General features: G+C 34.6%; 7 protein-coding genes across 11 annotated transcripts; 3 read left to right on the top strand and 4 right to left on the bottom strand.

Annotated features, from left to right (window-relative positions):
• Positions 1–17,219: 17,219 nt before the first annotated feature.
• On the bottom strand, positions 17,220–19,869 carry LOC134705343 (uncharacterized). The gene is made up of 4 exons (XM_063564089.1): positions 19,785–19,869; positions 19,610–19,678; positions 18,086–18,190; positions 17,220–17,536 (listed from the first exon to the last, which is right to left on the bottom strand). The coding sequence occupies exons 2-4, from the start codon at positions 19,640–19,642 to the stop codon at positions 17,372–17,374; spliced, it is 303 nt and encodes a 100-aa protein (XP_063420159.1). The 5' UTR covers positions 19,643–19,678; positions 19,785–19,869; the 3' UTR covers positions 17,220–17,371.
• An 8,171-nt stretch (positions 19,870–28,040) lies between these two features.
• LOC134705342 (uncharacterized) lies at positions 28,041–35,615 on the top strand. Of its 2 annotated transcripts, none has more exons than XM_063564087.1 (2): positions 28,041–28,149; positions 33,907–35,615. In XM_063564087.1, the coding sequence occupies exon 2, from the start codon at positions 33,909–33,911 to the stop codon at positions 35,610–35,612; it is 1,704 nt and encodes a 567-aa protein (XP_063420157.1). In that variant the 5' UTR covers positions 28,041–28,149; positions 33,907–33,908; the 3' UTR covers positions 35,613–35,615. The 2 variants fall into 2 exon arrangements, with proteins under 2 accessions (XP_063420157.1, XP_063420158.1); XM_063564088.1 differs by lacking the exon at positions 28,041–28,149 and adding an exon at positions 33,053–33,148.
• Positions 35,616–62,989: 27,374 nt separating this feature from the next.
• On the top strand, positions 62,990–67,979 carry LOC134707848 (uncharacterized). The gene is made up of 3 exons (XM_063567941.1): positions 62,990–63,093; positions 63,554–63,622; positions 65,784–67,979. The coding sequence occupies exon 3, from the start codon at positions 65,786–65,788 to the stop codon at positions 67,409–67,411; it is 1,626 nt and encodes a 541-aa protein (XP_063424011.1). The 5' UTR covers positions 62,990–63,093; positions 63,554–63,622; positions 65,784–65,785; the 3' UTR covers positions 67,412–67,979.
• A 6,714-nt stretch (positions 67,980–74,693) lies between these two features.
• On the top strand, positions 74,694–103,851 carry LOC134705952 (sodium- and chloride-dependent glycine transporter 1-like). The gene is made up of 13 exons (XM_063564664.1): positions 74,694–74,863; positions 75,836–75,967; positions 83,462–83,777; positions 89,975–90,107; positions 91,484–91,618; positions 92,114–92,217; positions 92,470–92,594; positions 95,259–95,371; positions 97,527–97,655; positions 99,476–99,575; positions 100,251–100,351; positions 101,831–102,001; positions 103,558–103,851. Exons 1-13 carry the CDS (start codon positions 74,707–74,709, stop codon positions 103,699–103,701), a joined length of 1,860 nt encoding a protein of 619 aa, XP_063420734.1. The 5' UTR covers positions 74,694–74,706; the 3' UTR covers positions 103,702–103,851.
• Positions 103,852–111,553: 7,702 nt separating this feature from the next.
• Positions 111,554–151,308, bottom strand: LOC134707847 (sodium- and chloride-dependent glycine transporter 1-like). Its single transcript, XM_063567940.1, has 14 exons — positions 151,208–151,308; positions 135,618–135,795; positions 134,511–134,642; positions 133,502–133,817; positions 130,162–130,294; positions 127,077–127,211; positions 126,429–126,532; positions 126,054–126,178; positions 123,049–123,161; positions 116,531–116,659; positions 114,875–114,974; positions 113,737–113,837; positions 112,555–112,725; positions 111,554–111,902 (listed from the first exon to the last, which is right to left on the bottom strand). Exons 2-14 carry the CDS (start codon positions 135,772–135,774, stop codon positions 111,759–111,761), a joined length of 1,860 nt encoding a protein of 619 aa, XP_063424010.1. The 5' UTR covers positions 135,775–135,795; positions 151,208–151,308; the 3' UTR covers positions 111,554–111,758.
• A 3,185-nt stretch (positions 151,309–154,493) lies between these two features.
• On the bottom strand, positions 154,494–156,800 carry LOC134707846 (heavy metal-binding protein HIP-like). Its single transcript, XM_063567939.1, has 2 exons — positions 156,295–156,800; positions 154,494–155,201 (listed from the first exon to the last, which is right to left on the bottom strand). The coding sequence occupies exons 1-2, from the start codon at positions 156,755–156,757 to the stop codon at positions 154,753–154,755; spliced, it is 912 nt and encodes a 303-aa protein (XP_063424009.1). The 5' UTR covers positions 156,758–156,800; the 3' UTR covers positions 154,494–154,752.
• A 2,118-nt stretch (positions 156,801–158,918) lies between these two features.
• LOC134707845 (sodium-dependent proline transporter-like) lies at positions 158,919–267,965 on the bottom strand. Of its 4 annotated transcripts, none has more exons than XM_063567938.1 (14): positions 267,948–267,965; positions 252,548–252,716; positions 183,976–184,107; positions 182,544–182,796; positions 179,941–180,073; positions 178,484–178,618; positions 174,760–174,863; positions 168,883–169,007; positions 167,791–167,903; positions 164,494–164,622; positions 163,471–163,570; positions 162,902–163,002; positions 160,913–161,083; positions 158,919–159,386 (listed from the first exon to the last, which is right to left on the bottom strand). In XM_063567938.1, the coding sequence occupies exons 2-14, from the start codon at positions 252,702–252,704 to the stop codon at positions 159,246–159,248; spliced, it is 1,794 nt and encodes a 597-aa protein (XP_063424008.1). In that variant the 5' UTR covers positions 252,705–252,716; positions 267,948–267,965; the 3' UTR covers positions 158,919–159,245. The 4 variants fall into 4 exon arrangements, with proteins under 4 accessions (XP_063424008.1, XP_063424005.1, XP_063424006.1 ...); XM_063567935.1 differs by lacking the exon at positions 267,948–267,965 and adding an exon at positions 257,627–257,833; XM_063567936.1 differs by lacking the exon at positions 267,948–267,965 and adding an exon at positions 253,119–253,207.
• Positions 267,966–272,936: the final 4,971 nt, after the last annotated feature.

Genomic DNA, 272,936 nt, shown 5'->3' with positions numbered 1-272,936 from the left:
AGGACAGTAGTGTTAATCAAAATGTTTGTTATAGAGGCATATGTAATATGTATAATGGTTCCAGTGATACTTTGTCCTGAATTGATTATCGTCCAGTGGCAAATATTTCATGAATGCTCAGGACGAGGCATATGTAAAATGTATAATGGTTCCAGTCATACCTTGCCCTAAATTGATTGTATAATTGAATTGATTAACGTCCAGTGGCGAATATTTCATGCATGCTCAGGACGAGGACTAACTCACAATACATACAATAGGTAATTAAGTTCTTTAATAAAGGACGTGTGCGCAGATGGGGCATGTTGATTTTCCATGGTCACCCTCAGGGTCCCCTCAGGGTCCCCGATGAGTATCGATATTATATCATATTATAATGTTCTCATCTTCAGCACAAACCGAAAACAATAACGCAAAAAATTAACACGATCTAAACGGTATGTAATTTGTGATGTAAGGTATCTTCTACCTGATTGACAGTTTTACACAACTAGTACACATCAAGTTTTGTTTAGAATCCAACAGAAGCCCGCCTTCGGGTGCGGGACTTTCGCTGTATCGAAGACCCATTGTTGGCCTTCGGCTGTTTTCTGCTCTTTGGTCGGGTTGTTGTCTCTTTGACACATTTCCCATTTTCAGTCCTAGTTTTACATTTATCTCCGTTATACCAATTAACAGGTATAATTTTAAAAGCAAGATTTATACTTACTGTAGTAAACGGTTTGGGCTTTTACTAACAAAACCGTCCCAAGAATAATAAACAGCTTTGCAAGCCACATGATAAATTACATCTGAAATAAACAAAATAAAATATATATTATTGATGTTTAATATGGACGTTTGGTTCTTGCATGCTACCTTCGCAGAATGCTGACTAAATTCACAAGGATCGCAAACTAAAAACTATCAAGACAAATCACAAACATTTCAAACTAAAGGTTATCAAGAAAATCAAAAACCTTAAAAATTAAAAATCATCAAGAAAAACGGAGATGAAAGGGTAATTGTTTCACTTGAGGGTTTCTGTTTTATTTAACATTTCCACTAAAACCTCCAAGGTAAGTATAGAAGGAAGGTGTTTTTACTTTTTCATTTTTACGATATGTTAATTACAGTGCATATATATGTAAAATTAATAGGAATTCAAAATGTTTTGAATACGCTTTTCAAAATCAAACTGTTTAAAATTAAAAAAAAAATAAAGGAACTGTTTAAATGAATTCTACTGAGACTTAGAAAAAAAGGACAGAAACAGATCCAGAGGTTGGAACCCCCTTTTTTTGGACGATCAATTCATCTTAATGTGGACATGTAGTTGGAACACCCCCCTTTCATCTTTGTCCTGGGTTAGGAACCCCCTTTTTAAAATGGCTGGATCCGACCCTGAAGGATCATCTCACAGAATGATAGTAGTTATAGATCAGACTATCATTCGAACCCTTATTTCATTTTCTTCGTCTTTTTAAACGTACAAATTAGGATTAGCAACCGCTGATCATAACTGTAACATGTATAAATATTGACATGTAATACATGACTATATCAACTGGTTTTATCAAATATCTTATATGCGTCTTATACACACAAACGTGCATGTATGAATTTAAATTCTCAATGTATTATTTTATTTTATATTTTCACTTAAACCAACTATGTAAATAAAATGGAAAGTTATTCTCATTTTTAATTTTAAGATATGTTACAGTATATATAAATATCTCAGTTAAAATTCAAAATTCAAAATCTTTTAAATCTTAAACTGTTTTAAATGAGAAAATATTTTTTTTTCTTTTTACACATGTTTAAATTGACTAATTCATGACATGACTAAATCGCGTGGTTTTATCAAATATGTTATCTGCGTCTTAAAAACACAAACGTGCACAAGATTGAAAGTCCGCAATTTTAACATTTATCAAATCGTTAAAAAACACTTTTTGTATCCTGATAAGAAACAATTTAATGTTATATAATTTACATGTGTAAATCTTTTAAAAAACGTCAATACCATTATCACCATGCAACCAACAAACTTTTTATTAAAACTTTTTATAACAAACGTCCGATTTCATTTGCTTAAAAGCCATGGTCTTTCAAAAGAACTGGAAATGACTTTGATCTGTTAAATGATAGAAGGAAATATATTTTTCAAAGCGCATGACTATAGAAGAAAATGTTCCACAAGTACTTTAAATGTAAAACGGGCAGGGACGTATATAAGTCCTTGACACAGGTATTTTTTTTCGAAAGAAATAAAAAATGAGTTTACAAATATTTCCGGAATTCCGTCACAACATAGACCAAAATTGTAATTTATGACAATACAGAAAGTGTGGGCTACAGGGCTGGGTCCTAACCAAAACAAAAATAAATAACTGAATTATGACTAGTATACCTCTATGATAAGCCTTTTTTTTTTAATTTGTATACATTTTTAAGGTTTTGCAAAATGCAAGGTTAGATTATAATTAAGGAATCTGTGAATTCTGCTTCTTATGCGTAAAGGAACATGTCCGTCGGGATAGGAGTTGGTTCCCATTGGAATATCGACTTTCTATAGAAAACACGTATATCAAGCATAACAAATGTGATGTCGATAAAAAATGAAGCGTCATGCCAGTTTCACAGTTCTTACCCCTGGTTTGAATAATAAATTCGTTAACAAATAGTCCTACTAGTCCCAATCAAAGCTAACTGAACCGCTTTTCAGTTTGATGTGCAAAGAAAATGTTGAATTGAAGTATATGACTTTCCACTCTTCCAATTTTATATACCAAAATACGAATACTGTGGATTCATTTATTTTCGTGTGTACCAATTTTTGTGGATTAAGGAAAACTCTCATGTATGTTTAATTTTGTGGTTTAACCAAGGTTGATTACAATCCTATAGAAAAAATGTGTTATTCGTTGAACATTCATTGAATTTTGTTGCCAGTTCACCTGTACCCAAGAGATCCACGAACCTTAGTATCCAACGAATCCGCAATACTTCGCAAAGGGGAACACTTCAGTTCATTTTGTTAATTTTAAAAAGCAAAATCCCATTAAATTATTTCAATTCAATATCATATAGTCATCAAGACCAGATAAGTCATGTAGTGTAAGTGGTTTATACTCTCGAACTTGAAGTAACTTTAATCAACTATATAGTCTGAATGCTGTACTATCACAATATGCATATTATTCACTTAACCAGTTTTATTTAGTTGCGACAAGTGTTGCCGTTGCACTTATGTACAATTCAATTTTAGTCAATTTCTTTTGATCCGTATGTTTTATGACTTTGAACAATAATCTTTGATGGTTTTAAGCAAACACTGGTTTGGGCTATAAATTGTATCAGATGTTGTTAAGTTAAACAATACAATTAAAGGTTCCAAAAAGATAAAATATTACCAGTATTGAAAATAAAAAAGTTTGAGTCTAATGTACTAAACTGTCTTTGGACACGCGTACTAAATTCTTACATGCATGTTGATGTCAAAGTACGAAAGTACTTTTACTTATCTACATAAGTTAATTCGTCCTTCGTTCTACATGTATTTTATGAGTTATTGTTCTTTAAAATCATCACTTAATATTAAAAATTACGTAACTATACAAATTCTTAAAACATTGTTTTAATAGCAGAACAAAGTCTGGCCAATTAACAACATAAGAAACAAGACATAAAATGTTTACAAGCATTCACACTCTTGTCAGTATTGCATCATTGAAATCACAGCTTATACTAAATTCCTCATTGAAGGCTTTGCGATGGTCTCCATATCCTTATGCTTTTTATTTTATTTATTTTTTGTCAGTAAATCTTAAATTCTCGTTATACAACGTTTGCTGAAAACAAGACCCCAAAAAATATGGTATGATTGTCAATGATGCCAATCTTCAACAGAGACCAAACGGCGTACAATAACACATAATTTACCAACTAAATCGCCGTCATAGTAGCCTTTAACGATGAGCATAACCTATAACACATAGCAAGCTATATGATTTTTTTGTCTTATGGTATGGTTTCTGCATTCTATATTATAACGTTTGGCTGTATATCATGCAATATATATATGAAAATTTGTAAGGGTTCCGCGGAACCCAGTGTCTCGCCTACTTTTGCTGTAAATCGCAGGCTCAACAAAAAATGAGGAAAAAAATCAATAAAAAAATTCCTCTTGATACTATCTTTTGATTGTAAGAAGCTTCTGTCCAAGTTTGGTAAAAATCTAGGATAGTTAATGAATCTAATTAATGTTTTGAAAACTTAAACTGCCGACTGTATATAATGTTAACTGGAAGAAAATCTAAGTCCATTTAAAAGTAAAATACAGAAAAAATGGAGTTATCTTTTTACAATATTTACTTCTGGATACTATCTTATGGTCATAAATAAGCTTCTGTCTAAGTTTGGTACAAACCCAGGATAGTTTAAGAAAGTTATTAAAATTTTAAAAACTTTAACCACAGAGTGAATGTAATGTTTCCCCGCAGAAAAACTAAGTCCATTTAAAAGTAAAATACGGAAAAAATGGATTTATTTTTTTACAAAATTTACTTCTGGATACTATCTTATGATCATAAACAAGCTTCTGTCAAAATTTGGTTCAAACCAATGATAGTTTAAGAATTTATTAAAATTCTAAAAACTTTAACCACAGAGTGAATGTAATGTTTCCCCGCAGAAAAAACTAAGTCCATTTATAAGTAAAATATGGAAAAAATGGAATTTTATTTTTACAAAATTTACTTCTGGATACTATCTTATGATCATAAACAAGCTTCTGTCCAAGTTTGGTAGAAATCCATTATAGTTTAAGAAAGTTATTAAAATTTCAAAAACTTTAACCACAGAGTGAATATTTGTGGACGCCGCCGACGGAAAGTAGGATCGCTTAGTCTCGCTTTTTCGACTAAAGTCGAAGGCTCGACAATAAATGTATGCACCCTGAAAGCATATTTGCAAACCATGTATAATGGATCTTAATTGACTTTGTCCATAGGCAAAGGTTTTGACGCAATAAAAAGTAAAATCACAAAAACAATTGGTTTTCAAGTGATCTTTCAGTCAAAATTGTATCAGCTTCCCCATAATATAGGCAACATATTTTATATTAACATTAGTGGATAAGTTGTTAAAATAAATAAAAAGAGAAAAGAGAAAGGGATGATTAAACTCACAAGTCTATGGCAAACTGACAAACGCCATGGCAGACACACGAAAAGAGACCCATACAAAGACAAAAAGTATAAAAAAAAAAAAACCACAAGACTAAAATAAAAACTGAACAACTAAAATCTTATCAAATTCCGTGGTGATCTCAGGTGCTTCTGAAGAGTAACCAGATCCTGCTTCATATATGTGACACCCGGGCACATTCATCGCATGCGAGTTATGGACATGAAAAGTGTGGGCGAACGACACACATTTCTGAAATAACATCCATCAGGTATGACCGAGTTATAAAAATATTTGACCGAAAAAGCCTTAAAAAACTTAAACCCCGATGTCAGGGGAATTCCAACCCGGCTTTGTATGAATCAGTCAATTCCATAATTTAACTGAGAATTAGAAACTAAGATGAATTAATCAAATTATCTCAATACCGACAAATGGCTAATAGTCGAATGGTACCCGGTCACTGTCCAGATATATATATATATATATATAACTCGTCTAAACATCAACCAAAAAATGTTTTTGCTTTCGCAAATTTTTGGTTCTTCCCTCGCCGGGATTCGAACCCATGCTACTGTGATATCGTGACACCAAATCGCCTGCACTGCAGCCGTCCCGCTAGACCACACGACCACCTGGGCTCTCAAAAAAGAGCTTTCGCTGGCCATGTGTTACCTTTCCACGCCAGTTTTAATCTAGCGGCGTACTACAGTACATGATATATAAGGCATGAAGATGTTATTGTTACAGATCAGCTAAATTGTCTATAGTAAAGGATCCTACAAATTAATGTAAGATACAGTCACAGAAAATAATTATATTCATAAGTACGTCTGAGTCAGTGACAACCCTACAACAGATGTATCCATCGGATCGCCATCAATGATGGTGATACATGGCTGTGTACATAATGTATATATAACTCGTCTAAACATCAACCCAACAATGTTAGATCTGTAAATTTGCTTTCGCAAATTTTTGGTTCTTCCCTCGCCGGGATTCGAACATATATATAGGTTGTTTTTGAGGGAAGAACAAATGAACATGTTCAAACAAAAAACTGCTGGACACCCTATGAAATAACTATAGCATAAGTAATGTAAAGGTGATACCTTATTTTTATATTGATTATGGTGTATATTTTAGATTTTGCCTTGGTCTTCTTTGCTTATATCTATCTTTGGATATACTTTAAATTGAGATGCTTACCTTTGAAAGGGTGTAAATTGCACATATTCAAACATCCCGTAAATGTGGAATTGTTGAAATATTTCAGTAATTAAAACATATCGTCATATTGTAATGCAACTACGCAAATGTTCACCTTGAGAGGCATATGTAAAAATATAAATTACATAGGAAAAAGTCATTAAACATCCATACCACTGCATGTATTTACATGTACTATTCAAACTTCGATGTGCTGATATCGGTCAGTATTTACATTAGATATATGTAAACGGATTTCGAAATTCAATCGATTATTATATGGAATAACATGCGTCTTCATTCTCCTTAAAAAATATGCAAAATCGAATTTTCATTGCATTTTCATTACTGGCAACCACAGAAAAACCGGTATATTTTCTTATTTCCAAAAACATTTGTTTGATATATTTTTGTTCTGAACACAAAAAAATGTCGTGGATTAATAATTTTATTAATCTGATTTATTGTTGGTTGCTTTAAAGTCCAGTAGCAAATATGTCATGCTATTAAGGAAGATGAAAAATGTTTTAAAAATAAATAAGTTTTGTTTTAAAAGTTAACATTATGATATTGTATATATAATCTAGGTATATTTGCATTATTTTCGATGTTCAAAGATGATTAACTAAACCTACTTTTATTTTAGACTTATCTTGTACAGAGATACAAAAGAAACGTCTGTCCCAAGTCAGGAAATTCTGGCCTTTGCTAGTCTTATATGTTTGTTTTTTCAACTCTTTGATTCATTTATATGTTTCAGAGTTTAGTGTGGCGTCCATTTTCTCTGAACTAGTACACATTTTTATGGGCCAGTTGAAGTCCGATTCTGGGTGCGGATTTTTTTTTACTGTGTTGAATGCCATTTGGTGGTCTTGGCCTGCATGTGTTCTGCTCTTTGGTCGAGTTGTTTTCTCTTTAACACATTCGCCGTTTCCATTCTCAATTTTATGTATAGACTGAGATTACCCGGATAATGTGTCAATCAGAAATTGGACGATCATTTATGAAAAAAGTGAATGAACCACACGTTTTTCTTCTAACTAGACTGGTTGGTTGATGGATGCTCAATATCAGAGGGCAAATATCATATGCATACTGTGAACAATATGTCTGTGTCGCCATCCATATGCCGTGATAGGTTTATTATTACTTTCTAGTTTGGAAACATTTCCTTAATTGTTGCCTGCTTAGCAGGAAAAAAACAAGTGTCACTTTGTAGTTGTTCTGCTTACAATAGAAACATTTCCATAAATTTTCTAAGCTGAAAAACTGCACGTGTCAGTTTTTAGTTGTTTTGCTTAGTTTAAATAGACATATTTCATTAATTTGCCTGCTAATCAGAGAATCAGCACATGTCATTTTAAAGTTGTTTTGCTTAGTGTATACACATTTCCTTAAATTTGCCTTCCAAGCAAAGAAGCAGCAAGTGTCATATTAAAGTTGTTTATCCTAGCTTAAACACATTTTCTTAAATGTGCCTGTGTAAAAGAACCAACAAGAACCATTTAGCAAAGTTTAGACACATTGCCTGCTAAGCGATAAAGCAGGAAGTGACATTTTAGACTTGTTTTGCTTCGATCGATAAAACTCACAGGCAACCTCTCGTTACTCAGTGAGACAAACAGGCTTTGATGACAGCTCTATTTCCTAGATGTTTATCTGAATAGATGTTGTATATATAATACCTCGACTAATGTAAAGTTAGTGAGACAAGTAGGCTTTGATAGCAACTCTATTCCCTCTGTCTTGTTGTTTTATCTGAATAGATATTGTATATGGTACCTTGATTTATGTCGATCGAACCTGAGTTGTTCATTTACCTCAGAGACAGGTATTTATATTACTATTATGTAATATCCTGAAACTATATTGTTTCACAACATCATTTAAGTGACAGTATTATTAATATTCTTGACCAGGCAGACCTTGTCAATTTATGTTTTAAATTTTTATCAACAATTGCGTCATTACAGTTGAACATCGGCAACAGAACCAATGTTGTATTTACTTTGAGGTATAGTTGTAAGTACCGGAGTTTTAGAACGATAATTTTTGAGTTCGAGTAAGTCTTTCAATTGATTTTTTCTTAATTCATTTAATCAAAAACATATTTAAAAAATAATTTATAAAGCGTTTACTTTGAATCTTGTTGTTTTCACTATATATTTAACCACAATTACAACCATATGTACGTCAAAACAAATGATTTAAACACAAAGTTTTGATAAAACTAATTTATAACATTTACATTTAATAAACATGCGTTAATGTTAAATTTTTTATTCTGCGGTGCGTTTAACCTGTTTTATCCTGTTTGATCAATTTTGATTTACAACTTGGTGGTGGTTTGTGATGGTTAATACTGGTTTTATACTTTGAAATGTTTCTGTAGATATTAATTTTCTCTAAAAAAACACCAAATAATACCAGAAATTTCGGATTATAGATAACCAGTATACAAACGATCCACGCAATGAGGAAAAATAAGAAAGGTATCTCATGACATAAACCCTAGTTATGGCAGGAGAACAGGATTTTAATTTAAAAGATTGTTTGTTGGTTGTTTAACGTCCAGTGGCAAATATTTAATGCATGTTCAGGACGATGCAATGTTTAAAATCTAAGTAAAGGTTAAAGCTTTTGATTGTGTATTTTTAATAAATTCACTGCTTATTTTTGTGTCACATCAGTGGAGGATTGAGAGGGAGTATAAAGGGTATATTCACTCCTTGGAAAATAAACCAAATCGCAGCCTAATATTTAAAACAGAAGAAAAACAACTTCAGTTGATGGAATTATTATATATACATTAGGTAATAAAGTCAGTTTGGACTTAATTTGGATTCGTGTGTTATCTTTCTATACATTTTTTTCTACAAGTAAGTCGCAGTGCTTACAAGCTTTCATTCTGAAACTTAGATACTCGTAAGCTGTCTTGGATGTTGCTTGTATATCAGACCACCAATTCAGAAATCCCTATCTATTTTACCAAATTTTGCAATTTTCGCAGCTTTCTAAATATGGTACCTTAACTTGAGTTAAGTTTCATAGAAACCAGATACATGTATATTCTCAATTGTACATTTATCACCTTTCTTTATCCCAGTTTTAACCCATGTTTAAAGACTTCAAAGAAAGAACTGCCTTTCAGAGGACAAGTAGTTACTATAAAACTGGTTTTCTGGAAATCTTAAATAAGAATATTATTGAGAAGGAAATAAAGGTACACAGAATGTGTAAATATGAACAAACATATCCACATATATTCATAAGGATTTATATACGATACAGTGTTTCTAAAAAAATATACATTTTAGCCAGGAGGACCTATCAACCTATATTTGTCACGTGACCGCCTTACAGAAATTCCTCTTGGAAATATAATTTTGTTTATAAATGCAATAATGTGTGAATAACGATGAATTGCATTCATTTAATTATACTTTTGCTTTGAGTTGTATCTCATCAAAATCCCTGTGTCTTCAGTGTCTTTTCTAGTTTGAAAGCCTCATACCTTTTTCTTATACAACTGGAGAAAAATATTGGTTTACCTAAATAGTAACATGAACTCATGTAGACATTTATCTTTCTTTTGTGTATCAAAGAAAAATGGTCTCTTTTTTCAGTAAAATCAGAGACATATCTGGTAAAATGAAAAGTTATTTCACATCCCGTGTTCTATTGTGAGTCTGCTTACAAATGTAACAATTAAGTAATTATATATACATGTCTTTTCACTCTATCTTTTTAGTTGGATTCTCCTTTTTTATTTAGGTTAAAACATAGTACTTTTTTTATATATAACTTGATGTAGATATTATTTGCATAGGATGTGCATTTGTTTTAACCAGTTCTTGCAATTTTATTTTTTTTTTACAAAAAAACAATTCCTATGTTGTGACTTCAACCTTTATATATTTTCTTTCATAGATACATTTTAATATATTACGACTTTTATCATTTTTCAAATAAAATGCAATGCCAAACCAACGGGAAAACCAACGGTCTAATCTATTATATATAAAACGAGAAACAAGAAACATTTATGAACCACATCAACAAACGACATCCACTGACCATCAGTTGAGTCAGTTTACCGTGAGAAATGTACCAATTTGCAATATACATGTTTTCTCTACTTTATCTTTGTGTTAAATACTTTTTTTTACAAGTTTAAAAAATGCATTTGTTTTTATATAAATTTAGATATTTGCATGCAATGTGACTTTGTTTTGTCCAGTTCTTGCAATTTCGTTGAAATTAACTTATTTTCCATATCAGACCAATTCATATATTGTGACTTGAACCTTTACATATTTTCTTTCATACATATATTTTACTATATTACGACTTTAACATTTTTCTAATAAGATGTAATGCAACTGTGACTATTTTCCACGCGTTTACCATATAAATACCGATCAAAATGATACACAACAATGTTACCTTGAGCTAACAATGATACAAATACAATTTGAATTTAAAAGAAAATTCAAGGTAGAAAATAACAATTTTCCTGAGCAGGTAAAGGTACAGTTTTCTCACCTGCCTCAGGTATCCATCTTATTTAGTCATCAATCGATATAAATATGGAGGAGACAAATCAATACACATATATACATACATAAGTAAATAAACAAATGATTGTTTGTAAACAACGTCTTAACCAAAAACGGTCAACAATTATATTGGAAAATCTTATTTTACACATTTTGGTATTTTAACGGCAAGCAGGACGCTCCAAACCTAGCTCAAGCAAATAGTCGGCGTCAAAAAGCTTATTACTGGGTTTACATGTTAGTATAAAAACTTGTCCTTATAAGTTCAACTTCTAATTCCTGGCAAACGGGTGGATTTAAATTTATCACCTTACATGACTTTTGATATGACGTAATAGCTTAAACTAGAAAATATGTTCCTTTTATTTTCTAAATCCTATTTAACAAGATTTTTTTACATATTTATACGAAGAAATTATAATAGACAGCTAATGTTTCAATAAGCTAATTATCTTGGATTTGATCATGAAAATGTACTTCAAATTTATCTAAACAATCAAAATCAATATTTACAATTTATAGTATACAAATAATGGTAGGGCTAGCCTAGTGTAAAATATTTCATTGAACATTCGAGCATTTTCAACGCGAATTTTAGGCGGGGAGCGGGAAAGACTACATTTTTTTCGATACTGAAATACACGTCAAAAGAAAATATATTTATTAGACATGAACAGGTTTTTAATTTCATTTACAAAATGTATTTATTTAGATGTGCTTTCAATGGGGAAAAATCCTTTTATACTGAGAAGTTTCTTATTGCAGCAGACGTTCAAATTCGGCAAGGGATGGTAGAAATCATCAAAAAAGTTATTGACCATTCGAAAATCTCTAAACCAGGGTAGAAACATGTCTGTTACTCGAGGTTTTATAATTTTTGTTAGATATAGGTCATTTTAACGGTTGGAAGGATATATATTTATGAAGCGTGAGGATACATAATTGAGCGCCATTACCATTCCTAAACTGTGTATTCATGTTCATAACTAAATTTAGTGTGTATTTGAATTTGTAAGCTACATTCCAATATAGTATTGTTATGAAAAGTAAATCAAAATATTTAAAAATTTGAATGTAAATTATTAAGTTCTCTTTATTGCTTAAAAAAGGCTTACACAAAAGCAAAGATCAATGAACCATTATTTCCGGTTTTTGTGTATTCTCCTTATTTAGAGAATATTAATGCAGCTTTAAACGTCCATAAATGTAAATATTTAAAGAAAGAATTGACCTGAAATCAAATGGCTTGACAGTATACCAACTTCAGTACATAATACCAGTATACCACAAATTGTAGTACTAACAAAATATCAATTAGTAGACGGGTTTTCCAAAAATAAAAAGATAATGCGTTTCTATTATATGAATCACTTTATCTTAAAATTTTGTTTTGAGTCATATTCTATATATTTCAAAATGTCATTATAACACTATTTGATTTGAATATTTCTGTTTAAATTCAAACACAGGGTTTCTTGGCTCTTTTCAGATACCGTATGTAAGTTTTCAAAAAAGAAAACACAACAATTGGTCCAACTGAAATATGATACCCAGGAAATAAACACAACTTCTTCAGTAAATAATTACTTGTAGTATAAGAGACAAAATCAAAAGTCAAGAAATTTCTTTTAAGCATATTTTGAAATGTTGGTACATTTGTTAACCTCCGCAGATTTTAAATTAAATGTGTATTTGAAATTGATTTCATAAATGGCAAGGTTAATTTAGAGAGAAATGGCGTAGCGCGGCGAAGGTTTAAAAAAATAAACAATTGGAAACTTTAAGAGATCAAAATATAAGGTAATTTTTGATAAAATAAAATATTATTTCTGAAATATAGTTATTTAGGAAGTTGAATATATATACACCATACATACATTTATTCACCCTTACCTCACTTTACTTTAATCCATATTAACGTGAAATCAATCAACCATTACAGGTTCAGGTATAAAGACAGGTCACGTGGAAATCTGGCGTTCGATTTGTCCATAGAATATCCGTTATGCTGTTTATGATCTAAACACACAAAGTAGAACTAGCACCTACCCTAAACAGTTATACATGTTCATTTCGATATGCAATTTATTAATGGTTAGATTTCAGATAAGAACTTTATAAAATACAGGTGAAAATTACTTAGGTTTTAATGCAGTGATAAGGAACTTTGCATAAAAAGAGTGTCATGTTAGGATGAAATTGTGGTATATTTGTAATGTCATGGCAACATAATTGCATCAAAAAGTTTCGGTTGTTAATATCAACTATCAAATTCGTTTATTTATTTTTGCCCAATTGAGATGGTGCAGAAAATAAGATATGATGGACACTATATAAACACTTTATTTCATTATCAAATATATTTTAAAGAATTTACAAAATGTCAACCAGCATGCCCGGTTTAAGGTGCAAATTTAATTTTGATATTTAGTGCACACATTCCTTTATTGGTATTAATTCTTTGTTTAATTTGACATTTCTGCTGTTTTAAACTTTTAACCTTAACCAGAAGGAGTTTAAACTATTATATAATATTATATTATTAAACTGTAACTTTACAAACATAACGTAACGAATGAATGAATGAACTTTGATTGAACTTTTACAATGAACTTTTGAATGAACTTTATTTCTCATCAAACTACATGTAATAGTTAAAGAGAAAATTGGTATTTACAAGCTTTACTTATCCCACCAGCACACCACTACTCGTAACGTACTCAAAGCAAACAGTTAGTGCGCGATAATCAGATGAAAAAAATGCATATTTTTCGAAATTAAAGTTCAATGAATTTGAACAGAAAGGCAAAAATCGTTAGAAAAAACAAGATAAAATGCAGAGACACACATTCCCATTATCAAATATATGGTTATATTTGAAGTAAATTGCCGAAGACATACTTTAATAAGTGCTCGACGTGCCAATACAGGATAGAGGAACGATCGATGAACGATATACACCCACCTCCCCGACCGAAATAAATCCAATAGATTTTTTTGCGAATAGGGGCGTTCCTTGTTGGCTGCATGGTTTTGATATTTTTTTGACGCTAAGAACGTTTTCGGTCACAATAATTTAGCATTGTACAAGGTCATGTTTTACGCGGACTCATTTTTTTATTTACATTAAGGGGTTAGACCTTGGTTCAGCGAGACAACTCTTTAAGTCAGTTATACGTTTGTTAAAGTCAAGTTTCATCATTTACCTGACACACATTTGAAATAATCTATGTAACCTTGAAGCTTAGAATATATTTATGAAAATGGTTGACACAAACGTACTGATGATTTTAAGAGTTATTTCCCTTAACCAAGGTCTACCTCCTTAAATCATTTGATTTTGGACGTTGACTGGTTGATATGTTTTAAAAAAAAAACAGATAATAAAAAATGTATATCATTTATTACTAGTTGCTATTGAACTAGCTTTCGGTAACTGTGTCTCAGGCTTTTGAATATTTGTTATTTAGTGTTTTTTGTGCTTCGTGTCGATCTGATGAGATGAGACTTTTTCAGCTGATTGTTTTAGTTTGTTCTTATGTTTTGTTGTTACATTACTGCCCCATGTTTTTATTGGGGGGGGGGGAGACCCGCAAATGATTGTTTAGTTTGTTCTTAATTTGTTGTTACATTACTGTCCCATGTTTTTATTGGCGGGGAGACCCGCAAACGTGTATCACCTATATTTATTAGCCTCCCAGGACCATATAATTCGGTGGTTTAATTCTATTTTCAATATTTTTGTTCGCTTATTGCTTTGTATAGATTGTACATATATATATATATATTTTATAAAGGACTGTCAATGATTAGCCGGAATATAAAGATACTTTCTAAACACATAAAAAAACAGATTCAAAGTAATATTTTTGATTTTTGTTTCAAACTACATGTATAGATAAGCAACGGTCGATGTTATTCCTCTAAATACTAACCACAATGGTGTTTGAACCAAAACTGTATATAATTACAGCCTTCACGATTACATGTCTATCGAGCTAGATAACCCAATTTTAGGGATGCTTCTTAAACATGTTTGCTTCACACATACTACAGGCTGAGTCAGCCATAAAAATATTAGGAGTGAACTACCCTTTTGCTAGTCTAATCCTAATGTATGTTGATGTATTTAGATGTATATGATTTGACACATGTTTAAGGACGAAATAAAATCCGGTATAGATATAATAACATAACCCCGAGGTTAATATTATCTTGTACTAAATAAGAGAAAGCGATCACTTTTTATGTTTGATTTAAGTGATATTTTGATAGTTCGCTACAAAATGCATCACATGGAAGATGTGACGTTGCTTTCAAATCCGTCGCTATTGAAACATGCTTTTGAACGATATATTCCTTAGTTGAAGCAGAGGGAATGAATGTACTAAATTTTGAGGATTTGTATAATGGCAATTAGAAAACCAACGACCACATTGATGGCTGTGCCAGATGAGTTTCGAAATTAATAAATTCAATGCAGCAATAAAAACCGAGTTACTGTGAAACTTTTTTCTATGCAGCGGTGTTCGTATCGACCGAATGCACAAATCATGCATCTGGAAGAATGAAAAGAAGCTAGCAGTACACGTAAACTAAAATACGTTCTGCTTTATCGATGAATTTGTACTTGCCATGAGCAACACGATTGGTGCTACATGATCTGCTTACACTCCAGGAGCACATTAGATTACCCTGGTTTTTTTGGTGGGGTTCGTCACGTTGGCCATGTAGTCTGATGTTTTGGTTAAGTTCAGTTTTTGCCACTTTCTTTTAAATTGAGTTTTGACTGTTCCTTTGTTATATTTATATGAAATATCCGTGTCTCAGATGACTACGAATATGTTCCAATTGTCGAAGCTACGATTGCATCCTCTTATCCTTAATTGTGACATCATTGGAATGTGCATGAAAAATTCTCACGGGTGCCGCACGAGGAGTATAATCTGCGGCTACCCTGCAGAAACACTTTAGACCCGGTTTTGATGGAGTAAGCTTTACTCATTTTTCTATATAAGTATGGTTGTGTAGACTGCAGGGTTTGTTTTCGTCATTTTTACTTTTTTCACAGTTTGTCGGTTTCTCTTTAAAATTTTGAATGTCTCTTTGGTAAATTCCGCCTCATTTTTCTACTTAGCGTTTGCACGTCTAGTATATTTATCTTCAGTACCTTCTCACTAGTGTTCGTTCTATCATTAAAAATCTTCAATCATAGACAATATGTGAACTTTCATATAGAAATAAGGAGATGTGGTAGTATTGCCTATTTAGAGGTTTTAACAATATCTGGGCTAACTTATCCAAATTATAGATACCTCAAGATTGAAGAAAACTTCAATGTTGATAGATTTTAGCAAAGTTTATTTGTAAAATTAAATATGTTTACGAAATAATTATAAATCATAACAAAATTCTTTTTGGATACATTTTAGATATACATATTGTCTTTAAAAAAAATTTCATTCAATTTGATGTTAAGATGTCTGTCAAAGCACAATTTTTTACCGAAACAAGAAAAATGTGCAATACTGTCTGCTACAGCAGTATGAACCTCAAAATAATTTACTTTCCATGTCATGGCGTCGTTTGTTTGTTTCGACTTATGAGCTTCAATGTCCCTTTTAAATCGTTCATTTCTCTTGTTTATAACATAAAAACATATGCGTTTACTTTTCTACACTGGCTAGAGGTATAGGGGAGGGTTGAGATCTCATAAACATGTTTAACCCTGCCGCATTTTCGCGCCTGTCCCAAGTCAGGAGTCTCTGGCCTTTGTTAGTCTTGTATTATTCTTACTTTTAGTTTCTTGTGTATAATTTGGAGTTTAGTACGACGTCCATTATCACTGAACTAGTATATATATTTGCTTAGGGGCCAGCTGGAGGACGCCTCCGGGTGCGGAAATTTCTCGCTGCATTGAAGACCTATTGGTGACCTTCTGTTGTTGTCTGTTCTGTGGTCGGGTTGTTGTCTCTTTGACACATTCCCCATTTCCATTCTCAATTTTATTTTTTTTAAATTGTTCAGTAGGAAAGGTAGATTTAATTCCTCCTATTATAAAATTTCTTGAAACTAGCTACTAAATGAGAGAGTGTTGGTTGCTTAATCCACAATGCTAATAGTAAATACTGAAGAAATCAACGATCAGGCGGTTTTCATTTTACTATTATAAATTTTCATGATACGTGCAAATGTGGACACAGACTTCAGTTGTTAGGTTAGGAACTAATACTATGGCAGTAACTTGAATGAGTCTATATATCATATTAAAAAGAACACTTATTGTTTTATATTTATTGTAACAAGGCACTAATAATGCAGATTTAAATACAAATATCATGGTCAATCTTTAACAGTTCTTCGAAACTTGCAGGTCTATAACAAATATGGGTTAATTGCAGCGGCACCTATAAATAATAATTTACAAAGTTTTATTTCTTTTTCTTCTTCTTTGCACTTCCTTTCTTGCCCTTTACACTTTTTGCAGATTTTGCACTCCTTGCTCTGGATGGAGCCCCACGTTTATTTTTCCCGTCCTCTTCGTCAGGTTTATTTGTTCGTGGGACATACTCTATCCTCTGACCTTGGCATCTTGTCTGAAAATTTCATCATTTGTTTTACATTTGTACTTATTTATTATTAATAATATAAATGTAATATTTCATGTCTCAACATTACAATACTACAATAATTCAAATTTTTACTTAAGAAGGCAATTATTTGAAGAAAAAAAAAATCCTTAAAAAAGACCTTCCTTACAAAAAGTGAGATAAAAATAAGTCTCTTTTTTCTGTTTTAAAGTAATATATCATTGTCAAAGGCTGTGTTCAACTTAACGTTTTTTTTTAAATAAGCCAAGAAAGACAACTCTAATCGACCTATACGAAAAATACAAGACGAGGAGTCCAACTAAAATAAATACTTTCACGGTTTGTTTGATCAAAAGTAATAAGATTATTTTGATATGCTCAAGTGGGACTTACACTGAATTATTCAGTTTGTTTAGTCACTGTTATGGTGAAGACTAGAGAAATGATGCGCAACATATTCCGTTTATTTTTTCCGTCTTCACACTAACAATCATATAGAAATAAACAAATACAATCTTAATCATATTTACGAAAGAGGATATGCTAGAAACTCACCTGATTGCAAATTCTGCATTTTGTTGCCTCTTTCATTTCTCCTTGAAACTCTCCTTTCAAACATTCTTTACAGTAGCGTGTACCACACCATTTACACATATAGGTCTGAAATAGAAATCAGTATCAGATAGTTTTAATATATTTTATGCTTACCCTTCCGGAGCGCCTGAGATCACCCCTAGTTTTGGGTGGGGTTCGTGATGTTTATTCTTTAGTTTTCTATGTTGTGTCATGTGTACTATTGTTTGTCTGTTTTTCTTTTTTGATTTTTAGCCATGGTGTTGTCAGATTATTTTCGATTTGTGAGTTTGACTGTCCCTCTTTTATAGGAATTACACGACAGGTGTCGCGTGTGGAGCATAATTTGATAACATGAAACTGAAATCACCTCCCTTTCTCCCCGTGTCTGGTGAGGTTCGTGTTGTTAACTTTTTAGTTTTCTATTTTGCGTTTAGTGTATTATTGTTTTTGTTTTCGCTCGTTTTTCTTTCTTTTGCCATGGTATTTTCAGTGTGTTTTCAACAACTGATGAATCTTTTATAATGAATATGTAAAGTTAACCGTGTGCAACGATTTTGATAACGCCAAAATAGAACTAATAAAATGATACATTAATCCATTGCACTCTTTGGTCTTGGTCAATGGTGATATTATGTGAATTTTTTTATGTTGAATCTTTTTTTTTTTTTTTTTTTTATATCAAAACACTGATATATGTATATGGTAAGATATTTCAAATGATACAACTATCCATTAGAGATTAAATAATGAGAATGAAAGCAATAACAATCGACAATAAGAAAAGCACGTTTTCCGTACATGTACACATTGTTAAAAAGTAAAATAACAAAAAAACTCGAGGAAAATTCAAAACAGAAAAAAAACTCGAGGAAAATTCAAAACAGAAAGTCTATAATCAAATGGCAAAATTTTAAGACCAAGCAACATCAGACGAATGGATTACAACTGTCACATTCCTGACGTGGTACAGTTTACTTACATGAAAATATATCTTTAACAAAGTTTTTCTAATGCAAAGTATAACACCTGACAAAATCACTTCTTATAGTTGATATTAAATTTAAAGCAATGGTTCCGCCGTACAGAAGTTCCATTTGAAACTATGTTATAAACATTGACAATGTCAATGCGTTTCAGAAAGAACAAACGGGCGTGAGTTCCACACACCCTACACAATGAAACCGGACAGTTTATTCCGTGTGGTGCTATACGGAACTCTGTCCTTACAAAAATTAAGCTCAACATTTGAAAATAGAATATATTATTTTCTGAAACACAAATTGCATTTAACTTGTATACATCCTAGATGCTGGTAGCCACTTGACTACTACAGCTTTTATCGCGCAGGATTTAGTTGTCTATGCTCTGATTCAATTCCGAGGTGTGGACAGCTTTTATTGTAATCTTTAAAAAACAGAATATGGCTTTGTTTTGTTACTGTTGTAAAGCCGATTACAGAATTTGGTAAGGGAACTAGACCGTAAAAAATAAACAATAGCTTACCGTGTTAGTCAAAGAACAGCCCCAGCGACACATTGTGTAGAATTAGTTATCTGATCCTCATTTATTAAACTGAAACAAGACAGATATATTCATCATTTAGATAGAATATAAACTCAAGTTGATGACAATTGACATTTAAAATCAAATATGGCGGATGTCAACAATAATGACTTACCTGTGTTGCTAACGTATACTATACCCGGTTTATTGAGTCCGTCTGTTTGACTTTCAATATCTGTTCATTAATCATTAATAAAATAATGCGTTATATACAGTTTTTTTCTTGAGGTCAATGAGCACATTGTCAATAACTTTTTTATTGATTTTCGGCAAGAAGTGGTACAAACACAATTGTGTCGTGACAAAGAATAGACGCACTTGTTTTAATTATTTGTTTAATTAAAATATTTGAATGCTTAATAGTTGATTTTTCTATAACAATACAACTTTAATAGCTGCGGAATTCAGATACTTATCTTAAATAGGAGAAACACTTAATTTTCTCCCAACTTAAGATATAAAAAAGAAGATGTGGTATGATTGCCAATGGGACAACTGTCCACAAGAGACCAAAATGACACAGACATTAACAACTATATGTCACCGTACGGCCCTCAACGATGAGCAAAGCCCATACCGCATAACCAGCTATAAAAGATTCCGATATGACAATGAAAAACAATTCAAACGAGAAAACTAACGGTCTTATTTATTAAAAAAAAAATGAACGAAAAACAAATATGTAACACATTAACAAACGACAACCACTGCATTACAGGCTCCTGACTTGGGACAGGCACATACATAAATAATGTGGCAGGGTTAAACATGTTAACGGGATCCCAACCCTCCCCTAATCTGGGACATTGGTATAACAGTACAACATAAGAACGAACTATAAAAATCAGCTGAAAGAGGCTTAACTCATCAGATGGACAAAAATACAAGCGGACGTGGTAAGGTACTTGTACATCTCTACAACAAAAAGACACTAGGAACAGATCTGAGAGTACTCGCAGTTATCTGACAGCTAGTTCAAAGCCACTGACAACAAAAACAAATCTTGCATCTTCGACTAAACAATCAATCCGTACACATCCAACATACAATGGATTTAGTGTAAAGACGCCATACACAGTCAGAGAAAAACATGACCTTGTGCAATGCCAAGTTACTGTTATCGAAAGATTGTAGATCCATGAATGTATATATATATATATATAACTAAGTAGTAATATTTAGTTTGCTTTTAATTTACTGATAACAAAATCAATATTTATACCAATAAAAACAATATTTAATTATCTTTATATTTCAGTGTTAAATTGATAACCTTTTAGAATAAGTTTATTTAAAGGAGCGATAAGTTTACAAGGATCATTTCTAAATTTCCGGGCACGGTTAACAACATTTCCGTAAAAATGAGGATGTGCTATCCCGTTAAAAATAAGTTTTCTACAGGTACAACCAAACTTCAAAACCAAATCTTTATATCTATGGAAATCAAAGTGATGGATATCACTCATGGAAAGATTAGAACAGTAGTTTGAATTATTTCATATTAAGGTATGGTGAGGAAAAATGAACATTTATAAAGCACTATTGCTGAAAATTGCATTTACAGCAGGTCTTTAGAAAGAAACTTGCTTTTCCAGTATGAGGATAAAATGAGCTCAAATTAAATAATGTGGGTCTCTAAATTTGCACATTTTTATTTAAACTGCAGTTTATATCCAATCGAATTTATGTTGCCGGTTCTGAACATGTTTAAAAAAAAAAAAAACAATGCAAAAATTCTTCTGGTAAATGTTACCAACTATCCTTGTCAGACATAAATTTAGACCAACAGCTAAAAGCTTTAAAGTGCCAACAAAAATAATCTGAAAATGTTGTTTTGGGGCATTTTGTCAGTTGAAACACAGGTTATATGGCATTGAAAATTAAAAGGGTCATTAAAAGTTTTAGAGTGCCTTTTGACCAATTTTTAAAGTGTTTTTCCACACAGGGCACTTTCAATTTTATTTTTCAACGTAACCAATTAAAAAACTTATTTTAATGAAATGTAGATTCTTTCTTGATTGCAAAAATATATATTTACTTCTAATAAAAATTCAAATGACTAAAATAAACATAATGATTGATGGGAAATAAACTAATAAACAATGGTTTGTTATAATTAAAAGTTTTAAAATTTTAAAACTGTTTCAAGCCAATTCCTGATAAAAAAAAAAGTGAACTAATCTAAATTGTTGATTAATTACAGATGATTATTGGAAATTTATCAAGTAAATTATAGGCCATACTTGAATACCTTTTATAAATTCATATTTATATTCATTTTTCATTTTTTTAAGATCTTGTTAATCCATTAATCATTTATCTTTCAGATATAATTTACACAATCACTTTATGTAATGTAGATCAAAAGTAATTGGCAGTAAATAAATCTATCATCCTTATAAATATCAAACATCTAATACACATTTGTGTATTCAATTTTGAGTTCAAATACTTGTGTATTAGGAATTAGATGCATGTATAATTATGTAAGACTGAGGTTGATGGGTAATGTGGTCAATTTGAATGGCAGTTTAGGAGGTGGGGCATTGTAATTAAAGGTCCACCTTGTGTCTGATTGTTTAGTGATAATGACAGTTGTCAATCATACTAGTTGATTCAATACCTACTTACCTAATCAAAATGTTTTTTAAAAAGCCTACACATCAACACACCTTAATGACATACATTCTTGAATGAACTGCTCCAATAATATACCCATTTTTTTCAGTTTATATGTGTATTATGTGCACATATATGAGAACCATAGGGAACTATATTTTAGTGTGAATACATTTAATAACAGTAGCTAACCTGTCCTGTTGTTAGGGAGGGTGGTGCCTAAGTAAAGATTTAGAACAAGTTCTAATCTTTCCAAAAATTAGTAAATGTTTTAAGTAATTTATGGTAATGATATCCCTGGTTTACCAGTAATACATAGATTGCGTTCGTTAAAATAAAAAAAAAACCAGACGCGGGTATAGCGAACGAGCTGTGAAATATAAAGACCGTAAGATGGTGCCAAAGGAACATCACCATCTAAAAATGGAAAATTACAATAGGGAACGAAAAATCGTCCCTTTTGTCGTTAATATTAGTGTGCAGTTTCCCGTTTAAAATCGAAATATCTAAATCCAGGAAAGGACAATTATTACCGTATGAATTTGATTTATTTAAAGCAAGTTCCTTGGGGTAAATTTCAGTAGTATATTGAGAAAATTCTTGATTATCTATCGAAAAAATATAATCAAGATAACGGTAAGTGTTGTTGAATTTATCAATTAAATGCAATTTCGACGGGTCTTTACCGAATTTATTATGTGGTCGAGACACCTTGTCTAAATTGTTAATATGTAAAAAAGGAGATGTGGTATGATTGCAAATATGACAACTATCCACAAAAGACCAAAATGACACAGACATTAACAACTATAAGTCACCGTACGGCCTTCAACAATGAAAGTCCGTCTGAGAAAGCCATGTAATTAAAAAATCATAATTTCAAGATATTTTTGAAAATATATTCAAAGGCACTAAACTGCACTTGAAGAAGCATTTACTAATATATATTGTTCGAGTTTTCCTGATACTGTTGTATGGTATTGTTTCGAAAAACATTTTAAATGAGGCTGTCGTAGAGGAAGTTGGCGGTTTGTTGTTGTAAATATCTGTTTGACCCATCAATCTCTATTAGAAATACCTGTTATCAGTACTTTTTTTTTTTAAAGTCCTAAGAGTGACTGAGGTTTTTAAATCTTTCAACCTGATCACCTTAGTCTTAATCTACGGGCACTAAAATCCTTGCAAAACTTGGGCCCCCGTATGGTTGTGTGAGGTGTATAAACTCGCATCCACGTAGTTAAGTTGTTCGGTGCTTTTTGGGGAAAAGTAAAATAGCTAAAATACTGAATTTCAAGGAAAATTTAAGACGGAAAGTTCCTTTACAAATGGCAAAAGCAAAGGCAAACTCACCAAACAACTGTCATATTCCTGACAGGTTTAATATAGGCAGTTCCTCATGTAGAAAATGGGGGATTTAACGTGGTTTTATAGCTAGCTAAACATATCACTGTGCGACAGTTACATTTGAAATTCTATTACAATGACAAAAATGTGTGAACAGAACAATCAGACACACCAAAGCACCCAGAAACTGTGCAGTGTTTCGTGCTTTGTTTAAATTTTCCCACAGATATATTAACAATGATTAAAGTGTTATTATATAGCATTTAAACACAGTCTACTTCAGACTGGTCAATATTGATCTGTTTCAATTTAAAGTCGACAATTAATGCAACTGGTCCAAGGACACAGTTATCGTCCTTTGGTTTTCGTTGTCTACGAATATAGTCCCTAGTGTAAACAGTGTATAACTTGCATGTCTTATCTGATACACTTTCCCAATTTATTTCTTGATATTAAATGCATGAAATATCAAGTAGGGGGATGTAATTACATGTAAAAAAAAATTGGGTGCTGAATCTTTATGTTAAGAAGTAAATTGGTCCAGTTCTAAAAGGTCAAATTTTAGCACGTCTGAAGCTGTCAAACTGAATTTTACACCCCCTTAACACAGAATTGTCAATATTTTGAGTTAGAGCTGGTAGAAGTTTCTATAATTTTGATATTATTTGTCTCACTGGTAGTACACTACACTGTAAAAATCTTTTTGAGAAAGAGCAGGTGCGATTTTTTTAATTTGAATTTATTGTCTAAAAGAAATGCACTACGAAATAACTGTGTTCTCGGGCCAACTGCAGAACCCTACAGACAACGCTTGAGGAAGCAATTCTAGCTATTTGTCTTTTATTTTAGTAAGACTGCGTATGCGCTATCGTTTGTTATATGGTACATTTGACGTCAAAAGCCTCGGGCAATGTGATGTCATTTTGAAATTCATCCACTATGTTGTATAGAATGTCGTCCATGAAATTCTGGAAAAGCAGTGGAAATTAATAGAATCCATAAAAAACATTTGTTTGATAGCGTATCTTTTTACTTTACCTCCGTAATAGATAACCTTAAAACATGTATTTGGCTGACCCTTTCGAGTATTTTTATCCTCAAAACTCTTCAACTGGGTATTTTAATAAAGTTTTTTTTATTCGAGCGTCACTAATGAGTCTTTTGTAGACGAAAAGTGCAGAAAGCGTACACAATTTTAAGCCAGGTATCTTAGATGTTTGGAGGTTGCTCTACGTTTGAAGGTGTGATCAACAGTTTGAATAAATAAAATGTTATCTTTTATTGTCACGAATTGGCTATATATTTCTTAACCTTTTAGGTTTTATCAGCTCGTCAATGATTGATTAGTTTTGGAATTTTCAAATATTTTGGCTCGAGCATCACTGAAAAAAACATTATATACATGTGGAAATGCGCATCTGGTGCAATAGATTTTTTACCCGAAGGTTTCCAGTATATTTCAGAATCTGTTTTTTTCGAAAACATAGTAAGCATTCGAAAGTTAAACTTCCTTGGAAAAAAGTAAAGTCGCAAAAATACTGAACTCCGGAGAATTTCAAAACGGTAAGTCCCTATCAAAAGACAAAATCAAAGGCTCAAACACGTCAATCGAGCGAGTGGCTATCAATTGTTATATTTCTGACTTGGTACAGGTATTTTTTTTGTGTAGAAAATGGTAGATTAAAGCTGGTTTTATAGCTAGCCAAACCTCTCATTTGTATGACAGTCGCATGAAATACATTACATTGGAAACTATTTGTGAATAAATCAGTTAAACATGTCAAAAATAGGGGTACAGCAGTCAAAATTTTGTTATAATCTTATTTACTATAAAAACCAACAATTATGTCACAAAGAAGCACAAAAGGCATATAGACAAAGCACAATAGCAAAATATTAACAATAGCACAAACAAATAACGAGATTTATAAGTACAGAGCCACGTCATATGTACCAAAGAAACACAAGAAGGCACTCAGAGGAAAGAAATGATTTCAATACCAGCCACTGAATTAAGATTTATAAATAGAAGTAGTAAATACTAAGAGTTATATTAAAGTCACCATGACTTGCTTGACCGTATAGTCTGTGTGACATGTGACTAAAGACATTTTTAAATTGTAGCAGCCATGATCCCGTCCTCCTTTCCACATTTATGTTCGATATTAGAGTGTAAGCTATTTTTACTGGTTATGACCAACACAATGAATTTCAAGTAATTCAACATGGCAGCTTTTGAAGTTTATGCAATACACTCAGTTTTTTGGCTGTAACCGTGAAAAGTAAAATCTCAAAAATACTGAACTCCGAGGAGAATTCAAAACGAAAAGTCCCTTTAATATCAAACGGCTAAATCAAAATATTATACTGTATAAAACGAATAGACAACAGCTGTTATATTCCTGACTTGGTACAGGAATTTTATTATGTTGGAAATGGTGGATTGTACCAGTTTTTATAGCGCTAAACCTCTCACTAGTGTGACAGTCGCTCAAAATTCCATAAAATTGACAACGATACGTGAACAAAACAGACATTTTATATCAAAGAAGCACAAAAAAACATATATCTAACTTAACAACAACTTTAATAGCTAACTAACTTCTGTATTTTATTTCTGTATGTTAAATCAAACCATTAATGCGGGGTTCACACATTGCCGATTATTGCTCCCGTTTGAGATCAGACAGCGATACGACACGAAAAGTGAAAAAGTCGGATTAGTATCCTCAATTATCTGGAATGTCCTATTATTGTCTGAACGCAGTCGTTTTAGTTCGTAACAGATTCCTACTGGTCGGGAAGGGTCCGAATAGTTCGGCAAAGCACCCCGACAGTTAGGTGCGTCCCGTAACATTCGGGGAAACTCAGCCGATTTTGTCTAATCGGATTACAATCGTGCCTATGTCGTGACAGATTCTGCTCTATCGGATCGAATTCCTAACAATGTTCTGTGTATTCGGGACGGTGTCCTGTGGAACGGGAATGATCTGGAGAAGTCCCGACAATAACAGAATACAATACGACTGAGACCAGACAAAGCCGTTTGCAATGCGATAGAGCGGACCGTGATAGGATTACGTTCCGACAGTAACTGATCATCCCGATTATGTCGACAGTTTTCGAACGGATAACTTCCGTCAGCGTCGGTTCACTGTCTTGTCACTATCTGATCTCTGTCGGATTACATTCGGTAGAATCGGGACGCAGTCGTGACAGACTCGGTCGAATTTTACCTGGCGAAAGATACAAATCGAATTTCCATCCACGATTCACAGGACCTTGATCAGACTTTTGACAAATTTTAATCGGGAATGGTCCTGTCAAGGACGGCAGTAAAAATCGTGAATGTGTGACCCCAGCTTTAGGATTGAAATATTTCAAGTCCTGTCTGACCGAATGGCTTAAACATCAACTCTAGTGTAGAATCGCGTGTTTGACGTCAGAATGTAAACGTCACACAGGTAGATTTAAAATAATTTTGTCGTTTAAAGTACACAAATGGTTATCAAAGGTATCGGATTTTAATTTAGTATTACCAATGTTATTTCAACTGATCGGGCGGAGCTAAGTTTTTATTTGCATAAGGACAGTCTATTTGAAGATGTGTGTGATAAGGATGATTGCCGTTATAATTATAACTGATTTCTAATCACCTATCAGTGTCATCAAAGGAATTTACAAAAGAATTACTGGACACTTCATTGATGAGTTTATCCTAATACACCTATCTATAGATGGACTGGTTTATTTTGAGCGAACCGGTTAAACTCCGCCATGTCAAGTGAAATAAATCGAGTAATACGCCAGACGTGCGTTTCGTCTTTATAAGACTCAGTACTGTAGTGACGCTCATATCAAAATATTTATAAAATAACAATACAACAATAACACAATGGCCGGATGTTTAAGGAGGCTCGCGGGTATAAGATTTTCAGAAAAAAAACCATTTTTTTTTAATTAACTTTAGTGGTTGTTACTTTATCATTTGATACAAAAGTGATTAAAAAAAAATCAATTCGTGCTGGCCCCAGGCGACTTTTAAAATGTAGATAGTATTGAAGAAGCTCCAAATTATCTCTCTTTGGTGCAAAAATGCCATTTTTTGGCATATAATAAAATAGATTTTTTTTAACTCATCGGTTACCTTTATTTTTTTTTATTGTTGTTTTCGAATAAGCTGTATATAAACTAAATAATTTTGTTTGATAAGATTTGTCTTTATTTATGGTGAAATCAACCGGATATCTTTGCATTGTTATCAACTGATAAAACTAATTAAATCGTAAATAAGTTTTAAATAAGCTGAACATTTACTTGTGTAACCTATGCAATATAAGCAATATAGGCGTGGCAATACAGTTTCTTATTTATAACATTATTTAAATATATCGTTTTATTATAGTGCAAATAAAGTATATAAATATATTTGACATATATAAGCAATGTAGCAGGAAGAGAAAACGATATATAGAAAACGTCAAGAAGATCTTATTTTCAACCACTACCGGTGTCATGTAAGTATTTTGAAAAACTTTTTTTTTCTTTTCCTCTGGCTTTCTTTCTGATAAGTACAAAATTTGGCTATGAGCGTTCTTGTTGAAGGTAAATCCATAAAATAAATCTTTGGTTGCATGGACTCGGAATTGTTATGACCACAAGGCCAACTTTCACGTAGTTTTAACTTTGTGGGTGATATTGAGGTCCAGGGTTGGCAAAAACCCGGGTTTTATGAGTATTGCCTAGCCCACTGGGAAATACTGTGAAAACCCGGGTTTCACTGGGTTTTACCGGATAATACTGGGAAATGCTGGATAATATGAAATACTGGCCTGAATTTTGAAGAGGATTCAGTTATTTAATACAAATGCAATACATTTAAGATATTCATAAACCCATTTTGATTTATAAATCAGTATCATACTTGTTTATTAAGTCTTTGAAAATGTAGTATTCCAGCAACTATGAGACAAGTGTACATGTGTGTAATCATACGTTTTTTGATTGAGTTAAGTCTGCCAATTGATATTTTATTGTATGTTTTTCTATGTTGTGATGTTATGCTATTGTTTCAGAAAAAGGGAGAAGGTTTGGTTCCATTAAAACGTTTAATCCCGCTGCAAATGTTTGCACCTGTCCTAAGTCAGGAATCTGATGTACAGTAGTTGTCGTTTGTTTATGTAATATATACGTGTTTCTAGTTTCTCGTTTTGTTTATATAGATTAGACCGTTGGTTTTCCCGTTTGAATGGTTTTACACTAGTAATTTTGGGGCCCTTTATAGCTTGTTGTTCGGTGTGAGCCAAGGCTCCGTGTTGAAGGCCGTGCTTTAACCTATAATGGTTAACTTTTTAAATTGTTATTTGGATGGAGAGTTGTCTCATTGGCACTCACACCACATCTTCCTATATCTATGAAGACATTTTAGACAAACATAAATAGCAAAAAGCCTTTCTCAATATTTATCCTAAAAAATATTAAATCAGCCTTCTGTCTAAATTGGTCAGACTGTTAGCATTCATGTAAAGCCAAAGAATTCATTTATTTAAAATATATATAACTAATATTAAGAATTAACTATTGAATGTAAGAACCAATTCTTTTAAATAATATCTTTGTATGTCAGAAATCACTAATTAGTACTAATTATTCAGATTAGATTACATATATGTTTATATAACAATAAACAGCCTTTTCAATTCTATAAGTGTTAATGACATGACCCTGCAGGGTTTTCATTTAGCAAAATGATTGTATTTCTATTTGAATTAACCACCCTGCAATAAGATGTATTTTTTTGCAAAGTTAGAATTATTGAAACAATGCTAGGAAAATTAATGAGGTATCCTAAAATGTGCAAATCTTGTATTCTGCCTACATAGAATAAGGGAAGAAGAGAATGAAATTGAATTTTCAATCTTGTAGCAATGACTCTCAATGGTAATATGCATAAAATGTATATATTTAGCTATAACACTATGAAACTAACACAAGTCTTTACTTTTTTTGTGTTGAAATAAGCTTAAAAAAATCATATTGCCCAGTATTGCCCAGTAATACCCATTTCAGGGAGTATTGCCCAGCCCGGGAAAACCCGGGTTTCAACTGGGTTTTCCCGGGCGGGTAATACTTTGCCAACCTTGTTGAGCTCTAATTGGGATATTTAATTATTTTGAAGGGGAGATGCATAGCTATACGTCAATGAATTTCAAAGACGTGTTTAAGGGTAAAAGAGGAGATAATTTAACAAGCTCAATTTCCAAAACTGAAAGATATAAAGATTCGAACACCTTAATAATTAAATATAGTCTTAAATGCATGAATTTTTTTATTAGTTTTTAGTGGCTTTGAACTAGCTCTCAGTAACTGCGAGTACTCTGAGATCTGTTCCTAGCATCTCTTTGTTGTTGGGGTGTACACATACACGTCTACTTGTATTTGTGGTACTTTTTATCTGTCTGATGCGTTATAGCCTTTTCAACTGAGTTTTACCATTGTCCCAGGTTAGTGGAGGGTTCGGACCACATGTTTAACCCCACGACATTCTGTATGTATTTGCATTTCCTAAATCAGAAGCCTGTTATTCAGTGGTTGTCGTTTTTTATGCGATACATATTTATTTTTCGTTCATTTTTTGTACATACATTAGGCCGTCAGTTTTCTCGTTTGAATTGTTTAACATTGTCATTTCGGGGAAAGGGTGACTGGGGTATAGAAATATGGTCACTTGGTCTTCTCCCGACCGGCAGTATAAAACGCTTGCCGAAGTGGGGCGTCCGTTTGGCTGTGCGGGCTGTATCACGTTCGCAGTCACGTCCGGTCAGAAGGGGACGTTAAATCCGATGCCTCGTGCAAAGAGAGTGCTATGCTGTTTGCACGTTAAGAACCCTTTCAACAACTCTTTTGAGGGGTCCGTAGGTGGTCTGTTGCAAGGCAAAATTTCTGTCCCTATCCAAGATACCCTAATTTTCCAGTGGAAGTCTAAATTTCCCCGACCATCATCCCAGATGGCCTTTATCGTATCAACCTACCTATTGTTTTTATTATAAACTTGTTCTCGTCCTGAATATGCATGAAATATTTGCGACTGGACGTTAAGCAACCAACAATCAATCAATCAATCATTTCGGGGCCTTGTATAACTGACTATGCGGTATGGGCTTTGCTAATTGTTGTTGAAGACCGTACGGTGACCTATAGTTTTAATTTCTGTGTCATTTTGATCTTTTGTGGAGAGGTGTCTCATTGACAGTCATGCCACTTTTTTTTTTATATATATAATTAAGGAGTCCATTGATGACATGATCACTAAAATACACGATGGTACAACACAATACACAAGACAATGTCAATCTTTAAAGAAGAAAAACATTACGGTTCGTATTTGGCCCACATTTGGCCAATGCTTATGAGAACTTTTTCATATTTGATCATTTTTCCACCATAATATATTAAACTATACTGCATAAAAACAACAAAGTTTAATGATGAAGAAGGCAATTCCAAATTCGCATATTTGATGAGAATAAAAAAAGAGGTCGCTTTTGTGCAGTTTTCCGGCCATATTTAACAAACCTTTTCTAAAGGGATAAAGTTGCGATGCTGTTGCCTGGTCATTAAAGATGGCATATTTTGGTATTATTATTGATTCACTCATATGGTCTTTGCATCTGAAATAATCACATATATTCTTAAACCAGTTGTTGGCATGATACGGGTTATGTACTTCTAATATATTTCATGATTGTATGACACTTAACCCCTAACAGTTCTGGTTTAGTCACGTTTCTCCAACATTTGATAATTAGACTAAAACAACATTAGGGATTAGGGGGTCCTCATAAGGACTGGCATCGTGATAATTACCTGTAATTCACCTTTATCAGGTCTTAACTAAAATATTGTAAAAAGGGTATTGTTAAAAAAAAATTCTATAAAAAAACCCCATATATTTTTGGTCGAGTATAACCCGAAACTGTTACTTAATTATTTTCATCCGTATTTGATTTACAAAATTAAAAAGGTTATTCAACTAAAAAAATCATTAAATAGACAAGTGAATTCTTTATCAAACTGAAAATTTCATAAAAAAATATTAAGAAATAATCTCGAAATTATTATTTTTAAAAGATTTTTTTTTATTAAAAGTAACATGAAAAATCGAAATGTTCACTGACTGTACCTCATTTTAGTAATTTATTCTATTACTTGATATATTTTTGTATTTTTGTTACATGTAAATGTTAAGATCTAAACCAATGCAAAACAGAACAGCCAAGTTTTATTTATGTAAAAAGTCATCGAAAGCTATTGTCTTCTAGTGCGAAGAACCATATCTACTTAGTCGTTCTGTCTGTATATCACAAGAGTCGAAGCCAGTTTTCATGGTATGCTGTCTTAAAAGATGAAAGAGTCAGTCGAATATCTGTCCACTTTTTCCACGAAAACAGAGCTGGTATAAATTGGGTACATCACGTCGCGTCGTGATCTATATAGTGTTTAACTGTGGGAACTGGCTTAATGACTCAAGATATATAAATTCGTAATAGCTCTCAAAATACAAAATGTTAATTTTTATTCAATATCGAAACATTGTAATCTATAATACATTACTATGAAAAATAGACAAACTTATATATAAAAAAAGCAAAAAAATTGCTTTCGGCCGTACGGTATTATACTGGATGTGTAGTGATTGATAATTTAGTCTAAGATTATTTGTTGCTTATTTATGTTTTTGTACAGTTCTTTTATTGTTCTGTTGCACCAATGTCTCAAGATAAGGGGGATTGTTGGAGCCTGTGTAATATATTCGTTTTTCGTTCATTATATTGTACATAAATTAGGCCGTTAGTTTTCTCGTTTGAGTTGTTAAACATTTGTCTCAAGCTTCTCGGGTCCTTTTATAGCTGACTATGCGTTATAACTTTGCTCAGCGTTGAAGGCCGTACGGTGACCTCTCTTTGTTAATATCTGTATCAGTTGGTCTCTTGTGAATAGTTTTTTCATTGACAATCATACCACATCTTCTTTTTTTTATGTATAATTGTAACTTCAATGTCATTTGGTCTCTTGTAGAGAGTTGTCTTATTGTCTATCGTACCATGCACATCTCTTTTTTTTTTTATAAAATAAAAAAATTACATCACTGCGTAAGATTATATCGACTTTTACAATTTTGGGAGACTATTAAAAAATATATGTGTCTTCAAAAAATATATACCTTTTTAACAAAATTTTGGTTAAGAACAGGTGAATTACAGGTAGATATCAAGATCCAGTCCTTAAGAGGACCCCATAATCCCTAATGTTATTTTAGTCTAATTACTAAATGTTGGAGAAACGTGACCACACCACAGTTGGTTACAGTTCTTTGTTTGTTTATGTATCACTGTCATTTTGCTTAGATTCTTTTGTTATCTTTTCTGTCAATTCGACTCGGACTTCTTTTGGACTGAGTTTGACTGTTTATATTGCTGTGTGTTTGTTCATTCTACGTTGCTTAGAAGCAAAGGGGTAAGTGTGAGATTTCATAAGAATTGTTTAATCCCGCTGCATTTTCACACCTGTCCCAAGTGAGGATGAGTCCTAGCCTTTTTACATTGGCAATATTTACTATTAACGCCTGTGAAACAAGAAAGGAAAACATTGTACATTTTAAAATGAGAAATAATTAAAATTAAGTACAAAATTCGTCTTAATTGAAACCAAAAACGAAAAACGGAAACTTTTTTGATTTTAATTTTGGTTTTAGAGAAATCAAAAACGTAAAATGAAAACAATCTCTTATTTATTTTTAATGAAAATGAAATGGACGCAAATATACACAGACCCCTTCGTTAGCCTTGTGTGTTTTGTTTAAATTTTAATTCATATATATGTTTGGCCCCTAAACAACAAAACGTCAAAACATATAAATGAACTAGAATTTAAAAAAAAACCGATAGAAAACGTACACAGGCTATTTGCCCATTACCATGCTTAATTTTATTCTATGCTAAAAACATGGCAACAGCAAAATAACAACAATAACTTTTTTATTCATTAACACAAATTCTACCAAATGTTAATTTGAGTATTGAAAGACCTTCAAATTGTATCTGGCGTACATACATAATTTAATCCTGGTATCTATGACGAGTTTATTTACAAATGAGTCTCTTTCAACATATGCCATATATTTTACCTTTCATTTTATGCACAAAGAAGTTATCTTTCAATTACAAGTTAACTTAGATACTCTGATAATGAAAAATATTTTATCTTAATTTCAGCAATGGAATCCCTGGCAAAGTTTTTCAATGCAGCGGTAGTTTTACCCCTTACTGCCGGAGAAGCGTCGACAAAACATCACAGTACTGATAATGTTCGATCTCATGATGGCAGTATCAGCGGACTTATACTACTTTCTAGTGTTCTAGTGATTACCGTTCTTTCTATGTTTGGAGTTCAGTTGGTTGATTCAGAAAAGACCGAAATGATGACGTATTTCTCAATATATTCTTACCTTTGTGTTGTTATTTTCTTAGCAATAGTTGTTTGCATTGCTCATTTGATAAATTATCAACTTAGGCATTCTGACATTTTGACAACAGCTGGAAATAGAAACACAAACTTCAAAGTGAAATTTTTATTTCTTTGGATTTTTGCAATTGGAAGTACTTTGTTTACGTTGGCAAAAATTATTAGTACGGTTCGCTGTGAAGAGAAAAAATTTGAGGAGCGCAAGAAGGAGGGTTGCTTAGACAAAAACTCAACTTATGACACTAGTTATGAAGTAGCGAAAGTTATCTTTCATTCCTTTGAAATTATTTTTTATATAATTCAATCGTGGTTTTTACAGTTTTGTATTCGTTGTTCCTTTAAATGCTCGTGGAAGATTTACTACAGTTTATTGTTAATAGTATTAGCAAATATTTCGCAATGGGCTCATTATTTTGCTGAAATTTACCAAAACTCAGCAGGCAAAAGCAGGAATTGTGCTTCAAGTAAGAGCTGTTACCCAAATATTATTTATGAGATGATCAAACCGTTCGCACATCCACTACAAATGGAATACTTTTTACTTTCAATGATTTTAATTGCTGAACTTTGGCCAACAAATCAAAATCTTGGACATGCATTACCTTCTAGCAACCCCACAACACGCCATGGAAATGAAAATACTCCATTACTTTCTTCTTTGAACCATTTATTACCAGTTACCGCCTCGATGGAAGCTTCTATTGAAATCAGAAGTTTACGTGAACGGCAACCCTTAGGCCGTTTGCTTAATTCTAAATCAGTTGCATGTATAGCTTTTGGAGTTGCAATAGTCGTTCCGTGTTATATTTTCGGTTCTATTACCTTATCAGAAAGAGTGACGAACGCTGAGCGAGAAAATGTGACAATTACAACAATGTCAACAATGGAAATTACTGATGTAGCCTACGATATCTTTTTGAGTTTACTCGTGATAACATTATTGATTATAAGTTTTTATTTGTTTTCTAACTCTTCATCCCTTAGGGCAATAATGATAAAACAATATCTCCATTTTCATCACAAAATTATTATTGCTAGTTTTTTAGGTTCAGTTGGATATTTTTCACTGGTAGTTTTTTCGTGCTTATACGAAGGAAAGTCATATTTGTTAATGAGTCAGAAGATCTTAGTATTGATAGAGCTATACCTTCAAGTTATATGTATTCTACAATTCAATAGTTATTCAAAATGCCGTCGAAGTTCAGGGGATTATGTTTATCTTTTACTATCTGTTATAAACCTGTGCTACTGGATTGATGACAGTATTTTTGAATCAACTACTACATATGATAAACAAATATTAGAAAACGTGTATAGAGCTACCACACAAAAACTTGTATCCCATTTTCTGTTCCCTTTTCTAGTTTTCTTCAGGTTTAAATCCTTTATATCTTTTTTTAGTATTTTCCGCCAAATTCCGTATGACGAAGAATGTATGGAAAACGTCATACTGTAGTATTGGTAACTTTTAAAATAATATGTTATCAAAATAAATTAACGATGTACTGTTTGATGTAACCATTTAATAATCAGTGATTTTGGTGCTTTGAGTAAGGTTCTTTTATGCAATTTGAGCTTTACTTTGTAATGAATAAGGTGATTATGAAGGAATGTCAGTTTATAATTGTTTTATTGGTATATGTAACTTTAATTTCTGTTACTGGACATTGTTCCTAAAATAAATTTGGTAAAAACGTGTGATTTTGAAATTGGCATATTACTGGACAATATGTTGTTCACAGTTGGTCGTGACTGTACATCTATTTTTAGGAGTCGGATATTGGTAGTTGACTTGCTCGTAGCTTTTTGAGGATATATAGCTATATTTATATACAGGTCTTAATATTTATACTAATTCTTTGTTTTTAAAATTACGAAATATAGTTTGAGAACATGTTTAATATAGTTTCTATACTGTCAATAAATTGTGTTTAAAAATTCTCAGTTGAATTTGAACTGAATGAGACTATTTGTATCGACAGGGACGTCATGTTCATTCGTATTACTATCAAACATTACTGAACTGATACAAAAGTGGCATACTTCTTTAGAGCTGAGAAACGGATTGATTGTTTGAATGTTGTTTATCATCGTCCAATGCAAATATTGCTACGTATTTAAGCCAATCAAATGTATATGAAGAATACAAATTCTGCTTTGAACGACGAAGATGAGAAATTCTTGGAATGCCACTGAATATTAGATTAGGCAAATAAATTGTCATTTCCGCACTACAAATCGTACGATATTTGCATGAAAAATAGTAAGTAAGTCGAATTACTGTTCCCTTGGGAATACTCTATAGTTTTGAAAAAAGTAAAATCACAAAAATACTGAACTTAGAGGAAAATCAATTCGGAAAGTCCATAATCACATGGCAAATTCAAATAACAAAACGCACTTAAAACGAATAGACAAGAACTGTCATATTCCTGACTTTGTACAGGCATTTTCAAATGTAGAAAATGGTGGATTAAACCTGGTTCTATAGCGCTAACCCTCTCACTTGAATGACAGTCTCATCAAATTCCGTTATATTTAAATTGATGCGTTAGATAAACAGACACAATAAATAAAATAGTCAAAATATGGGTACATCAGTCATCATCGTATAACAATTTTGAAAAGAACATTTTAACAGAACACTAAAACATCTCCTATCTAAGAACACATTCATTGATTTGAGTGTCTGACGTCAGAAAATTTTATACGTCACATGTCAATTCAATGTCGTTCAATGTGTATACAAATAAAGGCAACAGTAGTATACCGCTGTTCAAAACTCGTAAATCCATGGACAAAAAACAAAATCGGGGTAACAAACTAAAACCGAGGGAAACGCATTAGATATAAGAGGAAAACAACGACACAACACTGAAATGTAACACACACAGAAACGGACCGAGCATCAGACAAAATCCCACGAGAATAACAAATATAATATCAAATCCAAATACATGAATTTAGGATAGACAAGTACGGTGACACGTCTTATCGCAATGTGAATTTACACTAAAAAATAAGAGAAACCAAACGACGCAATGTTAAAATGTAACACACACAGAAACGAACAATAATATAACAATGGCCATTTTCTTGACTTGGTACAGGACATTTTAAAAGGAGAAAATGGTGGGTTGAACCTGGTTTTGTGGCATGCCAAACCTCGCACTTTAAACAATTTTAAAATTTACATAGGCAATGTTAGCATACAGGGTTAAAAGTATGTAAGAAAACAGTAAAGATCCACCAATATGTGAAGGTTTCTAAGAAGCAGAAGTATTTCACTAGTGTTCATATATGTTTGGATCCATTTACTCTTATTTTAGTGCCGCGATTCTTCGTAAAACGCTTTTGAAGTAACTTTTGATTGAAGCGTATATTTTTTATTTTAAAATCGCAAAAAAGTACGCACATTAACTGGTCATAGAAACCATGCTTTAAATCCTGACGTTAAACGTGAGTTTTATCTACTAAAATTTCATCAGTGATGTTCAAATAAAAATTGTTAAAAAGGCCAAATTAAATACGAAGCGGGTTAGTATTTTCTGACAGGTTTGTCAAATACATCTAAGATAATTTATTCTTATAGTAGATCATTTGTATTATTTCGATCTCACTAGAAATGTTTTGTTGTTCATTAGCATCCGTTTCTTAATTGAGAATAATTCTACATTAATTTTCGAAATATAATTAAAATCCAAAAAAAATAGATAAAGAAAACAATAGGTGTTTAAAAGTACATTTACCTACGTTTCCTACTGATTTGATGATTTTTAATAAAGCAAGATATAACCGTTAAATATGTTTTAGATATAAAGATGATAACACTAATCAGGTGTGTGTTTTTTCATTCAAAATATTTCGAAAATGTGTATCAGGTTGTGGAAAATTGATGACTAAATTTAATATGTTAGGCGTTATTAATTTTCATCCAGTCAGTGAACTATCTTTTATTGGTTTGTAAGTGGTATACAAAAACAACTTTCTTAAACTTCCTTAAATACCTTATGTGACCAACCAGGAAGACTCATCATATTTCATATATTAGATTTTACAAATATATTATTACAGAACGACTTTGTTTCATGTAGTAATCTGTCAATCAAGTGAGTACTGGTAAATTGAATTATTTCATGTATACTTACAATTAAATTACTCCCACTGTAGTTGAACTAATGTTGCAATTTCTGAATGTCTACGTTCTTTAACACCAGGTGTTTGGTTTTTATACAATCTCTTTTGGATTTGGTACTCACACTTTTGTTATTTTTGATTTCTTGAAGGTAATGCTAGACAACGTGTTGATTGGTTTAAAACAATATTACAATCACTACTTAATAGGTCAATTAAATATCCTCTGTAATGTCATCCGAACCAGTGAAATTGAAGAGCCTCTGCAATCAGAAGATATAAACTGTGTACTGTGTATTAAGTATCGTTCTTTGCATATCAATTTCCATGGATTTTGTGGTTACCCGAGATCCACGAATTCATATTCGCGAAGCTTGTAATGCTTTAACTGTAGTCCAAAGATAACATCTATAATACTAAAATAACGAGGTCCAATTTGTCAGCCGTCATCAGATAAAAACGACAAATCAAGGAATTCAACTGAATATATACCTAATATAGGACAATAGTGTTGATAAAAAATTACACCACTCCAGTCCCTTTTGTTGTCCACATAATTAATAATGCCTATAACTAACAAGTTCCGGGTCGAATCCGATACCGACACCAATAGTATATTCACCTGTAATCTATAGGGAAAACGGTACTATTTATTCTGCCATAGGCGACAATACTAACATTTTCTAAATTTACCAGTTTTTATAATAAAAACTTGGATAAAACAGTTATGTGTGGTGTTTGTACTTTATTACTGTATTCTAAAAATTGAAGCCAAATAGTATCATGACCAATTTGCAACGGAGCTGGTTTATGTTATCCATGCCCACCGTCATTTTGCACCAAATTTATGAAATTTTGGAAGCCTTTTCGAATAATTCTCTAGAAAATATTTTAATAGGTTTTAAAATTTATATTGTAAATATACAAACTGCAGTTATTCATAGATAAATAAAAAATATATTGTACCCTTACATCCAATCACAGCGCAGTTGACTTCCTTCACCTGTCTTGAGTACCCAAAAGGCCAACCTAATGCTGGGAAAATGTAATACTACCGTTTTCCCTATTACCTTATCTGTACGTTCCGCATCTGACGGGCGCACAACCATACGGTGTATTAAGGATTTTGCTATATACACGGGCCATAACCACAGGGTTGACACTACTAAATTCAATCATTCTCACATTGTTCCCTATTGTAGTATTTTAATCATTATGACTTTCTAAGATGACAATACGAATACTAAAACGTAGGACAATGCTGTTGATAAAAAAATATTTCTTTTCAGGCCCTTTTGTTTTCCAAAAAAAATAATATGACCAATAACTGATGAGGTCTAGGTCGACAGGTTCAAACAGGAAGATTTTGAAAGCTGTGAGCAAATTGTGCATCTTATAATCGGCATGACTTTAGGAGATGACAATACCACTACTTTTATAAGGCTTACGCATAGTTATATACTTTAATTCAGTCACGGACACGCGAAATCACGGGTGTATTCTAGTTATTTATTATATTCCTTATCGAGTCTAAATACTAGTAACACCACTCTTAATTTTTTCTATATTTGACTGCAGTTTTTGGAATACTGTGCTTCCCATTTTTAATCTGACAATCTGCGAGGAATAAGTTTTGGAAAACCTAAATTCTCCATTGCTTAAAATTGAAATTTTGAAGAAAATTAGATGTCAACTTCCTAAGGCAAAATTGAACAGATGAATTTTGTATTTTTTTTTTTATCCCTTTTGGTCACAGAGCTCCTTACGTATTGAGTTCTTATACATCATATCATAAAAAGTAAAATCACAAATGTACTGAACTTAGAGTAAAATCTAATCGGAAAGTCCCTAATCACATGGCAAAATCAAATAACAAAACACATAAAAAACGAATGGACAATAACTGTCATATTTTCTATTGGTACAGGCATTTTCAAAATGTAGAAAATGGTGGATTTAACCTGGTTTTATAGCGCTAAACCTCTCACTTTGATGACAGTTTCATTAAATTCCGTTATACTACAATAATGCGTGAACTAAACAGACATAATAAATAAAATAGTCAAAATATGGCTACAACAGTCATCATCGTGTAACAATTTTAAAAGGAACATTTTAACAGAACCAAAAAACATCTGTCTACAAACACATTCATTGATTGGCGTGTCTGACGTAAGAAAATTTTATACGTCACATATATTTGTCGTTCAATGTGTAAACAAACAATGTTATAATTTAACATAGGCAATGTTAGAATACAGAGTGAAAAAATCAAAAGTATGTAAGAATTATTTTCAGAAATAGACCGAGATTTGAAATAGTCCAAACGTTATATAGAATTTATAAAAATCCACAAATAGTTCAAGGCTTTCAAATGTTTGTATTTTACCGTTCCTGATAAAGGATAATCCAGAAAACACTTGGTACGCAAGAAAGTGTTGTTTTCATTTATAACGGTTTATATATTATTTATTTTTTTTAGATTATTCGAAAATAATGAAACATCAGATTTGCCGATTAAGTGTCCTGTTAACCTCCAGTTTTTGAGATAAAATTAAGCAAGAAAAACTTCAAATTAAAAACGAAAAAAATATATTCTAGAATTCATTTTCTGGTTTAATTTTACAATACATTTAGGATATTAATTATACAGAAAGTTGTTATTTTGGAGCGTAGTGCTACTGTAACTAATTATGTTATCATTAGTTGGTTAAAATCATGCTTGTTTTGCGAGGGTTGATTTGACAAAACACGGAAGTCACCAATAGGATCAGACATACATATGTCATAATGGAAAAAAACATAAAAAAAAACAAAAAATATTTATTATATATTTCATATCTATATTGCATATAGTTATTTATTTTTTAGTACATATAGTAGTTAAGAGCAATTGGTTACATGTCTGTTAATCATTACCTGACAAGTGTAAGCTAATTGACCGAAACACCATCAAATGTTTTTTTTGCGAGTGGTTGATTTGAAAAAAAACCACCGAAGTCATCAATAGGATCAGACATAAATATGGCATAACGGAAAATACCATGAAGAAATTACCAAAATTTTTTTTTTTTATATTTCATATATTTATTTCATAGAGTTAAAACATAATTTTTACATGCTGCAATTAAGAGCAATTGGTTCATGTCTGTTAATCATAACATGACTAATGTAAGCTAATTGACCGAAACACTGTCCGAAAATGAAAGGTACTGAATTCTCGAACTTGATACCATGTTCAATGATAATGATGCTATGATTTCAACATAAACGTTCAAAAGCTGAAAAAAACCCAGGCCGAACAATATTGTTCCCCCCAAATAAAGTTTTAATCGATAACCATTCTTTTTGTTTTCAGCAATGGAAACCTTGACCAAACTATTTAATGCTGCTGTAATTATGCCATTTACAGCAGGCGAACCAAATGAAAACAACTATGGAAATGAAAATATTCGACCTCACGATGGCAGGATTAGCGGATTTATACTAGTTTCAAGCGTGTTTGTAATTGTACTTCTTTGTATGTTAGGAGTTGAATTTGTTGATCATAAAAGTGACAAGAATGCTAAATATATACCAATTTACTCCTACCTTAGCATAGTGATCTTTCTAGCAATTATTGTTTGCATTGGAACTTTGTTTAAGTATCGACGTAGACAAACTGAAATTACAGAAAGAACCAAACCAACAACTAACGTTAAATATATATTTTTGTGGATTTTTACAATTGGAAGCATTTTCTTTTCGTTAGCAAAGATTACCAGTGCTATTCAATGTAAAAAGCATATATTCGAGGAATTTCAAAGAATAGGTTGTATCGACAAAAATATGACCTACGATCCCAGTTATGAGAAATCATACGTTAGCTTGCAATCTATTCAGATTATATTCTGCTTGGTTCAGTCTTTTTTTCTTCAAACATTCATTTCTCTACGCTTTAAAAGTTCATGGAAAATGTACTATAGTTTGCTGGTAATTGTTTTGGCAAATATTTCCCAATGGGCACATTATTTTTCCGAAATATACATATATATATGAAGGCATACAGATGGCGAGTTGTAATCAAACTAATTATACCATTTGTGAATCTGATAAACTTTTCAGAACGATACATCCGTATTGTGCGCCAATTAAAATGGAATACTTTCTGCTATCAATGATTTGTATAGCCGAACTCTGGCCATCCAATCACGTTCATGTTGATAAAGAAATTCTGTTAAATTCAAATTACGGAAGTGAATTTACGCCATTACTTTTGTCATCTCACAAAAGAATCAATAGCTTTTACAATTGTCGAACTCTTTTGTGTATCGGATTCGTCATACTGACGATTTTGCCATGTTTTATATTTGGTTTCATTAAACTTTCCAAAGAAATTGATAAAGTTCAAGATATTTAAACTTTCGATGTATCATACGATATATTTTTATCAATTTCTAAGACAACCTTACTTATAATTACTTTTTATATGATTTCACAATCATCGTCATTTTTGAAACCTGTTAAGAAAACACAATATCTTCATTTTCATCACAAGATGATTATTGCAAGCTTTTTAGGTTCGATTGCATATTGTTCATTAGTGATGTTTGCTTGCATTCACGAAAGAAGGGAATATTTAATAATGAGTCAGAAATTAATGACAACGATTGAGCTTTACTTTCAAGTTGTTTGTATTTTACAATTGAATAGTTATGAAAAGACAAAGCGATGTCATGGCGAGTACATTTATCTAATACTCGCTGTGCTCAATCTCTACTTGTGGTTTGATGATAGTGTTTTCGAAGCTAGATCTTTTTACGACAAGCAAGTATTACAAAATGTTTATAGTATCACATCACAGAAACTCATTTCTCATTGTTTATCCCTATCTTTGTGTTTTTCAGATTTAAATCTTTCATTTTATTTTATGAAATTTTTCAACAAAATCCCAAAATAACGACATATATGACTAGAAAAAAAAACCGTGACCATTTATTTTTCAATTAAGAAGTACTGCACCTGTTAATTATAAGAACAAGAAATCGTTTATTGAACTGGTAAACGTGCATTTGTATTACATATATATTATTATAAACATATATGTTATCATTCATTTGAAATTAAAACAAAACTTTTTATTCTTATTAATTGTTGTTTGTTATTGAAACTATTGTGGACACACATCAGTGTTGATAGTAATTGTTTGGTAGTGTAAGTTTGACTTCGTGTTGCTTATGCATGTGCAAACCTTGTGAGTAGTCTGATTCGCTAGGTCATATTTGAGAAAAAAGAAGACGGGATTTTGGTTATAATTGATACAAATCGCATTTTAATCAGATATTCCATAACGGTAAACAAACTGGTGATGGCGTCAGAAAAATTGTTACTGAATGATTTCAGATTCACCAATTGTAACTCTTGGTGTTAAAGCTCCCTTATGAGCAGAATCCCTATCAAAAGAGTTATTAATAAGAAATATATGCCCTTGAATACCATATCAACTGATAGATATATAGACCGTGTGAAGGTGCTGCTAGAATGCTGCTACATAGAAATAGGAAGCTACAATCATCTCTTTTGTCTTGTTAGCAACCTATTCGTATTGTGAATTTCTATATGTAAGTCTAGATGTGAAGTAGATTGCCGATTGGATTTTGAAAAAAAGATGTCTTCTAAACAAAAATATTCTCTATCAATCATCTTGATTATGTCCGTCTGTCTGTCCGGCGTAAATATGTTGCACCGTAACTTGACAACGACTTATCAAATTTCATGAAACTTGAAAATAGTTGTTTCTTATGATGGTCATACGATCTGTATACTATTGGATGAGAAAAAAAATATAACTTTTGAGTAACGGGAATTTGTAACTAAAACTGTATGTGTTTTTTCTACATGTTGTGCCGTATCTCTAAATCAATTTGTGATTGTTGTTTTGAACTTACAGACTTCTTTGTTATATTGATTTTAAGATCTGTATACTTTTTGTGATGAATCAAAATATTATTTTTTGAGTTATTGAGTATTTTGTAAAAAAAATGGGTGAGGGTTTTTTTCAAATGTCGCGCCGGATCTCAAAAACGATTTATGATTATTGCTTCACATTTTTACACAATTCTTAGTTATTTTAATCTAAAGATCTTTATACTTTTTGGTTTTGATTCAAAATTTTATTTTAGATATATTTTGAAAAAAAAGGAGGTTTTCACATGTTGCGCCGTATGTCAAGAACTATTTATGATTATTCAATAAGAAATTCATACACAAGACGACGGGCGATCATGCGCTCATGACGCAGCTCTTTATTTTTGTTTGAGTTAGAGAGTCATTTTTACACCGAAATATTTAATCCGCCCTTAGTCAAGAATCTTGTTTCTAAGTTGGGCCTTCTTTAAGTATGGGCATGTATACGTGTAGGTATTTTACTATCAAATCAAAGTACGTCACATCTGTTTGAAAAAAAAATCCTTGAATTTGACAATTGTAGGAATTTAGTCATTAGTTTCAATGCATTGACACATTTCTGAATCATAAACATATATCTTGAGCAACATTATTTTTTTTTAATTTGTATATCGATAAGATATTTTGGAAACTTGAGGTTACATGGTTACTTGAGCATGTACATTGGAAAAAAGTGGTGAACATTGGATTGATCAGCTTCCAGTGATAGTCATTTCTGATAAACAATAATATGTTATGTGAAATTTGTCTCTACTACTGTACAGGATACAACTTTACGCGTGTCAAGTAATTGTTTATTTGAAACAAAGGTAGATTCTGCACAATTTAAAAAAAAATGTTAACACAGACTGATAAGTGAAAATCAATGGTGGCATTACACCTGTAGTTCAATAAAATAAGCCTAAGATCACAGGAAAAATATATGCACCTCTTAAGTTATAAGAAAGATTTCGTGCATACGTTAAACTGGACAAGTCACATTAAATTCAATATATGTATCAAGTCAAAAAAAAAATTTTCATTGTGTTGTGTTGTTTTCTGTGTTTGTATGCTTATTTCTCAGAGGTAAAGCATGTTTGTTATTGGTGTTGTTTATTGTTCTGTCTATTTGTTGTGTAATAATTTTTTTTAATTTTGTATAGGTTTTTATTAATATCAACGAAGAGGATGTTGGCTTCAGTATGGTAACAACAGATAAAAGTTTCCAGTCTTACATACAGATATATGTTATGAATTATGTGTACATTTTTGTGATAAATTTGGATATGTCAAATTGCACAATGCCATTATACTAACACGTGTCATATCATAGTATTACTCCCATCTTGCACACAAATACAACTTTATTGTATTATATTATTTTATGTTATCTTGCTTGTAGGTGCCCACTTATATAAGTCAAATAAACGTGTAAAATTACAACATTTGCATTTAACACTGTCGTGTAATAGGATCAACTTTCAAGAAGAAGTCCTCGTTTCTATTTTGGGAAACCCAATATAAAAAAAACCATTTATGATTTATACAAATTAAATATGACATGGTATTTGTGTTATGAAATACACGACTTTTAATAAAAAAGACGAAAAGACGATTAACTGTTCACATACATTTTATAGAAATTAAAGACATAGTGAATCGAACACCATTCTTAACCAGAGTTAACTCAAGTATCCAGAAGTGGTAAGGTGAATAATTTCTGTTTTGCTAGCTGCATCTTTTGGTTTTATCATGCGAAGAAAAAATCTATAAAGAAAAAAGTAAAATCACAAAAATAGTGAACTAAGAGGTATATCTAATCGGAAAGTCCAAAATCACATTGCAAAATCAAATAACAAAACACATTAACAACGAATGGACAAACTCTGTCATATTCCTGACTTGGTACAGACATTTTCAAATGTAGAAAATGGTGGATTAAACATGGTTTTATAGCGCTAACCCTCTCCTTTTGATGACAGTATCATCAAATTCCGTTATATTTAAAATGATTCGTGAACTAAACAGACATAATAAATAAAATGGTCAAAATATGGGTACAGCAAGAAGTTGCATTAATGGTGATAAGGTGTTTTTTAGGGATATAATTACGACAAACAAAACAGATATTTGCATATTTCTATTAGTATACTGCAAAACTGTCCGTCCAAAACATAATTGGGTCCGTAAAACTGAGGAAAAAAGCGCATTTCTTTATACTAGAAATGATACGTTTTTGTAGACAACTATCATATATGTAATGATTATTTGAAAGGGAATGCAATCAGTATGTGTTGGATGTTGGAGCAATGTGAAATTGAAAATTCTGTTTTTCGTTATCCCTCAGCTTTAATTTAGAAAATATCTTAAATATAAACAAAGCGCTCGTTGTCTTTAGTAAACAAAAAAAACCAGGCTTCCGGTTTTCAGATTGGCAAATAGTTCAAATGGTTTCAAATTGTAGGTAATGCATGCATAAGAAAAGACGCTTTCTCTGGCGAAACCTTTTGTTCATGTGATTCCCTCTTGTTTTTTTTTTATGTTACCTTGGGTTGTCTTTGAACATCGATAAACTATCACTGCTTTACATCATAAACTTTCTCTCAAGTGTAACAGAAAAGTAACTTAATATAACTAGAGGTCCAAATGGAGAATTCACAATATACAAATGATTTTACATTATGGCTAATGCTACATAACACAGCGTCTATGAAACCTTTAAATAAGTTAACAGACTATCAACTACCGGGTTGAATGACAAAATTTGTTTAAACAAACAGAACACAATACACCCTGGAACGCTGTGCCTGACTTGACACAGGCTAATGACACTAATTATGCACATATGAATTTTAAGTATTCATTTTTAGAAATAAAATACAACAAAAAGTTGTCAAGAAAGGCAGGACTATGACCCCGAAAGGTTGCAACATCATCAGGGTAGTCATGTTTCTGGAAACGAAGATAATTTATTTTCACAATAATTTCCCCAAATTTTTCAGTTGTAAAAGGTATCATTTTAATATATTCAAAACGCGGTAACCGATTTGCATGTATGAACTTTCCAAAGTACTAAGTTTAGCTTACAAGGAAGATATAAGAGCATATATAGCAGGTGCCATGGAGACACAATTTTCGTTTTGAACATAACTTGTATTAATTATGAGAAAACGTAAGTATACCGATTTTGTTTAATTTGCATTATTATCTAAGTTTACGTTGGTTATTTTGAAATGTTTAAAGCTTTACCCAGACATAAATGATGAATAAAAATGTTAAGAATGCAATCTTCAAATTAAAAACATGAATATTAACATACTGTAACCAATAAGGATAATGATACACTAAATATGTACTTAATAATAAAGTTATATATGTAATGGATCGTTAGAAAAATATCTGTATTATTTCCAGTCAACCTTATTTATCATGGTAGTAACAAATTCGTCTCTTTTTACAAGAATAACTATGATTCATGTCAAACATGAATTTCAGACAGATTAACAAGGAATTTCAGGAGAAAACACAGCATGTTTCATAGTTTTTCTTATGCACGAATAAAACATCTCAAGAATATTCAAAGATAGAAAGCAGTTTTCCTTTACACACTTTTCATGAAACAGACTGTATACTTGTAAGGACTCTTTACCAGTTAAGAGACGTTGTATTAAAAGGAAAATACAGCAAAAAGTAAATTCAGACAGGTCTTTGTCAAACAATAGTTCATACAAAGTCCAACATTTCCTTATCTAAGCGGGAGTCTAAATTGTTGTCTATCAAACCGGCAAAAGCATTTCATTTATTTTAAATGTAATTTATTCTTGCCCAGAACGATGCATGCAATTGCTAATATTTGACGTAGCGCAAACAAAAATCTATCCATACGAATATTTTCGGATTTTTTGCTTTGTTCAACATTACATCCTTCAATTTTGAATAGATTTCATATAGATTTAATCGTAAATCTTAAGAATTTTACAAGAAAAGCAATGCCCTTTAGTCTGAAAAAAGAAAAAAAAAACCAACAATGTCAGTCAAAGAAACGCATTTCATTAATTATCTGCAGTACAACACTTTGTACAAAATATAATAATTTGAAGAAAGTCAGGCAACAATGTTTAAATTTCCAACATCAATTAAGTACACACATCAAGATAACAAAAAAAAAAAAAAACTCAAGAAATCGCACGAACTCCAAATAGAAAGTGACTGGGTGCGTCGACATGTAAATGCTTCTGCTTTGCATGCATCACCCGTTACAATCAGAAAAAAAATAGCAATACTGTAATCGTTTGACAGAAATCAAATCTGAATGAAATAAATCAACTTTTAGAGGAAAACAACGGACCAACAGAAACACTGAAGTGCAAGACAAACAAACGTCAATGCAGCAAATATAGATGCGAACTATTTGATAACAACTGCCATAGTTCTGATTAAGATAAAATGGTCGGTATACGACATAATCGATCACTAATCGATATGATTATTCTTGAATCTTAAGATCTAAGACTACGAAAAATGTCATAAGTGAGTTGGATATGTGCATGTGAAAAAACATCAGTAAGATGACCCAAAACCCTTGATATGCTATTTATCGAATGTTATTTGATTGACATAAACAGCCGAATACTCCGATATACCAAAACAATTTCGACAATTATATTTATTCAAATTTGATGATGTTATTCTGAAGCAAGACTGTTAGAAAGCATAGCGATTTAGTCTCTTTATACACCTCAATTGACGAGGTTTTGATTACATACAATTAATTTTACAATTCCTTCGGACAGTGTATTTTGGTTTGGAGTTTTTCAGTCTTCGGCTTTCTAAAACTTATTCTTGACAATGTATCGTGAAATTTATTTTTAAAAATGAAATTCCAAATGCCTTTGTGATAACTTTATTTAATCACATATATGGATATTAAATTTCAGTTTATAAATTATACAATGTTATGAGGAGGACAGATTAAAAATTACACTCCGTAAAAAAAAGACACCATCACCAATTGATTGATCCATACGATGTTTCTTTGTCCAAACTAACTTAAGACTTTTTTACCAAGTGTTAGATTGTGGTGTGCCATTACGGTGTCTGATCTTTAAATACCAAATGTGACTTATTCCCGATTGTGACTGTTTTGCTGAGTGTGACTTCACATTTCTATAAGACGCGTAACTATATTTTTCTCTCTAAAATTCATTTATTTTCTTTTTATGTTATATTTGTTATTCTCATCGGATCTTGTCTAATTAATGTCTTATCGTTTGTAGTTGTGATTTTTGTCTGTTCTATTAATCACCTAATTCATAGAAAAGGTTTTAGATTTGGTCAACTAAATTTATACGATGTATTTGGTTAACAGTTTGAATTAGAAGAAATAACGACATAGCTAGATAATACAATTAAGTATCTAATTACAGTCACTATTTTTTATATAAAAGTATTGTAATTTTTATTTCTATTAATACATGTTATATCAGTATTACAAACCTAATTTTGAACTATATCCCCCCGAAATTTAAATGTGACGTCACTTTTGAGCGTTGATTTCTTCGGCTAACATATAACACATAGTTCGGCTGTGCCCTTTTCATGCGCTGATTTAGGTTTATTTACGTATTCGTTTTTATTCTGTAGTAAGTCACCACTTCGATGTGGACTTGTATATCTATTATATAGTAATTCTTATATATTTACTGCTTGCAAAAGTATGAATAATTCTAAATACTAAGGATTTTCTTATCCGAGGCAGATAACCGTAGTCGTATTTGGCACAACTTTTTTAAAACTTTTGGGCCTCAATGGTCTTAAACTTTGTACTTGTTTTGGCTTTCAAACTTTTTTATTTGAACGTCACTAATGAGCATTATGTATAAGAAACGCGCGTCTGGCGTATTAAATTATAAGCCTGGTATCTTTGATAGGTATTATTTGTGCGTTTCTCTGTCCTGTATACTCTCCAATCTATTCGAATTGTAGCCCTGTCATGTTGCCATTTTAATGTTTTATGTATCATTGCCATAAAAGCGGGAGTTTGGCTAGCCACAAAACCAGGTTAAACCAACATTTTTTCTTAAAATGTCCTGTACCAAGTCAGGAAAACGGTCATTGTTATATCATAGTTCGTTTCTGTGTGTGTTGCACATTAATGGTGTGTTTCTGTTGTGTCGATGTTCTCCTCTTATATTTGAAGTGTTTCCCTCAGTTTTAGTTTGTAACCCGGATTTGTTTTTTCCTCAATCGATTTATGAATTTCAAACAGCGGTATACTAATGTTGTTTTTATTTATGTGACTTATGTTATACTTAGCAAAGTTAACCTAAGATCAGTTTGCTGGTCCATTAAGGATTCTTCCGATAAACACTATATGTATTTGCTTCGCAGAACGTTTAGCTTTCAAGTGTACTCGAAGGTAATTTCTCTATATACATTTGTTTTGTAAACTAATATATATTTGTCCATTTACAGATAAATTAATCGCTTTATCTCATTTTTGGTAAACTATTCTCACCATTTGTACCATGACTCTAAATATGATATTTAAAAACAATATCTATTCAAATTTCGAATTCTTACACATTCAAAATTTAATTTTTATACCTTATTATTATAATTTCCCTCGGTTTGAGTTTGTAACCCGGATTTATTTTCTCTCAATCGATTTATTACTTTAGAACAGCGGTATACTAATGTTGCCTTTATTTATATGTGTTTGATGTTGAATTATTTGAAAAAACTCATCAAAGGTACCAGACGTATACTTTTGAATCTAAGGCACGCTTTTCCTCCAAATAAAATTCATCCTTGGGCTCTTGAAACTTAACAGTTGACCAGTCAAAATAAAATATATTGTTGAAGAGTACTTATTACCGAATATTCTTTCAAAGGGATGCTAAAAACGATAAGGTAAAATGTATCAAGGAGCATTAAACTTAACATATACCAGATAAGGAAAATGAAACCGGTACAACATAATTTATCTTTTATCTCTATGGAAAATTTACTAGTATGTACTCGCAAAGCTTAAATCCCTGTACTGGACTAGTGCAAATATAATGTCAGATTCACGAGGTGGCATGAATCAGATGAAGGTACTACATAATACCAAAAACTTTTTAGATTACTTACACTCCAAGACTATCACATATGGAGTGTATGTATCCTAGTTGATAGGATATTTCCACCCTTGCGGTCAAAAAAACTTTCGAGCACGATTTTTGTACTCAGACTCAAGAATCAACCAATCAAAATTTTTGATTTCATGTTTCGAGCATGATTTTTGTGTTCTGAGAACTGAGCACTGAGTTTAATGACTTCAACCCCAGAGCTTGATATGATGATTTCCTAGATAGACGGTTGCTGCTCACAAGAAAGCTATTACACTAAGTATTCCAAGAGATCAAGATCCACCTAATCACAAGGACCAACACGAATCTGCAAATCAAGGGAAACAGGTTTTGGATTACAACAAGCGTATTGTAAGTTATCAACCAGTATAAAATAAGAAATACTAATTTTGAAGAAGGTTGTTATTTCAACGTTCAAAACAAAACGAAAAGTTTAGAAAAAAAAATCTGTCAATATTACAACCAATCAAATCTTTCTTTTTTTCAGCAATGGAAGCATTAGCAAAATTATGTAATGCTGTTTTAGTTCTACCATTCACAGCAGGAGAACCTTCTAAAAACCACAATAGTATTGATAATATTCGACCTAACGATGGCAGTATCAGCGGACTTATACTTGTTTCAAGCGTGTTTGTGATTGTCATTCTATCTATGATTGGAATTGAATTTGTTGGCCCTCATGTAGACAAGACAACTAAATATATTATGATTCACTCATATCTTGGCATTGTGATTGTTCTAGCAATTTTTGTTTGTATTAAACATTTGCTGATGTATAGACGCAGGCTTTCTCAAATAACAGAAAAGATTAAATCAACATCTAACGTAAAGAATATGTTTTTGTGGTTTTTTACAATTGGTTCCATTTTCTTTTCACTCACGAAGATCGTTCGCACTATTCAATGTAAAAAGCAAAAGTTTGAAGAATTCAAAATGATAGGTTGTATGAACACCAATCTCACATATTACAACAGTTATGAAATAGTATACGTCAGCTTTAACTCCATTCAGATTATCTTCTGTTTAGTTCAGTCATGTTTTTTACAAACATTTACTTCTTTTCGCTTCATTAGTTCCTGGAAACACTACTATAGTTTGTTGTTAATAATCTTGGCTAATATTTCCCAATGGGCACATTATTTTGCCGGGATATACAGAAAAACAGCCATTAAAAGCCTAGAACTGAATTGTACGATTGGTAAACATACCAAATGTGACTCTGATGACCTAGTAGAGAAAATAAAGCCGTATTTTACACCAATTAAAATGGAATATTTTTTGCTATCTATGATTTTTATAGCTGAACTTTGGCCATCCAACGAAAGTCATGTACATGAAGTCAGTGTGGAAAGGACACATTCTGGAAGTGAAAATACACCATTACTTTCATCGTCTTATAGGAGAATCCCCAGATGGGGTTTTTACAACCGTCGAACCATTTTGTGTGTCGTACTCGTTACATTGATGGTTTTTCCGTGTTACGTATTTGGCTATCTTAAGCATTCGACAGAACGTGAAAAGGGTCATTATAATATGAAGTTTCAAAATGCCGATGTAGCATACGACATATTTTTATCATTTTCAAAGACAGTCTTAGTTGTAATTAGTTTTGATATGATTTCAAAATCAACCTCATATTTTAAACCGTTTATGCTAACACAATATCTCCATTTTCACCACAAAATGATAATTGCAAGTTTTCTAGGTTCAATTGCATATTGCTCATTAGTAATTTTTGCTTGCATACATGAAAAGAAGGCTTATTTATTAATGAGCCAGAAATTAATGACAATCATTGAAATGTACTTTCAAGTTGTATGTATTCTACAATTAAATAGTTATAAAAAGACAAAGCGAAGTCCTGGCGAATACATTTATCTTATCCTTTCGATTCTCATTCTATATTTCTGGATTGATGATAGCATATTTGAAGCTACATCTATTTACGACAAGAATATATTGGAAAGTGTATATAGCAAAACAACACAGAAACTAATTTTTCATTGTTTGTTCCCTTTCTTTGTGTTTTTTAGATTTAAATCTTTCATATCATTTTATAATATTTTTCGACAAAATCCAGATAACGACATGCGCCAAGAAAACGAGACCATTTAGTTTTATTTTTAAACTTGGAAGAATTGCACCTGTATACAGTAATTTATTTCATGTGTATTATAAACATACTTATTCTTTCATTTGAAAAAAAAAAAAAAAATATATAACATATTTATCATGTTTATGTTTTCTATTTTATTTGGGGTTTTTTATTGACAAAAGTGTGAAAAATGCTTATTGGGGAAAGTTATTGATTGGTTTCTGTTAATATGTAAGATACACTATTACAGTAATTAACATATGGTGGTGTCCCTAACCAGATTTCTTTTTGTATTATTATAAATCTGTCTTATAAGGTTCTGTGTTAGTTTCCACTAATATAATGCATAAAAAGTATAAAATTACACCATTTGCGTTTTTCACGTTTACTTAAAGGATCATATTTCAAGAAGATATCCTCGTCTAGATTTAGGAAACCATGTCTAATTATAAAGAAATATTCTCCTTAAATATGTATGATTCGACATTGACACTGTCTTGTAGTATTTGTGTTATGAAGTACACGACTGTTTTGATGAAAAGATGAACATCAGTTCACATAAAACTGTACAGATATTAAAGATAAAAAAAGAATACGAGATCGTAAATACATGTAAAGCACAGCCATGTATATCTTTACTCAACAATTTCTTAATATTCCGTCCAAATTCTAAATGGGTCCGTAAATTCGATCATTCAATACAGGATCCTTTCTTTCTATAACTTTTATGTCGGCAGTAACCCACATTTAGTGATGATATAATACAGAAAGGAATCCATGACATAAACCATATGACCTTGCAGATATATCGTTCATATGCTTGTGCTGATAGATTGATATATGTATATTGAAAATTCACAATTGGAAAATCATCTTTATATTTCTCCTTCATCACTCAACAGAAATATCTATGCGTGGATGTTGATAACTGAAGCTTTTTAAAAGAAAAAAGGGCATTAAAGAGATATGGGATTTAAATCTTCTTCTCAAAATTAAGACAGTCTCTATTTGGCACAACCTTTTGGAATTTTGTATCCTCAATGCTCTTCAACTTTGTACTTGTTTGGCTTTATAACTATTTTGATATGAGCGTCACTGATGAGTCTCATGTAGACGAAACGCGCGTCTGGCGTTCTAAATTTTAATCATGGTACCTTTGATAACTATTTAAACCACTGCGTCGATGCCACTGCTGATTGACGTTTCGTCCCTGAGGGTATCACCAGCCCAGTAGTCAGCACTTCGGTGTTGACACGAACATCAATAATGAGGTCATTTTTATAAATTTTCAGTTTACAAAACTTTGCGTTTTTAAAAAAAAAACTAAGGATTTTCTAATCCCAGGAATAGGTTACCTTAGCCTAATTTGGCACAACTTTAGAATTTTGGATCCTCAATGCTCTTAAACTTTGTACCTGTTTGACTTCATAATTATTTTGATATGAGAGTCACTGATGAGTCTTATGTAGACGAAACCTTTGATAACTATCTAGTTATAGATTCAGTGGAATTCTTTGCTTGATTCAATTGAAAACTAAACATTTTGCAAAACCACACAAATACGAGGTCATGTAAAAATTGACAAACCAGTGCAAGAAATGGACAAATAACTGTCTAACTTATCATAAAACAGCAAAAAAAAAAAACCCAAAAAACAACAACATTAAGATTACCGCAGAATTTTCAAACTATTGCTTAATCGATAAAGTCAATCGGTTATAATTAATAAAGATGACAAATCAAATAGTATGAGGACAATATGCATCAAATAATTTTGATAAACAGACAAAGAAAGTGAAGAAGAAACATATCAAACAAGTTAATTGTTAAAAGTCAGTTAAAAAATAAAGACAACTGTAAATTATGTACAAAAGTTAAAATCTCGTAAATCGATTTACAACGACGAAATAAATAGACCAGTTATGTCCAGAGGGTAAGTGTCCGCTATTGTAACTGCTGATAGGAAATGATTTGAAGTGAAACCTTAATGGTCGTTTACATGATATATTAATTGTATACGTTGTAGAGTCAAGACACACGTTGTTAAAAATCAAAACATACTGCACTCTGAAATTTCCCTTAAAAAGTGGCAAAATTTGAAGCCAAAACACACCAAACGAATGGAAAACAACTAGCTACAAACTTTCCTGAGTACAGAAATAATTTGAAATAGTTAAATAGAGACCACCAAAGATCGTTTAGAACAAATTCTGCTAAATACCTCAAACCTCATATAGAACACAGCAAACTTCGACATATAATCCCGACTTGGGACAGTCATATGATATTGATTGTATGTGTGTGTGTGTGTGTGTGTGGGGGGGGGGGGGCAAACCGACTTTATTTACGTAAACTTTACATAAGATAAAAGCCAATGATTCGTATACTTAACTATTGAATTCTTTTATTGTTATTTATTCTTGCGTAAAAATGAAATAAATTACAAAGTCCTTTTCATAGGTAAAGCATGTATATGGCCGATTTGAATTATGTTACATTAGCTGAGTCGTCTTTTTGCTAGATGCGACAGTTATGTTTTCACTTTAATTTTTCAAATTGTGCGGTTGTGTCGGGTATTGTTTTGACATATCTTACAGCCTGTTACTGAGATACATGGATTGACTTTCTATATAACTTAGCATAAATTACCAGGAAGATGTCAGAACACATAAAGCAGGTGACAAGCAAACATCATTTTCTTTGGAACAAAGTGTAGATTTGGGATAAAACGTTTGCATACAAAATGATTTTATTTTTGACTATTTTATAAATTCTAAAATAGTATAATCTTTACCTGAAGTTTAACACATATTCGAGAGCATATGACCGGGTTGTTATTCGTTATTTATAACTCGTAATTAGATATCAAACCAGCGGTAGCAGTTAGTTAGATATGAATATTTTCTTAGAGGCAAGGCTTCATTAGTTTATCTTTATGAAGATCACCATTGCCATTTTGAATTTAAAGTAATAGGTTCCTACATAGCGAATATAAAATAAATATATCATTATATATAAGAGTTAATAGAAAACAACCAACCAGCTTTAATACATATTGGAGAGTCAAGCGACTGTTCGTCACAAACAGACAATCAAAGGTATACAGTTTTAATATTTGTGCATCGATAATGATTTATGTTTACAATATACGAACAATATGAAATGAGGTTAAACAAGAACCCTAAACTGTGTACGTCTTATTTTAAATTGTTTTTCGACAATGCTCGTTAGCTCTTTTTACAATGAGTTGTTTATATGTAAAACGAGCTAACTAATTTATCACTGGTATTAAAGAGATAATAGTAACTGCAATTACGATTATCCCAATATGGCGACGGCAGATATAGGTAAAATCTTTACAGTCAATTTACTTAAATATAGCATGTTTTTGTCAATAGTTACTCAGCTGCAAGGTTTTTCTATACCATTACATCATATTTGAATCGTAACGGTGCACTGGAATTGTCTAAGCGCTTTGAAAATTGACGTTGAAAAATTCGGGATGATAATCGTAACTCGGAAAAAAAGATAATCGTAATTATGGTATTAATAAATGCGAAGATAATCGTAACTGGATAGTGTTTTGTTGATATTGAGACTAAAAACGTATATCTGATATAACATGATGAAATTATGGTGATGAATTAATCACGTTTCAACATCTTATGACATATCTTTTTGTGCATATATTATTAATGGTTCTAATGAAAACAGCTACATACTATTATATCATAAAATTGGAAGGGTGAACAAGCTTTAAGAAATTTGGATATGGGAAAAACACGAACTATGTTAAAATACAGAAAACTCCCAAGAACTAGGAATGTCACTAAATATGGGAATGAGTGATGAGGCAATTGTATAGGAAGTTATGATATATGGCAATACTTGTCAGGGGGAACGCATGTGTCACCCTACATCAGATTTGTGATTAATAAAATTGAGAATGGAAATGGGGAATGTATTAAAGAGACAACAATCCGACCATAGAAAAAACAACAACAGAAGGTCACCAATAGGTCTTCAATGTCGCGAGAAATTCCCGCACCCGGAGGCGTCCTTCAGCTGGCCCTAAGACTGTTAAAAACATTGATTTATCCTGAATAAAAACATAGTAAATATAGTAATCATTTAATGCAGGTGGCTATGTGTGCTATTTCTTCCCCCGGGAAGCGACTGCTGGTTCAGTTTTAGTCCATACTCGTTATGCCATAATGAAGTAGGAAAGACGTTTTGTATTCGCCAGAGACTGCAGTTTGACGAGCAATTAAGAACAACAGTTTTGCACTTTTGGGATATGGGATATTGCTTATCCCCCTCCATTTTCTCCCAAAATAACCCACCTTAAACGCGCACATAACATTTAAACTTTGAAAACAATTAGAATATCTACTTACCACAATACATGACCAGACAGCTGCTTCATTGTCAATATATTGAACAGGTACATAGATATAGGAAGATGCGGTGTGAGTGCAAAGAAGACAACTCTCCATCCAAATAACAATTTAAAAAAATTAAACCATTATAGGTTAATGTAGGGCCTTCAACATGTATACACTAAAAGGTAATGCATATTGTTGTCTGTTATAAGGGCATTTTTCAAAAAAAAGTGTGAATTTCAGACCTAAAAAATAAAAATCAACTTGTCGAAATTTTTATTTCTAGAGTTATTTTGAATACCTCTATTGTAGACCTGTTTGTAAATAAAAAGTGCAATCTTAAATACTCTTTAAAATGATATCATTTTTTCATAATGTATGTACTGTTTCGCAGGGGACATTTGTCCACTACGAAACTGCTTTTAAACGCACATCTTCTTGCATTTTAATGTCTCATATAGACATTCTAATTTGTTAGAACTAGAAAGATCTCATTTTTTTCTGAATGTGAAAACCATTTTTTATGGATAGATATTAGACAGTACTTCACATATGAACGTACAACTTATGTTACGTAGTGGACATTTTCATGAGTGTCGAGTGGACAAAACCGCTTGGATCGTAGTGGACAAAAATTTTCGTAGTTGACATCAACCCTATACTATGTTGATAACATACTGAAAATAACATGAAACTAACCCTTGCTATTTGTTTTGCACGAAAAGAATTGAAAAAAATAAAAATCCCCAATACTTGTTTCGTAGGTGACCGTTTTGTAGTGGATATATTTACATGTTTACAATCTCCATATTGCAATAGTAACAAGAATGATTATATAAATCAAAACACGTATCAAGCTGTACACTGATTTTGTTTCATAATTTTAAAACCAGATACTGAAGGAGATTTGAACCGTTTCGAAGTGGACATTAACAAAAATACGGTATCACTCTGGTCCATTTGATGTGCTCTTTTTTGTCAACAATTAAAGTGCCGTTATTAAAACATCATCTCTTTTGTAAGACCCTTATGTTTTTATCTCTTGCAAACATTGAGCATAAATGTTGAATAGGGTGTCTAGGGAAATGCCAGGAATCCATAGCTTATCAGTCACTCTAAAAAAAGTATGTTTCTTTGCTTAAAAATAGTTAAATCTAATTCCATGTACTGACTGCACAAACAAATACTTGTAAAGATCAAAAGCACTTTTTTTAAAGTGACTGTGACAAGAAATCACGGTTTTGTAAAAAAAAAAACGCCAATAAATCGAGAGAAATATTAGTAAATTTGTCTTAAATATTAACCTGTAAGTTTCTTCATTTTTTTTATTTTCCGTTAATGTCATCAATTAACTGTACATTTGCATTTTAATACACACAGTACCATTGAAATCTGAAAGACATATTTAATTTTTCGGTTACTATGATCCGATAAAGAAATTACGATTATCAAACAAGAAAAGTTCCATAGAGTTACGATTATCATCCCGAATTTTTCAACGGCAATTTTCAAAGCGCTTAGACAATTCCAGTGCACCGTTACGATTCAAATATGATGTAATGGTATAGAAAAACCTTGCAGCTGAGTAACTAGTGACAAAAACATGCTACATTTTAGTAAAATGACTGTAAAGATTTTACCTATATCTGCTGTCGCCATATTGGGATAATCGTAATTGCAGTTACTATTATCTCTTTAATACCAGTGTTTATACAGGTAATCGTGTGACATATCTGATTCAAAAGAAAAAAGAAATAATTAACAAATGGATCTCTTGAACATTATAAAAGCAAACTTTGTGGTCATATTTGTTCCGCTTTGTTATAAGATATAGGTAACCAATATTCTTTAGATTAGTAGAAGCGATCAGATCAGCGAAAGACAATTCCCATTGATGAGTCGTTTGAAGACGGGACGCGCGTCCGGTATCAATACAAAACTTCGATCCTGGTTTTTATGATGAGAAAAATCGAGAACGGAAATGGGGAATGTGTCAAACAGACAACAACCCGACCAAAGAGCAGACAACAGCCGAAGGCCACCAATGGGTCTTTAATGCAGCGAGAAATCCCGCACCAGGAGGTGTGCTTCAACTGGCCCCTTAACAAAAGTGTGTTCTAGTTCAGTGAAAGTGGACGTCATACTAAACTACGAAGTATACACAAGAAACTAAAATTAAAAATCATACAAGACTAACAAAAGCAAGATGCTCCTGACTTGGGACAGGTGCACACATGCGGCGGGGTTAAACATGTTATTTGAGATTATGTATCTTAATGAAAGTAACGCTAGTAAGTTGAGTCCCCGACAGATCGTATTATTAAGAATTAACACAATGTCAGTCTCAATAAGGTACATAATGAAACTTTTAAAGAAAACTTTAACTTGTCTTTGTGTATAACTCTGTACAAATTGGTTTAGAGTGAGGAGTATATTTCTGTTTGTGGAGTCATTGTATAGTGCATTTACTAGCTTTACAAATAGTATGTAAGTAAGTAAATTATGTATTATAGTGACATGTGTAAATATGTACAGATTATAAACATACAATGTATGATAAAAATTAATACACCCAATGGACCTTTAAGTCACCTCAAGTGAAATTAAGTAATTATAAAAACAATGTAATAATAAATTATTCATGAAATTATCTTTTTGTTGACGAAAGTTAATTTTGAAATAAAAGTTTATAGATAGTAAGCTATTTGTAAACAGAATTGTGTCTTTTAGAACTTGCCTGTACACTGTATTTGGCTTGTTTTCGAGTATGGCGTGTATCCAAAAATATAAGTTTTTCATTATTGTCCATAGATATAAAGGAAGAAGTTAATAAAAGTTCACCAAAAACATGTTCTCGTATGTCAGAATAGAATGTAAAGTCTAGTTGAAAATGAGTATCAGTTTCGGTCACGTCTGCAGTGCAAAATTAGCAGAATCTTTCTTCTGGTCTTTCACCTATATATCGTCCTGTTTCTATCCTCAGATATAATATTCCACACATGAATAGTGCTAAAAGCTAACGTTCAACTTTGGTTAAATTTAATTTTACATATTGTTTCTGATTTAAGGTAGATTTGAAAGTTATATAAGTACGAAGTTTTGATACTGGTTGTATATTGTCATTCCATATGTTTGAATAAAGGCGTTGAATGTTCATTTCTTCAGTCTTGTTGTTTTTGAATCAAAATAATGTTCTAAGTTAAGTGTACTGAAAATGTCCTTGAATTAGCAAAACCAATTGTCGGTACAACGATTATAGTCTGCATTTAAAGCGAGCTCCCATATTTTGACTATTTTATTGAGTGTGACTGTTTATTTAACGCATCATGTAAATGTAACGGAATTTGATGAGACTGTTATTAAAGTGAGAGGGTTAGCGCTATAGAACCAGGTTTAATCCACCATTTTCTACATTTGAAAATGCCTGTACCAAGTCAGGAATATGACAGTTCTTGTCCATTCGTTTTTGATGCGTTTTGTTTTTTGATTTTGCCATGTGATTATGGACTTTCCAAATTGATTTTCCTCTGAGTTCAGTATTTTTGTGATTTTACTTTTTCGTTATGCGATCATTTTTAAATTTGAGAAGTATGTTCCAATACCTCACCATATTTGTCCATCTTCGAAACTGAATGTATGTGTCCTCATCCTACTATCTTAATTGAATCAACATGAATATAGTATAGCTTTACTACAACTGAGGCAAATTTCGTAGGCATGGCTTTTATGGAAAACATTACTTTATAAAAAATCAAGTGTTTATCTATTTTAAGCTTAGATTCCATATCTTAAAGCTTTAAGGAACTTTATACAAATTAGCTTACTAACTTAATGTAATACAGAACTTTTAAATAACTTAAGACTGATTTCTTAGTTTAAATCTATTTTCTCATTCAAAATCTATTTTCTTATTTTAACATTAAATGTCTTGAATTATTGACAAGCACGTAAATTCCTTTGTTTAAAAAACTTGATATTAAGTAAATCTAAAAAAGGGTATAACTCATCTAACTATTTCATCGAAGTAACCGAAATGTAATCAAAAGTAATCGATGATTACATCATATTTTTTGCTGTAATCGATTAAGTCACTATGACATATAATCGAAAATGTCTTCGATTACATGTAAAAAATGTAATAAATTACAATCGATTACAATTACAGATTACGATTTACCCCATCCTTGTTTTACGTATTATCTAATGTTTGATTATGACTGATAAAAGTTTCAGATGACAGGTACGGCTTGCAGAGGAAACGCTAACCTTGTCGACATTTCTAGTGTCGCTCCTTTTGTAGTGCTGTCGTTTGTGTTTATTTCATTTGTTTGTCATTAAACATCAGTAAAATACTACTGCACTAATTTACAAATGTAAAGAACATATACATTGCAAATCTTAAAAAAGAACATTGAGAAGAAGATTGTTCCATACTATTTATGGTGTCCTACATGATATAAAATAAGACATAAAGAACTTAAACAAAACACAATACTTGAAATAATTACAGATCAACAAGGGGTATTATATAACACACAAATGTAAAACAGTACAACTAACACTACAAGGGACTTAGTCGTTTTATACTTTTAAATTTTTTGCCAGACTATCAAAGATCGTTTTGAATATTATACGTCTAACTTTCAATAGAACACAAAAAACCCTCGAGTTATGTTTCAAAATGAGAACAGGGATATGTATGTGTGTGTGTTGGATTGTCATTACAGTAATAATAAAACTACATTTTTGCAATAAACGTACCAGTTAATTTTTTGTATAACCTACAAGGGTCTACGTGGTCAAGTGTCATAAGAAGTCAACTGTATCAATAGTCTGTCAACACTGGGGTATATGGTGCGCTAAATCTTCATTGACTAAGATTGTCAGTTTTCCTATCAATGTCGATGGTTGTCTCTTGCCACGCCGATTTTGTCCACCAATAAAAACTGATAGACACAAAATGAATGTTACGTCATACACCAATCAATCAATCAATCAATCAATCGTTCAATCAATGTTTATCAGTGAGTTGAATAATAGATGGATTATACACACATCATTAGACATTGGTGTGTAGAAATATAATGAAATACGATTTAAATACTCTTCGCATGAATTTTCCCCACATTGTGTAAGTATCAAAGGTATCATCTTGGCCTATTTAACAGTCTGTAATAAATATATAAACTTTCTACATTACAATACATAAGTAACCAGGAAGTTATCAGAACATATACAGCAGATGAAAAACAGACTTTACTTTTGGAAGTAAGTTTTTATTTAGTGTAAGACGTTAGTTTACTGTACTATTTTAATTTGTTGTATCATACTAATTCTTCCTCATGATTTTTACAATTTTATAAGCCGTTATCCAGCGGTAAAATTATTTGAGATAAAAGATGTTGAATTATTTTGTTGTTTTGTTCACACATCGTTGTCAATATAATGGAATTGTATGCGACTGTCAATAAATGCAGAGGTTTGGCTTGCTATAAAACCAGATTTTATCGACCATTTTCTACATTAGAAAATGCCTAGACCAAGTTAAGAAAATGACAGTTGTTATACATTCGTTTTATGGGTTTGAGCTTTTGATTTTTCCATTTGATTAGAGACTTTCCGTTTTTGAGTTCAGTATTTTTGTTATGTTACCTTTTATGTCAAAAACCTAGTTCAGGTAGAATCATGAGTGAGAAAACACTGTATGTTAACCACATTTTCTTTATAGGAATGAGACAGATTCAAAACAGGTGCATTCTAAGAAGATTTAAAAGAAACTAACATAATAGGACAGAAGGTATATTTAGAAAAGCGCTACAGACTCATGATGTTTCATAATGTGTTTGAAATATTCCTTTACATACGTTACAATAGATAAAAATATATATGAGGGGAAAACGCTAATAATTTTACATACTTTCGGAACCTTTCTGTGTGTTTCTACATTTGAAAATGCCTGTACCAAGTCAGGAATATGACAGTTCTTGTCCATTCGTTTTTGATGTGTTTTGTCATTTGATTTTGCCATGTGAGATTGGATTCTCCTCTGAGTTCGGTATTTTTGTGATTGTACTTTTTAATATAGTAAAACATGTACATTGTTGGAATAGAATTGAAAAATAATTCATCATCGGAATACTGATTTATTTAAAAAAATACAGAATTGATATGAATAATTGTAGTTGCATAAAATTATTCAAGTCCTCGTGTAACACTTTTGGTTTGGGGCTCACCTGTTTTTGCTTTTTCTGAAGGCTATTTTTGACAATGTGTCCTAAATATAAAAAAGAAGATGTAGTATGATTGCCAATGAGACAACTCTCCACAAGATACCAAAATGACACAGAAATAAACAACTATAAGTCACCGTACGACCTTCAACAATGAGCAAAGCCCATACTGCATAGTCAGTTATAAAAGGCTTCAAAATGACAATGTTAAACAATTCAAACGAGAAAACAATCGGCCTTATTTATTCAAAAAAAAAAAAAAAAAAATATGTAACACAACACATAAACAAACGACAATCACTGAATTACAGGCTCCTAAGGATGTTTTCATACAGTAATATCACAACTCTTGAAATGTCAAACTTAAATGTTGTTTGTACAATCGACCCAGTACTGTTTCTGTAATGTCATGAATTCAATTACTAGTACTTATTTTTATTCTATTAAAACATCGGTTTATGTATCATGAAATTTAACTTTTTAAAGTTGAATGGATCTCCATCCTGCAATGTTAATTACATGTTTTAGCAGGGGTTAGCTGCAATGCAAACGAATACGAGGTATGAAACGCCACAGCTGTCTGATTTGGAAATCTGATATTACGTTATGTTGTTTTATTATTACTTGATGATAGTTTGTCTTTACATAATATGGTTTTGACATTAAGTAATGATGTTTTGATATAACTCAATATGGAATAGTCATTGCATAATGATATGTCGATATTACATGATATGGTTTCGTATTGACTTGATATAGTTTTGTCATTACTTAATATGGTTCTGTCATTACTCGATGTGGTTTTACCATTATTTAATGTGGTTATGTAATTAGGCACTATGGTTTTAACATAATTTGATGTGTATGTGACGTAACGTAATGTAGTTGTTTCATTTACATGAAGTAGTTTTGTTATTTCGTAATGATGATTTGTCTATTCTTTATATTGCTTTAACATTACGTAATAATGTTTCAAAATGTGACGACTTTACACTACATAATGTGTTTGTTTCAGTATTTAATGTGGTCATGTCTTTCTTTAATGAGGTTATTTCATTACTACTACGAGGTAAAAAAACGTGAACATTTTGGAAAAAAAAATATCTTCAATTTTTAGATCGATTTCCATATGTCGTTTGTGTAATGCGCTTTGGATGAGTATTTCTATCCATTAAGTTAAAGTTCAAATTAAAGTTTAAGTTTTTGTTCATAGGTTTTTGGTATGAAAAAGGGGGACGACAGACAAAATTCGTTAATGGCAGCAGTATTATAATAAGTTATTTAATGATTTAAAAGAACACTGCTTTGTATTGGTCTTGCATAATAACTTCTATACAAGAGTTACAACTATTCATGGAGGTTTACAAACACCATTACGTAATGTCAAAACCATATTATGTAAAGACAAACTATCATCATGTAATAATATAACAACATAACGTAATATAAGAGTTCCACATAAGACAGCTGTGGCGTTCCATATATAGGACTAAACACGATAACTAATACTAGTATGTGAATCATTTTAGTTATGAGAACACGACAATTGTAAGCTATTAACCAATATACAATCAGAAATTGACGGTTTTGTACTTTCAGATTGGAGATCATGGCAATTTTTGATATTAAGGTTTCAATATCAAGATGAAAAACAAAACGCTGTGAAAAGACTGACACATATAACGATATAACTGCTTCTTTCATTGACAACTTTTCCCTTGTTTTCAGCAATGGAAACTTTTAAAAAGTTACTAAATGCTGTTGTAGTTTTACCATTCACAGCAGGTGAACCATCTGAAAACCACAATATTATTCATAATATTCGACCTCACGACGGCAGTATCAGTGGACTTATACTTCTTTTAAGCGTGTTTGTGATTGTCATTTTGTCCATGATTGGAGGTGAATTTGTTGATCCGAAAACAGATTATTTAGTACAATATATAACAGTCCACTCATACCTATGTATTGTGATTTTTCTGGCGATTGTTGTTTGTGTGAAATATTTGATTCTGTATCAACGTCAGCATTCTCAAATTACAGAGAGGATTAGAACAACATCTAACGTTAATCAAATTTTCTTGTGGATTTTTACAATTGGAAGCATTGTCTTTTCGTTTGCAAAAATTATCCGAACTATCAAATGTAAAAATCATACATATAAAGAATTCGAGAGGATGGGTTGTATGGACACCAATGCTACTTACTACACAGATTATGACAAAGTATACATCAGTTTTCAATGCATTCAGATTATCTTCTTCTTTGTTCAGTCATGTTTTGTACAAGCATTCATTCCCTTTCGCTTTACACGGTCATGGAAAAATTACTATAGTTTGTTGTTAATAGTCTTGGCTAATATTTCACAGTGGGCACATTACTTTTGCGAAATATACAGATGGACATCTACTGACGGGCCTGGACAAAGTTGTAATAAAACCAATTATATCATTTGCCCCACTGATAATATTGTAAGCAGACAAATTAAGCCGTTTTTTTCGCCAATTAAAATGGAATATTTTCTGTTCTCTATGATTTTAATAGCTCAAATTTGGCCCTCTAAGCAAAATCATATACATGAAGTACGTATACAGAGATCAAATCCCGAAAGTGAATATACGCCATTACTTTCAACATCTGATGAAAGAATCAATAGATCTGGTTTCAACAGCTTAAGAACAATTTTTTGCGTTGGATTTGTTGTACTTATGATTTTTCCATGTTTCGTATTTGGTTATATTAATCTTTCTGAAGATATTGAAGAAAGCTCATATCAAACGATTCAAAATGTTAATGTAGCATACCATATATTTCTATTATTTTCTATAACTGTCTTACTTATAATGAGTTTTTATATGATTTCACAACCGTCGTCATTTTTGGAACCGTTAATGAAAACACAACAACTCCAATTTCATCACAAAATGATAATTGCAAGCTTTTTAGGATCGATTGCATATTGTTCCTTAGTAATTTTTGCTTGTATACACGAAAGGAAAGAATATTTGATAATGAGTCAGAAATTAATGACAATGATTGGTCTTTATTTCCAAGTTGTTTGTATTTTACAATTGAATAGTTATGGAAAGAAAAAGCGAAGTCTCTGCGAGTACGTATACCTTTTAATCTCTATTTTAAATCTGTACTTCTGGATTGATGATAGTATTTTTGAAGCTACATCTATTTACGATAAGAAAATATTGCAAAGTGTATATAGCATAACAACACAGAAACTTATTTCTCATTGTTTGTTCCCTTTCTTTGTGTTTTTTAGATTTAAATCTTTCATATCATTTTATAATACTTTTCGACAAAATCCAGATAACGACATGCGCCAAGAAAACGAGACCATTTAGTTTTATTTTTAACTAGAAAAAACTGCACCTGTCTATAGCAATTAAATGCATGTGTATCATAAACATATTTATTCTTTCATTTAAAAATTGATAAAAAAATAAAGAATAATAATTAAAAAAATTTAACTGATGTCTTTTTAATTGACTTATGTATATCTATTTTGTTTATTATGAAACAAATGCAGGCACCAATGAATTTGGATAGTAATTGATTGATTACTGTAAGTATTTTCGACACACTATGTCAATAATTTACGTATGATTGTGATCCTACTTGTTTTTAAGGATATTTTATAGGTCTTTCGTATAAAGTTTTATGATAAATTGTGTCCATTAGATATAGCGAGAGTCGCAGTATCTGAAGCTCAAAACTCACATAGTTTGATACATTCAATAATATAAGTTCAGAACTGTTCTAATTTCAAAATAATTTACTGGTATACTGATCCTTTAAGATTAAATACATTTTATTTCAGAATTTGTCTAGCTTCTTCACAACATTCACACTGCATTCTAGCTGACCACATTCTCACTTTAGATATGTATTCATGTTACTTAAATGTTGAAAATGTTTAAAACATAATCTATGATGTGCTATTAATTGGAAAATTATGTAACAGTTTTTCTTGTATATTTTATTAAAAAAATGTAGTACAATCTTCTTGCATTATAATTTATTATTTTCCAATCGTTGTTGCCATGCATGTTTAATGTTTTTAATGTTACATATGATTTTGCATCTGTTCGTATGTCCAGCTGGGTTTGCGTCGTTCGATATTTCATTACAATCATTTTCGGTTGTTTTTTTTAAATCTGTCAGCAAGTCCTTTTCCATATTCACATGTCTAGGGGTCGTTTCAAAAACTATTTTGATGACGTGTGGCTGTATATTGATTTTGAAAAAGTATGTGATAAAAAGATAACCGATGCTTTTTATCGTCTTAAAATTCCAAAAGCTTTCTGAATGTCAAAGAAAATAATCAAATGGAAACAGTGGAAATCAATAAAATTAAATCCGAGTCACATTTCACTGTTATGTGTTTTTTGTATTCGTCGTTTTATTATAATAGTGTGAATAAAATGTACATTTTAGTTTTATGTTATATTCATTTTATTTCTTTTAAAAAATTAAAGAAATATTAGTTGATGGATATAAATGTGATTTATATAGACATCCCTTAAACGCTTCGGTTAGTTCTATAGATAAACATGTATTTCTAAAGGATTTTGACGACATGTTACTTTAAGATATGAATTAAAATTTCGTTTTATACTTTCTTTAAGTGAACCAGTGTACCTACCTGAGCCAAAATTAAAAAAAAGATAGTTATAGGATAAATCAATAAAACAAACTGCATAGACACTTTTGAAGTAAACAACCGAAAGCACGACACTCGGACACCATTACATGTAATGTATTTTTTAATTTTTATTTCGCATTTCGATATTTAGTGTTTGTGTTTAAATACGTGTTAAGTTGGATAATCATAATGTTTATATAAATATAGGACTACACAGCTATTTTTGCATAGGAACTATTTCTGCTCTAAAAATTTGAATTACTGGAAATTGACTTTTAATATTCAGTATTAATTTGTTACTTTAAAATTAATGTAATATTTAGGTACCTGTATTTTACAGTACTTAATTTGTAATTGAAATTTAGGTACTACAAATTTTTAGTTACTATCGTTACATTTTCAGCATTTTGAAAGTTTTTCTATTTCAAATCTCTTAAAGTTATGATTTTTAAACATGGAATATTGTATTATTTCTGTACCAAAATATTTCGTACAAATCAAGCACTGTAAAATATAAGTACAAGTTAAAGGTTTTTCATTGAAGTCCGTACGGTTGTTAACATTTTTGTCTTGTCTCTGTTGGGACATTTTTCCCTTTGGAAATCATTCCATATCTTCTAGTATTCTAATGTATATTAATATGTGGTGTTAGCCCTGTGCATGTTTACTGATGCAAAATGGGAGTCTTAAATTATGTTACCAATAACTGTGGATAGTTTATCTGCTTCCATCCTCTTTATGCCGATTGTGATATAACCATATGTGACTTACTACTGGGCTTTTAATTGTATTAAAAACTCAAAACATGATTCTAAAGATTTTAAATTTATCCCGGGTTCTAGTGGAGTTCATATTGCTTTATTCTTATTGTTCTGTGTATTGTTTTGTTTTTGGTTCTCTGACAGAAAATAATACTCCATGTTGTTAGTTGTTTTGTGGTGTGTTTTGGTTGAACGGCAGATGGTCTTCAAAGACAAAGTAAGGGGTATTTAAACGGGAAAAACTTGTTTAACCGCTGTTCGCTGTCGCTTTCTGTTTAAGCGATATCAGAGGAGTCGATTGTTAGTGGTATGTGTGGTCTTTTGTGTTGTGCTGTAAATTTTATCACTTTAAATTTATCAGAATACAACTATTTGGAGTTCACTTTCAATAACACTTACAATGGAAATTGATAAATTTAATGACGTATTACGATTGCTAATTAAAAGACTTTTTTTATTATTCACAAACGTCTCGCGAAGTCTCATCATCAAGTCCTTCCGCATGATTCAGGTCCAGTTTGCATACTTGTCAAGGGTCATGGACCCTGTGTAATTGCTTGATATCACAGCAGATATTAACCGGGTGAGGGACCAGTGTGTTCATTGCCATCATGTGGCCAAGTCAAACCCTATGTAGCCACCATCTGACATAACACCGCCAGATTATCCGTTCGAGATGATTTGCAGCGACAACTTCACATATAAAACATTTAACAGTAACGACTATGCAGTTATTGTTTACATATATTCAAACTGGACAATGTTTTACGTCTGAAAAAGGTGCAGAGGTCTTTGTAATGAGACAGTTTGAGACGTTTGTGACATTCGGCATCCCAGAAGAGTTGACAGTTTTGAAAGCCTGGGGTTCCTCATAAACTCAAACGCAACCTTAAGAGCTGCAATGGCTGTTAAAAGAGTGAAATGCATGCTGGTGCATTACTTCTATTGGATGGCCGGATGTTGATAAATTCAAGAGAGCTTAACTGATGTACATAAATCTATTGATCCAGAGACAAAAGCATGGTGATCATACAAAACTTGGTAGACAACCAATTAAGGAGATGGGTATGCACAGGAACCGATGTTAAAGTACGACAATACCACCAGTATATTACAAGTGTATATGACACAGGCTGAGTGACTATTCGCAACCTCCAGCACCTCTCTTTTTCAAACCATCAGAACACAAGGTACTTTGATTGCACCCACTACAGTTCAACATCAGGAAATTATCTCGAATTCCCAAACTCCGTCCAAAACGCCACTGCCACACGTACCACGATACCTTTTCCTTTTGCGCCAACAAGTCCACCAGCTGCATTGAATGACACACTGACTTCAATGACCACTCCGAAATCGGTATCTCAGACAATTCAACGACCTCTACAACTAGATTTGGACTAGCCATACCATTATGCCCTTGAACCAGATGTGCCTGCTATGACTATGATATCACGTGCTATTTCCCGTCGTCAACCATGCAATAACGCTGAGAAAAGGAACTATTGACACTACGAAGGCCAAGGCACCCAACAGAACACAACATTGATGAATCCAGAACTGATTAAGACGTTAATAAGTGAACCTATAGACTTTTTGATTGAAATTTTGAAAAGATATTATGCGTTTTATTTTGTTTGTACCCAGAAATCTCAACAGAGATTCCTGAATTCCTGAAAATTTGTTTTCATATAGACTTTTCTTTATTTGTATAATTTGTTTTCGTATCCTAAAACCCTGTAGCATGGGGGGGGGGGGGGGGAGAGATAACTAAACATAATTAAAGATATCAACGTAGGAAATGTTGTCCTTCTTTGAAAACGAAATATGAAATATTTCTATCTTTTTTCACTCGGTAAAATCACTTATCGAATATCATATTGACATTATTATGTCAAAATATTATTTTTACCTGCAAAGTATGAGTAAAGATTGTAAATTAGGTCTTTTTCATATCTCATATACAACCACTAAACTAGGATCGTAAGTTACATGCACGCCAATATATTTTACAGTAATGGCGTTTTTGCTAGTGCTTGGTTGCATGTTTATTTGGAAGAAGTCCGGTGTTGATGGTTGAAGTTGTCTGTTGTATTGAAAATAATCAAATTATACCTGTTATCATATGGTATGCATAAATCAAATAAATTTTATTCAACATATTTTTCATTTATACTGTATATAAAATCTAAAAGGAAGGAGTTTATTAAAAGGTGGTATTTTGATTCTTTTGATAATTGTATATTATATTCAACAGTTGCATATACCTTTCGTACCTAATAGGTGTATAAATTCTTTCAACCGTAGTGATATTTTAGTGTCGTTAAAGTAGGGATATAATAGTAGTGATATTAAATTAGCATATTAATCTATTGCAATAAAAAATCATAATATCTAATAAAATTTGTAGATTTAGCTAACTAAGTCCTTATATTTGTATAAAGTAACATTCAATTTGTACAATTTGGAAATTAGTATGGCGTTCATTATCACTGAACTAGTATACTAGTATATTTGTTTAGGGGCCAGCTGAAGGACGCCTCCGGGTGCGGGAATTTCTCGCTACATTGAAGACCTGTTGGTGACCTTCTGCTGTTGTTTTTTATTTTGGTCGGGTTGTTGTCTCTTTGACACATTCCCCATTTCCATTCTCAATTTTATTCGTTTATAATGGAAAATTATTTTAATGTTGAATAAGCTACAATTAAAAATTGCTCGCCGGTCCCTTTCTGTGATTACCATTAGATAACGCTGGTTCATTTGCCAATCAATCTTTCATCAAGAGAAGATAATTTCTTCAAATTTCGTTCATAGCCTTTTTCAAAAATGATGAACAGTTCTTTGAATTGGTTTGTAATCATTTCAAACGTTTCAAATTTATGAAATTATATTCGTACATCAATGTTTTTGATACACCAATAACAAAAACTGAAATATATTGAATGTATACCTTTTTTAATATTCAAAATTATATCAGAAACGTTTACTTAATTATAAAATAATGAACCTGTTAAGGGGAGAGAATACTCGCATAACTTTTTCGAATTGGCACACAATACAACGGAATGTCACTCTTGCATACAAATGGCACATCAATAGAATTTATTAACTGCGCAATCGTGCTCCACCTTCAATGATGATTCTAAATTATAAATATAACCAAAAGTTGTTAATCTATAGATAGTGAAGACTAATGAAAGCTAACCCACTATAAACATATTTCTTTGCAATTTTTTAAAACTTCCTCAGGAAAATGATCGAGTCACTTGACTTTCAAAGCTCAAAATTAATGTTTTTACACAATATTTGAATAAAGTAGTTAAAGATTATTATTCGCTTCTCAAAGTGTAAGACGCAATAAAAATCGTATGCTTGCACCATCCTACCGAAATACGAATTTAATTAAGTCCTCAACATTTCGACATTTCTCCGTATATTTATAGCAAAACCGGTTTAAACCAAATCACAAGTACGTGTTAAGATCCGACTAAATTCCTATTTCCCGATATGGTCAGGTAAAATTGCTAATTCAATGTTATGTTCTAAATCAACTGTGTTCAAACGAACATAAAGTATTTATGTGCTAAATTTCTCTCTAGATTTTTGTAAAGCATACATATCTGAGCACATTCAGATATGTACATTTATACTATAAAGGCATAATAGAAAACTATATACCTATTAAGGTACTGTTAATCTGTAAATTGTAAATTGATCATCTCAATTTTAATAACTATAGATCCAGATCACAATATTTCAAGTATCAAACCCCATTAACAGTTCATGTTTTGAATACGGCAACCATGCATCTATGAAAACAAATCTCGGTTTATAAACATCACACAATGAACAATACAGGTAAAAGACAGCAATCAAACATCTACAAAATATATAAAAAGCACATTTATTCTTTACATACAACTTCAATACATTAAAAAAACAAAACCGAATTCTTAATGAAAATTAAACTTCAATACAAAAAAAAAAACGTACGATAAAGGTCACTGCCCAAACCTCGATAGTTAAATCTCGTTCAAACTTTCATTATATACTTACCGCCAAAACCGGTTAACAACTATCGTGAAAACACAATAGAATAAATTACATACTTCAAAAATCATACGCGAACAGTTCATAGATACCTTCCTTCAACTTTGTACTTGGTTGGCTTTATAACTATTTTGAATTGAGCGTCACTGACGAGTCTTATGTCGACGAAAAGCGCTTTCATTCAATTGATTGGAACTTTGTTGGATAGTTGTCTCATTGCAAGCATACCACATCTTCTTATTTTTGTATCAAAGCCTTTTTTATTAAAGAAAAACAAGTATATTTATTTTGAAAAGTACATGTGTTGACATATCATGCGTATCTTACTTTAATATCAAATCATAGACAGCCTTGAAAATTGTTTTCGTTTATTTTTGTGCTATTGATAGGATGTTTCACTTTATCATGTTCCCTCTCTCACTCTCTCTCTATATATATATATCCAATTGGAGATGAGACGTAAACTTATAATTTTATTTCTATGTCTACAGTTTCTAACAGTGTTGACAATTGTTGGATAAGTAAGAGTAAGTCCTACTGTTATAGGTAAACTATAGTTAGACACTATTTGAATTCTAATATTACCAACCTACCTATGTCAGTATTCTGTCTTTGGTTACGTTAACCATGTTAATTCTAATACAAACAACCTACCTTTGTCTGTATTCTGACTTTGGTTACGTTACTCATGTTAATTATAATACAACCAACCGACCTATGTCTGTATTCTGTCTTTAGTTACGTTACTCATGTTAATTCTAAAATTCTCAATCATATTTGATTTTTCTAAAACTTTTTTCGAATATTTTGACGAATCGTAAATTTGTCGTACACATTATAAGCCTGGTATTTTGATGAGTTTCTTTTTCAAGTCTCAGTCTAACTTACTTGATATATATATATATATATATAGTGTTCATATGTTCATAACAACTGGTTGCACAGTGGAAACGTTAGTTATATTGAGAGATTTGTCAGATTCTGTTTTGTTCATATGAAAATGAATAAAATATTTAATATGACGAGTTAATCTTCAGTTGAATGTTTTTTAAGAGATTGAGATATGAAAACACATCTAAAGTAATCAGCATGTCGCTGCAAAACCATACCTGAATAAGTTAGTTTTGTTGTATTGTTGATTATTATGAATGTCATATTTCAGCTCAGAGCATTATTGAAAAAGATGAGCAGTTCAAACATATCTTCAGTCACCGAAGATGAAAAACCAACTAGAGGACAATGGGGGACGAAAATTGAGTACTTTTTAACAATGCTTGGTTTAACAGTTGGTTTGGGAAACTTGTGGCGCTTTCCATATATCTGTTTAAGGAACGGAGGAGGTTTGTATATAATTTATAACTGCACTATTCTTTTTCATAATCAATCTGAAAAAATCTGAAATGGTAAGTTGAAAAAAAATGTAATTTTCATCAATATTTTGAATCTGCTAATTTTAAGTGAAAAAGGCATGGGGTTACACTGAAATCACTTTCTTAAAATGATGATTTTATATAAACTAAAATGAATTATTTGAAAAGGACTAACGTCATAGTTTTCATACACAGATATGAGTTTGTAGCAGTGAACATAATATGTAAACTAGAAATGACACGTGCACGTATGAATTACAAATGAAATATTATCGCAGTAAACGCATTATATATATCTTGAGAGAAAAAAAACACTAAACGGCCAGAAGAAAAAAATACAAAGCCCAAACCAGTATACTTGGACAAAAAATACCCCTCTCCAAGTCAGGAAGATAACAGTTGTTGTTCATTCGTTTGATGTGTTTTGTCTTTTGAGTTTGCCATTTGATTAAGGACTTACTGTTTTGAATTTTCCTCTGAGTTCAGTATTTTTTTTTTTACTTTTAATCAGTATTTGACTTAGGTAGGTAGATCTGGATTCCTATGTTTTTTCTTCCAAATAACAAAAAGTTTTTGTTTCTCACACCTACCGTATTGGTTGTAAAACACAAGCAATTTAATAGATATTTATAGAGAGAAAAAAACAAGTACATCCGGTGAGAAAAAAACGTCCTAAATGATACTTACATCACAAACATTTTATTTTTAAAGGTTTATGAGACCGAGATAAATTTGAAAAAACGGACGATACACAAGGGAAAATCAAAACTCACAGCGCATAGATCATAGTTCAAAGGAAGACAGACAAAATCACGACAAAATTTTTGATTCAAAACCAGTAAATGATTTGATAATATTAAAACATCATTATTGCTGGGACATTGAAATACGGGTGTGATCAGATGGATAGTAATAATGAATATTCTTTAAAATTTGTTTTAGGTGCATTTTTGATACCGTATTTCATATGTTTGCTCTTTTTTGGCATTCCTCTGTTTTTCTTGGAAACTGCTGCCGGACAATTTTCAGGCCAAGGACTTATGCATGTCTGGGAGGTATGCCCGATATTTAAAGGTATGACAAATATTTTTTTTTATATTTTAAACATGAGATTGATAAAAGATTTTTTTTTATATTTTAAACATGAGATTGATAAAAGAGGGACGAAAGTCACCAGAGGGACAGTCAAACTCATAAATCGAAAATGTTAGGGCTCAAAATGAAAAAAAAAATAAACAAACAAACAATGGTACACATGACATAACATATAAAACTAAAGATTTAGCAACATGAACCCCACCAAAAAGTTGGGTTATCTTATGTGCTCAGGAAGGGTAAGCGGATCCTGCTCCACATGTTGCACCAATCGTATTGCTCATGTTAAAACAAATCCGGTAAATAGTCGAATTCGGTAGGTCTCATTCATGAAAGGGAAGGGGTTATAGTTACTGCATTAGGAACATATCCGATATCATATGTGAAACAGTTATTAAGTGATGTAAAAGCTTATCAAAGATACCAGGCTTATAATTTGACACGCAAGACGAGCGTTTAGATACCAGGCTTATAGTTTGACACGCCAGACGAGCGTTTATGTCATTACAGACTAGTCAATAGTACTTTTGTCAATCAGTTGAAAATCAAAACGTTATATAAAGATGTAGTCTAGTCAAAATAGCATTTGAACTAAAAAAAAATTGCAATAGAATTTGTTTTGGTGATTTTCAATTCTTAAAGGCTTTCTTAGTAACATACTAAAAGTCTAAAATGATTTATAAGGGTGAAAAATTGCAAAATTTGTCAAAAATAGTGACAAACTGGTAAAAGCTTGTTAAACATTTTATTTTAGAAGATGATCGTTTCAAATGAACAGTTTTACAACAGTTCATACAGTGTTTATGAAAAAAAAATTTAGTTTATGGAGATGAAATTTAAGGTGAAAACAGCAGATTTTTGTTGGAATTTGAGAACCACAAAGCGTGAGCTGATTACAAACGCTTACAGGAAAAAAATAAAAAATGGTAATAGAACTTCATTTGATATTTCAAAAAAGTCGCAAACCTTTGTTTAAATTATTTCAGAACTTAACAATTTTTTATTGAGTAAAAGATGATTTTGGGTAAAATATAGGAAATCATCCAAAATCCGTTTAAAAATGGAAGAACACCCGTTTGGAGTTCTAACTGTTTTAAAATTATTCTTATATAGAAAAGGGCAAATCTTGGTATAATAATAATCAGTTCAAACAAAATTCATTGTAAAACAAATATAAAAGTATCTGATTTGGGGTAAAAAAAAAGAGCTAATATTTTCAAAAAATCGGCAAAAACTGCAAACAACTTTAACATTCATAATTTTTCAGAAAATCATTAAAGATGTGTGCTACTAAAACATACAATGTACATTTTATGAATGAAACATATCTCCAGTTAAAAGAAAGGTTCGATAAATAAAAAAAGAGCTAATATTTTCAAAAAATCGGCAAAAACTGCAAACAACTTTAACATTCATAATTTTTCAGAAAATCATTAAACATACAATGTACATATTATCAACTGATATTTTTAATATGAATAAAGGGCAATGCTTAAATTCATTCTATTTTACCCAACAGGATATTTTGAGCGAAAATCAAAGTTGTGTTGATTATGCATAACATGCATAATAAGAGGTAAAAAGTCTTCTAAATTATTATTATTATTATTATTTATTATTATTACAATTTTTCTATAGCGCTAAATCTAAAACAATATTACTCAAAGCGCTTTACATCACATGTTAAACGAAATATACACACAGACAGTGATAAAAATATAAAACATGAACACACAAAATAAATATTTAAGTGTTAAAAACTTTTCTAGATAAAAGGATTAATAATGTGGAAATTTTACAAAAAAAGTGGAATATATATATCAATGAATCAAAATAAAATTATACTGAATAAAGTTGGTAAAATAAAATAGCCAAAAAAGTCTAAAATAAGATTGCTATTAAAAATTATCAAATATAAGTTAAAAATTTGAAAACGTATTCAAAAGATGAAAAAGGAATATTACCACGTAAAAATATAATTACTGAAATGAAAACATATGTGTGCTACTAAAACATACAATGTACATATTATGAATGAAACATATCTCCAGTTAAAAGAAAGGTTCGATAAATCAAAAGCAGGCTTACGTCTATGGCACAATGTATCACAGAAACGAATTTAAGGGATTAAAAATGCTTGTCGAAAAAAGTGAGTTTTTAAGTTCTTTTTGAATACAGGCACCGACTTTGCATTTTGAAGTTCTTTTGGTAATGCATTCCAAAGGATGGCCGCAGCTTGATCAAATCTTCTATTGCCGTAGGTTTTGGTTCGCACAATAGGAGTTACGAGTGTTAAGTTGTTTTCAGACCGTAATGATCTTGATGGCCTGTATAAATTTACAAGTTCACTAAGATATAATGGCGCTTCATGTTTCACGGACTTGAATACATATAATAATATTTTGTATTGCACCCTGTATTGCACAGGCAGCCAGTGAAGAGACTCAAGTGTCGAAGTAATGTGTTCGTATTTCTTTTTTCTTGTAACCACTCGCGCAGCAGTGTTCTGAACCCTTTGTAGTCTCTGAATCATGTAAGCTGGTAGTCCATAAAGTAAAGCGTTGCCATAATCCAATCTAGAAATAATTAACGAATTGACCAGATTTTTACATGCATCCTCGTTGATGTACGGACGTATGCGGCCTATATTTCGTATTTGATAAAAACATGATCTCGAAACTGAACTGACTTGTTGGTGCATTGACAGAGTCTTATCAAAATGAACACCCAGATTTTTAATACACTCAGAACTTGTAATGATGTTTCCTTTAAAGGTGAGATTGCAATCCTTCAAATCTTTCACTCGGTTTTTCGGAGCAAATAGCATCAGTTCTGTTTTGTCCTCGTTCAGTTTAAGCATGTTTTCACACATCCAGGAACTTATATCGGCCAAACAGTCCTCAATTCGATTCGATGTGTTTTTCCAGTTATCAAGAGGTTCGAAAACTAAATAGATCTGCGTATCATCGGCGTAGCATTGATAAGACATGTTGTGACGTCTACAGATTTCGCCGATCGGCTTCGAAAATATAGTATATAGCTTTGGGCCAAGCACGGAGCCCTGCGGCACACCGCAATTAAGACGAAATTCGTTGGAGTGGGCCGAGCCTACTGCTATACGCTGTGTCCTATCTCGGAGGTAAGAGAGTAACCATTTCAAAGCAGAACCTGAGATTCCAAAAGCATATTCTAATCTAGCTTCGATAATGTTAAGGTCAATCACATCAAACGCCGCTGAAAGGTCGAGCATCAATAAAACGGCACAACAGTTTTTGTCTAGCGCACTTGCAATGTCATGGTGAACTCGAAGTAACGTTGTTTCGGTTGAGTGTCCCGCACGATAGGCAGATTGAGCAGGGTCATGAAGAGTGTTTGACAATAGATGCTCTTCTAGACGACTTTCAACAACTTTTTCGAGAACTTTAGATTCGAAAGGAAGGTTCGAAACCGGGCGATAGTTTTTCATTGTGTCTTTATCTAAACCGGGTTTCTTCAACAGAGGTCGCACAATAGCCTCTTTATACGATACTGGTACAGTAGAAGTTGATAATGACTTGTTTATGATCATCGTAATATTGCTGGCAATGCTGTTTACACTAGTTTTCAAAAGCGTAGTCGGGATTGGGTCGAGTTCACAAGATTTACTTGACGCTTTTAGAATAATTTTCGACACTTCATCAATTGACGCAGGGTGGAAGTCGGTGAGACTGTTGCCTTCAAAACGTATATCTGCTCGTAGAGGGTCAATATCGTCGATAGAATTATTCGCCGAAAGTAAACTTGTCCTGATGTTTTCGATTTTCTCAAGAAAAAAATGTCCGAAACGATTTGACAGTTCAAACTCGCTTTGATGTGATGGAAGGATGACGTCATTACTATTTCCCAAAAGTCCGTTGGTTAATTTGAAAAGTTTTTTTTGATCATTTCCAATATCCGAAATTTTGTTTGAATAGTAATCAGTTTTACTTTGTATCAGTATTTTATTTGATGTGACACATAATTCTTTGTATATCAACTTGTGAACATCGAGCTTTGTTTTCCGCATAGTTCTCTCAGCTTTCCGACGCTCGACCTTTGCTTTGCGGATTTTGTCGCCATACCATTCCGTGTTCGGTCGCATCGTTATGATTTTAAATCAAAACGGATGATGGTCAAAAAGTAAATGACAAAATACATGAAACATTTTTTTTTAAAGAATTTTTCATAGTTTTCTGTATACAACAAATATCTTTCCGTAAAGTCAGATTAAGCCATGGGAACAGAATTAAGACAATTCAAACCACGGCATTAATCGCGGTGTTGCAGATTTGCTGACAATTGTATCTAATACTGTTAAGAAGTTTATCAGGTGCAGGAGGATGTTCAAACAAAATTGGTCAAAGTTTTCTACATTTGATTTCAAAACCATAGTCTGTAGAATCTATGTCAACTTCTTCAGGCATCCATTTTAGGCACTGATATCACACTCTCTGAGACTTAAATTGTCCTGAATCTGATGTTGGAATAGTAAATTTTTTCAGCGGAAAATGTTGAGTCATAAGACTCCATTGAGAAGTCTATATAAACACTTGAGCACTTCTTCTCCTGCATTGATGATACCTGCTTTACTTAACCGTTATTCAGGGAAACTTAACTTGCCTTTTCAGATATTCTTGGTTTAGGTTTTTTAATGCATCAATCATTTGCCTATTAAAAAAAGCCTAGATGATGAGTCACAACCTGTTATAGAAAGCAAAAAAAAGGGCAACAACTTTTATTCTGTTGTTTTTTCCATATCTATTTTTTTTAGTTAATAGACATTTAATCAGATTTAAAAATAACCTTTATCTTCACCACTTACTGCAACTTCTAAAGACACTGCACAATCTATAGATTTTTGCGCAATAAGAAGATACGCATCACCAGTTGCATTCTTACATCTAATGTCATTAACCTTAAGCTTATCACAAAGCATGTTAATAAGAGATGGTTTGTTATGACTTTTTGACGTGAACAGATTCTTTTTAATCTTGCAAGTCATAGAAGAGGCAAATTTGATGTTCGGCGAAATGATGCATTTTATTTTACCCAAATGTGTTCACTAGCACATCTTTAATTGAAGAAAGTTTTTGAAAACTATCAAAACACATGACAGGGTGATTGTACTTTCTGACTACATGATCAATATACATTTGTGTAATGTCTCCAAATGAATCCCAATGTGTCCAAGGAAGTTGTTACAATAGCCATCCACCATCAAGGAAATGCTGAAAACCCTCATATCATGTATCTAATCACTTCCACATACCCATATCGCATCAGTTAACTTGTCTTACATGCCTTTCGTTGTAGTCGGTTGACTAGGTCTTAGGTTCTGCTGACAATTTAATTTATTTGATTGACAATTGGATTTATAACTCAAAACTTTTTTGCCTTTTATCAATTTTAACGTTTCATTTCTAATACTTTCCGCTCTGCCTCAACACCTGTTCCATTTATAACTAAAACATCATTAGTAAAAGGATGTCTTCACTAAGGTACTCAAGAAATACAAGACTGTATACCCTGTCTTGCTCCTTCCTTGCACGAGTAGTTTTTTTTGTGCTGATCACTAGTATAACACCAGTGAGATCTTACATGCACTGTAATAGTCTGCACAAGCTGGCATAGACAGTAACTTTGTGCTAGTTGGGATTCGCCCATTCCTCTGCCTTGGTAATACCAAGATGCAGACTTCTCTTCTCATCAGTATCTGTTCTATAGTCAGATGTGTAGAAAGACCACTCCAAAAACGGTTTGTCCTGCTAAGAATGTAGAATGAATAAAGAAAGTGAAATTTATCATCCATAGAACTTTATGTTAACAGTCATAACAAACAAGCTCTTATCAACATGCTTTGTGACAAGCTTAAGGATACTGACATAAGATGTAAGAATATAAATAGTAATGCTGATCTTTTTATTGTGCTAACAGCTATACGAGTTTATAAGTGTTACTTATTTATCATTTTAATCATCATTACAAAAGGGTTGTTTTAAAATCTGATAAAATGGCAATAAACCAAAAAAAGGAAAATATGGAAAATACAAGACTAAGAGATTTCTTGGGAAGAATTTTTGGGGATTGTTGCCTTTTTTACATTCTATAACAGGTTTTGATTCAACATCTAGGCTTTTTGAAATAGGCAAAGGACCTGGATTAAAAACAAACTTCCGGGGCCTCTTATAGCTGACTATGCAGTATGGGCTTTGCTCATTGTTGAAGGCCGTACGGTAGTTGTAAATGTTTGTGTAATTTTGGTCTTTTACGGATAGTTGTCTCATTGGTTTATTAAAGCATGTATCATCAAAGGAGAAGAAGTGCTCACGTGTTTATTTGGAGGACTTCCTCTTTGAGGTCTTCGGTCCCAACAGTCATCACATACAGAGTAATTACTGGAAACACATCTTTTTAGGTTAAAAAATTACTATACCAACATCAGATTCAGGACAATTTCATAGTCTCAGAGTGTAATATTAGTGCCCAAAATGGATGTCAGAAGAAGTTGACATAGATTTTTTTTATGGTTCGGAAATCAAACGTAGAATACTTTGTCTATATTGATGAAACTGCCTCCTTCACCTGTTAATCGTCTTAACAGTATTAGATACAACTGTCAGCAAAACTGCAACACCAAATGATGTGTTTGTAGAAAAAATATGTCTTCAGTTGTAGGTAAGGTGCGGTGAATGTCGTGGTTTGAATTGTTTTAATAATGTTCCTATTGCTGAATATGACGTTATTGATGAATAGATACCAGTATTTTTTCATATCAGTTTTACAATGAGTCTTGTTTGATCTGGTTATCTTTATATTAGGATTTGCGGTTTTCGTTTATGGGATAATTAGAAATCAGTTAAAATTTTCAGTTTTTAACGATTTTTGAATGTTTTTGCTATATTTTAAATCATCATTCACCCGATTAAGAATTGCTGTAAAGTTCTGAAATAATTGAAACATTGTTTTGTGTCTTTTTCAAAATATCAAATGAACTTCTATTACCACTTTTTATATATTTCCTATAAGTTTTTGTAAACAAAAATATGATGTTTTCACCTACAATTTCATCTTTATAAACTAAAAACTTTTTTTCATGTTGTCATTTCATCAACACTGTATGAACTGTTGTAAAACTTTTGTTTTGGAATGATTATCTTCTAAAATATATGTTTAACGAGCTTTTCCAAGTTTTTCACTATTTTTAACAGTTTTGCTATTTTTCACCCCAAAAAATCGATCAAATTTCCCACTCAGATATATTGGTAGACTTTTAGCATGTTTAGTATATTACTAAAAAAATCTTTTAGACTAATGAGCAACATTACATCCAAACATTATCTTGATAAACATCATTGAGTTTCATTTGAATACAAAAACATAAATTTTACGATTTGTTACCACATTACAAAAAGTAAAATTTTAAGAAACCAACTCAAATTTGTTAGTTAATTTCAGGTGTTGGCATTGGTATGGTAATAACCAATGTTATTTGCAGCGTTTACTTTAACACAGTCCTTGCATGGACTATTTACTACATTGCCAATTCTTTCATTAGTCCTCTGCCTTGGACGACATGCGATAATACTTGGAATAGTCAACAATGCGTAACTGATCGTAGTGTTCTCAATCAAGGAAGAAACTTTACCACTCAAAATCACAATGTTACGATTAAATTGCTCAACATAGATGTCGATAACAGAACCACTTCAAATGAATACACGTGGAAAAATGATACTTCAAAGTTGATGACTGCTGAAGAGGAATTTTGGCAGTAAGTTTAATACAAAAGTCCTTTATATTACATATCACAACCCAAATTAAAAATTCATACCTTTATCTGCTACATGCAAATTTAGTTTCGGTTTTAACCAATGTTTCTCTGGCTAAATTCATTAGCTTTATAGGTTCGGGAAATGCTTTCCCTGACTAAATTCATTATCTTTATTGCTTCGGACAATGATTTATTCATATTTTTAACTTGACGTCTTTTTTTATAAATTCGTAACGTTTTCTTAAAACTTAGATCGAGACTAGAGTTTTGCCCTGGAGTGTCCATATCTACAATATAATGTTCCAATCTACGCTCATTACATACAGGCTGAATAAAGATAATATCATATTAAGTTACGCATTTAGTACACTTCTTACAATTTCATCTAGTTGGTATAACTTTTTACTGCTTTTGGCTAAATGCGATTTTTTCCCTTAGTGGTTAGCCTTCTTTGCACATATCGTGCTGCTCGTTAGTAGATAATTGTTTAAGGAGTAGTAAGAGGAGAAAAATAATAACTTATAAGATGCATTTGTGATTTCTTCTTTGGAAGTCATATGGGCGACTTATTTCTACTGTTCTGTTCCTTTCCGGATTGCATGAGGGTTACTGTCGTTTTAATTTCGAACATGACTATGTAACGAAAATTAACCTATTGTATTCCGCATCAGTCTATGGAAGAAGCGTATCGATAAATACTTTTCTTATATCAACGAGCGATATTGTCTAATATCAATTGTTAATATGCAGACATTCCATGCGGAAAATGTTGTTTTTGGCAACGAAAAATTAAGAAAATACTGACTTTAAAACTTATTGTTCAAATATAAACAACAATTGAGTCTAAATATACATTCAGAAATTATTTAGAAGCTAAAGTTTATGTCCGTGTAAAATTTGAAGTGCTGTGTTTTTCTTATATACATAAATAGACAAATGCTATTTTGTCTTATATCAATGCGATACTTTTAAAATATCATAGCGGTGTTTTTTTATATCAATATTAGTACTTATTAGTATCAAAAATATACTGCTGTACCAATATTTTGACAATTTCACCTATTATGTCTATTTTGAAAACGCATCGTTGTAAATATGACAGAGTTTGATGAGATTGTCATACACGTGAGAGGTTAAGCGCTATGAAACCAGGTTCAATCCACCATTTTAAAAATGTGAAAATGCCAGTAACGAGTCAGAAATATGACAGTTGTTATCCATTCTTTTTGTGTGTTTTATCATTTAATTTTACTATTTGATAAGGGACTTTATATTTAAAATTTTCCTCGGAGTTTAGTATTTTTGTGATTTTAACTTCTTAGTAGTATTGTATGTAAAAAAGCGTTTGAAGACCATTGCTTAATTTAAATGGTTTTTGGTAACATCTTTTAAATTTCTCAATTAGTTTTGGGAGCAAAGCTAATCAAATAAGGGTTAAGTAAACAATGTCGTAATCAAAAAGCTAAGTATCAAAATGATTGTTCACAAATATAACATTGAGCAAAATTTATAATGAACGCACTGAAATAATAAATATCCGATATGCTCACAACGCACGCATAGAAGAGTCTTAGACTTTCTTTATTAATAACAAATAAACTAACTTGTGACAAAGAAGATTCATACTGTCCTCGTTCAGATTGATACGACAAAATTTGACCTGTACTTTTAAATCTTCTTTGTATACAAATCAGACCGTTGGTTCTCCTGTTTGAATGGTTTAACACTAGTTATGTTTTTGTTCCTTTATAAAAGGATATAGCTGACTATGCGGTATGGGCTTTGCTCATTGCTGAAGGCCGTACGGTGACCTATAGTTGTTAATGTTTGTGTCATTTTGGTATTTTGTGGATAGTTGTCTCATTGGCAATCATACTACACCTTTTTATGTTTCAAGTTGGATGATGAAAATGCATATCTTTGAAAAATTCTATTTTTTTGTGTGTGATCACTAGGGTTTATAGTCTTCATACACTAAAAAAATCTAGGCTGCCCTTCCACGAAATATATAATTAGATTTTTTTTTAATTTTTATGAACTTTCGAAAATTCCACCTGACGACCGATCAGACATTAGTTTTGTGTCGAATAAATGCAGACAAGATTATAAACTGATGCTCATTAGCTAGTTGATATACTGTCGTCAAGTACTTTCAGTAAAAACATAGCTATTCGAACACACCTTCTCTGTTTTTGTGACTCATTAGATAGGTATTTCACTTGACCCATATATTTCATCTTTTAGTACTCTGATTTTTTTGTGTTATAAAGTCAACCTTTGTCTTCTATAGTATTAAATGAGAAGACCTCATTTTAGGTGTCTCTTCTCTTCTTTCCACAATTAATTGATCAACACGCCTCTGTGTCCTATAGGTACAGTGCATAGTGCCATGTGTCTTCCATTCATCTGATTATTCAGATTGAGTTATTTTTGAAGAAAAACGTGAAAAAAGGCATCCGGATATTGTCCCGTCATTGGACGAAATTTTAAGTCAGATTAGACTTCCGGTTTGCGTTTTTCTGTATACTTTGAACATACATATACAAAGAATCAAGTGTATTTTCAGAATTCTATCCGCTATCATTTTCAAGTTTACTATCCACGGCAATCACAGAGTTGATTAAATAGAGAGGGTCTGTATACTATAGCAATGACCACTATGGATCGATTAGTGAACTTAGAATTGAAAGTAAATACACTATATTTATATAGTAATGAATGTTCATAATATACAGATAAGCGCTAAAAATATTCATATGATCTTCTGATACCTTTTCTGAAATTCTCCAGTCATTAAATCTGTTACAAAATTCATTGATTACAAAAAAAAGAAGATGTGGTATGATTGCCAAGTTGAGACAACTCTCCACAAGAGACCAATATGACACAGATATTAACAATTATAAGTTACCGTACGACCTTCAACAGCGAGCAAAGCTCATACCGTAGACTCAGCTTTAAAAAGCCCCGAACTGACCATGTAAAACAATTCAAACCAGAAAACTAGCGGCCTTATTTATGTACAAAAAAATTAACATAACAAAAAATATGTAACACATAAACAAACAACAACCACTGAATTACAGGCTCCTTACTTAAATGTTCATAACATACTAAATGTATGTTCATATTGAAATTGATAGAAAACCAAAAAATGGGAATATTGGAAATAAAGGAGGAGCGATAAAAAAAAAGCATGTTCCTGTCCCCAATAACCTATGACTTATGATACTTTTGCTGAAATTCTCCAGTCATTTAATATTTTACAAAATTCTTCCAACAACACTTTACATACTTTAGACTACGCTCTGATGAATGCCCTCGATTTCGCGGGTGTGTTCTAGTTGATATATAAAAATGATAGAATCTGAAGCGAGACGATGTATGAAATATTCTTACTTTGTACGATATCAAGACAAAATACTCAACTCAAACACGCCTTAACATAAAAATGTGCACTCGATTTTCTCTTTTCGATACAATTATTACTCATTTCTTGGAAGTTTTTCTTCAGTCACATAATGGAAGGGCAGACTCGAAAATCACTGAACTAATAGATTGATATGTTTCCGTCCGTGGTAATTTTGTCAAAGAAATCGGAGAATATGCATTTTCCTCATCCAATTTAAAAGATACCCTTGTCGTCGTCTTGATTTCTCATTGTTCTGCTTAACTATGTAATAGATAAATCGAAAACTTATGCAAATGGTGTTTTTAAAATAAAACATCTCGTTATTGAGAAGAAAATTGCTATTTTGTATGTTTCTATTAACTTTTAAAATTTTTGTCACTATAGTAAACAATACAGTAAATATTTATCGCCTTCTCTAACAAAGAGCTTCGATTCTTTTGTTCTATTTCAACCTGGTTTCCGACTGGGTAGACTATTTGTAACCGCATTTAAATTCCGCCATTGCATCACTTCAAAAAGAATTAGTCGGTTAAACCATGTGATTGAAAACAATAGACTATACAGGTTGTTAACACTTCCAACTATCAATAGAGTCAAGCAACATTTTCGAAATGATAAGTTCATGCAAGCGTTTATTTTGTTACAGTTACGATATTTTAGTGATATTAATCATAAAACATTAAACGGGTCATGATCTAAGTTTTTGAATTATGTTTGCAGTTTTCTTGACATACATTGTGACGTGTCATCGTATTCATGTTATATTAAAAAACTATAGCAGTTATATTAGAAAAGTATCGCGTTCATAATTTTTTTATATTAAAAAATCATCGCTATGATATAAGACAAATATCGCATTGATATTTAAAAATATAGCAGTATCTTTAACTTATAGGTGATTTTGGCGTAGAAAACAACTGAATTAATCCCAAATGCATTCCACTGAATTTGCTACCTGATATTTATAGAATGTGTACATCTACAAATGATAAATCGTGCATTTATGTTTCATTTATTTAACAATTCAATTTTATTCGTTTAAATGCACCTTGCATGTTAGTACATAAAATAATTCATGGAAATTATATACCAGACATATGTCGTGATAAATGTCACCCTGTTTTAAGAAAACAGTCATCACTTTATGCCCAGAAATCTGCCTTTCTTCGTACAAATGCTAACATTGCAACTCGTAGATAAAAGACAATATCGCTCGTTGATATAAGAAAACTTTTTATCGAATCGCTTCTTCCATAGACTGCGCATTCGTAATTGACAATCGACTGTGTCTGCATACCGAAAGTAGTTTTATGCATGGATCTTAGTGCGCTCTTTGGGTTTATAATGGTTGTAGATTGATCTGATGCTGTATGTTTGTTGTTAATTCATCGATTTCAGCATTAAGGATCATCCTGTAAGAGCAGTTAAATTGCTGTTGGTAAGAGGAAGCCGTGTCAATTCCTTCTAAATCAGGTTTAAAGGGGAGTTTTTAAAATATGTTACACGTTGTGACTAGCTTGATTATTGCATAAGCAACACGACGACTGCCATCTGTGGAGCAGGATCGGCCAACCCTTTTGTAGCACCAAACAATACCACTGTTTTGCGGGGTTTGTGTTGCTCAGTCATTAGTTTTCTATGTTGTGTTTTGTGAACTGTTGTTTGTCTTTATGTCCTTTTTCGTTTGCTGTGGTATTGTCAATTTGTTTTCGATTGATGAGTTGAATGGTACCGTTGCTTTTGACTTTGTTTTGTCTGTCTATCTTTTAAATTATCAAATTAGTTTTGTATTTTGTTCTACTTCAGATTCATCAAAATTGAAGAGTTAAAAATGAAAAACTATCATTTCTCTATTTTTTGTGCTTTTTTCACATTTCCTGACCGGTGTGAGAAAAATATTTCTCCTCACTAGTGAAAAATCTGTAATCGGCAAATGATTAGCCGAAATTTGATTATGACGTCAAAATGTTTTGTTTTCTTCTCAATTTTCCTATTGTGACGTCATGAAAAAGGCGACCTTGCCTGATGACGTCGCATATAAAGAGCACAATTTTCTGAAAATCCTTGAAAAAGAACGATAAAAAGCATTAGAGAAACAGATTCCGACACTATATCTCGTGTATTACGATATTTCTCCACTCTCGACAGTTAAATTTTATTATTTAAAGGGCTCGGCAAGCCTCGCGCTTTAAATAATAAAATTTAACTGTCTCGAGTAGAGAAATATCGCAATATACTAGTTGCAGTGTTAGAATCTATATATCCCCTCTAACAGGACTGAAAATAATATTTTATAAAGTGTATGCGTCCAAACGCTTTCTTGATTAACTTTCACTGGAAATGCTTAAAACAAAAGTTTGAAAGCCAAGGATGTATGCCAAAGATGAATTAGTACCGAAACCCGTGTACAGTTTCATTACTAAAATAATCACCAAATCTATCAAAGGTCCACTTTGTATTAGGGAATTGGAACCTAAGTTCCTTAGAATTCTAAATTTATTGACAGGTGAGTTATAAGTCATGGCAGTACCAAATCATTGAATACTTAGATGATAGTAATTTCTGGAACTAATATAAATATAACAAGCAATATTGAATGTTATGTATGATATAAATATATATATGAGTAAACAAAATGATATTACTTTCATAAATTTGGATTAAGAATGGTTATATATGAAATATTTCTGATAATAAAATTGAGATTGGAAATGGGAAATGTATCAAAGAGACAACAAACCTACCATAGAAAAAACAACAGCAGGAATGTATGAATATGTTTCAGGTATAACCTTCTTCAGATGACTTCTGGAATACACGATATTGGAGACCTAAACTGGCGATTGGCATTGTGTTTGTTTGGGGCATGGTTACTCATCTGTGTGTGTTTAAGTAAAGGCGTCAAATCTATTGGAAAGGCAAGACCAAATTTAGTATAATTTGAGCTATTTTTATAACTACAGAATTGTCGGTTCTGTGATTTGACGGAGGCTATATACATGCAAATTAATAGTTACCAAATAAATATATCACAATGTCATAACTATGGCTCGTGGCTGATTAATTGTAATTAAAATACCTCGTTTCAAGGATGGATTATTATTTGCTTGTGTTGTTGAATGGTCTAAAATATAAGTCGGGAATTGGAAGACTGTGTCAAAAATCAATTGATCTTAAACTTTGAAAACACGAGTCCTGCTCAGTGAAATCAAGAGATTAATAAAATTGAGAATGGAAATGGGGAATGTATCAAAGAGACAACAACCTGACCATACAAAAACAACAGCAGAATGTCACCAACAGGTCTTCAATGTACGTTTATAGTTAATACCAAATATTGTTACCATATAGGTGATACCGGTACTTAATTGTTGTCATTGTCATCGCAGAGACGACCTCGAGCAGAGGCAAAACTTTCTTTTTAAATCATACCGGAACTAATCATGGTATTTTATTCGGTAAACCAAACAATTCTTTTACGCAGCATTTGAAATATAAAGTTTGTCTTATTGTAGTCGTTAATGTTTTCATCCGTATATCACTTAATGTATGAATAAGGACTAGAGCCAATCTATTCCATTCCAGAACGGTAATTAAGGTGGTACCCAACACTTTCACGAAAATTAATTTGGCTCGTTTAATTTTCATAAAATTTTGACAAAGTATTTACTTTGACCCTTTAACAAAAATATAAAAATTTCAAAAATTTTTAACCAACCGTTTTGTCAGAAAAAATACACTGGTTATATAGCAGATTGACAAACACCAGTTTTGATCATTGAGGAGCTTAATATTTCTTTTACAACACAACGTAATTAAAACGTTTAGCTGACTTTACAGAGTTATCTCCCTGTAGTGTTAGGTACCACCTTAAAACGATAAAAAATTATCATATTTCACATAAAAAAAGACTGTTTGTTCCAATTTGAAAAAAAACCAATACTTTAACATAGATGTGTAGTATTTCTCTACCAGATGCGATTAAGTTTTAATAAATAAACTGACAATTTGTTAATATGCTTGTATATTACATACAAATGCTCCATGCATGATAGTGAAAAAATTATGCCACTTGGAATTGAAACTCATGAGTCGAACATATCAGTGACAATGCCATGTTGAAAAACGAAACAGAAAAAACGACGAAAATACAAAAACACTTATCCAAACACAACATAAAAAAGCAAAGACTATGCCACACGAATCCCACCGAATGTATGGTGTTCAAGAATTAGGGTTAGCATATCCTGGTCCACAGATCCTGTTTCAAGTTACATTTCGGTTTTTGTTTTAGGTTGTTTACGTTACCGCCACTCTACCATATATTCTTCTAACTATCGTTCTCGTCAAAGGATTGACCCTAGATGGAGCTATCGATGGAGTGATATTATATTTTAAACCAGATTTTAGCAAATTGCTTGAATTGCAGGTATTTACGATTTTATTTGTACTATGATACATTCAAATATAAATTATTCACTGTTTAACATAAAATAAATAAACACATTTTAGCTGAATTGATGAAACGAAACGATTGATCATGAAATTGACATTTCAACCTATTATGAAAAAATCCATCTTATGTCGCATACACGAACTCAGATAAATTAGACACTCTTTCTTTTGATTTCAAAAACCCATTTGATACGATTTATGTGATGAATAAATAAAGGTATCAGAAGTATACCGCTGTTCGAAATTCATAAATCGATTGAGAAAAAACAAATCCGGTTTACAAAATCAAACTGTGGGAAACATATCAAATATAAGATGAGAACAACGACACAACAGAAACACTAAATTGCAACACACACAGAAACGAACTTTAAGATAACAAAAGCCATTTTCCTGACTTGGTACAGGACATTATTAAGAGAAAATAAAACATTATAAAAACATAATGATTGACCTTTTTCTTTTTCAGGTATGGATGGAAGCATCTATTCAAGTTTTTTATTCTCTTGGTGCGACTTGGGGTCCGTTGTTTACAATGGCTAGTTTTAATAAATTTAATAACAACTGTTTGCGGTATGTTTGTGTTTATATTTTATTTGAATATTCAAAGGTTATTCCTTTGAAATGTAATTAATTGACATTTGAATGCTCAAAGCTGCAACATATATTGCATTCATTAAATTACGATCTATATCTCTTCTTCGGTTTTTATTCTTACTTAAAAAACAAATATGTTGAAATTATAGATAAAGATTCTATATTTGTTTTGTCTGCAGAACATGCAAATTAATTTCTAAACATGTCATCTTATCTTTATCATTGCAGCGATTCCATTATTCTGTCGTTTATTGGAGAAGGAACCAGCGTTTATGCAGGGTTAATTATTTTCACAGTTTTAGGATTTATGTCTGCACGTTTTTCCCTTCCGCTTGACAAAATTGTAACATCAGGTATCATAAGAGTATTTATCATAAAGTTGGTGTTGATATGTGTCTGTTTGTAATGGCACTTCAGAGGGTCAGCAGTTGTACTCTACCTAAAGAAAAACGCGTTATTCATGCTTTATTACAATGATTTTAAGTAAAGAGGATTGTTAGATGATATATAGCTACTGACATAAGATTTTCTCTCAACTAGTGGCATGACTGGCCGTGTTGAATATGAGTTCAGTACAGTACAGTACAGGGAAACAAAAACAATGTTGTTGGTAGGACAAATTGAATGTGTGACGCAGGTTATGCCTCGATATACCTTCATAGAAAAGAAAATGTTGCCGTAAAGGTTAAGTTCTCTCAACAGAAACCTACTTTCAAGCCCCAATTGTTGATCTATGTAGGATTCAGATTAAGCTATATATTCCATTCATTATTTCAACTTGAAAACATGAGCTCAACGTCTTCAACAAATGAATTATCTATTACAATGGTATCATATGATAGCTTCTTGAATTCATTTAAAAACAATTAAAAGAACTGACCATTCATGTGTGTTTTTTAGTGTGTTGGAAGGGATGAAAAAAGGGGGATTCAATGCCAGACAAGAACAAAATCACTTTTTTTTTTAAGTCAACAGAGTTATTAGTTAAAAATATATATTTATTTAATTTCCTTTTGAAACAATTATGTTTCAAGAGATTTAGAATAAAAAAAAAATAATCTTCCACTATATTCAAAACCCCAGGTTACACTCTAAGCAAAACCAAATATCAAGTCCAAAACAACACATTCCAAATCACTTATATGTGTATCACTAGTTATTTCAGTGCTTCAGTAATTACATGATTTATAACAACCTTAATGAAATTGATACATTAGCAAATTATTATGAGCCCTTATTTTTGGTGGGGTTCGTGTTGCTCAGTCTTCAAATATCTATGTTGCGTTTTGTGTAATTTTGGTTGTCTTTCGGTTATTATATTGATGCAATGACATTGTAAATAGATATAGGAAGATGTGGTGTGAGTGCCAATGAGACAACTCTCCATCCAAACAACAATTCAAAAATTAAACCATTATAGGTTAAAGTACGGCCTTCAACACGGAGCCTTGGCTCACACCGAACAACAAGCTATAAAGGGCCCCAAAATAACTAGTGTAAAACCATTCAAACGGGAAAACCAACGGTCTAATCTATATAAACAAAACGAGAAACGAGAAACACGTATATATTACATAAACAAACGACAACTACTGTACATCAGATTCCTGACTTAGGACAGGTGCAAACATTTGCAGCGGGATTAAACGTTTTAATGGGCCCAAACCTTCTCCCTTTTTCTGAAACAATAGCATAACATCACAACATATAAAAACATACGATAAAATATCTTCAGTTAGTTTGAACGTCCCTTTGGTATCGTTCACCTCTCTTTTGATCTTGAACAGATTAAGCAATTATTGTTAGATCGTTATTTGTCATATTTGTCATATATTTAGCTCTCAACGTTTTTCTTGGTCTTACACGTCAATGACTTTCATGTCTTCGGTTTACAGCGTTCCTGATGAAAATAATCTAGAAATTAGATTGGGGAATATACATGTTTTTAGCATTATTTTCATTTTGAAACAAGATTGCTCCACACACCAATCAACAATTATGAATATTTCACCAAACAGTTTTAAAATGAAATTGGAAGTTGTCACAGACAAGTTAAATAAAGGCAACAGTAGTATACCGCTGTTTGAAATTCATGCATCGATAGAGAAAAAACAAATCCGGGTTACAAACTAAAACTGAGGGAACGTATCAAATATAAGAGAACTACGACACAACAGGCACAAAACACCAAAACGTAAAACACACAGAAACGAACTATACTCTAACAATGTCCATTTTCCTGACTTGGTACAGGGCATTTTATGAAAAATTGTTGGCTGGAACCTAGTTTTGTGGCATTCCAAACCTCCCGCTTTAATGGCAATGTTAATCATAACATTAAAAATGACAACTTTTCACGACAGGGTTACAAAAAAATAAATGAGGCTAAATGAGTCATTTACAATCAAAATGAAGCTTAAGATTTAATGGAAATTGGTCACTACTGTTTTCATTGTACAACAAATGTATATACATTTACTCATAATTTCGTACACCTTATTAGTTCTCAATGCATTTTTAGATAATATATAGGAAGATGTGGTATGAGTGCCAATGAGACATCTCTCCATTCAGGTCACAATTTATAAAAGTAAACCATTATAGATCAAGGTAAAGTCTTCCATACCGAGCCTTGACTCACACCGAACATCAAGTTATAGAGAGCCCCAAAATTTAACTTGTGTAAAACCATTAAATAACGGGGAAACCAACGGTCTTAAATCTTTGTAAAAAAATGATCATACACGTCCAAAGGTTAATTATTTTGGGTGTCTCCTAAATTAAAAGTAAAAGAAATATTCGAATTCACAAATGTTTTCTATAAAGTACTGTTTTCTAACATAACATTGACCTACTGGGCATCTATCGGAATATTTAATGAACGGAATTATAAGTAGGTATACTGAATTGTCCAGGACTTGTGATCAAAGTCATAAGTTGTTTGGTGAAATCGACTCCTGTAAATTAGAAAATGTACGTAAAGGCAATATTCTTCATTATCTTTTTTCTACATGTAGGACCAGGACTGGGATTTATAGTATATCCTGAAGCTTTGGCCCAACTGCTAGGAAAAAATGTATGGTCGGCTTTATTTTTTGTGATGCTGCTTTCTGTCGGTTTAGACAGCCAGGTATGAAAGGATTTATTTCTAAAATATTATATTAAGACAACAAGTGTAGTAGTATACATGTTATATATCAAAATGCTGTATCTACTATACTGAAGTTAAATTCAATGTCTCGATGAATTGTATTGAAAACACACCACTCTATTCTGTCTCACTCTTTTCTTTCTCTATTTCCCTCTCTGGTGTTCACACTGCTTTACTCTGTGCCTAATAATTATATATATATAAAAAAATTCTACTTGCAAGATATACGTATGTGATAATGTCAATAGATTTGTATATTATATTTTGCTATTACACTTGTGTGTATTATATTGGAAAATTGAAAAGAAAATATAATAATAATAACAAAGTGTGTAATGATATGAAAAAAGAGTAAATGAACGGAACAGGTTTGAATCGTCAATGAATAGCATATCAACCAACAATGCAATATTAATATTAATATATTTTGTGTGTAGTGAATGGACAGTAACTATGAGACATTGTGAAACAGACAGGTATGAATAATCGTACTTCTGTTCTAACTTAATATTATTTGTCTAATGATATGAATATTTTTTTACAGTCAATATGATACTAAAAATATGATTTGTTTAATTCTGACACCATCAATATTATTTTAAAGTTCATTAAGTGTTTTTTTTTAATTGCTATTTTAGTTGTTAAGTAATATTGTTACAAACGAGTACTATATCTATTTCAATATGGCTGTGTTTCTCACCAAAAGGATATTGATAATATTAGAAATTAGCAAAGTATTGCAGTGAAAATAGTAGTCATTCTTTAACATAATACAAAAATATTAAACTCTGAGAAAAACAGCCATATTGAAATCGTCAATGAATACCCTACCAAACGACAATGCAATATTTATATCATTTGTGTTTGGAAAAAGGAAAATCATACATTCACAAAATATAACGCTTCAATGTTATGGGATTTTTTGAAACAATTTCGAAGTTCGAAAATATACATTTTAAAACCAATGAATTTTGCCTAATTTTACAAGCAATTTCACGTGCTTTCATCCTATGATATTCTCTCTTATTTTCTGCAGCGGTTATGCTATTGAATAGACTTAAACACAATATTAAAAACCAATTGTTCAGAGAACAATTGAAGGTCTTCCCATTTCTAATGATTTATTTTAATATGAAAATATCAGAATTCGGTTTTAAATGTAATTTCCTGGGCCAAATAAAAGGTAATTCTTAGCTGATTCCAAAAATATATGGTTTCTATATACTTTTGAATGGATTAGATCTAAAATGAGCTTCTTTCGGTTTGTTTTTTAAAAAGTCATTTGGTTTGTAACTTAAAGCACAGAGTCATATGGCATGTGGTGTTTAGAAATAGATTTGAAGCAAAGGTCAAAATCTAGAACGTCTAATTAAACTTTGACCTTGACAAAGTACTTCAAATCAAAAGACCCTAGGTCTTAAAAATGTATGGTTGATAAGTAACTTCAACTCACGCATGATTCTAGATATAATATCGTCAAAAACTCCAATTTCTTGTCTACGTACCCTATCAACCCAAATTAAAAGTTTTCGACATGTTATAACTAACAATTTAATAAAGATAATTTGTCGATATGTTAGATAGTTTACAAAAAAGGTTTAAATTAGCCAAAATCCTAAATTTAGAATATGACCTTGACCCTTGACCTTGACCTTATTTTCATTTTTTGGACCAATTATTTCATTTCAAAAGACCCTAGGTCTCTATTTCTTACGGTTTTTCAGTTAGATGTGCATATTCTTATAGGATCGAACATAAAGGGGTGAAAAACTTTCATATGGAGTCTTCGTAACGCTTCGGTCAAAATAAAACAGAACATCCTGAGGATATAACGAGCAATTTGGAAAAATAAATTTGTCAGTTTCTTATACGGTTACGAAGCCTTAGAGAAAACAAGAAAAACAGTTTTCGGGAGATAATTCTTATATCGGAAAGTATTCGGTTAAGCAGAGTTGGTTTCAAAGGCGTATTAACTTTACAATATCATATTCCAAAAATCTAAGCGTCATCTTGCGAAACAAAATAACAGCGAAGGAAAATAATTAGGTGGCAGAAAAAAAAATGATAATCAGAAGAAATCCAATAGACCTTTCCACGGAAAAGTTGAAAGACCTTATTATGATTTTAATTGTAGTTTGCATTTTGTGAAGTTGCAATAGCTGCATGTACAGACAATTTTCAATGGTTACGCAGTCGTAGAGTAAAGTTTGTAATTGTCGTCTGCTTTACCAGTTTTCTATGCGGAATGATAATGACAACAGAGGTAAATATTATAATAATTTATTTTCTTTGATGACCCTTGATGAGTGATTGATGATTAATTGGTGTTTAATGCTACTTTTATCCTTATTCTGGTGATCGTGGCGATCACTTTTTTTCTGTTGGAGGACGCCGAATGTATCTGACAATCCTACTCAATAACTTTTGAAGTAGAACATTCCTGTCACGTGCAAATGGTGCATATACAAAATTTCAATCTATAATGAGTTTGTAGACCTCTTAGGCCTCTGACCGACAACAGAGCTTTAACTAAAATATTTTTATTTTCTATGATGGATTATTGTTAACGACAAAGCTATACTTTTTTATATTTACATTTTTTACAGATTTGTTTTTAATCTAATGATGTATGCAAATGTATTATACGCCAAACACAAATAATTGATATAGTAGTCTTCTCGTTGGGTTCATGTTACACATGCGATTAAATATAACACTGAAATCTTATAAAAATATAGAAATATAGAAATGTGGTATGAGTTCCAATGAGAACCTATCCACCTATCTACTAGTTCGCCCAGGACGAGGATGTAAAAACTATTTGTCACCGTACGACTTTCAAAAACATTCAAAAGGAATAGGTAAACAAAATGTAAACAGTTCAAATAAGAAAACCAACAGCAATATTTGAGCTAAAATAGTCAAAGAGATTAATATTACACACAGCAACCAGCTGCAACCACTGAATTTCATTCATGTTCGTGACTTATGACTGGAACTTGTACAATGTGGTGGGAGTATACATGTTTGTACTCTCAATTTTCTTGTACTCGCTCTAAATCAACCCTCCGCTATACTTATACAGTTGTCAGCTTTAAACCAATTTGTCGTTACACAGATATAAATTTGGTTTAGTTATCTTTTTGTTAGCTAAAATTTTATTTTGAAAAATTTCGATTTGTGTATGATATGATTGACATGGGTGACAGTGACTTTAACTGATATTTCTGTGATGAAGTGTTCATCTCGAATTATCCTTTCTATTCAACGATATTTTTTTTTTCAATTTCAATTTTTATTTCAATTTTAACTGACAAACCAGTGTTCTAAGTATGCCTGTTCCTTAAATAGTTATAAGAATCTCTACAAGTTAACAAAATTACGTAGGAATTCATTCTTGGTACTCATTTGCTGATACAAAATTAAAGATATAAAAATGAATATACATTTTAAACTTTAAAAAATGTAAAATTAAAAAGTGTGTATCAGAGGAATATGAAAAAAACTACTTTAAATAAACTTTTGAAATTGGATTCCTCATCCAAACCTTGTCTTCATGGGAATTTAAAAACCAATTGTCTCGCAGTCTGAGGAATATTAAAATTGCAATAACTTTAAACATAGGCAGTTACTTTTACAATTTAGACTTAGTGATCATTCCCTATACAATGAAATGGTAAGGTACAGAAACATTCCAAGAGCACAAAGATGTGTAAAAACACTGTGGAGTCCGAATGATGATTTTCATTTCTTTTTGTATTGTGACATTAACATATCATTGCGTTATATTTTTTGGCTTTTCTTAAGTTCTCCGTATCATTACTTCAACATATTGATTCTTTTAATAAACTAAAACACATTCTAAACCAAACCCCTGAACGTGTTCTTCATATTGAAGTATTTATTAAGCAGTGAGAACAAAGGGAGTCAGACAAGCGCAGATCGGTTTAGTTACATAAATTTTATGATTGAACTATTAAAATATGTTCTATTATATTGTAGTGTGAAAAAATTGATGATTTGCAAATATTTCCAATAATCGGTGTCAAATTATCGTCTTTATCTATTTGATTCTTTTATTAGGGAGGCATTTATATATTTCAAATAATAGACTGGTATATTGCTGCTTTTATCCCCGCAGTGTTTGGTATTATAGAGTGTATCGTGTTCGGCTGGATTTATGGTATGCTTACATTCTAAATCATTATGTACATTGTATTTAGTTAATTTAAATGGCAATTAATTTTAAAATATGTATATGATATGCAACAAATTACTTCTATTAACAAATATAAATAACATTTTTATTTGCAGAAAACAATATAATTGTACAAGCAGAAAGTACGATATTTATACTAGAAATTTTTTCATTATACTAAATTCAAAATATATGCACAATAACCTAGTGCTTGTAGGTGTTAAAAATGAAATGATTTAAATGGGTATATAGAATGAACATAAGACAATACTAGTTATACAAGAGTTTACAATGGACATTTTTATTGACATACAATAGTTTATTATTGACATTTTTACCTTTTATGTCTGTTTGTTTTGTTCACATATCATTGTCAATATACTGGAATTTGATGCGACTGTCATACAAGTGAGGAGTTTAGCTAGCTATACAACTAGGTCCAATCTAGCATTTTCTACTTGGAAAATGCCTGTACTATGTCAGATATATGACAGTTGTTATCCATTTGTTTGATGTAATTTAGCTTTTTTGATTTTGTCATTTGATTAGTAACTTTCCGTTTTGAATATTCCTCGGAGTTCAGTATTTAAGTGATTTTACTTTTTACAAGGATTTTCACACAGTGTAGGAATAACATTATCTGGTTTTCATAAATTTCAGGAATAGACAGATTTTCACGTGATGTTAAACTCATGTTAGGAAGAGGAATACCAATATTCTTTAGAATTTGCATATGTTTCATTACACCATCTATACTTCTAGTGAGTATTTACTATTTTTTGACAATTTTTGTTTTCAATATACATACCATCAGTGGAATCACAAGTCTACGAATACTTTAATATAAATGTAACTCTATATGAGCTCGCATTTTGGCTCAATAACTTATGAACTTTCATAATTTTCAAGCACTGTATACAATTAATTGAGGGTCTATAGATATAGGAAGATGTGATGTGAGTGCCAATTAGACAACTTTCCATCCAAATAACAATATATAAAAGTAAACCATTATAGGTCAATGTACGGCCGTCAACAGGGAGCCTTGGCTCACTTCGAACAAAAAGCTATAAAGGGTCCAAAAATTACTAGTGTAAAACCATTCAAACGGGAGAACCAACGATCTAGCTTGGTTTTTTTTTAGTAAAAAAAAAAATCCTTGGTTCCTTGTTTTATAACATCTTCAAATATTATGATTTTCGCAATATATAATCAGGGCGCATAAGAATACAAAGTGACTACCGTTTTGTGATGCAGCAATATATACACGTATCATATTTGAAAAAAAAAACCTTAACGACGTATGGTGGTTGTTGTCGCTATCGTCATTTTGATTTGCATTATTCTGTACTAGAAAATATATTCTCAAATGTATTTCACCAGTCATTATATACGGACGTTTTATTATAACAATTAGAAACAAATAAGTAATTAGTTATCAAAGGTACCAGGATTATAATTTAGTACGCCAGACACGCGTTTAGTCTACAAAAGACTCATCAGTGACGCTCATTTCAAAATATTTATGAAGCCAAACAAATACAAAGTTGAAGAGCATTGAGGATCCAAAATTCTAAAAAGTTGTTCCACATACGGATAAGGTAATCTATGCCTGGGATAAGACAATCCTTAGCTTTTCGAAAAATTCAAAGTTTGGTAAACAGGAAATTTATAAAAATGACCACATTATTGATATTCATGTCAACACCGAAGTGTTGACTACTGGAATGATGATACCCTCGGGGACGAAACGTCCAACAGCAGTGGCATATCGACCCAGTGGTGTAAAAAGTTATCAAAGGTACCAGGATTATAATTTAGTAAGCCAGACAATGAAAGTTGGGTTTTAGTTGTATTCACCTCGAACCCAACGTTTACAGTGTATTTCCTGATATCTGTTCTTAATATGTTGAACACGTGATCATTAGAATAGAAACTTGTCTGCAAGGAACGCAAAATAATGGACTGATTGCTTTCCTTTGGTTAAAAATTCGTTTATTGGTTTATTGGTAATTGAACCATCATTTAAGCTTAAGATTAACTCATGCAAAACATTTGCACAGAATTTTTTTAAAGATTATTCTTTGAATCAGATCTTGTTTGTTAGAGATTTTGTCAGCGAACCTATGAGAACATCAGTGCATCTACGGATGGGCATGTGCAAACAGCAATGTACCATTCCTAGTTTTAAGAATTTTTATTGGACATTTACTGTCACACTTATTGACATTTTTTCTTAGGCAGTATTGGTATATAGTATAACGGCGTATCAGCCGCCGACATATGGATCTTACAAATATCCAGATGCAGCGGTAGGATTTGGAATATTTGTATCGGTGTTTCCTTTGATACCCATCATTGTGTGTGCTTTCATAGTTGTACAGAATATGCCAGGAGAGACATATAAACAAGTAAGTACAAACCTTATCATACTGAAAAAGGTACCAATTATAGTTTCATGCGTATCTATAATTTGCCTTATCAGTATTTACTATATAAAAGGAAGATGTGGTATGATTTCCAATGATAAAAGTCTTCACAGGAGACCAAATGACATTGAAACTATCACTATAGGTCATCTTACGACTTTCAACAATGAGCGGTTATCGACTTGAAATATCAGTGAACTTGAGTACGCCAGATGCGCGTTTCGTCTACAAAAGACTCATCTGTGACGCTCATATCAAAATAGTTATAAAGCCAAACAAATACAAAGTTGAAGAGCATTGAGAATCCCAAATTCTAAAAAGTTGTTCCACATACGGCTAAGGTAATCTATGCCTGGGATAAGAAAATCCTTAGTTTTTCGAAAAATTCAAAGTTTGGTAAACACCGACCTAGTGATGTAAATAGTTATCAAAGGTACCAGGATTATAATTTAGTAAGCCAGTCAATGCAATTTGGTTTTTAGTTGTATTCACTTCGAATTCAACGTTTACAGTGTATTTCCTGATATCTGTTCTGAATATGTTGAAGATGTGATCATTAAAATAGAACCCAGTCTACAAGTAACGCAAAATAATGAACTAATTGCTATCCGTTGGTTTACAATTCGTTTATTGGTTTATTGGTAATTGAACTATCAAGTAAGCATAAGATTAACTCATGCAAAACATTTGCAGAGATTAGCCAAATGGTCTTCGTAGATCATCACGTTGATGACTTCCGGTCGATGATAGTCTATCGATATATATTTTAATGATTTAGAATTAGAAGTCGTCTAAAAAAATACGTAAAACAACTTGTGGCAACTCGTTTTTATGGTCTGATCAAATCAATGATATAGTACCCTTTTTAGACTGGTTTTAATGGGTATATTTAGAAATCAGTAGCAAAGTCAGCATTTTGTTTTATATTTCATTTGGTAGATTTTACATATTTTTCATATTTTTGATTGTACACTTCGGAGAGAAACATCAATTTGTGAAAGAATGCTTTTCTAACACTCCAAACTAAATCTTCTTACTTTTATATCTGAATATAAATTTTAGCTACATGTATCATACACAGCTACTTTTTCATAAATACTATTTCGGTACTAAAAATATGTAGTACTGGTAATATTTAGTACTATTTCTTTACTCTAAAATTATTGTAATATTTGGGTTCTTGTATTTTACAGTACTTGATTTGTACTTAATATTTTGGTACAGAAATAATACCAACAGTGATAGCAATATTCCATGAAAATCATAACGTATAAAAGATTTGAAATAGAAAACATCCAAAATGCTGAAAATGTAACTGTAGTAACCCAAAATCTGTAGTGCATAAATTTCAAATACAAATAAAGTACTGAAAAATACAGGTACCTAAATATTACAATAATTTTAAAGAAGTTAAAAAAATTTTTTTTTTTTAAAGTAACAAAAAAGTAGTGAATATTGAAAGAAGATTTCCAGTACTACAGATTTTTAGTACAGAAATAGTACAGAAAAAGTAGCTGTGATTGATTATATTTTCACAGAAACTAACAGCAGCGTTCAGGCCATCATCAAAATGGAAGCCAGCTATAAAAGAAATCCAAAGTGATTACTATGAGAATAGAACAGCAAAGCAAATGCGTTTTTTTGAAAAAGTGAAGCTTAATTTAATTGGTGAAAATTATTAGGATCCAACTTAATAGGCTGCAGAAATAAATGTTATATTAATTGTCTGGAACACAAAGTGTCCAAACAGTTATTTTTATAATTCCTTTGATCATTCTCGCTATGCTTGTTTATGATATTTTTTTACATTCACCACGTGAATAGGGTTTACGTATAATTGCATTCGATGTGAGATCGATAAAAAGTTGACAAAAGCTCAAAGATAATCATTTCAGCAAATGATATTTCTAAGAACCGCAATAGAAAAAAACCCTGTTAATAACATTTTTCACCGAATTAATTTGATCTGTACTGATTGATTTAAATAGTCTTCAATACATGATTTATTTATTTGATGTTTGGCTTTCAAATAGCTTCAAGTAATAGAAGACTTAACTATGCTATAGGAATATTCAAACTCATAAGAAGAAAGCAAATCTACAATTTCATTACAAAACAAAAACGAAAAACGACGAAAAGACAAACAGTACATGAACAAAACACACAAAACTAGGGTTTAAACAGAAAGATGGTATAAGAAGAGAAAACTAGGCAAACTCTTTTTTTACCTGACTAAGCGGTATGGGCTCATTGTTGAGGGCCGTACGAAGACTTATAGTTGATAATGTCTGTGTCATTTTGGTATCTTGTGGACAGTTGTCTCATTGGCAATCATACCACATCTTCTTTTTGTATAAAATAAGGCGTTGTTACATTTATACAGTTATGGATCAGCTCTAGTATACATGTAATGGCTGAAATGCGTCAATATTTAAGCCTTCATTTTCAAAGAACAAAAAAAATCCCCGTAAAAATTGAGCACATGTTTGACCGGCTTTATGCAAATAAAAATAGAGACTCAAATGTTCAAACATTTTAGCCATTATCACGGAACGATGATTTAGTAGTCCTTTACATTTTCAACTTCTTGTTAAATGAAATTCACATATAATGTCGATAATGCTTAGCTACTAGTTGACGGTTTGGGAAATATAATGAAAACATATTATATGATTTAACATGAATAATCTACACCAATCCTTTACGATACACATCAATGTTCTGAATAAACATATCTCACTTCAGAATTAAGGAAACTGCTGGGGGTCTATCCATACGCATGCTCCGTCAATCTTTAAAGACCCAAATGCTGCAACACACTTGTCCTAACAGCATGACAAATAGTTTGTTGTCCCAGCAGATAAACCCCAAACAAAATCGTTTGTGTGTAAATCACATTACATAAACTGCTTGATAAATAAATTAAGTAATGACAATTCACTTGGAAACTGAACATATACCCGCACGACACTTACTACAGAGGAAATATAATGGATACTAAGTAGTCATAGGCCTGTTCTATGTTCATTTGGATTTTCTTTTTCCAAAGATTAAGAACTGGATCTTCCATCATTATGTCAGATACATAAACTACATACATAAGTTTCCCTACAAACAACGGTATATTGCTGGGTTATCCAAGTAATCCACGATTTCTATTTCTAAATTATTGACATCAATTCTATTAGCAATCAAAGCCGGGATTCAAAGTTATTGTGAAACTGCTTATTTAAGAGATGGCGTCAATCACATGTGTATACAAAAAAAAATCCAACGATCTTTAATAGTACATACAATCTAAGACACTTGCAACTTGCAAAGATACCTGAGGGAAAACTCATAGATCGAAAATTTACTGACAACGTCATGGCAAAAAAAAAGGACAAACAGACATATGATAGTACACAAAACTCAGCATAAAAAACTAAAGACAAAGCAACACGAACCCCACCAAAAACTGGGGGTGATCTCAGGTACTCCGGAAGGGTAAGCAGATCCTGCTCTACATGTGGCACTCATGGTGTTGCTCATGTTATTACAAACCCGGTAAATTGTATAATTTGCTAGGTCACATTCGTGAAAAGAGAAGGTGATTGTAGTTACGACATAAGTAGCAAATATGATATCATCTGTGAAACAGTCATTTCTTAATAAATTGCAATTGTATTTAAACATTTGACTTGACACAAGAATTCCCCATTCTAAACTAAAAGACAAATTGAGAGATTTGGTTAGGCTATGTTTCATAACAACGAATGGCCAACATAGATACAAGTATCTTGTCTTAGGGAGGGTTAAATCCAACTTAATAAATTTCACTCTGATTCAAACAAACAATTATCCGAAACTAACATTATCAAGATCCTTGGTTTTTTGATTGGTACTTTTGGAGCACATGTTATTTAACAAACTATCGACACTTCCATGGGAACCAACTGTACTTATAATCTTATCGTCCCCTTTCCGTATTGTTATGAGGTTGACTTTATATACAAACTTTAGTCCTGGTATCTATGATGAGATTATTTACTTTCACTGGGTCGATGCCACTGCTGGTGGAGATTTAATTCACCAAAGGTATCACCAGCCTAAAAGTGCTGACATGAATTATAATTGATATGGTGATTTTCATAAATTAACTGTTTACAAAATTTTCATTTTTGTTAAATACTAAGGCTTTTCTACCTCCGGCATAGATTATCTTAGCTGTATTTGGCAAAACTTTTATGAATTTTGGTTCCCAATGCTCTTCAAATTCGTACTTTATTTGGCCCATTTAACATTTTTTGATTCGAGCGTCACTGATGAATCTTTTGTAGACGAAACGCGCGTCTGGCGTATATACAAAATTTAGTCCTGGTATCTATGGTGAATTAATTTACTACCACTGGATCGATGCCACTGCTAATGGAGATTTATTTCCCCGAGGGTATCACCAGCCCAATAGTCAGCACTTTTGTGCTGACATGAATTATCATTGATATGGTTATTTCTATATATTAACTGTTTACAAAATTTTGAAGTTTTGAAATACTAAGGCTTTTTTTTTTTTTTATCTCCGGCATAGATTATCTTAGCTGTATTTGGCAAAAATTTTAGGAATTGGGGTTCCCAATGCTATTCAACTTCGTACTTTATTTGGGCTATTTAACTTTTTTGGATTTGAGCGTCACTGATGAGTCTTTTGTAGACGAAACTTCGTGACAATGTTGAACGCATCTATCCCATCGATCTAGAGATAAAGGATACAACGCATACCGTTAAGGCTACCACATATCTTGAATTACATCTGAAAATTGACAATGAAGGACGGTTGAATATCAAAATTCACGACCAACGAGATGATTTCAGCTTCACAATTATGAACTTTCTCAGCGCCTGCATACGGAGAACACATCTTCCAATTAATATGATATTTCCGGACTTGAATTTCCTGTCATGATTTTCTTGATAAAAGGTTGCTACTCACACGAAAGATATTAAAACAAGAGTTCAAAAAATGGTGAAGTCGCAATTATACCTTTGTGCATTTTACGGACATCATTACGATTTTGTTACCTGTTATTGAATATCCGTTTCACAGATGATATCGGATTTGTTTCTTACGAATGTTACCTACCGAATAAGAATTATTACCTGGTTTGCAATAGTGCGCGACACGACGGATGCCACATGCAGAGATGGATATGTTTACCCTGTCGGAGTTGTTGATGCTATTCATGTTGCTGAGTCTTATTTCTTTGGTATTTTTCGCCCCTTTATAATCAATGACGGACTCAAAAATGTTCCCATGGGGAGGTTTGGTCATGATAATTTTCCAAAAAATCAAAGCCGATCTCGTATAAACTTTATGTGAATGCAGATTCGAAAAACCTCTTTAAATGATTATTTCATACTGATCAAGTAGCATAATTGTAATAGGCGTCTAGTTTATGAAAACAAAAAAATAACGACCTTTGTATGAAATTTATTATTTCGTACAATGAGAGTTAACCACTGTATTGCAATTCTTTATACTGATCTTGAAGAATACATTTTCAAAAGCGGCCATTTTATGTGAATGTACATTTGAAGAATCTTTTCATTGCATTTCATTTCAAACTGATCTTGTAGAATTCATAGTAGATGGCGGCAATTGTATGTGAAAGTAGTTTTGAAGAACCTTTGTATTACGTTCTCATTTCAAACTGATCTGGAAACATACATAGCATTAATGCTACATTGATTATAATCTTGTTAGAAATATATCTTTTAACATTTTCTCCAAAACTACAAAGTACTTCTAACACTAAAATCATAAATGTGATTACTTGAAATCTAGTAAATCATTCTTATTGATTCTAATGAAGAAAACATGTATATATGATGAAATTGTAATAATACAGATTAAATACAATGCAAAAAAAAAAAAAAAAAAAAAAGATATCCAGGAAATAGCTTCTAAATCGCACAAGAAACGCTTGTAACTTTATTCAATATTTGCATCCGGTAAATGTTATATGACGGTTCTGTGTGTGTGGCTTCTTTGAATAAAAAAGGGTCGAAAGATACCAGAGGGACAGTCAAACTCGAATAAAGTATACATATAATGATCTTGGATTTGTAAGAATACTTGATTATTTTATTTCTACATTGTATGAAGATATGTATTTTATTTAATTATTTAATGCAAGCTGATGTTATAATTTGTCATCGTGTCTCTCCGTTATTGCTATGTATCGTGTAAACCCCCAAACATTATACTCGATCAGGGCCATTGCAATTTCAATCGGGACCTCATTTGAATACATATTTATAGATTTGGTCGATGTCAATTAAGGTCATTTCAAGATGGTTTCCTTTATCGTGTTTTAGTTAAAAGTAAAATCACAAAAATACTGAACTTAGAGGAAAATTTAAAGTTGACATGGTTAATTAATTGCTTTACACACAAACCTGTAAACTCATTCATGTACAATGTGACCTTTCACCTGGAAATATAGTTTCGTATACAAAATTCCACTTCTTTCAGGTTTACACTTTCAGTATTAATGGTTACAATTTACAATTAAAAAATGTTAGGTCTTGATTTATTTTAGTCGATACGTTAAGAGTTAAACACAAAAAGTCGGAATACGAAAATTTTTGATACTTTAATCACACATATTCAAAATGGCGCATCGTGGTTTACCGGTACACACGTGAATAACATTAAACGAAATCGATCTTGGGAAGATTTCACTAGTTTTTATCTTGACTGTAATGGTTTTACCATTGAAGGGTTCATTTTTACTTATATTCAGGATTCAGGTACACTTGTTAAGATGCAATGACACAAATTTTACTAAATCCGAAACAAAGCGGACATTCGAGCAAAGGCTGATGTTTATGCAAATAACCAAGTCAACACTGTTAGATTGTTTATTTTATTTTAAAATAATAAAAAAGAGTAGTCAAGAATACTTTTATTTCTAAATAATACAAAGAATTGTCAAGAATACATTATAACATTGACAACACATGATGTTTCTGTTTACTTGGCCAAACCTCGTTCAACATCGTATCCCAACTCTGGAAAAAAAATTGTCATGAAATTCTATAGTACTGCATAGTTCGCACTCTTTCCATCAATTTCATTCCCAGGGTACAAACTGCGACTTAACACCCCTTTCTACGGTATGTAACACATAAACAAACGACAGCTACTGAATTACAGGCTCCTGACTTGGGACAGGAACATACATAAATAATGTAGATATATCTCATTACCAGAATATTTATCCCACCCCCTTTGTCATGGTCTATTGACTAATATGTATTAGTTTTTGATTAGGTCAGTTATTGAGGAACCACTAGTGAATGGTCAATGATATTTGGTGTGCAGTTGAATACACTTTGTCACTTTTTATTTATTGGCTCACACCAAACAACAAGCTATAAAGGGCCCAGAAATTACTAGAGTAAAACCATTCAAACTAGAAAACCAAAGGTTTGTTAAAAAAGGACAACTTATGAAAAGTCAACGGTATGTAATGGTATTTGGTAAGCAGTTGTATATTCCTCCATGCAGCTTGTAACTATTAGCAAAACCTACATGTATACTGCATAGTAAGCTTTAAAAGACCGGGAATAACAAATGTAAAACAATAAAAACTAAGAAAAATGTTAAAATAAATAATTGGACATAACTTTTGAAAGTGGCGGGATTGGATAGTCACGAAAATTTTAGGGTACAAACATTATTCAATACTTGAGAAATAGCCGAGATAATATTTTCACCAATTTTTCAACAATATTCGTCTTAAAACTTCTGTCAAGTTTGCCTCTGCTTTTTTTATTTAACTGCCTACAGCGCCTTTGTTGCTTTGATTAGAAATTGTCCTTCAAATCTGTCTAAAATGAAAATCTTTACAATATTGTTCCGTATGATATTTTTTAGAAACATGCGAAATTCTCAAGTGTTCATTTAGAATTAACCTGCATGTTTATGTACTAGATGTATTTGCTCCTCTATACATCAGTTAGTAATATACCTAAACTTTAGCCGTTGGGGAAACCTGATTTATTTAGCTGTTACATTTCTCCGTCATTAGATTTTCTTTTCTAATAGTTTTATGTTAGTTGGCTATTTTTTTGTGTGCCTCGTGTTGATATGAGAAGTCTGGTCATTTCAAAAAGATGGTTATGGTTTTCAAATACTGTGTTGTTACACTTTTACAGGTTAGTGTAGTTATGAGCGCTCACAATCATGTGCCTTTTAATATGTATGTGCCGTAATTCATTTCTTGTCTTTGATGCTTAAATACCCGTCTTCGGTTAACCTTCGTATATCCATCTTTTGCTATCGTATATAATTTCGGCACCATTGTATAGACTTTGTTATTCATCGTACTTGCTTAGGTCACTTTTTGGTATTTTAACGAGATCGGGACCAACTTCGTACAAACTTACAGTTTTCGCCTTCGGGTGTCCAGCGTATATAAAAATCATGACAGTGTGACGCGGGCATAAAGAAATTCGTAACTCAATCACCCGTAATTGTGAATTAAACTTTAGAATTGATCAGTATACAATGTTTTAACAATTTGCAGTATTTAGATATCGTCTAAAATATGAATTATTCAATAAAACTTATGTTCTAGATTTCCAGTTTACAAAACAATCGAGCAAATGTTGAACAGAGATATCAAAACAAAAAATGTCTTTGTTGGTTTCTGTTTAAATAAAGGTTCTGTTAAACGTTGGATGTTAAATCCTCATGAAAGAACTTCAATATCAACAAAAGGTCGGGATTTGGCAGGAATGGTTTACCCTGAAACGTCCGCACAAAAAGAACTAGGGAAAACTCGATTGAAGCGAGCCAAGATGAAACAGACGTTTTGAAATTGGTTCAGACAAAGTTGCTCTTGTTGAAATCTTTATGTCGGAAGGAGTAACAATCTTATCAATTTACACTTAAAGGTATAAATATATATATATATAATCTCTGTTTGGGGATTCATTTCCGGAAACAAGTGTTTGGCAACATTTGGGTTTTTAAAGATTGACGTAGCATGGGCATTGACAGACCCATTCAGTTTCGTAATTCGAAAAGTGAGATATTTTTATTTAGAACATTGATGTAAAAGATATCGGACAGGTTTGGTGTAGATTGTCCATGTAGCATCATAAAAAAAAGTTTATAAATATATTTCCCACACCATTCAACTAGTAACGATGATCGATGCATTCTCTGGGAATGGAGGCTAAAATGTTAGAGCATTTCAGCTTCGACATGTATACTAGTGCGGATCTGTTACTGAATAAAAGTAACTTTCTGTATCGTATTGCCATATGCTAAAGTGCTGTTCATTAGGAGCATAGTTTTCTCTGATTTTCAAATCTTTGTTTTGAACCCTAGTTTTGTTTGTTGTGTGTTGTGTATAATTTGTCTTCTCGTCGTTCTGTCGCTTTTTGAAATGACATTGTCGGTTTGCTTTCGACTTATGAGTTTGAATATCTCTATGGTCTGTTTCAGCCTTTTTTTTTACTTGAAGCTATTTCAAAACCAATATCTACCTTTGAAAAAATATATTTATCAACTGATATTATTCTATTGCTATTCTTAGAAATATCCTTGACCGAAAGGAACATTATGAAATGGTGGGTAATAAATCTATCAAAACATGTAGCGAGAACGGTCAAAAGATCTTCGTTTAGACACTAAAGTGTTCATGACAATTAATATAACATCTATTCTTGCAGCTCATTTAGTTGGCTCCTAATTTTTTTCACCAATTATGTTAAGCCTCACTTTTTCAAAAAAACGCATTTGCTTTACTGTTCCATTTTCATAGTAATCACTTTGGATTTCTTTAATAGCTGGCTTCCATTTTAATGATGGCCTGAAAGCTGTTGTTATTTTCTGTGAAAAAATATATAATCATATGAAAGTTAAAACATATATTCAGATAAAAGTTATTTCTTTTTTTAGTTTGGGCGGTTGATAAAGCATTCTTTCACAAAAAGATGTTTCCCTCCATAGCGAACTATCAAAAATAGGTAAAATTAGTAAAATCTAACAATTGAAATATAAACAAAAATCATCATTTTGCTAATGATTTCTTAATCTACCGATTAATCAAAGAAATTATTGGTACCATATCATTGATTTCATCAGAATCGTCTAATTCTAAATCATCAAAATATATATCAATAGTCTATCATCAATGTTTTTCTATTTTCGACCGGAAGTAACAAACGTGATGATCTGTGTAGACCCTTTGGTCACTATTCCTGTGTAGACATTAGATTTTATAATATTATGTTAAACACCTACTAAACTGTGCAGATGTCAAAGTTCACTGATATTATAAGTAGATAAACGCTCATTGTTGAAGGTCGTACGGTGACCTAAAGTGTAAATTTTTGTGTCATTTCATCTCTTGAAAAGAGTTGTCTCATTGGCAATTATACCACATCTTCTTTTTTATATAGTTTATACTGATTAGGCAAATAATCGATGATCATGAGACTATAGGTGTTATATTATGCGGCACGATAAGGTTTCAACTTACTTGTGTATATGTTTCTCCAGGCATATTTTGTACAACTATGAAAGCACACACAATGATGGGTATCAAAGGAAACACCGATACAAATATTCCAAATCCTACCGCTGCATCTGGATATTTATAAGATCCATATGTCGGCGGCTGATACGCAGTTATACTATATACCAATACTGCCTAGAAAGAAATTTCAATAGGTGTGAATGGAAATGTCCAATAAAATTATTAAAACTATGGACGGTGCATTGCTGTTTGTACATATCCACTCCGTAGATGCGCTGTTGTACTCATAGGTTCGCTGACAAAATTTGTAACGAACTAGATCAGATTCGTAGAATAATCTTTGAAAACATTCTATCGAAATTTATTTTACTAGAGTAAATCGAATGCAAACATTATAGTCAAGTTCAATAACCAATAAACCAATACACGAATTTTGAGCCAAAAAAAGTAATCAGTTAATTATTATGCGTTCCGTCTTCTAGTGAGTAAACGGTAATTTTATCAAGACTAAGTTCTGTTTTAATGATCACATGTTCAACATATTAATTAAGAAATTCAAAAAAAACACTGTAAACGTTTAGTTCGAGGTGAATACAACCAAAAGCCAACTACCATGAGTCGTTAAGCATTTTTTTTAAATTTATACATGTATTGTACATATTGTTGTCATTGTTGAACCACTTTGTGTTCTTACATGCCCTGGTTATTGTGAATAGTTTTTGAAGCTGGTACAAATCAAGAAACCAAGAATTATTTTAAGCTAAAAAAAGAAAGCAAACTAGGCAATATATTAATTGTAAAATCTGGTGCCTAAAAATAATGAGATTTCATAAGTTATAAACCAAAATGCAAGTTAAGATATAGTAACATTTGTATAAGAAATTTGTTTTTCTGTATAAATTTTACTTGCTAATTAAATGAGAGGTACAAATCATCTTTCAAAAGGCACACGTCTGTAAAAAATTGTAAATTTCATCGAAAACGTTTTTATATTAATATATTATTCAATAAGTACTTTAAAAATTATAATATTTTATACACACGAGATAATATATTCTCTGATTACTACTTAGTAATACAAAAAATCGGATATAAATTGATATGCTCAATATTCGTAGACATGTGATTCCACTGCTTGTAATTATATTAAAAAAATAAAATAACAAAAAAATATTAAATACTCACTAAAAGTATAGATGGTGTAATGAAACATATGCAAATTCTTAAGAATATTGGTATTACTCTTCCTAACATGAGTCTAACATCACGTGAAAATCTGTCTAATCCTGAAATTTATGTAAAACGTATACATGTATTATCTTCCACTGTGTGAACAATCTTCTAAAATATTTAATGTTGTCTTATGTTCTTTGTATATTCTCATTTTCATTGTAAATACCCATTCATACTTGTTCTCATGGTGTCTTCTTATTGTATCTTCGGACATTCAAATTATCTTAATTCTTATACTTACAAGAACAATGTACTTGCTTATTGTGAATAATTCTTGAAGTTGGTAAAACAATGTTATTTTCATTTCTAATAGAATTATCGATCGTACTTTGTACAATTATATTGTTTTATGCAAATAAAAATATTATTTATATTAAATTTTGTTTGTTTAAGGTAGATTCATAATAAATCACCACCTTGGATTGCACAATCGGAGTATACAACCGGTCTAGTTCATTGCCTAAATCTGCAAATTTGGTGACAGATTTGCAATTTGTCTGTACAACTGTTTATTTGTTAAAAGAAAAATAAGCTATTCACTGCATTATTTATACTGTTTAAACAAATAGCAAAGATAAGTATTTCTAGAATCAAGTTTTCAACTTACCAATTTTAGGGGAGTTAACTCTTATAGTATTTTTTATACTGGAGTGATAGGGTATATTTTTTATTGTTTTACTTGTAGACTGAAAATGTATAATTATCATAAATATATTTTTAAGAGAATTGGCACCATATTTAATTCAAAATTAAAAAAATATAATGCTTTAAAATATAAGCATACCATAAATCCAGCCGAACACAATACACTCTATTATACATGTATTCTTTTCTGCGCTACCAATATTTACATACAGTGGCAAAAAAAAGCCCAATATCGTTCTTCAACTTTTTGAAGTTCTTTGTATTCTATTAGATGTTGTCTCATATCCTCTCTAAAACCGATTCATTCTTGTCTTTGAACAAAAACAAGTTGTTTTCATAATATCTTTTCACATTCCAATAAGAGATTTTAAAGTATTATAACGATCATTATTATTTTGCTTGAACGATTGTAACATAATAAAATGATAAAAAAAAAATAGCCTACCATAAATCCAGCCAAACACGATACACTCTATGATACCAAACACTGCTGGACAAAATGCAGCAATATACCAGTCTATGACTTGAAATATATATATGCCTCCCTAATAATAGAATCAAACAGATAAAACGATAATTTAACACCGATTAACGAAAATATTTGAAAATCATTCAATATTTCTCCCTTTACAACTATTAAAGAAACAGGAATATTGGTTTGTCACTTGAAATCGAATTAACAAAATAACTTGTTTTAATTTTATCGTTGAATAGAAAGGATAATTCGAGATGAACACTTCATTACAGAAATACCAGTTAAAAGTCACTGTTACATATGTCAATGTTATCGTACATAAGTCGAAATTTACATATTTGATCTCAACTTTATTTTGCACAACAGAATCCTAGCTAACAAAGAGATAACTAAACAAGATTAATAGAATCCTAGTTAACAAAGAGATAACTAAACCAGATTAATAGAATCCTAGCTTACAAAGAGATAACAAAACCAGATTAATAGAATCCTAGCTAACAAAGAGATATCTATACCACATTAATAGAATCCTAGCTAACAAAGGGATAAAAAACCAGATTAATAGAATCCTAGCTAACAAAGAGATAACTAAACCAGATTAATAGAATCCTAGCTAACAAAGAGATAACTAAACCAGATTAATAGAATCCTAGCTAACAAAGAGATAACTAAACCAGATTAATAGAATTCTAGCTAACAAAGAGATAACTAAACCAGATTAATAACTTTGTTTACGACAAATTGGTGTAAAGCATTTTTTTTTTCAGTCAGACAACTGTACAAGTATAGCAAAGGATTGATAACGTGTCACCACAAATATGTATAGTCCCACCAAATTGTGCAGGTTCCAATCATAAGTCACGAACGTGAATGAAATTCAGTTGTTGCAGTTGGTTGCTGTCTGTAATATTAATCTCTTTGACTGTGTAAGCTCAAATATTGCTGTTGATTTTTGTATTTGGACTGTTTTAGTTTTGGTGACCTATTCCTTTTTGATTGTTTTTGAAGGTCGTACGGTGACCTTTAACGATCCTATTGACTGTCCCTTTGGTATCTTTGTCCCTCTTCTATAGTTGTTACATCCTCGTCCTGTGCGTAATGGTAGATAGGTAGATAGATTCTCATTGGAATTCATATCACATTTTTTTTATCTAAGCATATTTTTTTGGATTAAATTTCAGTGATGTAGGTAATCGCATGGGTATCGAATGGGTAGCATCAACCCAATAAAAAATCAATGGGTAACAGATTCTACTAAGAATTTTTTTATCTTGGTCAACAACCAAAAAATTGTGGGTAAGTACTTATTCTACTTATTTCATATACACTGACAATTATTTCAATTATTTGTGGTTGGCTTGGTTAATAAACTCATCATAAGTTAACAACAACTGTATCATTAATCTGGCAAATCTGATTTTGTGTGTTTAAATCTCGCACGTGATAGGTGCGTTCTATTTTAAAAGTTATTGACTATGATTATAAGATAGAAAATTGGCATCCTCCAACAATAAAAAGTGATCGCCACGAAACAGCAAAATAGTGCTAAAAGTAGCCTTAAATACCAAATAATCATCAATCAATCATCAAGGGTCTTTAAGGAAAATAAATTGTTATAATATTTACCTCTGTTGTCATTATCACTCCGCAGAGAAAATTGGCAAAGCAGACGACAATTACAAACTTTACTCTACGACTGCGTAACCATTGAAAATTGTCTGTACAGGCAACTATTGCAACTTCACAAAGTGCAAACTACAATTAAAATCATAATATGGTGTTTAAGTTTCTTAATAGCAGAAAGCTGCAGGAAAAACAAACCCCAGAGAACATTAAAGGATGAATACACGTAAAACTGGCTGTATAATTACGCAAGATTCATTCATTATTATCATGTAGATTTTCAAACTTCAATTTTGTTTCCCATAACGTAAAAGCGTTCTATTTTGCGAATGTATGATTTTCCTTTCACTAAACACAAATTATATGAATATTGCAATATCGTTTGGTAGGTTATTCATTGAAGATCCAAACCTCTTCTGTTCATATACTGTTTTTCATTTAAAAGATATTATGCCGATAGGAATTAATGGTAAATGTTTACATTTGTTATAATCTATTTTTTTTTGATCCCAACATTTATATGTCTTGTCGATTGGTAACACCAAATACACTATAAAATGTGTATGGTAGTGTCTTAAACATTTATCGTATTATGCTGTAATGTTTCAAGGTGTTTATTAACTTCTGCAAAGACCCCTACATGAATAGCAAACAGATAGATATTTATAGTATCAGAAAAAAACAATGTAATGCAGTGAACATTATAGTTATACAAGGTCCAAGGCTTATAATTCAATACGCCAGGCGCAAGTATCGTCTACATAAGACTCTCCAGTGACGTTCAGATCAAAATAGTTAAAAAGCCAAACAAATATAAAGATGTAGAGCATTGAGTACCCAAAATTCTAAAAAGTAGTGCCAAATACGGCTTATAAAATACATGCCAGACTTGAGAAAAATTTAAGTATTTCAAATATTTCTTGTACGACGATTATATCAATAATGTGGTCATATTTTATAAGTTTCCCGTTAACAAAAGTTTAAATTTTTCGAAAAACTAAGGATTTTCTTATTCCAGGCATAGATTTCCTTAGCCGTATTTGGCACAACTTTTTGGAGTTTTGGATCCTCAATGCTCTTTAACTTTGTAATTGTTTGGCTTTATAAATATTTTGATATGAGCGTCACTGACTCTTATGTAGACGAAATGGCGTCTGGCGTACTAAATTATAATCCTGGTACCTTTGGTAACTATTTACACCACTGGGTCGATGCCACTGCTGGTAGACGTTTCGTCCCCGAAGGTATCACCAACCCAGTTGTCAACACTTCGGTGTTAACATGAATATCAATAATGTGGTCATATTTTATAAATTTCCCGTTAACAAAAGTTAAAAATTTTCGAAAAACTAAGAATTTTCTTATTCCAGGCATAGATTTCCTTAACCGTATTTGGCACAACCTTTTGGAATTTTGGATCCTCAATGCTCTTCAACTTTGCAATTGTTTGGCTTTATAAATATTTTGATATGAGCGTCACTGATGAGTCTTATGTAGACGAAACGCGCGTCTGGCATACTAAATTATAATCCTGGTACCTTTGCTAACTATTTACACAACTGGGTCGATGCCACTGCTGGTGGACGTTTCTTCCCCGAGGGTATCACCAGCCCAGTAGTCAACACTTCGGTTTTGACATTAATATCAATAATGTGGTCATATTTTATAAATTTCCCGTTAACAAAAGTTTTAGTTTTTCGAAAAACTAAGGATTTTCTTATTCCAGGCATATATTTCCTAAGCCGTATTTGGCACAACGTTTTGGAATTTTGGATCCTCAATGCTCTTCAACTTTGTAATTGTTTGGCGTTATAAATATTTTGATATGAGCGTCACTGATGAGTCTTATGTAGACGAAACGCGCGTCTGGCGTACTTAATTACAATCCTGGTACCTTTGATAACTATTTGCCCCGCGCAGAGCTATAGAAAAACAGAACATTAACGGGTGTTACACGGACTCTTTTTAGATGATACACGGACTCTTTTTAGTTGTTACACGGACACTTTTTATGAATAGAATCACTCGTGCATGCGCATGATCAGTGAGTTCACTTTAACTTTCAATTAGATTTGAACTTTTTGGTTCACCGACTTCTTTCTTGTCTTTTTATTGAACAAAATATTTACGTTAGCATCAATATCTTTTTTCAAACATTTCCAGTAAAAAACTATTCATATCAGTACACTGAGGGGTTAGACATTTAACTTAAAAAAAATGGGGAAATGGTTTTCTCCTAGAAAAGATATTTTGATCCCAAATTTTATGAGAAAAAAAATTGGTATGGTCAAGCAGATGACAAACTAATGTTTTGCATGATTCCTGATTTTCCGAATACCGTTTAAAGTGCCAATTTAAACAAAAACATTTGGGTGATGGCGTTGAAAGTAAATAGTTAATATACTTCAAAAAGAACAAACCGCCCCCTTTATGAAGCAAAATATTCGGTCAATAAATGTTTTCTTCAATGTATGGACATGAATAGTATTTTGGACAATGCTGAAAGTAAAGAAATGATGGTACTGACGTGTATATTTCAATGAAAATAAGACAGGAAATAAGTAAATAAAAATCAAATCTTATCAAAAGATAAAATCCCTATTAACTCACCAATACACGATTGATCCTATAAACAAAAAGTGTTCATGTAATACGCGTCTAAATAAGCAGCAAATCTAGATGAATATCATTCAACTTATGTCATCAATTTTGGACGGTGAGCTACGATTGTATCATAATGTAACACGTGTTTAATCCCAAACACTTGCAGATCTAGAGACGAGCATGAATTTAAAAAATAAAATAAAGTATATGCATGAATTAATATAATATTAAGACAAAATCCATTTTTTCATAAACTTTTCATTCACTAATGAAGTAGGAAATTCATTCTTTTGATTCATTTATATTGTTATCGAGAATTTATATCAATGGCGGATCCAGGTCCAAATCCAGGACAAAACATGTGGGGGGGGGGGGGGGGGGGGGTGGGCAATTTTATGTCCCCATTTAAATGCATTGATCATCAAAAAAGGGTTGAATATTAAATTGACGTATTTGGCAACAAACGCGCAATTTTTACGATTTTATTTAAGGGGGGGGGGGGGGGGGGGGGGGTGAAATGGCATATCCTGCTTTTTTTCATCAAAATTAAAGATCATAGTCTGTTTATTTTAAAATGAATTATCCCCCCCCCCCCCCCCCTTTCTCCGCTTTCCGTTTCATCCATAAAAGTCAAACGTTATCCTACTTACCACTAAAATATTTCTTTAATATACTTTTTTTTTTCGAAGTTGCAGTCTTAAAAGTCTTAAATGTGTACAACATTCATCTTACACTTGAAATGGTTCTTTTTGTTATCAAATTATTAGATTCCTGATTTTTTTTTCTTGAAAAAAAAATCTCGTTTGAAGGAAAATGGAGGAAAAAATGTGTTTATATCATAACTTACATTTACTGCTTTATAGTTATCTAAGTGTCTCAAATGTTTAGTCTTGCTAAAAGTATTATTACTCTCTTGAAACGTCGTACAAGTCAGATAAAAAACAAAAGTAACAAAAGAAACAACTATCGCCTCGGACCTTGACCGGACTACTCGTGCAGAAAAACTATCCGGCAACGGTTGTTACCGGTCTGTTTCTTTGTTACCTTTGTATTTTATCTAAAACATACTTTTGCAAATATTTAATTTCTAAAAATGACAATGTCATGATATTCATGGCAACATAGAAGTGCTGACTACTGGGCCGGTGATACCCTCGGGGACGAAACGTCCACCGACAGTGACATGGATTCAGTTGTGTAAATAATTATACAACGTACCAGGCTTATAACTTGATACGACAAATAAAAAACGTAATGCACTTTAATATAATATTGTTGTAGTAAGAATCAAACAAATAATTATTTTGGTATCATCCCGACTGTAAAAATATTCATATCATAAGACACATAATATTATGTAAGAAGGGAAGAACGATCCTCCTTACTTGACTGCTTTATTATCTATAACTTCCAATTTGGAACATAATAAATAAACATATAATATCAATATATTATATATAAATCTATTGATATTTTCTAATGAAGATATCTTTCTGTTGTGAAGCAATTTAATTTCAAATATACTGTTGTAAGATAACGAGTAAAGCAGTCTGACACCAGGAAGAGAAAGAAAGCTACAATTGGCATTGCAAGCAATAACGGATGTCACCCTCCCCATTGCCATTGAGTGGCAGCCATTTCAAAAAATTTAAACAGTGAATGTACATATGTAGATGGCCATACATCTATCACAACATTGGGGGCATTTTGAAGTTATTTACATTTTTGCTGTTTCCATCGCAACGACACCCATGTTAGAAATTCCAAAGTCAAAAGCTTCATCTTTACATGCCAGTTAACATTCTTATTAAGTTTCATTAAATTTGGAGCCTTTTGAAATGTTTTGACATTTTTGAATTTCTGCTGTTTCCTCGGAAACATAGATGACCTCATATATTATTTCCAAACTTTCAGAGACTATGCCATATTAGCATTGAAAGTATCATAAAATTTGACCTACCATGTTGACAGAATGCCATTTAAAGAAATTTCTTAAAGGGTCTAATGTTATAACTTGTCCTCCAATTTCCGTGGAAATGGTAGCCATTTTTGAAATTCAAAATCAAATTTCACATCTCCAATGAACATGCCAATGAACATTTCTGTGAGATTACATTAGTTTGGAACACTTTTCTGTTTTTAGCATTTCTTCTGTTTCCATGGCAACGGTAGTCATTTAAAAAAAATTCCAAAGATGTAACTTTCCCGCACAACTTTAGATGGTGGACCTCATTAAGGTAACCAGTCAATAGGATTGGACCAAAAAATCTCGGGAACGCTTCGAAAAAATTAGGTGGATGAAATATATTGATAAAAAGAAACAAAGGGAAAAGCAATATGTCACCCAACATTGTCGATCGGGCAACATAACGAGATAGTATAGTGAATGAGAGAGAATAGTATAGTGAATGAGAGAGAATAGTATAGTGAATGAGAGAGAATAGTATAGTGAATGAGAGAGAATAGTATAGTGAATGAGAGAGAATAGTATAGTGAATGAGAGAGAATAGTATAGTGAATGAGGGACAATAGTATAGCGAATGAGAGAGAAAAGTATAGTGAAAGAGAGAGAATAGTGTGGTGATCAATAAACTTCGTCTACACATAGATGTAATACCCATAAATAAAGCTTGCCAAAAGTTCCCCACTGTTCTCAATTGTTAGATACAAAGAACCATGACCAAATTGACTGTCTTTGGTGTTTTATGTGTGATGTACTCAATCAAGTAACTCTAGCCATATCTGTTATCTGTTGATCTCATTGACCAGTACAGCATAATAGATATTCTTAAATGTCTTCTCGGTATATGTCTATTTTTATCGCACTGGACAGACAAACAGAATGGTAATTTTACGAGAAATATTCAACTAAATTCAAAAAAATATTTTTTAGGCTGGTGTCTTTCTTTTTGATAAAAACTGTGTTTCTGTTAGTTCCTGAAAATGGCAATAGCACCCTTTTGAGCTTCTAAAATACACCTTTTCTTTGATATGCTTCATTAAGGTGTCGAACTGCGTCGAATTTGGGAAAAAAATTATGAGAAAGTACATTATTTTTCTTTTTTCATCAGTTTTACTAGTTTCATAAGAGAAATTTTCTTTTTTAAATCATTTCTATATTTTTCAGAATAAGTAAGTTACTAAATCATAGATGAATTTTATATATTTTATGGCTAATTACAACAATTATAATAATTTCATTCAAGTGGTTTATGTAATATGTATTTACTGTAAAGAGTTTTAAGTTTAGTGAAATAACCAAAACATACAAGGCATGGAAAATAATTTTGGGAGCATACATATTTCAACTTGTTTAATGTTTTCTAACAATTATATTTTCAATAAACTTGTCTAAAAATAATAGTAAGCATTGTTAATTATAAGATTGAGTTAAATTCATATAAAATTTAAACAGGATCAAAACAGAAGTTCTGCCTAAAAAAGTAAAATTTGTAATATTGTTTTATCTAAACAAATATTATTTTTTATAATCAAGTCATTATAAAATATATATTTTGATTTTGTTTCTTTCTGATTTTTAGCATGTTTAATTGCTAAGTAACTTTTAATTGTCAGTTTTCTATTGTCATGATTGTCAATCTGCATCTCAATGACCAACTGGTTCATGTAATTATGAGATAAGTGTGAAAGCCATTACAACGCACATAGAACCTTTGAAGTCAGGGTTGAGCTTCATCTATGGGTATAACATCTATGGTCTACATAAGACTCATCAGTGACGCTCATATCAAAATATTTATAAAGCCAAACAATTACAAAGTTGAAGAGCATTGAAGATAAAAAATTCCAAAAACGTTGTGCTAAATACGGCTAAGGTAATTTATGCCTGTATAATATTAGACACTTGTTGTCTTAAAATACCATTGTGTTAGACGTTAAGCACAATCCTTCCTTACCTGGGTGTCTAACCCGACAGTAAGCAGCATCACAAAAAATAAAGCCGACCATATATTTTGTTCTGGCAGTTGACCCAAAGCTTCAGGGTATACTATAAATCCCAGTCCTGGTCCTACATGTAGATACAAAAAATAATTAAGAATATTGATTTTAAGTAAAACTTCTAATGCAATGACTTGTATCTAAATCTTATTGAATAGCATTGTGAAGCATGGTAAATAAACTCATCATAGATACTAGAACTAAATTTAGTATACGCCAGGCGCGCGTTTCGTCTACAAAAGACTCATCAGTGACGCTCGAATCCAAAAAAGTTTAAAAGACCAAATAAAGTACGAAGTTGAAGAGCATTGAAGACCAAAATTCCTAAACGTTTTGCCAAATACAGCTAAGGTAATCTATGTCTGAGGTAGAAAAGCCTTAGTATTTCAAAACATTTGTAAACAGTAAATTTATAAATATAACAATATCAAAGACAATTCACGTCAACACAAAAAGTGCTGACTACTAGGCTTGCGATACCCTCGGGGAAATAAATCTCCACCAGCAGTTGCATCGACCCAGTGATTGTAAATAAACTCATCATAGATACCAGGACTAAATTTAGTATACGCCAGACGCGCTTTTTGTCTACAAAAGACTCATCAGTGACGCTCGAATAAAAAAAAGTTAAAAAGGCCGAATAAATCATCGTTATCAATTATATTTCAAAATGTAAGATCAATGTGAATTATTTGAAAGATTTCCTTTCTCTTAATTACTTTCATCAAATATCATGATGGATGCTCAGAAATTAAACATTTGTTAATTCGAGTATTATTTTAAAAGAGAAAAAAGAAAAGCAAACTAGGAGACCCCCCAAGAAATTTGGCTTCGGAAGCATATGAACATCTAAATAAAAATTGCATTGATAACTAATAAGGTGTACAAAAATATTACTATATACAATGAAATAAGTGAAGGGTAAAATCACAAAAATACTGAACTCAGACGAAAATCTAATCGGAAAGTCCATAATCACATGGAAAAATCAAATGACAAAACACAAAAAGTAAACTAAAAGTAGTAGCGACCAATTTTCATAAAATTTAAAGCTTGATTTTGTTTGTCAATGACTGATTTAGCTTGTCTGCGACAAATTCCAATTTCATTTTAGAAATGTTCGGTAAAATGTTCGTAATTGTTGTTTAATGTGTCCACCAATCTTGTTTCAAAATGAAAATAACGCAATAAAATGTATGCACCCCAATCACAATTCTAGATTTTTTTCATCAGGAATGCTGTAAACCAAAGACCTGAAAGCCATTGATGTTCAAGATCCGAAAATCGTTGTATTGAGAGCTATATAACATATGACAAATAACGATCTAACAACACATGCAAAATCTGTTTTAAGATCAAAGGAGAGGTGAAAGATACCAAAGGGACGTTCAAAGTAGAAAATAAACTGATATACTCATGGCAAAAAAGATAATGACCTAAAGACAAACATTCCATTAAACACAACAGAGAAAACTAAAGACTGAGCAACACGAACCACACCAAAAAAAGAGGGTTTCATGATAATTTCTTAGTCTATGAATGGAGAATTTCGTTAAGGTTTGTTATAAATCATGTAATTACCGAAGCACTGAAAAGAAAACGGTAACTAGTATATCCCAATAGGTGAATTGTGATGTGTGTTTTTGTTTTTGGTTTTAGTCTTAACCGTATTGACGTTTTGCTGAGAGTGTTACTGGTTTTTTTTTGGATGGAATGGAAAATAAATTGATGGATTCTAAATCTCTAGACATATAATTGGTTCAGAGGAAAGTTTGACAATACATTTTTGTAACTTATAAAGAAGTACTGTGGATTCGTTAATTTTCGTGGGTACCAATTTTCGTGGATTGCAGAAATCTTGCCTTTTCATGGATATCTGATTTCATGGTTTTGCCACAGTCTGATTACAACCTATTTGTATAGCTAATAGAAAATCTGTAGTTCGTTGAACATTTAGATTCGTGGTTCACCTGTACCCACGATAACCACGAAAATTGATATCCAACGAATAGTAATAAATCCACAGAAATATTGTTCTTGTCTGATCTTGAATCCTCCCTTTTCCATCCCTTCCCACACACACAAACACAAAAATAAATGGTCAGTACTAAATTGTTTTCTGGTTGAATTTAAGAAGCTAGTATAAATTATCAACAACAAGTTCCACGTTGTCTATATGATACCATTGCAATGGATAATTCATTTGTTGCAGTTGTTGATCTCATGCTGTCAGTTTAAGTAAAACTAATAAATGCGACATTTATAGCTAAATCTCTTTCATACACCTGCGTCCTAACAACAACATTTTCTTGTTGCCTAGATGATGGCTTACATGTATCACCGAGTCTATCTAAAAATGGTAATGAAAGTTTGCTGGGCTATTACTATCATAAGTAGTCCTGTAATATATGCCCTCACATTATGTTTTAATTACTTAAGTTTTGATGCTGATGTTTTTTAACGGGAACTCGGTTGGTACTTTGGTAGCCAACAAAAAAAAATGTAAATAGAAAGGAAGAATAGCAAAACTGAACAAAAAAATTTAGAAAATATCCATTTGCCCCGCTAGTTCATATATTTTATGGCTATATTCATACTCAATACGAGCAGTCATGTCACTAAAGGAGAGAAATCTTGAGTCAAGAGTTATCATCTACGAATCCTATACAGTCAACTTGAAAACATAAGAAAATGCCTGTACCAAGTCACAAATATGACAGTTGTTATCTGTGCGTTTGATGTGTTTGAGCTTTTGATTTTGCCATTGGGATAGGGACTTCCCTTTTTGAATTTTCCTCGGAGTTCAGTATTTTTGTGGTTTTACTTTTTTCTAAGAATGATTTAAGTAAAGTATGAATAATGCAACTTGCATTCTTAGTATAGTGCAACTGCTAACCCTTTGAAGTGCCATTACAAGCAGACAAATAACAACACTAATTTTATGATAAAATTATAATGATACCTGATGTTACAATTTTGTCAAGTGGTAGCGAAAAACGTGCAGACATGAATCCTAAAACTGTGAATATTATTAACCCTGCATAAACGCTGGTTCCTTCTCCAATAAACGAGAGAATAATGGAATCGCTGCAATGATAAATATAGGATTACATTAAATAATAGTTAATATGCATGTGCTTCAAACAAAACAAATATAGAATCTCTATTTATAATTTCAGCATATTTTTTACGCCAGAAAGAGAAAACCGAAATGGAAATAACTGTAATTTTAATCATTTAAATATGTATTGTAGTTTTGAACATATCTAAAGTCATCTAACTATATTTCAAATAATTAACATTTATATATTCAAATAAAACATAAATAAACACATACCGCAAACAGTTGTTTTTAAATTTATTGAAACTAGCCATTGTAAACAACGGACCCCAAGTCGCACCAAGAGAATAAAAAACTTGAATAGAAGCTTCCATCCATACCTGAAATAGGACAATCATAATGTTTTTATAATGTTTCATTTTTCTCAAAATGTCCTGTACCAAGTCAGAAAAATGGTTATTGTCATCTTATAGTTCGTTCATGTGTGTGTTGAATTTTATTGCTTCTGTTGTGTCGTTGTTCTCCTCTTATATTTGATGTATTTCCCTCAGTTTGAGTTTGTAACCCGGATTATTTTTTTCTCAATCGAATTATGAATTTCGAATAGTGGTATACTACTGTTGCCTTTATTTATTCATCACATAAATCGTATCGAATGGGATTTTGAAATCAAAATAATGAGTGTCTTATTTATCAGAGTTCATGTTCGCGAAAGAAGATGTATTTATTCATATAAGGTAGAATAGTCAAATGCATATATTTTTAATCATATCGCATTTTTTATGGATGTTTGCCGTTCAACTTCAAATGACAAGATTTTCATAAGTTCAGGTAAATTGTTTCTTTTCATTTTTGTTAAACAGTGGATAATTTATATTTGAATGTTGTCATAATGTATCATAGTACAAATAAAAGCGTAAATACCTGCAATTTAAGCAATTTGCTAAAATCTGGTTTCAAATATAATATTACTCCATCGATAGCTCCATCTAGGGTTAATCCTTTGACGAGAACGATAGTTAGAAGAATATACGGTAAAGTGGCGGTAACGTAAACAACCTAAAAACAGAACGAAATGTAAATTGAAGCAGGATCTGTGGAGTAGGATATGCTAACCCGTATTCTTAAACACCAGACATTCGGTGGGATTCGTGTGGCTTAGTCTTTTAGTTTTCATGTTGTGTTTAGTTAACTGTTGTTTGTATTTTTGTCGTATTTCGTGTTTTGTTTTTCAACATGGCATTGTCAATGATATGTTCGATTCATCAGTTTGAATTCCCTGTTGTATATTTTTGTTACTCTTGAAGCATTTATATGTAATATACAAGCATATTAACCAATTGCCAGTTTATTCGTTAAGACTTAATCGCGTCTGGTAGAGAAACACCAGTATTTTTTTGAATGGAACAAACAGTTTTTTCTTGTGTCAGATCTGATGAATTAATATCGTTTTTATCAACAAAGGCAACAGTAGTATACCGCTGTTCAAAACTCATAACTCCATGGACCAAAAACAAAATCGGGGTAACAAACTTAAACCGAGGAAAACGCATTAAATATAAGAGGAGAACAACGACACAACACTCAAATGTAACACACACAGGAACGAACCAAGCAGCAGACAAAATCCCACGAGAATAACAAAATAACATGAATTTGGGATAGACAAGTACCGTGACACGTCTTATCGCAATGTGAATTTACACTAAAAAATAAGAGAAAACAAACGACGCAACGTTAGAATGTAACACACACAGAAACGAACAATAATATAACAATGGCCATATTCCCGACTTGGTACAGGACATTTTTAAAGGAAAAAATGGTGGATTGAACCTTGTTTTTTGGCATGCCAAACCTCCCTCTTTTATGACCATGTGCAGAACACAATTGACAAAGAAACACACGAACAACAGCCAACAAAAGGCAACAAGTTCAAAATTTTAATACGCCAGAAGTGCATTTTGTCCACACAAGACCTACCAGCGACGCCCAGATACAAAAGTTTGAAAGCCGAAACAAGTACAAAGTTGAACAGCATCGAGGACCAAAGATAAAAAAAGTTGTGCCAAAAACGGCCTGGGTTTTCTGTAAGTTACCAGAACATCCCTATTATTTAGAATAATTTATACTTTTGCAAACAGTAAATTTTATAAAATGACTATACAAAAGATGAACATGATAAAACTGAAGTATTAACTAATTACAGGAAACAACTGAAATACATTACATAACCAGACATTTGCAACACAAAAAGTACACACATCCGAATAAGTTTAAACCTCAACGCCAAGTGACTTCATATTGAAATTGTAAACAATGACAAAAAATGACGTCATTTGAATGACTAAGATAGAATTAGGATTGATTTAAGATTATATTTAAACTAAATACTGATATTGCATTTAATAACAATGCACATTTCAATACGTATTAATAGCAAACTAAGGTAGCAATTAACTATATTATAAAGCTAAAGATAGATATAGGAAGATATGGTGTGAGTGCCAATGAGACAACTCTCCATCCAAATAACAATTAAAAAAAAAAGTGAACCATTATAGGTCAATGTACGGCCTTAAACACGGAGCCTTGGCTCACATCGAACAACAAGCTATAAAGGGCCCCAAAATTACTAGTGTAAAACCATTCAAACGGGACTATGTCCGGTTTGTTTTGAATCCAACTTCAAACGTAAAATATCGTACTGATTGCGTTGAACAAAATCAAATCCAATAAATGAAGGCGGTGGTTAATTTTCCCTACCATAACACATAAATATAATAAAGAAGACGTCAACACATCTGACAAAATCCGATGAGAACCACAAACATCTGGGACAGACAAGTACCGTAACACGTCTTATAGTAATGCGAACTCACACTCAGCAAGACAGTCGAAAAGACAAGACGACACAATGACAAATCACAATCTACTATGTGGTAAAAATGTCCTTAGCTAGTTTGGTCAAAAACACATCGAATAGATCCACCAATTCGTGATGGTGTCCATAAAATTTACGGAGTGTCAATTTTAATCTGTCCTCCTCATAACTTTGTTGGAGAAGTTTCGGCGTAAGGAGCACACTCCTGTATTTGAGTCCGTATAGTGTGAACAAGCACGAGAATAACGTATCAATTGTGATCTGTAAACACCATACGAAGGGGCAGAGGGTATGTTACGGCTGAGAAATGGGAAATTGATAATTGGGAAGTCGAAATCGTCCTGTTTATCATAGATTTTGGTGTGAAGTCGTCCATCTTCATCAATATTGAGGAAAAAATTAAGGTATGAAGCAGTCCTTCTAGTATCAGTAGTATCCTCAATTTCAAGTTCACTGAGGTATATGAGATGTAAGTATTGGCTGAAATATGGTTTATTCAATGATAGAGCATCATCAATATATCGGAAAGTAACATTAAAGAATTTCGCAAGGTGCTTTTTCAACGTTCTGGAATGGAATAGATTAGTTCTAGTCTTTATTTATACATTAAGTAATATTCTGATGAAAACAAGCATTATCGACAATAGGACAAACTTTGTAATTCAAATGCTGCGTAAAAACTTGAATCAAAATTTTCTAGTTTAACGTTTAAAAGACCATGATTAGTTCCGGAATGATTTAAAATGAAAGTTTTCTCTTGGCATGAGCTCATTCAGTACCGATATCACCAATATGGTAACGATATTTTGATATAAACTTAATCTCTTGATTTCACTGAGCATAACACGTGCTTTCAAACGCCCTCCCTAAAGTTGTTTAAGGTCAATTGATTTTTGACACAGTTTCCTAATTCCCGACCTATATTTTATTTAAAAATAATATACCATTCAACAACAAAAATATATAATAGTCAATCCACGAAACGAGATATTTTGAATACAATTGATAAGCTGCGAGGTTTATTTGGTGACTGTAAATTTGTATGTATATAGCATCCCTCAAATCATAGAACCGACAAATATGTAGTAATAAAAATAGCTGAAATTATATTTTATTTGGTCTTGCCTTTCCAACAGATTTTACACCTTTACTTAAACACACGCAGATGAGTAACCATGCCCCAAACAAGCACAACGCCAATCGCCAGTTTAGGTCTCCAATATCGTGTATTCCAGAAGACATCTGAAGAACGTTATACCTGAAACATATTCAAACATTATCAGAAATATCTTATATATTACCATTCTTAACCAAAATTCATGAAATTAACATCACTTTTTTTTACTTGTATATCGGGACGGCTACAGTGCAGGCGATTTGATGGGTTCGAATCCAAGAGAGGGAAGAACAAAGCAAATTTACAGATCTACCATTGTTGGGTTGATGTTTAGACGAGTTGTATATATATAGTACAACCCAACAATGTTAAATCTGTAAATTTGCTTTCGCAACTGTTTGATTTTTCCCTCGCCGGGATTCGAACCCATGCTACTGAGATATCGTTACACCAAATCGCCTGCACTGTAACCGGTGCGGTAGACCACACGACCACATGGGCGTCATAAAAATGAAGCTTTCGGTGGCCGAATGTTACCTTTCCACGTCAGTTTTAATCTAGCGTCGTACTACAGTACATGATACATAAGGCATGAAGATGTTATTTCTAAAGATCAGCTAAATTATCTATAGTAAAGGATACTGCAAATAAATTTAAGATACAGTCACAGAAAATAATTATATTTATAAGTACGTCTGAACCAGTGACAACTCTACAACAGATTTATCCATCTGATATATATATATAAATATATCATACATAACATTCCAACTTGCTTGTTATATTTCTCTCAGTTTCATAAATTATCATCAGCTTAGTATTCAATGAGTTGGCACTGACATGATAATAGATATATACTGACCGACTATAGAAACGCAACACTTGATTATTTTTTTGTTATTTTTGAATATATGTGTCACCGTCAAAATCAATGTCTGCCTGTTACAAACGCCAAAATGATTATCAGAAAGGTCAACAAATTCTGTCTGACATGTTTTGGGTTCTGTTTTACACCTTCTGACTTTGCATTTGTTCAACCCATCAATTGGTTTTGGCAATCATGTGGTTGGAACTACAGGGCTTTAAAGGTTTTCTTACAGTCGTTTCTTTGACAATTCAGTTTGAAACATTTATGGCATGAATCTGTACGCGATGGCACACGGCAATTTGATTAGCAGTTGCTGTTGCGGCCGTAAACATGTCTGGCAAATGACGTTGCGTAATCAAATTATGTTGAGGTTTCATTGTCACTACACGTTGGTCTGTTCATTGATGGCCAGCAAAAAATCTTGTCTACTTGTATCGTTGTCGGAAGGACAGTAAGACGAGTTTCTGAAGTCATACAGTATGGCTACATCACGTTTATGTTTTCATGTTTGCAGTATTCGTAAGGGCTAATTCAGTTTTTTATTTCTAGTCTTGGCAATATGGAGATGCAACTGATTTAAGTGAGGCAAAGGATAGAAAGAAATGTTTTACAAAGCTAAACAAACTAAAACAATCTTTTATGGGTCCAAAATTTCGCTTTGAGAAATTCATGCCACTTCAAAAATTCGGTATGTTCAATAACCACAGGTAAGTCAGATTTTGATTTTTTGTAAAGAGATAGACGTATGATAAGCATGAAAAGTAGTTGAAAGAGAATCAAACAAGATTTGGTAAAAAAAATCAACAAAACGAGTGTTGCGTTTTTAAAGTCGTTCAGTATATATATATATCAATTTTTACTCTTTACGCAATAATCAATGATGATGATTTTTACTCTTTAATTCTGATGATTATCATAAGTATAACAAAATACAGAACTAATTTGATAAAGATCGATAGACACAAACAAAGCCAAAAGCAATGAACTGCAAAAGATGTTTATTTTATCATTAACCTATTTGTCATATAACCTATTGAACTAAAAATTTTAAAATCGTTTTACAAATGACCTAATATTATTTTTTACTAAGGAGTAACAACTTATATGAACGTTTGGTATGTAAAATGTTCAGATTTTTTACGTATGTTGTATAACTTTGAAAGAGAAACGAAAGATACCAACTGTACATTGAACTCATCATTTGAAAACTAACTGAAAATACCAGAGCAAACAAAAATGTAAATAAAGACAAACAACAATACAAAAAACACAACAGAGAAAATTAATGACTGGGCAACACAAACCCGCAGAAATCAGTGGAAATATTTGGTGCTCCGAAAGGATAAGCTGATCCTGCTCCACATAATGCAACCGTCGTGTTGCTTGTGCAATAATCATGCTAGTCACAACGTGTTACTTTTTTAAGAACTCCCCTAGGAACCTGATTTAGAAGGAATTGACAGGACTTCCTCTTACCAACCACAATTTAACTGCTCTTACAGGATGATCCTTAATGCTGAAAACCGATGAATTAACAAAAAAACATACAGCATCAGATCCATCTAAAACCATAATAAACCCAAAAGAACGCACTAAGATCCATTTTGTAAAACTATTTTCGGCATGCAGACACAGTTAATTATCAATTACGAATGACGGAATACCATAGGTAAATCATTACATTGTCATATGGTCGAAATTAAAACAATAGTAACCCTCATGCAACCCGGAATGGAACAGAACAGTACAAATAAGTCGCCCATATGATTTCCAAAGAAGGAAACACAAATGCATCTCATTAGTTATTAGTTTTCCCCTCTTACTACTCCTTAAACAATTATCTACTAACGAGCAGCACGATATGTGCTAAGAAGGCTTCCACTAAGGGGAAAATCGTATTTAGCCAAATGCAGTACAAAGTTAGACAAACTAGATAAAAATTGTAAGAAGTGTACTAAATGCGTAACTTAGTATGAGATTTTCTTTAGTCGGCCTGTATGCAATGAGCGTAGAGTGGAACATTATATTGTAGATATGGACACTCCAGGGCAAAAATCCAGACTCGATCTAAGTTTTAAGGAAACGTTACGAATTTGAAGCAAAAGACGTCAAGTTAAAAAATGAATAAATCATTGTCCAAAGCATTAAAGATAATGGATTTAGTCAGATAAACCATTTTCCAAAGGAATAAAGAAATGAATTTAGTCAGAGAAACATTGCTTAAAACCGAAACCTAAATTTGTATCAATTTGGGTTGTGATATGTAATATAAAGGACATTTTATTGAAAGAGGGACGAAAGATATCAAAGGGACAGTCAAACTCATAAATCTAAAACAAATTGACAACGCCATGGTTAAAAATGAAAAGGGCAAACAGAAAAACAATAGTACACATGACACAACATAGAAAACTAAAGAATAAACAACACGAACCATACCAAAAACTAGGGGTGATCTCAGGTGTTCTTATTGAACTTACTGCCAGAATTCCTCTTGAGCAGTCATCAACTTTGAAGTGTCATTTTTCCACGTGTATTCATTATAAGTGGTTCTGTTATCGACATCCATGTTGAGCAATTTAATCGTTAAATTTTGATTTTGAGTGGTAAAGTTTTTTCCTTGATTGAGAACACCACGATCAGTTACGCATTGTTGACTATTCCAAGTATTATCGCATGTCGTCCAAGGTAAAGGACTAATGAACGAATTGGCAATGTAGTAAATAGTCCATGCAAGAATGGTATTATAGTAAAGACCGCAGATGACATTCATTATTGCCATACCAATGCCAACACCTGGAATTAATATTTGCACATACGATATTAAAAAGGATTAACAAACAACTTTGAGTTGGTCTCTAAAAAATTTCACTCTTTGCAATGTGGTAATAAACCGTAAAATTAATGTTTTTGTATTCAAATGTAACTCAATGATGTTTATTTAGATAATATTTGGTTTTTAATGTTGCTCATCTTTATATATCTTTTTTTTCAACTGTTTTGACCACTATTGACTAGTCTGTAATGACATAGACGCTCGTCTGGCGTGTCAAACTATAAGCCTGGTATCGTTCATAAACTTTTACATCCTTTTATAACCGTTTCACATATGATATCGGATATGTTCCTTGTGTAGTAACTATAACCCCCTTCCCTTTCATAAATGTGACCTACCGAATTAGACTATTTACCAGATTTGTTTTAACATGAGCAATACGACGGGTGCCACATGTGGAGCAGGATCTGCTTGCCCTTCTTGAGCACCTGAGATTACCTCAACTTTTTGATGGGGTTCGTGTTGCTTATTTTTTAGTTTTATATGCTATGTCATGTGGACCATTGTTTGTCTGTTGTATTTTTTTCATTTTGAGCCCTGACATTGTCTGTTTATTTTCGATTTATGAGATTGACTGTCCCGCTGGTATCTTTTGTCCCTCTTTTATAAATCTCATGTTTGAAATATAAAAATAATGATAATATTTGTCATACCTTTAAATATCGGGCATACCTCCCAGACATGCAGAAGTCCTTGGCCTGAAAATTGTCCGGCAGCAGTTTCCAAGAAAAACAGAGGAATGCCAAATAAAAGCAAACATATGAAATACGGTATCAGAAATGCACCTAAAACAAATTTTAAAGAATATTCATTATTACTATCCATCTGATCACACCCGTATTTCAATGTCCCAGCAATACTGATGTTTTAATATCAAATCATTTACTGGTTTTGAATCAAAAAAATTGTGGTGATTTTGTCCGGTTTTCTTCGAACTATGATCTATGCGCAGTGAGTTTTGATTTTCCCTTTTGTATCGTCCGCCCATTTTGAATTTATCTTTGTCTCATAAACTTTTAATAATAATAAAATGTTTATGATGTAAGTATCATTTAGGAGGTTTTTTTCTAACCGAATGGACTTGGTTTTTCTCTCTCGATAAATATCTATTAAATTGCTTATGCTTTACAACCAATACGGTAGGTGTTCGAAACAAAAACTTTCTGTTATTTGGAAGAAAAAACATAGGAATCCAGATTTATCTTATCTACCTAAGTCAAATAATAATAAAAAGTAAAATAACAAAAAAACTGAACTCAGAGGAAAATTCAAAACGGAAAGTCTTTAATCAAATGGCAAACTCAAAAGATAAAACACATAAAACGAATGAACAACAACTGTCATAATCCTGAATTGGAGAGTGGTATTTTTTTACCAAGTATACTGGTTGGGGTTGGGGTTTTTTTTCTGGCCTTTTAGTGTTTTTTCTCTCAAGAGATATATAATGCGTGTACTGCGATATTTCATAATATTTCATTTGTTATTCATACGTATACGTGGCATTGCTAGTTTACATATTATCTTCACTGCTACAAACTCAATTTCCGTCTATGCAAAATATGTCGTAAGCCCCCTTAAAATAATTCATTTAGTTTATATATAATCATCAATTTAAGAAAATGAGCTCAGTGTTTCCTTTTTCACTTAAAATTAGCGGATTCAAAATATTGGTGGAAGTTACATTCTTTTTCAACTCACCATTTCAGATTTTTTTCAGATTGATTATTAAATAGAATAGTGCAGATATAAATTATACAAACCTCCACCGTTCCTTAAACAGATATATGGAAAGCGCCACAAGTTTCCCAAACCAACTGTAAAACCAAGCATTGTTAAAAAGTACTCAATTTTTCTCCCCCATTGTCCTCTAGTTGGTTTTTCATCTTCTGTGTCTGGAGATATGTTTGAACTGCTCATCTTTTTCAATTATGCCCTGAGCTGAAATATGACATTCATAATAATCAACAATACAACAAAAATAACTTCTTCAGGTATGGTATTTCAGCGACATGCTGATTACTTTAAATGTGTTCTCATATCTCAATCTCTTAAAAAACATTCAACTGAACATTGACCCATATATCAAATATTTCATTCATTTTCCTATGAACGAAACAGAATTTGACAAATCTCTCAATACAAGTAAAGTTTCCACTGCACAATCAATGTTTATAAACATAAGAACCCACTATTTATCTTTCAAGTTAGGTAGACTGAGACTTACAAAAAATCATCAAAATATCATATATAATGTGTACGACAAACTTACGACTGTCAAAATATTCGAAAAAAAGTTTTTAGAAAAAATCAAATATGATCGAGAATTTTAGAATTAACATGAGTAACGTAACCATAAACGACAGCATACAGAAAAAGGTAGGTTGGTTGTATTATAATAGTGTCTACTATTTACTTTTTTTTTACTTTTCTACATTGGTTAGAGGTATAGGGGGAGTGTTGAGATCTCACAAACATGTTTAACCCCGCCGCATTTTTGCGCCTGTCCCAAGTCAGGAGCCTCTGGCCTTTGTTATTCTTGTATTATTTTAATTTTAGTTTCTTGTGTACAATTTGGAAATTAGTATGGCGTTCATTATCACTGAACTAGTATATATTTGTTTAGGGGCCAGCTGTAGGACGCCTCCGGGTGCGGGAATTTCTCGCTACATTGAAGACTTGTTGGTGACCTTCTGCTGTTGTGTTTTTTTTTTGGTCGGGTTGTTGTCTCTTTGACACATTCCCCATTTCCATTCTCAATTTTATTCTTATTATAGTTTACATATAACAGCAGGACTTACCTTTAGTTATCCAACAATTATCAACACTGTTAGAAGTTGTCGACATATAAATAAAAATATAAGTTTGCGTCTTTTTGTCCAATTGGATATTTATATATAGAACATGATATAGTGAAACATCCAAACAATAGCACGAAAATAAACGAAAACAATTGTCAAGGCTTTCTATGATTTGATGTTAAAGTAATCTGGATGACCTATGGTGAAAATATTTTAATGTATATGCATATACACGATACGCATAATATGTCAACACATGTAATTTAATATACTTCTTTTTTTTCTGAAAAAGGCTTTGATATTTCCATTCTCAATTTTATTTGATACAAACATAAGAAGATGTGGTATGCTTGCAAATAAGAAAACTATCCAACAAAGTTCAAATAAAGTAAATGAAAGCAACTATAGGCAACCGGACGGCATTCAATAATGAGAAAAAAAAAGATCGAATGGCTCCAAGAAAAATATGGACTTCGGACAGGCACACATAAAATGTGGCGGGGTTAAACTTGTTTGAAAGCGAAATCCCCTTACCTCGGACATTAGTGTTACAGTGTAATGATCCTGTATGGGGGTGCGAGAGGCAAAACATTAACAGCTAATAAAATTACGTCCTTTAATGGCACTTGCAAAATGAAAAAGAGACAGTACATGTGATTACAATTACATACATGTATATAACAAAATCATATACGGACTGAACAGTATTTCCGGAAACGCGGATTCAACCCCCTATATATATTACATCCCCCCGACAAAAGAAAAATGTAAATTTTGCTCAGGGTTGAATTCGCTTTACAATATATATGCACCAACTCATATACCATCTCAAAACACAGCATGAAAAATTACAATTATCTGACGTTGCGAAATCTCAACTTTTGAAAGTTAGTAGTTAAATATATTTTTACAGATCCGAAATTGTTTCGTGATACATGTATCATTGAGTAATAAATTCAACAGAGCCCCTAACTCTTACAATATTGTGAAAATGTCCTATAATGATCACATTTCATAAGTTGCAAGTTTCAAAAAAATATATCAACTATCTCTCACAGAATTGAACCCATTTACGCACACACACTTTCATAAAAAATATAAAATTGCTAACAGATAAAACATATCAGAAAGATACAATTCACGGGGTTTATTTATGAAATTATCTCGATATCACTAACATAGATCCTAGATAATACACTCCTCATAAAAGTTCCAAAAGGACGTTAACTACAGATTTCCGTCTTTATACAATGCAAAAAAAAAACCCCAAAAAAAAAACCATTCTCTCTACATTTTCCTCAATTTGTTTGCTAATGAAACTGTATATCACTATCGTGTTTCCTTAAAAATCCACTAAATACAAAATGAACCATATTCATACGATCTCATCAACATATTTCAAAAATAGTACAGATCGATGTTCAATATAAACATACAAAAATCGGCATTTCTCGTAGAAAATAATTATTGAATTACATATCTGAAAACGCAGTACCAACTTTCTGCTATTATGTTACAAAATGAATTAAATCAAATATTAATGACTAGATAATTCAAACTTGATACTCATTCGAATGAAATTGAAATAAAAATCTACATGTATAAAAATGTGTTCAGCATAATGTCATGTATGCGCAATATCAACAATCGTTCATTATTTTCCTCAGAATAATAGAAAAAATCAAGCAAATTAAACATACATAATACGAATTGTTCAAGTATTTCAAAAAGATAAGTAATATCAACATATGCAAAAAAATCTTAAGCAGTTAATAATCAGTTTCCATGTACATGTATATTATATATGCAAACAAACGAATGTCCGTATATTTTAAAAAAAAGTTCTTATTGAATAACATTGAAATAGGGCTCCGCTCTGTACTGAATTTCATCTGACATCATAGTAACGATTTGTCATGAGATAAATCCCACGGACAAAAACATGAAAAGTTCGCCAGAAAAAGTCGTTGTACCATCATCAAAGGGCATTGTCATGAGATAAATCTCACGGACAATAAGTTCAAGAAAAACATCGCTGTACACAGATTAATAAATTGTCATGAGATAAATCTCACGGACAAAAAGGTTCAAAATAAACATCCTCGTCAAGCATTGGCAATTGTCTTGAATTTTACAACAAATATGTCCAATATGAGCATTCTATAAAATTAAACGCTCACGTCTGAATAAAACATTAAAAAACGGTGTATCATGAGGTAAACCTCACGACACAAAACGACTTAAAGAATTTGTGGAGGTGGTCGGTTGTTTATTAAATCACGGGTTTTCTTGTCAAAATCGGACTCCTTTAGCCAACGGGCATTTTGAGCCGGTTCTCCAATAAAATGAACCAAATAACTCATCGTTCCGTCCACAATTTTCCTAGCAAGTATTCGTTTAACTTTGTAAAAACGATTTTCATCACTGGTGAATTTAAAAGCAAGTTTTTCAGTTTTTGAAAGGCATTTTCTTGCTCCGCAGACCACCGAAATTTCATATTTTTCCTAAGTAATTTTGTCATTGGTTCTATTTCTGAGCTAAAATTTGGAATGTATTTTCTAAACCAATTTAGTAGACCGACGACACGGCGTAGTTCTTTAACAGATTTTGGAGAAGGATAATCCTTGATCGCTTGCAACCTGTCCGGTGGGGGCTGAATGCCTTTGCTGGAAATTAAATGCCCCAGAAAAACGCATGACTGCTGTGCAAAGCTACATTTCTTGGGTCCTAGTTTAAGACCGGCTTCTTTCAAGCGGCCGAAAACAGTGTTCAAGTCATCGATATGTTGTTCAAAAGTTTCTGATGCTATAAGAATATCATCCAAGTAACATAAGCACACTTTAAATGTCAATCCCTGAAGAATTTTATCCATCAATAACTGAAATGATGAAGGCGCAGAACTTAACCCCATTGGAAGTCTACGAAATTTGAAAGTTCCAAAACATGTATTGAACGCAGTGTACTTTTGGCTGTCTTTATCTACAGGCATTTGGAAAAATCCTGAGCTTAAGTCGATTGAAGCCAGATAATTTGGACTTTTCCCAGAAAATGATTCAGTTAGTTCGGTCAGATCAGGAATAAAATACGAAAAATCTTGAACTTGGGAGTTTAAATAGCGAAAGTCGCAACAAAATCTGTACTTAGCACTGCTCTTTTGTGAATTTTCTTGTTGTTTCTTGTTTCGATCTTGTTTTGAAACCAAAACAATAGGACTGATTATTGGAACATCCTCAGTTTCACTGACTGGCGCTATTATATTTTGACGAAGGAGTTCATCAAGGTGTTCACGTAAGGCCTCTTTTTTATCAGGCGGAAGTCTATAAGGTCTTTGGTTTTTAGGTTTAAAGTCGGATTTCATGCATATTTTATGATGAACAATGTCTGTGTATCCTAAATCTGGATTTTCATCCGTTACAAACAAACATTTATTTGACTGCAAACACTGACTAAGTTTTGATTTTTCAGTATCGGACAAGTGACTAGGTATATCAAAGTAAGATAAAAATTTGCTATCATCACTTTCATTCTCCGTTTTATGACATAGCTGTACATTTTGCACACTTTGCATTTTACCATTGTCCTGTTCTAATGACGTGATTGAATAATCAGTATCTAATACCTTAAAAATTGCTAAAACTTTCCCTCTTTGAATTGTGATAGGTTCATTAGTAACGTTCATTAGTTTTACCGGCACTGAGTTTTTCTGATCAACCGACACTACAGCCTTAGCTGTTAATAAACCTATTTTGTTCATATAGTCACTACTAGTACATATGCCCTGCGTACCGTATAATACATTCTTTCCGAGTTTACTCCACATAAAAAATTCTGAATTTGCAGGGACAGAAATTCGTTTTTGACACTTAACCTTCACAGTCTTAGTATTTATATACAATTTACCAAAATCAAGCACTATCTTGTTAGTAAATAAATAATTGGTACCTAATATCAACGGATTCGAGGTTTGAGATAGTATGTACACATGTAACCAATGTTTGCCAGTCGGAACTTTGATCTTTATACGTGCTGTACCAACAATGTTTATTGACGCATTATTTGCCAAAAGTATCTTTTCGTTTGCACTTTTAAAAGAATTACGGTAATGTTCTGGCAACGAATTAAAAAGTTGTTGTGATATTACATTTATGGAACTGCCACTATCTATGAGTGCGGCTATCTCTATATTGTCTATAGTAACTGGCATATATAAAAATTTAGGGCGAGATGACTCCTCTCCTTCCACTTCAGAACAAGTACTATCATATGAGTCAGATTCATTATTGTCACAAGTATAATTACAAGATTGTACATGTACGTTATGTTGTCTACTAGGAGAGCGACTACGCCTTCTGGCACTTATCGGTGGTCGCCCGAGGGAACGTGCCCAGTGTCCCCCGGGTTCGGACAGTTTCCCTGTTGTCTTGAAAAACGTAAACAGTGTGATGCTAAATGCCCATACTGACTACAGAGCTGACATTGTGAGCTTGGGTTAGCCTGACCTTCACCATCCCACATACAATCGCGCTTAAAATGTTGTGGCCCTTTACAAGCGTGACAATAAAAGGGTGGACGATCTTCGGACCGCCTGTTCAAATTGTAATCCCGCTGTTCTTTAGGGTAATCAGACTGACGGAAATTTTGATAATTTTGCCTGCGATTTTGAGATTGCTGTCTGGGCTGTTCTGATTGAGCTGAAAGTTTTTGTATTGCACTTGTCAAATCTTGAATTTGAGATTTCAGTTCATGTACGACTGACGGGTTTTGTTCGGCAACAGCTTTAGGTGTAATTTGTTGTTTGATGGCAGAAACAGATATCTCATCATGTAACCTGTACCCGTATGCTTCGCCCATTTTGGCAGATGATAGTGCACCATTACTGTCTTTGTGGTTACCTGCCCTTACAAAGAAAGCTAACTTTTCGGGAAGACCCTTGATGAATTTGGTGAGAATTTCATGATCAGCTTTGTGTAATAATTGAGCTTTTTCTACAAGCTGGCAGTAAAAATCTTCGAGTGCTTGACCCGGTGACAACTTTATGTGTTCAAAAACCTCATTTTCTAGCATGATTGTTGGACTTTGCCAATCGAGATTAACATTCTCTTAAACAGTTCAATAAGTTTTTCCCAGGAGCTTTTGTCATTGAATGTTAACGAGTTAAACCACGTGAGGGCCGGGCCCGTTAACTGGAGGTGAAAAGCTGCTATTCGCCTTTGGTATTCATAAGGCATGATATTATGTAGTGTAGCGAAAGAGTCAAATTCGCGCAAGAAAACAAGTCCATTTTCATGGGGATATCCCCCGAATTTCCTACACGGAGCTAATTTTTCCATGACAGCTGTATGTACTATTCTAGGTATACTTGTATGTTCTAATCTAGGCGTACTTGTAGTGTAACATGCACTTGTGTTATAAGTCAAATTATTTTGATGCAATCTGTTAACCAAACTTATTTGTGGTGTTAAAATTGGCATAGAAAGATCTAATTTGTTGGTTTGAGAGGGCCTAGTCGGGTCTAATAAATGTAAACTTTGATCTAATTCTTGGTTTTGAGAAGGCCTAGTCGGTGCCAATAAATATGAACTTAAAAGTGAATCGTCGGTAAATTCTTCGTCCGTTTCAACTAATGAGTGTAAACTTAAAGTAGACTCACCATCGCTCATATCATTTAAATTGCTATATTTCGGCGCCGACATCAACGCAGAAAAAAAACCAACACTGTAATGAGATAAATCTCACGTACAGATAAAAAATTTAAATGTGCATGTTAAATAATACGCCTGTAATGAGATGAATCTCACGTACAGAAAACTGGTATTCATAAGGCAACTTGAAGACAATTTTAATCTGCATGGACACACATACAAAAATTTGACCACCCACGTGGTTTTCCCACTTCAGTGAAAATTATGGGGAAAACAATTTTCAGTTCATTTCAGATCATTTCAGTTCAGGTTTACACAAATAAAGTCCTTTGAATGAAGTTATATTTCGGGTCCTCCGCCATGTCATGATCCTGTATGGGGGTGCGAGAGGCAAAACATTAACAGCTAATAAAATTACGTCCTTTAATGGCACTTGCAAAATGAAAAAGAGACAGTACATGTGATTACAATTACATACATGTATATAACAAAATCATATACGGACTGAACAGTATTTCCGGAAACGCGGATTCAACCCCCTATATATATTACAACAGTTCAACATTATAACAACCCGGCCACGTCCACTTGTATTTTTGTCCATCTGATGAGTTAAGCCTTTTTTAACTGATTTTTATAGTTTGTTCTTATGTTGTACTGTTATACCACTGTCCCAGGTTAGGGGAGGATTGGGATCACGCTAACATGTTTAACCCCGCAACATTATTTATGTATGTGCCTGTGCCGAGTCAGGAGCCTATATTTCAGTGTTTGTCGTTTGTTTATGTGTTATATATTTGTTTTTCGTTCATTTATTTTTATATAAATAAGGCCGTTAGTTTCTCGTTTGAATTGTTTTACATTGTTATTTTGGGGCCTTTTATAGCTGACTATGCGGCATGGGCTTTATTCATTGTTGAATGCCGTACGATGACCTATAGCAGGGGCGGATCCAGGATTTTCAGTTAGGGGGGCGCAAATTTTATTTTCGCCGAGCGGAGCGAGGCTAAAAAATTTTGGAGGTTGTTTTAGGTAAAACTATTGACATATTCTTCTAAAGGGGTGAAATGTAGATATGTCGAACTATTGTGTGGTAAAATTAGCGATAAATGAATGTTTACGGACGTAAAGTGAGACGAGACAGATCACAATTGCTCACCTGACCAATATATTTTTCAATGAAAATTTCTACTTTTACCAGCGGTTTTTAATTGTCTTTTCATACTATCTGATTTTTACTTTTTTTATTTTCGGAGGTAGTGACCGACTTCACTGTGTTCGCCATAACTAAAATAAGTAAAGAATGAGACGCATTTACACAGTTATATTTATTTTCTTGGGATCACAAGCATACAGTAATGCGGTACATAATTCGGCTAAATATTTAGGTTGCAAGTGAGAAATAAATACAGACACAGAGATACAAATTAATAAACTAACCTTTCGCTTAAAACAGTATTTCTATCTTTCATTACAGTACCGATATTATAAAAAAAATTATCGCTGCTTTCTTGATGAAATTGTGAAAGTGAGTAAGGGATGTTTTGGAACTTCGATTTTCAAACAAATTGATTATAAAAACCGCAAATACAATGTAATTTTTTTTCTTTCAACTGCTAAAAACCTATTATAGATCATTATAATTGTCAGCAAACGCAGCTCCGCGTTTGACACCTTCCTTTGAAATTATTTATAAAACTTTAATAAAGCGTAGGTCAGTTGATTAGTAATCACGTTGATTCTGTTAAACTGACTGTTTTATATACCTCAATTTGTCACGTTAAAAAGATTGAATGGTCTCTTCTGATACTTAAATATGTTGAAGTCAACCTATGCTTTGCAAATTTTAGGGGGGGCGCACGCCCGCCACGCCCCCGCCTAAATCCGCCCCTTGCTTGCTTTGTTTATATATTGTACAAAATATGATATATACAAGTTAAACTATGCCTCATATGATATATATATTGTTTAAAGATGTCAATTTTATTTTCAAAGCTTGTATAAACAACTATGCAAACAAAGCAAGCAAGCCAACCAAAGTTTGACTTTGCAGGTATAAGAAATGTAATGATTTTATTCAGTTTGGCAAATGTCCGAGCCCGTTAAAAAACGAACAAACTGAAACTACAGTTGCTTACTTCGCTACCTTCAAAAAAGAGGGAACATATACTGAAATGTGAAAAAAAATACTTATAGATTTTGTTAACACTGCCATGTATGTAAATATTTCTTCGCCTTTTTTACGAACACAAAATTCAAGGATCCCGCATTTGCCTTTAATTATCTATACGAGCATTGCTGTACTCGTGAATATCAGCACCGGCTGTTATCGACGGCTTACTTTACACTAGTTAGTTTGTCTCATGGGTAATTGTGTTTTTTCGCAGTTGTTTCGTTGCTGTCTGGTGGACAAATTCATGAAATCTCTGTGCCATCATCAAACATGTTAATGGCTATATATCGAGTAATTCAAACCATTTTTTCTTCGCATAGAAACAAATCTTCGTTAATCTGAGCATGGAAGTAATACTTTATATCACGAACTATAAATAAGGATATAAAAAATGAAAAACTAAGCGAAATTGTGAATCCCGCATTGCACGAAAAAATGTGTTGTATTTCAGTAAATAACACGTGTTCTTGGTTGATTGTAAACACGTAGTAGTCCATCATGCATTGTGATTCATTTAGTGGATTGGTAAAAAATCTAGGTAAAAATAAATTGCGTCACATGTAAATAAACAATTACATGTGCGAGAACATAAGTATGCTAATTTATGCATTTTCATATAAGGTAGTGGTCCTGACCTGATACATGACTATTAAACCTTTTCAATATCTCTCGACACCGACTAATGACACCTACAGTTTACAGGTAAAATGGATGGGTCGTTTCAAAGACAAAAAGTCATCATGATTCTCATTGCGTAACATATTGGATTGGCGGTAATATACTGAGTTTACGGGGGGGGGGGGGGGGGGGGTCTTTACTATATAGCTTCAGAATATATATTAACCAAATAAATAAATAAATATATATCTCTATCATATAATCTTCTTATTTTGTATGTATTTAGAAGAACTTTCTTGTTGAAGTGATAAAAAAAAATTACTGCAATCAGTATGCATCCCTTCAATTTAATGATTATGTGAGTCTTCACCAAATATTTTCCGCATGCTAGTAACGATCAATTTGTTGGTGTAATAGGTTTTATGAAATTTTTCAAAATTTGTAAAGAATAATTACTTTCAAGACTGTCCGTCCGTCCGTATCACACTTGTGAACACGACCAACTTGGTGTTTTTTCACCGATCTTCACTTTAGTTGATGTACATTCAATATATTCAGTATATTCAATTTCAGGAGCGAAAATCACATAATGATTGTTTAAGTGGGAGGAAAATATCACATCTATTTTTCATCGACGGACTTCTCCGCTTCAAGATATCTTGTGAGAGTTGATTTTTTCCATGATGAATTTTGAAAAAAAATATATAATTGACTTCTCGTTTCAAGGTTACAACATTTAAGAAGTGCATTTTTTTTTGGTACATAGTTGCGTATGATATTGAATTTATATTTTAAGTTGTTGTTTTATACTATAGAGGTTTTTTTTAAACATTTCAAACTCTTTTTGGACAATAAAACAACATACCTTGTCCCTTCGTCGTAGTGTCCTTCCACCGTTCCTGAAAATGACCTTTTGGTTCCTTACAAGAAGTTGATAAAATTGTGTTGATTTTTTTAATACACTGCCATTGCTATATTTGTTTGTTTTCATCGGGTCACTATTTTTTTCTCTATGTTCAATTCTGGTATATAGTTTTGGTTATGGAATAAAAAAGAGAAATGTGCCAAAGATACAACAACCCGACCATAGAGCAGCTCACAGCAAAAGGTCAACAACTGGTCTTCAATTCAGCGAGAAATTCCCCCACCCGGGGGTGTCCTTCAGCTAGCCCCTAAACAAATATATATATACTAGTTCAGTGATAATGAACGACATACTTAACTCCAATTTGTACACAAGAATTTAAAAATTAAAAATCATAAAAGACCAGAGGCTCCTGACTTGGGACAGGCGCAAAAAAAAACTTAATCGAGTGATTGTTGAATACAGAATTGAAGTGGAACATCAAATTGGTGAATTGAAAAGATACAAAGTATTGAGTACATTATGGAGGCACTCAAGGCCAAAACTGACAGACATTGTGGAAACATATGCTGCCCTTGTCAACAGACATAAAACATTGTTTGATTAAATATAATTATTCACTAAAATAAAACATGCTTTGTTCTTTTCATTTTTCCAAATTTCAACTGGACAGCTAGAAGCTCATGATCAACGTCTTAAAACATGAAATGTGACCTAGATAAATTAAAAAATCCATGTCATTTGGACTCTGCAGGAAAGTTGTATCATTGTCAATGAAAGTAATAAAATCAATAATGATCTCCCTTTTTTGGTTTTTGAGACGACCCCTCACATTTTACCTGTCGTAGTCCTTCTCAACTGTAGGTATCGAGAGATATTGAAAAGGTCTATTGATAATAAGAACGTGCCTGCATGTGTACGGTAACTAAAATGACCTTCAAACTGGACACTGGACGAGTCAATATAATGTTTTATCAATGAAAGGTAATAATTGCCACTTCATCTATTTTCACAATATTTTCAAACTTCACAGCTGATAGATTATTTTTAAAAGCCTATTGTGGAGATAAAAGAGAAAGTTTACAAATAAGACGTTTTGTTCCATTTAACAAGTCATTTTCTTAAGAGAAATGCCGAAATACAATTTACGCACGGCTACGGCAGATAAAATTATTATTTATCATAACAAAAAAAAGCATTTTTCAGTCTCATTGGAATATGTTAATTACAATTAATCCCAAACTTAAGTAGTGAGTAAATGAAGTCAAAATATGTCCGATCTACCTATTTTTGGACATCAAAAGTCAATACGATCGTTTTAAAGTCCATTTCGTCTACCTCACAAAATCTTGTCAGGCACTATAACTCATCTGATGAACCAATTTAAAAACATCTTACAAAAACACAGATTAGACGTGAACGAATACGTACACATCCCAATAAAAAAAAAGACTATTTACCGATCTTAAAGTACTGTCAGCAAGTTCAAAAACAATAACAACTAATAACAAGAATGTGTCCATAGTACACGGATGCCCCACTCGCACTATCATTTTATGTGTTCAGTGGACCGTAAAAATTGGGGTCAGAACTTTAATTTTGAATTAAAATTAGAAAAATCATGGCCCTTTATAGCTTGTTGTTCGGTGTGAGCCAAGGCTCCGTGTTGAAGGCCGTACTTTAACCTATAATGGTTTACCTTTTAAATTGTTATTTGGATGGAGAGTTGTCTCATTGGCACTTACACCACATCTTCCTATATATATGTGTACTAAGTTTCAAGTTGATGTAACTTTAACTTCATCAAAAACTATCTTGACCAAAAACTTTAACCTGAACTTCGCACTATCATTTTCTATGTACAGTGGACCATAAAATTGGGATCAAAACTATAATTTGGCATTAAAATTAGAAAGATCATCTCATGGGAAACATGTGTACTAAGTTTCAAATTAATTCGACTTCAACTTCATCAAAAACTACCTCGACCAAAAACTTTAACCTGAAGCGGGACGAACGGACGCACAGACGGACGAACGAACGGAGGCACAGACCAGAAAACATAATGCCCCTCTACTATCGTAGGTGGAGCATACAAAAATCATGTGTCTAAGACAAACATATCAATCAGTACACACACAACATTTAATTTGCCTGCTTAGTACACCAGGTAACTTATAAACACTAAATATGCTACTTGAGATGTACATTGATTTTTAATTACCTTTACTTTAACTAATACTTCATGTAGTTATGATATTTTTTTCTCAATAAATGTACGCCTAAATAGTTATAAAAAGTACCAAAAACTTAGTAAGCCAGACGTGCTTTTCGTCTACATATGACTCATGAGTGACGCTCATATCAAAATAGTTATACTAGTAAGCCAAACAAGTACAAAGTTGAAGAGCATTGAATATCACTAATATTCTATTACTACTTAAACGAGAATAAAATATCACTACAGTTAAAAGACTTTATACACCTTGGGTATGATAGATATATGCAACTGTTGATTAGAATATACATTTAACAAAAGAACCACCTTTTAATAAACTCCTTCATTTAATATTATGGATATAAAAAAAAATATTGAATAAAATTTATTTGGTTTATGCATACAATATGATAACAGGTATAATTTGAATATTTTCAATACAACAGACAACTTCAACCATCAACACTGGACTTCTCTCTGACCATCACCCAAATAAACGTGCAACCAAGCAATAGCAAAAACGCCATTACTGTACAATATATTGGCGTGCATGTTACTTACAATCCTAGTTTGGTGATTGTATATGAGATATGAAAAGAACTAATTTACAATCTTTACTCATACTTTGCAGGAAAAATAATATTTGACATAAAAATGTCAATATGATATTTGATAAGTGATTTGACCGAGAGAAAAAAGATACAAATGTGTCATAGTAGTGCGCAGTGGTATGACTAGGCCAAATCTAGTTGTAGAGGTCGTTGAATTGTCTGAGTTACTGATTTTGAAGTGGTGATTGAAGTCGGTGTGTCATTCAATGCAGCTGGTGGACTTAGTATTATTTTAAGTGATAAAGGCAAAGGTATCGTGGGTACTTGTGGCAGTGGCGTCTTGGACGGAGTTTGGGAACTCAAGATTACTTCCTGTTGTTGAACTGTAGTGTTGCAATCAAAGTACCTTGTGTTCTGACGGTTTGAAAAGGAAAGATCTTTTGAAGGTGCTGGCGGTTTCGGATAGTAACTCAGCCTGTGCCATCTACACTTGTAATATACTGGTGGTATTGTCGTACTTCAACATAACATCTGTTCCTATGAATTCCAATCTCCTTAAATGGTTGCTTACAAAGTTTTGTATGATCCCCAACCTGTAGCAGTGGTAGATGGTGAGTGTGTTCATTCAACTTTTCATGTTCAGTCGAATGCGAATTGGCAAGTGCCATCTCTTGATACGACACCAAGTCCATGTTTCGGGAGGAGAATATATACCTATCAGTATGGGAATGGCACCACGAATGGATAGTCCAAATAGAATTAATGCCGGGGATGCTTTTGTCTCTTGGTCAATATAATTTTTGTACATCAATAAAGCTCTCTGGAATTTATCAACATCCGGTCATCCAATAGTAGTGATGCACCAGCATGCATTTCACTCTTTTTACAGCCATCTCAGCTCTGAAGTTAGCATGTGAGTTTGCAACTGTTAAAAGTCTATGAGGAAGCCTCAGACTTTCAAAACTGTGGACCTCCATCGGACGTCAACTCATCTGGGATGCCAAATGTCACAAACGTCTCAAACAGTCTCATAACAAGTCCCTCTGCACCTTATACAGACGTGTATATCATTGTCCAGTTTGAATATATGTAAACAATACCTGCATTGTCGTTACTGTTACATGTGTTATATGTGGAGTAGTCGCTGCAAATTATCTGGAACGGATAATCTGGCGGTTTTATGTCAGATTATGGCTGCATCGGGTTAGACTTGGCCACCTGATGGCAGTGAACACACTGGCCTCTCACCCTGGTAATATCTACTGTGATATCAAGCAAATACACAGAGTCCATAACCCTTGCACGCATAGCGCTGACTCATTGATGGGCTGCGTCGAGAGCATTGAGTACTGTGAAGAGATATTATGCATATAACAGTAATGACTATGTAGTAATTGTTGACAAGCATGCATATTGGATAATGATATACACGTCTGAATCATGCAGAAGTACTTGTTGAAGAGACTTCGTGAGACGTTTGTGAGTAATAAAAAAACGTCTTTTAATTATCAATCGTAATAAGTCCATTATTAGTGTTATTGAAAGTGAACTCCAAATAGTTGTATTCTGATCAATTTAAAGTGATAACATATACAGCACAATACAAAAGACAATAAATACCACCAACAATCGACTCCTCTGATATCGCGATTAATCACTCAAACAGAAAACGACAACGAGCAGCGGTTAAACTAGTTATACCCGTTCACATACCACTTACTTTGTCTATGCAGACCCTGTGTCGTTCAACCAAAACACACAACAAAACAGCTTACCATAGAGAGTATTGTTTTCTGTCAGTGAAACATAAACGAAACATAACACAGAACAATAAGAATTAAGCAACATAAACCCCACTAGTACCGGGGGTAAATTTTGAATCTTCACGTTTTGAGTTTCAATACAATCAAAAGCCCGGTAGTAAGTCACATATGGTTATCTCACAATCGTCATAAAGAGGCAGGTTAAATATCCACAGTTATTTGTAAAATTAAGAATCCCATTTTGCATCAGTAAACTTGAACAGAGCTAACACCACATATTAATATACATTAGAATACAAGAAGATATGGAATGATTACCAATGGGGAAAATGTCCAAACAGATGTTAACAACCGTACGGACTTCAATAAAAAACATATAACTTATATATATACCAGTATATATTTCTCATGGATGAAAAAATAGAATAACATCGGGCTCATTTATGCAATCAGAAAAAACAAACAAACCGAAAAACAAATATTTACCCTAACAATGCAAGGTCTACAAATTTCCCGAGGCAATTTTATGTCTTTTCACTAACGATATTTAAAGTTGTGCTTTTAAACGTATTTTTTGCCAACATACCCAGAATTGATAGTCTTTGTTTCAAACGTTTTCTAGTCCTATATATATGGAAACATTATGATTATCCAACTTAACACACATTGGAACACATACACTCAATATCGAAATGCGAAATAAAAACTAAAAAATACATTACGTGTAATGGTGTCCAAGTGTCGTGCTTTCGGGTATTTACCTAAAAGTTGTCTTCGCAGTTTGTTTTATCGATTTATCCTATAACTATTTTTTTTAAATTTTGGCTCGTAGGTAGGTACACTGTTTCACTTATAGAAAGTATAAAACGAAATTTTAGTTTATATTTTATAGTAACATGTCGTTAAAATAACTTAAGAAATACGTTTTTATCTATAGAACTAATCGAAGCGTTTAAGGGATGTCCATATAAATCACATTTATATCCATCATCTAAAATTGCTTTAACTTTTGAAAGAAATAAAATAAATAACATAAAACTAAAATGTTAAATTTATTCACATTTACCCATCGATATGTGTATTCTTTAGCATACTAATGTTTAATATTTTGAAACGACAACTTTTGGAAGAATACTTGGTACATGTTTTCAATGAAGTGGAAAATTTATCTTTTGATAAAATACAAAATGTATATATACGTTAAACGATGAAACTGTTAATTTTGAGAGTCACACCACGAACAGCTGATAATTGGAACTAGATTTGCTTCATAACGTTCGACATACACTTTGTATAGCAAACTTAATCTATGTCCCAGGGCTACTATTGTTAACTTAAATTAACATTCAGAAACCCGACTGTTTATGACGAATTTACACTTAATACATTGAATGTTGGATGTTTACTGGTTGATAATTAAGTCTTAGATGCATAATTTGATTTTATTAGTTGTTAGTAACTTTGAACTCTCTGTCAGTAACTGCGAGTACTCTCATATCTGTTCTTTAATTTCTTTTTGTTGTTGGGATATACAAGAACCCGGCCACGTCCAATCTTTTTTTTCTATTTGTATCCATCTGATGAATTAAGCCTTTTTTAACTTATTTTTATTGTTCGTGCTTATGTTGTACTGTTACACAACTATCACAGGTTAGGTTAGGGGAATCGTTAAGATACCGACTAGATGTTTAACCCCGCCATATTCTGTATGTATCTGCCTGTTCCAAGCCAGAAGCCTGTAATTCTGTGGTTGTTCATTGTTTATGAGTTACACATTTGTTTTTCTTTCATTTATTGTACATACATTAGGTAGTTTGTTTTCTCGTTTGAATTGTTTTAAATTTTTCATTTCTGTGACTTTTATAGCTGACTATGTGGTATTGGCTGTGTTCATAGTTGAAGGCAGCAAACTATTGTAACAATTGAAACGCAAACATATCATGTACGAAAAAGTCTCACCTTTGGTAGATGAAACGCGCATCTGTCGTTAAATTTTTTAATCCTGGTATCTTAGACGAGCTTATTTACTGGAATATAAATCAACGTTATGAACATTTCTCAAAGAGTATTTTAGAAACAGATAAAGTTATTAAAATGTCGGACATTTTATCTATGGCGTTGTCAGTTTATTTTCGATTTATGAGTTTGACGGTTCCTCTGGTATCTTTCGTCCCACTTTTATTCAAATATGATATTGCTCTACCTATGTGTCTGCTATATGCCCCGTAGTGACTACTGAGTTGATGAAATCCTTGGGCAGGAATCATGCACCAGCGTCCGTATCGGTATCGGGGTTGTAAAAAAACCCCGACTGAAATCGACACATTATGAGTTAATTTACCACCCGCACGCATTATATGACCTATCTGACGTGTCTCAACTCATTACTAGCATATCGTTGTGGTCTTTGGTCCTTAGATTCTAGTTTATTCGTCTGAGCGTGAATTAAACCGATTGTGGTATTTTGACTGAGTACGAATTCGCATGGCGGGTTGACAATTATGCATACAAAGCAGGAGGTGATTACAAATATATATATATGATATATATATATTAATTCTCGTCTGATCTGTATTTAAACAGAGTCTATTCCATAGTTTAACAAATAAATGTGTATTCGAATGACGATATATACTTATTTAAGTTATTATTAGGTCTTAATTTACAATGCTATGTTTCGCATTCAGTTTTAACGGTTATTTTGTTTCGAGCGCTTACAAGTTTTATTAATAGTTTTGAACCAAAACATTAAGAGAGGCAAAAGCAGCAAAAGGTATATTAAAAATCACAAGTTAAAAACAAACTGCCAATGTCATGGTAAAAAATTGGAAAAGCGCAAAACACGAACAGCAGTATTTGGTCCGAGTACACAGTTATTTCGTAGTGCATTTCTTTTAGACAATAAATGAAAATTAAAAAAATCCCACCTTTCCGCGCTTTCTCAGTAATATTTTTACAGTGTGTTGTACTACTTTTGGGACAAATTATATCAAAATTATAGAAAACTTCATCAGCTCTAACTCCAAATATGGACAATTTTATGTTAAGGGGGTCTTGAAATCTTTTGATAGCTTCCGAAGTGCTAATTTTTTACCTTTTTCAGCTAATCACTACTTTACTTAAATATTTATGATCCAAACTTTTTTACAGTGTCATTTCATCCCCCAACTTGCTATATGAGGCATAAAACATGAAGAAATAAATTTGGAAGGGTTATAACAAAAATTGACAAGTAACACACTGTCCACACTAAGGACTATATTCGTGGACAACGAAAATCAAAGGACGATAACTGTGTACTCGGACCATTTTTTAACACCACATCGGAAACCACATTGAGCACACATACATGTTTTTGGGGTACCATCAAAGACAGGGTTGATCTGAGCTTCTCGGGTAAATATATTCTGCCCCACATGTGGTATCATTCGTGTTTTTTTGTGAATATTTGTTAAAATTTCGATGCGGCTTTCGTACAAGTTGGAGGTTTAACTAGACATATAGCCAGGTTTAAATAAAGTCATCATAGATACGAGGACTAAATTTTAAAAATACGCCAGACGCGGGTTTCGTCTACAAAAGACTTATCAGTGACGCCCGAATCCAAAAAAGTTTAAAAAAAGCCAAATAAAGTACGAAGTTGAAGAGCATAGAGAACCAAAATTCCTAAAAGTGTTGCCAAATACAGCTTATCCACCATTTACCATATAAAAAAAAGCCTATATCATGTCAGGAATATGAAAGTTGTTATATATTCGTTTAATGTGTTTGAGCTTTTGATTTTGCCATTTGATTTGTCGAAAATAAGTTTTCAAAGCCATGGCTTTAAATAAAAATACAAACAAATGATAGTACATAAAACTCATCCCAGAAAAGTACAGACAGAACAACACGAACCACACAAATAAGGGGGATGATCTCGTGTGCTTTAGCCTAACGTTTTGCAAAATAACAATGCATTTTGTTTCTTCAACTGTATGAACTATGAACTCGAAACGGGTGTGTCTATTACTTTTTAGTGTTATATTACACACAGAAAAGAAAATATATTATTTTGCGACATTTTTTCCTCTTAAAATGAGATTATTCTTGAATGCATTTAGTTGATCTGGATGCATTGTTATCCATTACTGTTCTGATATACATAAAACCACTTAAGTTAAAATATAATCGCAGTTCTAAGTGTTCAACAAATTAAGATTTGTTTATAGTCTGATAAGCTATAAAACACTTTTTACTATCCTTTTTTAACCTTGATATTTATTGGTTAGTTAAGTTTCCAACCTGAGAATGTTGTTCGTGTTTGACCTGCTTTGCTCAGAATGGCACCTTGGTGCCCATAAATATTTCTCAAATAAGCATGTTTCTTTACATTTTTGATTATAAATCCTGTAGAACATTCGTCATCCTTGGATTTTTCTGTATCTGCATGAACTGCTCCACAAAGCTGTCCATCAACAATCAACTGTGTTCCGAACTCCCCAATATCTTCATCTTTTATCCTAGAATCTACACATATTGTCCAGGTAAAGGCATACATTCCGGTAGATGGTGCTGTGAAGACACCCGTTGTCTCGCTATACACAGATGCTGCGTTGGTTTCTGTTTTGTCAAAAATCAACGTACTCCTATAGGTCAAAGATTGACTATGAGCTACCACATAGCCGTCAGACATATAGGCTGAAAATCCAATAAACCTTTTCTGACACTCACAATCTAAAAGAAAATCAAATAAATAATTATATTATTATTATGTTTTAGAACATTAAGCGTTAAACATAGAGATAAGGTACGTGTAAAATTTAAATAAATGTGCACTTAACATATTCTCACTTGATCTATACGATTAGACATTAAGATCGTATTTCAATCAAACATGCACGTTAGTATGTAGAAATATGACTTGGGACCAGTTTTCTTTAATTTCATTATTTCCAAAATATTAGCTTTTTAATTGTTAGAGGAAGTTCAAACATTGAGAATTTGGGAGAATTGCATTGCACGTTTTTGAGTGAAACACAATCATCAAATAAAGGTAAGAAACAAAACGAAACAGATATTAAACAAACAATTAATTAGAGTTACGTAAACAGCAGTATTACCGTACAATACCAAAAGTTTGTCTGAAAAACATATTTATAAAACTTGGCATATTTTTTTAACATTTTTTTTACATATGAATGCCGGTACCAAGTCCGGAATATCTATTCGTTTGATGTGTTTGAGCTATTAATTGTGTAATTTGATTGAGGACTTTACGTTTTTAATTTTCTTCCGAGTTCAGTGTTTTTTTTTATTTTACATTGTACTAAGATTATTACTTTTGAAATATTTAGAGTATTTTATTGGGGTATTGCTCTCCATAAATTAAACATCTTTTGTAGGAATAAGGAAATTAAGAGAATGCTATATCAAAATGTTGAATCCAACAGAAAACTTAATGAATAAAGCGGAAAATAAGCATAGTGAATCATATCACATCGAACCTCGTGTTTCTTTTCGTAGAGTTATTTATCGGTCTCATCCGAGTGCTGCTAAACAGGAGGGAATTACGAAGAATACGAAGAAGAAGAAGAAGAAGAAGAAGAAGAAGAAGAAGAAGAAGAAGAAGAAGAAGAAGAAGAAGAAGAAGAAGAAGAAGAAGAAGAAGAAGAAGAAGAAGAAGAAGAAGAAGAAGAAGAAGTAATGTGTGTGTTAACAAATCAGTCTTTGAATGTCAAGAAAAGTGAGTAGGACTAAAATAGAAAGATACAAATTGCGTTTACTGGGTGACTTTTTTCTATAACTAATGCAACATAAATTACTATACCTTGAAATTTCTCAACTACAGCATTCACATTAGACTGTGTTAATCTTGTCACGTTGTCTGTAATTTGTTCAACAGCTCTCTCCATTTGAGTGTCAAATGTTCCTTTGACAGCTTTAATCACTTCTTGTTGAATATAATTATGCAAAACTTTATTAAGTTCGGCAACGTCCAGGTCAGCTTTCAGTGTGGCCTTCATGTTGTCTAGTAGAGGAATAGATACAACTTCCGAACATTGCTGTCCAATACAGTCCTCCACATGGGCATTCGTGGTCAATAGAAAACAACACAACTGTACAGCTATTAAAGAAATCATCTCAATACGAAATCGATTGAAATTTAAAAGCAAAAAATGGAAAGTATTTTCTTTCTTTCTCCAATGTTCGTTGTTCGTTCTTAGATTAACCCCGAATGAATGTTTTTCAAAGACGTAAAAACAAACATGATGCCCGTTTACGTAACACATCGTATTTTTTCTGCTCGTGATTTCATGGTTAGTTTCTGTTTGACATCTCCAATCAATCTATTAGGATATATATAGATAACACAGCAACAATACCTACCGAGTTTGCACTTGCCAAACAAAAAACAACGATGCACACATGTGCATGTTAATGCTGATTAAAACGGCAAGCAGGTTAAAAGAAATGCGCTGCTTATTACATGTCTGGTCTAGTGTTGAAGTATTTTGTTTTACAATGCATGTATCATGTTTTTCTGGTTCTTTGGCATTGGAAGTTTTCTGTTATCACAGATGACTATTAGTTTACTAAGATATATTATGCAAGCGAATTATTATAATAAAGAAGAAGACCAAAAATCCTAATAGTTATCAAAGGCACCAGGATTATAATTTGAAGAGCATTTATTAACCATTATGATCAAAAGTATTTAAACACTATAGAAAGGAATATAAGCCTAATGTAGCTGTTTTCATAAGCGTTATCCGAAAAAGGTGATATACTGATGATTAATAAAAGAAAGACGAACGATACCAAAGCGATATTTGATTCCAAATGTTGTATACTTGAACATGATTCGTCTTGCACAAACACAAACTTTCAATTCTAGTATCTGTGATGAATTTATGATAACCAAAAGAGAAGTATTTCCAATAAAATAACATCACATAGAATTTTCATACATTTTGTAATGTGTTTAACAGATGTATTCGAAACGTTTTATTTCTTTGAAGCTGCATAATTTTTTTTATATATATATCATATAATTGATATTCATGTCAACACCAAAGTGCTGACTACTGGGCTGGTGATACCCTCGGGGACGAAACGTCCACCAGCACTGGCATCGACCCAGTGGTGTAAATAGTTATCAAAGGTACCAGGATTATAATTTAGTATGCCAGATGCGCGTTTCGTCTACATAAGGCACATCAGTGACCCTCATTTCAAAATATTTGTAAAAGCCAAACAGGTACAAAGTTGAAGAGCATTGAGGAGTCAAAATTCCGAAAAGTTGTTCCAAATACGACTAAGGTAATCTATGCCTGGGAGGAGTCGATATTTATCAATGTCAATACATTTTCATTTTTTTACTAATTCCAAAAGTGTTTCAAACTAAAAAAAAAAAGAAAACATACAAAATACAACTCATATGTTCACTAAGTCGTATAATATTGCTAAAGATAACAAAACAACACAAAGGAAACTATTTACAAAACAAAAAAACAATATGTAACTTATTTTGATAATGGTTGTATTATGGTTCAGGATTGTACTTAATGCGAGGTTTTATTTAAGGCGACATGTTTCGAGGTCTTCGATCTTAAGGTCCCATGATTTTCGGTTATTCCGATTGAAGCATTTTTACGCAGAGTAAATTTTGAATAGTGGGTGATGCATGCATATAAGCTCATCCTAATCCTGTCGGCACACCCGGTCTTGCTCCTTTTGGTGATTACAATCCCCACTGTTTTTGTTTTGTTTTATTTAGTACCTTGATTTATCTCGTGTTATTCCAGTTTCGAGATTTGAACATTGATAGACCTTTATTTTTTTCAATATTGTATCAAAACCGACCAATGTATTGCAATATTAAATGTATTGCAATATTAAAACATTTCGATTGTATTGATAAAAATATGTGAAAAAGTATAACAAAAGTACCAAACTCAAAGGACAATTCAAAAAGGGAAGTCCATAAAAACTAAATCGAGTTGCGAGATTTGAACATTTGGTAAACTGCGGTCACCTTTATTTTTTTCTCGACATGAAACATTTTCAATATTGTATCAAAACCGTTTTAATTTAAGACCAATGCATTGCAAAGATTATCATTTCGGTTGTATTGATAAAAATATGTGAAAAAGTATTACAAAAGTATCAAACTCATAAGGACAATTCAAATAGGGAAGTCCATAAAATAAACGCGAACAATCAACGTACCAGGTATATCACACTTACTCTATTTCTAACTTGGTACAGGCATTTTACCAAGTCAATTGAGTGTTAAACCTGGTGTTATAGCTAACTAAACCTCATATTTTATGAAGTTGTTTATGTTGACAAAATTGGGTAAGCAACCCACAAGATATTATAACTTAATATGCCAATTATTGGTATCCGGCAGTATGCGTAAACATACATCACAGACTAAAAAACTAAGTATAAAAAATAAAGATTCTTTAATAAGCGAACACAATTGAGTTTCATCAACTCATTACCTTTATATTTTGACACTATAAGATAAACAAATAAGGATAAAATCGGTCGAACATCTTTAAATATCCTAATAGTATCTTTTTGCCTCTCTATAGTAAATATCAATGAGATAAACTAAACATCTTTAAAACAAATACATTTAAATGAATAATATAACAGATACAACTTGAAATAAATGAATGAGCGGTAAAAAAACTATTTAATAATCACTTTTTTTACACTACTTTCATAACTGTATATGTCTAAAGTCTCAATATTGTCCTTGTCGAAATATTATGTATGCCCCATGACATTCAATTTTATTGTCTCAATCAAGCTTCTGCTACTTTCACTGTCACTATCATAGTAACTGTCCTGAAGTTCTTTACTGACAGGCTTCCATTTTGGAGTTGGTTTCAATGCTGTTGCAATTTTCTGAAATGAAAACAATTACTTACAATTTAGATGTAAATTGTGTTCATCTAAATTGTGTTCCTTCAAATCAACTGAGTACATTCCTGAAAATTGTTTAAAATATTTTACCAATATAAGAACAAGATGTCGATTTCTCATTTGGTCTTTGCAACCTCAACGTCGGACATTTGCGGCACAAGTCAATCTTGAAGTTGTAATAAAAAAATAAACGTGAAGAAAAATATGAGATCACAGTTTGAGAGCAATAAAGGGTCAAAATTACTATTGCTTTCAATATGACAATGAAATTTAACAAATATTTTGAATTTTCTGCAGCTGTTTTTTTTATTATTATAATTGAACCTGTTTCTAAAACAGATAATTTCTTACACCATGCACAACGTATGTAATTTTCAAAACAATAGTTTTCCTGAAAAGTATGGATATACACATACTCATCATTTTGTAACTTGGTGAATACATGAGTATATAAAAATTATGAAATCTTAGACATAGCTAAGAACAACATTGTACTTCATTGTTTGTGCCTCTCAAGGGCAAATATGAGGTCACGAAAATGTAGCTGGTGACAAGTCAGGTACAACATGATTTTAATAGAATAATACAGAAATTATGGGTTCAATGTTTCTTATTTCTTTTTCGTCTGTTTTAAAACCGAAATTTAACAATTTTATGTCATTGCGTTTTCCAGCACATTTTTACCTCTGTAAGCGTCCTTGTTAAATTTTGGAAAATATCAACCCTTGTAATATGTTTTCGAAACATTCCCCTAAAGTTTGGTTTTATTTGGTACATTGGAACTTTGAACATTTTATCATTGTAACCCATTTTGGAACACCTTGAAGCCTTATTTGACGTTTCATTAGAATCAAAAGAGCGAGCAGCACTTATAAATAACTCTTAAAGATCATTGTTTTAAGAAATACTGTCAAAATGTTTTATTTATTTTTGCCTTTTAACCTTTTTTTATTGATAGATGAGTATTTTGTAGCCGAAACGCACAACTGGCGTATATATACAATTCTTATCCTGATTTCTATGATGAGAATATTTACCGGTTGGACCAAGGTTCAACAAGACCAAAGTAACCTCACGTGATGAAAACCTGTACGGTTTCATTTGACTTCATCTGGCTGGGAAAAAAACAAATATAATATACAAATTGTGGAACTTTGAACATTTTATCATTGTAACCCATTTTGGAACACCTTGAAGCCTTATTTGACGTTTCATTAGAATCAAAAGATCGAGATATAATTCAAGATATAATTTCCTATATAGCTTCAACGAAAACTGTGGTATAATATGTCGGTCAATCTGATCGGCAACAAAGTATCACTTGATGTGAACATACAACAATGTATTTGAATATAAAACCTATTTTAATATTTTAGCCCCTTGAAGATGTATCCTTTCATAAGAACTTTGATATTAGTTTTCTTTGAGTTTTGATCACTCAGTTTTTTTTGTGTTTTTTTTTCTATTTTTCAAACATTTATTCAAACAAATATCAAAAAGATACTTACATCTTTTAGTGTGTCTCCAGGTGCATGTAAAACAATACCAACAGCACAAATAGGTATTGGTATTAACGGTAAGATTGACAAAAATGTTCCAAACCCTGCTGCTAAAAGTGGATATTCGTAAGACCCGTATGATGGAGGTTTATATGATGTCAAACTGTAAACAAACAATCCCTGGAAAGATAAAATGATAATATGTGACCAATGGTTTAATTATAGAGCATAACCACAGCTACAATATTAACCGGTTCGATAAAATTACATACAAATTTGTTTTTCTCTATATATTATTTTGGCAAATCTGAAAAATGAGCGACAAAAAAAGTTAATAACTATTAAATTGTACTGTACTGTCGTCAACTCTTTTTGAGCTGATCTTGCTTATACAGGTAACCTATTCGTAGATATTTTTTTCACGAATTCATGTGGAAAATGCTAAAAATGTTTATTTAAAAGGAACGTTGTAAAAAATCTGTACATCTTATTCCTTTATATTCCTACTATTTTCTGGTTAATCCTTAACCACATTATTTGTTGTTTCCAGGTTAATTAAAGATTAACTTATATATTAAAAATATATGTTTGCCAGAACATTAGCGCGTTATTATTCCTAGATTTTAATCCATAATACAGTTTTCAACAAATCATTATTAACAACAACAGGAAAAATTAGTCTTAACGATATATTAAAACTGCTACTATCCATAAATCAACCGCAAACTGTAAAAGAGGGAGGGAAGAAAGATACCAGAGGAACATTCAAACTAAAAAATCGAAAATAAACTGACAACGCCATGGCTAAAAATGAAAAAGACAAACAGACAAACAATAGTGCACATGAAACAACATAGAAAATAAAAGAATAAGCAACACGAACCCCACCAAAAACTGGGGCGTTCTCAGATACCTCGGAAGGGTAAGCAGATGCTGCTCCACATGTGGCACCCGTCGTGTTGCTCATGTTATAACAAATCCGGTAATTAGTTTTATTTGGTAAGTCACCTTCGTGAAAGGGAAGGGGATTGTATTTACGACGTAAATAACATATCCGACAACATTTGTGAAACGGTTATTCCATAACGGTCATTCGACTCGCGATGGCGTCCGTAAAATATACGAAGGTATGATTTCAACTTCACCATTTGGTACACTTGGTTAAATAGCTTCCTTGTGAGCAGCAAACCTCTATCAGAAAAATCATGATAGGAAATACAAGCACGGAAATATTATACCAATTGAGAGATATACCCCTTATGCAGGTGCTGCTGGAATGTAAATGTATTTATAGCTTCTAAAACACTTTAAATTAACTATATTACAATGCTATCACTGACCAATTTTTGTTTCGGGTAGCCATTTTAGGAGGTCAACATTATAACTACTGATAAATTGGGATTATTTCATCACATGTAATTATTGGAAGCAAGTTTCGGTTTATTGGGAGGACATATAGCATTTCGCGAAGTAACAGGATTAAATAAAATCTGATGTTTCTTTTTTTATAGTTCCTTTTTGTCTTGTTTGATATTAGTCTCATACAAAATAACCTTCAAGCCGATCGACAACTATCAAAAGAAGAGGAGCTCAGCTTGTTTCCTTTTAAACTGTTTTTATTCGAGCGCCACTGTTAAGTCTTTTGTACACGAAACGTGCGTCTGGCGTAAATACAAACTTTCAATCCTAGTATCTATGATGAGTTTATTTCTATATGAATACAGACTGTCTGTTGGAAATCAACTCATTAACCAAACGTAACAAATTATTTGTTAAAAGAACAAAGAAGAATCTTGATGATATCAATTTCAGAGATTTTTCGTTCAAATCATATAAGATGAAATTTTCCCTTTCTGAAACAAGATATATAGTAGTTCCTTTTAATACAAATAATATTGGACTAATTTATCAAAACTGATGTTTACCTGCAAGCTATACAAAAATCATGAACTTATTATTCTACCTATATGCAGGTCTATGAGATTGAATTGTACTCACCAACAGAATAGCAGGTGTTATGAAGCAAATACAAATTCTGAAGAACATTGGTATCCCCCTTCCAAGCATCAAATGGACATCTTTTGAGAATCTATCAAATCCTAAATGTTACAATTTTCATTAAGCATTAATAAAAGTATTTGTAAAGTATATATAAAATAAGAAAGCAAAAACACTACACTTATAACGAAGAGACATCAGTAAATTTTAAATTGTTTACTCTTTTTTTTATTTAAGCTTGTTATCTCCCTTGCACCATACAAGTATCCATTGTCTGTACATTTAGTGATTTATCAGGAGCTGAACAGATAAAGGGCAGGGAATTAGTGTACTTTTTATATTACCCTTCAATACAGAATAAGTTATAGTCATTCAGACAGACCTCCTCTTTTGTTCCTCTCTTTTTCACTGACATGCAGCAACAACGTTTACTGTTTGTATTTTTTATGATAATATAAACATAGTGTTGTTGGTTTTCTTTATTAGCACCATACATAAACTGTTTTGTGTAAAACAATACATAATGTGTTTCTGTAATATTTTTAGTCCGACAACTGAGTTGCTATTACCGTATATCCAACCAAAGACAATACATTCAATGAGTCCAAAAACAGCCGGAGAAAATGCTGCTATGTACCAATCAACCAACTGGAACACGTATATGCCTCCCTATAAAAGTATGATGGAAGTCTTTAAGATCATTAACTATTAAAATACGATGAATAAATTTTAAACGAGTATGTTAATTTTTGTCCGACTTACAATTCATTGTGAATGGCAATAAACATCAACAGATAGATACGATTAATAAAATACATTACACTTTAGTTACATAACCCGGGTTATGCTGCATAATGATTGCTTACTTTGACAAGGTAAATGAGCCCATATACCCTGTGAAGAAATACAAAGATCAAAATGATAATAAGTGTTGAACGAAGTCACTCCAGTTTGATATACATGTTTACAGGGGCATTCCCGAATAATACATACAGCAAATAATTATACGAGTTTTAAATCAGTAAACCTTTTCAAAAATCATTATTTGATGATGTATGTTATATTTGTAGTTTATTTCAAATTGTATGAAATATAAGATTTCACTCTCTCATTCCTCCCTTCCTACTGATATTTCCTTATGATGCCGTTGTTAGTTTTTAACCATTTTGAAATGATAACGAATTCAATAACATCTTTATAGCAAGAAGACGTTGCAATTCCACAAAAAATCAAACATTCGGAAAATATACTATTCTTGACTATGTTCAGGTATTTCATTGTCGTTTGTTTTTTGTTGCAATTCAGTGTATATGTAGTTTTGTTGCTTCCCTCTTATGGTTGATGTGATTCCCGTGATTTTACTTTGTTTAACGAAATTGTTTTCTCTCAACCGATTTTTGACTTTTGATCAGCGGTTTAATACTGGTGCCTTTCCTGTTATATCTTTGGCTAAACATATGTGACGGCTTTCGCCTCCTTGATGAGGTAAAGTCCAGAAAAGAACTTTTGATTCTCAATATCAATGAAACCCTTTTTTAATTTTAGAGTTCCAATTTGTGAAAGAAAAAGAATAAGGTAAATACAGTCAGTACCTGTGTAACCATGATTAAACCAAGAAGGAAGTTTGCAATACAAAATGCTACAACAAACAGGATTCTTCTTTTTCTCAGTTTTTTAAATTTGTCTGTACAAGCTACGATAACAGCCTCACAATATGCGAACTGAAATTTAATATTATTAACTTATCAACATTGTTACATCAAAAAGAGTTGGCCACATGATTGCATTACAATTTTGTTACTAGTATTTGAAAAGCCTTCAAATGATGTTGTCTATAATAAAATGAATTATGCAACAAAACAGTTTAAACTGTTTTCTCATGTAGCGGATCTTTTCTTTGACTGTCAAGTCGAACTTTTGCATTCATTACACAGTTTTGTATTCGCGTCGAACAAAACAAAACCAGAACCAATTTAATAACTGCAAATGCACACCTGTAGCATATTGGTACTTACAAAAGAATTCTGCTTAAACGAGGCTATATGGCGTTTTTGAACTGACAAGAAGATGTGAGCTGTTGCTCTATGTTTAATGGTTCTCTGTGATGAGAAACTGCAATAACATCACAATAGACAACTTTCGAGTTCATCCGTCACCGGAAAAAACTCGTCAATTATACGCGCCTTTATCATCGTCATTTGTGCGTTTAGGGGCGTCGTCACTTCCTTCCAATGTTGAGCGAGTGGTTGGAAAACTATAATTCTATATTGTACAAATTATTCGGCAAATTGAATTCTCAAAATTGACAATCAACACTGCTGTCATTAGGGAAATGTCAGTAAGTACCTACAGAGCAACCATTATTTCTAGTTTATCCTGCACAAAGACGATCACTAAGACGCTTGATGAACGTAAATAGTGCAGGGATACAGGCGAGCCCCTCTATCTGGTAAATGACGTCATAAAGGCGTGTATAATTGACGAGTTTTTGCCGGTGACGGATGAACTCGAAAGTGGTCTATTCCCTTGCTTTAGGCTCAGTTATGTTTGCGAAAGGCCTATGTGCATATATAACATACTAGTATTCAATTTTTTCCATATATCATATGAATTTAGGTAGTGATTTTTTTAAATGGATAAGGTCACTGGAACGTTATAAAATGGCTTGATACAAACTGACTGTCAGTCTGGTGACGTACATGTAGTTATTAACTCTCTTTTATTACACTTCGTATTTAATGGAGGTAGTTCATTGTTTTAAAAGTTTTGAAAGCTGAACGACTCGTAAGTGAAGGAGTATATGCCGGTCAGTTCAGTTCAGATTTTTAATGTACCACCTACGATAGTAGAGGGGCATTATGTTTTCTGGTCTGTGCCTCCGTTCGTCCGTTCGTTCGTTTCTTTCGTTTGTCTGTCCGTGCGTCAGATTGTCCTGCTTCAAGTTAAAGTTTTTGGTCAAGGTAGTTTTTGAGAAAGTTGAAGTCCAATCAACTTGAAACTTAGTACACTTGTTCCCCATGGTATTATATTTCTAATTTTAATGCCAAATCATAGTTTTGATCCCAATTTCAGGGTCCACTAAACATAGAAAATGATAGTGCGAAGTTCATGTTAAAGTTTTTGATCAAGGTAGATTTTGATGAAGTTAAAGTCACATCAACTTGAAACTTAGTACACATGTTCCCTATAATATGATATGTTTAAATTTAATTCCACATTAAAGTTTGACCCAAATTTCACGGTCCATTGAACATTGAAAATTTTAAAGCGAGTGGGGCATCCGTGTACTATGGACACATTCTTTTTTGTTCTGTTTTTGTTATGGAATTTGTTTTAACAAGAATGTGTCCAAAGTACACGGATGCCCCACTCGCACTATCATTTTCCATGTTCAATGGACCGTGAAATTGGATAAACAGGAATGTGTCCAAAGTACACGGATGCCCTACTGGCACTATCATTTTCCATGTTCAATGGACCGTGTAATTGGGTCAAACGTCTTATTTAGCTTTAAATTTAAAAATATATCATAAGCAATTTGGTACAAAGTTTAAAGTTGATTAGACTTCAGCTTCATCAAAAACTACCTTGACCAAAAACTTTAACCTGAAACTACCACTTTCATTTTCTATGTTCCATGGACCGTGAAATTTGGGTCAAAAGTCTAATTTGGCTTTTTTTTAAATTAGAAAGATCATATCATAAGCATCAAGTGTACTAAGTTTCAAGTTGATTAGACTTCAGCTTCATCAAAAACTACCTTGACCAAAAACTTTAACCTGAAACTCCCACTTTCATTTTCTATGTTCAGTTGACCGTGAAATTGGGATTAAAAGTCTAATTGGCTTTAAAATTAGAGAGATCATATCATAAGCATCAAGTGTACTAAGTTTCAAGTTGATTGGACTTCAGTTTCATCATAAACTACCTTGACTAAAAACTTTAACCTGAAACTCCCACTTTCATTTTCTATGTTCAGTGGACCGTGAAATTTGGGTCAAAAGTCTAATTTGGCTTTTTTTTTAATTTGAAAGATCATATCATAAGCATCAAGTGTACTAAGTTTCAAGTTGATTGGACTTCAGCTTCATCAAAAACTACCTTGACCAAAAACTTTAACCTGAAACCCCACTTTTATTTTCTATGTTCCATTGACCGTGAAATTTGGGTCAAAAGTCTAATTTGGCTTTTTTTTAAATTAGAAAGATCATATCATAAGCATCAAGTGTACTAAGTTTCAAGTTGATTAGACTTCAGTTTCATCATAAACTACCTTGACTAAAATATTTAACCTGAAACTCCCACTTTTATTTTCTATGTTCAGTGGACCGTGAAATTTGGGTCAAAAGTCTAATTTGGCTTGAAAATTAGAAAGATAATATCATAAGCAACAAGTGTACAAAGTGTCAAGTTGATTGGACTTCAGCTTCATCAAAAACTACCTTGACCAAAAACTTTAACCTGCAGACGAACGGACGAAGGAACGGACGCAAAGACGGACGAACCGATGCACAGATCAGAAAACATAATGCACCTCTACTATCGTAGGTGGGGCATAAACAGCAGCTATTTATTATAGGCGAAACCAAACTGATTTAAAGTCAATACTTTCATGTCTTCACCTACTGTTTCTATAACGGTTATGAAATATGAACTATAATTCCAATGTGTTTCGTTTCAAATATCTTGTGGAATGTTTAATTTGGTGACCTTCTGCTATTGTTTTTTTTATTTGGCCGGGTTGTTGTCTCTTTGACACATTCCCCATTTCCATTCTCAATTTTATTAATTGAAATAATTACAAATTTAAAAAAACAAATTTACCCAACTAAGAGATAAAAAATTATGTTAAATATAATTTCAGTTTATTTTAAGAACATCATATATACCTGACTATCCAAACCAACTGTTAACAGCATCACAAAAAATATAAAAGCCCAAACATTTTGTCCAGGTAATTGGGCTAATGCTTCCGGGTATACAATAAAACCCAGTCCAGGACCTGAAAATGTTAAACTCCTTTCAAATTCAAAACACAAAATTATAAGGACCTAACCGATTTTGAAGATCGGTAAAACATTTGCCTTAAAAAAGCCAAGCTGAAACAAAACTCGTTTCTGACCCTAAAGTAAGTCTTAGTTTATATACAGTAGAACCAACTTGGCAACCAGGTAATGATTTTAATATATCAACCGAGATGATATTGTTTGATGAAGTAGACTTTTAAGTCCAAAGTAAAAAGTATAACATTTTTTTTATATGTTTAAAAATATCATTGTGATTTTTTTCTGTGATTTTTTTTTATTCTGTTTTACTTCATTTTAATGAGAACGAGCACAATGAAAACAAAATTTCATCAAGACGTTACAGCATAGGTCAAATTCCGTGTCCGTGTTTGACTTTACTTGTTGATCCTTTTTTTCATCATCTCTTCAGCGTTTGTAATATGTTTTAGATTTGCAAATATATTTGCCACAAATATCACTGAAGAGAGACACTTTTTGTCGACATGCACATATGTTGTATAAAATTGGAACAGTTTATTTTTTTGTACGATGATTCGATAGTTTCTAATAAATCGAAAAGAATACCAAGGCTAATGTATCTATAATTCAAAACAATGTTATTGAAACTTTCAAAAGTATAAAAATTGGTACAGTTAATATTTTTGCACGATGCTTTGATAGTTCCTAGTAGATCGAATGGAATACTTTGATTTAGGTGTCTATAATTAAAAACAATTGTATCGAAACTTTCAAACCAATTTTGATAAACGTTAATCAATAATAACAATTTTATTCACATTCATTTAATGGTATATTAACTATGAGACCTCTATTTAACCCCTAACATTGTTGTCTTGACTAAGACATGGTTATGTAAATTGTTAATTCAAAAACGAAATACTAGAATATAATAAAAAAAACTATTGTATAACATCTGGTTGTGTTCGGTTTCTCTTTTCAATTTTTAATATTTACCTGACTTGACTAGTTTATCTATAGGAAGTGAGAAGGATGTTGACATAAATCCAAGAACCGTGAAGATAATAAATCCTGAATATAAACTGGTTCCCTCACCAGCTAATGACAGCAGTACTGAGTCACTGAAAAAAGATGTAGAAACATATCCAGTACACGTTTTTTTTAGTTTTCAAGTATTCAAGATAAGTGCTGATTGTGACTGAACTTTAACTAAAAGGTCGAACTTAACAATGAATATTGTTTACTTTAATTAATTTATATTAATTTGAAACTTTATCAGAATACACAATTCAATATATACCATATATCAAAAATTCCTAAAAATTTTAAATTTGATAAATACCGGTTAGTTCAACTATTCAAATAGTTTGCATTTTCATATAACAATATTGGTATCACATAAAATTGAAAGACAGAAATTTTGTTTTTCTCGTCAATAGTAAATGAAAATGATTTTGCAGTCATTTTATGCCATTATAATCCGAGTTTGTTTTGATGCCGATTTTATGGTGTGAACACGGTTTAATACTAATGCCTATTTTGACAATGTTAATTTTGAGCATTCGTTTTATGGATTTAACTTCATTAGGAACGCTACATTTGAAAGTTGAGTATGTATTTAAATATTTGATTGATAGATATATGATCAAAAGGGACATTAAAACAATATTTCCTTGGGGAAAGAAAAAAGGTGTAATTGAAGCTTTTCCTTTTAGATCTTTCTGAACAACGTCTGTGACAAAGATGGACAAAATGAGGTCGGATTTTTTTTTCGCGGAGGCAGTTAGAAGTTAAGTTCTCTGGAAATATCCCCAAAAGATGAGTAAAAGGGAATGACAAAACATTCTATGTTTGGAAACTTTCATATAATATAATTCGTACAACCGCTAAGGTTTTACCATGATTCGTTTCAGAGAGAGAGAAAAGGAAAACTCTTATTTCAAATAACATAAAGCTTCAATAGAAAATATGTTATAAAGCATTTTTTTCATCAATATAACAGTACAAAAATAAGACCATTAATCAAGAGTTCACAGCTCATTTTTTCTAATAATTCTGATAAGATTTGATATTGTACTTTCTCCAAATAAGATGTTTAATTTAAAAAAAGAGTCTAGCATCCTTCAAAAAGTTCAACTTGTATAATATTGACATCGTCTGTAAATCATCAATTTACACAAAACTCATAAAGATTATTTCATAACATGGATCCTCGCAAAAATATATGCTTTATTATACTTTTTAATTCAAATGGCCGTATCTTATTCAAAACAAACTAGTTAACGAATTTCAGTCTTCAACGGTCATTTTGATCTGAGTATCTAAGCTAGGTTATACATAGTTTTCGATGAAGTTGGATTTTTTTGTTGTAAAAAGAGGGATAAGTCAGAATGAATTTATTTACTATGTCAGTAATCGCTAGTAGTTTGTTGTTTTTTATGTATTATTGTCATTTTGTTTATTTTCTTTGGTTACCTCTTTTGACATCGGACTCGGACTTCTCTTGAAATGAATTTTACTGTACGTATTGTTATGCGTTTACTTTTCTACATTGGCTAGATGTCTAAGGGGAGGGTTTGAGATCTCAAAATATATGTTTAACCCCGCCACATTGTTGTGCCTGTCCCAAGTCAGGAGCCTCTGACCTTTATTAGTCTATGATTTTTAATTTTAGTTTTTTTGTACAATTCGGAGTTAAGTATGAACTAGTATAGATATTTATTTATGGGCCAGCTGAAGGACACATCAGGTTGCCGGAGTTTCTCGCTGTATTGAAGGCCTATTGGTGACCTTCTGCTGTTGTCTCTTTGACACATTCCCCATTTACATTTTAAATTTTATTACATATATATAGAAAGACTTGTTTAATTTTCCTCGGAGTTCAGTATTTTTGTGATTTTACTGTTTACTACAGTATTTTCCTAAGTTATTTCAAAATGTCTCTGATTATGCTGTATGCTGCAAATATTAACTAAGTACGTGCAATTTAGAAGGATAGAAGGATACAACCAAAACCGTGTAAATATCAGAAAAAATACATGCACTATCATTTATCAGAAAAGTTTCCAACCTAAAATCTCGGAAACATTACATTCACTTCCATTTTCCAGCAAAGTTTTGAGCCTTAGCTATTTCTTTTAGAGCATGTAGTCATTAGACTTTGACATTGATAGTATAAACCATTGACAGTGCTAGTATGTTATTGGTTCACAGAATATGATGAAGTGTACACAAAAAATTGACCACAAAACATGTATTACATAAATCAATGGGTTCATAGAAACAAATTTAACAATAGTTGTTGGAGCAGATATTATTTGAAAAAGTGTTACCAGTTGCCAGGAAATGGCTTTTTGGAAGGGGAGTCAAAAAAGGTAAGAAACTTGGACCATTCTTGAATTTTCCAACTATACAAACTATTGAATTAAAGGTAATTTAAATGACAAAACTGTATTTTGAAATTTCACAACTTTTGTATAGTTATGTTTTTTACACTGCCTGTCGTGTCATCTGTGATTCTTCTTTTGGGTAGTTAACCAACCAAGCCGTTCTACCTATTTTCTACGTTCTCTTACACAATGTTCAAATCAATGGCGTCGTGGCCAGTTTAAATATTTAAAGTATTAGCATTTTTTAACCTTGTTCTATATTTGCTATTATAGATTTTAAGTTTTAGACTGGAATACTCAGTACCTTGACTACTCAGTATATTTTTTTTTATAAATACCTTCATTCCTATGTTCAGTTCGACCAAAAGTGTCGTGTCCAGTTTTGTTATTAAATATACTATCCTTTTTTTAAACTTTGTATCATCTTCGATATAAAAAAAAATAATACTTTTTTTTTGCATGGAATACTCAGTACCATGACTACTCTAAACACAACTTTTTTTTTATAAATACCTATAGTTCAGTTCTATGTCTTCTTACAATAGGTTCGACAAAGGGTGTTGTGTCCAGTTTTGTTATCAAAAATACCAAACTTTTGTTCAAACTGTGTGTTATCTTTGCTATTATAGAATTTGATTTTGTTACCTGTAATTATCAGTACTTCGACTACTCATTTACATAATTTTCAATTAATAAATACCTATTATATACTTCTATGTTATTACACTAAGTAGTACCCTTTTCTATGTTCAATTGAACAAGGTTCAACCAAAGGTGTTGTGTCCAAAAGTACTAACCTTAGTTCAAAGTTTGTATTATCTTTGATATTATAGAATTTAATTTTGTTACCTGTAGTTATCAGTACCTCGACACTCATTACATAGTTCTTAATTTATAAATACCTTTTACATACATCTATGTCTTATTACACTAAGTAGTACCCTTTTCTATGATCCTTGGCACTAGGTTCGCTCAAAGGTGATGAGTCCAAAAATACTAACCTTATTTCAAACTTTGTAATATCTTTGCTATTATAGAATTTAATGTTGTTACCTGTAATTACCAGTACCATGACTACACAGTACATACTTAGTAATCATCTTTACCATGCCTGTATACCGGACTGTTTAACCAAAGAAAAACGTATATTCTATTAATAAACTAATTTTTTTTAAAACATGACTTTATATATTATTTAAGGACAGAGAAATTTCAAATCTTCTTTTGCTGATACATCTCCAATGCTTTTGGTTAATGCCCGCGTCACACTGTCCAGATTTTTTATATACGATGAACACCCGAATGCGAAAATTGTAAGTTCGTACGAAGTTGGTCTCGATCTCGTTAATATACCGAAAAGTGACCGAAGCAAGTACGATAAATAACGAAGTCTATACGATAGTGCCGAAATTATATACGATATCAAAAGATGGACATACGAAGGTTAACCGAAGACGGGTATTTAAGCTTCATAGCTCAGCCGAAGCCTACACGATGGATTACGATGATGGCGCGATGGCCATACGATGTCTAAAAGACGTCGTGTACAGCTTACGATACATTTAAATTATATTGGACACTCTAAAACCAATATGCTTCAAAAGACTTTAACCATTTTTGGTATGTTGTTCCTTCTTGTAATGATCTGACATTTTTTACGTTCAAGGCCAAAGGTCAAGGTCATGCAGATGGCAATAGCATAATATACAGGAAATTGGTTGCTCATTTTATTACCTGCTGGTTCAAAAGACAATATTAAAGGTATTTTTTGATACTGAATGTTTTGGTTGATTTCTAAAAAAAAGTTTATGTATCAAATATGCATATTCAATTTACCATTTTCTGCATGTATCATATACATAATTATATAGTGTCCATATTTGTCCCCAATATGTTACATACGAGGCACCATGATTGGTTAATAAAAATTATCTTATCTTATCTATCTTATCTTACGAGGGGATGCCACGCTCGGCATTGCCCTGTTTGAACTGTAAAATGTGTGCACTAGTTTGAATTATCACCCATAAGTATGCCCATGTTTACTGATCTATCTTAAAGGTCAGGTAATGGGTTCGTTGATCCCTTTTATTCAAAAGGAGCTCTTTCCAGGAGAATATCATAATAATATAGACAAAAGGAAGGATGTGAGGAAAGCAACAAATGCGGTAAAATATGACATATAGAAAACAAAATGGTTATGGAGTAAACATTCGTGTTACAACAACTCAGACGATACATAAAAAATTCAGAATAATGAAGAAAAAGTTGGTTTCCTTATTTACGCGTACCTGCAGTGTTGGTGTACGAGGCGCGTTCATGATTTTCATTATGTTACTTGATATGACAAATTGACAAAAAATAATAGTTTACTTATAAAAGTAAATCCTGAGTCTCTAATAGCTGCTCTTCTTGTTCCATTTGAATAAATAGAAACAACGCTGTCGCCTTTCTTGTTCTCATAGAATCATATGATATGAGCTCCTTGTTTTGTGAACGTCTTTCTTAACTGTCGTATTAGACTGACCAGTGCATATCGGCATGGCACTTTAAATGTATTTTAGCGCGAAAGTTAACTTACATTTAGCTGGATTTATTGCCGTCGTAGTTCCATCTTGTCGCCTTCGTACTTTTATTCGATGACAACACGACGGGATTACAAGGTCTTCACGAAGTCGTGTTGCCATCGTAAGACCTTCGGGTAGCTTCGTGATTCATTCGTGTAGACATCGTAATGTCAAAACTGCCCGATGGAAACACGAATTTAATACGATGCTCAAAGATGCATTCCCGGTGAAATTACGATGGTGAGGATGGTGATACGAACTCAATACGAACCCTCAACATCGGACGCACCGTCGGGGATTTTTTAACATGTTAAAAAATTTAGAACCCTTCCCGAAGTTGTCCCCGAAGGCTAGAAAAGTGGCCGATGGTTCTACTATGGTTAAAGATGGCACTACGAATAGCCCGATCTGGATACGATCAGTCCCGATTTTGAAAATTTACATAATCGTGTTGCCATTGGCGTAAAAATCGGGACAGTGTGACGCGGGCATAAGAATTTACAGTTTGTAGTAGTAGAAGTAAATACGTGTATGTTATCACCATAAATGTAATGTTTGTGTAGTGAATTAAAGCACAAATATGTTAAAGAAGATGGATAAAATTGGGGAGGCATAAACACCGATTTTCAATTATTAATTTGCTAATTAGTAGGTTATATGATAAATGATACAATGTATGCATGTGTTGTTTTATTTGTGCGCTGATATAAATCAAATAAAAATTTACTTTTTCTCATATAAATTTGATAAGAATTGTAAAAATCTGAATTTCGTTTTTACACAATTCAATGATTGTAGAAAGTTCTTACTTTTTCATTTGATTTGATTAAAGTTTTGTTTTCAATTTTGAAGTGAACATATTTGTGCTATTTTTATACATCCAACTAATGACATTCATAAAATGAGAGGGTACTTACCGAAGACAGTTATTGTTAAACTTATTAAAACTTGCCATAGTGAACAATGGTCCCCATCCAGGCCCAAGAGAATAAAACACTTGAATTGCAGCTTCTAGCCAAACCTAAAGATAAAACAAATTATATACAAATACCATGAAATTGATCTAAAATCTAGGCACATGATGTTTAAATGATTTCTCCTTAAAGGACGCATTTACCTTGCAAGCAATAATACTAGAAGAGCATACAGACCCATTTTTTTTATTTGCAACTGGTCATTCCTTTAGGACATATATACCACGCATTTGCAAAACAGGTTGGTATTTACAAAACTATTTTGTACAATTTCAGTATATATTCTGAAATATTATTTTTTATTGCACTTTCAATTCCATCTATACTATTAAACGAGAAGACCTCATTTTTGGTGTCGCTTCTCTTCCTTCCACAATAAATCAATCATCATGCCTCTGTGTCTTATAGGTAACATGCATAGTCGCATTTGTCATCCATTCTTATGATTATTCAGATTGAGTTATTTTGGGAGAAAAACGACAAAAAAGGAGTCCGGAAATGATCCCGTCATCAGACTGACTTTTAGTCATAGATAAGACTTCCTGTTTGAAACATGCACAAATACAACCAATCGTATGATAGATAACAAAACAGAACCAGATGCTCCGCAGGGCGTAGCTTTATACGACCGCAGAGGTTGAACCCTGAACGGTTGGGGCAAGTATGGACACAACATTCAAGCTGGATTCCGCTCCAAATTTGGATTGTGATTAAATAGTTGACACAGCATAGGTTTCTGACACAGAATGAATGTATTCAAATGAACTTAAAATTTTTGTTTTCTCTTAGAGCAATTCACTATGCTGTTGAATATTAATCCTCTCAAAAAAATGTTTAAAGAAATTTTTTTTTTATTTATGAAATTTCAAATGAGAAAAATTGAACCCAATTTTTTAATCACATCCCCCTTTCCCTTATTCCAAAACTAATTTCAATTAAAATATTCTAATGGAGTTTGCAACAATTACTACTCATTTAAATACATCATAAAATATTAAGATGTAAAAAAACTGCTTGTTGTCACTGAATGGTAAAGATTATTTAAATTTATCAGTTAGTAGTAAAAAGTGAATATACATTGTATATTGTATATAACAAAGATTTAAGTTGATTCTGGACAAAGAAAGATAACTCCAATTAAAAAAAAATTCTTGCAGATATTTCTTGCTTACTATACTGGACAAAGAAAGATAACTCTTAATTAAAAAAAAAATTGCTATTTCACAATATATTGAAATTAGATATTTCTTGTCATTGCACAATACTGTGCAATTGAAAAGACTTGCTATTGCACAATACTTAATATAATAATTTTAGATCCTGATTTGGACCAACTTGAAAACTGGGCCCATAATCAAAAATCTAAGTACATGTTTAGATTCAGCATATCAAAGAGGCCCAAGAATTTAATTTTTGTTAAAATCAAACTTAGTTTAATTTTGGACCCTTTGCACTTTAATTTAGACCAATTTTAAAACTGGACCAAAAATTAAGAATCTACATACACAGTTAGATTTGGCATATCAAAGAACCCCAATTATTCAATTTTTGATGAAATCAAACAATGTTTAATTTTGGACCTCGATTTGGGCCAACTTGAAAACTGGGCCAATCATCAAAAATCTAAGTACATTTTTAGATTCAGCATATCAAAGAACCCAAAGGTTTCAATTTTTGTTAAAATCAAACTAAGTTTAATTTTGGACCCTTTGGACCTTAATGTAGACCAATTTGAAAACGGGACCAAAAATTAAGAATCTACATACACAGTTAGATTCGGCATATTAAAGAACCCCAATTATTCAATTTTGATGAAATCAAACAAAATTTAATTTTGGACCCTTTGGGCCCCTTTTTCCTAAACTGTTGGGACCTAAACTCCCAAAATCAATACCAACCTTCCTTTTGTGGTCATAAACATTGTTTTTAAATTTCATTGATTTCTATTTACTTAAACTAAAGTTATTGTACGAAAACCAAGAATAATGCTTATTTGGGCCCTTTTTTGGCTCCTAATTCCTAAACTGTTGGAACCAAAATGCCCAAAATCAATCCCAACCTTTCTTTTGTGGTCATAAACCTTGTGTCAAAATTTCATAGATTTCTATTAACTTAAACTAAAGTTATAGTGCGAAAACCAAGAAAATGCTTATTTGGGCCCTTTTTGGCCCCTAATTCCTAAAATGTTGGGACCAAAACTCCCCAAATCAATACCAGCCTTCCTTTTATGGTCATAAACCTTGTGTTAAAATTTCATAGATTTCTATTCACTTTTACTAAAGTTAGAGTGCGAAAACTAAAAGTATTCGGACGACGACGACGACGACGACGACGACGACGACGACGCCAACGTGATAGCAATATACGACGAAAATTTTTTCAAAATTTGCGGTCGTATAAAAATAGATAAGCCAATCAGAGCGTTCTCCATTTCATGGTGTTTACATTGCAAGAACCACAACTATTATACCTCCTTAGAGAGGACAATTATTGTTCGCGTTTATCTACATGTAAACTACGATTATACTTCTTTAATATATAGAGAATCTCTGTATTTTGTCTACTGTTTTTTTTTTAAATGTTTACTTTTCAGGGGGTTACACCAGTTGCATGTATATCAAAATAAGTAAAACATGTGACACAAGTACAACCAATCGTAGAGCATTCTCCATATCACGGTGTTTAGGTCGCAAAAATCACAACTATTATATCCCGATTAGAGAGGACAAATATTTTTCGCGTTTACGATTATACTACTTTAATATATAAAGACTCTGTATTCTGTCAGGGAATTTCTATATATAATTCATTGTTAAAAGGGAAAATAGTGATTTGGCAAGAATGAAATTTAGGTAGAGATTAGAGGGAGACGGGACCTTTTTCGGGGCGTCAGGATCGGGTGTTTTTAAGGTCGGGATTTGGGGATTGATCCTTACGGGATCCGGGAATATATTTTTCGATTTCGGGATATGAATTCCTTTAAATTCTGCATCTCGGGATTTCATGGTTTTAAGCCCGGGATTTCGGGATCAGGACCCCTCCGATCGACAACCCCTCAAGTTAGCCTTAGTCGGTATTAGTCATTTATACATGATTCAAATCCTACCATTGGCATATTAATAAGGCTCTAAAACTGATGGATTGTCATAGAAGCAAATTTTTTAGACTAATAATGGTCTATATATAAACAGTTACATTTATTTCATGTTTGAAACGATGCAAATATTTAATTTGATTTGACTTTTACAAAAAGAAGAATTGTAGCAAAGGAGAAGAATAATTGTGGTCGTTAACCAGAAACACGAATAATATATAATTGAATTTAACAGAAAGGGAACAAATATCGGACTTTGGAAAAAAGGGAGATATCTTTTATGTAATTCTCAATACATAATATTTTTTTACAAAAAATCATCCTACAACAGTTCACAAGCTGTATATGCCCGCGATTTCGCATGTGTTTTCTAGTAAAATTATAATACTAAAGACGTGTACTGAACATCATTGTACCAGTAAGGTTGTAGTTTAAAATTTAACTCCATAATTTAAGGGATCTACACGAGTGCTGTATTTAAATGTATTTTTTCAGTACTTTGAAGTTGTATAACAAACAAGGTAAATATTTTTCTTATACAGCTTTTAAGTTGATTTGTTAAAAACGATTTACCTGAAGTTCCAATAATTTGCTGAAATCTGGGGAAAGGTAAACTTTAATTCCATTTATTGACCCATCAAGTGTAAGTCCTCGGACAAGAATAACAGTAAGTAATATGTATGGTATAGTAGCTGTCACATACACTACCTAAAAGTAAAACAAATAAAAGTAAAATCACAAAAATACTGAACACCGAGAAAAATTCAAAAATGAAAGTTCCTAATCAAATGACAAAATCAAGAGCTCAAACACATCAAAAGAATGGATAACAACTGTCATATTTCTGACTTGGTACAAGCATTTTTATGTAGAAAATGGTGGGTTGAAACTTTTTATAGCTAGTTAAACCTCTCACGTGTATAACAGTCACATCCAATTCTATTATTTTGACAGCAGTCAATATTGTGTTATCTTAATGATTGATTCTTTTCTTGTAAGTACTGTGTTCTCCTTTTAAGGAATCGAGTGGCATCTCCACCTGTTCGTGCTATTTGAACGAACACAAAACTTCAGTTAAACTAGTTAACAAATTTGTTTTACATATTTTAAAAGTGAAAGTGGAATGGTTGTTATACATATAACTATCTACTATTCCTAATTACGTTGATATTAGCACATGTAGGTCACTGCATGGTCGTTGCAAAATGCATACTGTTTAGTCAGCAATAAAAGGCTTGACGAAAACAAACATGAACCAATTTAAACAATTAAACCAATTATCATTTTTTAGAGACATAACAACTACAAATGATATAGACAATATCCAACGACAACCACTCAATGAATTACAAGCTCCTGTCTTGTACATATAGAAAGCAGGATCCAAAATTATTTAAAAAAAAAAAATCCAAGTGGTGAAATATAGTACAACAGTAACAAGAGGCTGTCAGAGTAACAGCATACCGGATTTTTTTTTTGCAGAGGTCGAACCCTGAACAGTTGAGTAGGTATGGACACATAATTTAAGCTTAAAAGAGCTCTGAATTTTGATTGTGATCGAATATGTAACACAGCATAGGTTTGTGACACAAAATGAATGTTGTCAAAGAACTGAAAGATATGAAATTGGACATTTACCTATTATGGCCCAATATCCAAAATATAAGTACATTGTTAGAACCAGCATAGCCGTTAGTTTTCTCGTTTGAATTGTTTTACATTTGTCATGTCGGGGCCTTTTATAGCTGACTATGCGGTATGGGCTTTGCTTATTGTTGAGGGCCATATGATGACCTGTAGTTGTTAATTTCTGTGTCATATGGTCATCTTGTGGAGAGTTGTCTCACTGGCAATTATACCGCATCTTCTTTTTTATTTAGCAAAGAACTCCAACTATTAATTTTTTGATGGAATACTTATTAATCAAACTAATTCTGTGTAATGGGAAATAACTCAAATTCATATAATCATTACAATCCAAATAATTTAGATTTCTTTTTATCCCTTCTTCATAAATAATATGCACTCACTTTTCCAAGAGATTTAACACCTTTAATGATGCATAAACCAACAACCACCCATGCTCCTAGTAAACACAGCATCAACTTCCAATTAATAGTACCAATTTCTTCTATTCCTAAAGACATACCCAGCACACTTTCTCTGTGAAAAAAATAGTTCAAAGTTCTATTCATTATACGATTGTTTTAAAGTAAATGCTATGTCAAAATTGTCATAGTGTATGAGTGCTAGTGAGACAACTCTCCATCCAAGTCACAATTTATAAAAATAAACCATTACAGGTCAAGGTACGGTCTTCAACACGGATCGCCTAGGCTTACACCGAACAGCAAGCTATAAAAAGCCCCATAAAATACTAGTGTAAAACCATTCAAACGGGAAAAATCAATGGTCTAATCTATTAAGGCTTAAGCCATGGGGTTGTCAGTTTATTTTCGAAATATGAGTTTGACTGTCTTTCTGGTATCTTCGTCCCTCTTCTATATACATGATTTATCATGTATGTTTAATGATTTTCTTATGTTTCTTGATACATTCCCCATATTAAGGTCTTTTTGTTTTACCTGTGCAGAGTTCGAAACCCATGTCCTGAAGCATTCGAGGTGAGCACGTTAGATCATAAAGGCTTCAGAAAAACAGCAGTGTATATAAAGGACCAAAAACCAATGAAATACTACAATTATAGGAATATAACCTAAATGCATGAAAAGGAAGGCGCAAGAAGGTTTCCTGTCATAGAATCACGAACCTTATACCCACTTACTCAATACTTTGTTAAGAAGCACATACAACAAATAAATTTCCGAAATGTTATTTGTTTAATCTTTCATTTGATGATGCTGAGAAGGAGGAGAAGGACCCTGATGACGACGAAGCCGACAACGATAATAATAATGAAGGTCCCGAGTCATATAATAATTGTATTTTAAGACGAGAACATGTTAACGTGATATTAATACTAGTATTAACCATGTTTGATATAATCCAACGTCTAAGCCTAACTGTTAAGATGCTAGTTAACTTGCATACAGACTGCAGAGTGACATGTCATCCTATCATGACATAGTTTTAGCTCTTACACAATAAAGGGGGAAAATTCCACCGCAGCAAATGACAAATTTCAAGTCTTTGGATCGACTTGGGATCGCACCTAAGACATATCACATTCGAAGCAAGTACAATTCCTGTATTTCATGAAGTTGAGATTCACTTGTTCACAAATGTATGTAAAACAGATAGTGGCAAGCAAAATGATTCTGGTATTAACTGAGATTGTGTTACTGACCTTTTGCGCATTAACAATTTGGCTACCAAAACGTTATAAGAAGTAGGTTTTGATTTGTGTGTTTAAGTAGTGGGCTACCAAAACGTTATAAGAAGTAGGTTTTGATTAGTGTGTTTAAAAGTAGTTGGCTACCAAAACGTTATAAGTAGTAGGTTTTGATTGGTGTGTTTAAGTAGTTGGCTACCAAAACGTAGTAGGTTTTCATTGGTATGTTAACCAATGTAGATACCAAAACTTTATAAGTAGTAGGTTTTCATTGGTATGTTAACCAATGTAGATACCAAAACGTTATATGAGTAGGTTTTCATTGGTATGTTAACCAATGTAGATACCAAAACGTTATATGAGTAGGTTTTCATTGGTATGTTAACCAATGTAGATACCAAATCGTTATAGGAGTAGGTTTTCATTGGTATGTTAACCAATGTAGATACCAAAACGTTATAGGAGTAGGTTTTCATTGGTGTGTTAACCAATGTAGATACCAAATCGTTATATGAGTAGGTTTTCATTGGTATGTTAACCAATGTAGATACCAAAACGTTATAGGAGTAGGTTTTCATTGGTGTGTTAACCAATGTAGATACCAAAACGTTATATGAGTAGGTTTTCATTGGTATGTTAACCAATGTAGATACCAAATCGTTATAGGAGTAGGTTTTCATTGGTATGTTAACCAATGTAGATACCAAATCGTTATAGGAGTAGGTTTTCATTGGTATGTTAACCAATGTAGATACCAAATCGTTATATGAGTAGGTTTTCATTGGTGTGTTAACCAATGTAGATACCAAATCGTTATAGGAGTAGGTTTTCATTGGTGTGTTAACCAATGTAGATACCAAATCGTTATAGGAGTAGGTTTTCATTGGTGTGTTAACCAATGTAGATACCAAATCGTTATAGGAGTAGGTTTTCATTGGTATGTTAACCAATGTAGATACCAAAACGTTATAGGAGTAGGTTTTCATTGGCGTGTTCACCAATGTAGATACCAAATCGTTATAGGAGAAGGTTTTCATTGGTATGTTAACCAATGTAGATACCAAAACGTTATATGAGTAGGTTTTCATTGGTGTGTTAACCAATGTAGATACCAAATCGTTATAGGATTAGGTTTTCATTTGTATGTTAACCAATGTAGATACCAAAACGTTATAGGAGTAGGTTTTCATTGGTGTGTTAACCAATGTAAATACCAAATCGTTATATGAGTAGGTTTTCATTGGTATGTTAACCAATGTAGATACCAAATCGTTTATAGGAGTAGGTTTTCATTGGTGTGTTGAACTTTTCCGAATATCATCTCACTTGATCAATACTTACTGCCAAAATTCTTCTTGAGCCGTTATCCAATTCGGAGTGCTGTTAGTTGAATTAATGCCTTGCATAACTTGGGATGTCAGATTTAAAGTACTGCGGTCGTCTGTACAATATTCGCTATTCCATTCATTATTGCAGGATGTCCATGGTAGAGGCACGGCAAACGAACTTGCTATGTAATACAGTGACCATGCCATAATAACATTGTAATAAATACAAAAAATAGTCATTGATATGAGCATACCTACTCCAACTCCTGCAAAATAAAATAAAATGCTTCATAAATTATCATTAAATTTGCATTATCGAAAATGCATTCTATACATTCCGGCATATTATGGCATTGAAGAACGAATTACACGGGAAGAAACCTTCAATTTAAATATTTTTAAGGCTTCACCTGATAAGAATGAAAAGAGATCTGGATATAAAAACATCAATGATTTAACAACAATCTGGAGCTCATGGAATCGTGCTGAACATAAAATTGAGAAAGGAAATGGTGAATATGTCAAAGCGACAACCACCCGACCATAGAGCAAACAACAGCCGAAGCAACCAATGGGTCTTCAATGTAGCGATGTTTGAATTATTTGTGTTATTTTTCTTCTTTTATATATATATATATATATATATATATATTCATGTAACTTGTTGGGAGGTATGGTATACCTTTCTATATTATATACATTTTTGTATATTCTTCAAACAATGTTTGTGTACATGTAATAGTAGCGTCAGCTCTATGTAAATACCTTTTTGAACTATTTCGGAAATACTACAAGATAACTATGGTGCCTATACGTCAGTACATCCATGACATAAGTATTTATAAAGATGACAGAGGAAGATCATATGATAAGCAAGTAATATTAGAGAATTGTGCGTAAGAGTGTCATAAATATTTTTCTTTTACTATAGTATTGGTGTTTTGTGGGATTATTGGGGCGGTCGGTCTACTGTGTTTCACATGAGTAACATTCCAGCTTGACAGTAAATTATTTATACTGCTACTAGTTATCTTATTTCCTAAATATAGTAACATAGCTATATTTTGTATAATGTCAATTTCATCATGGAACACTTTCTCCACAATCAGGGGTATTTAATAAGGGATGAAAATAAGTTTGACAATTGTGTTATTATTTAAAAAGCTATCAATTTATTAGTTTAAGATTCTAGTATAAAAACAATATTTAATAGGTCAATGTCATAAACATATAAACATTTTTGAATTCGGCGCAAAACCGAAGAAGGGCTCGTTAGAACCTCGTCCTTCCCCAGTTTCTCAGCCTCAAACAAAAAAGTTTATATATTTCTTTCATTGACCTAATATTGTATATATATTGTCGCCGACGAAACATTTTCCGATTTTTTTTAGAAGAAGAAAATAATATCTAACAAGGTTAAGACCAGAAAAGGATCATAATCTTACCTTTGAAAATTGGACAGACCTCCCACACATGAAGTGTACCTTGTCCAGTGAACTGTCCAACTGCTGTTTCAAGGAAGAACAAAGGTATTCCACAGAACACCAGACAGATGAAAAACGGTATCAAAAACGCACCTGAGGAGAAAAAGAATTCTTAAGATTATTTTTTTCATCTACTTTTTGTTTTCAGTTATAGTTCCTGTCATACATGCATCGCCATTTACACTTTCAATTAAAATTCGAGTTGTACATATATATCGCCGCGTACATTTTCAGTTAAAGATCAAAACATGATGTATGGCAAATTACATTTTCCACTAAAGATAAAGTTCAAGTTGTACATGTATCGCCACTTACATTTTTAAGATCGATTTATATACATGTATATCGCCACTTACAGAAAAAAATGAATTTGATACCCGGGCATATCAGAGACAAAATCCGATTGGGTATATCTATAAATTTAAATTAATTGTTGTATGCAAACGGATAAATTGCATTAATATGATTTTATTTTACAGTAAAGCACTATAAAGGCTGGATATTCAATTATATTTAATAAAATATTAGTGCAGACCATAACACCATTATGCAATTAAATAAAACTTTACTTTCACTAAAATTAAATTGGCTCGTTTAATTTTCATAAAATTTTGACAAAGTATTTACTTTGTGGCACAAAATATAAAAATTTCAAAAAATTTGAACCAACCGTTTAATCAGAAAAATTACACTGGTTATATAGCAGTTTGACAAAAACTTATTTTGATCATTGAGAAGCTTAATATTCCCTTAACAATATAACGTCATTAAAACGTTCTGCTGATTTTACAGAGTTATCTCCTTGTAGTGTTAGGTACCACCTTAAAATCACTTTTCCATGATGAAGGGCCGTTCGGGTTATATTTCACTTTGCTACGCGTACCTCTAGCGTACGTATACCTTACAGGAACATGTTACACTCTGTTCACGTACCCTAGATGGACACGAATCACCTTCTTTACAATCCCTAGAGGTACACATACAACACTTTCACGTACAGAATAGTTACGCATAACTATATGTTCACACGCCCGAGCGGCCCACGTAACTTTGTCAAATTTTGTTCACGTATGCGGAATAACCTTGAACTCATCTGCTGGAGAGTACTTATTGACCAATTAAATCTACTTTTAATATTGTAGAAAACAAACTGTCACTTACAACCATTTGATAATTTTTAAAAACAACATTTTGAATAAGTTAATTTTAATCTAAAACTCCTACTTGGTTCAAAGATTATTTTAAAGAGTCAAAGTGGAAGAAATATAAAACCTTAGGAAAATATTACTCATTACTTGATTTATACTTTTAAAACTCGATTAAAATTATTGATTTATACCCATTATATCTATTTATAGTATTATTTATTTTTTTAGCAACAGATTGTGTACATGGAAAACAGTATTCTTCGTTTTATTGTCGGTTGTAGCCAAAATTAAAAGCAGTTTTAACAAAGTTATCTCCTATATCAAAAAAAGTAAATTCACAAAAATACCGAATTCCGACGAAAATTCAAAAAGGAAAGTCCCTAATCTTATGGCAAAATCCAAAGCTCAAAACACCAAACAAATGCATAACAACTGGCATATCAGTCCTGACTTGGTACAGGCATTTTCCTATGTAGAAATGTGTATAATTTCTCAATACCATTCTTAATAATGAATCAGGCATTCTCGGAATACTGCATGGCAATACATATATATAGTTCACTACCGGTTAAAATTCAGTACACTTGAACAAAATGCAAGTTGGATCTATAATTTGTAGTGTTGTAAACAATGTGGCAAATATCAAGTCAATATCTTCAAGCATGACGTTAATAATGTGGAAAACTGATTTTAAGTGAATTGAAGTCCAAGTACCATAATATACTCATCAGCCCGGAACAAAATTCGAACTTGATCTTTAACTTACCAGGCTCAAGCTAGCAGCCACTCGCTAGCAGCCACTTCGCTAGCAGCCAGTTTTCACATATGTCTATAAACCCAAAAATTACATAAGATTCAAACGTACTTTTAATGTTTTTATCAATCATATTATCACAAAATAATCTGTTTTATATAAGAGTGAGCAACCGAAGACACTATTTAATGGTTTTTTTTTCAAATTAACATGTAATTTCCTCTTCATTACTTAATTCGCTTTTCATATACCAAACAGCGTGCTGTGCGCACTTTTAAATAGTGTATGAACAATAGTAAATAGCTATGTACTTATTTAAATGCTAGCAACATTGTTGTTACATGACATCGACTTTTCCATAAGAAATCAATTTTGTGACATTGTAAGAAATAGCTTTCCATAGTCTCGGCATCCTGTCAAATAGTTCCTAAAAAGTATCAATAGTTTTGCATTACAAGAATAGAAAATTGCACTCGTGCTTTGCTATTTTTTTGTCAGACAAATTTGTTTTGACAAAAGATTCTTCTTCTGAACAAGCGGAATTCGCTCACAGTTGATTATACGAAAGGTTTATTTGTTGTACTTAATGTATGGTGTGCACGGAAAATAAAAATTAGCAATTTATAAAAGAAACAAACCATAAGTTGTCCCACCTGGACCTTTTGACCCATTGGACCTTAGACCCTTACCTATCATTTGCACCTAGTGGGTAAAAAAGTATTGCCGTAGGGAATTTTTGACAGACTTTTGAAAATTTGGGGTAGGCATAATGACCCTTAAGACCTAAGTTCGGACCTATGGTGAAGACAAACTATGAGTTGTCCCACCTGGACCTTTTGGCCCATTGGACCCTAGCCCATTACCTACCATTTCCACCTAGTGGCTGAAAAAGTATTGCCGTAGGGAATTTTTTACACTCTTTTAAAAATTGGGGTACGGCATTTTTTTAAAATCTAACTTTGGACCCATGGTGAGGACAAACCATAAGTTGTCCCACCTGGACCTTTTGACCCATTGGACCTTAGACCCTTACCTATCATTTGCCCCTAGTGGGTAAAAAAGTATTGCCGTAGGGAATTTTTGACAGACTTTTGAAAATTTGGGGTAGGCATAATGACCCTTAAGACCTAAGTTCGGACCTATGGTGAAGACAAACTATGAGTTGTCCCACCTGGACCTTTTGGCCCATTGGACCCTAGCCCATTACCTACCATTTCCACCTAGTGGCTGAAAAAGTATTGCCGTAGGGAATTTTTTACACTCTTTTAAAAATTGGGGTACGGCATTTTTTTTAAATCTAACTTTGGACCCATGGTGAGGACAAACCATAAGTTGTCCCACCTGGACCTTTTGACCCATTGGACCTTAGACCCTTACCTATCATTTGCACCTAGTGGGTAAAAAAGTATTGCCGTAGGGAATTTTTGACAGACTTTTGAAAATTTGGGGTAGGCATAATGACCCTTAAGACCTAAGTTCGGACCTATGGTGAAGACAAACTATGAGTTGTCCCACCTGGACCTTTTGGCCCATTGGACCCTAGCCCATTACCTACCATTTCCACCTAGTGGCTGAAAAAGTATTGCCGTAGGGAATTTTTTACACTCTTTTAAAAATTGGGGTACGGCATTTTTTTAAAATCTAACTTTGGACCCATGGTGAGGACAAACCATAAGTTGTCCCACCTGGACCTTTTGACCCATTGGACCTTAGACCCTTACCTATCATTTGCCCCTAGTGGGTAAAAAAGTATTGCCGTAGGGAATTTTTGACAGACTTTTGAAAATTTGGGGTAGGCATAATGACCCTTAAGACCTAAGTTCGGACCTATGGTGAAGACAAACTATGAGTTGTCCCACCTGGACCTTTTGGCCCATTGGACCCTAGCCCATTACCTACCATTTCCACCTAGTGGCTGAAAAAGTATTGCCGTAGGGAATTTTTTACACTCTTTTAAAAATTGGGGTACGGCATTTTTTTTAAATCTAACTTTGGACCCATGGTGAGGACAAACCATAAGTTGTCCCACCTGGACCTTTTGACCCATTGGACCTTAGACCCTTACCTATCATTTGCACCTAGTGGGTAAAAAAGTATTGCCGTAGGGAATTTTTGACAGACTTTTGAAAATTTGGGGTAGGCATAATGACCCTTAAGACCTAAGTTCGGACCTATGGTGAAGACAAACTATGAGTTGTCCCACCTGGACCTTTTGGCCCATTGGACCCTAGCCCATTACCTACCATTTCCACCTAGTGGCTGAAAAAGTATTGCCGTAGGGAATTTTTTACACTCTTTTAAAAATTGGGGTACGGCATTTTTTTAAAATCTAACTTTGGACCCATGGTGAGGACAAACCATAAGTTGTCCCACCTGGACCTTTTGACCCATTGGACCTTAGACCCTTACCTATCATTTGCCCCTAGTGGGTAAAAAAGTATTGCCGTAGGGAATTTTTGACAGACTTTTGAAAATTTGGGGTAGGCATAATGACCCTTAAGACCTAAGTTCGGACCTATGGTGAAGACAAACTATGAGTTGTCCCACCTGGACCTTTTGGCCCATTGGACCCTAGCCCATTACCTACCATTTCCACCTAGTGGCTGAAAAAGTATTGCCGTAGGGAATTTTTTACACTCTTTTAAAAATTGGGGTACGGCATTTTTTTTAAATCTAACTTTGGACCCATGGTGAGGACAAACCATAAGTTGTCCCACCTGGACCTTTTGACCCATTGGACCTTAGACCCTTACCTATCATTTGCACCTAGTGGGTAAAAAAGTATTGCCGTAGGGAATTTTTGACAGACTTTTGAAAATTTGGGGTAGGCATAATGACCCTTAAGACCTAAGTTCGGACCTATGGTGAAGACAAACTATGAGTTGTCCCACCTGGACCTTTTGGCCCATTGGACCCTAGCCCATTACCTACCATTTCCACCTAGTGGCTGAAAAAGTATTGCCGTAGGGAATTTTTTACACTCTTTTAAAAATTGGGGTACGGCATTTTTTTAAAATCTAACTTTGGACCCATGGTGAGGACAAACCATAAGTTGTCCCACCTGGACCTTTTGACCCATTGGACCTTAGACCCTTACCTATCATTTGCCCCTAGTGGGTAAAAAAGTATTGCCGTAGGGAATTTTTGACAGACTTTTGAAAATTTGGGGTAGGCATAATGACCCTTAAGACCTAAGTTCGGACCTATGGTGAAGACAAACTATGAGTTGTCCCACCTGGACCTTTTGGCCCATTGGACCCTAGCCCATTACCTACCATTTCCACCTAGTGGCTGAAAAAGTATTGCCGTAGGGAATTTTTTACACTCTTTTAAAAATTGGGGTACGGCATTTTTTTTAAATCTAACTTTGGACCCATGGTGAGGACAAACCATAAGTTGTCCCACCTGGACCTTTTGACCCATTGGACCTTAGACCCTTACCTATCATTTGCACCTAGTGGGTAAAAAAGTATTGCCGTAGGGAATTTTTGACAGACTTTTGAAAATTTGGGGTAGGCATAATGACCCTTAAGACCTAAGTTCGGACCTATGGTGAAGACAAACTATGAGTTGTCCCACCTGGACCTTTTGGCCCATTGGACCCTAGCCCATTACCTACCATTTCCACCTAGTGGCTGAAAAAGTATTGCCGTAGAGAATTTTTTACACTCTTTTAAAAATTGGGGTACGGCATTTTTTTTAAATCTAACTTTGGACCCATGGTGAGGACAAACCATAAGTTGTCCCACCTGGACCTTTTGACCCATTGGACCTTAGACCCTTACCTATCATTTGCACCTAGTGGGTAAAAAAGTATTGCCGTAGGAAATTTTTGACAGACTTTTGAAAATTTGGGGTAGGCATAATGACCCTTAAGACCTAAGTTCGGACCTATGGTGAAGACAAACTATGAGTTGTCCCACCTGGACCTTTTGGCCCATTGGACCCTAGCCCATTACCTACCATTTCCACCTAGTGGCTGAAAAAGTATTGCCGTAGGGAATTTTTTACACTCTTTTAAAAATTGGGGTACGGCATTTTTTTAAAATCTAACTTTGGACCCATGGTGAGGACAAACCATAAGTTGTCCCACCTGGACCTTTTGACCAATTGGACCTTAGACCCTTACCTATCATTTGCCCCTAGTGGGTAAAAAAGTATTGCCGTAGGGAATTTTTGACAGACTTTTGAAAATTTGGGGTAGGCATAATGACCCTTAAGACCTAAGTTCGGACCTATGGTGAAGACAAACTATGAGTTGTCCCACCTGGACCTTTTGGCCCATTGGACCCTAGCCCATTACCTACCATTTCCACCTAGTGGCTGAAAAAGTATTGCCGTAGGGAATTTTTTACACTCTTTTAAAAATTGGGGTACGGCATTTTTTTTAAATCTAACTTTGGACCCATGGTGAGGACAAACCATAAGTTGTCCCACCTGGACCTTTTGACCCATTGGACCTTAGACCCTTACCTATCATTTGCACCTAGTGGGTAAAAAAGTATTGCCGTAGGGAATTTTTGACAGACTTTTGAAAATTTGGGGTAGGCATAATGACCCTTAAGACCTAAGTTCGGACCTATGGTGAAGACAAACTATGAGTTGTCCCACCTGGACCTTTTGGCCCATTGGACCCTAGCCCATTACCTACCATTTCCACCTAGTGGCTGAAAAAGTATTGCCGTAGGGAATTTTTTACACTCTTTTAAAAATTGGGGTACGGCATTTTTTTTAAATCTAACTTTGGACCCATGGTGAGGACAAACCATAAGTTGTCCCACCTGGACCTTTTGACCCATTGGACCTTAGACCCTTACCTATCATTTGCCCCTAGTGGGTAAAAAAGTATTGCCGTAGGGAATTTTTGACAGACTTTTGAAAATTTGGGGTAGGCATAATGACCCTTAAGACCTAAGTTCGGACCTATGGTGAAGACAAACTATGAGTTGTCCCACCTGGACCTTTTGGCCCATTGGACCCTAGCCCATTACCTACCATTTCCACCTAGTGGCTGAAAAAGTATTGCCGTAGGGAATTTTTTACACTCTTTTAAAAATTGGGGTACGGCATTTTTTTTAAATCTAACTTTGGACCCATGGTGAGGACAAACCATAAGTTGTCCCACCTGGACCTTTTGACCCATTGGACCTTAGACCCTTACCTATCATTTGCACCTAGTGGGTAAAAAAGTATTGCCGTAGGGAATTTTTGACAGACTTTTGAAAATTTGGGGTAGGCATAATGACCCTTAAGACCTAAGTTCGGACCTATGGTGAAGACAAACTATGAGTTGTCCCACCTGGACCTTTTGGCCCATTGGACCCTAGCCCATTACCTACCATTTCCACCTAGTGGCTGAAAAAGTATTGCCGTAGAGAATTTTTTACACTCTTTTAAAAATTGGGGTACGGCATTTTTTTTAAATCTAACTTTGGACCCATGGTGAGGACAAACCATAAGTTGTCCCACCTGGACCTTTTGACCCATTGGACCTTAGACCCTTACCTATCATTTGCACCTAGTGGGTAAAAAAGTATTGCCGTAGGGAATTTTTGACAGACTTTTGAAAATTTGGGGTAGGCATAATGACCCTTAAGACCTAAGTTCGGACCTATGGTGAAGACAAACTATGAGTTGTCCCACCTGGACCTTTTGGCCCATTGGACCCTAGCCCATTACCTACCATTTCCACCTAGTGGCTGAAAAAGTATTGCCGTAGGGAATTTTTTACACTCTTTTAAAAATTGGGGTACGGCATTTTTTTAAAATCTAACTTTGGACCCATGGTGAGGACAAACCATAAGTTGTCCCACCTGGACCTTTTGACCAATTGGACCTTAGACCCTTACCTATCATTTGCCCCTAGTGGGTAAAAAAGTATTGCCGTAGGGAATTTTTGACAGACTTTTGAAAATTTGGGGTAGGCATAATGACCCTTAAGACCTAAGTTCGGACCTATGGTGAAGACAAACTATGAGTTGTCCCACCTGGACCTTTTGGCCCATTGGACCCTAGCCCATTACCTACCATTTCCACCTAGTGGCTGAAAAAGTATTGCCGTAGGGAATTTTTACACTCTTTTAAAAATTGGGGTACGGCATTTTTTTTAAATCTAACTTTGGACCCATGGTGAGGACAAACCATAAGTTGTCCCACCTGGACCTTTTGACCCATTGGACCTTAGACCCTTACCTATCATTTGCACCTAGTGGGTAAAAAAGTATTGCCGTAGGGAATTTTTGACAGACTTTTGAAAATTTGGGGTAGGCATAATGACCCTTAAGACCTAAGTTCGGACCTATGGTGAAGACAAACTATGAGTTGTCCCACCTGGACCTTTTGGCCCATTGGACCCTAGCCCATTACCTACCATTTCCACCTAGTGGCTGAAAAAGTATTGCCGTAGGGAATTTTTTACACTCTTTTAAAAATTGGGGTACGGCATTTTTTTTAAATCTAACTTTGGACCCATGGTGAGGACAAACCATAAGTTGTCCCACCTGGACCTTTTGACCCATTGGACCTTAGACCCTTACCTATCATTTGCCCCTAGTGGGTAAAAAAGTATTGCCGTAGGGAATTTTTGACAGACTTTTGAAAATTTGGGGTAGGCATAATGACCCTTAAGACCTAAGTTCGGACCTATGGTGAAGACAAACTATGAGTTGTCCCACCTGGACCTTTTGGCCCATTGGACCCTAGCCCATTACCTACCATTTCCACCTAGTGGCTGAAAAAGTATTGCCGTAGGGAATTTTTTACACTCTTTTAAAAATTGGGGTACGGCATTTTTTTTAAATCTAACTTTGGACCCATGGTGAGGACAAACCATAATTTGTCCCACCTGGACCTTTTGACCCATTGGACCTTAGACCCTTACCTATCATTTGCACCTAGTGGGTAAAAAAGTATTGCCGTAGGGAATTTTTGACAGACTTTTGAAAATTTGGGGTAGGCATAATGACCCTTAAGACCTAAGTTCGGACCTATGGTGAAGACAAACTATGAGTTGTCCCACCTGGACCTTTTGGCCCATTGGACCCTAGCCCATTACCTACCATTTCCACCTAGTGGCTGAAAAAGTATTGCCGTAGAGAATTTTTTACACTCTTTTAAAAATTGGGGTACGGCATTTTTTTTAAATCTAACTTTGGACCCATGGTGAGGACAAACCATAAGTTGTCCCACCTGGACCTTTTGACCCATTGGACCTTAGACCCTTACCTATCATTTGCACCTAGTGGGTAAAAAAGTATTGCCGTAGGGAATTTTTGACAGACTTTTGAAAATTTGGGGTAGGCATAATGACCCTTAAGACCTAAGTTCGGACCTATGGTGAAGACAAACTATGAGTTGTCCCACCTGGACCTTTTGGCCCATTGGACCCTAGCCCATTACCTACCATTTCCACCTAGTGGCTGAAAAAGTATTGCCGTAGGGAATTTTTTACACTCTTTTAAAAATTGGGGTACGGCATTTTTTTAAAATCTAACTTTGGACCCATGGTGAGGACAAACCATAAGTTGTCCCACCTGGACCTTTTGACCAATTGGACCTTAGACCCTTACCTATCATTTGCCCCTAGTGGGTAAAAAAGTATTGCCGTAGGGAATTTTTGACAGACTTTTGAAAATTTGGGGTAGGCATAATGACCCTTAAGACCTAAGTTCGGACCTATGGTGAAGACAAACTATGAGTTGTCCCACCTGGACCTTTTGGCCCATTGGACCCTAGCCCATTACCTACCATTTCCACCTAGTGGCTGAAAAAGTATTGCCGTAGGGAATTTTTTACACTCTTTTAAAAATTGGGGTACGGCATTTTTTTTAAATCTAACTTTGGACCCATGGTGAGGACAAACCATAAGTTGTCCCACCTGGACCTTTTGACCCATTGGACCTTAGACCCTTACCTATCATTTGCACCTAGTGGGTAAAAAAGTATTGCCGTAGGGAATTTTTGACAGACTTTTGAAAATTTGGGGTAGGCATAATGACCCTTAAGACCTAAGTTCGGACCTATGGTGAAGACAAACTATGAGTTGTCCCACCTGGACCTTTTGGCCCATTGGACCCTAGCCCATTACCTACCATTTCCACCTAGTGGCTGAAAAAGTATTGCCGTAGGGAATTTTTTACACTCTTTTAAAAATTGGGGTACGGCATTTTTTTTAAATCTAACTTTGGACCCATGGTGAGGACAAACCATAAGTTGTCCCACCTGGACCTTTTGACCCATTGGACCTTAGACCCTTACCTATCATTTGCACCTAGTGGGTAAAAAAGTATTGCCGTAGGGAATTTTTGACAGACTTTTGAAAATTTGGGGTAGGCATAATGACCCTTAAGACCTAAGTTCGGACCTATGGTGAAGACAAACTATGAGTTGTCCCACCTGGACCTTTTGGCCCATTGGACCCTAGCCCATTACCTACCATTTCCACCTAGTGGCTGAAAAAGTATTGCCGTAGAGAATTTTTTACACTCTTTTAAAAATTGGGGTACGGCATTTTTTTTAAATCTAACTTTGGACCCATGGTGAGGACAAACCATAAGTTGTCCCACCTGGACCTTTTGACCCATTGGACCTTAGACCCTTACCTATCATTTGCACCTAGTGGGTAAAAAAGTATTGCCGTAGGGAATTTTTGACAGACTTTTGAAAATTTGGGGTAGGCATAATGACCCTTAAGACCTAAGTTCGGACCTATGGTGAAGACAAACTATGAGTTGTCCCACCTGGACCTTTTGGCCCATTGGACCCTAGCCCATTACCTACCATTTCCACCTAGTGGCTGAAAAAGTATTGCCGTAGGGAATTTTTTACACTCTTTTAAAAATTGGGGTACGGCATTTTTTTAAAATCTAACTTTGGACCCATGGTGAGGACAAACCATAAGTTGTCCCACCTGGACCTTTTGACCCATTGGACCTTAGACCCTTACCTATCATTTGCACCTAGTGGGTAAAAAAGTATTGCCGTAGGGAATTTTTGACAGACTTTTGAAAATTTGGGGTAGGCATAATGACCCTTAAGACCTAAGTTCGGACCTATGGTGAAGACAAACTATGAGTTGTCCCACCTGGACCTTTTGGCCCATTGGACCCTAGCCCATTACCTACCATTTCCACCTAGTGGCTGAAAAAGTATTGCCGTAGGGAATTTTTTACACTCTTTTAAAAATTGGGGTACGGCATTTTTTTAAAATCTAACTTTGGACCCATGGTGAGGACAAACCATAAGTTGTCCCACCTGGACCTTTTGACCCATTGGACCTTAGACCCTTACCTATCATTTGCCCCTAGTGGGTAAAAAAGTATTGCCGTAGGGAATTTTTGACAGACTTTTGAAAATTTGGGGTAGGCATAATGACCCTTAAGACCTAAGTTCGGACCTATGGTGAAGACAAACTATGAGTTGTCCCACCTGGACCTTTTGGCCCATTGGACCCTAGCCCATTACCTACCATTTCCACCTAGTGGCTGAAAAAGTATTGCCGTAGGGAATTTTTTACACTCTTTTAAAAATTGGGGTACGGCATTTTTTTTAAATCTAACTTTGGACCCATGGTGAGGACAAACCATAAGTTGTCCCACCTGGACCTTTTGACCCATTGGACCTTAGACCCTTACCTATCATTTGCACCTAGTGGGTAAAAAAGTATTGCCGTAGGGAATTTTTGACAGACTTTTGAAAATTTGGGGTAGGCATAATGACCCTTAAGACCTAAGTTCGGACCTATGGTGAAGACAAACTATGAGTTGTCCCACCTGGACCTTTTGGCCCATTGGACCCTAGCCCATTACCTACCATTTCCACCTAGTGGCTGAAAAAGTATTGCCGTAGGGAATTTTTTACACTCTTTTAAAAATTGGGGTACGGCATTTTTTTAAAATCTAACTTTGGACCCATGGTGAGGACAAACCATAAGTTGTCCCACCTGGACCTTTTGACCCATTGGACCTTAGACCCTTACCTATCATTTGCCCCTAGTGGGTAAAAAAGTATTGCCGTAGGGAATTTTTGACAGACTTTTGAAAATTTGGGGTAGGCATAATGACCCTTAAGACCTAAGTTCGGACCTATGGTGAAGACAAACTATGAGTTGTCCCACCTGGACCTTTTGGCCCATTGGACCCTAGCCCATTACCTACCATTTCCACCTAGTGGCTGAAAAAGTATTGCCGTAGGGAATTTTTTACACTCTTTTAAAAATTGGGGTACGGCATTTTTTTTAAATCTAACTTTGGACCCATGGTGAGGACAAACCATAAGTTGTCCCACCTGGACCTTTTGACCCATTGGACCTTAGACCCTTACCTATCATTTGCACCTAGTGGGTAAAAAAGTATTGCCGTAGGGAATTTTTGACAGACTTTTGAAAATTTGGGGTAGGCATAATGACCCTTAAGACCTAAGTTCGGACCTATGGTGAAGACAAACTATGAGTTGTCCCACCTGGACCTTTTGGCCCATTGGACCCTAGCCCATTACCTACCATTTCCACCTAGTGGCTGAAAAAGTATTGCCGTAGAGAATTTTTTACACTCTTTTAAAAATTGGGGTACGGCATTTTTTTTAAATCTAACTTTGGACCCATGGTGAGGACAAACCATAAGTTGTCCCACCTGGACCTTTTGACCCATTGGACCTTAGACCCTTACCTATCATTTGCACCTAGTGGGTAAAAAAGTATTGCCGTAGGGAATTTTTGACAGACTTTTGAAAATTTGGGGTAGGCATAATGACCCTTAAGACCTAAGTTCGGACCTATGGTGAAGACAAACTATGAGTTGTCCCACCTGGACCTTTTGGCCCATTGGACCCTAGCCCATTACCTACCATTTCCACCTAGTGGCTGAAAAAGTATTGCCGTAGGGAATTTTTTACACTCTTTTAAAAATTGGGGTACGGCATTTTTTTTAAATCTAACTTTGGACCCATGGTGAGGACAAACCATAAGTTGTCCCACCTGGACCTTTTGACCAATTGGACCTTAGACCCTTACCTATCATTTGCCCCTAGTGGGTAAAAAAGTATTGCCGTAGGGAATTTTTGACAGACTTTTGAAAATTTGGGGTAGGCATAATGACCCTTAAGACCTAAGTTCGGACCTATGGTGAAGACAAACTATGAGTTGTCCCACCTGGACCTTTTGGCCCATTGGACCCTAGCCCATTACCTACCATTTCCACCTAGTGGCTGAAAAAGTATTGCCGTAGGGAATTTTTTACACTCTTTTAAAAATTGGGGTACGGCATTTTTTTTAAATCTAACTTTGGACCCATGGTGAGGACAAACCATAAGTTGTCCCACCTGGACCTTTTGACCCATTGGACCTTAGACCCTTACCTATCATTTGCACCTAGTGGGTAAAAAAGTATTGCCGTAGGGAATTTTTGACAGACTTTTGAAAATTTGGGGTAGGCATAATGACCCTTAAGACCTAAGTTCGGACCTATGGTGAAGACAAACTATGAGTTGTCCCACCTGGACCTTTTGGCCCATTGGACCCTAGCCCATTACCTACCATTTCCACCTAGTGGCTGAAAAAGTATTGCCGTAGGGAATTTTTTACACTCTTTTAAAAATTGGGGTACGGCATTTTTTTAAAATCTAACTTTGGACCCATGGTGAGGACAAACCATAAGTTGTCCCACCTGGACCTTTTGACCCATTGGACCTTAGACCCTTACCTATCATTTGCCCCTAGTGGGTAAAAAAGTATTGCCGTAGGGAATTTTTGACAGACTTTTGAAAATTTGGGGTAGGCATAATGACCCTTAAGACCTAAGTTCGGACCTATGGTGAAGACAAACTATGAGTTGTCCCACCTGGACCTTTTGGCCCATTGGACCCTAGCCCATTACCTACCATTTCCACCTAGTGGCTGAAAAAGTATTGCCGTAGGGAATTTTTTACACTCTTTTAAAAATTGGGGTACGGCATTTTTTTTAAATCTAACTTTGGACCCATGGTGAGGACAAACCATAAGTTGTCCCACCTGGACCTTTTGACCCATTGGACCTTAGACCCTTACCTATCATTTGCACCTAGTGGGTAAAAAAGTATTGCCGTAGGGAATTTTTGACAGACTTTTGAAAATTTGGGGTAGGCATAATGACCCTTAAGACCTAAGTTCGGACCTATGGTGAAGACAAACTATGAGTTGTCCCACCTGGACCTTTTGGCCCATTGGACCCTAGCCCATTACCTACCATTTCCACCTAGTGGCTGAAAAAGTATTGCCGTAGGGAATTTTTTACACTCTTTTAAAAATTGGGGTACGGCATTTTTTTAAAATCTAACTTTGGACCCATGGTGAGGACAAACCATAAGTTGTCCCACCTGGACCTTTTGACCCATTGGACCTTAGACCCTTACCTATCATTTGCCCCTAGTGGGTAAAAAAGTATTGCCGTAGGGAATTTTTGACAGACTTTTGAAAATTTGGGGTAGGCATAATGACCCTTAAGACCTAAGTTCGGACCTATGGTGAAGACAAACTATGAGTTGTCCCACCTGGACCTTTTGGCCCATTGGACCCTAGCCCATTACCTACCATTTCCACCTAGTGGCTGAAAAAGTATTGCCGTAGGGAATTTTTTACACTCTTTTAAAAATTGGGGTACGGCATTTTTTTTAAATCTAACTTTGGACCCATGGTGAGGACAAACCATAAGTTGTCCCACCTGGACCTTTTGACCCATTGGACCTTAGACCCTTACCTATCATTTGCCCCTAGTGGGTAAAAAAGTATTGCCGTAGGGAATTTTTGACAGACTTTTGAAAATTTGGGGTAGGCATAATGACCCTTAAGACCTAAGTTCGGACCTATGGTGAAGACAAACTATGAGTTGTCCCACCTGGACCTTTTGGCCCATTGGACCCTAGCCCATTACCTACCATTTCCACCTAGTGGCTGAAAAAGTATTGCCGTAGGGAATTTTTTACACTCTTTTAAAAATTGGGGTACGGCATTTTTTTTAAATCTAACTTTGGACCCATGGTGAGGACAAACCATAAGTTGTCCCACCTGGACCTTTTGACCCATTGGTCCATAGACCCTTACCTATCATTTGCACCTAGTGGGTAAAAAAGTATTGCCGTAGGGAATTTTTGACAGACTTTTGAAAATTTGGGGTAGGCATAATGACCCTTAAGACCTAAGTTCGGACCTATGGTGAAGACAAACTATGAGTTGTCCCACCTGGACCTTTTGGCCCATTGGACCCTAGCCCATTACCTACCATTTCCACCTAGTGGCTGAAAAAGTATTGCCGTAGAGAATTTTTTACACTCTTTTAAAAATTGGGGTACGGCATTTTTTTTAAATCTAACTTTGGACCCATGGTGAGGACAAACCATAAGTTGTCCCACCTGGACCTTTTGACCCATTGGACCTTAGACCCTTACCTATCATTTGCACCTAGTGGGTAAAAAAGTATTGCCGTAGGGAATTTTTGACAGACTTTTGAAAATTTGGGGTAGGCATAATGACCCTTAAGACCTAAGTTCGGACCTATGGTGAAGACAAACTATGAGTTGTCCCACCTGGACCTTTTGGCCCATTGGACCCTAGCCCATTACCTACCATTTCCACCTAGTGGCTGAAAAAGTATTGCCGTAGGGAATTTTTTACACTCTTTTAAAAATTGGGGTACGGCATTTTTTTTAAATCTAACTTTGGACCCATGGTGAGGACAAACCATAAGTTGTCCCACCTGGACCTTTTGACCAATTGGACCTTAGACCCTTACCTATCATTTGCCCCTAGTGGGTAAAAAAGTATTGCCGTAGGGAATTTTTGACAGACTTTTGAAAATTTGGGGTAGGCATAATGACCCTTAAGACCTAAGTTCGGACCTATGGTGAAGACAAACTATGAGTTGTCCCACCTGGACCTTTTGGCCCATTGGACCCTAGCCCATTACCTACCATTTCCACCTAGTGGCTGAAAAAGTATTGCCGTAGGGAATTTTTTACACTCTTTTAAAAATTGGGGTACGGCATTTTTTTTAAATCTAACTTTGGACCCATGGTGAGGACAAACCATAAGTTGTCCCACCTGGACCTTTTGACCCATTGGACCTTAGACCCTTACCTATCATTTGCACCTAGTGGGTAAAAAAGTATTGCCGTAGGGAATTTTTGACAGACTTTTGAAAATTTGGGGTAGGCATAATGACCCTTAAGACCTAAGTTCGGACCTATGGTGAAGACAAACTATGAGTTGTCCCACCTGGACCTTTTGGCCCATTGGACCCTAGCCCATTACCTACCATTTCCACCTAGTGGCTGAAAAAGTATTGCCGTAGGGAATTTTTTACACTCTTTTAAAAATTGGGGTACGGCATTTTTTTAAAATCTAACTTTGGACCCATGGTGAGGACAAACCATAAGTTGTCCCACCTGGACCTTTTGACCCATTGGACCTTAGACCCTTACCTATCATTTGCCCCTAGTGGGTAAAAAAGTATTGCCGTAGGGAATTTTTGACAGACTTTTGAAAATTTGGGGTAGGCATAATGACCCTTAAGACCTAAGTTCGGACCTATGGTGAAGACAAACTATGAGTTGTCCCACCTGGACCTTTTGGCCCATTGGACCCTAGCCCATTACCTACCATTTCCACCTAGTGGCTGAAAAAGTATTGCCGTAGGGAATTTTTTACACTCTTTTAAAAATTGGGGTACGGCATTTTTTTTAAATCTAACTTTGGACCCATGGTGAGGACAAACCATAAGTTGTCCCACCTGGACCTTTTGACCCATTGGACCTTAGACCCTTACCTATCATTTGCACCTAGTGGGTAAAAAAGTATTGCCGTAGGGAATTTTTGACAGACTTTTGAAAATTTGGGGTAGGCATAATGACCCTTAAGACCTAAGTTCGGACCTATGGTGAAGACAAACTATGAGTTGTCCCACCTGGACCTTTTGGCCCATTGGACCCTAGCCCATTACCTACCATTTCCACCTAGTGGCTGAAAAAGTATTGCCGTAGGGAATTTTTTACACTCTTTTAAAAATTGGGGTACGGCATTTTTTTTAAATCTAACTTTGGACCCATGGTGAGGACAAACCATAAGTTGTCCCACCTGGACCTTTTGACCCATTGGACCTTAGACCCTTACCTATCATTTGCCCCTAGTGGGTAAAAAAGTATTGCCGTAGGGAATTTTTGACAGACTTTTGAAAATTTGGGGTAGGCATAATGACCCTTAAGACCTAAGTTCGGACCTATGGTGAAGACAAACTATGAGTTGTCCCACCTGGACCTTTTGGCCCATTGGACCCTAGCCCATTACCTACCATTTCCACCTAGTGGCTGAAAAAGTATTGCCGTAGGGAATTTTTTACACTCTTTTAAAAATTGGGGTACGGCATTTTTTTTAAATCTAACTTTGGACCCATGGTGAGGACAAACCATAAGTTGTCCCACCTGGACCTTTTGACCCATTGGACCTTAGACCCTTACCTATCATTTGCACCTAGTGGGTAAAAAAGTATTGCCGTAGGGAATTTTTGACAGACTTTTGAAAATTTGGGGTAGGCATAATGACCCTTAAGACCTAAGTTCGGACCTATGGTGAAGACAAACTATGAGTTGTCCCACCTGGACCTTTTGGCCCATTGGACCCTAGCCCATTACCTACCATTTCCACCTAGTGGCTGAAAAAGTATTGCCGTAGAGAATTTTTTACACTCTTTTAAAAATTGGGGTACGGCATTTTTTTTAAATCTAACTTTGGACCCATGGTGAGGACAAACCATAAGTTGTCCCACCTGGACCTTTTGACCCATTGGACCTTAGACCCTTACCTATCATTTGCCCCTAGTGGGTAAAAAAGTATTGCCGTAGGGAATTTTTGACAGACTTTTGAAAATTTGGGGTAGGCATAATGACCCTTAAGACCTAAGTTCGGACCTATGGTGAAGACAAACTATGAGTTGTCTCACCTGGACCTTTTGGCCCATTGGACCCTAGCCCATTACCTACCATTTCCACCTAGTGGCTGAAAAAGTATTGCCGTAGGGAATTTTTTACACTCTTTTAAAAATTGGGGTACGGCATTTTTTTAAAATCTAACTTTGGACCCATGGTGAGGACAAACCATAAGTTGTCCCACCTGGACCTTTTGACCCATTGGACCTTAGACCCTTACCTATCATTTGCACCTAGTGGGTAAAAAAGTATTGCCGTAGGGAATTTTTGACAGACTTTTGAAAATTTGGGGTAGGCATGTTGACCCTTAAGACCTAAGTTCGGACCTATGGTGAAGACAAACTATGAGTTGTCCCACCTGGACCTTTTGGCCCATTGGACCCTAGCCCATTACCTACCATTTCCACCTAGTGGCTGAAAAAGTATTGCCGTAGGGAATTTTTTACACTCTTTTAAAAATTGGGGTACGGCATTTTTTTTAAATCTAACTTTGGACCCATGGTGAGGACAAACCATAAGTTGTCCCACCTGGACCATTTGACCCATTGGACCTTAGACCCTTACCTATCATTTGCACCTAGTGGGTAAAAAAGTATTGCCGTAGGGAATTTTTGACAGACTTTTGAAAATTTGGGGTAGGCATAATGACCCTTAAGACCTAAGTTCGGACCTATGGTGAAGACAAACTATGAGTTGTCCCACCTGGACCTTTTGGCCCATTGGACCCTAGCCCATTACCTACCATTTCCACCTAGTGGCTGAAAAAGTATTGCCGTAGGGAATTTTTTACACTCTTTTAAAAATTGGGGTACGGCATTTTTTTAAAATCTAACTTTGGACCCATGGTGAGGACAAACCATAAGTTGTCCCACCTGGACCTTTTGACCCATTGGACCTTAGACCCTTACCTATCATTTGCCCCTAGTGGGTAAAAAAGTATTGCCGTAGGGAATTTTTGACAGACTTTTGAAAATTTGGGGTAGGCATAATGACCCTTAAGACCTAAGTTCGGACCTATGGTGAAGACAAACTATGAGTTGTCCCACCTGGACCTTTTGGCCCATTGGACCCTAGCCCATTACCTACCATTTCCACCTAGTGGCTGAAAAAGTATTGCCGTAGGGAATTTTTTACACTCTTTTAAAAATTGGGGTACGGCATTTTTTTTAAATCTAACTTTGGACCCATGGTGAGGACAAACCATAAGTTGTCCCACCTGGACCTTTTGACCCATTGGACCTTAGACCCTTACCTATCATTTGCCCCTAGTGGGTAAAAAAGTATTGCCGTAGGGAATTTTTGACAGACTTTTGAAAATTTGGGGTAGGCATAATGACCCTTAAGACCTAAGTTCGGACCTATGGTGAAGACAAACTATGAGTTGTCCCACCTGGACCTTTTGGCCCATTGGACCCTAGCCCATTACCTACCATTTCCACCTAGTGGCTGAAAAAGTATTGCCGTAGAGAATTTTTTACACTCTTTTAAAAATTGGGGTACGGCATTTTTTTTAAATCTAACTTTGGACCCATGGTGAGGACAAACCATAAGTTGTCCCACCTGGACCTTTTGACCCATTGGACCTTAGACCCTTACCTATCATTTGCACCTAGTGGGTAAAAAAGTATTGCCGTAGGGAATTTTTGACAGACTTTTGAAAATTTGGGGTAGGCATAATGACCCTTAAGACCTAAGTTCGGACCTATGGTGAAGACAAACTATGAGTTGTCCCACCTGGACCTTTTGGCCCATTGGACCCTAGCCCATTACCTACCATTTCCACCTAGTGGCTGAAAAAGTATTGCCGTAGGGAATTTTTTACACTCTTTTAAAAATTGGGGTACGGCATTTTTTTTAAATCTAACTTTGGACCCATGGTGAGGACAAACCATAAGTTGTCCCACCTGGACCTTTTGACCAATTGGACCTTAGACCCTTACCTATCATTTGCCCCTAGTGGGTAAAAAAGTATTGCCGTAGGGAATTTTTGACAGACTTTTGAAAATTTGGGGTAGGCATAATGACCCTTAAGACCTAAGTTCGGACCTATGGTGAAGACAAACTATGAGTTGTCCCACCTGGACCTTTTGGCCCATTGGACCCTAGCCCATTACCTACCATTTCCACCTAGTGGCTGAAAAAGTATTGCCGTAGGGAATTTTTTACACTCTTTTAAAAATTGGGGTACGGCATTTTTTTTAAATCTAACTTTGGACCCATGGTGAGGACAAACCATAAGTTGTCCCACCTGGACCTTTTGACCCATTGGACCTTAGACCCTTACCTATCATTTGCACCTAGTGGGTAAAAAAGTATTGCCGTAGGGAATTTTTGACAGACTTTTGAAAATTTGGGGTAGGCATAATGACCCTTAAGACCTAAGTTCGGACCTATGGTGAAGACAAACTATGAGTTGTCCCACCTGGACCTTTTGGCCCATTGGACCCTAGCCCATTACCTACCATTTCCACCTAGTGGCTGAAAAAGTATTGCCGTAGGGAATTTTTTACACTCTTTTAAAAATTGGGGTACGGCATTTTTTTAAAATCTAACTTTGGACCCATGGTGAGGACAAACCATAAGTTGTCCCACCTGGACCTTTTGACCCATTGGACCTTAGACCCTTACCTATCATTTGCCCCTAGTGGGTAAAAAAGTATTGCCGTAGGGAATTTTTGACAGACTTTTGAAAATTTGGGGTAGGCATAATGACCCTTAAGACCTAAGTTCGGACCTATGGTGAAGACAAACTATGAGTTGTCCCACCTGGACCTTTTGGCCCATTGGACCCTAGCCCATTACCTACCATTTCCACCTAGTGGCTGAAAAAGTATTGCCGTAGGGAATTTTTTACACTCTTTTAAAAATTGGGGTACGGCATTTTTTTTAAATCTAACTTTGGACCCATGGTGAGGACAAACCATAAGTTGTCCCACCTGGACCTTTTGACCCATTGGACCTTAGACCCTTACCTATCATTTGCACCTAGTGGGTAAAAAAGTATTGCCGTAGGGAATTTTTGACAGACTTTTGAAAATTTGGGGTAGGCATAATGACCCTTAAGACCTAAGTTCGGACCTATGGTGAAGACAAACTATGAGTTGTCCCACCTGGACCTTTTGGCCCATTGGACCCTAGCCCATTACCTACCATTTCCACCTAGTGGCTGAAAAAGTATTGCCGTAGGGAATTTTTTACACTCTTTTAAAAATTGGGGTACGGCATTTTTTTAAAATCTAACTTTGGACCCATGGTGAGGACAAACCATAAGTTGTCCCACCTGGACCTTTTGACCCATTGGACCTTAGACCCTTACCTATCATTTGCCCCTAGTGGGTAAAAAAGTATTGCCGTAGGGAATTTTTGACAGACTTTTGAAAATTTGGGGTAGGCATAATGACCCTTAAGACCTAAGTTCGGACCTATGGTGAAGACAAACTATGAGTTGTCCCACCTGGACCTTTTGGCCCATTGGACCCTAGCCCATTACCTACCATTTCCACCTAGTGGCTGAAAAAGTATTGCCGTAGGGAATTTTTTACACTCTTTTAAAAATTGGGGTACGGCATTTTTTTTAAATCTAACTTTGGACCCATGGTGAGGACAAACCATAAGTTGTCCCACCTGGACCTTTTGACCCATTGGACCTTAGACCCTTACCTATCATTTGCACCTAGTGGGTAAAAAAGTATTGCCGTAGGGAATTTTTGACAGACTTTTGAAAATTTGGGGTAGGCATAATGACCCTTAAGACCTAAGTTCGGACCTATGGTGAAGACAAACTATGAGTTGTCCCACCTGGACCTTTTGGCCCATTGGACCCTAGCCCATTACCTACCATTTCCACCTAGTGGCTGAAAAAGTATTGCCGTAGAGAATTTTTTACACTCTTTTAAAAATTGGGGTACGGCATTTTTTTTAAATCTAACTTTGGACCCATGGTGAGGACAAACCATAAGTTGTCCCACCTGGACCTTTTGACCCATTGGACCTTAGACCCTTACCTATCATTTGCACCTAATGGGTAAAAAAGTATTGCCGTAGGGAATTTTTGACAGACTTTTGAAAATTTGGGGTAGGCATAATGACCCTTAAGACCTAAGTTCGGACCTATGGTGAAGACAAACTATGAGTTGTCCCACCTGGACCTTTTGGCCCATTGGACCCTAGCCCATTACCTACCATTTCCACCTAGTGGCTGAAAAAGTATTGCCGTAGGGAATTTTTTACACTCTTTTAAAAATTGGGGTACGGCATTTTTTTTAAATCTAACTTTGGACCCATGGTGAGGACAAACCATAAGTTGTCCCACCTGGACCTTTTGACCAATTGGACCTTAGACCCTTACCTATCATTTGCCCCTAGTGGGTAAAAAAGTATTGCCGTAGGGAATTTTTGACAGACTTTTGAAAATTTGGGGTAGGCATAATGACCCTTAAGACCTAAGTTCGGACCTATGGTGAAGACAAACTATGAGTTGTCCCACCTGGACCTTTTGGCCCATTGGACCCTAGCCCATTACCTACCATTTCCACCTAGTGGCTGAAAAAGTATTGCCGTAGGGAATTTTTTACACTCTTTTAAAAATTGGGGTACGGCATTTTTTTTAAATCTAACTTTGGACCCATGGTGAGGACAAACCATAAGTTGTCCCACCTGGACCTTTTGACCCATTGGACCTTAGACCCTTACCTATCATTTGCACCTAGTGGGTAAAAAAGTATTGCCGTAGGGAATTTTTGACAGACTTTTGAAAATTTGGGGTAGGCATAATGACCCTTAAGACCTAAGTTCGGACCTATGGTGAAGACAAACTATGAGTTGTCCCACCTGGACCTTTTGGCCCATTGGACCCTAGCCCATTACCTACCATTTCCACCTAGTGGCTGAAAAAGTATTGCCGTAGGGAATTTTTTACACTCTTTTAAAAATTGGGGTACGGCATTTTTTTAAAATCTAACTTTGGACCCATGGTGAGGACAAACCATAAGTTGTCCCACCTGGACCTTTTGACCCATTGGACCTTAGACCCTTACCTATCATTTGCCCCTAGTGGGTAAAAAAGTATTGCCGTAGGGAATTTTTGACAGACTTTTGAAAATTTGGGGTAGGCATAATGACCCTTAAGACCTAAGTTCGGACCTATGGTGAAGACAAACTATGAGTTGTCCCACCTGGACCTTTTGGCCCATTGGACCCTAGCCCATTACCTACCATTTCCACCTAGTGGCTGAAAAAGTATTGCCGTAGGGAATTTTTTACACTCTTTTAAAAATTGGGGTACGGCATTTTTTTTAAATCTAACTTTGGACCCATGGTGAGGACAAACCATAAGTTGTCCCACCTGGACCTTTTGACCCATTGGACCTTAGACCCTTACCTATCATTTGCACCTAGTGGGTAAAAAAGTATTGCCGTAGGGAATTTTTGACAGACTTTTGAAAATTTGGGGTAGGCATAATGACCCTTAAGACCTAAGTTCGGACCTATGGTGAAGACAAACTATGAGTTGTCCCACCTGGACCTTTTGGCCCATTGGACCCTAGCCCATTACCTACCATTTCCACCTAGTGGCTGAAAAAGTATTGCCGTAGAGAATTTTTTACACTCTTTTAAAAATTGGGGTACGGCATTTTTTTTAAATCTAACTTTGGACCCATGGTGAGGACAAACCATAAGTTGTCCCACCTGGACCTTTTGACCCATTGGACCTTAGACCCTTACCTATCATTTGCACCTAGTGGGTAAAAAAGTATTGCCGTAGGGAATTTTTGACAGACTTTTGAAAATTTGGGGTAGGCATAATGACCCTTAAGACCTAAGTTCGGACCTATGGTGAAGACAAACTATGAGTTGTCCCACCTGGACCTTTTGGCCCATTGGACCCTAGCCCATTACCTACCATTTCCACCTAGTGGCTGAAAAAGTATTGCCGTAGGGAATTTTTTACACTCTTTTAAAAATTGGGGTACGGCATTTTTTTTAAATCTAACTTTGGACCCATGGTGAGGACCAACCATGAGTTGTCCCACCTAGACCTTTTGACCCATTGGACCTTAGACCCTTACCTATCATTTGCACCTAGTGGGTAAAAAAGTATTGCCGTAGGGAATTTTTGACAGACTTTTGAAAATTTGGGGTAGGCATAATGACCCTTAAGACCTAAGTTCGGACCTATGGTGAAGACAAACTATGAGTTGTCCCACCTGGACCTTTTGGCCCATTGGACCCTAGCCCATTACCTACCATTTCCACCTAGTGGCTGAAAAAGTATTGCCGTAGGGAATTTTTTACACTCTTTTAAAAATTGGGGTAAGGCATTTTTTTTTAAAATCTAACCATGAGATGGCCCACCTGGACCTTTTTGGGCCATTTTACCTTATTTCATTACCTATCATTTGCTTCTAGTGATTAAAGAAAAAAGTATTGCCGTAGGGAATTTTGACAGCTTTTTTAAGATTAGGGAAGGCATTTTAGTCTACCTTCTGGGCAAGGATACCAATCGAACTTTGCAAATTGAAAGCTATAGTATGAAAAATCCGGACGCACTGGGTATGCTTACCACGACTTTCATGGACGGTAGGATTCACAGTGTTAAGATATGATTTTTAGGACCGAGAAAAAATGTGTCTAATAAATTGAATTAGGGATGGTGGTTGGGGTAACCTAAATTGATCATTTTTATTATTGGGATGAAGACATGGATCCAATAGCGGACAAGGAGTAAGTTGTTGAAAATGTCAAACCCCTGTGAGGTATTACCACAATGAACCACCTTTGATGGTACTCCCAGTTTAGGAAAGATCAGTTGGTTGAGTTGATTGTAACAAAAGAAACCAACCTTAGATATCAGCGTCCGAAACCCCAGACAAAAAAACTTGGCTTGAAAGGTATTGGCAGGCTGTCGATAGTGTATCCGCCAACGAAAACCTTGAAAGAAGCATTTAATACCTAAAAGATGACCCCCATTATTGATATGGATGTGCAGACTTTCCTTGACGTCTCTCAAATGTCACTGAAGGAACTTAAAACAAATTGGACATTGAAAGGAGCAAAAATCAATGTGGTGCTACACTGTACCTTTGTGAATATTAATCCAACAGGTAATGCAAATGATAATAACAAGGGATACTTTCACTCCAGATTTTCACCGAGGCCACGATCTTAGCTGAAACCCTTGATTACATGGACAAAAATATCGGAGTAAAGATTGCCCAGTGAACCTCTGAAAAATGTGGCTGAACATTGAAAGCAATTGTTAAACTTCAAGTCAATATTAACAAACACCGGCCGCTGGGAGTGTCACAGCACTTTGAAAGAAGGCTGCAAACAATACGAAAAAAAACCTGTTGAGGATTGTTTTAAGTGGGCCATACTTTCGGCCATACTTTCGGCCATACTTTCGGCCATGACGAGGTAGACCCAAAACATACAGACATAATAACACAGTACCACTGTGGCAGGAAGAGCTCAATCTGGAAAAAGATGTAGTTCTCGGTCAGCCTTAAGGGTTTTGATAAGTTCTAGAAGGTCAATTCAACCCTGACATTCAATGTATTATAAATTAACGACAATGAAGTATACCCGCTGCGCATATCAGAGGTTGGCGAACAGCGGGAGAGAGACATCAACTTGCTGTTGATAAAAAAGTCTTGGCTGGTGTTGAGCCAGACTTCGGACCACAATTGTGAGACCCACCTGTGCTACAGGTTCATGAACCAGTTTACATTAAAGAAGTCCTGGAGGCCCACAAAGAGTGTTGCGTCAACCACAAGGCGGTTTAGATCGAGCTGCCCAAGCTATAATCAAGGAAGGAACCTACCAGACATTTGACAACACTCACTTGATAGGAGTCCCTGTCGTGGTGTTTGCGGAATTTTAGTGTTTAACGGAGAAGGTTGAAACCAGGATTGATAAACCACATACGAAAGCCTACCAAAAGCACACGCCTTCGTGTTTCTGCTACCACATCAAATGCTTTGACGACAACGTGTATACCAAGGCACCAGTTCTGTATATCATGCAAAAGCCGGGAGAAGATGTGGCACAGGTCTTCATTGAATGCCTTGAGAAAGAAAATCAAGGCCATTTACACCTTAAACTATCTTATGAAGCATATGGTCTTGACGAAAGAGGACAAGAAAACCACCAGGAGGCCACGCAGCGCTGGTTGTGTGATTGTTCGCTTGGTGAGGACAAGATGAGGGATTACTGCAACTTTACCGAAAATACAGGGGCGCAGCACATAACCAGTGTAACCTGAAGTACAAAATGTCAAAGTGTATACCTGTATTTTTCACAATTTGGCCGGGTATGATAGTTATCTGTTCATTAAGAACCTGGTATCGACATCGGGGCAGCTCACATGCATTCCCAATTTGGAGGAAAAGTAAATATCGTTTAGGAAGACATTCCAGGTGAGCGAGTACAAGATCAAAGACGGGGAAATGAAAACCCTCCATCAGAGTTTGAGGTTTGGACAGTCTCAAATTTATGATTGCGAGTCTGATTAGCTTGGTAAACTCAAGTCCAACAGCAGCCTTCAAGAATAATCGGAAGGTATTTGGTAGAGGAGCCTTTGATCCCGAATTAATATTTTGTACCGGGTGATACCCGCGGAGTCCAGAAACGGTTGGAAAATCACACTGCGCGAGGTCACAAACAGGCGTTATCTAGAATACATTGTGTCATACCGCGAATATTTTGAGCTGGGAAGCAGGCTTATCAAAGGGAAGAAGCTGGACAAGAACGCACATCTGACACTCATACAGGGCTACCTTGCGCAGAAGTGTCCAACCTACATAGCTATCCTGGTACTGTCACGACAATGGTATCAACTGCGCCGGGCTCGACGCCTGCATTGCGAAGAGTACATGGCAGATAAGATTGTATACACGGGAAATGTCTAGGACTACGCGAAGGCACATCTTTTGGCCATCATTAATGGGAATAAGTGGGAGGGAGGCCAAGGTTGCACTAAAGGATCCGAAATGGTATCAGGAGTGAGACATATCACAGACTACTGTATATTGTTGAATTGCGGCCGTACCTTTATGAGCAGGCGAAAAACTCAAAGGAATGTAGGGGCACCGACTACAACATCGATGGAAGTACGGTGAACTGCTAGTATGTAATTTGTAGTTTGAAGAACAATGCACTTACGGTGGCGTTTGATTACTTGACAGAACAGGATATTGAAGTTGAAACACTTGTAATTGACGGTATCGTGCTTTACAAGGACAATGTGCCACCAGAACGATTTTCCTGGGTGCTCGCCGTTTGTTCATAGAATGTCAAGGAGGTCAAGTAATGTAAAATCACCTTCACCAGACATGGATGAAGGCTATGATATACCAGTTGAAGAGCCGGTCATGGACGAAAGTTTACTCTTGTGACAGAGTGTGTACCCTGTTGATTATATGGATGGGGTTCAAGCAACTTGAGTAAACCGAGCAAGACGAAAAAGCCTTAATGGCAGCGTTCGATTCGCTGACAAGACAATGTATTGAATTTGGATCGCTGGAGGGAAATGGCAGCACGATCAACCAGGACAATGTGCTCACATAGAGTCAAGAAAGTCATGGATGAAGGTAATGATAAAGCTGTTGACGCGCCGGGGAAGTCTCTTGATGAATGTTTACTCTTGCGAAAGGGTGTGTACCCTTATGACTATGTGGATGAGTTTGAAAATCTCCAGGAGACCGAGTTGCCACCCAGTGAAGAATTCTACAAACCATCACCGGCGAGGGAGTAAGCCATGCAGACTATGAACTAATACGCACATGTAGCAAGTGTGTGAAAAGAGATGTATATCACAAGCATGAGAGAGTATCATGACTTGTATCTGAAAACGGATGTATTCCTGCTGTGTGATGTGTTTGAGAACTTCAGAGATGTATACTTGAAGCATTAGGAACTTGATCCCTCGTGTACCTAACAGCACCAATACTTGCCTATGATGCGACATTGAAAACTACCGTAACAGTTGTGAAACCTAAAATTATCTCGTACCCTGACATGCTTCCGATGCTTGAAAAGGGATCAGAGGTGGGATAACAGTCGCGACGCAGCGGTTTGCCAAAGTCAACAACCCTTATGTCGAAGGATTCAATGCCGACAAGCCCACCAACTACTTGATGTATGCGTATGCCGATAACCTGTATGAATGGGATACGAGTAGCTATCCACCGACCGGTGGCTTTTAATGGATTAACGCCGACTTAACCAACCTTGGAGACCCTTGCAGTGAAGACGACCAAGGATTTATATTGGAGGTAGACATCGAATATCTCAAGGAACTTCATGACTACCACAATGACTACTCGCTTTCCCCGGAAACTATACAGCTGAACAAAGTAAAGAATCTGGTGCCAAACCTCGGAGACAAACTGAGGTATGTTGTACACTACGTCAATCTAAAACAGTACTTGCGCTCAGGCTCAAGATCAGAAAACCACACGGTTATAAGTTTAAACCAGATAGTATGGCTGAAGATTTAAATAGATCTAACCACCGCGTTCAGAGCCGGTGCCACCACTAACTTTGAAAAAGACTTTTTCAAGCTCATGGACAATGCGGTGTCGGAAAGGCAATAGAAAATTTCCGTAAGATGGTTGACATCCGAATGGTTACTCACGAGAAAAAAGTGATAAAGCTCGTCACCAAGCTCAATTTTGATCGCCGAGTTAACTTAAGTGAGTATCTTGCAGCCATGAAGATGCGTAAGACCAAATAGACTTTGACAAGCCAATTTACCTAGACATATCTAAGACTTTAATAGCGGACTATGTTTACAAGTACCTAAAGCCAACCTACCGCGACAAGACAACCATCTGTTACACCGACTGTATCGTTTACAATGCCGAACCTCCAGATGTCTACAAAGACATTAACAAACAAGGGCGGCAGAAGTTCGGCACATTCAACTATCCAAGTGACCACACTTCCGGTATCAAATCAGGTCTGAACAGGAAAATTCTTGGAATGTTCTAGAATGAATGAGCCAGAGTCAACATGACTGAGTCTTGGATTGCGGTCAAAGATATACGCGCTCAAGGTTGGCATGCGCGAAGCGAAGAGGGTTTAATGGATGAAGAAGTGCATCGTCAAAAATGACCTTTGAAAACTACAAAGGATGCCTTGATAAGCACACAGTGAGCTACCGGACTATGAATACACAATCAAAAGTCATAGGCATCAGATATATACACTTGAGTGTCACAAGAGAGCCCTATAAGCCAACGATGACAAGCGTCATATCATGCATGACGGAATAAGAACCCTTGCCCGTGGCCACTACAAAATCGTCAACCGTAAATAAATGAGCGGCATATGGGTGCATAATTTAGTTCTCCCCTACAAACCCCTTTCAAACACTCAGCTCAAACAGGCTGTAACCACCACAAAAATTAAATACTGTTGGGGTGCGGTCATGCCTGATACACTACTACCAAAGGTCTGACACACCAAATGTGGAACCTTAACCGAGACAGCTGGAAGGATCGTGCAACGCACTTGGCGTGTTGGTAAAAGCGCAGACCGACAAAGTATTACAAGTACTTTGACTCTTATAGATTGCCACACCCGACGAGATTGTAGACTATTTGTAGCCTGAGATCCTTTTTAAAACTGATGAACTTCAGATGCGAGGGAAAGTGGTGTGTGGTCACTTCTTTCTGTCCGTGTTGAAGATGCTGACAATGGGAATATCGTGGAAAATGCATTTTCTTCGCTCTATAAATAATTGGATAAGTTTGAATCCCATGCAAGACAGTGCATATCCGTCTGGTGAATCGTGCAGCATTTCGATATGAACGACAATCGCATTACTAGTCTATGATATCCCAAGGACAGCTCGGATGCTGTGACAAAACGGTGGGTGACCAAGCAGTTGAAAGATGGTATAAAAGACAACAATTAGCTAGAGGCTGCGCTATAAGCGATCTTGAAATAGCTCTCGAGGACATGAAAAAACACCTTGTTGGCATCGCTAAAAAGTGGGAAAGTGTCTAATTTGCGGCACAAGAACTAGTGACCAAAGGATGGTATATGCAAAGAACTATGTGGATCTAAGCATGGCGGTTCTAGAGAAAATCAATACCATCGAATTGAAGGTGAAGTCTTATCACACGACGGACAGGAGACGGCGCGAATCGAATCTCATATCTGAGGATATATATAATAACACAGCAGTTTTTTTCAAGTCATATGAACTAGTCTATTCATCCGCAGCTTTAACCGAAGAGTTGAACACAATTTGAATACCGTTTGGAAGGCATTCCGCACCGTCAACCCCTTCTTGTTTTTGAGTGGTATCAGTCAGACATTTTTGGAGAAGACATCGATAAAACCCCAGTCGAATTTATTTTCCGCAATCAGAAGGTTTATCATGTGGAAGTTGGACAGTGGTAAGACAACGCTTTTGAACAACATAATCCTGTGCGATGGATGATACGAGTACGATCAATTGTACGCCTTCTGGAAATCGCTTCACCAGCTCATCTACCGGCTGTTGCAGCAAGCGCTGGGAACAGGCTTCACTAAGGAAAATATCCGAAATCTCGTACAGTGCAAAGGCAAGCCACCCTACTCGTTGATCGATGTGGTCAACGCCTTACCACCACCACGACACCTGAGTGATATCGAAACTTTTCTTCGAGTAAAGGAGCGATGAACTAATCCCAGAAACTCGACCAAACCTCATTGTGTTCGACGAATTGATGCTCAGAAAATGAAGATTGCTACGTGAGTGGTCGCCACAACATTGATTGTTTTTAATTGTGACAGAACTACTTCAACGGCCTAGGCTATCCGGGAGAATGCCAATGTCCTATGCTTCTTCTAGCATGATGCTAAGAATTTCGAAAAAATCCGACGAGATCACTGAAACAATCTCACCAAGGAATATTTTGGCATTCAGTGAAAACATTGCTGGTCAGAAACCTTTGGATGGGTAACCATCGTTATTAAAAGCACCAAGGCAAATGGAAAATATCGATTCAATTTGATGAGTTTTATAGTATCAATAATGAATTGTTACAAAGATAACCCCTCGAAGTACAAGGATTCAGAGTTCCTAGAGTATTCATTGTCAGATATTGAAAAGGAACTAGAGCTAGAGTTCGATCCCCAGCCAAAGAAATACGAATGGCCCAGCAAATGAAAATTTGAGTCGGCCCCTGGCAAGGTATGAAGACTGTGTTACCAGTGTGGTTGGATTGTGTTTCATTATTTATGTCCCAATATGGATGAAAGTCTGTTGAATTGGCTATAAACATAATGAAAGTTCCCAACGCCCACAACAACCCAAATGCCCGCCAAGACTAGTTTCGGTCATCAGTGCAATCACCGATGCAAACCGCGTAAAGACGTATGTCTCAGACACAGGAATCTTCAGAAGATGGGCATTCGACCCACGCTTGAACCATCGCATATAAGCGATCGACCTGGGTCGATTTGGTATTCGAACCAACACTAGTGGGGCGTTCGAGGCATTCAAAGGCGTTTACACCAACGCTTAGGTGCGTTAGAATGCGTTCGAATCCGTGCATACCAACGCCTAGGGAAGTTTGTTCCAACGCTATGAATAAATGACGTTCATCAAAATTCCATTCCCAAAGCAGCGGGAGGCACTCTCAAAGGAGTTGCATGTAACTAAGCGGAGCATTCAATCATGTAACACGCCGCCTTGACAGGATTGGACCTTTCCAAAGTGTTTAAGCCTGAGGTTGAGGCTCAGCGGAAAGCAGTTTAAAAAAATCACAAAAACAATTGAAGATTTACCTCCAGTTGTGCCAGCCCTCCCTTCTCCAATGCCTGAGTTTGCCGACCCTCTACCCATTGCACCACATAAAGACACCGTCCTCGGACCTTCAGCACAGCAGTATTTGCAGCTCAGTATGACTCCTTCTGCCGACCACAACCTTGGATTCTGAAAACGATGGTTTCTTCATCCAAAGTTTATCAGTTACTTTTGACGGCGATGATATTTTTGTGAATGGTGTGAGGTACAAAGGAACCCTTGGCCTCTGGGAACTCATGCTGAAAAAGAAACCAGATTCGTTCGACGATGACGACCTTGACGACTGCAGAGATCCTGAAAAGTTCCGGTGCCATGTATCAAGGCAATTCCACCCTCTTGAAAACCGCGAAGGAAATCGTATCCCACATCTACCAGAGGGATAAGTTTGGAAGTGGGCTGCCAGCCGTGTTTCTTCCTGCCAACTTCAAGCAGCTTCTCAATCGCTTGGAACTGCGTGCTGCAGCCTATCGAGCAGTAAATAATGGTGTGCGCAACGAAATTGTGTCGATTTTTGATGCTATGAAAAAGGGTAGACATATCAGCATTGAGGAATAAAAGGCGCTTCATCGTAGCATCCTATAAATAAATGTTGCAAATAAAAAAAAGGTTACGCACGAAAGTACGACTACGGTGATTGAGGACTGTTTGACACAGTAGCATTGAAAGGTGTTGAAAAAGGGGCCTCCTAAACCGTGGACCATGTCGTTGGTAAAGTGGTATAAACCATCTACCACTTCGTCAACGCTAAAAATACATACATTATGTCTGACATTCTTACAATCAGCGAAGGATTGACTTTCGATGAAAGTCTCCAGGGATTTATCAGGTTCACGAATACTAGTGCAAACCTGAATAACCAAGGTGATATCCTAATCAATATCGAAACCCACGACTTATAACTTCATCCCGCTGAAAGTTATCTTTTGGTAGAAGGGCAACTGCAAAAGAACGACAGTAGTGCATATGCTGATGCAGATCTAGTGTCTCTCTTTTACAATGGAATCATGTATCTCTTCTCTGAGGCCAGCTAATCGAACATATCAATAACCCAGGCATTGCCACTACCATGTTAGAAATTTTGATTTATAACGACTATTTCTCCAAATCTCAAGGTCTCAAACAGCTGTGGTGCAAAGATTCATCTACCGAAGCTGAGACCGATAACAGGGTTCGCAGCACGTCATGGTAAAATTATCACCAAAATGGCCAACAAATGAGATTTTTCATTCACCATACCCCTGAGACATATTTTCGGCTTTTCAGACGACTACGACAAGATCGTATACGTATTAAAGCATGCATTGTCACTACTGCGCGTGATTCAGACGCCAATGCCATGCACTAAGCCGCCGCAGTCAACGATGTGGCAAAACATATTCTGAGTCAGATCTCTTGGTTCGTTCTTCACGTCACCTAATCAGACGAAAACAAGATGCGGCTGTACAAAACCATACAAAGTAAAAGAAAAATCGACTGTGGATTTCGCATGAGGCAGTGTGATTATATCGCCATTCTCAAAAACACACAATTCAACTGGCGCCTATCTGCCACAAGTGGTACTTAAAAGACAAGATATACAATCGTTTCCATCCAAACCGACAAAAGTGTGGATAAGACCCATGACGCCGCCGTGTGCGATCACTGTCGATTGCGGAACATCCAAATCACTGTCAACGCTAAACGCTACCCAGCCGTCGTATTTAATGCTGGTTTCACCCAAAATAGGGTAGCCAGAGTGTTCAAGGTGGCTGCAGACGTCAGAAAGAAACTCTACAACATGGTCACCCTCCTCAGTTACGGCGGCGTCAACACCGATAACTCTGATTTCACAGGCTTATAGCCGGTGTTTGTCATCTATGCAAGTCATCAGTCCAAGCGGCTGAAAGAATCCACGGTGGACATGCAGATACGGGCCGAATTCGATCACAATGTTTAGGCCAACACCGAAGCATTTGCACTTGGAATCTCCGACAGAGTTCTTTACTTCGAATCTGACGGACACAAGATGAACGTCGTGTTTGAAGCCTGAAAATAAATGAACAACATTATTTTGCAGCAATTCGTAAGTAAAACCGATCTAAAGCAGGAGTTCTCGTTCATAGTATCCGGGAACCATAGCCAAATTCAAACCCGCTTCAATCCACTAAAAATTGGAAAGGGATTATGAGATGTCATTGGTAAATCATGAGACCTACTACGTATACTCCATCCCCATTATTCACACAGGTTCCAATGGCATCAACGATGAAATACAGCGACAGCTGCGGCTCAACAAACACAAAGCCAAAATCATTATCGATGCAAATCGAGAAACCATAAGAGCAACAATAACTCTCGCCAGGCACTACGAAGTAGATTTCAACTTAACAAATAGCCTTAACAGAAGGGCAACACATTGTTAGTATCATCAACATCATCAGCATCCAGCTGGCAAATAGCGGTATAAACTATGGGAGCTATGTTAATGGAAAGCAGTAATCCATCTGCAGTTTCTTTCCCGGTGTCGATCCTGGAATGAAGAACCCCCAAAAAAACTGGTGTACTTACCAGTGACCCTGTAAACCATCAATCGCATGTGCACTTATCTCACCGATCAGGATGGTGACCCCATCAAACTACGCGGCGAAAACACACTATCCATTTTCATCTTCTAAGGGTATAAATAAATAACTTATCACGAAAATGGTTTGAAAGGTCAAGTTAATAAACTACACTTGACTGCCAAGAAAGGTTGTCAAGTCTCCATTTGTTTGTCCCATGCAAACCTGTAATGCGAACACAAAATGTGGCTCACCTCTCGGCAGGTTCAAAAGATTATCAAACTTCTTCAAAAAGTTACTGGTTTTATTAATCTGGAGCTGAGTACAACGCAGATAAAGAAAACATGCAAAAAGTAGATGGATACCTACCCATGTTCGCTGCGTTGGCAATGCGGGCATTTCACATGGTATCTAAAACCATTCTATCTGCCTTGATTATTGGAGACTTGATTGCTTTGGGTGGTGACCGTGTACCCGTCAACAAGGTATTGGGATCATGATTTTACCTGAAACTTGGTGGATGCGTTTGAAATTTTTAGATATTTTAATTCTGGTATTTATGATGAGTTTATTTGTACAGTGAATCCCAGTGGTAACGATCTCTACCTCAAACCCTGAAAACGCCCGATACACCAATGGTCATGGTCTTTACTTGAGGCGTGCACGTGGTCAGCAACGACAAAGCCAGTCTGATATTAGGTGCTACAAGCACCTTCAAAGATACCCCTCCTCGGTATGCTCCTATAAATAAATGAATGATTGAGATTCTGGGTACCGGCAACTAAAGATTTCTACCTTCTGAGCCTTATTCTCTCTCTGATCAGACATACCTTGTGTTTAGTATGTGGCTTTTTTCTCTTTTCTTACACAAAGGCACATTTATAAGTAAGTAATTCAAGGTCAACTTGGCAAAATGCCCAGGTGTAAATAATAGGTAATGGTCTAAGGGACATTGGGTCAAAAGGCTAAGTTGGGACAACTCATGGTTTGTCCTCACCATGGGTCCAAAGTTAGATTTTAAAAAAATGCCGTACCCCAATTTTTAAAAGAGTGTAAAAAATTCCCTACGGCAATACTTTTTCAGCCACTAGGTGGAAATGGTAGGAAATGGACTAGGGTCCAATGGACCAAAAGGTCCAGGTGGGACAACTCATAGTTTGTCTTCACCATAGGTCCGAACTTAGGTCTTAAGGGTCAAAATGCCTACCCCAAATTTTCAAAAGTCTGTCAAAAATTCCCTACGGCAATACTTATTTACCCACTAGGTGCAAATGATAGGTAAGGGTCTAAGGTCCAATGGGTCAAAAGGTCTAGGTGGGACAACTCATGGTTTGTCCTCACCATGGGTCCAAAGTTAGATTTAAAAAAAATGCCGTACCCCAATTTTTAAAAGAGTGTAAAAAATTCCCTACGGCAATACTTTTTCAGCCACTAGGTGGAAATGGTAGGAAATGGACTAGGGTCCAATGGGCCAAAAGGTCCAGGTGGGACAACTCATAGTTTGTCTTCACCATAGGTCCGAACTTAGGTCTTAAGGGTCAACATTCCTACCCCAAATTTTCAAAAGTCTGTCAAAAATTCCCTACGGCAATACTTTTTTACCCACTAGGTGTAAATAATAGGTAAGGGTCTAAGGTCCAATGGGTCAAAAGGTCTAGGTGGGACAACTCATGGTTTGTCCTCACCATGGGTCCAAAGTTAGATTTTAAAAAAAATGCCGTACCCCAATTTTTAAAAGAGTGTAAAAAATTCCCTACGGCAATACTTTTTCAGCCACTAGGTGGAAATGGTAAGAAATGGACTAGGGTCCAATGGGCCAAAAGGTCCAGTAGCGACAACTCATAGTTTGTCTTCACCATAGGTCCGAACTTAGGTCTTAAGGGTCAACATGCCTACCCCAAATTTTCAAAAGTCTGTCAAAAATTCCCTACGGCAATACTTATTTACCCACTAGGTGCAAATGATAGGTAAGAGTCTAAGGTCCAATGGGTCAAAAGGTCTAGGTGGGACAACTCATGGTTGGTCCTCACCATGGGTCCAAAGTTAGATTTAAAAAAAATGCCGTACCCCAATTTTTAAAAGAGTGTAAAAAATTCCCTACGGCAATACTTTTTCAGCCACTAGGTGGAAATGGTAGGAAATGGACTAGGGTCCAATGGGCCAAAAGGTCCAGGTGGGACAACTCATAGTTTGTCTTCACCATAGGTCCGAACTTAGGTCTTAAGGGTCAACATGCCTACCCCAAATTTTCAAAAGTCTGTCAAAAATTCCCTACGGCAATACTTTTTTACCCACTAGGTGCAAATGATAGGTAAGAGTCTAAGGTCCAATGGGTCAAAAGGTCTAGGTGGGACAACTCATGGTTGGTCCTCACCATGGGTCCAAAGTTAGATTTTGAAAAAAAAATGCCGTACCCCAATTTTAAAAAAGAGTGTAAAAAATTCCCTACGGCAATACTTTTTCAGCCACTAGGTGGAAATGGTAGGAAATGGACTAGGGTCCAATGGGCCAAAAGGTCCAGGTGGGACAACTCATAGTTTGTCTTCACCATAGGTCCGAACTTAGGTCTTAAGGGTCAACATGCCTACCCCAAATTTTCAAAAGTCTGTCAAAAATTCCCTACGGCAAGACTTTTTTACCCACTAGGTGCAAATGATAGGTAAGAGTCTAAGGTCCAATGGGTCAAAAGGTCTAGGTGGGACAACTCATGGTTGGTCCTCACCATGGGTCCAAAGTTAGATTTAAAAAAAAATGCCGTACCCCAATTTTTAAAAGAGTGTAAAAAATTCCCTACGGCAATACTTTTTCAGCCACTAGGTGGAAATGGTAGGAAATGGACTAGGGTCCAATGGGCCAAAAGGTCCAGGTGGGACAACTCATAGTTTGTCTTCACCATAGGTCCGAACTTAGGTCTTAAGGGTCAAAATGCCTACCCCAAATTTTCAAAAGTCTGTCAAAAATTCCCTACGGCAATACTTATTTACCCACTAGGTGCAAATGATAGGTAAGGGTCTAAGGTCCAATGGGTCAAAAGGTCTAGGTGGGACAACTCATGGTTGGTCCTCACCATGGGTCCAAAGTTAGATTTAAAAACAATGCCGTACCCCAATTTTTAAAAGAGTGTAAAAAATTCCCTACGGCAATACTTTTTCAGCCACTAGGTGGAAATGGTAGGAAATGGACTAGGGTCCAATGGGCCAAAAGGTCCAGGTGGGACAACTCATAGTTTGTCTTCACCATAGGTCCGAACTTAGGTCTTAAGGGTCAACATGCCTACCCCAAATTTTCAAAAGTCTGTCAAAAATTCCCTACGGCAATACTTTTTTACCCACTAGGTGCAAATGATAGGTAAGAGTCTAAGGTCCAATGGGTCAAAAGGTCTAGGTGGGACAACTCATGGTTGGTCCTCACCATGGGTCCAAAGTTAGATTTAAAAAAAAATGCCGTACCCCAATTTTTAAAAGAGTGTAAAAAATTCCCTACGGCAATACTTTTTCAGCCACTAGGTGGAAATGGTAGGAAATGGACTAGGGTCCAATGGGCCAAAAGGTCCAGGTGGGACAACTCATAGTTTGTCTTCACCATAGGTCCGAACTTAGGTCTTAAGGGTCAAAATGCCTACCCCAAATTTTCAAAAGTCTGTCAAAAATTCCCTACGGCAATACTTATTTACCCACTAGGTGCAAATGATAGGTAAGGGTCTAAGGTCCAATGGGTCAAAAGGTCTAGGTGGGACAACTCATGGTTGGTCCTCACCATGGGTCCAAAGTTAGATTTAAAAAAAATGCCGTACCCCAATTTTTAAAAGAGTGTAAAAAATTCCCTACGGCAATACTTTTTCAGCCACTAGGTGGAAATGGTAGGAAATGGACTAGGGTCCAATGGGCCAAAAGGTCCAGGTGGGACAACTCATAGTTTGTCTTCACCATAGGTCCGAACTTAGGTCTTAAGGGTCAACATGCCTACCCCAAATTTTCAAAAGTCTGTCAAAAATTCCCTACGGCAATACTTTTTTACCCACTAGGTGCAAATGATAGGTAAGAGTCTAAGGTCCAATGGGTCAAAAGGTCTAGGTGGGACAACTCATGGTTGGTCCTCACCATGGGTCCAAAGTTAGATTTAAAAAAAAATGCCGTACCCCAATTTTTAAAAGAGTGTAAAAAATTCCCTACGGCAATACTTTTTCAGCCACTAGGTGGAAATGGTAGGAAATGGACTAGGGTCCAATGGGCCAAAAGGTCCAGGTGGGACAACTCATAGTTTGTCTTCACCATAGGTCCGAACTTAGGTCTTAAGGGTCAACATGCCTACCCCAAATTTTCAAAAGTCTGTCAAAAATTCCCTACGGCAATACTTTTTTACCCACTAGGTGCAAATGATAGGTAAGAGTCTAAGGTCCAATGGGTCAAAAGGTCTAGGTGGGACAACTCATGGTTGGTCCTCACCATGGGTCCAAAGTTAGATTTAAAAAAAAATGCCGTACCCCAATTTTTAAAAGAGTGTAAAAAATTCCCTACGGCAATACTTTTTCAGCCACTAGGTGGAAATGGTAGGAAATGGACTAGGGTCCAATGGGCCAAAAGGTCCAGGTGGGACAACTCATAGTTTGTCTTCACCATAGGTCCGAACTTAGGTCTTAAGGGTCAAAATGCCTACCCCAAATTTTCAAAAGTCTGTCAAAAATTCCCTACGGCAATACTTATTTACCCACTAGGTGCAAATGATAGGTAAGGGTCTAAGGTCCAATGGGTCAAAAGGTCTAGGTGGGACAACTCATGGTTGGTCCTCACCATGGGTCCAAAGTTAGATTTAAAAACAATGCCGTACCCCAATTTTTAAAAGAGTGTAAAAAATTCCCTACGGCAATACTTTTTCAGCCACTAGGTGGAAATGGTAGGAAATGGACTAGGGTCCAATGGGCCAAAAGGTCCAGGTGGGACAACTCATAGTTTGTCTTCACCATAGGTCCGAACTTAGGTCTTAAGGGTCAACATGCCTACCCCAAATTTTCAAAAGTCTGTCAAAAATTCCCTACGGCAATACTTTTTTACCCACTAGGTGCAAATGATAGGTAAGAGTCTAAGGTCCAATGGGTCAAAAGGTCTAGGTGGGACAACTCATGGTTGGTCCTCACCATGGGTCCAAAGTTAGATTTAAAAAAAAATGCCGTACCCCAATTTTTAAAAGAGTGTAAAAAATTCCCTACGGCAATACTTTTTCAGCCACTAGGTGGAAATGGTAGGAAATGGACTAGGGTCCAATGGGCCAAAAGGTCCAGGTGGGACAACTCATAGTTTGTCTTCACCATAGGTCCGAACTTAGGTCTTAAGGGTCAAAATGCCTACCCCAAATTTTCAAAAGTCTGTCAAAAATTCCCTACGGCAATACTTATTTACCCACTAGGTGCAAATGATAGGTAAGGGTCTAAGGTCCAATGGGTCAAAAGGTCTAGGTGGGACAACTCATGGTTGGTCCTCACCATGGGTCCAAAGTTAGATTTAAAAAAAATGCCGTACCCCAATTTTTAAAAGAGTGTAAAAAATTCCCTACGGCAATACTTTTTCAGCCACTAGGTGGAAATGGTAGGAAATGGACTAGGGTCCAATGGGCCAAAAGGTCCAGGTGGGACAACTCATAGTTTGTCTTCACCATAGGTCCGAACTTAGGTCTTAAGGGTCAACATGCCTACCCCAAATTTTCAAAAGTCTGTCAAAAATTCCCTACGGCAATACTTTTTTACCCACTAGGTGCAAATGATAGGTAAGAGTCTAAGGTCCAATGGGTCAAAAGGTCTAGGTGGGACAACTCATGGTTGGTCCTCACCATGGGTCCAAAGTTAGATTTAAAAAAAAATGCCGTACCCCAATTTTTAAAAGAGTGTAAAAAATTCCCTACGGCAATACTTTTTCAGCCACTAGGTGGAAATGGTAGGAAATGGACTAGGGTCCAATGGGCCAAAAGGTCCAGGTGGGACAACTCATAGTTTGTCTTCACCATAGGTCCGAACTTAGGTCTTAAGGGTCAACATGCCTACCCCAAATTTTCAAAAGTCTGTCAAAAATTCCCTACGGCAATACTTTTTTACCCACTAGGTGCAAATGATAGGTAAGAGTCTAAGGTCCAATGGGTCAAAAGGTCTAGGTGGGACAACTCATGGTTGGTCCTCACCATGGGTCCAAAGTTAGATTTAAAAAAAAATGCCGTACCCCAATTTTTAAAAGAGTGTAAAAAATTCCCTACGGCAATACTTTTTCAGCCACTAGGTGGAAATGGTAGGAAATGGACTAGGGTCCAATGGGCCAAAAGGTCCAGGTGGGACAACTCATAGTTTGTCTTCACCATAGGTCCGAACTTAGGTCTTAAGGGTCAAAATGCCTACCCCAAATTTTCAAAAGTCTGTCAAAAATTCCCTACGGCAATACTTATTTACCCACTAGGTGCAAATGATAGGTAAGGGTCTAAGGTCCAATGGGTCAAAAGGTCTAGGTGGGACAACTCATGGTTGGTCCTCACCATGGGTCCAAAGTTAGATTTAAAAACAATGCCGTACCCCAATTTTTAAAAGAGTGTAAAAAATTCCCTACGGCAATACTTTTTCAGCCACTAGGTGGAAATGGTAGGAAATGGACTAGGGTCCAATGGGCCAAAAGGTCCAGGTGGGACAACTCATAGTTTGTCTTCACCATAGGTCCGAACTTAGGTCTTAAGGGTCAACATGCCTACCCCAAATTTTCAAAAGTCTGTCAAAAATTCCCTACGGCAATACTTTTTTACCCACTAGGTGCAAATGATAGGTAAGAGTCTAAGGTCCAATGGGTCAAAAGGTCTAGGTGGGACAACTCATGGTTGGTCCTCACCATGGGTCCAAAGTTAGATTTAAAAAAAAATGCCGTACCCCAATTTTTAAAAGAGTGTAAAAAATTCCCTACGGCAATACTTTTTCAGCCACTAGGTGGAAATGGTAGGAAATGGACTAGGGTCCAATGGGCCAAAAGGTCCAGGTGGGACAACTCATAGTTTGTCTTCACCATAGGTCCGAACTTAGGTCTTAAGGGTCAAAATGCCTACCCCAAATTTTCAAAAGTCTGTCAAAAATTCCCTACGGCAATACTTATTTACCCACTAGGTGCAAATGATAGGTAAGGGTCTAAGGTCCAATGGGTCAAAAGGTCTAGGTGGGACAACTCATGGTTGGTCCTCACCATGGGTCCAAAGTTAGATTTAAAAAAAAATGCCGTACCCCAATTTTTAAAAGAGTGTAAAAAATTCCCTACGGCAATACTTTTTCAGCCACTAGGTGGAAATGGTAGGAAATGGACTAGGGTCCAATGGGCCAAAAGGTCCAGGTGGGACAACTCATAGTTTGTCTTCACCATAGGTCCGAACTTAGGTCTTAAGGGTCAAAATGCCTACCCCAAATTTTCAAAAGTCTGTCAAAAATTCCCTACGGCAATACTTATTTACCCACTAGGTGCAAATGATAGGTAAGGGTCTAAGGTCCAATGGGTCAAAAGGTCTAGGTGGGACAACTCATGGTTGGTCCTCACCATGGGTCCAAAGTTAGATTTAAAAAAAATGCCGTACCCCAATTTTTAAAAGAGTGTAAAAAATTCCCTACGGCAATACTTTTTCAGCCACTAGGTGGAAATGGTAGGAAATGGACTAGGGTCCAATGGGCCAAAAGGTCCAGGTGGGACAACTCATAGTTTGTCTTCACCATAGGTCCGAACTTAGGTCTTAAGGGTCAACATGCCTACCCCAAATTTTCAAAAGTCTGTCAAAAATTCCCTACGGCAATACTTTTTTACCCACTAGGTGCAAATGATAGGTAAGAGTCTAAGGTCCAATGGGTCAAAAGGTCTAGGTGGGACAACTCATGGTTGGTCCTCACCATGGGTCCAAAGTTAGATTTAAAAAAAAATGCCGTACCCCAATTTTTAAAAGAGTGTAAAAAAATCCCTACGGCAATACTTTTTCAGCCACTAGGTGGAAATGGTAGGAAATGGACTAGGGTCCAATGGGCCAAAAGGTCCAGGTGGGACAACTCATAGTTTGTCTTCACCATAGGTCCGAACTTAGGTCTTAAGGGTCAACATGCCTACCCCAAATTTTCAAAAGTCTGTCAAAAATTCCCTACGGCAATACTTTTTTACCCACTAGGTGCAAATGATAGGTAAGAGTCTAAGGTCCAATGGGTCAAAAGGTCTAGGTGGGACAACTCATGGTTGGTCCTCACCATGGGTCCAAAGTTAGATTTAAAAAAAAATGCCGTACCCCAATTTTTAAAAGAGTGTAAAAAATTCCCTACGGCAATACTTTTTCAGCCACTAGGTGGAAATGGTAGGAAATGGACTAGGGTCCAATGGGCCAAAAGGTCCAGGTGGGACAACTCATAGTTTGTCTTCACCATAGGTCCGAACTTAGGTCTTAAGGGTCAAAATGCCTACCCCAAATTTTCAAAAGTCTGTCAAAAATTCCCTACGGCAATACTTATTTACCCACTAGGTGCAAATGATAGGTAAGGGTCTAAGGTCCAATGGGTCAAAAGGTCTAGGTGGGACAACTCATGGTTGGTCCTCACCATGGGTCCAAAGTTAGATTTAAAAAAAATGCCGTACCCCAATTTTTAAAAGAGTGTAAAAAATTCCCTACGGCAATACTTTTTCAGCCACTAGGTGGAAATGGTAGGAAATGGACTAGGGTCCAATGGGCCAAAAGGTCCAGGTGGGACAACTCATAGTTTGTCTTCACCATAGGTCCGAACTTAGGTCTTAAGGGTCAACATGCCTACCCCAAATTTTCAAAAGTCTGTCAAAAATTCCCTACGGCAATACTTTTTTACCCACTAGGTGCAAATGATAGGTAAGAGTCTAAGGTCCAATGGGTCAAAAGGTCTAGGTGGGACAACTCATGGTTGGTCCTCACCATGGGTCCAAAGTTAGATTTAAAAAAAAATGCCGTACCCCAATTTTTAAAAGAGTGTAAAAAATTCCCTACGGCAATACTTTTTCAGCCACTAGGTGGAAATGGTAGGAAATGGACTAGGGTCCAATGGGCCAAAAGGTCCAGGTGGGACAACTCATAGTTTGTCTTCACCATAGGTCCGAACTTAGGTCTTAAGGGTCAAAATGCCTACCCCAAATTTTCAAAAGTCTGTCAAAAATTCCCTACGGCAATACTTATTTACCCACTAGGTGCAAATGATAGGTAAGGGTCTAAGGTCCAATGGGTCAAAAGGTCTAGGTGGGACAACTCATGGTTGGTCCTCACCATGGGTCCAAAGTTAGATTTAAAAACAATGCCGTACCCCAATTTTTAAAAGAGTGTAAAAAATTCCCTACGGCAATACTTTTTCAGCCACTAGGTGGAAATGGTAGGAAATGGACTAGGGTCCAATGGGCCAAAAGGTCCAGGTGGGACAACTCATAGTTTGTCTTCACCATAGGTCCGAACTTAGGTCTTAAGGGTCAACATGCCTACCCCAAATTTTCAAAAGTCTGTCAAAAATTCCCTACGGCAATACTTTTTTACCCACTAGGTGCAAATGATAGGTAAGAGTCTAAGGTCCAATGGGTCAAAAGGTCTAGGTGGGACAACTCATGGTTGGTCCTCACCATGGGTCCAAAGTTAGATTTAAAAAAAAATGCCGTACCCCAATTTTTAAAAGAGTGTAAAAAATTCCCTACGGCAATACTTTTTCAGCCACTAGGTGGAAATGGTAGGAAATGGACTAGGGTCCAATGGGCCAAAAGGTCCAGGTGGGACAACTCATAGTTTGTCTTCACCATAGGTCCGAACTTAGGTCTTAAGGGTCAAAATGCCTACCCCAAATTTTCAAAAGTCTGTCAAAAATTCCCTACGGCAATACTTATTTACCCACTAGGTGCAAATGATAGGTAAGGGTCTAAGGTCCAATGGGTCAAAAGGTCTAGGTGGGACAACTCATGGTTGGTCCTCACCATGGGTCCAAAGTTAGATTTAAAAAAAATGCCGTACCCCAATTTTTAAAAGAGTGTAAAAAATTCCCTACGGCAATACTTTTTCAGCCACTAGGTGGAAATGGTAGGAAATGGACTAGGGTCCAATGGGCCAAAAGGTCCAGGTGGGACAACTCATAGTTTGTCTTCACCATAGGTCCGAACTTAGGTCTTAAGGGTCAACATGCCTACCCCAAATTTTCAAAAGTCTGTCAAAAATTCCCTACGGCAATACTTTTTTACCCACTAGGTGCAAATGATAGGTAAGAGTCTAAGGTCCAATGGGTCAAAAGGTCTAGGTGGGACAACTCATGGTTGGTCCTCACCATGGGTCCAAAGTTAGATTTAAAAAAAAATGCCGTACCCCAATTTTTAAAAGAGTGTAAAAAATTCCCTACGGCAATACTTTTTCAGCCACTAGGTGGAAATGGTAGGAAATGGACTAGGGTCCAATGGGCCAAAAGGTCCAGGTGGGACAACTCATAGTTTGTCTTCACCATAGGTCCGAACTTAGGTCTTAAGGGTCAAAATGCTACCCCAAATTTTCAAAAGTCTGTCAAAAATTCCCTACGGCAATACTTATTTACCCACTAGGTGCAAATGATAGGTAAGGGTCTAAGGTCCAATGGGTCAAAAGGTCTAGGTGGGACAACTCATGGTTGGTCCTCACCATGGGTCCAAAGTTAGATTTAAAAAAAATGCCGTACCCCAATTTTTAAAAGAGTGTAAAAAATTCCCTACGGCAATACTTTTTCAGCCACTAGGTGGAAATGGTAGGAAATGGACTAGGGTCCAATGGGCCAAAAGGTCCAGGTGGGACAACTCATAGTTTGTCTTCACCATAGGTCCGAACTTAGGTCTTAAGGGTCAACATGCCTACCCCAAATTTTCAAAAGTCTGTCAAAAATTCCCTACGGCAATACTTTTTTACCCACTAGGTGCAAATGATAGGTAAGAGTCTAAGGTCCAATGGGTCAAAAGGTCTAGGTGGGACAACTCATGGTTGGTCCTCACCATGGGTCCAAAGTTAGATTTAAAAAAAAATGCCGTACCCCAATTTTTAAAAGAGTGTAAAAAATTCCCTACGGCAATACTTTTTCAGCCACTAGGTGGAAATGGTAGGAAATGGACTAGGGTCCAATGGGCCAAAAGGTCCAGGTGGGACAACTCATAGTTTGTCTTCACCATAGGTCCGAACTTAGGTCTTAAGGGTCAAAATGCCTACCCCAAATTTTCAAAAGTCTGTCAAAAATTCCCTACGGCAATACTTATTTACCCACTAGGTGCAAATGATAGGTAAGGGTCTAAGGTCCAATGGGTCAAAAGGTCTAGGTGGGACAACTCATGGTTGGTCCTCACCATGGGTCCAAAGTTAGATTTAAAAAAAATGCCGTACCCCAATTTTTAAAAGAGTGTAAAAAATTCCCTACGGCAATACTTTTTCAGCCACTAGGTGGAAATGGTAGGAAATGGACTAGGGTCCAATGGGCCAAAAGGTCCAGGTGGGACAACTCATAGTTTGTCTTCACCATAGGTCCGAACTTAGGTCTTAAGGGTCAACATGCCTACCCCAAATTTTCAAAAGTCTGTCAAAAATTCCCTACGGCAATACTTTTTTACCCACTAGGTGCAAATGATAGGTAAGAGTCTAAGGTCCAATGGGTCAAAAGGTCTAGGTGGGACAACTCATGGTTGGTCCTCACCATGGGTCCAAAGTTAGATTTAAAAAAAAATGCCGTACCCCAATTTTTAAAAGAGTGTAAAAAATTCCCTACGGCAATACTTTTTCAGCCACTAGGTGGAAATGGTAGGAAATGGACTAGGGTCCAATGGGCCAAAAGGTCCAGGTGGGACAACTCATAGTTTGTCTTCACCATAGGTCCGAACTTAGGTCTTAAGGGTCAAAATGACTACCCCAAATTTTCAAAAGTCTGTCAAAAATTCCCTACGGCAATACTTATTTACCCACTAGGTGCAAATGATAGGTAAGGGTCTAAGGTCCAATGGGTCAAAAGGTCTAGGTGGGACAACTCATGGTTGGTCCTCACCATGGGTCCAAAGTTAGATTTAAAAAAAATGCCGTACCCCAATTTTTAAAAGAGTGTAAAAAATTCCCTACGGCAATACTTTTTCAGCCACTAGGTGGAAATGGTAGGAAATGGACTAGGGTCCAATGGGCCAAAAGGTCCAGGTGGGACAACTCATAGTTTGTCTTCACCATAGGTCCGAACTTAGGTCTTAAGGGTCAACATGCCTACCCCAAATTTTCAAAAGTCTGTCAAAAATTCCCTACGGCAATACTTTTTTACCCACTAGGTGCAAATGATAGGTAAGAGTCTAAGGTCCAATGGGTCAAAAGGTCTAGGTGGGACAACTCATGGTTGGTCCTCACCATGGGTCCAAAGTTAGATTTAAAAAAAAATGCCGTACCCCAATTTTTAAAAGAGTGTAAAAAATTCCCTACGGCAATACTTTTTCAGCCACTAGGTGGAAATGGTAGGAAATGGACTAGGGTCCAATGGGCCAAAAGGTCCAGGTGGGACAACTCATAGTTTGTCTTCACCATAGGTCCGAACTTAGGTCTTAAGGGTCAAAATGCCTACCCCAAATTTTCAAAAGTCTGTCAAAAATTCCCTACGGCAATACTTATTTACCCACTAGGTGCAAATGATAGGTAAGGGTCTAAGGTCCAATGGGTCAAAAGGTCTAGGTGGGACAACTCATGGTTGGTCCTCACCATGGGTCCAAAGTTAGATTTAAAAAAAATGCCGTACCCCAATTTTTAAAAGAGTGTAAAAAATTCCCTACGGCAATACTTTTTCAGCCACTAGGTGGAAATGGTAGGAAATGGACTAGGGTCCAATGGGCCAAAAGGTCCAGGTGGGACAACTCATAGTTTGTCTTCACCATAGGTCCGAACTTAGGTCTTAAGGGTCAACATGCCTACCCCAAATTTTCAAAAGTCTGTCAAAAATTCCCTACGGCAATACTTTTTTACCCACTAGGTGCAAATGATAGGTAAGAGTCTAAGGTCCAATGGGTCAAAAGGTCTAGGTGGGACAACTCATGGTTGGTCCTCACCATGGGTCCAAAGTTAGATTTAAAAAAAAATGCCGTACCCCAATTTTTAAAAGAGTGTAAAAAATTCCCTACGGCAATACTTTTTCAGCCACTAGGTGGAAATGGTAGGAAATGGACTAGGGTCCAATGGGCCAAAAGGTCCAGGTGGGACAACTCATAGTTTGTCTTCACCATAGGTCCGAACTTAGGTCTTAAGGGTCAAAATGCCTACCCCAAATTTTCAAAAGTCTGTCAAAAATTCCCTACGGCAATACTTATTTACCCACTAGGTGCAAATGATAGGTAAGGGTCTAAGGTCCAATGGGTCAAAAGGTCTAGGTGGGACAACTCATGGTTGGTCCTCACCATGGGTCCAAAGTTAGATTTAAAAAAAATGCCGTACCCCAATTTTTAAAAGAGTGTAAAAAATTCCCTACGGCAATACTTTTTCAGCCACTAGGTGGAAATGGTAGGAAATGGACTAGGGTCCAATGGGCCAAAAGGTCCAGGTGGGACAACTCATAGTTTGTCTTCACCATAGGTCCGAACTTAGGTCTTAAGGGTCAACATGCCTACCCCAAATTTTCAAAAGTCTGTCAAAAATTCCCTACGGCAATACTTTTTTACCCACTAGGTGCAAATGATAGGTAAGAGTCTAAGGTCCAATGGGTCAAAAGGTCTAGGTGGGACAACTCATGGTTGGTCCTCACCATGGGTCCAAAGTTAGATTTAAAAAAAAATGCCGTACCCCAATTTTTAAAAGAGTGTAAAAAATTCCCTACGGCAATACTTTTTCAGCCACTAGGTGGAAATGGTAGGAAATGGACTAGGGTCCAATGGGCCAAAAGGTCCAGGTGGGACAACTCATAGTTTGTCTTCACCATAGGTCCGAACTTAGGTCTTAAGGGTCAAAATGCCTACCCCAAATTTTCAAAAGTCTGTCAAAAATTCCCTACGGCAATACTTATTTACCCACTAGGTGCAAATGATAGGTAAGGGTCTAAGGTCCAATGGGTCAAAAGGTCTAGGTGGGACAACTCATGGTTGGTCCTCACCATGGGTCCAAAGTTAGATTTAAAAAAAATGCCGTACCCCAATTTTTAAAAGAGTGTAAAAAATTCCCTACGGCAATACTTTTTCAGCCACTAGGTGGAAATGGTAGGAAATGGACTAGGGTCCAATGGGCCAAAAGGTCCAGGTGGGACAACTCATAGTTTGTCTTCACCATAGGTCCGAACTTAGGTCTTAAGGGTCAACATGCCTACCCCAAATTTTCAAAAGTCTGTCAAAAATTCCCTACGGCAATACTTTTTTACCCACTAGATGCAAATGATAGGTAAGAGTCTAAGGTCCAATGGGTCAAAAGGTCTAGGTGGGACAACTCATGGTTGGTCCTCACCATGGGTCCAAAGTTAGATTTAAAAAAAAATGCCGTACCCCAATTTTTAAAAGAGTGTAAAAAATTCCCTACGGCAATACTTTTTCAGCCACTAGGTGGAAATGGTAGGAAATGGACTAGGGTCCAATGGGCCAAAAGGTCCAGGTGGGACAACTCATAGTTTGTCTTCACCATAGGTCCGAACTTAGGTCTTAAGGGTCAAAATGCCTACCCCAAATTTTCAAAAGTCTGTCAAAAATTCCCTACGGCAATACTTATTTACCCACTAGGTGCAAATGATAGGTAAGGGTCTAAGGTCCAATGGGTCAAAAGGTCTAGGTGGGACAACTCATGGTTGGTCCTCACCATGGGTCCAAAGTTAGATTTAAAAAAAATGCCGTACCCCAATTTTTAAAAGAGTGTAAAAAATTCCCTACGGCAATACTTTTTCAGCCACTAGGTGGAAATGGTAGGAAATGGACTAGGGTCCAATGGGCCAAAAGGTCCAGGTGGGACAACTCATAGTTTGTCTTCACCATAGGTCCGAACTTAGGTCTTAAGGGTCAACATGCCTACCCCAAATTTTCAAAAGTCTGTCAAAAATTCCCTACGGCAATACTTTTTTACCCACTAGGTGCAAATGATAGGTAAGAGTCTAAGGTCCAATGGGTCAAAAGGTCTAGGTGGGACAACTCATGGTTGGTCCTCACCATGGGTCCAAAGTTAGATTTAAAAAAAAATGCCGTACCCCAATTTTTAAAAGAGTGTAAAAAATTCCCTACGGCAATACTTTTTCAGCCACTAGGTGGAAATGGTAGGAAATGGACTAGGGTCCAATGGGCCAAAAGGTCCAGGTGGGACAACTCATAGTTTGTCTTCACCATAGGTCCGAACTTAGGTCTTAAGGGTCAAAATGCCTACCCCAAATTTTCAAAAGTCTGTCAAAAATTCCCTACGGCAATACTTATTTACCCACTAGGTGCAAATGATAGGTAAGGGTCTAAGGTCCAATGGGTCAAAAGGTCTAGGTGGGACAACTCATGGTTGGTCCTCACCATGGGTCCAAAGTTAGATTTAAAAAAAATGCCGTACCCCAATTTTTAAAAGAGTGTAAAAAATTCCCTACGGCAATACTTTTTCAGCCACTAGGTGGAAATGGTAGGAAATGGACTAGGGTCCAATGGGCCAAAAGGTCCAGGTGGGACAACTCATAGTTTGTCTTCACCATAGGTCCGAACTTAGGTCTTAAGGGTCAACATGCCTACCCCAAATTTTCAAAAGTCTGTCAAAAATTCCCTACGGCAATACTTTTTTACCCACTAGGTGCAAATGATAGGTAAGAGTCTAAGGTCCAATGGGTCAAAAGGTCTAGGTGGGACAACTCATGGTTGGTCCTCACCATGGGTCCAAAGTTAGATTTAAAAAAAAATGCCGTACCCCAATTTTTAAAAGAGTGTAAAAAATTCCCTACGGCAATACTTTTTCAGCCACTAGGTGGAAATGGTAGGAAATGGACTAGGGTCCAATGGGCCAAAAGGTCCAGGTGGGACAACTCATAGTTTGTCTTCACCATAGGTCCGAACTTAGGTCTTAAGGGTCAAAATGCCTACCCCAAATTTTCAAAAGTCTGTCAAAAATTCCCTACGGCAATACTTATTTACCCACTAGGTGCAAATGATAGGTAAGGGTCTAAGGTCCAATGGGTCAAAAGGTCTAGGTGGGACAACTCATGGTTTGTCCTCACCATGGGTCCAAAGTTAGATTTAAAAAAAATGCCGTACCCCAATTTTTAAAAGAGTGTAAAAAATTCCCTACGGCAATACTTTTTCAGCCACTAGGTGGAAATGGTAGGAAATGGACTAGGGTCCAATGGGCCAAAAGGTCCAGGTGGGACAACTCATAGTTTGTCTTCACCATAGGTCCGAACTTAGGTCTTAAGGGTCAACATGCCTACCCCAAATTTTCAAAAGTCTGTCAAAAATTCCCTACGGCAATACTTTTTTACCCACTAGGTGCAAATGATAGGTAAGAGTCTAAGGTCCAATGGGTCAAAAGGTCTAGGTGGGACAACTCATGGTTGGTCCTCACCATGGGTCCAAAGTTAGATTTAAAAAAAAATGCCGTACCCCAATTTTTAAAAGAGTGTAAAAAATTCCCTACGGCAATACTTTTTCAGCCACTAGGTGGAAATGGTAGGAAATGGACTATGGTCCAATGGGCCAAAAGGTCCAGGTGGGACAACTCATAGTTTGTCTTCACCATAGGTCCGAACTTAGGTCTTAAGGGTCAAAATGCCTACCCCAAATTTTCAAAAGTCTGTCAAAAATTCCCTACGGCAATACTTATTTACCCACTAGGTGCAAATGATAGGTAAGGGTCTAAGGTCCAATGGGTCAAAAGGTCTAGGTGGGACAACTCATGGTTGGTCCTCACCATGGGTCCAAAGTTAGATTTAAAAAAAATGCCGTACCCCAATTTTTAAAAGAGTGTAAAAAATTCCCTACGGCAATACTTTTTCAGCCACTAGGTGGAAATGGTAGGAAATGGACTAGGGTCCAATGGGCCAAAAGGTCCAGGTGGGACAACTCATAGTTTGTCTTCACCATAGGTCCGAACTTAGGTCTTAAGGGTCAACATGCCTACCCCAAATTTTCAAAAGTCTGTCAAAAATTCCCTACGGCAATACTTTTTTACCCACTAGGTGCAAATGATAGGTAAGAGTCTAAGGTCCAATGGGTCAAAAGGTCTAGGTGGGACAACTCATGGTTGGTCCTCACCATGGGTCCAAAGTTAGATTTAAAAAAAAATGCCGTACCCCAATTTTTAAAAGAGTGTAAAAAATTCCCTACGGCAATACTTTTTCAGCCACTAGGTGGAAATGGTAGGAAATGGACTAGGGTCCAATGGGCCAAAAGGTCCAGGTGGGACAACTCATAGTTTGTCTTCACCATAGGTCCGAACTTAGGTCTTAAGGGTCAAAATGCCTACCCCAAATTTTCAAAAGTCTGTCAAAAATTCCCTACGGCAATACTTATTTACCCACTAGGTGCAAATGATAGGTAAGGGTCTAAGGTCCAATGGGTCAAAAGGTCTAGGTGGGACAACTCATGGTTGGTCCTCACCATGGGTCCAAAGTTAGATTTAAAAAAAATGCCGTACCCCAATTTTTAAAAGAGTGTAAAAAATTCCCTACGGCAATACTTTTTCAGCCACTAGGTGGAAATGGTAGGAAATGGACTAGGGTCCAATGGGCCAAAAGGTCCAGGTGGGACAACTCATAGTTTGTCTTCACCATAGGTCCGAACTTAGGTCTTAAGGGTCAACATGCCTACCCCAAATTTTCAAAAGTCTGTCAAAAATTCCCTACGGCAATACTTTTTTACCCACTAGGTGCAAATGATAGGTAAGAGTCTAAGGTCCAATGGGTCAAAAGGTCTAGGTGGGACAACTCATGGTTGGTCCTCACCATGGGTCCAAAGTTAGATTTAAAAAAAAATGCCGTACCCCAATTTTTAAAAGAGTGTAAAAAATTCCCTACGGCAATACTTTTTCAGCCACTAGGTGGAAATGGTAGGAAATGGACTAGGGTCCAATGGGCCAAAAGGTCCAGGTGGGACAACTCATAGTTTGTCTTCACCATAGGTCCGAACTTAGGTCTTAAGGGTCAAAATGCCTACCCCAAATTTTCAAAAGTCTGTCAAAAATTCCCTACGGCAATACTTATTTACCCACTAGGTGCAAATGATAGGTAAGGGTCTAAGGTCCAATGGGTCAAAAGGTCTAGGTGGGACAACTCATGGTTGGTCCTCACCATGGGTCCAAAGTTAGATTTAAAAAAAATGCCGTACCCCAATTTTTAAAAGAGTGTAAAAAATTCCCTACGGCAATACTTTTTCAGCCACTAGGTGGAAATGGTAGGAAATGGACTAGGGTCCAATGGGCCAAAAGGTCCAGGTGGGACAACTCATAGTTTGTCTTCACCATAGGTCCGAACTTAGGTCTTAAGGGTCAAAATGCCTACCCCAAATTTTCAAAAGTCTGTCAAAAATTCCCTACGGCAATACTTATTTACCCACTAGGTGCAAATGATAGGTAAGGGTCTAAGGTCCAATGGGTCAAAAGGTCTAGGTGGGACAACTCATGGTTGGTCCTCACCATGGGTCCAAAGTTAGATTTAAAAAAAATGCCGTACCCCAATTTTTAAAAGAGTGTAAAAAATTCCCTACGGCAATACTTTTTCAGCCACTAGGTGGAAATGGTAGGAAATGGACTAGGGTCCAATGGGCCAAAAGGTCCAGGTGGGACAACTCATAGTTTGTCTTCACCATAGGTCCGAACTTAGGTCTTAAGGGTCAACATGCCTACCCCAAATTTTCAAAAGTCTGTCAAAAATTCCCTACGGCAATACTTTTTTACCCACTAGGTGCAAATGATAGGTAAGAGTCTAAGGTCCAATGGGTCAAAAGGTCTAGGTGGGACAACTCATGGTTGGTCCTCACCATGGGTCCAAAGTTAGATTTAAAAAAAAATGCCGTACCCCAATTTTTAAAAGAGTGTAAAAAATTCCCTACGGCAATACTTTTTCAGCCACTAGGTGGAAATGGTAGGAAATGGACTAGGGTCCAATGGGCCAAAAGGTCCAGGTGGGACAACTCATAGTTTGTCTTCACCATAGGTCCGAACTTAGGTCTTAAGGGTCAAAATGCCTACCCCAAATTTTCAAAAGTCTGTCAAAAATTCCCTACGGCAATACTTATTTACCCACTAGGTGCAAATGATAGGTAAGGGTCTAAGGTCCAATGGGTCAAAAGGTCTAGGTGGGACAACTCATGGTTGGTCCTCACCATGGGTCCAAAGTTAGATTTAAAAAAAATGCCGTACCCCAATTTTTAAAAGAGTGTAAAAAATTCCCTACGGCAATACTTTTTCAGCCACTAGGTGGAAATGGTAGGAAATGGACTAGGGTCCAATGGGCCAAAAGGTCCAGGTGGGACAACTCATAGTTTGTCTTCACCATAGGTCCGAACTTAGGTCTTAAGGGTCAACATGCCTACCCCAAATTTTCAAAAGTCTGTCAAAAATTCCCTACGGCAATACTTTTTTACCCACTAGGTGCAAATGATAGGTAAGAGTCTAAGGTCCAATGGGTCAAAAGGTCTAGGTGGGACAACTCATGGTTGGTCCTCACCATGGGTCCAAAGTTAGATTTAAAAAAAAATGCCGTACCCCAATTTTTAAAAGAGTGTAAAAAATTCCCTACGGCAATACTTTTTCAGCCACTAGGTGGAAATGGTAGGAAATGGACTAGGGTCCAATGGGCCAAAAGGTCCAGGTGGGACAACTCATAGTTTGTCTTCACCATAGGTCCGAACTTAGGTCTTAAGGGTCAAAATGCCTACCCCAAATTTTCAAAAGTCTGTCAAAAATTCCCTACGGCAATACTTATTTACCCACTAGGTGCAAATGATAGGTAAGGGTCTAAGGTCCAATGGGTCAAAAGGTCTAGGTGGGACAACTCATGGTTGGTCCTCACCATGGGTCCAAAGTTAGATTTAAAAAAAATGCCGTACCCCAATTTTTAAAAGAGTGTAAAAAATTCCCTACGGCAATACTTTTTCAGCCACTAGGTGGAAATGGTAGGAAATGGACTAGGGTCCAATGGGCCAAAAGGTCCAGGTGGGACAACTCATAGTTTGTCTTCACCATAGGTCCGAACTTAGGTCTTAAGGGTCAACATGCCTACCCCAAATTTTCAAAAGTCTGTCAAAAATTCCCTACGGCAATACTTTTTTACCCACTAGGTGCAAATGATAGGTAAGAGTCTAAGGTCCAATGGGTCAAAAGGTCTAGGTGGGACAACTCATGGTTGGTCCTCACCATGGGTCCAAAGTTAGATTTAAAAAAAAATGCCGTACCCCAATTTTTAAAAGAGTGTAAAAAATTCCCTACGGCAATACTTTTTCAGCCACTAGGTGGAAATGGTAGGAAATGGACTAGGGTCCAATGGGCCAAAAGGTCCAGGTGGGACAACTCATAGTTTGTCTTCACCATAGGTCCGAACTTAGGTCTTAAGGGTCAAAATGCCTACCCCAAATTTTCAAAAGTCTGTCAAAAATTCCCTACGGCAATACTTATTTACCCACTAGGTGCAAATGATAGGTAAGGGTCTAAGGTCCAATGGGTCAAAAGGTCTAGGTGGGACAACTCATGGTTGGTCCTCACCATGGGTCCAAAGTTAGATTTAAAAAAAATGCCGTACCCCAATTTTTAAAAGAGTGTAAAAAATTCCCTACGGCAATACTTTTTCAGCCACTAGGTGGAAATGGTAGGAAATGGACTAGGGTCCAATGGGCCAAAAGGTCCAGGTGGGACAACTCATAGTTTGTCTTCACCATAGGTCCGAACTTAGGTCTTAAGGGTCAACATGCCTACCCCAAATTTTCAAAAGTCTGTCAAAAATTCCCTACGGCAATACTTTTTTACCCACTAGGTGCAAATGATAGGTAAGAGTCTAAGGTCCAATGGGTCAAAAGGTCTAGGTGGGACAACTCATGGTTGGTCCTCACCATGGGTCCAAAGTTAGATTTAAAAAAAAATGCCGTACCCCAATTTTTAAAAGAGTGTAAAAAATTCCCTACGGCAATACTTTTTCAGCCACTAGGTGGAAATGGTAGGAAATGGACTAGGGTCCAATGGGCCAAAAGGTCCAGGTGGGACAACTCATAGTTTGTCTTCACCATAGGTCCGAACTTAGGTCTTAAGGGTCAAAATGCCTACCCCAAATTTTCAAAAGTCTGTCAAAAATTCCCTACGGCAATACTTATTTACCCACTAGGTGCAAATGATAGGTAAGGGTCTAAGGTCCAATGGGTCAAAAGGTCTAGGTGGGACAACTCATGGTTGGTCCTCACCATGGGTCCAAAGTTAGATTTAAAAAAAATGCCGTACCCCAATTTTTAAAAGAGTGTAAAAAATTCCCTACGGCAATACTTTTTCAGCCACTAGGTGGAAATGGTAGGAAATGGACTAGGGTCCAATGGGCCAAAAGGTCCAGGTGGGACAACTCATAGTTTGTCTTCACCATAGGTCCGAACTTAGGTCTTAAGGGTCAACATGCCTACCCCAAATTTTCAAAAGTCTGTCAAAAATTCCCTACGGCAATACTTTTTTACCCACTAGGTGCAAATGATAGGTAAGAGTCTAAGGTCCAATGGGTCAAAAGGTCTAGGTGGGACAACTCATGGTTGGTCCTCACCATGGGTCCAAAGTTAGATTTAAAAAAAAATGCCGTACCCCAATTTTTAAAAGAGTGTAAAAAATTCCCTACGGCAATACTTTTTCAGCCACTAGGTGGAAATGGTAGGAAATGGACTAGGGTCCAATGGGCCAAAAGGTCCAGGTGGGACAACTCATAGTTTGTCTTCACCATAGGTCCGAACTTAGGTCTTAAGGGTCAAAATGCCTACCCCAAATTTTCAAAAGTCTGTCAAAAATTCCCTACGGCAATACTTATTTACCCACTAGGTGCAAATGATAGGTAAGGGTCTAAGGTCCAATGGGTCAAAAGGTCTAGGTGGGACAACTCATGGTTGGTCCTCACCATGGGTCCAAAGTTAGATTTAAAAAAAATGCCGTACCCCAATTTTTAAAAGAGTGTAAAAAATTCCCTACGGCAATACTTTTTCAGCCACTAGGTGGAAATGGTAGGAAATGGACTAGGGTCCAATGGGCCAAAAGGTCCAGGTGGGACAACTCATAGTTTGTCTTCACCATAGGTCCGAACTTAGGTCTTAAGGGTCAACATGCCTACCCCAAATTTTCAAAAGTCTGTCAAAAATTCCCTACGGCAATACTTTTTTACCCACTAGGTGCAAATGATAGGTAAGAGTCTAAGGTCCAATGGGTCAAAAGGTCTAGGTGGGACAACTCATGGTTGGTCCTCACCATGGGTCCAAAGTTAGATTTAAAAAAAAATGCCGTACCCCAATTTTTAAAAGAGTGTAAAAAATTCCCTACGGCAATACTTTTTCAGCCACTAGGTGGAAATGGTAGGAAATGGACTAGGGTCCAATGGGCCAAAAGGTCCAGGTGGGACAACTCATAGTTTGTCTTCACCATAGGTCCGAACTTAGGTCTTAAGGGTCAAAATGCCTACCCCAAATTTTCAAAAGTCTGTCAAAAATTCCCTACGGCAATACTTATTTACCCACTAGGTGCAAATGATAGGTAAGGGTCTAAGGTCCAATGGGTCAAAAGGTCTAGGTGGGACAACTCATGGTTGGTCCTCACCATGGGTCCAAAGTTAGATTTAAAAAAAATGCCGTACCCCAATTTTTAAAAGAGTGTAAAAAATTCCCTACGGCAATACTTTTTCAGCCACTAGGTGGAAATGGTAGGAAATGGACTAGGGTCCAATGGGCCAAAAGGTCCAGGTGGGACAACTCATAGTTTGTCTTCACCATAGGTCCGAACTTAGGTCTTAAGGGTCAACATGCCTACCCCAAATTTTCAAAAGTCTGTCAAAAATTCCCTACGGCAATACTTTTTTACCCACTAGATGCAAATGATAGGTAAGAGTCTAAGGTCCAATGGGTCAAAAGGTCTAGGTGGGACAACTCATGGTTGGTCCTCACCATGGGTCCAAAGTTAGATTTAAAAAAAAATGCCGTACCCCAATTTTTAAAAGAGTGTAAAAAATTCCCTACGGCAATACTTTTTCAGCCACTAGGTGGAAATGGTAGGAAATGGACTAGGGTCCAATGGGCCAAAAGGTCCAGGTGGGACAACTCATAGTTTGTCTTCACCATAGGTCCGAACTTAGGTCTTAAGGGTCAAAATGCCTACCCCAAATTTTCAAAAGTCTGTCAAAAATTCCCTACGGCAATACTTATTTACCCACTAGGTGCAAATGATAGGTAAGGGTCTAAGGTCCAATGGGTCAAAAGGTCTAGGTGGGACAACTCATGGTTGGTCCTCACCATGGGTCCAAAGTTAGATTTAAAAAAAATGCCGTACCCCAATTTTTAAAAGAGTGTAAAAAATTCCCTACGGCAATACTTTTTCAGCCACTAGGTGGAAATGGTAGGAAATGGACTAGGGTCCAATGGGCCAAAAGGTCCAGGTGGGACAACTCATAGTTTGTCTTCACCATAGGTCCGAACTTAGGTCTTAAGGGTCAACATGCCTACCCCAAATTTTCAAAAGTCTGTCAAAAATTCCCTACGGCAATACTTTTTTACCCACTAGGTGCAAATGATAGGTAAGAGTCTAAGGTCCAATGGGTCAAAAGGTCTAGGTGGGACAACTCATGGTTGGTCCTCACCATGGGTCCAAAGTTAGATTTAAAAAAAAATGCCGTACCCCAATTTTTAAAAGAGTGTAAAAAATTCCCTACGGCAATACTTTTTCAGCCACTAGGTGGAAATGGTAGGAAATGGACTAGGGTCCAATGGGCCAAAAGGTCCAGGTGGGACAACTCATAGTTTGTCTTCACCATAGGTCCGAACTTAGGTCTTAAGGGTCAAAATGCCTACCCCAAATTTTCAAAAGTCTGTCAAAAATTCCCTACGGCAATACTTATTTACCCACTAGGTGCAAATGATAGGTAAGGGTCTAAGGTCCAATGGGTCAAAAGGTCTAGGTGGGACAACTCATGGTTGGTCCTCACCATGGGTCCAAAGTTAGATTTAAAAAAAATGCCGTACCCCAATTTTTAAAAGAGTGTAAAAAATTCCCTACGGCAATACTTTTTCAGCCACTAGGTGGAAATGGTAGGAAATGGACTAGGGTCCAATGGGCCAAAAGGTCCAGGTGGGACAACTCATAGTTTGTCTTCACCATAGGTCCGAACTTAGGTCTTAAGGGTCAACATGCCTACCCCAAATTTTCAAAAGTCTGTCAAAAATTCCCTACGGCAATACTTTTTTACCCACTAGGTGCAAATGATAGGTAAGAGTCTAAGGTCCAATGGGTCAAAAGGTCTAGGTGGGACAACTCATGGTTGGTCCTCACCATGGGTCCAAAGTTAGATTTAAAAAAAAATGCCGTACCCCAATTTTTAAAAGAGTGTAAAAAATTCCCTACGGCAATACTTTTTCAGCCACTAGGTGGAAATGGTAGGAAATGGACTAGGGTCCAATGGGCCAAAAGGTCCAGGTGGGACAACTCATAGTTTGTCTTCACCATAGGTCCGAACTTAGGTCTTAAGGGTCAAAATGCCTACCCCAAATTTTCAAAAGTCTGTCAAAAATTCCCTACGGCAATACTTATTTACCCACTAGGTGCAAATGATAGGTAAGGGTCTAAGGTCCAATGGGTCAAAAGGTCTAGGTGGGACAACTCATGGTTTGTCCTCACCATGGGTCCAAAGTTAGATTTAAAAAAAATGCCGTACCCCAATTTTTAAAAGAGTGTAAAAAATTCCCTACGGCAATACTTTTTCAGCCACTAGGTGGAAATGGTAGGAAATGGACTAGGGTCCAATGGGCCAAAAGGTCCAGGTGGGACAACTCATAGTTTGTCTTCACCATAGGTCCGAACTTAGGTCTTAAGGGTCAACATGCCTACCCCAAATTTTCAAAAGTCTGTCAAAAATTCCCTACGGCAATACTTTTTTACCCACTAGGTGCAAATGATAGGTAAGAGTCTAAGGTCCAATGGGTCAAAAGGTCTAGGTGGGACAACTCATGGTTGGTCCTCACCATGGGTCCAAAGTTAGATTTAAAAAAAAATGCCGTACCCCAATTTTTAAAAGAGTGTAAAAAATTCCCTACGGCAATACTTTTTCAGCCACTAGGTGGAAATGGTAGGAAATGGACTAGGGTCCAATGGGCCAAAAGGTCCAGGTGGGACAACTCATAGTTTGTCTTCACCATAGGTCCGAACTTAGGTCTTAAGGGTCAAAATGCCTACCCCAAATTTTCAAAAGTCTGTCAAAAATTCCCTACGGCAATACTTATTTACCCACTAGGTGCAAATGATAGGTAAGGGTCTAAGGTCCAATGGGTCAAAAGGTCTAGGTGGGACAACTCATGGTTGGTCCTCACCATGGGTCCAAAGTTAGATTTAAAAAAAATGCCGTACCCCAATTTTTAAAAGAGTGTAAAAAATTCCCTACGGCAATACTTTTTCAGCCACTAGGTGGAAATGGTAGGAAATGGACTAGGGTCCAATGGGCCAAAAGGTCCAGGTGGGACAACTCATAGTTTGTCTTCACCATAGGTCCGAACTTAGGTCTTAAGGGTCAACATGCCTACCCCAAATTTTCAAAAGTCTGTCAAAAATTCCCTACGGCAATACTTTTTTACCCACTAGGTGCAAATGATAGGTAAGAGTCTAAGGTCCAATGGGTCAAAAGGTCTAGGTGGGACAACTCATGGTTGGTCCTCACCATGGGTCCAAAGTTAGATTTAAAAAAAAATGCCGTACCCCAATTTTTAAAAGAGTGTAAAAAATTCCCTACGGCAATACTTTTTCAGCCACTAGGTGGAAATGGTAGGAAATGGACTAGGGTCCAATGGGCCAAAAGGTCCAGGTGGGACAACTCATAGTTTGTCTTCACCATAGGTCCGAACTTAGGTCTTAAGGGTCAAAATGCCTACCCCAAATTTTCAAAAGTCTGTCAAAAATTCCCTACGGCAATACTTATTTACCCACTAGGTGCAAATGATAGGTAAGGGTCTAAGGTCCAATGGGTCAAAAGGTCTAGGTGGGACAACTCATGGTTGGTCCTCACCATGGGTCCAAAGTTAGATTTAAAAAAAATGCCGTACCCCAATTTTTAAAAGAGTGTAAAAAATTCCCTACGGCAATACTTTTTCAGCCACTAGGTGGAAATGGTAGGAAATGGACTAGGGTCCAATGGGCCAAAAGGTCCAGGTGGGACAACTCATAGTTTGTCTTCACCATAGGTCCGAACTTAGGTCTTAAGGGTCAACATGCCTACCCCAAATTTTCAAAAGTCTGTCAAAAATTCCCTACGGCAATACTTTTTTACCCACTAGGTGCAAATGATAGGTAAGAGTCTAAGGTCCAATGGGTCAAAAGGTCTAGGTGGGACAACTCATGGTTGGTCCTCACCATGGGTCCAAAGTTAGATTTAAAAAAAAATGCCGTACCCCAATTTTTAAAAGAGTGTAAAAAATTCCCTACGGCAATACTTTTTCAGCCACTAGGTGGAAATGGTAGGAAATGGACTAGGGTCCAATGGGCCAAAAGGTCCAGGTGGGACAACTCATAGTTTGTCTTCACCATAGGTCCGAACTTAGGTCTTAAGGGTCAAAATGCCTACCCCAAATTTTCAAAAGTCTGTCAAAAATTCCCTACGGCAATACTTATTTACCCACTAGGTGCAAATGATAGGTAAGGGTCTAAGGTCCAATGGGTCAAAAGGTCTAGGTGGGACAACTCATGGTTGGTCCTCACCATGGGTCCAAAGTTAGATTTAAAAAAAATGCCGTACCCCAATTTTTAAAAGAGTGTAAAAAATTCCCTACGGCAATACTTTTTCAGCCACTAGGTGGAAATGGTAGGAAATGGACTAGGGTCCAATGGGCCAAAAGGTCCAGGTGGGACAACTCATAGTTTGTCTTCACCATAGGTCCGAACTTAGGTCTTAAGGGTCAACATGCCTACCCCAAATTTTCAAAAGTCTGTCAAAAATTCCCTACGGCAATACTTTTTTACCCACTAGGTGCAAATGATAGGTAAGAGTCTAAGGTCCAATGGGTCAAAAGGTCTAGGTGGGACAACTCATGGTTGGTCCTCACCATGGGTCCAAAGTTAGATTTAAAAAAAAATGCCGTACCCCAATTTTTAAAAGAGTGTAAAAAATTCCCTACGGCAATACTTTTTCAGCCACTAGGTGGAAATGGTAGGAAATGGACTAGGGTCCAATGGGCCAAAAGGTCCAGGTGGGACAACTCATAGTTTGTCTTCACCATAGGTCCGAACTTAGGTCTTAAGGGTCAAAATGCCTACCCCAAATTTTCAAAAGTCTGTCAAAAATTCCCTACGGCAATACTTATTTACCCACTAGGTGCAAATGATAGGTAAGGGTCTAAGGTCCAATGGGTCAAAAGGTCTAGGTGGGACAACTCATGGTTGGTCCTCACCATGGGTCCAAAGTTAGATTTAAAAAAAATGCCGTACCCCAATTTTTAAAAGAGTGTAAAAAATTCCCTACGGCAATACTTTTTCAGCCACTAGGTGGAAATGGTAGGAAATGGACTAGGGTCCAATGGGCCAAAAGGTCCAGGTGGGACAACTCATAGTTTGTCTTCACCATAGGTCCGAACTTAGGTCTTAAGGGTCAACATGCCTACCCCAAATTTTCAAAAGTCTGTCAAAAATTCCCTACGGCAATACTTTTTTACCCACTAGGTGCAAATGATAGGTAAGAGTCTAAGGTCCAATGGGTCAAAAGGTCTAGGTGGGACAACTCATGGTTGGTCCTCACCATGGGTCCAAAGTTAGATTTAAAAAAAAATGCCGTACCCCAATTTTTAAAAGAGTGTAAAAAATTCCCTACGGCAATACTTTTTCAGCCACTAGGTGGAAATGGTAGGAAATGGACTAGGGTCCAATGGGCCAAAAGGTCCAGGTGGGACAACTCATAGTTTGTCTTCACCATAGGTCCGAACTTAGGTCTTAAGGGTCAAAATGCCTACCCCAAATTTTCAAAAGTCTGTCAAAAATTCCCTACGGCAATACTTATTTACCCACTAGGTGCAAATGATAGGTAAGGGTCTAAGGTCCAATGGGTCAAAAGGTCTAGGTGGGACAACTCATGGTTGGTCCTCACCATGGGTCCAAAGTTAGATTTAAAAAAAATGCCGTACCCCAATTTTTAAAAGAGTGTAAAAAATTCCCTACGGCAATACTTTTTCAGCCACTAGGTGGAAATGGTAGGAAATGGACTAGGGTCCAATGGGCCAAAAGGTCCAGGTGGGACAACTCATAGTTTGTCTTCACCATAGGTCCGAACTTAGGTCTTAAGGGTCAACATGCCTACCCCAAATTTTCAAAAGTCTGTCAAAAATTCCCTACGGCAATACTTTTTTACCCACTAGGTGCAAATGATAGGTAAGAGTCTAAGGTCCAATGGGTCAAAAGGTCTAGGTGGGACAACTCATGGTTGGTCCTCACCATGGGTCCAAAGTTAGATTTAAAAAAAAATGCCGTACCCCAATTTTTAAAAGAGTGTAAAAAATTCCCTACGGCAATACTTTTTCAGCCACTAGGTGGAAATGGTAGGAAATGGACTAGGGTCCAATGGGCCAAAAGGTCCAGGTGGGACAACTCATAGTTTGTCTTCACCATAGGTCCGAACTTAGGTCTTAAGGGTCAAAATGCCTACCCCAAATTTTCAAAAGTCTGTCAAAAATTCCCTACGGCAATACTTATTTACCCACTAGGTGCAAATGATAGGTAAGGGTCTAAGGTCCAATGGGTCAAAAGGTCTAGGTGGGACAACTCATGGTTGGTCCTCACCATGGGTCCAAAGTTAGATTTAAAAAAAATGCCGTACCCCAATTTTTAAAAGAGTGTAAAAAATTCCCTACGGCAATACTTTTTCAGCCACTAGGTGGAAATGGTAGGAAATGGACTAGGGTCCAATGGGCCAAAAGGTCCAGGTGGGACAACTCATAGTTTGTCTTCACCATAGGTCCGAACTTAGGTCTTAAGGGTCAACATGCCTACCCCAAATTTTCAAAAGTCTGTCAAAAATTCCCTACGGCAATACTTTTTTACCCACTAGGTGCAAATGATAGGTAAGAGTCTAAGGTCCAATGGGTCAAAAGGTCTAGGTGGGACAACTCATGGTTGGTCCTCACCATGGGTCCAAAGTTAGATTTAAAAAAAAATGCCGTACCCCAATTTTTAAAAGAGTGTAAAAAATTCCCTACGGCAATACTTTTTCAGCCACTAGGTGGAAATGGTAGGAAATGGACTAGGGTCCAATGGGCCAAAAGGTCCAGGTGGGACAACTCATAGTTTGTCTTCACCATAGGTCCGAACTTAGGTCTTAAGGGTCAAAATGCCTACCCCAAATTTTCAAAAGTCTGTCAAAAATTCCCTACGGCAATACTTATTTACCCACTAGGTGCAAATGATAGGTAAGGGTCTAAGGTCCAATGGGTCAAAAGGTCTAGGTGGGACAACTCATGGTTGGTCCTCACCATGGGTCCAAAGTTAGATTTAAAAAAAATGCCGTACCCCAATTTTTAAAAGAGTGTAAAAAATTCCCTACGGCAATACTTTTTCAGCCACTAGGTGGAAATGGTAGGAAATGGACTAGGGTCCAATGGGCCAAAAGGTCCAGGTGGGACAACTCATAGTTTGTCTTCACCATAGGTCCGAACTTAGGTCTTAAGGGTCAACATGCCTACCCCAAATTTTCAAAAGTCTGTCAAAAATTCCCTACGGCAATACTTTTTTACCCACTAGGTGCAAATGATAGGTAAGAGTCTAAGGTCCAATGGGTCAAAAGGTCTAGGTGGGACAACTCATGGTTGGTCCTCACCATGGGTCCAAAGTTAGATTTAAAAAAAAATGCCGTACCCCAATTTTTAAAAGAGTGTAAAAAATTCCCTACGGCAATACTTTTTCAGCCACTAGGTGGAAATGGTAGGAAATGGACTAGGGTCCAATGGGCCAAAAGGTCCAGGTGGGACAACTCATAGTTTGTCTTCACCATAGGTCCGAACTTAGGTCTTAAGGGTCAAAATGCCTACCCCAAATTTTCAAAAGTCTGTCAAAAATTCCCTACGGCAATACTTATTTACCCACTAGGTGCAAATGATAGGTAAGGGTCTAAGGTCCAATGGGTCAAAAGGTCTAGGTGGGACAACTCATGGTTGGTCCTCACCATGGGTCCAAAGTTAGATTTAAAAAAAATGCCGTACCCCAATTTTTAAAAGAGTGTAAAAAATTCCCTACGGCAATACTTTTTCAGCCACTAGGTGGAAATGGTAGGAAATGGACTAGGGTCCAATGGGCCAAAAGGTCCAGGTGGGACAACTCATAGTTTGTCTTCACCATAGGTCCGAACTTAGGTCTTAAGGGTCAACATGCCTACCCCAAATTTTCAAAAGTCTGTCAAAAATTCCCTACGGCAATACTTTTTTACCCACTAGGTGCAAATGATAGGTAAGAGTCTAAGGTCCAATGGGTCAAAAGGTCTAGGTGGGACAACTCATGGTTGGTCCTCACCATGGGTCCAAAGTTAGATTTAAAAAAAAATGCCGTACCCCAATTTTTAAAAGAGTGTAAAAAATTCCCTACGGCAATACTTTTTCAGCCACTAGGTGGAAATGGTAGGAAATGGACTAGGGTCCAATGGGCCAAAAGGTCCAGGTGGGACAACTCATAGTTTGTCTTCACCATAGGTCCGAACTTAGGTCTTAAGGGTCAAAATGCCTACCCCAAATTTTCAAAAGTCTGTCAAAAATTCCCTACGGCAATACTTATTTACCCACTAGGTGCAAATGATAGGTAAGGGTCTAAGGTCCAATGGGTCAAAAGGTCTAGGTGGGACAACTCATGGTTGGTCCTCACCATGGGTCCAAAGTTAGATTTAAAAAAAATGCCGTACCCCAATTTTTAAAAGAGTGTAAAAAATTCCCTACGGCAATACTTTTTCAGCCACTAGGTGGAAATGGTAGGAAATGGACTAGGGTCCAATGGGCCAAAAGGTCCAGGTGGGACAACTCATAGTTTGTCTTCACCATAGGTCCGAACTTAGGTCTTAAGGGTCAACATGCCTACCCCAAATTTTCAAAAGTCTGTCAAAAATTCCCTACGGCAATACTTTTTTACCCACTAGGTGCAAATGATAGGTAAGAGTCTAAGGTCCAATGGGTCAAAAGGCCCAGGTGGAAAAATTTCACCATAGGTCCAAAGGTAGGTTTCTTTTATAAATTGTTAATTTTTATTTTCCGTGCCCACCATACATTAAGTACAACAAATAAACCTTTCGTATAATCAACTGTGAGCGAATTCCGCATGTTCAGAAGAAGAATCTTTTGTCAAAACAAATTTGTCTGACAAAAAAATAGCAAAGCACGAGTGCAATTTTCTATTCTCGGAATGCAAAACTATTGATACTTTTTAGGAACTATTTGACAGGATGCCGAGACTATGGAAAGCTATTTCTTACAATGTCACAAAATTGATTTCTTATGGAAAAGTCGATGTCATGTAACAACAATTTTGCCAGCATTTAAATAAGTACATAGCTATTTACTATTGTTTATACACTATTTAAAAGTGCGCGCAGCACGCTGTTTGGTATATGAAAAGCGAATTAAGTAATGAACAGGAAATTACATGTTATTTTGAAGAAAAAAACATAGTGTCTTCGGCTGCTCACTCTTATATAAAAACAGATTATTTTGTGATAATATGCTTGATAAAAACATTTAAAGTACGTTTGAATCTTATGCAACTTTTGGGTTTATAGACATATCTGAAAACTGGCTGCTAGCGAAGTGGCTGCTAGCGAGTGGCTGCTAGCTTGAGCCTGGTCTTTAACTTGTCATGATTAAACTGTCTACCAATTATCAAATCAATATTCTCAAATTTGAATTTAATGAAAAAAGTGCGGAAAACTGATTATTTGAGTGAAATTTCTAAGTCCAAAGACCACATATCTTCACACGATCAAATCAGATCTGGAACAAAATTCGAACTTGATCTGTAATTTGTCATGATAATACAATACATCAAATATCAAATCAATATCTTCAAGCACGAAGAAAACTGACTTTTTGACTAACTGAATGTTACGTGTACTTCCAGGGTACGTGAACAAATAGTTACGTGTACCTCTAGGAACGTGAACAAACTGTTACATGTACCTCTAGGAACGTGAACAACTGTTACGTGTACCTCTAGGAACGTGAACAAACTGTTACGTGTACCTCTAGGATACGTTAACAAACTGTTACGTGTACCTCTAGAAACGTGAACAAACTGTTACGTGTACCTCTAGGAACGTGAACAAACTGTTACGTGTACCTCTAGAAACGTGAACAAACTGTTACGTGTACCTCTAGGAACGTGAACAAACTGTTACGTGTACCTCTAGGAACGTGAACAAACTGTTACGTGTACCTCTAGGATACGTTAACAAACTGTTACGTGTACCTCTAGAAACGTGAACAAACTGTTACGTGTACCTCTAGGAACGTGAACAAACTGTTACGTGTACCTCTAGGAACGTGAACAAACTGTTACGTGTACCTCTAGAAACGTGAACAAACAGTTACGCGTACCTCTAGGAACGTGAACAAACTGTAACGTGTACCTCTAGGGTACGTTAACAAAGTGTTACGTGTACCTCTAGGGTACGTTAACAAAGTGTTACGTGTACCTCTTTGGTACATAAATGACATGTTACGCGTACCTCAGGGATACAAGAACGAAATGTTATATGTACCTCTAGCGTACGTGTGCGAACGTGTAAAAAAAGAATTATGAACCGAACGGCCATTCGTATTTCATTGGATATTCGTTAGGTCATTGATAACTTTCACAGGTTAAAACGATGTACATTTCGTCCATTTCTTCAATAATTATATACAAAACATTTATCACCTGGTAAATTCCTTACTGCACTTTTAATTTTTTATTGATATTTAAGTTTGGCACCGGAAAAGGACATATGATGTCACTAACTCGCGTTGATATGGATTTACAATAAATGATCATCAATTCACAGCTGTTGCCTCTTTATTATGCATCCGAATACTAGGTTAAATACCTGATAGACCCACTATATAAAAATACTTAGAGCTATGTCTATAATGTATGTCACATCTTTGACATGCGATTTGTGGATAAAAATCAGAAATTACTTTATGTCACATACCTACTTTATCTGATACATACCCATGTCAAAATGTTACTACTCGACTAGACGGAAAGGCATGCCGAACTTGCATGATCTACATTGTATTGTGCAAAGATAAGAAGAGTAGCAAGGACTGAGAAAGATGCATTATTTTAGTTAGATGAAATTATTCGTATCAATGTACATGACACTCCACTCACGTATACTTGTGCTCGACGTCAGGAATATCTAACAATTTCAAAATTTCTTAGCAATTATTTATTCACAACAAACATTGGTATGCATCTATATTTTGTCGAACAAGAACAATTATATTGCCATTTTGGTAACTCCTTTGATTTAGATGTTTTGTTGTTTTTTCTTCTACATGAACTTGATCTTTCAAAAGAAAATACGTATCTTCCATTACATATGATCATATTTCGTCTCAAATTTAGCCAAACAAAGATAGATCTTACTTTGCGTGAGCACATTTTGACTTAAGGTCACTAATTGGTCTTCAATGCACAAGTAATTTCCGCACGCGTTATTTACTAATTCAGAAACTTCTTGTTCCTTCTTTATTTAAATTTCAAAAGTCCGGAAAATGTATGTACCACCGGGCCCGTTTTACTGTAGGATGTGCCATTTTTTTCCTTTTTGAAGTTATTTAGACTTTCCACTTTTTCAGAGTTTCGAAAAATAAATGATTAGGCAAATAGATGGAATTCCAGACAAAATTCGAAATATTTTTCTTTGAAGCAAAGCAGCTGATGGACATCACATGTAAAGCAAAAAGTGATCAGATATTTCTGAAATTACCCATATTAAGGAGGGTTTGGCTGGGGTTAACAGAATACAAAATAATGGGTGCATAGTGCACAAAAATTAAAAAAAAGCAAAAACATGAAGAATAGAGAAAACCTATGATAGGATAAAGAATAATGAGAAGGGGGCTAAAATATAAAACATGGAAAATAATTTGCAAAATTTATCAACAACAGAAAAATAGCGTAAAAATAGAAGAAAACAGAATCGTAGGACTCCCATCCAGACCCTCATTTTAAATGAAGAAATAACAAATAATACACTTACCTCCCCCATTTCTCAGACAAATATAAGGAAAACGCCATAGGTTCCCTAATCCTACAATGTATCCAAGGACGGATAACAAGTATTCAATCTTCCTCGACCACACTCCCCTCTCTATAACTTCATTGTCAGACACAGAACTTTCACTGTCTTTGCTCATTTTGTTTTTTCCCTGCAATAAATCAGGTTCTCTATTAAACAGCGAGAAGTGAAATCATTCCCGCTTACGAGCCGCGTGCGATGAACACTGATAAAACTAAATATAAACGTAAACAAAGAATCGATTTAGACATGCATAAGTTATTTTGGCTTAAGTTATGCAACTAAATACGATCAGAATAGTATGAAATTTCCAGTACAACAAAAGGCTTAAGTTAGCAAACTTTTTTTTATATATACCTTAAAGTCCTTTAAATTAATCAGAATTATACAATATGAAAAAATAATTTATCAAAACGTATCAATAGTGAAAAAAGAACTTTATAAAGTTGCAAATCAAACACATTTTTCTAGTATTGCAAAACTATATGTTCTGTTTTACAACTTAATAAATATATTTTGAGTTTTGACTTACTTAGTATATGAAATCTTTAACCTTTGACAATTTGTAATAAGTTCGGCTGCACCGATATAATACTCGATTTTTACGCAAGCGCAAGAGTGCGATATATATATAGGATCATTAAAGTACTGTCTATGGTCTATATAAAAGACACTTCTTGTTTTGAAGTGTTTATTTTTTAATTCTACATTATTGTCAAAGACTTAAGTATACAGTCGTTACGTTATTAATCTGTTTATTTTCGATTTTTTAAACCGACATTTTTCATTGTATTAATGACTAATTTTACAACAGCATACCATTGTATTTTACAACGGTTATCAGGTTACCACATTTGAGTTCCGATTGACCTACTCAGCAATAAAGATCAATACACGCTGCGGCCAGTGCACTCTTTGAACTACAAACATCAAATTGCTTTTTAAACTAACATGCTCAGCCAACACCGTAACATCCATTGACAATAGATCTGAATCCAACAGAACTGGTACCCAACCGTATGATATATATATATGTGCATTATACATCTCAATCCGACAATATTTATTTGAGAAATATTTCTTTTTAGTTCCCATTGTTTATATATACCATAGATGTATTACATCTATGTATCCACTAAAAGCCTAGCATGAAGATAGCCATTGGTGTTGATAACCCAGAACTTGGATTTTCATCGAAAAGAGTGTAAAAAGGGGCATAATTTAATTTATTACTAGTATTCTTATTACAAATCAGCGGCGGGTCTATGTGAGGGGGTGAGGTGGGTGATGTAGAGGTCGTACTCCGACTTTTTTTTTACATCGAAATCGTTCTTTGATTGTGTATATGTTTTTCAGCAATTATGCCTTCTTTCCTTCTTTTTACCTCCCCCCCCCCCCCCCCCCCCCCCCCCGTGGATCCGCCATTATTTGTCACATAGACTGAAGACAGACCGAAGTACTAAATAACATGTCATAGAAAACTGTATTTTTCTTCTATTTGACTATATAAGGAGGTACGACCTATATGGTCTTTACAACGTAAAAAATCATCTTTATTGGTAGGACTACTTTTTCATAGACTAGTTCTGTGGTTCCACGATCAGAATATACAATTAACAGTGGCGGATCCAGAACTTTTCCTAAAAGGGGGGGGGGGGGCTGACTGACCTAAGGGGGCCCTCTCCACTCATGCTTCAGTGATTTCCTATATAATCAACCAAATTTTTCCCACAAAAGGGGGGGGCGGCCCCCCAAGGGCCCTGCCCTGGATCTGCTTATGATTAACATCGATCCCCTCCCTACTTTTGTAAAATATAGTTAAAGTCAGATTTGTGAATCGTTGAATGTATGTATACACTACTTGACCAACTTTAAGGCTATTTGGAGCATGACATATGGTAGGGTCAATTCATCATCTGTTGACGACCTTATGATGACCTCTGGATGACATATTTGTTGTTTTATTGTTTCCTTGAAGTAAAATATAACTAACGTTTTCTATTTTCGACAATAGATGTCAGAGGATCTGGACAAAAAATAGAGAATAATGGACAAATTCTATCGAAATGGTCCGAAAATAAGTGAAAAATAAGACAAAATATGAAAAAAAAGATAAAAAAAAAAAGATAATAAAGGGGGGGAGTGCTAAATATAAAACAAAGGAGAAAAATGTTAAGAATACAAAAATGAAAGGCCCCCATCTAAACCCTCATTACAAGATTATGATACAACAAATGATGAAAATGTTGTCTATCAATTGATTTAAATAATCTTTAACCTTTTGCAACGTTTAGTTTATATATATAGCTGACCTATCATGTTAAAAAATATGTTGACTGATACTTAATGCAATCGTTCAACACAGCAGTTCGCCCTACTTATATAACAAATGTGGGAATCTATTCAGAATGATGAATGATGAAAATGTTGGGTTTTTTTTATGATAAAAGATTGTTCCATCAGATTTAAATGATATTATTGAATATCTGATTTAAAAAAAAAAGATCAAACAGATATGCGAGTAGCCACAAGATTTCCAGGATCATTGTGGTACAATGTGAAAATTGGCTTTTTGCCTCGCTGAAATAAAACTAGGTCATGTTATTGTGACCTACTCAGAGATGACCTATCTGTTGAAATAGCAATAAAATGAGTCTTTTCCAACATTGGCACAATGATAAGAGTGTGTTATACAATACAAAAGTATTGTATTCTATTGGCGCTTAGTAGTCTCCAACAAAGTATTTGAATACAAATTTCAAATGATTTACATTTACTACAATACCATCAGATCTTTGCCCTCTATCAGAAAATGTAGTCCAACTAATTATGTTTAAATGAAGTTAGTATAAACAAAAATCAAAGAAAGCTTCGTTTGAATGGTTTTGCACTAGTAATTTTGGGGCCCTTTATAGCTTGTTGTTCGGTGTGAGCCAAGGCTCCGTGGTGAAGGCCGTACATTGACCTATAATGATTTACTTTTTTTAAATTGTCATTTGGATGGAGAGTTGTCTCATTGGCACTCACATCACATCTTCCTATATCTATTCGAACAAATTATGTTTAAATGTTGATGTATTTTTTAAGAAAACAATTTGCCTTTGCTTCTAGTTTTGCTGCCAGCAACATGTACGCTATCGTATCGTTTGAATAGAGAGAAAAACATGATCTGCATATTGAATGGATAAAATAAATATGAAAATTATTTACAAGATAAGTTTCCCTAAATAAAATCTAAAATATATTATATATAACAAATGTATCATATAAAAATCCTCAACGAAATTGTATCTTGTGAACTAAATATATAACCACTGCTTATAAACTGAATTGGATGTTGGACGTGTACTGATTAATATTTTAGCCTTAGATGCAGGAATGTTTTATAAGAAGTAACGGTTATTAGCTCTGGAAAAAAATGACAACAGCATGATATATATTGCATGCGTCAAAATCGAACTAGCTGTTTGTTACTGTGATTACTCTCAGATCTGTATACGTAATGTCTATTGTTGTTGTAATGTTCAAGTACCCGGTCACGTCCACTCTGTTTGTTAGATGTGTTTCTGTATGTGTCCATCTGATGAGTAAACAGATATAACAAGATGTGGTGGGAGTGCAAATGAGACAACTCTCCATCCAAGTCAAAAAAACTAAACCACGTGCTGTAGTTCAAAGTACGGTCTTCAACATTTCAACACGGAGCCTTGGTTCACAACGAACAGCAAGTCTTTTTTTTCATATATATGTGTTTTTTGTTCATTGTTTTGTACATAAATTAGGCCGTTAGTTTTCTTGTTACAGTTGTTAAATACATGACTATATGGTATGGGCTTTGCTAATTGTTGAAGGCCGTACGGCAACGTAAACTTTTTTTTATTTCTGTGTTATGTGGTCTCTTGTGAAGAGTTGTTTCATTGGCTATCGTTTTATTTTTTATATTTACTCTTCAGGTATAAACGACAGATTTAAAAATAAAATAGAAATGAAAAGCTATACTTTACAAAAGTAGGGGAGGGTGTTGATTCTATAAAGGCCTTACCGGCTTGACCCAAACCACAACAATAGTCCTATAAATTTATGCTAATTAAGGATGTAATTAGATGAGGTTTTGGAATAAGTGTCAAATGTTCGGACTCCTTGGTGTTTTCCATACGATACAATGTAAAATATTTTACCCATAACACTTATTTATCTTTTAACAAAAGACTAAATAGCTCATAAAAGGTCATATGACAAAATTTAGGCAGATTCTTGATTTTCTTTCTTTTGATTTAATACCAAAATAATACCAATGCAAATATTAGGTATAAGCTCGAGTCAGCCTTTTCCCGCCTTATTTTATCAATCAAATATCTCGAAAGGGAGCTCCATGACCTATAAATATTTAACTTATTTTGATCCTTTACTAATACCAGAGACATATAATACATATTGTATTATATGTCTCTGCTAATACTCTTCCAGCTTAAAGTATCAATTTTGAATTCTTGATTTATTTAATTTTACCTTAAGTACATCCTTAAAGATAATATAGATTGCCGAGAAGATGTCTGTTACAATCACCACCTTTGTTCGTTGAGTATTTCTATCCTCTTTTAATTAAAAACAAAACAAAAAACAAACCAGACAGAGCAAACGAACAAAAAAACCAACATTCTTATTTGTTCATTTTGGAAACTAAACGTATTTATATTATTTTCAATCTTACATACTATTGTATGTATCGAAACTCATTTCTTTTTTTTCTTTTCGTTATAATATGTTTCTGGGGAAAATACACGCCTTGACCAACCAAAGTCGTTTATTATGTAGTCTCGTCACATACTATATGCCATTATTCATTTCTCCTCTGAAATTAAACTGTTACAAATGCTCTTTTATGTAAAATAATACAGTATAAACAGTTTCATATGATTATAAAGTACACATTATTTCTACTCTGATATTTATTTATATACTAGTACTAGAATAAGTAAAAAGTACATGTATACACGTTCCATAAATAAGTAAATTAAATTTGTTTGAAGATGCTCATACCTTTCTCTCTTTTATGCCTTATTGGTCTGCTAATTTGTTTTAATCCCAGAAATAAAGTTAATGAATTAACACCAAAAATTATCTTCATACACTTGAGTTCAAATTAGGACTGCACTGTTCCCAAAAGGCACCAATAACCTAATGTTGTTGATCAGTCAGTGTAATCATATGTGACCCGCTACGACATGTTCAGGCTTATGTAGGTAAAATGTCATTGTGAAAATCACGTCAAATTAAAGTAGATAAACACAGGATTACTCATACCATACTGATATCAATTTCTGCATGCTTTTAGCATACTTAACAGATTCAAGCTAAAGCTCAATGACTAATCGTACACGTCAACATGGAGATGGTCAAAGCTGTATATTTTACAATTTAAAATCTCTGTATCAAAAACAAGAAATTTTAGTAAATATCTTTATCTTGTGTATTTTTTCCATTGAGCCGATTCATTGACCGTCACAGATTTAGTAAATAACTTTTTTCTTTCAATTGGTTCATTGACCGTCACATTTTCTAATGGATATTTAATGTTCAAACCTTTTTTGTGTCAATACAACCTCACCATGTAGTATGTATAACATAGGAGCAGTCAATAATTCAATTCAAACGTTATTGTCATATAAATCAACATATATATGATATTTGACTTAAATAAATAAAATATAAGAATACAGTTTTACGACTGTGATAAAGTGTAACGGTTTTTAAAAAGAATATCTAAATTGTATTTGAATAAGATTAAACGTTTTTCAAGTAGTTTATTTTATTCGGTTTTTCATTTTTGCTATCTGAACTGTAATGTGTTGTTTTTTTCAATTGCAATTAATATCTTACTCTTTAAAGACAAGGTCATACATGTATTTATTTAATACCCCTCTATTTTACTAAAAAAAAAATATACCAACGGGCTACCTCGAATGGAGTTTAAAGTGTTCACAAACTTCTCTTATGGTGAAGGCGACATGAACTGATAAGTACAGAATATTGAATTAATGAATTCGAAAAGATCAGTAAATAATAAACAATATTATATAAAATGTTTATAACATTTCTTACACTATCATACAAGCATAAAGAATATCAACGCGTTTTTACAAAGTTGTAACACCTCAATAAAAGACGGTCTCCCATCATATCTTATTTCAAAGGCTTTTTACTAAATGAAAATGACAGCAACTGTAATAGTTATTCATGCGTTCAATGTGTTTGAGCTTTTGATTTCAGTGCCATTTGATTAGCAACTTTCCGTTTGAATTTTCCTCGGAATTCAGTAATTTTGTGATTTTACTTTTTAATTTCCTTTAGAATTCAAATGTCTTTCAAGGGATCAGGCTGATCATTTAAATAAGAAGATATTTTTACTATATTCAAGTTTGTAAACCACTTGAAACTGCATGGCATGTGGTTTAGAGACATGTACATACATACATCCCGTTTAAAAAAATACATATATAAAAAGTTGCCTTCTGACACGTTTTATCTTTGTAGGTCGTCTGGCGCACACATTTTCAATCGAGTTTGTGTACAATTCCCTTCGAAATGCATTGCATCCAGTTTAAACTAGAGTTTTGATTTAAAGTGCAAATTATAGCTTTGTATAAATTTAATCTGGTACGCTTGTGTTTACTCAATAAATTATGTCCCAGATTAAATACATTTGCGCCAAAAAACATTATTTTTTAATGCTAGGAATCGTCTGCAACGTTGCGGTCAAATGTTCTATCACGTTCAAAACTCATGTCATACAAGAAATTGATTGAGAACCTGCCATGGAAAATTTCAGAAAAATTTGACCTATTTGGTTAAACAAATAGTTCTTTTCGTTTATATTAAAAAAAAATCAGTGTTTTCGGTAATAAACAAGTCGGCATTAAGTACATAATATCCTGATGATAATTATATTCAAAAAGATTTTTATTTCAACACATTGTTGAGTGTTTTGTTTCAGTAGATAATGGAAACTATGCAATTAGTAAATTTTAGAGTAGGTATCCCAATAAGTTTGGATGTAATAATCACATATTTTTGTATATACACGGTCACCGAAAACTTTATTAATGTAGAGCCCAGGTGGTCGTGTGGTCTAGCGGGACGGCTGCAGTACAGGCGATTTGGTGTTACGATATCACAGTAGCATGGGTTCGAATCCCGGCGAGGGGAGAAATTTGCGAAAGAAAATTAACAGATCTAACATTGTTGGGTTGATGTTTAGACGAGTTGTATATATATCATATATATATGTGTGCGTGTTAAAAATTTTCCGTTTCACACAGTCATTTTTTCCGGGTCAGTGTCGTTGGTCATATTTGACAATTGATTTATAAATCTGTCAAATGTAGCTTATATTTATCATTAATATATAAGCAAACAACAACAAACTATTTATGTATTGAAAATGTGGGCATCCCACGAGGCAGTGAAGTTGGTATACAAATGTAAAATTTACATGTAAAGTGCTTATATTTCATAAAATTTATACAAAAATGGTAGACGCAGAGCACTGGCACAGAGCTATTAAATTTTATTTCAATATGCCAACGATTGATGTATGAATAGTATTATTTACAATCATGAATTTGATATAACTCAATAATTTAATAAGGATTTTCTTATCCCAGGCATAGATTACCTAAGCCGTATTTGGCACAACTTTTTGTAATTTTGGATCCTCAATGCTCTTCAACTTTGTACTTGTTTGGCTTTATAAATATTTTGATATGAGCGTCACTGATGAGTCTTATGTAGACGAAACGCGCGTCTGGTGTACTAAATTATAATCCTGGTACTTTTGATAACTAATTAATATCTTTGATTTGATAACTGTAATTAAACGTACTTTGACCTATAATGATTTTACTTTTACAAAGTGTGACTTCAATTCAATTCTTTATTTACTTTAAACAATACAGTTTATCAGTATAATATGCATAAATATACAGTTTACAAGTTGTATAGCGTTAACATACACATAAATAACAAACGTCAGAAATATCAGTTACATATTATACAGTTTGTGAGTTTCATACTACCTATAATAAACATATAGATCTTAAATATTATTCCTGCACTTAAATGCATAGAGTAAGTACTTTCCTAAATTACAGAGTTCCTTAGTGTTTTCAACAGAAAGCAATTGTACTAATTTATAAGTTGACGGTCTAGTCCAATAATATTTCTTGATAAACTTTTTACGTATATCATTATAATTTGTACATTGTAAAATAAAATGAAATTCATCCTCTACTACATTTTTATCACACACAATACACATTCTACTATTTATACTTATTCCATAAAAACGACCAGTTTCAATGCATAGATTATGTGAAGACAGGCGAATTCTCGTTATCCATTTACGAGCTATTACAGGAATACATTTTTGTAAATAAAATTGTAATTCTACATTTGACACAATAAACTTATATAATCTACACTTTGGTGATGTTTCAAGCGTAAAATGCAACTCTTGTTTAGCTTGATCATATATTCGTTGTTTGGTTAATTGTAAAAATGAACTATCCAAACAAAGTACCCATTGGTTGTCCCAATAATAATTCATACCAAGATCATATAAAATTGTTTTAATACAAGTGGCCCAGTTTTTACATTTATTGCTATTTGCTACTAGTTCTTTGTAACAAGACTTTATAATACAATTTTCACTACCGTGAATTTTAGTCCATAATTTGAGCATCCTAAAATTTCGCTCATATAACAATGGAAATCTTCCTAATTCATAATATACCATTACATTAGAAGTGGATCTCTTGACACCTAGTAATGTTTTACAATAGTCCAAATGAACTTTTTCTACATTTGGTGCTCTATGAACACCCCAAACTTCACAAACATACATTAAAATACTACATACATAAGTGTCAAATAAACTTATAGAAGTAACAGTGTTCAGGTATAAGGATAATGCCTTTTTCCTCATACTAAACATAGCTTTCCTGCCTTGTTCAGCACAGTGGTTTTGAGTAATATAAAATTTACAATTATAATGAAATAACACACCCAGATAACAAAAATGATCTACAATATCTAATGGTTTACCATTATAAATCCATGTCTCAGTAAGACTAATTTTCCCACCTTTACGAAAAACTACTATCTTTGTTTTTTTGGTGTTAACTGAAAGACCCCATTTCTCAGTATAACCAGATAAAGTATTTAACATATTTTGTAAGCCTTGGATTGATTCTGACATCAAAATCATATCATCAGCATACATTAATAAAAAAAAGTGTTATGTCCTGAAATTCAAGTCCACAGTTACCATTAATAATAAATTTATTCTCAAAGTCATTGACATAAAATGAAAATAAAATAGGGGAAAGAACTTCCCCTTGCATTAAGCCAAGATTATTAGAAAAGTATTTTGAATTAAATCCATCAAATCTAATACAAGATCTTACATTGTTATACATTGATTTTAAAATATTAAGCAATTTCCCTCTGATTCCTAATTTAGAAATTTTGTACCACAAACATAGACGATCAACTGTATCAAACGCTTTTAAAAAGTCAACAAAGCAACAGTATAATCTATTACCTTTACAAAAAGAATTTTGTATGACAGAATATAAACAAAACACAGCATCTACTGTACTGTAACCATTACGGAAACCAAATTGTGCATCAGATAAAATATCGTTCATTGATGCCCATTTTAATAATCTACTATTCAAAATAGTAGTGAATAGTTTACCTAGATTGCTGACAAGACTTATACCACGGTAATTTGCTGGGTCGTTCGCATCCCCGGATTTAAATACTGGCACTAGAATAGCATCAGACCAAGTGGACGGAAAATATCCAGAGCTCAAAACGGCATTGAAAATAGTACATATATAAGGCAGCACAAGGTCCTTAAACTCAATGAAAAATTCGTTTAACAAACCATCTGGACCATGGCTTTTCTCGCGTTTTAAGTCATGTATTGCTTTAATAAGTTCATCAATGGTTATATCCATATCCAGTTCTTCAAAAATACACACATTATCTGGCATTTCTGGTCTACTGTTGTGCTCTTTACTATCAGATACTAGAGTTTTGAAATATTTAAAAAAATCAGTTACTGTTAGATCACTGTTGACCTTTCTCCTTTTTTTGAATACAGAATAAAATTTCTTAGGATTGTTCTTCCTTAACTTACAAAGGGTTTCACCTTCTTGTCGCATATATATACGTCTACGTTTACGTTTATAATCTTTATATGTCTTCTTCACACGATTTAATTCAATATGGTTTTTCTTTGATTTATTTTCATTAAATATAGATAAAGTTTTGCAGTAATTAACATAAAGTTCTTTACACTGTATATCAAACCAAGGCTTATCAATATGCTTATAGTTCTGTTTATGATTTCGTTTCATTTCAGTACCACTTTTCTGACTTTGTTGAAAAAATGGCGCCATAATGTCAATGAATTGATGGGTAAAATCGTTCACACATGAATCCATTTCATCCTGAGACTCAGCTTCTATATTCTGGAGTGTCGATTTTATATTGTCAGAGTTTATTAAAAGTGCATTACGACACATATCCTTATATTCCTCATTCCATCGAAACAATTTGGATGCTTCAGCATCCACAAAATTGGACTGTACACCATTACATTTAATAGAAAAATTAGTCTTGAATTGAATATGCAAGGGTGCATGGTCACTGTATGTAGTAAAATTACAAGTTATGAATTTTGACACAATGTCGAAATTACTTGATCTAGTTAATAAATAGTCTATTACGCTCATACCTTTTGGACCACTGTATGTATAATCATTAGCGAGACTACCTTCATGGCGGCCGTTAAGAATTCGGAGACCACTACATTTACAAAGGTTGATGAGTTTTGTTCCATAGTCATTAGTTCCAGGATCAGGATTACTCCGGTCTGGCAAAGTCTCGTCAGCAACATAAGCAAACAATTCACCAACCCTATCTAAAATACTATCATGTAATAAATCATTTTCTACAAAATCATTTAAATGAGCAGTTCTTGCATTAAAGTCACCAAAAACAAAAATATTCGGACATTCATCAGAGTACTTGATGATTTGTGCTTCCAGTTCATAGAATAAGTCCACATCATGTACCTTGAAAAACGAAGATCTATATGGTGGTAAATATACATTACAAATTATATAGTCATTTTCAGTACCAGTTAGTTCTTTAGATATTTTAACCCATACAAATGTTTCATACGATATTTCAATTATTTTCACATATGAAGCAATAGATTTTTTAATCATTACAAAGAGACCACAACCTTGTTTATATTTCTTTTTTGACAATGGGATTGCTTTACAAATAAACTCATCAATTTCCACATCACATGTATTATTTATCCAACATTCTTCTAAAAACACAATATCATAAGTGCATACAAAATTTTTAAATTTTACATCTTTAATTTTCGCCTCAAACCCACCATTCACATTCCATGATAAACATTTGATATTTGTAACTGAAATTTCCGACGGATCCTATGCCGTGATCATATCACTATGAATTTCACTACCGGCGGCAACGGTATCATTTTCAATATTTACAGACTCACTTGTTTGTTTTTTAAATTTCCTCTTTTTAGCATTTTCAATGGCCACTTCAATTGGCCCACCTGAATAAAATACATCTCCAATAACTAATTTATCACGAATTAACACTGCCTTAACATCAGCTTCTCTAGCTTTTTTTAACAACGGAATAAGGGATTTTCTTTTATCCACCACTGACTTTGGGTACTGATCCGTAATTGAAATAGACTCCCCCTTTAATTTGTAACTATTCTTTCGAATACCATCACGTTTTTGCCTATCGTTAAATTTTACCAGAATTGGCCTCGAACGCTCCTGCCCAATATCATGTTCATTTGACGGTTCAGCCTTCTTTCCAAGTCGAAATGCAGCTTTTATACAAAGATCATCATGGATCGCCAGGTTAAATTCACACAAATGTTTAACGAGATCAGCGCAATTTTCCTCTGTCACCTCTTTTATACCGTGAAATAATAAATTGTCACGCATTGATTCGCGCTGGATTGTTTCTAAATCACTGTTTAACCTTTCATTTGCTTTGGCAATTTTATTTAAGTTTTCTTTGGATTCAACTAGATTTTTTGATTCGGTTTTCATGGAATTAAATTCTTTACGTAGTGACGCACAGTCGTAGGTAAGTTTCTTCAAATCTGATTCCACTTTTTTGTTTGTTTTTTCGTGCATTTTTATGTTCTCTTCAAATGATTTCGAAATGAAAGATTGACTATTTTCTACCTCATTTACACGCTTGGAGAGATGAACCATATCACTTTTCATATCGGTCACTTTTCGGTCAATATTAGTTACATAGCTTTTAATGTCATCAATACTGTTCATTTTTACTGATAACGCATCAAATTTAGACATTAAATCAGTTGCCCATAATGGAGGGCTAACTACCGGTGCTGGTGTATGGCATGGAAAAAAGGGGGGTACCATCTGCGATTGCTGGGTTGGTGAAGTAACAAAAGGAGAAGCCATCATTTGCATAGGCATGTTTTGATAGTTACTAGTCATATTGTTCATATTATTCATGTAAGGCTGGCTGGACATGTTATTGTTCATTGGAAATGTTTGTTGTGAGTATGTAATGGCGGACAAATCAAACACACCCACGTTTGGCTCGTTTTTATCCTTGCTTTTAGTTCGTGATTTCTTTTTCTTTGGTTGACAGGACTCTTGTGGTGAAGCCATTTGGGACTAACAAACCATTTAAATACCATAATACCGCTCAGAGTCTTCTATAATAGTTACTGTCTACATTTTTTACGGAGCCGGTGTAAACAAACTGCCATACAACAAGGGAGATAATCAACTTCTGGATGGGTTGTCTCATTGGCACTCGTACCACAATTTTATATATATCTATTGAATAAGGATTGATTATATATACAGTTTAGATATAGAGCACTATGATGTTTTGCTTGGTTCTTTTATTCTGTGGGATATGTAGGTGGATCCCTCGCTGACGTCATCTGAATGGATTTAGAATAATTTTGAACTTGAATACAAGACCTACATTTGAAAACTTAGTTGCTATTTTATCACGTTGAGAATATCTAATCTTATCTTAGAACAACTATTCGCCTTCCACTTTGGCGCAAAACTATGTCCCCTCCCTCCAAAAACCTTCCCACTTTTTCCTTGAAAAAGAATAATTTTGAAAACAGAAAATGAGAATGCAAGATGTCATTGGCTTACTTCTAGTCTATATGACTATATACTATTGTTTTTTTTCTTTGTTTCTTGTAAAATGGCCACTTTTCAGGCAATTCATAAGCCACGAGTTTAACAAGTATTGTGTCACTTGATTATTGTAAAAAGTATCGAGGAAATATGTTTGAAGTACAATTGAAGAAAACATTGAACTTATATACTTACATGTATTTAAAATCGAAGACCTCAAATTAAAATTTAAGAATATGAAAACGACATAGTAAACGACAAAGGCGGACTTGTGAGGGGTATGCATTTTTCGTCTTATCTAAAACAGCTGGGATGAAAAATAGTTATCCCATTTGGACTTGGTGTGTAAGTGTAAGATCACCCTCTGGCCTCCGGCAATCGGGGTGATCTTACACTGACACACCATGTACTCGTGGGATAACTATTACTGAAGGCTTAGAATGTTTACACGTATCACTCCAAACTTTTGCATGCCAGGGTGGCTCTCTTTTAAAATCCTGTATTCGCACCTGAGTAGTTTGAAAAATAAGGAAATCAAAGGTTTTTTGTGACCTGTTTAGCAGACGACAGAGTTTGGGAAAGTATTTTCAAGAAAGTCCAATGTGATTTTTAATCACAAGCCTCTTTAAATTAAACTTAAAAAGTGTGTTTATTAAACTATCATCACGTATAGGTATTTTGTTATATTGTTATTACATGCATCATATTACACCAATCTTTACACTTTTAAGTATACCCATTTATGCATTCAGCTACTACATTACAATAAGCATTGCAAAAGTGCCGCGTAAGCAACTGATTATGTAAGTAACCCCTGGCCAAAGAACTGACACACTGTTCACTCAGATAGTAACACATATGAATGGAGTCAGAAATCTGTCTTGCAGCAAGTCACATAAAAACTAATCTTCCCCAAATAATCCAAAACTTTAAACTTATTTGAATCTAAATAGTAAACAATTTTAATAGTGAGACGAGATCCAACACCAAAGAGGTAGACATTAAATTCCAAAAAAAGTCATTACAAAATGAGTCAACAGGTCAAATAACACAACAGAACGGTTTGGGAGTACTCGCAGTCACTGAAATCTAGTTAAAACAATTAACAATAAAAAAAAAAATCATGCATCGCAGACTAAAATCAATCAAAAGAGGTTCTATCGTAAGGATTTAACTTTAGTAAATTTTACCCTTAGACCACAAAATTTCTCATTCGTAAATAAGACCTGATTATTTTACTCGTTGCTCAAGTTTAATAAAAAAAAAAAAAGAATAGACAGGAAAAGGTTCTTCGCCTTATTAGTCTGGTATATCAGACAACAAAACACAATTAGAAATTAAACATAGATTGTTGACACAGAGAAATGACATGTTTCGTCATTTTATAAATTCAATATTACAATTCAAATATATATAATATGTAAAACAAACAAAGTCAATGAACCAGTACTGAAGGTAAGGCAAAAAAATCACCATGTAAATGAGAAATACGATCGCGTATAATGTAAACCAATACAATAGACCTCTCAAAAGTGGAACCCTCCAAACAACCTAAACACAAAGTTAGCTTGTAAACTGTGCAGAAGTTTATTTTTCTTCTTTTGGTATACAATATTCCATCGACATTCAATGATTACATACTGTTCGCATACGTGGACTATTCACACAATTTTACGCCAATCTATACATAATACAATTAAAGTGCAATGACAATATCAAATTCCAAACGAATCAAAGTCATAGAACCATGATGATGGAGGGAGTAGAATAATCTCCACGAAAATATGATGTGCCAATGATAATAAAACTGCATACTAAATATTAGTGGCCTATCAAAAGTGGTCCCCCATAAGTTGATCAAATCACAAACGTTGTTGGCGCCCCCGCCAGAAACATCACTGCTAATTTCAATTTTTCGACCTCTTCGTAGCGAGACAAAACCCGTCTCGAATAATGGTCGCAGTAATTGAAAGATGTAAGGTCACGCCATCCTTACATTCTTCGACTTGTTTTTTTTGTATGCACTATTTGTATTGGTTTAAAAAATTCATGCTATCTTTTATCTTCAAAAGTTTCATATATATTCTCACCTTGAACAAGTCGTGCAGTACAGTTTTCTAATCTTTAAATGAAAACAATAACAGGAAACACACAAGTAAAGCAGATTTATACTATAATGCCTAAGTAGATTTTGTGAGGGGGACAAACCCGGTAATATTGTACTAATATATGTATTGTACTAAAAGCGCGGAAATCACTACGTGATCCGTGTAAACTCGTCAGTCATTAACATGCATTTATTAGCTAAGGTCATCATATTCTTATTCACCAAGCTCAATCGGATATTAATTATTCGATAAATAAAACAACACATAAATAGGATAAGTGTGCCTTCAGGTGTAGAAGCCTTAAATATTAATTTCATTCAAAGCTCTTCAAGCTTAAGTCCTTCACTATAAATGCAGGCAAGCACACAACCAAGCACGTAATATAATAGAATTCACAATCAAAATCTATCTACAAAAGAGGAAAAATACTTATTGATATATCTTAATACTATTACCCACATTTAATAACAATTATCAACTCAAAAAGGATGGATGGCTGGATAAACATAATAACAAACTGAATATACTGAGTATAAACAAAAAAAAATGTTTACAGTGAAAAAACACTTGATAGTTATTAATTAAGTCATGTGACCAATAACTTTATCAGATATAGAGTATATCATGGCATTTTTCATATCAGAAACCTTATCAGATAGAAAATACAAGCCCTGCAATATCGTATCAAATGGGAGATATATATTCCATATGCAAGCGCCACTGGAATGTTGCTACACAGGAATGAACAGTTCACAATTTGGAGGTTGAAATCATATCTTCTTTCGTTAAGTTTTGTTTTGAATCGACCCGTATTATCAATTTCAAATGTAAGTCAAGATATGACGCAGACTTAACTTTATATGTTGTGTTGTACCCTCTATCCCAAGTACAATGCCATAGATGCGCTCAACATGGTCACCCCCGATATTGAATTATTCAGTAAGAGAACATCATCTTTGTAATGAAAAGGTAAAGTTAAAAGATACTGCTAACTTCTTTTCTTTCTTTCTAAGAAGTTCCTGTATAAAATCAGTCTTTAAGGCTTATAAAGGAACAAGTCGGAGGGACATAGTTTGATCTCATATGAACGTCGATTGTTTATTGAAAAACACGTCCCCCTAATATACTTTAAAAACTTGGAAAAACTTGTTATCATTAAATTCAATATGGGGTGAGAGCATATATACCGTATTACGTCACTAACACACTATGTAATGAATTTATATGACCGACGTGTAAAATTTAGACTAGTGACCTATATAAGTATATTGTGTTTGCCGTACCCTAGTATACGTTTGTTTTTGTCACCAACTCCACAACCAAACATGCATGATGCATTTTTCAGTTAATCCAAGGCAATTGATGTACCATTAATGTCAAATGATTTTATTCCATTATAACTTCTGTAAACCTACTTTCTGATCGGTTTGTAGAAAAGTTATTCCCGCGTCGACTTTACTTATCTGCTGATATTTGCCTCTTATGTAAACCCCTTCCAATTCCTTCTCTTTATCCATACCAGTAAACAGACCAATACTTGTAATTGTCCCGCAAAAACGACTTGACTAACGAAGGTTTCTTACTGATACCGTACTTTGTCATTCTAATGTGGGAACCATTGCCATTGTTCATTCGAAATCCCTTTCTCCATTTTAGGTGTTAGTCCATTACTTTTACCTTAAAAAAAATGGACGCCGGCCGTTTCATTGCAACACCAGAGATCTATATTTAAGTTAGACTGGGATGAAACTTTTGTGGGGTCTTCATCAAATGAAAGATCAAAATAAATACCTTCATCATGGAGGTAATTCAAGACTAACACATATAAGAATACGATTGATTTCCAATGAGACACCTCTCCATTAGAATGGACGTCAAGCTGGTCCATTGGAGACCAAATGCCGAATAAGCTATAATAAAATAGATTTAAATCATCCCTGTTATTTGCATCGGAGTGAAGGTGAACCAATAAGATTAATTCTGCTTCCACCTGACATGCAGTGCATATGCGACAAATTTGATTGATTCAGAAATAAGTATCTCTCTTGAAGAAAAAAATTAGTCAAAAACCACTTTTAACAGTATAAAAAAATCCAGAGTTACCCCTCTTTGTATAGAAACGCAAAGCTTTTATTGTATGCATGCTACGTTTTGAAATCCTTTACATCATGTGTCTATTTGTTTTTGATCACATATCGTTGTCAATATTTTGGGATTTTATGCGACTGTCTTACAAGTGAGAGGTTCAGCTAGTTATGAAACCAGAAATAATTCACCTTTTTTTACATACGAAATTGAATGTAACAAGTCAGGAAAATGATGGTTGGTGTACAATCGTTTGATGTGTTAAAGCTTTTGATGTTGCTATTTGTTGAGGGACGTTCTATTTTAAAGTTTCATCGGTGTTCGTGATTTTTGTGATTTTACTTTCCATTATATAGAAGCATCACTATGAGTTGTGGAGTGAAGTAAGGCATACATTTAGCAAACTGTATTGACACAGATTTAATGTAAGCATTTGCAAAGCCTGGTCGTTTCACTTTTATTACGTCATCAAAAAATGGTTCCTTGCATTATACCAATCAAAGTATATACGAATGTTTTTTCAGCGCTTAATCAAATGCATTGAATACCTTAGACGTATTCGGCACAACTTATGTGTTCTCAATTCTCTCCGATTTTGTACTTTTTTCGGTTTTCTAGCTATTTTGATATTGATATTAGAACAAATATGCAATGTTTGTTTGCACATGTATTTTCAAATGAAATCAATTTGAAATACTTTCAACAACAGTTGCAAATGAGTTGTTTGATCTTTTTCTTCTAAATGTCAAACGGTAAAATATAACATACTTATTAACATTATGGCATGTGCCATATAAGCTGATTTTTGTGCCATTACAGGACACCTATGGACTCCTCAAAGTCTTGATGCACGGTTTAGTTAACGTGCAGACTGATATTTTCTATTTTTAAATTTTTACAAGGGCGTTTCTATTTTACATTGACTAAAAGCAGAAGTAAGCACTTTTGCAAATAGCTGATGAGGTCGCCTACTTTTAGGAAGTTAAAAATTTCACTAATCGTTGCGATAAAGGTTTATAGGCGTATCGTGATAAAAACTATACTCTAATTAAACGCCTGTTTGTCATATTAGTTCCCCCAAAAATTGCTTTAAATGATTGGCATGCTCGATAAAGCAAAACATTTATAAATGCATTTGTATTTTTTACAATCAATATGATAATCGGCTTTTATGATTGAAGGAAATTAAGGAATTAATGATTGCGGTAAAGTGTAAAAACATTCAAATTATAACCCAATTGTATAAATAGTTTTATGTGATAGTTTTAAATGACATACTGATTGCTCTTATAAACAGAGTTTTTAAAACAATTGCAGAAAAAGGGGGAAAAAATCAACATTATATCCCTTTTTATAGAACGTTTTCATAGACAAACAATAACGCATCTTGAAAAGTTTAATTTCGCTTTGATTTATTTTGATGATTTTCTTCCCTCAGTAACCGCCATTTCCTAGTGATCTCGAGATTAAGGGTACTACCAGAAGTAGGAGGTCTGCTTCATGTCTTGGAATTCTCATCGATTTGACACAGATGAATAAAGAAGACGGGATGGACTTCCCATACCTCAGCAGTAACATACCCTCTGTTCCATCGTATGTCATTTACATTTCTAAGTTTATACATTACGTGTGTATATTTTCAATCTATACGGAATTAATATTTTTTCAACGGATTTATTTTAAGTGTGTTCTTATATTGTAATGTTACTAAACCGTTTCAGTCTAGGGCAGGGTTTGCACCTTCAAACATATTTAACCCCGCTACATTATGTATGTGCATATCCCAAGTCAATAAATTGCAATTCAGTGGTTATCGTTTGGTACTGTGTATCATATCGGTTTTTCGTTCATTATTTTGTACATGAATCAGGCCGTTAGTTTTTCTCGTTTGAATAGTTTCACATTTGTCATTTCAGGATGCGGTATGGGTGAAACTCATTGTTTAAGGCCGTACAGTGATTTATAGTTCTTCATTGGCAATCATTCCACATCTTGTTATTTTTATATAAATCAAAAGGGTGTGCTCCTAACAAATAAACTTCTCTACAACACAAGTTGTGTGGTCACTATCACAAGTTGCAATTGGTTGGGTTATATATAGATCTGTATATTGAATCCGGTACTTTCCGGAAACGTTGTATTGTCTTAACCATGATTGTTGTGATGATTACATGTATCAGCTCTTTTGGCGTTTGAATCTCAAGTTTTATTTACAATATAGATCAATATATATACTTGTCTTTAGTCCCCAAACCTAAGTCAGATATATCATAGTTGTCCGATACGATGAATCGGTGTATAAACCCAGTGTCATTTTCATCTGATTAGATTTTACAGATGCTATTCACGGTTGTGACATTTTCACTAAGTGCGAACTCCAAGGGTTGATGATGCATACATACCAGGAGCCACTTACCTGGTCGACCTTCCCTGTCTCGCTTCTTTTGGAGTTGATGACATTCCCTCTGGGTTTTTATGTAACCTTGATTTGTGTCTTCTAATTCGATTTCGAGATTTGAACATAAATTATTTTTAAAACTATTAAATGAATGGATACAAGTATGCTAGCTTAAAGGGTTTTAACCTACGGTATGCACTTTTGATTTACAGTTAGATCGCTTTTACAAGCATCGTGGTAGCACTTTAAGAAAAGAAAGTCCGTGCTTGTATAAAGGTGGTCAGGGATTATAGTCAAAGACACAACTACCAATGACAGAACAAAATTTGTGAAATTAGACTATGAGTGTCTTTGTATGGATGATAGCGGTATAAATATATGAAAATCTACAAAACAACAAATAGTTGATCAGATTTAAACAAACCAAACACTAAAACCAAACAAGGACAAGGAATCAGAGCTGTGATTGAGGGATATAGATTTATTTT

The sequence above is a fragment of the Mytilus trossulus genome, chromosome 2 (genome assembly GCF_036588685.1).
Source record: "Mytilus trossulus isolate FHL-02 chromosome 2, PNRI_Mtr1.1.1.hap1, whole genome shotgun sequence".
In the NCBI taxonomy this organism is placed as follows: Eukaryota; Metazoa; Mollusca; class Bivalvia; order Mytilida; family Mytilidae; genus Mytilus; species Mytilus trossulus.
Note: the sequence above shows the minus strand (reverse complement) of the source record. Positions and strands in the feature narration are given on the sequence as shown.

What these genes read in the sequence shown, in the direction of transcription:
- LOC134705343 (XM_063564089.1), bottom strand. Translation starts at nt 19,642, where the DNA reads ATGTGTCGCTGGGGCTGTTCTTTGACTAACACG. An exon ending in GCTGTTCTTTGACTAACACG is followed by an intron (nt 18,191 to 19,609) that starts GTAAGCTATTGT and finishes TTTCTATTTCAG; the next exon opens with ACCTATATGTGTAAATGGTG. An exon ending in AATGCAGAATTTGCAATCAG is followed by an intron (nt 17,537 to 18,085) that starts GTGAGTTTCTAG and finishes TGAAATTTTCAG; the next exon opens with ACAAGATGCCAAGGTCAGAG.
- LOC134705342 (XM_063564087.1), top strand. Translation starts at nt 33,909, where the DNA reads ATGGAATCCCTGGCAAAGTTTTTCAATGCAGCGGTAGTTTTACCCCTT.
- LOC134707848 (XM_063567941.1), top strand. Translation starts at nt 65,786, where the DNA reads ATGGAAACTTTTAAAAAGTTACTAAATGCTGTTGTAGTTTTACCATTC.
- LOC134705952 (XM_063564664.1), top strand. Translation starts at nt 74,707, where the DNA reads ATGAGCAGTTCAAACATATCTTCAGTCACCGAAGATGAAAAACCAACT. An exon ending in GCTGAAGAGGAATTTTGGCA is followed by an intron (nt 83,778 to 89,974) that starts GTAAGTTTAATA and finishes AATATGTTTCAG; the next exon opens with GTATAACCTTCTTCAGATGA. An exon ending in GCAAATTGCTTGAATTGCAG is followed by an intron (nt 91,619 to 92,113) that starts GTATTTACGATT and finishes TTTCTTTTTCAG; the next exon opens with GTATGGATGGAAGCATCTAT.
- LOC134707847 (XM_063567940.1), bottom strand. Translation starts at nt 135,774, where the DNA reads ATGAGCAGTTCAAACATATCTCCAGACACAGAAGATGAAAAACCAACT. An exon ending in CGTGTTTGGCTGGATTTATG is followed by an intron (nt 113,838 to 114,874) that starts GTAGGCTATTTT and finishes CATAAATTTCAG; the next exon opens with GATTAGACAGATTTTCACGT. An exon ending in TTACACCATCTATACTTTTA is followed by an intron (nt 112,726 to 113,736) that starts GTGAGTATTTAA and finishes ATTTCTTTCTAG; the next exon opens with GCAGTATTGGTATATAGTAT.
- LOC134707846 (XM_063567939.1), bottom strand. Translation starts at nt 156,757, where the DNA reads ATGTGTTACGTAAACGGGCATCATGTTTGTTTTTACGTCTTTGAAAAA. An exon ending in TGTAGTTGAGAAATTTCAAG is followed by an intron (nt 155,202 to 156,294) that starts GTATAGTAATTT and finishes ATTTTCTTTTAG; the next exon opens with ATTGTGAGTGTCAGAAAAGG.
- LOC134707845 (XM_063567938.1), bottom strand. Translation starts at nt 252,704, where the DNA reads ATGAGCAAAGACAGTGAAAGTTCTGTGTCTGACAATGAAGTTATAGAG. An exon ending in TTGTCTGAGAAATGGGGGAG is followed by an intron (nt 184,108 to 252,547) that starts GTAAGTGTATTA and finishes TTTTCTCCTCAG; the next exon opens with GTGCGTTTTTGATACCGTTT. An exon ending in TAACACCTGCTATTCTGTTG is followed by an intron (nt 161,084 to 162,901) that starts GTGAGTACAATT and finishes TTATCTTTCCAG; the next exon opens with GGATTGTTTGTTTACAGTTT.